Source organism: Amblyomma mixtum, chromosome 2 (genome assembly GCF_055824585.1).
Source record: "Amblyomma mixtum isolate Tamu chromosome 2, ASM5582458v1, whole genome shotgun sequence".
Taxonomy (NCBI): Eukaryota; Metazoa; Arthropoda; class Arachnida; order Ixodida; family Ixodidae; genus Amblyomma; species Amblyomma mixtum.
Genome location: NC_143013.1, coordinates 309857033 through 310145390, shown reverse-complemented (window position 1 = coordinate 310145390; position 288358 = coordinate 309857033). Strand labels below are relative to the sequence as shown.

Below are 288358 nucleotides of genomic sequence, written 5' to 3'. Positions count from 1 at the left end.
GCGTGGAGCGCCTTTCACCCAGTCCCGTGGCGGCTTGCCGCTCTGCCATCGGCGGAGTAATACGTAGTAGTCCGTAGTATCAAATAGGCCGCGCGTATTTTTATTTCTTCGGGCTTATTTTGCCGCTATATTATCTGCGAATGAAACTATTTATTCATGGAAACCTAAAAAACAAAATAAAGCGAAAGCAAAGCCTCCACGGGACTGACTGAAAGGCGCTCCACGCGTTGGTCGACTCCGCCCACCGTACGAGGCAGAATTAAAAAAAAAAGGTGGGAGCAGGACGTTAATTCGTTTTAATTGGGGAAATCGGCCACACAGGGCAATAAGTCACTGTTTCTAAGAAAGCTAGGAACGTGTGGATCGAGTTCCCGAGGCAAAAAGACATGTTCAGAATCCTCTTCAGTGCACCTTTAAGGATGGACTATCGTATCAACACGAACTGAACCATTCACGAATTCAAACTACAGCTCCCTTCCTTGGATAGTCGTGTTTGTGAAAATTTTTCTTATAGTTTTGCCTCCTTCCTTATACGAAACGACTTGTAGCTTATGCAGCTATTGTTCTAATAGAATTGAGGTCGCAAACTTTAGTATTTCTCAGTTGTAAATTCTTTCATCCAGTTCGAGGCATCGTGGTGTCAGAAACCGTGTTATCAAATCGAGTTCTCGAATTACCAGGCAGTCATTCGTGAACAGCACTCCGCTTCACTTCCTGTGGCCGTACGAGAACCATGCCAAACACGAATAACGGGTACGCATTTCGGAACTTGCGAAGGAAATCGTGTTACGCAACCTTAATCTCATAATACACCGTTACGAAGATTTGAGCTTCAGAGCAGGGAGGCCTGCTAGATCCGAGAAACGTCTTGCCGATGTTTCCCACCGAAAAGGAGGCCCCGTTTTCACGGAAGCTATCGTCGCTTTTCCAGCCCTTCCTAGCCATGCGTGAATTCACCGCGTGACATAAGATCCGCTTGAATCGCGAATACGCCCGAGAAACGAATTCCCTGCTAGCTGACCTCAGTGCGTGTATGATCGCAAGCGCATCGACTGAGCGTTGATGGTTGTCTGGTGCGCAGCAGTGGTTGAACTGCGATGTTTGCCTCGTGCGCGTCGGATTCAATCGAGCACGTTTTAGGACGTGCTGTTGTTTAATTTTTATTTTCGTGCGGGGTGTTCGACGCGGTTTACTCTTCCTCTGGGCGTTCTGGAAGACGAAGCGATTATTTAGGCGAAACAGAAAGAAATCAGGTGAGTTTGCAAGGTTGCCCTAAGCCCCAGTGACCGATATGCGCACCGTCCGTCGGTTTCATCGCAATATGTTGGCACATGGGAAGCTCTGAAGTGCAGGGGACTTCCTCACGTAGCATGAAGCGAGGTTTCAGAATATTGCAGTTACTTTGCTGATGATGACACTCGATTTTCCGTCCGTTGCGCAGCGCATCCAGCAGTTTACTTTATAATACTGAAATCTGTGTAAAGATTTGCGCATTAAATTTTCGCGGACCCCATATGCATATCGTGTTCGGGGTTTGCGGTAAGTTTTAAGCCCGCACTTAAGAGTTCCCGTAAACAACAACAACATAAAAAAAATTGTACTTCCGTCTCTTTAAGCGCATACTATACACATGACAAGCACGCCTAGCGTACGCTGAGCCACGTAGCATAATTCTGTTCCCTCAACGGTACAGCACCCCATTTTCCCACATGGCCTCCCAGCTCATCTTAAAGCCTTTTAAAGGTGCAGAGACACTAATGTTTTCAAATGTCCATGTTTTTGCCCTGTAGGAGGTCTACGGTCCTAGCGAACATGGAAATGAGCTCCAAACACCAGAGCGCAGCCATAATAATTCATTACAAGCGATGCTGCAGAGGTATAGTTTTGGTCTTTGTCGGAGCTAGCGCAGAAGTGCACCTTGACGTCATGGCCAACCGTCCAACCTGGATTACCACCATACTGATGACGTAGGCGTCACCAGCAAACACTGGTTAATCCTGTGCACGAACACTGGGTTCGGTGACGTCATAATATTTGGCGCAAGTGCACCGTTACGTCACCCGATGCGGGTATAAATTCCGAGTGCCTCCTCGGACAACATTGAAAATAAAATGAAATCAGATTCCACTCAACGCTTGCGACTGAAACTGGAGAGAAGGCATCTCCTTATGGCCATAAAACAAATCATATCATTCGTTTGCGTTAGAAATTTCATGTATGCAACCCTTAAAGTGGCAATTTCGGCTCAAAAGCGCCTCAGTATCCAGCATGAAAATTAGCGAGGGCCCTTAAAGGAACTTACATCCCACTAATGCAAAGCGCCGCAATTCTATTCCAATTATACTCCAATTATATTCCTTTGTAGTCGATGAAATTGGAAGTCCTAGTACTCGCTATTACTGCTTTAAATTTCGTATATTCCCGCCTTTGATGAAGTCACAACGTTTCAACGAATCGTGAGTTCTCTAACTCCGCCACTTTATGGGTGGCGTCGGGTTTTCGTGTTATGAGCCATCTATAATACTTCAGAAAAAAAAAAAGATGTACACAAGAAAGTTTCCACGATTAACACTCTTTTACGTATGTGTATGGTTGAGAACTGATTTCTTCCCAGTGAGTTATATTCGGAGGGGTCCTAGGCGACAGCAGCTTCAGCTTTATTTTTGTGCGATGTACTTTCCCTTTGCAAAATTTTGGTTGTAGTCACAAGACATGTGAAGAAGAAAAGATCGCTCGTCGGAATGGTTACTCAGACTAGAAAATCTAACATTTGGAAGAGGGATATTAAAGATGGCTTAGGAGGTCGTTTTTTTTTTCGTCGCCTTCCGGCTGCCAGATAAATATCTCGAAGCCTCTGCCTACGGTCTGCACTTACTATGCAAGCAAACAGCAAGTCCTCCTTGGACGAAATGAAGGATAAGACTGCCCGATTTATTCCAGGAAACGCATACGTCCCGAATTTTTCAGCTTTCACGCAGTTTGCAGTCATAAATCGGCAGCGTTACGTACAGTCGGGGACAAAAGTCTCCGGACCACGTGTTCCTCAAACGAAGCGGATAGATCTGCTATTATTCGGCGGCTGGAGAACACACTTGTAGAGGTAAAAGTTAAATTTTTGTTCTCTCATCTCCACAAGTGCGGTCTCCAGCCGCTGTCTGATAGTAGAGGTATAAGCTTCGTTTGAGGAACACGTGGTCCGGAGACTTTTGTCCCCGGCTGTACGTCTTAACGTCCCGAAGACGTCCTTCATCAAAGAACTAATTATACGCTGTACTAGGCCACCTGTCATGTAATGCCCCTAGAAGCCCTTTGAGTAGTGCCTTGATTTATTTAGAAATAAATAGATAACTAAACAAAAATTTGCAGGGACTCCTAATACCTGATGTGTTTTCAATGCAATGACACTAGAAAAAGTTGACGCCTTTACCAGGAGTGACGCCACTTCCGCTCTGATGACGACACTTCCCTACAGCAAATGGGCGAACTTTATGACCGACGACACGCGGCTTTTCCGGTGAGGGTTTTAATGCTATCAAATTAATAAATGGGATATTGAGGGACGCCACAAAAGAGGTTCTCGGGTTAATTTTTACCAACGGGGGTTATTTAATGTGCGCTGACATAGCGCAGCACACGAGCATTTTTGTATTTCACCTCCACCAAAATGCGCCTGCCACTGTCGGAATTCGTGATCAACAGCCGAACACCAGTTAAAGCTACTGACTGAATCCCTGCGGTGGTTCCGACAGAAATATTCACTCGTTATGGACCGCACAACTATCTTCATGCATGCGCATGCTTCTTTGAGAGTTGCTATACAAAGGAAAGCTCTCTTCATTGAAGAATTCGACGAAGAAAAAATAAGGATAGAATGAAGAACGAATGAAAAAAAGGAAACAAAGATGAAAAGAAAGAAAGAGAGAGAAAGAGAGGAAAATGGGAGAAAGAAACGGAAGAAAAGAGGAAGGAAGGAGCGAAAGAAAGTATGAAAAGAAAAGGAAAGGAAGGCAGAAAGCAGGAAGCGGTGGTAATTGCTCAGCCGATTAAACTGAGCTGCTTCGCGATTGCAACGAACACAAACAGCCTTCACATGTGTTCTTTTCGATGCCTTTTCGAGCGTCGAGTTTGTCACACCACCCACTTCGCTTCTTTTTTTCTCTTCAGGGGTAATCTAATAAAGGGTGCAAGCCCCCCCCCCCCCCCCCCCCCCCCCCTTCCGCCGACACTTCACGGCAAAACCAGTTCATTTTATATTTACACCTGTAGCATTGTTCCTTACAGTTGAGGCGTCGACAAAACGTGAGGAGCAGACGCTTCGAGTACGCGACCCTCGGAAAACTGCGTCGTTCCCTGTGAGTGCGGTGCCGTCTGAGTAGCACCGAGCTCAGCATCGGTGGATCTGGCGATTGCCAAGGGAGGCCTTTGATGTCGCGGAAGACGATTTATTTCACCCTTAAAACAGGTTCACAACGAAGACCAGAGAAGAGAAACGCGCCCTTTTGTCTGCTTTGTTAGCGTATGCATTTAAATTCATGACACCGCAGTCATGGAAGCGGGGCTGATTCCAAGTAGAATTCGCGCTCGAAGGCACCGCCCATATGTCAGCTAGTTTGTTTTCCTTTGTGCTGCGTGGCTACAGTCATATTCTTACAAAACGTTATGCCTTTCCACAGCGCTACGAATTCAAGGCATACTGCACTCAACTATTGCAAAACCCTTTCCTCCATGTGCGCGTCTTCGAAGAGTACCGAAAACTCTTAGTGTCTGGTGCTGAAGGTAAAAAAAAAAATTGGCTGAAGGCTTAGCTTGGTTAAGCCTGGCTGATTGCGAAAGCAATAACACCTGGCTGCGCTTGGTTCTGCTGGTAGTTTCGTTTCTCGAATTCACGCGTAGCAGACTCAAACTCGCCAACCCTTATCTCTTATTCTCAGTGTTGTCAGTAACGCGTTACAAGTAACGGCGTTACCGGTAGCGTGTTACTTTTTTCGGTAACTTAATAACGTACTCGTTACCATTTCGGAACGGAAACGGGTAAAGTACTTACGTTAACAATTTCCGGTAACGTGAGGTGCCACGTTACTAGTTACTTTTTATTTCAATTGTCCCCCTCCGCCTCTTTTTCAGAAAAAAAAACACGCTGAAAATGATGTTGCAAATAAACAAAATATACAGGTGCTCTCGACGACCCTTGTTGCGGCTCGCATGCATGCGAGAAAACACCTTCCTTTGACAACGCACTTAACTAAAAAAAAAAAAAAACCACGAACACGCATTCACACACCTGTCTTCACCCCCAAACCACTCACACACACAACTCTCTAAAGAGTGGACGCATGCCGAGCCACCAATGGACCATTTGCAGATATCTGTAAGTCAGTTTCTGCGTAAGCTTGTTTTCGAACCAAAAGGTGTCAGTCCCAGGCGACACTCTCGCATTCTTTGTGGAAGCAGTTCCCTCTTCGGAGTAAACTCGGGAATGTCGCCAGTTTACTTCAAGATGGCCCCGAGAAAGCCGTCGAAAGAGTAAAATGGTACAGCACAGAAAATGGGATTGCAGTCAACCGGCTGTAGCACCGAAGGAGAGGAAAAAGAAAGAAATGGGCCTTTGTTCCCGTGCCTGCAGTAGTGAGCTACCTTATGCTAAACTTTCTAAAAATTTTCTGCTCAACAACACTGTCGCTTTAACTTTCCCCCTTCATAGTCATATCCCCCCCCCCCCCCTTTCTCCCCTCGCCAGAACAAGGTATAACGCACTTCCCACAGCACTGTGACTAAGGATGGCCTCCCTCCTTTTCCTGCCTAGCCTCTGTTGCAAGCAGAGTGCGACCATGCGGAGGTTTCATTCGCTTGAAGAATATGAACGTGTCGTCTGGGTTTGAGATATTTTGGTTGGAAAACAAGGCTTGCAGAGAAGTCAAGTTACCGGTTACAGTTACAGCGAAGACGCACTGATTAAAATTTATGGGCGTGGAGTAACGGCAAAGTAACGTGCGATACTTTTTTTCGGTAACGGTAACGCGTTACCTTTTTTTGTAGGTAACGTAGGGCGGTAACGCGTTCTTTTTTATAGCGTAACGAGTAACGTATTTAGTTACTTTCTTTACGGTAACGCCTACAACACTGCTTATTCTTCACGTCGCTGAGCCACGATGTCACCGTCTCGAATCACCACAATGCTCTGCTCTTTCTTCTCGGCTGTATACTGCAATCTTCTTTTAGCAAGCCGCTCTTCTTTCTGTTCCGGCGTTTCTTCCGCACGGCGTTTTCTTCTCTTGTGATTATATCGCTCCGCACTACGCATAGATTCTTCTTAGGCATTAAGATAATTTAATCAAATCAGTTAATTTAGACAATTAATTAAATAATTCGAATAATGAATTAAATTAATTGAATTAGGTAAATTCATTCGGTTCAATGATTAAATTGATAATTAACTTAACCAACGAACAAAATTATTTAAACTACTTAATTTAATTAAATAACTAAATTTGAATAATTAAATTAATGAGCACCCATCGATGAGACGAGTTGGGCGCGCCTGCGGCGCCCCGTTTATCCTCTCCTAGCGAGCGCCCTCACGCGGCAGGCCGAGGAGGCCGTCACGTGGTAGCCGGCGCGCCGAGCGAAGGAACGAAGAGACGAGTTGGGGCCCCTGCTCTCCTCTGGTCGCGACGTCACGCTGTCACGTGGTCGTGCGGCGCAACTGCGCCGGAGCGAAGGAACGACCTCCACCGACGGAAGAAAAGTGCTAGCAGTATTGCTTTCGCAATAAAAGACGAAACGAAATGAAGACCTACGTCCAGAGCGCTTCGGAGGTCCTTTCGGAAAAAAAGGATATTTAAAGCCGAGGACGGACAGTCAGAAACGTCTCGGATCTCTTAGCCTCCATCCCGCCTCCATAGTGAGTCTTCAGCGAGCCTCTATCGCGCAAGACGCGGTGAGCACGCTCAGGCGCCAAGAGCAGAGTCATCTTATAAGCTTGCATCTCTCTTAACCTAACTTGTTAATAAGCCGCTATTCTAAAAACCAACAGGACATCCTGCCGTTCATTCGTCCCAAATCGAAATTTACCTACAGGATTAAATGGCCTCAGTTTGACGGCGACACATTTCCCGATTTCCGCTCGACGTTGCGGACCGCATTTCGCCATTTTGATTCCGGAGCACGAAAACGACGTGCACGGTGTTATCAGATGGCCACAGAGTGGCCTATCTACGGCATTTCTTGCGTGCAGCAAGTGATGCATATCATATTATACTTGCGCGTGACTGTCTCGGTTCTGCGAATCCTTGCGGTTGGGGTCCCACGACATTCCCCTCCCTTTTAAAGACGTTGCCGAAACCACCGCGTGGACTGCTCATTTCCTTACGTAACGACCCAATGGCTTTTTCAGGGGTGTAGGCGACCACGCCGCCCGAAACGACGAGCGCTGCCAGTTCGCGGAAACCTTGGGAGGCAGACGCGAGGGAGAAATAAAAAACGAAAAACGTGAAAGCCACACTACACCGGAAACGGAAATGTACCGCTACTGTGATCATCCACGTGCTTCGAAAGCTGCCTTCCTACGCAGCTTGGTCGAAGGAAAGAAAGTTGGAAAGAAATATAGAAAGAGCGAATTAAACCAGGTAAAGAAAGAAGGAAGGAAGGACCGAAAAAGATAAAGAAGAAAGCAAGGATTGAAGAAGAAGAGAAAGAAAAAAGAACGAACGATAGAAGGAAAGAAAGAAAGAAAGGAAACTAAGAAAGAAAGAAAGAAAGGAAGAAAGAAAGAAAGAAAGGAAGAAAGAAAGAAAGAAAGAAAGAAAGAAGGAAAGAAGGAAAGAAAGAAAGAAAGGAAGCAATAACAAGAGACAGAAAGAAAGAAAGGAAGGAAGAAAGAAGAAAAGAAAGAAAAGAAACAAACAAAGAAAAGAAACAAAGAAAGAAGGAAAGAAAGAAAGAAAGAAAGAAAGAAAGAAAGAAAGAAAGAAAGAAAGAAAGAAAGAAAGAAAGAAAGAAAGAAAGAAAGAAAGAAAGAAAGAAAGAAAGAAAGAAAGAAAGAAAGAAAGAAAGAAAGAAAGAAAGAAAGAAAGAAAGGAATTGCTTGCTTTCTGCGCGACGGAAAAAATTCTCTTCCCATAGTCCTGCAGCGAGCCTTCTGTCAGCTGAATCCAGCATGAGCTGCTGTTGGTGTAGTGCGCGTAAAACGCCGAGTGACACGCCCTCATACGTACTGGCTCCGCCGTGGTAAATAGTGCGGCCTGTATCGGTGCCAATGCCCGACATTCGAACTGATTAACGGAGATGCGGTGCACCCGAGCTGGTCGTTCATATAGGTGGGCTCGTAAGCACTTTGTGGTACAGTGTTTCTGTGCAGATGCTATATGGGGAGGGGAATGAGTCTCTTCTCGAAGCCACTTAGCAAGCTGTTAGCGTGCAGCTATTCTTGACTAGACAGAGACTGCCATCTTGTTTATGGGGCGTATTGCAGCGCTAAAGTATGGACATAGGACTAAAGTGCACACAAGCACGACGTTAAACTTTCGAAGGTTGGGATTTCACCCCTCGCTTGTCTGTACTGTTGTCCTGTGTCTTTTAGACCTGCAGAATGTAAAATAACCAACACCGATTCTAATGACGATTCACTTTCGGCACCTTGGAATTCAATAATGCTGCTGAGTGGCTACTTGTTGACGCACTGTCGAACTCTTAAACCGGGCTGTTGTGTAAAACCCTGGCATTGATGATACTTTAGAGAAGTATCATCAGCTATTCTACGTTGCATCATTTCTCGCCATTATGTATAGAGCTGTGTTACCTGGAGCTGGGCTTCCTGTCGCTGTTGTAAAAGAAAACAAATTCCAACTCGTCGTTTTCACCGCTCGTCCATGCCTTAGCACTGCCGCGTTGAAGTCGTGGGGAGTATCGGACGTTTGGCGTAGCGGGTGGTCTGAGTGTAATTAGATGGAGTAAAGCAGGAAATAGTTGCATCATATCTCAGCCGGGGGCGTGAGAGAAGGAAGTTACACTTACAGCAAAACGCTGTTATGAGTCAAGTATTCCGCATGCATATTGTTTCATTGATGTATTTGACCTGTGTGCACATAGTAACGTTCCATATGCTGCATGTGTTCTACGAAATACCTGGAGAACATGAACTGTCATCAATAATACCGCTATATTTCTCAATTCTAACTGCTGCCCAGTCTGTGCCATGTGCTGTCTAGCTTCGGTCATATATATAAAAAAAAACAAGAAAAAATACTGTTCCCTCAAATGATGATTGAAAATATACAACAAACCAATCTTTTAGGGCATCCTTCCTTCTTCGTGCGTGCTGAGGTCATTTCCGCTTTCGCCTACTCTGCAGAGTTTTCAATATCCACCAAGGCAGCCATTCTGGTCTGGGCTGCGCTGCGATCCATTGAGCATATTATTATATTCTTCTTTTAATCGTAACGATGCGCTGACACGACTCGCTGCCAACAATGATTTTCATATTACCCATGCCATACGGGCAAATTACCCACGGGCACGGGCATATTACAACTATATATTAAATATACACGGGAACATTACCCGTGCTACTCGTGCCACATGGGCAAGCCAGTAAGTGCTTACTGGCTTAGGGTTTTTAATGGAATTCGCGCGGTGTCACACGCAAAAATTTAATGGCATTTGCCTTACTACAACGCAGCTTACTGAGTTCGCCACAACACATTCGGCGGAAAAATGCGCACTCTCGACCCCATTCCACGAGCAGATAAGCATGCAGATTTGTTAGTAACAACCTCGTTTTCAGTACAAAACAGTTTATTCATAATATTTAGTTAGATGAGGCACCTCTACTGCGATTTCTATGGTAATGGCGCCATTTTGACCGGTACTGCCGACAGATACTCTCGTCTCGTAGCGCTTGTGAGCTGCTGGCGAGTGAGCCTAAGGCTATTGTTTCGACCTTTTAACCAAGAACAGGAGAATTTTCTACTAAATAATTTTATATTACGTTTGGTGAAATGTTTTGTGCTCATTAGCAATGTTAACATTCAAGTAAAATTTGTGGCTGGCTTGTAGGCGCAGTCGTCATGGCGACGTACATATAATGACATTGAATGCGGACGTGTAGCACCAGCTCCTAAAATACTGGCATTAACAAGTTTAAGGCATTAGGCATTTAGTGGCATTTCTCACGCGCGCGTGGCACGGGTATTTACGCAGTGATGCGCATACCTAGGAAGCATCGGTCTCGGGCCCTATTTATTAAAAAAAAAAAAAAGAGGACACATTCCATTGTTCTACCCGCATGGTGTTCCGACCATGCACGTGCAGATATCAGCAAAACCCCACGTAGCATTCATTAATTGACAGCGTCTGCATGATGCATGTTCAGAGGTATACAACTGAACTAACGAAAAGTGTAGGCGAGCTAATTAACGAGCGCGAACGGCGCGAACTTCGATCTCCCCAAAGTACGCCGGTATAGAGATCCCGGATGGAAACAGCCAACCGTGAAAGAAAAAAGAGAGTTGAGAAAATCCTCGCTTGTTGACGTACGTGCTCAAGAGCCACTGTTCCGTAATATGCACCGTAGCGGAAGCCATAAGGACTGGCCACGCTGCCTCTTTAGCCAACGAGTGTGCGTGGCTTCGTGTACGCTGTCGGCGTTGCTAATGCGTTGTTGCTGTGATGCTGCATCGCTCCTTACGGTACCGAAGCCGTGCGCATAACAAGCGCATACTTGGCACTGTTCGTATACCGGAAGCGAAAGCAGGCTGCATAAACCATTTCCGAGATTGCGTAAACAATTCGATAAGCGCGTTGATGGTGCAGGTTTTCCGCCGATGCTCGGCCATATGCACGTCGGGCGCGCGCGTACAACGAACACAGTGTTCGCATAAGGAAAAGAACTCCGAGAAAACCTTAGCTGGCGAGAAGCGATGTTTTCATTCTTTTTTTGGTAATCTGCCGTGCACCTTGCGAGGCCATCTGGCATCCTGTCAGAAAGCACCATATAAAGAGCCCATCTATGAACCATTCGCGGCTTTCCGAAGCAGCAGCGCAGGCACGCACGCGGGCTGGCGTTCAGTAAAGTCCTTTGTTGCATGCTTAGTACACGATGTTTTTCTTTAAACGAAGCGGAAGCTGTCCTACGACGTTTGCAACACGCCTGATTTTTAGCTCACGTATGGTGTGCTCTTTTGTTCCCTATTTCTCTCTTTTTTCCTGGGCCCCTCTGTTTTTCACTTGAAAAATCATAACTTTGTCTTACTAGCACAGTGCAGCATTATGGAAGCTAGAGCTGCCGTCAGGAAATCGCAGATTCCACATCGCAGAGTCGATCATACGCAATAATTACCTAGGCTGTCCGGCGAATACTACGGCAGCCGAGGCGAGGACCAATATCCGACAGCCCTGCTGACTGAGTCACTCTTTCATTTACCCTAAGGTCGCATAAGGGGGCATTACACAAGGGGGAAACATAAGTACATAAGAAAAGAAGTAGAAATATAAGGACTTTAACAACTTCTGTGTAGGCATATAAATTGAGACGGTAAAAACAAAAAAGAAAAGCTAGATGTCATATATCCCCTGACGATCAATAAACACTTGTCAGAACATAGTATAGCATTCAAGGAAAGGACACGCATGCACTCATATTACGTATGAATTATGCTTACTTCCGATTAATTTCGTGAATTGGACTTCTTCGACAGACTAGCAGCCACTATAATTCTACGTCGCTTCCAAAACGCTGCACTGCACTGGTAATGCGGAGCATAGGCTTTTAGAGGGTGTGCGTGCCGTAACATATCCTCCAGCCGCCTCGGTATTCACACTCGAGCGTGAACTAAGGACACTGGAGGCCATTAGCCGCGCGAGCGGGATTCCTTTGCTTCCTTCCTCAAAACAAAACCTGCCAGGCTTCCTCTTTCGGACGGGTCTGTCGTTTGCGCCTTCCGTGCGTAAACAGAGGATGAGCGACGTTGCCACCCGAGCGAAGCGCGAAAGAAAGTAGGATGTGTTCGCGAGGCAGTGTTGTACGGGAAAAGAAAGGACGTGTAAATATTTTTCAGCTTCCCAGCTCCTAAGCAGATTTCAAGCCACTCACTCCTTTACGAGCGCAACTTGTTTTTGAGGTTGTTCTTCTCCTCCAGTTATTTTCTCGCCCTTCGTATTCCTTTCACTTTGTCGAAGCCATACTTGCGCCTCCTTATCTTCTGCACCAAAGCAGAAGACGGAGGTAGAACTTTCGAAAAAATAAGCCTGCGATTGCGCTCATTACGAGTGCAGTTTGAGATCGAACAGGAAGGTAAGTAGTGCAGCTTTGCGCATGCACGTGCTTTCTAGGGTTGAAATTGCATGTATTAATTAGGGAGGGAAGTAAATCAGCGCAATCGCCTCTTTCATACCGGGTCACCCTTGTAGTCACCACGTACCGTTTCGGAGGCGAGCAATACTGAATGCATCTAAAATTGTCGCCCGTTTTGCACAGTTTTGTGAGCAGGGAGTTCATTCATTCATTCATTCATTCATTCATTCATTCATTCATTCATTCATTCATTCATTCATTCATTCATTCATTCATAACAGTTAGTTGGAGCAAATTGTCAGAGCCTAAGATGTTAGTTTTCCTCCACGGAAGCCACGTTTTTATGGGGGCGAAACGCAAAAGGCGCCCTTGTGCTGTGCGATGTCAGTGCACGGTAAGGATCCCCAGGTGGTCGAAATTATTCCGGATACCTCCCCTACTGCACCTCTTTCTCTCTTTCTTCTTTCACTCCCACCTTCGACTCTTCTCTCAAGGCGCGGTTCGGGCGTCCACCGAGATGGGCGACAATTACTGCGCTATTTCCTTTCATCAAAAACCAGTTTTTAATTTTCCTCGTATACTGCCAAACGTTTTGTTTCCTCCTCATTCCTCCTGCTAAATGCTGCCGCGTTTGGGAGTCCTTGGAAGCAAAGCGTTCAAAGATGTCAAGCTGTAGTTCCTGACAAAGGCACTTTCTCGAAGAAAATAAAAGCGAAAACACAGAAGCTACGCGTTTCAAGGTGTTAGGTTGCTGCCGAGACACTGGACAGGACAGCTGTGTGTGAGAGTGCTAGAGCTCCACCACAACGGATGAGGACATCTGAACGACATTGTTCCAATAGAGGCTGGCTCCACAAAACTGCATAAGCCATACAGTGTCGAAGCACACAAGAGGAAGAGCCCTTTTACACCTCCCTCCCTCCCTCCCTCCCTCCCTCCCTCCCTCCCTCCCTCCCTCCCTCCCTCCCTCCCTCCCTCCCTCCCTCCCTCCTGTTATTTTTTTTTTCAGGCGAATTATAGCAGAAACTGTGCATTAAACCCTTGAGACTAAGCGCTGAAGTCTGAAAGTCAGCAGTGAATCAGAAGCAAAGGGGTCATTGTCCCCGCTGGTTCCCCGAAGTCACTATGAATACGTGGAAGGGCGATGATCCCCGTCTCGATAATCAATGAACAGTGGTTTTTCTTCTTTTTACGAGTCCCGAGAGGAAACAAGCCCGGGGCCATCAAAAGACAGTAAATCTCTACGACGAGGGCACTGAAGCGCGATACTACAGGGACACACGAGCCCCGCTACTGTGCCTCCGGTCGAAACGAGCCGCGAAGACCCGACGACGCGATCCTCTCGATGTACACGAAACGCGCCACCGACTCGCGTCGACAGAGAGCATCACTTCCGTTCGTCCTTGCATACAAAGAAAGCACTGCGCGATGCGTTCCACCGCTTGCCTCGTCGTCTTCCTCCCCTCACCCTTCTTTTATGCTCCCTGTGTCCCTTCTACTCTTCCCTTGACAAAGGCTCCGACGTAGAATGGGCCCCCAAATCTCCATCTTTCGTGCTTTTGCGTAGAAGAATGATCGCCTTGCGTTTTGTCTTCCGACTAAAGCTCCTGGATCGGACCGACTTCTGGAGGAAGCCGACTTCTTTTTCTTTAACTCCCGAGGTGACTGGGAGCGTTGCTTTCTTCGTTGAGTACGCGTTATCTGTCCTCCCCTTGAAGTAAAAGTCAAGAATAGTCAAGACAAGCGTCCGGCCCCAGTTGAGAAGAATTAAGTGCGCGTCGTCTCGTTGCGCTTTTTCCGAGACTGCAATTCGTTTCGATCGCCCCTTCTCGGGAAAGCGGCTCCCCTTCAAGCAAAGAATCTTACTCGGGCGCCAATACGACGGTGCCGCCGTCTATCGTCCGGCTATTGCTCCCGTCCCAGGCAGTCAAGAAAAAATCTTTATACGGCCTGTCTTCCCGCGTCAGCCAGTTGGGAAACAACTGGCGTGTTTGGGCGGAGAACGAAGTGAAAAATAAGCCTGCCTGCGGGCACGTTGAGGCCGCTTAAATGCCACTCGATATCGCCTGTAATGTCTCGCTGTTACAGCTACAGGCGGCCACAAAGAGCTGTCTGTCTCCCTCGGTGATGCTATCTCGTCACCAGCGACCAGGTTCTCAACGACCGGATGCCGGATTAGCGGTCGTCGAACAGACCTGAAAGTGAAGGCGAAATGCTGCTTGCGAAAGACATTCCTCGGACGATGTGAGAGTGCTGGAAAATAAATGGCAGAGAATGAAATTGATGACTTGCTCGGCTCAACCGGAGACATGATGCAACCGAGGTTCTGTCTCCCCGACCCCCTTTTCCTACTTTATTTTATCATCTCTGCGGCCATAGGTATCAAGCTTAAGATCAGGGAACAGGCGACGCACGCCTACCGCGCTTTGAACTTTCTTTTATATGTCTTCACGTTCCTTCTTTCTTCTGTGTTTATTTCCATTCCTGTCCTTATTAAGTAGAAGAATGTGCAGAAACCGCGACAATAAAAGGATTCGATGGTGTTTGCACTCTGCATATCCGGCGTTAGAAAGACTTCAAATCGCCGAACGTTGTTTGCAGAGTGCCCAGAAGTTTCCCAGCAGCTGAGTGCCAAATAAACTCGTTGTATCAATTTTTCATCATTTTTCTATTGTTGTACAACGCTAATGTATACGCGTGCATGACGACCACAGAGGGCTCTGGGGAATGAAGTAATGTATAAATAAGTTACATAGTCATTAATGAAACAACGAACACCACTGGTTATTGCGACGAACGCTCTCATATACCCGAAGTGCTTTTTTGCCTTTGAAAATTGTGCTCTGATTTGTCCCCCCCTATGTAATGCCCCCAGTGGGCCCTTAGAATATTTTAATAAATAAATGAATAAAATATAATACTCTCCGAGTATTCCTCTCCGGCTGTCCTGAATGGCTAGCGCAGAACCTGGAAGTCACGCATTTTCATTACTTCGATTCATCATATGATTTCAACACATATGTTCTAGCTCGTACAGGGCTTCAACCGTACGGAGGTATTATGCTTGAATATTGAATAAATATATTCTTATTCCTGCCTCTTGCAACTATAGTTGTAAAGAGTATTTTTTTCCGGGTTAAATGACATTGGGGGCGTTGACTCCTAACCATAAACTTCTGCGCTTACATTTTCGCTGGTTAAAATGTTGTCCGAATCAGTCGCGAGCATCCAGTATTCGCGTGATCATTTCATCTATGCACGCGAAGGACGCGGGTTCGATCCCGGCCGCGGCGGTTGAATTTCTTTGGAGGAGAAATTCTAGAGGCCCGTGTACTGTGCGATGTTAGTGCACGTTAAAGAACCCCAGGTGGTCGAAATTTCCGGAGCTTTTCACTACGGCGTCTCTCATAGCCATACGTCGCTTTGGGACGTTAAACCACATAAACCAAACAAAACCATTTCATCTATACTGTGTCTGACCCACGACCGCCTTAGGTTGCACGACCTCATGGGTGAAAATGGGAACTCTGGAAAATGCGCCCATGTGGACGTGTGAGCCAGCTACAGTCCACTCTTCGGCGTGCCAAAAGTTAGTAGAGACCTTTAGCATAGCGCGTACCAGCAGCCGCCACTGCGTATGCGCAGATCACCTTGAAAGTTCCAGATGCCGGCCAGCTGCGTACAGGCACATGTGCCATAGTAGACTACACCTGCCGCGTTGAGACCATCTGCGCTTGCGCAGTGGCGACGAGAGATGCGCGGTTAACCGGCAGCTGCGGCAGTACTCACTATGCTGAAGGTCTCTAATAAGGACTATATGGGTCGGGCAAAGGGTTGCACTGGGGAAGAGGAATGAGGTGCAGCCATTGCTGTTACTTCACCTGAGAGCAAGGCGATGAGTACCTGAGAGTCCATGCAGTGGGGCAGAGTATGAGGAGAAGGAGGAGGAGAAACAACTTTGTTTATGAAAAATAGCCAAAGGTCCTCAAGGGTGGACTCCTACTTGTCCAAGAGTCCACGGGCCTGGGCCCCACGGAGCGCTCTGTCCACTAGTCATGTCTGGCCAGCTGGTTGAGCATCTCGCGGAGCGGCCTCCCATGAGGAGGGGGATGAGTTGGGTATGGAGGGTACTGCAAATGGGTTAGGGGCATTCCCACAGGTAGTGTATGAGGGTGGCCCTGGCCGCCCGACGTGTTGAGCAGAGTGAGAGGGTCAAAGTTGGGTAGTAGCGATGAAGAAGATACGGTGAGATGTAACAGTCTGCCTGCAGTTGCCGCCAGACCGCACTGCGTTTTGAATCTAGTGTACTGTGAAATGGCGGGAGGGCGAAGCAGCTGTTTTTGTAATGAGTGATGATTTGGTTGTATGTGAGTAGAGCCCGCGAGGTTTCCTGCGTGAGTTTGGGTGTCCGATCTTACGGGCCCCGGAGTGATAGTTCTCAAGCCAGCGCATGAACGCCCTGATTACCGGGGATCGAGGCATGCCCAGAGTATGACGCGTGTGCCAACGTTAGCGCCGTCACGTAGACGCAAGGCCAGCTGCGAAGATTTGCGAAACGAGGAATTCCACGCGGCCCACCTTTGGAGGAGGAAAGCATGTGCGGGCGTGTTACTCAGCTGCTCTTACACGACCGGGTATGCGATGACGGATGCTTCGATTCCGTGAACCGGCGACGTTGGTGGGCATACCACAAAGTAACGTTTTCCTGGAAAGTGGGCTGCAAGTTACCTTCTCTCAATATCAAGAGCTTTTAAAAAGAAAGATTATTTGTTTAGGCATTTCAACTAGAGGGCAATGGTTAGAAGCAGCCCGACTAAGCAAATTAAATCAGAATGTGGACAAAAGAAGTGATGCGGTTGTATACTATACATAGGTCTCTTGCTTTCGACAGGTCCTCCAAGGGAGGAGGAATTTGGAGTGATTAAATGAACTGGATTTTTCAGGGGGAAATAACCTGGCTGAGAAATGTGCGAATAATTCTAAAGTTCTCTGCAGTCTTAAATTAAATGGCTGTCAAGGTCAAACCAAATGTTCATCTTCACATTGCTTGAGCCTGTAACATGTCTAAGCAGGATACATATCTAATAAAAAGCAAGCTGGGGGCGTGGAAAGCAGTGTGCGATAATACTTACCGAGAGGGCACTCTTCAAATGCCGAGCTGGTACTACCAAGAATATGAATTACGAGGTCTCGGTTATCCTCGCAAGGCTTATGCGCTTCTCGCAGGTCAGACTATACGGTGGAAACGATTCTCAGGCACCATTACTCATGCTGCTCTGCTTGCGCGACGAGATTCATGAAAAATGACCAGTTTAATCGGGATCACGCTTTAGCCGTCTCAGTCACCTCATCCGCTGCTCTTGCTGTTCGCTTCGCTAAAAGTGCTGTGAAGCGGTGCATACTTTTATGTCGGTACTGCTGACTGAACAAGCGAAGAACACGTACCGAATATTTCACAGTCGTGTCGCATCTAATAGCGAGCTTCGGGCTTACTTAAAACGCCTACGAGATGACTGCGGTATTATGGTATGAAAGTGACAGCGTAATGGCGGACAGCAAGTGACTTGCAGGCGTGTGCAAGCCTGTCACAGTGCCGTGCTCCTTGAGTTGTGGATGCGCGCACACAAATCTACTGTCTATTGCTCTCTCTCTCTCGCTCTCTCTTGTTTTCTGCTTTCTTATTTTACTTCGTTCGTCATATTTTTAACACGCACCAGCTAGCCGAAACCACCGCCATAATAGGCACGGCTGAGTATTCAACAACGAAAGCCTGAGATCTCTGGCATTGAACATCCTAGAAACTGCCTGATAAAAGCGCTCATCGCCAAGGAGAACGTGATTGTGCTCGCATGTCGAGTTGTGGCCGCATTCGCAGATTAAACTGCTCCTTTCTTCATCTATTTATCACGCACACCTCACCATTACCGAGCGCACAGGCTGCAATGGTGTGTAATGGTGTCTTCGACTGGTCGTTTCAGATCGCTCTAGAGCGCTCTGAGATGCAGCCGCACGTTCGGCTGGTCGAAATCAAGCGCTCTGACTACATTCGGCTGGTTCTTTCAGAGCGCCCGCCTCCAGCTCAGAGCGCTCTGAGGCGCTCCGAGAAAAAAGTCGGAGCGGCCCCGACATGTGTTCACGTGACAGAGCCACTTCCGCCGTTTCGCGGAGACGGATGCGAAGCCAGGGTAGCCAGGGCACATCACGACCGGTCTGGCGAGGCCTTCTTACGCATCCGTAGAAGCAAGTTTTGGCGCTTTAGGTATTAGACGCAGTTAAAGCGTCCCTGCTGTGTGGCTCTGTGAGGGGAAATGTCGAAAAGCAGACGAATCATTAAGCTCGGTACGCCGTCTGTGTTGCTGTCACATCTGGGGGCTGCCGCGGCATATCCAGAGTGGTACAACGGGACACTAATTTTTTATATTTTTTTTTTCGACGCGAGCCGGAGACGAAGAACTGCTGAGGCAGCGATACAGGTTCAGCGGCGACGGCGGCGTGGGCGGTGCAGACTGTGTGATTGCTGTCGTTGACACCAGCCGCAGCGGCAGCGCCACTGCGGTGTGGCGATTCCGGAAGTTAGGTCCTTTCCCTCCTTCTTGCGCTTTCGCTCTGAAAACTTGCTGACCATTCGGCTTGACCGGTCTCGCTGTGCGCTCGGAGCTAGAGCGGCTCTCACGTTGCCAAATCCGAACCGGATCGTGGGAGCGACCAGTCGAAGACACCATAAGAGTCTGTATGCTAAGGTTCTCTAAGAACAGCCTGTAAGCTTACCACACCGCTGCCCTGCGCGTCGTCGTGCGTGCAGGTAATCGCGATGGCGAAGGGCGTAAATGCCTTGCGTAGCAGTAAAACCGCTGTCGGTGCTGCCGTTCGCGTGGCAGAAAAATATGGAGTCGAAAAAGTGGTTGTTACAAAAGCCTGCCATAGATGGCGCTAGCCACACAAGCGGGGCATTGCAAACCCCTGACCCACGGTTTGCGAGTCAGACACGTTACTGCTAGACCACGAATGCACGTTCGTATGGCTTGATTAAAGAGGGGGTTTTACATATACGTCGTGTGGCCTTTTCACATAATGATTGTGTCTGTGAAAGAGGAAACAGTGCCCGCTTGTGCTTGGACAAGAGGAACCGCTATCGCGTCATACCCTCAAAGGCGGAGCTTAAGTGACCCCCCCCCCCCTCTTAAATTAAAGAGCAACTGAAGAGTTTTTAGAATTCTATTATTTTAGCCGAGCCGAATTTATTTATTTATTTATTTAGAACATACTGCAGGCCTACAGTAGGCCCAAGCAGGAGGGGCGAATACATAATATATGAAAAAAAGAACAGGTTTAGCAAAATTGAAAAATGTTAAATACAAGTTGTAACACAATGCTTGAAACTTGAAATGCTTGAAACTTGAATGCTTGAAACTTGCAGGTAAAGCATGCGAAATCTTTTTGCGCTAGGATTTGAAATGGTGATGTAATCGCCGACTAAAGGGGCATCGGCGTTCAGGCTTCTCTGCAGTGCACAGCGACAGGCAGAGGCCCCAGTGATGACGTCAAGTACGGCGGCGCTAAGTTTCCAGCGAAGAAGCGGTTGTTTCAAGGATGAAAAAGAATGCCGTCGAAGGTGAAGCTCATCAAGCATTGTTTGGCGGCATCGGAAGACGCTTGGCAGCATGTAGACGAAGGCAGTGTACATCTGAAATGTAGTCAGTTATGACGTCACCACGAGTTTCCCCGTACTTCTACAACGCAGTGAGGAGAAGCCTGAAAATCGTCGTGGTTTTAATCGGTGATTGGGTCGCCATTTTAAATGCTAGCGAAAAACTACTTTGCACGCATTACCAAGATACTTTATAGATTCGAATTCTCGAATAACCTCGAACTGTCAAAGAACCATTTCACCCTCCCTTTAAGCCTCAGATTTCACTGCGTTCTACCGTCCACTGTCTTGAATAGTTGATTCGATAAATTCGAACTTTATTTTTCTCTAGCAGTTCCATTAAAGGGATACTGAGGCGGTTTTCGAATCAGCTGATTATTTAGGGTTTTGAAGTAGTGTCATTGCTGATCACGTCTGTGAAATTATTTTTTCTATTTTGGCTAAAACAGTGGCGCAATCACCAATTAAAAACGCGATGTTTAAATCTCCCGCGCCCGCGCGAGCGGCAGGAGAGGAGAACACCGGAGAGGGAAAGCTCGTCCATGTCGGCCAACGTGACGTCACGTTGAGGAGCCGGGGATACTTCGGCGCACCCGAGCGAGCTTTCAGCGCGCGTTGTTTCTCGTGCTGCATGCGTTGTTCCTTGTACTGCGTGCGTTGGGACGTACAAAGCGTGTCAGCCGACCTTGAGAATCGGATTCAACACGAGGTACTACTCTGCGTTCGTGGCCACGAACTACGCCCGCGACTGTGTCGTCTTCCACTGTTTTCCGCAAGATCATAAGCTCACAGCGCAAGCGCTCGCTGCTGTGACGAAGAATTCAAGCCGACCAAAGCAAGCCTACTCTGCTCGAAGCACTTTCGTAAGAGCGGCTACATGCAAGGTTGTTACTAATGTGATCTCTGGAGATTTCTGTCGCCCACTTAACCATGACGCAGTTCCTTTGATTTCCTCGCGCATGAGAGGCGTGTCACCATTCCGAAGAAGCGCCTCTTCTAAAAGTAGAAACATGATCACTTAGCCCCTGCAAAAACCTAATAGAGGCTCAAGCATGTGTTGCTCTCCTCAGCTTAGGTGCGGCCAGACCACCTGAGGCGTGCTCAGCAAGGCTCAGTTAGTGATTTTATACTCGGTTCGACGTGTCCAAGCAAGCAAGCATGGAAGCTCTTCATATGCGGCATCTCGTTTAATCGTAGCTAAGCGATTAAAATGAAAGCGTCCGACGTTCTGATTTCGGATGCAAATTTAACAGAGAAATAAATGCCAACCAAGTTTTTGCAAAAAAGCACGATGTTTCGCAACCTTGCTCGGTTTCTTCATCAAGTTGTGGCAGCGGGCGAGTTGCAGCTATCTTGGCTTTTAAACACACATATAGTTGGCCACTACTTCTCTGAACCTAAACTGCAAATCTAGGAAGGGGAACGTTTCCGAGGGAGCGATTAATATTTTCTGGCATCTGCTGAACGCGCCACGAGTGAAGCAGCAGACTTGTGCGCGCATTCGGCTTGACTTCGAGCGCACAATGATTGCGTCACTTTTCTGTGGTCACATACTTCGCAGTGCTTGGCCACTGCGCTTCGCTAATTTTGACATCAAGTTTGTGCTGCTTCATCGCTTCCTTGGAATACTTTCTTGCCCCAACCTACGCCGGGTACTGATCGACACAGCGCTTTAGGCCTTTTCTTTAAAATGACGCTCTTCCGGGCGAGCCAGGAGGCGTCCGGTGGTGGCAATTGACTTGAGTATTGTTCCCACCCCTTCCTTTCCGAGAATACCAGCCGAGGTTGTGCTGGCACCTTTTACGCATGGTCTGCATACGCGTTTTTCACGCTGGCGTATGCTTGTGCTAGGCGTAGAATTTTTTGTTCGTGTCTTTTTTGCTTTCAGGTGATAAGTGGAATGAACAAACTGTACTATCCTTTTCTTTGGGGGTCAGTAAAAATATAGTCGCCATATTCGCTTTTACAAAGCCACGGAAAGTTGCGATCTGCACCCAACACAGCGCCGGATCCGCATCGGCAGCTTCTCCAGTCCTCAAAGTGACGTCACGTCCTCTCTTGACCAATCACGGGCGGTGGCGCGCCGCACGGCGTGCCCCGCGGCACAGGCCGCATATTTCTGCTAAAAAAGGCAATTTGCGCTTGTTTTTGCCTTATTTGGATGCGATATTCGAGCATACAGCATGAAAAACTACAAGACGCTGCTGCCAGCCTGATTTTCCAAAAAAGTGCTTCAGTCGCCCTTTAACCTACAAATACTGTAGACGAGAGCCACGCGGTTTGTCATCTCCTTGAAGTATGCTTCACTGCATAAATAATTATGCGGTGAAGAGAGCCTTTCAGTGCAAGCTAAAACACGCCATGCACAACAGCAACTTATAAATGTTGTTCGGCATGGGTCGCAGGACAGACAGAGGCTTTGTTTAGCTCCCGTTCTCGGCAAACTCAGGCGGACATAATCAGGAAACGGCGGCAAACTGGAAAGTGAAACTTCACGTCCGAAACTTCACGTCCGAAACTTCACGTCCGAGCGGTTATCACAGCTTAGCTTACGCTATAGCAAAATGATGCTCTGTCGTGCTAGTCGGTACATGTCGAAAAGGTAAAGACACAGTGCAGCTGGGGCAAGGTGAATCTCCTACTTCTTTCGTCCTGTCTCAGTTACGCTGTGCCTTTGCCTGCTCAGTTCGCGAAAGCAACCGGTAAGCCGCGACTGGAAAGGCGCCGTGAGGGATTTGGAAGGATTGATCCAGGCGAAGATCATTTTGCCGGAGGCAGCGCTGCAATATTGTATTAAAACTCTAATCTGGGCGAGTTGGTTCATAGCTTGAAAGGGGTACGTACTTGCGCGAAAGACGGGACGAAAACAAGGAAACACATCTTGGCTTTACCCCTCGCAGCTTTACTCAGCGTCCACATACAAGAAAACAGTGAGGGTTGTGGAAAGGGGTGGTCTGTAGCGCATGCTCTCGCGACAGGGCGGCGCCGCGGTTATTTTTTTTTTAATTTTCAGCCTTCTGTATAGTTTTCATTTCTGATAATGATTCCAGTGGAGAACCTCCAACCGCGAATCAGCTAGAGAACACTGCACCCTCTCCCCCCACCCCCCCTTCCCTCATAGTATGCCTAGGGTCCAATGTCACACACAGTGACCATACCCCAAGATCACATGACCAGATAGCACTTGCCATTAGTGCCCGAAGTTGACACCGCAATGCGTTATTCTTTATGGCACATGGTATGACAGTGGTGACGTCATTGAGTATTCTATTACTACTACGACCAATGCAACAATGCCCCAATATCCGCAAAACGCTACCTGGGTCGGTTGTCGTTATAAACTAAGGAAGGACGAGAAGGATCAAGCTTGCGTAAAGCCGGCGAAATGTGCGCTACACTGACTACCTATAGAGTCTTTTATGAGCAAGCTCCGCGCTGTACGGCACTGCAGGGTAGGGAGTTTAGAACCCGTGTGTCCTCTTGTTTCATGCCTTCAAGCTTGGTTTCGGGACCCCCCCCCCCCCCCCTGCTCTCTTATACGACAAAGGCTACGTGCGTGCTCTGGTTTTTTCGTTATCGCTGCCCTAGCATCGGCGAAAGCAATACAGGTAAAAGAAAAGGACGGGCTTAAGACGCAGAGGATGCACGAGTTTGCATATGGCAAGCACTAAGCAACAAAAACACGGCAGGGCCACTCTCGCCTAAATGTCACGGCCACATCGCGCGGACGCCAGCAGAATCAGATTGCGAAAGCCACAACGTAGCAGATAAGGCAACGTGAGTGCTGCATGGAGAACGCAAAGCGGCGAAGAATGGAAAATACCCCCACAAGCACGCACGCACACACATGCACACACATACACCCTCGAAAACGAAAAACCAGGAAGGTCGGCTTGAGCTAACACGTCAAGAAGAGAACAATAGAAGGTGGGCTGCTGTCTTGCGAAATGCGTGTCATTATAAAGGGCCGAAATTTGCGAAACAAGCACAAGGATAAGGGCAGCCGTGCGTTGAATTTTGATGCAGGCAGGTCTCACCTAACACTGCTGCATTGTTCTTCGTAAAATCATGTATGCGTCGTGCGTCTACGTGTTATGCGTACTTCACCTACTGCGTGCACTCTTGTGTGGGCTTAGAACAGTGTTGCATCCTGCCTGATTGGCTGACTGATCTGAAGTATCTCACTGATGGGACTGAATGGTCTGGCTGATTTGCTGTCTGGCCGACCTCTTCTCTGCCTGCCTGCCTGCCCGCCCGCCCGTCCACCCACCCGCTCACCCGTTAGTTTTTCAGCCCTGCCCTGCCCTGCCCTGCCCTGCCTTGCCCTGCCCTGCCCTGCCCTGCCCTGCCTTGCCCTGCCTTGCCTTGCCCTGCCTTGCCTTGCCCTGCCTTGCCTTGCCCTGCCCTGCCCTGCCCTGCCTTGCCCTGCCCTGCCCTGCCCTGCCCTGCCCTGCCCTGCCCTGCCCTGCCTTGCCCTGCCTTGCCCTGCCTTGCCCTGCCTGACTGATTGACCGACTGACTGACTGTCTGATCTGAGACATACTAGCCGATCTGGTCTCACCTGACCTCCTGATTGATTACCTGATCTCACTGATTGGCTGACTGGTCTGATTGACTGATAGATCTGATCTAATATGACTTACGGATGTTTTCGTTTCTCTGATTGTCAAATTTCGCGGGCCAAAGCAACACAGTGGGCTAGAAGGCATGCCATACAGGAAATATCTGTGCACATCTCGACCGCTTGGAGCTTTTACATACATTAAGATCTGGACACATGAGCTGCTTGAATCTGCGCGTTTTTGGGGGTGGTTCTCGGGTTCCGAAGAAACGCAGCATCGGAGCCAACGCCGCAAGAACGCGTTGGTCGCGCCGAGCAGTGACTCAGTCGACCGCGGCGCCAGCGGAGCCGTCGCGTTAGGTCAGAGGCTCGGCTGGCGCGCCGGCGCGACTCGCGTGCGGCAAAGGACAGCAAAAACGGTTGTGTCAACTGTTTGGGTGGACGCGGTGACGGCGCAGCGGGGGCAAGCGACGGCTCACATGACGTCACTGGTATGGCCTCATCGGAGCGCCCCTTTTTCCCTCTCCAAGGATACTGACTCACTGACCGACCGACCAACCGACCGACCGACCGACTGATTGATTGATTGACATATTGACTTGCTGACTAAGGACTAATTGAGTAGGTATACAATAAATGATCCACTGACTGACTGATTGCCTGATCGGCTGACTGATTTGACTGATTGACTGACTGGTTGGCTTACCGACTGATCTACTGACCGACTGAGTGACAGATTCGTTGGTTGACTGAGTGACAGATTCGTTGGTTGACTGATTGATTGATTGATTGATTGATTGATTGATTGATTGATTGATTGACTTACTGACTGATTGATTGATTGATTGATTGATTGATTGATTGATTGATTGATTGACTGATTAACCGAATGATTGAATGACGAGTGATTGACTGATTGACTAGACTATGGATTGACTGACCTTTGAACTGACCGAATGATCAACTTGTTCAATTGGCTGGCTGGTAATTTTTGCGTGCCAAAGCAACACAGTGGCCTGTTTGAAGCATAACATATTGTAGGGATTCGGATGAACCTCGACTACCTGAGACCCTTTATCGTGCGCCTAAATTCAGTGGTCGCGTGTTATAGCACATCCCCTCAATAGAAATGCGATAGCTGCAGCTGAGTTTGCATCCGTGACATCGTGGTTCGCACCCGAAAACCAGAAATAGCTCGACGGGCATCCTGTACTGAGGTCAACGTTCGCATGTCTTTGAAAGGCGCTGCACGCCTGGACAAGCTGCTGGATCACTTCTGTTCCACTGCGTGCCACATAACCGTGTTTTTTTTTTTGTTTTTTTTTTATCACAGAAAGTGGAGGTAATCATTTCTCCTTCTTTGCTCGAGCCTACGTTCACGAGTTCGAACAATGAATCAAATGAGAGACAACGAAGGGCGCATCGGCGCAGTGCGGCTGCTGAAAGCATTTCTTTGAACCCACTCGAACCAGCGAATAGCACTGTATACTATGCATTATGCTTAGTATGCATGGTGCGCTGTACTAAATTGTATGCCTCGTTTAAGTAAACAGATGATTTAGTTTTTGCTTGACTAATCAACACTGTTCGCACCGTTCACTAGGATAACTGAGACCCTGTACAGCTTCAGCCTGTTTGCTCACCGACTGCCGAAATACAAGGCGCCATATTGGCGTTAGTGAGTGCAGTATGCCATAGGTGCCATTCTTCTCAAACACTGTGCATATGTGAGTAAGCACCGGCACTGAGAATACCATTATCGCTTTATTTGTGCGGCTACGATTTATATAAGCAATACGCGTTCAATAAGGCGACGAGAACAAGTGTAATGTCTCAACTTGTTCGCAAGATAAGCGACGGGAACATGCTAACGCCTGTGATCCTTTTTTCGTATATTTTTTTTTGGTAACTCTATTTAGAGACGCAATTTTGTTCTTCAGCGCAACCAGCTATTACTTCTCTCGTTTGAGAGCAAGGGTACGGTGCCGAAAAAAAAAAATAAACAAGAAAATGTGCATGAAGCGTAGACCACCACTGGGCACATTGTTAGATTCTAACAGAGTCAAGCTGCGAACTGTCACTAGTGAGGTCGCTTCCTCGCCATTATGTAATTAGATGGGATTAACGCGAACCTATATAAGCATGACATTTATTTCCCAAAGAAAAACAGTGGATAGCCTCTGAAACCCTGGGTACCTTCCCCTTTAACAGCCCTTGTTTCCTCTCACCTATTATTCCAAATATCAAACCCACCTGTACTGTTTTCATCACTCCGTCGAAGTGCAGTACACGCATTGAAGCAAGTTCGGGTCTGCCCTTTCTGACTATTTCGTTCCCGCAAAACAGGCATGCACCTCACTACCATACGTCGGTCTGGTTCATACTGCCAGCAGAGGCCTGCTTGAGCATTGAGGAAAGGGCGATGAACATTTGTCGCCGACAAGTAACGTCTTCTCTGCACTGAGACTGCGCACTATCGCGTTGTAATCTGGGCATCCTGCTACCAGGAAAGAAATCTCCGTAAGAAGCTTGTATCTGTGAAGTGTATACGTTTCTATGATGCATAAGGGGCAGACGAGCGGTGCACTGAGAGAAATTTCGTCGTAAATGGTTTCAGGCAACATATTTATTCTTTTAGAATACTTTACAGGATTCTGTACGCAGAACTGTGTCAGGGTATAAATACTGCATAACTGAAGAAAGTGCAAACGGTGACCAAATAATAAAAAAACCTAACTCTGTGGCAATGGCAGTTATCACGAATCGCTCTCGTAATATTTATTTGCTGCACCAGCCTAGTGCCTCGAATCTTCGACTTAAGCTAGGCTGTTTGGACCTTATCCAGATTTTGAGTGTGACATGCGTGTGGTCATTTCAGTGGCACCATTCTATTTAGTCTTCGACAATAAAGTTGCGTTTTTTTTTCTCTGTGTAAGTGTATATAACGGGGAAGCGTGCACTTACGCAATCTTGTCGAAGGCTCTACGGCAGTTGCTGAAGTATGAATTAGTGGAATTATGATAGCTAATTATACATCTCCATGCCAAAGAAAGTGATTTTTGCCGCTAATTTCGATGCTGTCTCTGTGCAGGTGTCACAAACCTGAACGCTTGATTTTGCATAATGGTTAAAAACCCTTTACTTCTTTTCGAATTTTGTCGCCATCGAAGTGCGACAGCTGAAGCTGTCAGAAATCGAAGCTCAGACTGGCTCAAGAGCGACATACGAACGATTGCAACAACATGGCTTTTCAGTAAAATCGGTCATTCATGGAGCACAGCTAAGCATCGTAATGAATATATTTTGACAGTCGTGTATCACAGAACAGACCAGCGCGCAAGTAGCGGAGGCAGCCAAACTTGCCTCTGTCCTTCTGCTCATCTCGTTGTTTGGTTGCAACTGATTAATGGGTTGCGTTTGCCGTCATCTACTTTTGTGTTAATTACTGCTGATGGGCTTACTCTTCGTGCGGTAACGGGAAATCGATACCGCGTTCGGACGCGCACAAGCAGAGATAAGCGACCGAGAGAGAGCCAACTGCGTTCGGCAAACGACGCAACATCATTAACGGGAGAATCGCTGCAAGAGGCGCTGACGATCCCTTACTTACTCGGGAAGAGTTCGGCACGACTCTTGGCCGCGAAAGCTAAGGCGCAGCGAACAGAAGAGTAGCGAACAAAGCGGGAAAGTTACTGCCTGAAATAATCAGGGAGGACGGGAAGGGAACGACGAACAAATGATTAAAGTAACGCGGCATGTTTATTTGCGAAAACACAAAGCGGAATCGCTGAAGAATGAAGTTAATGAGCAGAAGAAGCGCATGTACCAAAGGAACCGCACCTTTCCCACTTGTAACAAAAGAAATGGTAGGCAAGTCAATTTAAGATGGATATTCAAGATGGAAGCCTGGGAAGGCTGCCGAGAGGCTGCTGTGAAGAGTGGGCGCGAGGATGTTTAGCCCTCATAGCCCTGAGGGCTATGGTGCTATATATGGCGCTGCTTTTTCATCAACTGCTCGGAAGAAGCTGCGCTGTCACAGCATTCCATGGGCAACCCCTGCTGTGTCCTCCTTCGCACGCATTAGTTCACTAATGCATGCTGCATATAATATGCACGCCGCAAGTACAATTCTAAAAGACGCAAGGAATAGCTGGCGTTTGCATGGGAGGGTTTCAGGATGGATGACGGGAGAGGGACCTACTATGCCACTTTCGTCTTCTATACCTGCTATACACATCTGTTACGGTGTTTTTGTCCTCTGAAAACTACCCGTGTATCGTGCGCGCTCTTTGTTTCACGCTTGAAAGCGTCTCAGCTCGCTGAAGTGCAATGGCGAGGAGTTTCGCTTGTCTCTTCAACTGAAGTACGGAGAGGTCCGCAAGCATCGCAGCTCGATCGATCTTTCGTTCCTCCGGGCAAATAATGTTGCGTTCTTTCAGATATATCCTCGAATGACAGACGCGGTGCACTCGAGATCATAATTCCGGCTGCAGTCCAGCTGCTTTTCGCTAGCTGCATTTACCGACCATAGTGTCCTTCGCGTTTATAGCGGCTAACGCAAAAATGCGAAAAATAAGGCCACATTTCCTCAATTGTTAAGTGTCAGATTACGTACCACTGGGTTTAGTGTGGTGCTGAAAGACAACGGAGACTTTTCGATAAACTACCTCAGCGGTGACTATAGGGGTTTGAGCCTTCATCTCGCATGCCAGAAGTGCGGGGTTTGAACCCCAGTGCCGCCTGGTACCCAACGGTGATGCAATGGATACAGGCATTCCTCTGGCGTGGTGCTCCACTTCACTGGGGTGAAATGCTTGCAAAATGGGTCTTCAACCCCACCTTACTTATAGATGAAAAACACCTCGCGAAGTGGTACTCTTTGGCCTAGCTACCCTTGAGCCATTAGATATTCATCATCATCACTTTCGACACAAGTTATCAGAAAACCCATTTATGAGAATTACTTAAAGTCTTCCCTGAAACACCTACGGTATGCACCGCGGCTCTTTACGTTCGTGCATGAACTACTTTCGTGCATGCACTAACCAATCGAGGATTGCTTTCCGCGCTGACACAGGAATTGAAAAAGAAAAAAAAAAAACCTTGACGGGGTCATGTGTATCATAATACTGTTACTCACCACGTTCATGTTAAGCAGAACATACACAGCCATGTTTGCGCCCGCTCCGAATGCCTGTTTAGCCTAGCCCTTTTGCATTATCTTCGCAACAACGTGTAGATCGCGGCCAAGGGCTGCTTTGATCCCACAACGGCATGCGGCGCCCATGAAAAGATCGAGGCAGCGTGTTCTCTATCAACCCATTTGGTACCGCAGCAAAAGTGGGCCACGTTACAGCGATAAATAAGTCAGCGAATAGCCGCCGTGCTCCGCTCTTGCGATGCCGGAGCGAAAGTCATCGCACACACACACGGTATATAGCTTGATGGACAGAGCACGCAATTAGGAGCGGTTAGAAGGCGTCGCATATAGTTAAGTAGTGCTCGATCGTTATACGGAGGTCGATGAGGCTGTGGTGCGCAGCGATCTAATTCAACAGATAGGTAATTGTTTTATTATAATGAGGCGTAGAGCAGAGAACTTGGAGGTAGTACCTTTGCAGCCGAGAAGTAAGGAGAATACTCGAGGATAAATGATCTGACACTAAGCGAATTCCCTGACAGAGGAGTTGCGCTCGAAACGCGCCTAGACGCGACTGGCGTTGATAGGAATAACGAAGGTACAAATGTTCATTGCACAAGAACGAATGACTTCTTTCTGGCTCCAAGGCAAAGATTGAAAAAACAGAGAAAAAGAATTACGAGGCGGCCATCGAAGATTATGTTGATTTCAGCGCTAGATGGTCGCTTAATCCCTATGGTGTTACTCCAGAGCTTTCAAAATGAGCAAGCCGCAGCCTATTTATGGTTTCGCAAACGTACACTTACGATTGTGGCGTCTAGGCGCCAAGGCCATGTGTATTAAATGAGAATGTACCCTGAACCAGAGATATCACTTCCCCATTTGCAGCGTGTTTTTTGGCCCAGGACGAGACCAATAAGTTACGAGGAAACGCAAGCGTTTAATGTTATTCACTTTTAACAATGGCATTTAGCAATGCTGTCACAAAATTTGCTCACACCTATCGTGAGAGCACCGAGATTCCCAACACGTTAAATGTAATTGATGTGACACACTAAGCAATTATGTTGCGTGCCAATAGAGCACAATACACATAAAGCGATTCAAATGCGGAGCAGCTACAACATAGTCAAATCTTTCAAGATTCCCATTCCTCCGTTTTTGCGGTGCGGGTTCCCGTACCGCAGTCTCATATCCACGCCAGAGCGTGCACTGGGGAACCCGGCGAAAGGCCTAGCTTTGCCTCGCCCTCCTCCTTTATCGAAGTCACGCGTGAAATGTTCTGACCGCCGTGGCGGAATTAAACCGGTGATGGATGGTTCTAGCGAAGCCCATCGGAACTCCGCATTCGCGTACGCCCTGTATAGGCCAATATCGCACGTGCGAATATATAACCAACACCAGCAGTCGTGGCTCGACAGCTGCGTGGGACGGGCGGCGCGGTTCGGCGGCTTCGCGGGATTAGCATATTCAGAAGCGCGGCTCGCGCGCTCCCTGTCGGCGTTGGAAAGTGCGCGGTGGAGTTCCGGTGGAACGTGTTTACCGTGTTTTCTCGCTCATAAGCCCACCGCATGGGTGATGTTTCAACACCTCTGGGCTGTTCTCGCCACAATGAATCCCAGCCTCCCAAGAAAGACGAAGAAAAATTTTATAAGAGCCGAAGTGTCCAGAATTTCGTTCCCCTAATTTGTCGTTCTGGTGCAGTTGCAATGATTGTTTTTGCTTTCTGTATGTATAACTAAAATTAGGTTGTCTGCTGAAGCCTGCCACACAAGTCCAAAGACAGGAGAAATTTTCTTTTGCTAATTTTTGCAATGAACTTTTTGATATTGGGTGATAACCTAAAATATAAGAGGCGGAGGAGGGTAGCTGAATGTAAATTTACATGCTATGGGTTGGTTCTTGCGGGGTACCACACGTTATATAGTGTCTGAGTAGGGTGCGTAAAAACCTTCGTGGGCAACAGCGCGAAAAAGAGGACAGTGTTTGTGCAAGTTACCTGTTTGTGCTAGTCCGTATAGTGATTCTTGTTCCCTGGAGTGTGAATTGTGTACGAAGACAAATGTGCAGTTGAGGTATTGCAGAGAGATACTTTGTTAGTATTTGCGGCTCGACTATTTGGTTAGGATCTTAAAGGGATATTATAGAAGAAACTTTGAGGATGACAAGATGGAGGAGAATTAAAAGACTCGAGGGTCGTATTATTTTTCTCGCGATATTAACGCGACAGCGCTAAGGAGCTCGGGTCGCAGAACATCCGGAGTCGTCGACCGTGAGCGAAAAATCCACGAAAAATCCCAACCGAAGCAACCTAAAAGGCAGATGGTCCACCTCGGTCACGTTATGTTGTGGTGTTATCACAACCTGCTCACCGGATTGTGAGAAAATTGCGCACCGTGGCAGGGGGCAGTTAAATTAATTACTGGTCGCGAGAGGTTGCTCGGGAAGAGCGACCTGGATCGTACAAGCCCCATCGGTGGCAGCACTTGCCATCGCAGGGCAGTGGTGCATCGTTTAACCGCTGCACCACTGTGCCAGGAGTGGTACGAGGACTCCCAGGGATCAATGAGTGTTAAGTACCGAATGACGAATTCCGCTTATATGGGCATTCACCCTTATAAGGCGGAGCTTAAATGTCCCCTGCAATTTGTTATTTGCAGCGTCTCAAGCACTCTTACGCAAATTGTTCATGGCCCTACTGCAACTCTCATTCAAGCCGCGCAGTCGATTTCGTGAGTGAATACTGCAGCACACAAGCCATCATAAGCATGCTACCCAAGTCAAAGCCGGTGCGGTGCAACGAAAACCTTTCACGATTTGCGAGATACAATGCAAAGCTTCGAAGAATCAAAATCAGAATCCGTTTAGTGGTCTAGTGCAGTGGTTTTACTAACACAATGTGCAGAAGGAAACAATATGTGCTATGTGAAAAACAATATGTAAAAAAAAAGCATTCAGAACAGCTTTTCTCCAGGCAACGTTTTTTTGCAGGTAATCCTTGTGCGCGAAGTGTTGCACGCTAAGCACGGGGGCGGACGACAATGCAACAGTAATGCTCAATTACTAAGTCCGTGTTAGCTCAGACAATGATTCATATTATTGTCCAAGGTTTTGCACCGCACACCACTCAACCTAATTCTACCCCCATAGACGACATTGCCGAGCTGCGAATATTTTCTGTTCAGAAATCGAGGCAGGGGTACAGTGAGCGTATAAATGCGGCACGCAGAGAACGGATCGGAACCCGCAGTCGGTTCAAGAGACGGAAAGCTTGCAAGGGTAGGAAGTGTGGTGTTTGCAACCGTGGCAAGCTCATTCAATTAGCCTCACCGGCTAGGAGCCGAGCCGGCTTAGTTGACTTGTTCCGCTGATTCAGTTGCTTACGGCAGCGTGGCAGAAGCGAACAATGCCTGCATGCTCAGGAGTCAGCTACGACCGTGAAGCTAAGCGGCTCTATTTCGCTCGTTCATTGCCGAGCGGTTGACACGCTGTCACGAAGTCGCTGTTATGAAATCTCTCTTACTGTAACGCTTAGGCGAGTCTAAATATTGCCACAGAGCTAGATAAGTGTGTTCCGGTGGAAGTGAGTGCTCTGTGTGGCGGTCTTTGAGCAGTTTAGGTAATCGAAGCACGAGAACTAATAATTCATCATCAACATTTATCGTAAGCGAAAGCACTACAGAAGGATCTGCACCGATTTAAATTATTTCGCAGCATGTAGTGTATACCAAGAACACCCGGTCTACTTTGTGAAGTGAAATGTTGGCTTAGGCAACTTAGTGGGGCTACCGCCGAGTTCTGGGTACGTCATATGTCTCAAAAAGCTGTGAGTAGTGCTCATCGCATCTGTTCTGGGGCTCCAAAAGTATGCGAGAGACGTGGCAGATGTGCCTGAATATGTTCAGACCAAACCCGAAGATGCCTGAGAACTTTCGTAGAACTGCTCTAAGTGCGCTGCTTTCAAAAACTCGTTCTTGTCTCTATTATGTTTGCCATTTCTTACGGGCGCGCTCATTAAGTCTCGCCTCTAACCTTTATTTCTTTCGTAATTTTCCTTCACTTTCTTACTTTATGACGCTTCGCAAATCGGATTTGGGGAAACTGGACGCCCCGCTTTCCCTTGACTCCTTTTCCCGCGAGGAATCTATCGCATGCACCTAGCCGTTAAAAAAAAAATGGCTGAGGCTTAACTTTGTTAAGCCTGGAGAATGCGAAGCATCATCGTGTCGCGTAATTTGGAGGCGCACAACCACAGCGACGGCGCGAGGTGGGCCCCCGTTTCTCCACTGTCGTGACGTCATCGTGTCACGTGGTGTGACGTCATGCATCACGTGATTTGGAGGCGCACAACCACAGCGACGGCGCGAGGTGGGCCCCCGTTTCTGCACTGTCGTGACGTCATCGTGTCACGTGGTGTGACGTCATGTATCACGTATTTGGAGGCGCACAACCACAGCGACGGCGCGAGGTGGGCCCCCGTTTCTCTACTGTCGTGACGTCATCGTGTCACGTGGTGTGACGTCATGTAACACGTGATTTGGAGGCGCATAATCACGGTGAAGGGCTGAAGTGGTAGCTAAAGTAGTATGCTTCGCATAAAAAAGAAAGTCGAGTCGAGCGCTTGTTACGTAAGATGCGCGTGAAGCCGCGTGACTCGGCATCCCGCACCACGTCAATGACGCATTAATTCGTGCGCACGTTCTTTCCTCGCTTTGGGCTTCACCGCACCCAAAAACGAGCACCCGAGTAAGTCACGTTACGCTTCCGTGGTCTTCTTTCTTTGTTTTACCTCAGGAGCATTAAGCCCCTGCTTTTTCTTACCACGCATTTAGGGAGGCGTGCGCGATCATACGCGACTCCCACAGATTGACAGCTATCTCTGAGGCAGGCTTAAAGCCCCGTGGTTAGACGCGCTCGGAGTCAGTAGAACCAGACACGCCATTTCGCCCAAGGCGGTAGTGTTTTCCTCACTTGCTGCATTATCTCAGCTCATTTGTTTCTTGTATATGCATAGCTCGCATTTCAGCTCGGCGCGGTCTGTGACGCATAGCATGTTCAGTTTTCTCACGAGCTTTGCCTTTGTAGAGCAGGTTGCTCGCACTTCATTGACTAATACAAGTGTAAAAGATAGCAATCAAAAGCAGCAGCAAGAACACTTTAGCGATAGTAAAAAAGACTACGGGACGACCAGACATTTGATTCGAGAATCTGCGAAAGCATTTGGATGTGCCCTCCATTATTACTTTTGCGCGATTACTCCGTGAATAATTTTACTCTAAGTCGAGGCTTCTTACACGCGACAGAATTTTTCTGGAGGGTGGAGGTGAGCGGAGGTGGATGGAAGGTGGCGGTGGATGGATGGGCAGGCTCCTAGTTATGTGGGTTGGTGTTTCTGAAGGGCAGCTGACTTTCGCTGACTTTCGCTCATGCGTCCTTGAATTCGATTTCGCCGTCGCTTCTACGACGACAGCCGTTATACGGAGCCCACCCTGAGTCTTCGTGTAACCGTAGTACGTAGAATGGCAGGTGCCCGAAGTTTCACCCACCAGAGCAAAGCACTGATTTCGCAGTAAAACTCCACTTTCTGTGGCACATCTTTAATAGTTGGTGCATAAGGGAAAGAGAAAAGAAAATATAGATGTTCCCGCACCATAATTTTCCTCTATTTTTAGCTTGCTTCTCTGGCCTGATCTCCTGTCTGAAAATCAGAGTTATCAGAAAAACAAGGGCAACTTATGGTGACTTTCAGGTCGCACAGTGGATTCCGACCCACTATGGCGCAGCGGTCATGGCGTTCTCCAGTGAAAGCGAGATCACGGGATCGAATCCCTGCCGGGGTGGCCACATTAGGATGGAGAAGAAATGCGTAGGCGCCCGTGCCTTGTGCGATGATATCTAAAAATAAAATTTTGTAAATGCATGGTGAAGAACCCGCTCGGTGACACAATGGCATTGGCGTTCGGCTGCTGATCCCAAGGGTGCGGGTTGGATCCCAGCCGCGGGGCCGTTTTTCGATGGAGGCGAAGAACAAAAACGTCCGTGAGCTGTGTGATGTCAGTGCACGTTAAAGAACCCCGGGTGGTCGAAATTATACAGGAGCACTCCACTACGACGTCTGTCATAGCTCATGTGCCGCTTCCGGACATTTAACCTCTCAATTAATAGTTTGCATTTTAAAGAATCCCGGGTAGTAGAAATTAATCGGGAGTCATCCGCTACACGTCGCCTTTAATTGCCCACGTAGAGCCATGGGACCCACCTGCAAACAATGGATGCAGTACGTACCGCGCGTATAGCGTGCGTACGCTGCTGTGTCATTGCGTGTGCGCCTGTAACCGCAGGTGATTCGGCGTATCGTGTGTGCGTGACCAAGCCTTGCTCTTGGGCAACCGCAGACACACACACACACCGCTTGTTCGGGTGCTTCTCAACACAGCGACGAGCAGCACGTCCCGCATGCGTCTGAGCGAAATGTACCTGGCAGGAATCACGAGAAAGTCGTGACTGCGTGGTTTACAAAATGCCCCATGAACAGCTATCGCGAAGTCTGTGATCCTATTCTCAAGCCTCCTGGAAGGGAAGGGCTTGCGCAGCAAGAAACAAACGGAATAAGACACGTCTGCAAGTTTGTTGCCAGTTGTTTTTTGTCATTATTATTATTATTACTATTACTCGCAATTTCAGCGCGACCATTTGTAATCGCTAATAGTGGTAGCAAGCAGCGAAGAAAGCGTCAGAGGTAGGCTTATTAGTCATAAAGCGCGTAATCCTTGAGAGGCCGGTGAACTGCCGGCTACGGTAAACCGTCGGGTTTCGTGCCTTTTTACGCCCGATGTAATGCCGCCACGTATGACTTAGCACGAGTCTCGACTGCACAGCGCAAACCCAACAGCGAAAGCGCCGTCTATGCATGCACATTATTGTACAAACAGAAGAAAGCTGCAGTCACGAGTGAATACCGCAATAGCCGTAGAATGAAAACATCGCCGGTGCGTTGCCAGCAACGTGCCTTCGAACAGCACGACATTTGACGTAATCAGTCTCTATAATGCGTGATGTTTTCGAGTGGTGTGGGCATTCAGATACACGGTATAAAACCCGTTCGTCACGAGCTCTTCGCGTGACGATTACTCTTCCATTGCTCTCTTCTAATAACTGCGCTGTGCGACCTTTCTGTGTGGCCTCTAAGCCCATTGACCATCGAGGAGGTAAACTAGCAAGTAAATTGGCGACAGCGGGTTCAGTGCCGACTACACGCTGTTTGAATTTAGGTGTCAAGGTTATCGAGGCTTCGCTGTCATGGCTGAAAGCCCCAAACTGCACCGCGAAAAGTGGTAAAGGTGGTTGAATTGTTGCCGCTGGCGAAAAGCCAATTCGCAGTCGTAGTAGTGACTGCAGTCCGGCGAGCAGGAAAACAGCTAGAATGGCTCCTAAACGAAGCTCTTTATTTCGGCTGACCTGCGCCCGCAAAGAAATGAATGACTCGGCGGCGGCGTAGCTACAGGCGAGCTCGGCGGTCGTCGAACAGAATGCCCGCCGCTCACGGCCGTGCTCTTTTTAAAGCTGACGGCGAACTTTCGAGATAAAACTTACAAAGTTGCTAGAACATTCTGGAACAACGTAGAATTGGCTCCGCCTGGATGCGATCAATCGAGATAAATCTAGGTGCGCCTTGCATCACAAACAAAGCGACCAAGCGGCGTGCCGGCAGCTTTGAAGAATGAATAAACAAACACTACAAAGGTTTACGGCATTACTCCCTTCTCAAAGAAGCATCGACCCGATGCTTTAAAACATATGGCGACTACAAACAATTCAAAACGGATTGTGGAAAAATATACCCTTAGTGTGTAAACACACCGTCCTTTAGCGCGCATAATATGCGGACGACATGGACAACTTCTGGCCGTACACAGCGTCGCTGGGATGCAGTCATTTGGTCAGGGACGACTTCATGGTCCATTTCACCTAGCCGAAAAACCATGCACGGGCCGAAATAGCGGCGCAAAATCTTTTCACTCAATCCACGGTGGAGAATGGGTGTCCAAGCCCAGACTCCATCGATCTCCTGGCTTGTATTCCACTTTGCGTCTTCGTAGGTTGTAGCGTCTGGCGTCGGTCCGCTGCTGGTCCTTGATCCGTAATCGGGCAAGTCTTCGGGCTTCTTCTGCGCGTTGAAGGTAGGCGGCGACGCCGAAGTTATCTTCGGTAACGTTGGGAAGCATGGCGTCTAGCGTGGTCGTCGCCTCCCTGTCATAGAAGAGCCTAAAAGGTGTCATCTGGGTGGTCTCCTGCACTGCGGTGTTGTAGGCGAATATCATGTAAGGCAGGATGACATCCCAGGTCTTGTGTTCGGCATTGACATACATGGCGAGCATTTCAGGCGTGGTTTTGTTCAGCCGCTCGGTCAGTCCATTGGTCTGCGGATGGTACGCAGTTGTCCTCCGGTGGCTAGTTTGGCTGTAACGCAGGATGGCTTGCGTCAGTTCCGCGGTGGACGTTGTTCCTCTGTCCGTGATGAGCACGTCGGAGGCGCCATGTCGCAGAAGAATACACGCCACGAAAAATTTGGCGACTTCTGCTGCTTTTCCGTTCGGTAGGGCTTTTGCCTCGGCCATGGCCGGGCTAGAGGGGTAACGCGCGCGCTCTTTGAGCGCGCGTCGCCCCTCTAGCCCGGCCATGCCTCGGCGTAGCGAGTCAGGTAGTCGGTCGCTATGATGATCCTCTTATTTCCAGAAGTTGACTTCGGGAAAGAGCAAGTCCATACCGATCTGCTGAAAGGGCCTTGAGGGGGGTTCAATGGGGTTCAGAAATCCTGCTGGTCGGGCGGGAGGGTCTTTCGTCGTTGACAATCTCGGCAGGTTTTTACATAATGTACGACATCGGCAGATAGTCGGAGCCAGTAATACTTGTCTTGAATGCGGCGGAGGGTTAGAGAAAACCCGAGATGTCCAGCTGTCGGCTCGTCGTGTGAAGAACTTCTTCGCGCAGACTTGCAGGTACAACAAGGAGGTAGGCTGTTTTGTTCACTGCAAAGTTCTTCACGAGGATATACCCTGCCCACGATTTACATAACCGACGAAGCCGTGACCCGACGCCGAGTACAACGGGCAACGGAAGTAATGCCGCGAATGTCCTGCAGAGGGCGTAGACAGGCTGACGAAGATAGCCCGTTAACCTTAGACGAAGACGAAAGCTCTTTCTTCACACAATTAAAATAAATATAAAACAGATTTTGCTTACGCAACAGCTCAGTCTGTTCACAATCAAAGCGTAACCGCCCGCCCTGCACCTCTGACACAAAGCGCCCCCTGGCGCAAAGCCGTTGACGCGATGCTACCGTAATGGGACCCTCGGGCATAGAGGTGCCAAACGTGACCCATTGTCCCGCTGGGTACAGACCATAGTCATAGACCAAGAAGTGCGCAGCCCCCGCGCCCAACACCGTCGCGTACAGAGAGCAGAGCAGATGGCGTATATGAATGAGACACGCCACGCTGCACGCCTCCCTTTGTCTTAGTGGCGTCGTTTGTCACTGTATTCTTCGCCGATTATCACCGCTGCCGTGACGCGTGCGGCAAGCTTCTCGCCGCTTGTGTTGGTTAGACAACCCAAGACAAAATCAAAGGTCTGCGTGTAAACGCAGTTCAAGCACCGCCACTTACTCAACCGACTTTGTTCTCGCCGAAAGAAGAGAATTACGGTCGTCGTTGAAGCACTTACGGCAAAGCCCATGGATGTATAAGACGGAGGCAAGGAGTGTTTGTAAGGCACGAAAACGTTAGAGACAGAGAATAAGCATTCATTTTCACGACCCACGCCCGGATCCGCATTCTTAGGCGTGAAGGTCAAGGGAAGTTCAGGGGTATGAGGAGTCGCGTACGTGTCCTTCTGCGTTCAATTTATCCTCGACTGACAAATGCCACAAACCATACATTCTTCCTGACTTCCGTTTCTCAATGTCTCAACAGGCAGCCGGAGTTGTGACATCAATGCCCTGCCGTTCAACTTCACCATTTTTCTCCCTTTGTCTGTAAACGGTTCTCGCCGGGCGAAGATCCAGTTCTTATACGGAATAATACGTTTTCGGTAGTTTCGAAGAGCGCCTTACGCAGTTTATAGCATCTGATCTTTAGCGCAACGCCTAATGAAGTGTCAAGCTTCGCACGGCATCTTCTTTTCCCTTCTGCAACATCACGGGCCACGCAGAATCGTCTCTACATGCCTTGTCGGGTTCGTTAGCCGAGCCGTCATCAGGTGAAACAAATGACAGGCCCTGCGGCATTTCTCTGTCTCTCCACCCCTGCTCTGCAGCACTCGCTGGGCTATAAACATCCGACGCTTACACGGGCCGCTTGTCACCGGCCTGTTCATTGGGCCGTTTATCAGCCGCAAGCAGCTGCCGGAGTGCTGCAGACAGGCGTCGCGCTAAGTTTGTGCCACCACCGGCCTGCTTGAAAGCCGCGACGAAGCCACCTTGACTTCCTCCCCTTTTTGCCGATGTCATCAGCCTCGTTCATTCATTCATTCAAGTACGCCACGAGGTATATGAGGAACGAGAACACAAGACAGCCGAAAAGCGTCGGGCGGGGAGACCTTCGCTTAATTCACCGCGCGACATCCGTGCAGCTCTCGTCGTGGCAATAATTTTTGAGGGCTGGTAGAGCGTCCTCTTGTTCTAATCCTATACAGGTCGCGTCCGAAAAGGAGTTGCAGGCGTCTCCGAAACGTTCCCTGGCCATGGCAGCCGCAGGTGACACCAGGTGCGCGCCGAGTCCCTGAGTGCGTTCTCTCGCCACCGCGTGTCGCTGTCATGTCGCGCTGAGAGAGCAGCACAAAACGACAGCGACAGAACGGAAGCACGACAATTAGCGCAGACACTGTGAACGTTAGCCATTGCAGCAGCAGTTTAGGCGCTGCTATATGGCACGCGTTACTGCGGAGCCTGCGAAGAAGAAAAGAAACAAGCAAAAACGTGGTCGTGTACAGTCTTTCAGTGTGGTAATTTTTGTCTGTACCATACGTCTCATTACTCCGCGATTTGTCATCGCCAAGAGGAGGCAGCCTTGTGCATTAGGAACAGTGCCGATCTGTTGAGCCAAATGCATCGGTCCCTCTGCGTCCCGGTTTTCTCTCTCGTGTCCGTGATCCTTTCAATTCAGACGCACGCATGTTGTTTTTCAAACAAAAAGTATTTGCCCGATGGACAAATATTACAGATAAGGTAGACCCCGCAATACGTGAGCGGAAAGTTTTTGTTAGCTTCCTTCTGGAATCTCCTGAGCCACATATATCCTGGCGCAGTGGAGCAATGGCGTTAACAATTCTCTCGACTATCGTCCATGTACAAGAAACCTAGAGAGAAAATTGCGCACCTTTCGCTCTCCACACACCGCTGAAGGCACGAAGATAATGGCACGAATAAAGCCATCCTCCCGTCCATGAAGCAGATAAAACTCCTTTATAAAGTGAAAAATCAACCCACCGAGCTATTTTTCGCGCACCGCTCAAGTTAGGTAAATGGCTAAACGGAGACAGAACGAATTATGATGACTGAGAAATGAAACAGCACAATGAGTTCAACAAATTTCCACGAGTGAGTCGCTGGACTTGCTGTGATATTTGATTATAACTGATTTCTGATGTCTTTAGTGCATAATCATCGTCGACGCTACGCAGGACGTCACATATGAGAAAAAAGATAAAAGTGAAACAACAAGAAAATGGACAAAAAAAATCATTAACGCACAGGAAACATTACACGCGCTTTTCCTCAAATGTACTGATATTTAGGAATGTAAGAATGTTCGAAATTTTTGAGTAGGTAGCTGAACGAATCAAATAGTGCACGTTCAAGGTTATTTGAGACGAATCGAAAGCGATCTCAAGCATTCGAATAGGATTTGAGTAACAGGCTACACGTTCGAATCGGGTTAATGCACTGGCTTCATATTTCACGTCCCTCGAGTCAAGTCTTCAGATACCTGCAGCTTTAAAGAGATGAGTGGCAGCGCCACCGCTAGCTCTTCGCCGTTTCATCTGAAGATTCATTTTGTACAAATATTCGCACAAGTAGCGAATAATCATGAGAATATTATATTCGTATTCGACTAGGTTCTTCCACTATTTGATACATGTTCGGTCCTGTTTTCAACTACACTATTCGTATTCGATTCGGCACTGAGGCCGGACTATTCGTATCCAGTTTGGTTTCGCTAAAATGCTATTTACACACGCCTACTCAAATTTTTCTATCGGAAGCAGAGTTTGCCGGGGAGCGCGCTGAACGTCCTGTTGATCCAGCGCAAACTTTTCCACGGTGCCTGTAACAGGCGGCGGTCAAGTACAAACAGTACAGTCAAGGAATACTACTCGTGTATTTGGAACAGTCGCCTCCGCCATGGCCATCGCCGTATCCAGCAATACTTCAAGCGCGGTTGTTTGTTTTTCCCCCTTTCAATGACAGGCGCGGCCGATGTGCGGAAGGCGATGTGCGAACGAGTGTTTCTTAGAGCACACGGGCTCGCTTCGTCAGACGAAAGAGGCGACGGCAGTAGGTCAAGTGCCGTCCGCATTTCGTCCATGGTGGCAGCTCCGCTCGCCGCTTCGTCGCGGTTGTCGAGTTGCTTCGAAGTTTCTGCCATCGTGACAAGGACGCCGGAATGTTTACTCCAGGGCTAACGTGAGGCTTTCGCTGGGTTTCAAAGTGAAAGCGACCCCGACCACACTCCACTCCGTAGTCAGCGACAGGGAAGGCTAAACCCTCTCTGAAGGAGTGCAGGTCGGTTCGTTTGTCGACGCCGAGTGCTTAGGCGGCAATCGAAGAAGCCAGAAGCAAATGACTAGGTCCATAATGATAAAAGAAAGCGAAGAAAAAATATCCGCGGTTCCGCTTCCCTGCTAGAGGTCACCATAAAGTATAGGAGATAACGATTAAGCCGATTAGTTGGATAGTTGGTCTCTCGACATGCCAGGCGTATTAAATACGCCACAGAAGTCACAAACACAAGGAAGGCAGGTATGACACACGCTAAACTAAGAATAATAACTGCTAAAACGTTCACTCGGTTGATACTTCGCCGGTGGACGCTTCAGTAATATTAACTAGCGCAAAAGACACAAACTAACTACTTCAACTAAACGATTTAGGAGTTACTATTTCTGATAGAGCATGTATTCAGCCCACCTTAACTTGGTACCGGGTCTTTAGCTCTGGTTAATACGCAAGAGAGAACACTGACCGCAGTATTTAATAATCTGCATTCGAGCAATGCAAATGCAACTGCGACACAGCTTGGGATTCACCGAACGGAGACTTCAAGTTCGTGCTCCGTGCGTCGTGGCCGACCCTAACTCGAACATGATCTCGTAAACTTATCTACTGAACGCACCTCTCTCGTATTTCGCGCTCAGAAGTCCTATGTCCGTGATCTATGACTATGAAGATTAGCGCGTTATTAAAAAAGCGCAGTAGCTGTCCCGACCTAGCTGGACACCTGTGGTGTGCATTTGAGGGAACGAATGAGCGATAGCAAAAGGAACGAGACAAATGGCCGTAGCATCGCGTTTAGACTCTCGATTAAAAAAATATATCAATTGGACTTATTTGATTTTGTTAACAGAAACATCTGCTGTACCTTGCTCATCTTCGTCCCACGTTTGACACCCAATATTGCGCTTCTAGAAGGGAACAAAACACATAAGCCGCAATGGCATGACCCAAGCATTAGGAAGGGGGTCTACGCGATGCTGCCACATTTCTTTCGAGAAATTCGAGTCAGACAAATGTGAAGCTGTGTAAGTTTGATTTCTATCCAGTGGGTTCAAACGTGCTGTCTGGACTCACGGGGCTCGCTTCATATCTCCTAAGCATGACTACAAGGTAAGCATCAGCAGTATCAAATCATCACTTGGTCTTTCCACATTGGCCCTTTAGTGGAGAACACCGCGACTATGCCTATTTCACAAATTATTTTGCAACGTCCCTCATCTATTGCAGTCATTGCTCTTCTCACCAGCATATGTCTCGTTTATTCAGTGCTATGAGAATACAACCTTGCATAGATCAACTTTTGCTTTTAATAAATAATTTTTTTATAAACCGCAATTCAAGAATGGAATGAGTTAGGTGATTAAATTAGCACTGAACATGCCATCCTTCCAAATTCAGAGCGATGCTACTGTGTCATCTTCAACACTGGCTTTCGCATTCCAAGTGTTGAAGTACTTAACCAATTCATTTCTATTTTTCTTCATCCGATTGTTGTTTGTAATTTTTGGAAATGTTTTAAATTGTCTCTCTTGTAAAATCACGCTACGTATTTTGATGAAGAACCGTTCTCTATTAATTACCTTGTGAGGGAATTTTGATAGTGGCACGGCCGCTTTGTATCTAGCGGCCGTGATAGTGGTAATCACTGCTTTCATTGTAGAAATGACGCGACGAAAAAGAAGCGCAAGCATCTGCTGGCATGCCTGGGCCTGCGAATTCGACTGATCTCGGGTCGTCATTCCATTCGTAACCATCTCATCGTGAACATCACCCTGAAGTGATTTGAAGTTAATCACTTCAGGACTAACTTACTAGGATTAACACGTTTGTTTTCACAAGAATGCCGCAAGGAATACATCAATTAAGCTAGCCGAAGCGTTCCTCTAACCTGCTCTGATATTTTAAGGCGTTAGCTCATAGCTCGTTCCTCAGTGCTGCGCTGTTGTTGGCGCCGTCCGCAGAACCGACCTTGGCAGCGCGCTAATAAATTTCGGCGCCAGCAGTGGCGCAGCGTGTTTCTGAAAAGTTTTTTTTTTCTGTTCTCACAGCAGAGCTTACGCTCAAACATTCGCTTTACACACTCGTAACCATCTTGTGAGCCTTTTTTTTTCTTTCGCGGACTAAGCGAATGTCACGCTGAAACGAACGCGACAGCCTTGAAACCACGCGACACTTCAGGAGTGTGCTCCGTACCGAACGGTAGCCAGCATGCGTACCTACAGTATAGCCACATTCGAGAAAATTCGACCTTAATGGCGAGGCGCACTTAGCGCTTAATGCATACACGGCAGTGTTCTGATTTTCGTTGGAGATACCGCGTGGATTCGCCAGGTGACAGAGTCGGAAGTGTACTTAGTGTGTCGCAATCGACGACTTAGCCGCAAAGAAAGCTAGCTGTATTCGGCCCACCTGCGTGAAAACAGACAGCACGTTTTATTTCTGGTTCCGCGGGCCAGCCGAACGAAGGATTTGTTCTGCACGGCTCTCACGCTACGTTGCCATCCATGGAAACGACAGCATCTAACATATAAGAAATAAAAAAAAAGAACGCCAGGACCGGCTGCTCGGAGCTGTGGACTGCCTGCAACTGTTTTGTAATCGTTTATCCCGAACGGTGCTCTTGTTCTCTTTCTCGACGGAGTGAATGCACGTCTTGCGAGATGTGTCATCGACCTGGATGTTTTTCCAGTGCATGTAAAAGAAGCAAGAGGTAAGTGAGACCTCGTAAAATGTCCCCTCCCGCGTGGACCACCGAATGGTTCAAACATGTTGCTTCTCCACTGGGTACGTGCCGAAGGACGATCAAGCGATGCTCAGCGCAGTGTTACGCCTTCAAATGTCTTTGAGAAACGTGAGCTATCAGAAACCGCGCTTGTGGATTTTGAGTTCCTTAGCATGCAAGCACACGGAAAAAGATCCAGCCAAAGCCGGTAGAGCGATACTCTATAAAGTACGATAACTCACACTCCTGCTGACAGGACATCAGCTATAAAAATTACGTGTCCGGCATATATTTTAGTTTAGATTCCGCAAAAAACGCAAAAGCGGCGAAGGAACACCGCTTGAGTCCTTCCGCTTCAACGAAGGCACTGCGCGCGTGGATGTTGCTTTACGAGCACTTTTTACTCAAGTCCATCTGTCCAAACACTGCCTGCGCTGTTACAGAGACTTCGGGTTCTCGGGGATATCAACGTTATCTGTTCTAGGAGGAAATGTTTGCACAAGTGATTCTTGTCAGGTCGATGTCTCAGCGAAGGAGGACTAAATAAAGGATACTCTGTTTCTTTTTTTTGTTCTCACGGCACAGACTTTGTAAAGCTGACTGAGTAAAATCCCTCCTTTCCGCCGACCGTCCACATCTCGCCGCTACTTACCTTTCTCGAAAATAATGCTTCGCGTCGCTATAACCATGATATATGTAAGTACACATTGCATCTATTAACGACTTCTCTACTGACGCGTAGTCGGAGCTAGAGCTAGTCTCGCTCCTACTGATGAACAGTAGACATGCAACTGACGTAATAGAAATTTCAGCGCCCTAATATTTTTACTGCAACTTCATTTTGCCCACACACATTATGTAGTCAATAATGAGATTTATTGCATTTTAAACCACAATTTCGCCACCCGCCCACAGAAATCTAGTACCCAAATAAACCTTCCCATCTTGAAATTGACTCCTGATGGCAGCTTTGTTCAATACCATGCAAGCGACACGTTGGGAACTTATTGGATAGTTCCTCCTACTTATGCAACCTTGAACCACCTCACCTCACTTCACGGTACAGCTACCTATACCACTTCTTCCAGTTTTTTGTTATACATATACCTCCAGTAGTTTAACACGTTACTTCTCTCGGCCGTGGTAGAATATCGCAAAGGAAAAATCCTGCCATGATTCACTGTCATAATAGATTGCTAGCTCTGTATCATGCAGTCTGTTTCGACCGGATGGGACACCTGACGTCGTTCAGCCTGACAAGCCTGCAAGCCTTTCAAAGGGGAGCATGCGTAGAGAGTGAGCGTTGCTGCAGCTTCCCGTGCCTCCGTCGAGATGCCGCCGGCCCGCGACCAGCGGCTAGGTTTCCGCGCTTCAAGGGCGATTGCTGCCTGGGTTTCTGAAGTTTGCTAGAAACAACGCCGAGCACCATAAGAAACAAAAAAAAAAACAATGAATAAACATCACCTCGACAGAGCAGCATATCACTGAAGCAATACATACGGAGATAAAACAGCACAGTACCATTCGATCACTGAACCAGCCGATGACGAGAAGACTGCAATGCATGCATATTTGTGCGACGTTGTGGCTGCCTTACAGCCAACATATACTGCGCAAGCAGTAAATCTGCTTCTTCTGATGTGTTGCTTTCTTTCGCTTTTTTCTGTGATGTCAACAACGTAGATATTCATTGACGAAGACGCCAGAACTCACGTCCATCCACGCGCCTGGTTTACTGCAGGTATCAAATATAGTTTCAACGAGTATGCTTCAAAGCTTCAAACATAATTTTCTTATTGTTTACGAGAACACATATTAAACAAACGCACGAAATTTGACAGTCATTTCAGACCTTTTCACGAGCCCCCAACCGCATGATCTGGCCGCTCGGACATTGTCAAGTTCCTATTAGTGACCGGCAGGTCGGGCCTCTTGGAGCCATCCACGACAGGGACAAGGGGAGACACCTCCAATCGTGACGGGACGGCCGGAGGAAGAGCGAAGCGCTGTGCGCCGGCGACGGAGTTGTTGACAGCGTCGAAGTTGAAGTTTTCCCCGACCACCCGCGCCATCTCCGGAAGCCGAGGAATCACGTTCACGCTCTGGTCATGCCGTGGCCTGAACACGAAGCCCACAGCGACTGATGCGGTCGCAAGGACGAGCAGGCCAGCGCAGACCAAGCCCGTGATTTTCGATTTGCTCAGAGGCTGCGCCGGCGACATCGACGGGCACTGAGTGCGCAGCAGCAGTGAGGTGAGCGAAGTCGTTCGACGCAGCATGTCGGCTTCGTGTCCTCTCTTTCGTCTCCCGGTGGAAGCGACCACGGTGCGAGTCTCGCACGAGCCGACTCGGGCGTCCTACCGGTGTAGCGACGGGCTGCGATTCAGTGCAGGCTGGCACCCGCTGAATGCAAACGCCGCAAAGCCAGGTTGGATGCGGTCGTTTGCAACGACGGTGGCGGATGAGCTGCCGTCCACCAGCAGTGGCTTCTTTTTCTTCAGAAGGCGCCCCGCGTGCTTCACGTCGCGTGCAACCGTGCTTCTATGTCTTTTTTTTTTCTGTCGTGCGTCTACAGGGCGCCATCGGTCCTGAGTGATCGGATGTGAAACGTTCTCGTTACTGTAACTTATTATCCTAGCCTTCAATCAAGGGTAGGAATCATTCACACGCGTAAGAATGCGTTAAGGTATCTGAGCGGAAATGGCGATTATGACGATGAAAGAGGTGAAAGTCTGGAGGCGACCAGACAGGAGGCGATACAGTCCATCGCTGGACGGCATGGCAGCAGTGCGGGATGTTTTTCCAGTAAAGAATAAATCGGAAATTTTCACAGCATAACCGGTGCTCGGAGTCACGCTTACTACAAAAAGCTTGGCCCATGACAGCGGCGACCCATGGCAGTATGAAAGGAAGCCCATAGACGTACACCCCACCAGAGACCGCTACTTACCACTCTTCACACAGCAGCCAGTACTTTTACTTGCCTAGAGAACGAGGCATGTATGGCATAAAGAACATTCCGCGCTGAAGTCAGTAGTATCAAATCGGCGGAGCAGGCAAGAAGGTTTGTAAAGATGTGACATGTGCTTGTATTGACACAGATGTCTATACAACTGTCAGGATGAAGACAGCTACGCATAACAGTTACAAACTGCATAGAGCTCACAAGAAATACCGAAAGAGGGGCAGGGTAATATCGTGCATAAATCAGCGCTTCAAGTCCAGCGAAGCTGGAAGATTATTAAAAAATATGACATGTGCTTGTAGTGACAGATCGGTCTAGGAATATCCGGCTAAAGACAGCCACGCATCACAGTTACATATGCCACAGCCTCCTCGAGACATACAGCGTGCTGAGAAGGAAAACAACTTAAAGCCAAGTGGCAAAACCGCCGCATGTCCGCGTGTACGCGAAGCCGCCTCTCTATCTAGTCCAGAAAGGCGCCGTCCGGCCCGTCAAACATGCCGTGTGTACTTATTCCTTCTCCTCATCCCCTTTCAAGGTGCGTACGCGCTGATATATGTACTCGGATCTGGTCGTAACGTACCGCTTCGCCTACGGCAAACGCCACGCCGCATATGCCGCTCCGCGCGCCGCCCGCCTGAGAGCTCTCCGCGTGTTTCTAGTCGAGTTGCGCCGGCTACACAGACGGGTCCCGTAGCCGCAGGGGGCCGACCTCGTAAAGTGCTCAGCGCGCACGCACCTGGAAGTGCCAAAGCCGTTCGGCCTGACTTGTTCGCGCGTGCGAGTGAGGCGTCGCGAAGCGGCTCTAAAAGAAATTTACACGCGCTCGAAGAAAGGAAAACATACGCGTCGTACAGATGCACAGTATATTTTACTTGTCTTGTGCGAGTGTGCTACGGACTTAGCGTCCATCCGGACAGCTTGGAAGAGAGTAAACCTGCCAAGTCAGAGAAGCCGGCCTCCAGGTATATATGGGAAGCGTGTCAAGGAGAAAAAAAGAAGGTTGAGAAAAATCTAACGTGAACGACCGTACGATGAAACACACTTACACCGTCGCCATTACTTGAGATTTGTTCGGCTATTTCTTACTGTCTCTTGCTGTGCACCAAAGTTGCTGGCATTTTATTCGTTTGATTTTGGTTGCAGAGATCCTGTAGACATCTCTAGAAGCCGTGCTACGACGGCATGCTTGTTGGAAGCAACCATAACAACGAAGAAACAAATAGATAATTCATCCTCTGTCTTTTTTCGCGCTGTGTAGTGTCATAAGACACTAACAACGCCGGTCTTGTCATCGGCTTTGACGGCTGTTAGATTAGGTAGTTCAGTCAAGTATTTGGCGAAAATTCATCTGGCTAGGCATAAGGAGTTAAAACAAGGTTCACTATCACTGATTAAATAATTTATATCACGAACGAAGTGTCGTATTCTGTACGCGGGTTCCTTGAGCACAGGGATGCGGACAAGTCGAGCGGTTGAAATTTAAAGGCGGAGTTTGTGACGTAGTGACCGTGTGTAGGTCAGTAGCATGATTTTTTATGTGTGGTTCAAGGCATCGCCCGTCGTTTGTATAAACGATAACTCGAGCAGAAGGCGCGGTTGTTAGGTATCGCTCTTTGGCTGTAATTGCAGCGCTGTCCCAGTCAATATGCTGGCCAAACTTATGCACGTGCTGGGCCAGGGAATGTTATGCGTGATTTTCATTTTTGACGTCGCACCGGTGTTCCTTGAGTAGCGTAAAAACCCGCGTCAGCGAGTATATAGACCTGGCCGCAGTCGACACAAGGGGTCTGGTAAAAGCACCAGGGAAACTGATGCATAGCAGACGTTCCTTGACGTGAACCACTATGTTTCGCATCTTGCTATATAGCAACTGCCCAAAACGCGTCATATTTCGCGAATACCCGGAACAAACCTCCGCTTGTCCTGCATACTTATGGAATGCCTACGGGAGCAGAAAAGCACCTTTCGAGGAGCTGTCTTCAGATTCATAACCTGCTTCTGAATCCTTGCTACAATATGGCCGGGGTGAATACCAGCGTGAAATTCTCGACGTACCATCTTCAGCCTGACTTTCTGTTGGTCTTTTTTTGTGTAAATATCCGCGTGATATGCCTCAGTAAGGATGATGCAATCTATTTCCTGTGAACCACAGCATGATTATAGTTAAGGACAAGATACGGGCCTGTGTGCACGTGTTGACTTCCGGTATGCAACGAAGTAAAAACTGCTGCGTTTTCGGTGCCCCAGAGCATCAAGGAACAGCAGGCGGTCGTGTCGCCCGACTTCCACGGCAAACTGCAAGCTGGGCTCGTCTGCATTCATTTCTTTTAGAACCCGAGAGTATTTTTCTTTGCGTAGAATGCAAAAAAGAACAAGCCATCCACGTAGCTGCCGTACGAAAACTTTAGCTTCCCGAGCCTCTATGTCAAGGTTGGCTTTTGTAAAGGAGCTGGAACTGTCAATAGCGGTACCGTTTGTCTTCTCAAAGCAGACAGACGTACAGCTTTGAGCCGTACAAAAAATACGTGTTGCTGAGGAAAAACCGTACCAACGTGCGGATTTCAGGAGCGACAAAGGGCGGACGTATAAAACGCGCCTTATGCTTGAGTCATCGTTCATCCAAACGAGGGCCGCGACTATGAACCGTATGTAAAGAAGCATGCCACCAATTTATACAAGACCATTGCAGCGCACACTCCGCTTTTAAATTTCGCTCAGACGTCCTGTCCGTCTCACTGTGATCAAGGAAACCGTACAGTTTTCGAAGTATCCAATTTCATCTAAGTGGTTTAGTCAATGTTAAGTTGAAGACTAAGAAACACACGCTGCCCCGAAAAATGCGTTTTGCATAGAGTTGTTTGAGCCTTTAAAGATGGAAGTGAGGCTGTCTGACGTATCGCTTTGTGCAGGCTGTGGCCTATCGACTGTTGTGTAGCGCACGGCAGATACTCCTAGCCTGCCTAGTGCGGGCTCTGGCCTGATTCCGCTAGCCTCCGACCACTGAACACCTCGCGAACTGTTTTCCTGTTGATAGTCACATCTGACGACCTCTTGTAAATGATGTAAAATAAATGAGTATGCTTTGAAGAAAGTGTCGTGCTCTTCACCTGTCGCAACGTGTCGCCGGGTCAGTGAGCAACCGGGAACATCATCAATGAAGAACAACATCATTTGTTCATCTTTCAATGAAATGTCAATGACAGCATCTTGTTTCTATTAGATTTATTATTAGATCTATTTTTATAAGACTCTAAAATTTTTATCACCAGGCTGCGCCCAAACTGCAAATAATAATGTTACGCGGCAGTGTAATATAAATACCGAAGAGGAGAACACACAAATAAATTATTATCTTTGCACAAAACCTCAACAATCCCCTGAACGCTCAACTGGACAGTCTTTCGCATTCACTCATGACTCATTGGTGATTTTCAAGTGCGTGAACAGCAAGCCAGTATTTTGTTAGCAATGCAAGCAGCGATGCCGCCGGTTCTCGGAAGAAGTGCAATTGTACACGCGTCTGCACACTCGCCTAGAACATTCTGACGGAGTGATCTGTAGTGCGCTACAGACGCTTACCGTTCGCCGTTGGGTTTGAAAGAGATCATTAATGCGAAAGCATTATTTGGCTCATCGGCAACGAAACCCGACGCCGTTAACCGCAAAGGTGGCCACGAAAAATCCCAGATGACGTCACCGTGGTATCAGAGGAAAATTAAATTTCTTCTGAAGGCGTGGGGAATTGAAGCCTGGACTTTCAGATGTGAGGCGCGCAACTCATAGGCCAAAAACCGCGCAGCTTTTTGTCGGAGAAAGGTGAGCCCAGTATATGCGTTGCCTGACGACTGTATGCTAATGAGCATGTTTGTCATTAAAAGGAAAGAAGAATATAAATAAATAAATAATAAAGAGGAAATAAACGTTTAAAAGCAATGCTTTCTCATTCAAAGCACGTGAGTAGTCTTCAGTACTCTCCGTAATTTTTTGTGAGAGCGTTCTGAGTGTGCTTGCTTAAGCTTTCGAGTGCCGCTGGCCTCCATTTGCTAAGTCTCTGTTCGCTGCCTCAACAGCGGAGGTTCTGCATCTAGGAATGAACGAAAGCTGCGCCTAGTTCGTCTTTCGGTACAAAACTGCCTCGTTCCTCAAGTGACGGCTATTGAGACGTAAGGTACACAGCAAGCATTCAAAGACGAGCTACCGTGAGCCCATAAACTAAATCTAGGCGCCAGAAATGAATAATTACCATCAAAATATACCCTGGCGGAGCCCATGCGACAATAGGAAAAAACGAACAGCTTTGAAAATTATTTTAGCGGAAGAAAATTTAGTCCTAAACCAGGGCACCAGCCCGGGACCGCTGCCTGCTTAAGGCAGTCAGTTTGCAAACAAGATTACTTACGATGAATGGTCAGTGGCAGGCAGAATACTACTCGAATTTGTTTCGCGAAAAATCCTCCAAATCAAGTAGACTTCATTCAAAGGTACAATTATCAATGACATCCACTTGAGCATAGTGAAATTTCTGCAAAGGAAACGACGAGTTTCTTAAATTTTATTTATGTCTCGGATTTAATAAAGAACGTTTGAAAAAGCTGTCAGATCAATAATCAAGGCTGAAACGACGAAGATTCACGATAGCAAGTTCTTTAATTTTCATCTGTAGCCGTTTTGCCCTGGCAGGTGTGTGTTAATTACTGCTTTGTTTGAAGGGGATTTACCCTCAGGGCACATCGTACTAACGATAGGTGTCACAGGTGAGCTGCAGGTACGGCATTGGAGTTCTCCGTACAAGTGTGCCGACCTCTGTACGTTAATGGATTAGCACCTTCAAACCCATCCGTACGTACGAGCTTAGTCGTGTACGCCAGCGCCGGACTAAAGCGCTACGCAGCGGACTCTGTTGCAGCGCTCCTCTCTGCGGGGAAAGAACGGCCCGTCGCTGACTGCGCCTGGAGCCTCCGGCAGGTGTCGCTCAGAACAGCTCAGCCAGTGCCTAAGCCCACAGTCTCAAGGTGGTAATTAAGTGACCGTAACCCGGTGCAGATGACGCTTGTAAGTGAGCCCCTGTAAAGATTGGTTTTTTGCATGCACAGTTTTGTTGAGGTGAAGCATACAAGACACGCAAGGCTGCGAAGTGAAAAATTGATATCGGACAATGGCGCACGACTAAAAATAATGTTTTAACCAATTAAAGCGTCACACAGGCCCACTGAACAAGCAATGCGCAATAACTAAAAGAAATTGCAGACGACTACGATTTTTTTTTTTGCCAACATTCCGTATCTTCCAGTGGAAGATCCCGAATCCCGAAGAAAAAAGCACGAGACTGCATGTCACAAGAGTTGTGCCACATGCTAAACAAATGCAAATACCGAGAAGGTCTAATGGGATTAGAACATTTCAAGGAGAAGAGAGAGAGAAAGCGACGATGTTTTTGAACAACACACTATGCTCCTGTTGCATAGCTTGCGAAGCTTCCGTTCACTTGTTGCTTTTTTCAATACTTCTGCACAAAAGCCTATCAAGATTGTAGCGCGCACATATTTCTTGACACTGTATGCTCAATAAAACATGCTCCCATATTTCGTACGGGACCACTATATATACTGAAGAAGTTCATAACATATCCCAAGAAAAGAGAAAAGCTCGTTCTCACAAGGTCATCAAACTAGCCTGATTCGCAGCTAGAGTGCGGACACTTTTGACTTTTGAATCGTAGCTCCGCGTTCCTTGCTTCATCTCGTCGCACTGTAGACGTCGGTTCCTTGAGACGAGAAAGAAGCCCAGCCATCTCTGCTCTGAGATTAAACAGCGGGTGCGGGAGAGGGCAAGCGCTAACTTTTACGCGCACACAAGCGAACCGCAACGACAGCACCAAGCTGCTTCCCTTCACGGTTGTCAGGGTAGTCGCCAGCCGTGTACAGTCCTAGACGCCATTAATAACCGCGCGTGTATTCGCCTTTCATCGGCGCGTCATATCTGGCGCGTTTCCTCTCGCTCCGTTCCTATCCTCCCGTTGTGTTATCCTTTCCTCCTTTGTAGCACAGCGACACCCTGCGCGATGCTGGCAGGCTGGCGCAGGAAGGGGCTGCGAGAGGAAGCCGGCACGACGAGGCTTATTCCAGGGCCGGTTTCGGGGAGATGAACGGCGGCGATGCCCCGGCATAAAACGGGCGCGCGCCGAGGGTCCGGGCCCTGCGCGGGGAAGGAAGAGCGAAGAATGATAGGGAGGAGGACGGGGAGGAGGAGAGGTGGCATCTGGGGCCTTGAGGTCGTTGGCACGGCGAAAGGTCTTTGTTATATTTTTTTTATTTAGGCATTTCTCTCAAACACGGAAGGTTTCGGGTAATAAGGAGGAAGGCAGGTATCTTCTGCATGACCCGCACATCGTTTAGCCACGATCCATTAGAAAACCGAGTGTGATGCAAAATACTGCACTGGGCAATGCCTAACATAGATTGGTACAAATAAACTGCACATAAAAATCTCCATAAATTGCATGCACTACTCAAAGCACCCCCCCCCCCCCCCCCCCCCCCCCCTTTTTTTACACACACATGGAAAAAAAACAAAGCTCGAAGTACGAAGGTCACTGTCAGGGAAATAGGGACACAATAAATTTTAACGCGGCCATACCTCCCCCGCCCCGGGGTGTGAGCTTTTCAGACTACTAATTAACGAAATTTTGCACGCCAAAACTCATCAGGCCGGCCAGCTCCGAGTTAATTTCGACCCCCTGGAGTGTTTTTAACCTGCACCGAAAATCTCATATATAGCGGCAAGTGTTTGCATTTCGCCTTCATCGAAATGCGTTCGCTGCGGTCGGGATTCGATGTCACGCCTTAGTGACGTGAGATCGAATCAAACGTCACAACTTAGCCACCACGTCAGGTCGGTCTGGATAACACTGTCTTTGACCAGCAGGCACATTATACGTGCAGGCTTCCTCTCCGCACACACGCTGGCACACAGACACAAACACACACACACGCACAAGCTTGCACGCACGTACGGGGCATTACTCGCGCACATAACCTCCGCCGAGAATAGCGCGCTGTCGCATGGGACGCAACAAGGGCTTCCCCTTCTCTGTTGCTGCACTGAGGAACGCAGCACCTCGTCCGTCTTCCGTGCTTTGCCTTCGCATGCTTGCGTGCGTGCGTGCGCCACGTGTGTGTGCGTATACAGGTATGTGATCCTTTTAGTTGGCACCAAACAAGCATGTAACTGCAACCCAGGATGGCTGACCTTTCATCGCCTACCATTTGAAAACAAAGGGCTCGTGGACTGAAAAATATTGCCCAAAATATTAAGAATCACTGCACGCGCAAGCGGGCGGACGGGTGGGCGCGTGCGTGCGTATGTGCGTGTGTGTGCGTACGTGCGTGTGTGTGCGTATGCGTGTATATGCGTGTGTATGCGTATGTGCGCGCGTGCGTGTGTGTATGTGCGTGTATGTGTGTGTGTGAGAGAGAGAGAGGGACTGAGAAGCGGTCGTGGGCGGAGGTCAGGGAAGGGCCCCTTTGAGAACTAGCGGCGCCGCGTCCCAGACAAAGAAGGCGAATGGAAGCGGGAAGAAGGAAAGGGAGAAGGCCTGTGCTACATGTGAGTCAGACGGGGCGTGTTTAACTGGGCGTACAGTGGGGGAGCGCGTATTAGATCTCATTTGCTTTTGCGTCGGCGAAGAGGAGGTGAACTGCGAACAGCAAGAAGGGTCCCTTTCTACCCACGTTATGAGGGTAATCAATTCTTATTGTTGCGTCCCGACTAGAATCGGATTAGCTTCTCGACAGCTCCCCTTCTCGCTTTGGTTGCAGTTTTCACCCACGTAAAAGTTCGCGCAGGGTTTCAAAGCGCTCGTTAAAGAATGAGTAAGGGTCATGACTTGACATGCATAGAGTGCAGTCGTGATGTCGCAAAACAAACAGAAGAGTGAGAATTTTTCAGTTTGGTGGGAGTTCCACATATGTATTTGAAAGGTCTCGGTGCTTGTGTCGTTTGTTTGCGAATTGCGATCAATATAAAGAACAGACGTTTGGAATAGGTCTTTCGAGATGTGTGGGTATGAATGAAACTGGTCGAGCTAATTGGTTAATTTTTGGACGCGAAGTAACTTCTGCGCAAAAGGGTCAAGGACGGCAAAGAAACACATCTGTCTGCATTAGTGTTTCTCCGCCGTCGGTGTGCCTTTCGCGCACAAGTTACTTCGTCTGGGTATCGCCGCGCAAACAGCGCTATGGTATTATTGTCAACCGAGCTTGCATTGAAGCCTTGGTTCGAGCGTATGCCTAGATGACGCTGTCGGAATCCATTCAGTATTTGCGCTACGCGACCACTGTGGAAGTAAATGAAACGGCGCTGTTCGAATCTGTGCCTCCTGGCGGCTGCAGTGCAGCACGATGGCTATTCACGACACGATAGTTGCTGATGTTGTTGTTGTCCTCGAGAAGATAATGGCGCATATCCACTTCTTCAGAAGATAATGGCGCTTACTTGTTGTTGTTGTTGTCCTCTAGAAAATGGCGCATACCCACTGCGGGGGATTGGCCAAGACACAGGCGGCAACTGATAGGTGTACAAAATGTTAAACAAGAAAATAATTGTGGGGAAAAATAAAATAATCATGATAATAATAGCAATTAGGAAATAAATGAAAGGATCTCAAATGTGTAATTGAAATAGGTTAAACAAATGCTGTGAGATCGGTGACTGAAATAGAGAACGGGGCTAAATATTCCACGTTTCAGAAAGCTTTCATTCCAGAGAAATATTGGTCATGAGAAAGACCAGAGCTTAAGACGGCAGCCGTTTAGTGTCTGTAAGGAAGTTTTGCATGGCGGAGAGCACATTCCAGTTGCTGTGCCCAAGGGAGGAAGCCCCAAGAGACAGAGCAACCCCAGCTGACAGACTTAGACCAAGCTGTCGTAACGGAAGCTCCAACAGGCGGCTCCGTAAAGAGGAGAAACGGCGGCAGGTCAACAAGAAATGATCTATCGTTTCGGGTTCTCCGCAGAACGGGCACAATGGGGAGACCGCCAGACCAGATCTATAAAAGTAGAAGTTTAAAAGAGGCACGCGACAACGTAGACGAGTGAAGGAAACCTCAAGCTTGCGTGATCGCCATCCTTTACTGCACCACGGGTAAAGGAGATGCCGGAATTCGGGAGAGGAGGTCAGAGCTGATGCTGCGAATTCTTTCAGGAGCAGATACCTGCGAAACCTGGCCGCGGTAATATATGCGCTGGGTGGAAGCACAGATACGACTGGGCCTTGAAGAGATGCCTTCGCCAGGGTATCAGCAACCTCATTCAAATGGATTCCTCTGTGCCCAGGCACCCAGACCAACCGTAATGAACACACGTGGGGTGGAACCAAGCATTTGAATAACCGAAGTGCCTGAGATGTTGTAGGCGCGGTGAGAGAGGAACACAACGATAATGAATCTGTCATAATTATGACAGAAGACAAGGAGCTGTTTAATTTGCGCAACGCTAAGACTACTGCTAGAAATTCGGCCAAATAAATAGGTGTGTAATCGGGAAGGCGGAGTGAGAATGACCAGTCAAGGGAGATGGAGAAAATGCCAACTCCGGCCTTTTCTTCACACTGTGAGGCGTCTGTCGCTATGAGCACATGAGATTTAAAGCACAGCAGGTAATCCTGCAATAAACCGCTGAGCAAATGAAAAGGCATTAACTTACACTTCTTTGCCATTTCTTCGTTGTTGTTGTTGTTGTTGCCTTCGTGGCATGGCACATCGTATCTCGACCCTGCCATCCTCTTCTTCTCTCATATGCTCGCGTCATCTCATATCAAAGCAATAATCTACCGGTGAGGAGCCGGTGAACTTATCTCTCTTGTGAATTAGATTAAATCTGAAGGATTGGACACAACGTAGAGCAAAAAATTTTTTGACAGTGCTGACAGCAGCAGTTAAATACCGGTCGGGTGGGCAGATTTTGTCGGCATCCACTTTGAATTAGGGCGACAGCTGTATGTACCTCTTGCCTAGCACATTGAAGTGGCGAATTAGTTAACGCCCGTATCAACGTGTTATATAGTAGGCAACCAGATAAATTCTTTTGTAACATTTTCCCATTCTGACTCTTCGACTCTTCACTGCACCCGCCCGCTAGGCTGGCGTAATATTCTAACGTGAACCAGACAGTTTCTCTCAGGCCTTTTTTAAGAGTTAGCGGAGTTTTTTTTTTTTTCAGTGAGTCTAGACCTTCCCCTCTCTGAGCGCCTTCTGTCACACCTACCTGAATCAAAAGATCAAAAATGGCGTTCTCTCGAAAGAGGTGACTACAGAGATGACACGATACTTACTATCAAGTTAGCACTGTCTCTGGCCATCAGATGAACAAGACAGGATCACTATCTATGGCCACCAGATGAACAAGACAGGATTCTCTAAAGATACAGGATGCGGGACACACCGGTTATTCTCGGAGAAGGCCCCTTTAGCAGAGATCGCTCTTAAAAAAAAAATGGTAGGGGACACTTAAGCTCCAACTTAATGATATGACACTATAGCGTTAACGGGTTAATGCTCATGTAAGCGGAACTGGTAATTCTCAACTTTATATTCAAAGCTCCCTGGGAGTCCCCATACCACTCCTTGCGCCTTGGCGTAGCGGTTAAGGGATGCGCCACTGCGCTGCGATGGCAGGTGCTGTCACCGGTGGGGATTGTGCGACCCAAGTTGCTCTTCCGGAGCAACCTATTGCGACCAATCATTGGTTTAACTGCCTCCTTCCAGGATGGTCAGTTTGCTCACAATCCGGTGGGCAGGTCGTGATGACGCCGTAAGGTCACGTGACCTAGGTAGTCGCCTGGGCCACCTCATTTATCGCTCACAACGCGGACAACGACGGCGCTGAAGTTTCTGCACAGCGGGAGCCTTAGCGTTATCGCGTTGATATAAGGAGACGACGAAGAGGACATGGCCCTGTGGCCTGCTCCCTCGAGCGAACGCGTTTTCAGTAGAGGAGAAAGAGGCAGGACTGTCCGAGGAGGCCCCCAAATTCGCCTACCCAAGTCGCACAGCTCGGTCGGAGTCATTGCTTGGAAGCCCCGGGGAGATGGAATCTCCGAAGAACCCACTTCTCATTTACAAGGACGAGCAGCCGACCCCGCAGTGCCTGGCGAGGATCCAGCGAGACATCGCCGAATTCTACAGTGACCCACCGCCGGGTGTGTTCATAGCGCCAGAGGACGACGACCTGACCATGATCCACGCCATCGTGATGGGACCACCCGACACGCCGAGCGAAGGCGGCTTCTTCCACGTGATCCTGAAGTGTCCCCCTGAATACCCGATGGCCCCGCCTCGCGCTCGCTTCATGACCACAGACGGAATGTTCTCAACGACATTCAGCCCGCACATATTTTCAAATGGGGATATATGCCTTAGCCTACTGGGGACCTCGCCAGGACCGTCTTGGAGTGCTGCGCAGAGCATCTCGAGCCTCCTGATTTCCATTCAGTCTTTGCTCACCAACAACATCAATACCAGCGGTGACCCGGCATCTTATGTCCTTCTGGGTTACTGGGGCCCTTGGCATGCCTCCAATGTGAAGTACGAGACAATGCGGCTGGCCGTGTGTGGCACCGTTGAAGGTTGCGTCCGGGGCCACACCCTTCTGCCGGTGCTCCTGAGAGAGCGGGTGGTGGCCGTTTTCTGCGAAAACTACACCAAGTACGAAAACGTCGTCAAGAATGGACTGGGCTCTTCTGGACTAATTTCGTGGGTCGGGCTCGGCAGCAGCAGAAACGAGGAACTGCTGAAACGACTCCAGAGATTAAAGCAAGACATTCAGAATAACAACAAGGCCTCTGGTAGCGGAAGCGAAGCGAAATGACTTCATCTGGTCGAGTTCGCTCTCAGACCTTAGCCGACATCTCGTTCCCCGGGGCATCGAAGCAGCAAGCAAGAGTACTGAAGATCAGTCCGACTGAAAAATTACGCTAGCGTGTTGAACATTTGACCGTGGCTTTTTTGCATGAAAGTAAAATTATTGCTGTCAATTATCTCAGAAGTGGCGCTTAGTAAGTGTGATGGAGACAAGCAAGTCCTGTATTCGTGCATCGTAGTAATGCGAAGACTACTGTCGCTGCTCAAACAGATATGGATTTGTTTTCGGCGAAACTTTGCTGACAAGCTGCCCATGGGAAAACAAGCGCTTTCGGCAGCGCCGTATGCATCGGGAGAAAACGGTCACATTCAGATGCTCGCGAACTAAAATGCTATCGAGGTGATCTAGTTTTTCTTATTGACCGCAGAGGTCACGCCGGAATGTTCCTAGTGATCACAAGGTTATGAGTAATAGTGATCATAAGGGTCACGTAAAAATGTTATCCAGGTGATCAATAGGGTACGTGATGTACGTAGGACAGTATCACTTTGAGTCACAGGGTTATCCCCTCCTGTACTTCTCCTCGCCTATTTCTATTTTTGTGAGCCTGCTATAGATCCCCTGCGACGTTAGGCAGTAGTCAGTGGTGACTGCATGGCGTTCACTATTAGTGAGTGGTTAATAGCTCCCAGTTAAGCAGCGCCATTTAACAGCAAACAGGAGACAATTCACGGGAACCGATAGAAGCGAAATTTAAAGTACTCATCCTCAACGGTTCTGTGGCGCAACGATACGCGTCCTCTTTATGAAAGCGTAAGACAGCGTTTAGAATCTCCTAGTTCGCAGCAATTTTTTTCTTTTACAGGAAAGTGATTTCAGAATTTCCCTGGTTGTGTTGTCTTTTATGTTGCATTCTTAGCTGCTTTGGAGTCTAAACCGCCGCCCTTGAAAGAGATGCGAGAAGAGCTGGGAGGCGACACCAGAAGTTGGAGTGCTGTACCATTGAGAGAATGAAATTACGCATTTCGTCTTCGTTCTGCCTCTCCCTGAGAACCCTTCCATGTGGGCGAGATAAGTGGCCTTGGACGGAAATCCTTCACAGTTGCAGATCTACTCCCAACGACACATTTGCTTCGAAGTTGAACAGCGCTTCGTAAGACCACGACAACCTTCTTCTTCGACCGCACTGATCGCTGGATCCATAACAGCCGCGATACGTGGTGAGACTTTCTCGCAGCCGTAATGATTGTCGGCCCTCGTATTACGTGTCCCGAGCTCTTGTCAGCTATATTTTCCGGTTGGAGACAACCACCACACTCCCCAGCGGCCTTTCTCATTACATTCGTCGCTGGACAGAGGGCACAGGGGATGAACACGCTGAAATAGGAGCCCCTGCGTAGTTGTAATCTCCAGACCATTTATCTTCCCAAACCCTACTCTCATTAACAACGGAAGCATTGACCGGCGTCGCGCAGATTTTGGCGTTAACCTTTCCCCACTCTGCCCGTTATCACGGCCAATCACGCCTGACGGCCGAAGCTGAGCTGTGCGTTCTGACCGCCTAGTACACATCTCTTGGCTCTCCTAAACGCCCCGTCTGCGGTCACCTCGAGGTATTAACACCTGGTTTTCTCCCAATAGCGATCGATAACGGCTTCAAGATTTACGATCGCGCATGTTTGTCATTGCACAGACTGGCTTTCAGAGCCACGGAGTGCCAAAACGCCGCGATCACAACGGAGCGAAATTAAAGATGTTGGTTGAAAAACCACTCCTTCAGAGTTCTGTACTTTGCGAGCTACTGCCCTCAGCACTCGCTGCAGTACTACATGAAACTTTTTTTTTTTCAGCTCTAAGCAGTTCATGTTCCATCACCGCTGGTATGAGAATCGTCAGTATCACGCCCCCATAATACTGAGAAACCACTATAGACGACGTCTCGCAGAGATCTCTTTGGTTAAAATGGCCAAAACTAAAATTGTCCAAAACTTTTCTCTAAAGTAGGCAAAACGTGTGTCCGCGCACCCTTTAACGATTTCGCTCCTTTATACAGAACAATATTTTGCACGGACACGTTCAGAACGGAATTCTTTGGCAGTCCTTATATTCTGGCCACTTTTAACTGTAATCTCTCACTTTTTATCGTTGACTAGATTTTTGCTATAATCGCTGATTTTGCTTTGCTACGGTTGGTTTCCACATGCCTATTAGCCTTCAATCTCCCTTGCCTTTCTACCGAACTGGATTTGTGTTGCAAATATAGTTGTAACATGTCTGTTTTTTCTCCTTGCTTTTTTACTCATTCCTCTCCAAGCCGTAGGGGCACGGTTCACGTGTAAAGTGGTCGAGATTGCGCTCGCGATATATGTGACAGCCGCGATAGATGTGATAAAAGTTAGTTATGTGCTCCTTTCACAAAAGCTGAACGCGATTCGCCTTTTTCTCCAAAAACTAAGTGAGTCCCTTAGTTTGAAGCACGCAAATTTCACCACACGAGCGCAAAAAGCAATGACCGCCACCAGGGACGACGTCCGCAGCGTCGGGACTTCTCCCTGCTCCTTCCTCCGGCGGTTATTGCTCCCGTAAGGGTCAATAAAGGCTCCCTAATACGGCCTGTCTACTTGCGATAGCCGCTCACTTGCGAAGTTATACGTATCGAGAGAGGGCAAAAAGACACTTCGGTATGGCGCAGTCCTGCAGGGCTGCTGCACGCAGTGTGGCGGTCACTTAAACGTTTCTCGATATTGCCCAACGGTGGCGATCAACGGCTCTGACCACAGAGCGATTCCTGTAAGCATTGTTACGCCACAGTCGGGATTGTGGGTTATCGATTGCACGAACCGCGGTCTTCGCCTGCGGGAACGTTTGTAATGAAGATAGAGAGAGAGAGAATGTGTGCGTGCGTGCGTGCGTGCGTGCGCGCGCGCGCGTGTGTGTGTGTGTGTGTGTGTGTGTGTGTGTGTGTGTGTGTGTGTGTGTGTGTGTGTGTGTGTGTGTGTGTGTGTGTGTGTGTGTGTGTGTGTGTGTGTGTGTGTGTGTGTGTTTAATCGCAAAATGAAGCAAGGAAAAATTAGGTCATTTATTAGGAGTTTAAACCATTCATTCTTCTCTGAGCCTCCAGGCAATGAAAGCCAATAATCTGAACGCGAAATACCCCTGAAATGTGGCAGACGTAAAATTTTCTTGATGTCCTTTCCTTAATACTTGACATCCATGAGGAAAGATCCAAAACTCGACATAAATGCAGAAAAATCAGAGGGCGACAAGTCTCGCAAAATTTGTATTAGAAAAAGAAACTCCCTGAAAATGTTACAGGAGTACGCGTCTACCGTGCCCACCCTATGGGAGCCCAGATAGCCCTAGCCCTCCTTGGTCACATGACCGGGTAACGTCCCAGGGAGCACAAGGGCAACGCTTTAAACTTTTTCAGCGCGTGCTGCTTCTTGCGTATAGAAACCCGTCTCTTCTCAGCACCTTTTTTATTAACCGAGATGTAATAAAATGAGAAATGTTATAATTTATAAATAAAACAGCAGAGAAAATTAAGCACCCCCTGCCTTAAACAGGCCACCAATGTGCGCAGGCGGGTCCTATTGGCAAGAGAACAGCGCCGCATTCTTCCATCACTTAACAAGCTCCTTTTATTTTTTTCTCTCTTCGTGCCGAGAGTGAGTTTCCCCCGCAGAAGTCTGGAACTAACTGTTCGGAACTAACTGCCTCAAGCCCATATCTCACCGAAACAGAGAAAAAGGAAAGAGAAACAAAAGAACGATCGGGGAATCTGAATCGCTTCCTCGCATGCCACTCGGGTTCTGTGCGTTGAAACGGCGACTGAAGGGCCTTCAAGCTCATTTAGTGCCCATCCACCCATTCCGTCACGGCTCGAAGGACTGGCGCCCCACCAAAAGCTCTAGAAGCGTAGAGGGCGCTTTGTCTTTGCTGTCTTCGGCCTTCCTCTCTCTCTTCCCCCATGCAGTCTGCGTCCCAAGAGGTTAGCGCCGTGCCCCGACTTCTCATTTCCGCTTCCTAGCTCAGTTTCCATCTCTCTTGATACGAACGCAACTTTGTAGTGTGCCGAACGAGGAAGGAATGACCTGCTGTTGAAGTGCTTGCTATAGATTAGCACTGAAACGTTACAACATTACTTTTCCGTTTCGGTCAAGCGTTAATTAAATATTGTCCCTAACGTCCCTTTTTTCCAACGTTTCCTAAATGTTACAAACTTTAGAATAAAGTTGGATTATGCTTGTCTTAACCTTAACTAAGCATTTAAACAACATAAATACACTTTTCCCAAGTAGGCCGCCGCGGTGGCTCTGTGGTTATGGTGCTCGGCTGCTGACCCAAAAGACGCGGGTTCGATCCCGGCCGCGGCGGCTGGAATTTCTTTGGAGGAGAAATTCTAGAGGCCCGTGTACTGTGCGATGTCAATGCACGTTAAAGAACTCCCGGTGGTCGAAATTTCCGGAGCCCTCCACTACGGCGTCTCTCATAGCCTTAGTCGCTTTGGGACGTTAAACCCCATAAACCAACCAACCAACTTTTCCAAAATGGTAAAGTAACCTTTCAAGAACACGCAGGCCCGCCAATGTGTTAGTTACACAATGTCCTTTGGTCCTTTGCAATTAAGGACTAACAATGAGGGCGACGCTCGAGTTCTGTAATACGCCACAACAAATATGTACAACTCATTCATCTCTGCACGGATGCCATGGAGACAAGCTGATGCAGCCGTTATTGGAGGGTGTCCCATGAGTGATAGTGGTGAATGGGTATAATAAGCAAAGTTTTCTAGAAAAATAATTGGGTTGTGCATGCGATCTATGGCAGGCACGATTTAAACGGAAACTGATGACCAATAGAAGTTGGCCCGTATGAGTGAGTACCGTGTCATGCCCAACAATTCTGGACAAAATCATTTTTGAGCGGAAAACCGTTGGCGAGCGTAATTTTTTCATATAATGGAAGATTTCACTACAACAGTCAATGTATCCGCAGGTCACCCGACGGCAGTCTTGAATTTCTTTTTTCTATTAACGTTTTTGCTATCGTCAAAAGCGTCCCCCATAGGTTTTCTATAGCGATCTCAACTGCCTGTTCGATGTGATCGATGGAAACACTTTAAAAGAAAGATTTTGCCACATATCAGGATGCATCATCATTTTCATACCAGTATCTTGCAATTTTCCAAGTGCCGGCAAACAGGCAGCGGTGCATTTGCGCACCATAGTTTTTTCATTACGATCATTACCGAACTATCAAACAAACCTTTCAACCTGTTTTTATTTTTCGCCGATAGGTCTTTGTGATTTTGAAAGTGCGAGTGCATAAGTTCGATGCAGGTTATTTTTGCGGGAAAGTAAAATTTGAAAAATTGTTAAACTTTCCAAGCTTTTCCGTCAGTCAGCTGCCTCAGAATACTTCCTTGAAATTCTAACGCGCTTTTTTATACGTCGATAAAAACTGAGGCACGAGCACATACCACATTTGATGTCTCTTTGTGATGTCACTGATACAAATATATTTGCTTTTTTTTTTCTACAAAGCCAGTGGTAGAAACGGCTTGACAATGATGTCATTCCATTTCCAGACTCATTCTGAGTGCAATTTTACCGTTTGTATGCATGTGAGAGATGTTACACCGCCTATGTCGTTCAAAGAGTTAAAGGGCCCAAAACACTTTTTAAATTTGCTATAAAATGTGCGCATCATAAGAAGTGAATACCTCTGAACTTTTATGCCGCATACAATTGGGCCCTCAAAAGCGAGCCAATAATTTACGAATAGATTTTTTTTTTAATTCCCATTCCCGGGCCTCGCGGCGACGTCCGATGGAGGTCTGTTAAGCGAAGCCTGCCATGCGACTCCACAACCCACGTGACGCCGAAAGAGGTATGGGGCACTGCTGATGGGACACTGCTCTGTTTCGTGCCATGGAAGGGGAGCGAGCGGCATAAAAAAATAAATAATCAACAAATACATTTTCTTCTGGTTAGAGCTGAGATGAAAGGAAGGGGGCAGTTTTTAATCATTAGTTTACTATATTAGCATTGTGGTGACGGACTGGCGTAGACACATACCGGCGTCTGGTAAACCATTATACATCTACCTCTCCTGGGCGCGGCCATTTTGCACCGACTGGCGCGCCGCGGTGCGGGCGTTTCTTTGGGGACTGCGGGGCTGCGGCAGTTCCGCGGCCGCGCCTGCATATAGCCGCGCTTCGGGCGGTAAAAAAACATTGTCAAGCATACTTCCGCTGCGTGGCTGTGTTGCAGGAAGTATTTACGTTATCAAAGCGATAACATTGACGCGTTTTAATGACATTTAGTTTGACATTCAGGTTAATTGTGCCGGCGCTTAGCACGCGCTCGTGCTTATATCGAATTCCGTCTTGGTGCTCCACCGCAAAGAAACTTTTGTTCAATATCAAGCATTAGGTGTGCGCCTAGCATGCAGTTCCAATTCCCATGCACTCTTATTCCTTCCTGCCGGCCGGACATAAGCCCCCCCCCCCCCCCCACCCCTTCCACAAACAGGGCTTTCTTGTCGCCGCGCCAGTTTATCAACAAATTACCGCTGTGAGCCCACTGAGTCGCAGCGCCTACAGAAATACAGAAAAGAAATTTTGTCATGGTTTATGCAACCTGGTGCATAAAAACGTACTTTCGCTTAATTTATCAAAGCTTGAATAGATATGAGCAGCTAATCCAGCTTTCACTAATTCTGAGGTCCGAAGTCGCGTTATTTTATTCAGGAGCTCTCGCCGCGTGTGAGAGCGTTGCGTAGGCGTTTGGCTAAGTGTGGAAAATGTAATGAAATCGCGCATATTTTCCTATGAATAATGTAGATACCGCACCGCTGCGGTGGCTCAGTGGTTACGGCTCTCTGCTCTGGCCCAAAAGACGCGGGTTCGATCCCGGCCGCGGCGGCCGAATTTCGAAGGAGGCGAAATTCTAGAGGCCCGTGTACTGTGCGATGTCAGTGCACGTTAAAGAACCCCAGGTGGTCGAAATTTCCGGAGCCCTTCACTACGGCGTCCCTCATAGCCTGAGTCGCTTTACCAAACCAAGCTAAGGTAGATACCAACAGCAGAAAGATACTATAGATAAACCTTTACCCCCCAGATACCTCTGACATGCGTGCGGAAAAAGCAGCTGAAATCGGTAGCGGTCGTGCTTACAATCCTGTGCATGAAATGTTCTTAATGGGAACAAGAGCAAGCTCAGCGCAAGGATGCTGAACACGTACTGGTGATCAAAAACACGCGCTCCGTCGGGACAACCTGCATCTCGCCTATCCAGTCACTACTCCACTGAGTCAAGTCAATAGATCTACATTCTGATGCATAATATTATCATAGATGATATCGCACGTAAAAGGCGACAACAAACGACACGACAGCGCAGAAATCTGCTTCGAAGTGCCGGTTTCCAGTCCGTACACTACCTGGTCGACTACCCTCGGATGTCACGTTAACGAGTAACTGCGCACAAGATAACCGCAGCACTGTCTGGAAGAGGGCAAATGTGAGTAGTGACGCGCAGCACACACCCTCATACGTTAGCTGATGGAGCACAAAACGGCAGAAGCGAACACGTAAACATGCGTTCTATGCGCGGCGCCGGCGCGACCCGCAGTCCCTCGGGCCGCGCGCGCCGACAGATGGCGACTGGTGTCGAGAGTAGGCGCGCGTCCGCAGCCTGCGTGCGAGGGTAAAAAAATCTGGTCTATACACCATTTTACGAGGAGCGAGCAGGAGAGGGAGAAATACTCTCAAACACGTGCGCTGCGCGACAGCCCACTGTTGCCGTCCTCCCCTGGGCTGATAATCCGGCGCGCGGAGCGACGTCCGCGGCTGCTTAGCTACCGGTCAAGCGCGTGTTTGCGTCTGTAAAACAAAAGCAGCAATGTTGTACGGAACACCAACGTCTTCTAGACATCATTGTTTTATTGTCGGTTGCGGAAATAGTCGACGAAAGTAGAAAAAAAACAAACGCCGCCAGTACGTACGCGCACCATGTTATGCGAAGGTCTGCGGTGTCCATTTCTTCACCGCTTTTCCGCCGGTGCCGAGTTGCATTGGCAGTGGACGTAGTTGGTGAACAAAAAAAAGTTGCGCCAACAAAGAGCTTAAACGTTAGCGCACTTTGTGAACGAAATGCAGACAAACAAACCCACTGCCTGTGCCTAATATCGGGCGCGGAACGAAGCGCAGCGCGTGGGTTATCAAACTATACTCTGTGCATAATTTTAGGAGATCAAGTATTTGGACGGTCTTGGCAGAGCTCTTTTAATTCAGCAGTACACTATGTGAGTACTTCACAAATTTGGCCACAACTTCGTTTCGCCGCCCCACATGATCGTCAATATCGGGAGGGTGTGGCGATCGCCACCTGAAAAAAAAAATAAACATATCGTTAGTGCAAAAATACTAATTTAATTTGCACAGCATAGCATGAATAGAAGCGGCGACATGAACTTTTACCCAACTGCAAAGTGAGGAAAAGTGCAGCCATGGCAACGTAAGATGAAAAAAATACACGGTATGCACAGGATGGTAAACGCTGCCATGCATTGGAATAAATTATTCGACTTAAATCGCATCGAATGCACTGTAAAAAAAAAGCCACACTATGCATAACCGTGCCAGAGATACAACAAACGCAGCGACTTGAGCAGTGCCCCGACCCGATTGAGATTGGAATTCTCAACATAGGTGCGGCGATTCTGCCTGTCAGTAAGTGGTAATAGCGTTCCATTAGCGTACCAACCTATTAGATCGTGTAATTGCATATTTTCTGGTATTTGTGCACCAGTGAGTACTGGCGGGAGCGGAGAAGGCGAGAATGCGAATTGCTATCAGTCAACTGGCTTCTATCGCTCGTAGTACGAACAGCCCTACGCAAGCGGCAGTAGGGGCCGAATTTCAATTTCATCGCGCGTATCTCCGCAAACAAACGTTCTAAACATCAGAAGTGGATTCATTTCAGTCATGTACTCGCTGTTTCCAAAATGTTCAGTTTGTAAACGGGGTACTCTGTCGCAAGATCAGCATCTAAACTGTCACACTTGCCACGTCCAAGCAGGCAGCGAAAGCGTTCATGAAAAACTGCGCTCCACGAAAAACTAGATATTCACTGCTCTCCGCGATCTTGTGTTTCAACACATTTTGCTTTCGTTTTTCTAACATGCAACACCGTGCCGCATTTGCCCTACAGGCAACCGGCGACAAAAACTACACGCGTGAACTGCGAGCATGGCACTCACCGATGCTGATCGTTCGCTGCGTCGAGGAATGGTCGCTTGCTCCCAGTTGGTTATTGCAGGAGCTATTGGCATAGCACAAGCGAGGATGGACACGAGGCGAACCCCCACCCAAAATTTCTAGGCTTCGCAGGAATAAAACGGGCGGATGACACTTTCAGAGATCGCACGCTGCTTCTGCCGCAGCCCACGGGCTGCAAATTATCAGTCCAAGATGGCGTCGGCGGTAGGCGGCGCTCGAGTAAAACAAACATGGCGGCGCCCAGGTATCGAAACTAAAATCAGACCAGATTTTTTTACCCTCGCACGCAGGCTGCGGGCGCGCTCCTACTCTCGACACCAGTCGCCATCTGTCGGCGCGCGCGGCCCGAGGGACTGCGGGTCGCGCCGGCGCCGCGCGTAGAACGCATGTTTACGTGTTCGCTTCGGTCGTTGTTGTGCTCCATCAGCTAACGTATGAGGGTGTGTGCTGTGCGTCACTACTCACATTTTCCCTCTTCCAGACAGTACTGCCGTTATCTTGTGCGCAGTTACTCGTTAACGTGACATTCGAGGGTAGTCGACCAGGTAGTGTACGGACTGGAAACCGGCACTTCTAAGCAGATTTCTGCGCTGTCATGTCGTTTGTTGTCGCCTTTTACGTGCGATATCTTCTATGATACTTTTATGCATCAGATTGTAGATCTATTGATTTTACTCAGTGGAGTAGTAACTGGATAGGCGAGCTGCAGACTGAAGGTTGTCCCGACGTAGCGCGTGTTTTCGATCACCAGTACGTGTTCAGCATCCTTGCGCTGAGCTTGCTCTTGTTCCCATTAAACACATTTCATGCACAGGATTGTAAGCACGACCGCTACCGATTTCAGCTGCTTTTTCCGCACGCATGTCAGAGGGATCTGGGGGGTAAAGGTTTATCTATAGTATATTTCTGCTGTTGGTATACCTACACTAGTTTGGTTTGGTTTATTAATGTTTTATGTCCCAAAGCGACTCAGGCTATGAGGGACGCCGTAGTGAAGGGCTCCGGAAACTTCGACTACCTGAGGTTCTTTAACGTGCACTGACATCGCACAGTACACGGGCCTCTAGAATTTCGCCTCCATCGAAATTCGGCCGCCGCGGCCGGGATCGAACCCGCGTCTTTTGGGCCAGAGCCGAGAGCCGTAACCACTGAGCCACCGCAGCGGTGCGGTATCTACCTTATTCACAGGAAAATACTATGCGCGATTTCATTACATTTTCCACACTTAGCCAAACTGCTACGCAACGCTCTCACACGCGGCGAGAGCTCCTGAATAAAATAACGCGACTTCGGACGTCAGAATTAGTGAAAGCTGGATTAGCTGCTTTCATATCTATCAAGCTTTGATAAATTAAGCGAAAGTACGTTTTTATGCACCAGGTTGCATAAACCATGACAAAATTTGTTTTCTGTTGGCGCTGCGACTCAGTTGAGCTCACAGCGGTAATTTGTTGATAAACTGGCGCGGCGACAAGAAAGCCCTGTTTGTGGAGGGGGGGCTTTATGGCCGGCCGGTAGGAAGGAATAAGAGTGCATGGGAATTGGAACTGCATGCTAGCCGCACACCTAATGCTTGATATTGAACAAAAAGTTTCTTTGCGGTGGAGCACTAAGACGGAATTCGATATAGCACGAGCGCGTTCTAAGCGCCGGCACAATTAGCTTGAATGTCAAACTAAATGTCATTAAAACGCGTCAATGTTATCGCTTTGATAACGTAAATACTTCCTGCAACACAGCCACGCAGCGGAAGTATGCTCGACAATGTTTTTTTAGCGCCCGAAGCGCGGCTATATGCAGGCGCGGCCGCGGAACTGCCGCAGCCCCGCAGTCCCAAAAGAAACGCCCGCACCGCGGCGCGCCAGTCGGTGCAAAATGGCCGCGCCCACGAGAGGCTCAAACTTCTGGTCTATAGTTAAATACAAATTTAATTAAGAACGAGGCAGGAGATGCCTTTCAAAGGAGGCCCCAGCCAGCAGCATCGACCGACCGATTTTCATGATGCCGTGGTTAATCCGATGAATGGAGTCGTGGTTCAACCCATTTCATTGGCCATCCCCTGCGATGTCACGCTAACCCTTGTGATGTCATAAGGGGACTGACCAGGGCGTCATGAGAATCGTTCGATGCTATTGGCTGGAAGGTCTCTTTCGAAGGGCATTTGTCCCTTCGCTCGTGTGTGTATCCGACTACAGAAGAATCTGCTATGCTAAAAGAGTCTAATATGTCTGTTTCTACATAATCTAAATAGAATCACCGATATCTCTGGTGCTGCATAAACTAGATGGGAAAACTTTTGCGGAAAAATGATGCGTGGTTCAATATCTATATCAGGGAGACCAAAACTAACGTTTTGGTATCGCCGAAATACGCGATTTAAAAACGTTGTAAATTCTCTCCACTTAGCAGTAACAGAGAACTCCGGAACAATTTCCTAAGTATACCGATATATACATTTCATATATTCTAGGAAGATGCGCAAAAGGTCCAAAGTTCATTTTTGCCGTTTCTGCTCGTTGCATAATGATTGTATGCCTCTTTTGCGGTCAAGGAAATACGTGCGTCTGGATGTTGTGAGGACGCGCCCTACTTGTCCCCTGTGGTTGGCTTCCCCACGATGCACCCTCCCTAGCCTAGTTAGTTACCTTAACCAGGGAGGGCGTCGGCGTCGCAGCGACACGAGCGCCCTGCTGCGCGCGCGCGTGTGGTTGACAGCTCCCTTTGGCTCGGGAATGTGGACGCGCGCTGACGTTCAGGCCCAGCGCTCCGCCAGCGGGGCGAGGTCTCGTGGTGAGGAACGTTCTCCTGCATTTTGTCCTGTCCGGCCGCGGAGTATCCCCTGCCCTAGCGTGGGCGAACATTCTCTCGTAACCTTGCTAGTGAGTCGGACGACCTCGATTCCTCAGCGTATTTTGTTGCTAGCTGGCGTTATTGTTTTGTAGCAATAAATGCCTGTTTGTGTCAGCCAGTGTCGTTCCTTTGTTTCCCTCACAGCAGGGACCACGTTGGTCGGCGTGCGCTTAGTAGTGAACGCGACCAAGGGGGTGGGGTCCGGCGGTTTCGAACTGTGTCAGCCGCGGTTAAACGGGGGAAACGTATTTATCCCTTCATTAAATCCCCACAATGTAATAGCTTTTTGATTGCACCACCTGCACAACTCCTCATCGCTGTTTAAAGGACTACAGACACCAAATTTTTGCTAGTGTTTTCTTAATTCAAACGATGCGTTAGACATTTATGTACATGAACCACCACGTGACATTTGCTGACGACTGCTAAATAATTGAATTGAATTTCTTCTAGACGCTGTTTTGGTTTCACCAATCGAATGATGGCTGTGACATGTAGTTGGACTTGGGTCATGTGAAGCAGAAAAAAAAAGGCAATGCAACTGCTGATACGACATTTGTTGTCATTGCAGCTCTTGAAACAGGCTGGTTTAAGTGTTGTAGTGAATTAAAACTATGTATTAGCGTTTATATTGGAGTTTTTCATGTCTCAAGTGACCTAAAGACCAACTAAACATCAGAGCCATCATTGAATTGATGAAACTGAAACAGCGTGACAGAAGAAAATCAATAATAAATTATTTAGCAGTCATAGGCAAACAGCATGAGGTAACCTACGAATTGTAATCTTTAACGCATCATTTGAAAGAAGAAAACGTGCAACTAAAATTAGGTGTCTATAGTCCTTTAAGTTGCCTGATGCGATGTCGATGTTGAACACACCAGCAAGGGGAATTGGTGAAGTGCGATCCAAGCAAAGGGGAAGACGACGAATTTTAGGAAGTTTTCCCGAGGCGATTCCAAATGGATTACAAGTGAAGGCAAGCATAGCCAGGGGGCGGCAGAAAGTTAGGCGGGCGGATGAGATTAATAAGTTTGCGGGAATGTGGTGGCCACAACTGTGCAAAGGACAGGGTTAATTGGAGAGACATGGGAGAGGCCTTTGCCCTGCTGTGGGAGTAGTCAGGCTGATGATTTCCGAACCAATGGTGCTGTGCAGGGAGTCAATCGCACCACCTAGCGGAAAATAAAATGTCTGTGGGAATGTGTAAGACGACACGCAAATAATTTACTATTTGCTCTTGGGCTTTGTGTGTCACCTTTTAGGTTGCATTCTGAGCTGCTTCACAGCAAAAACCACCGTTCAAGAGACTTTCAAGCTGGGAGATTAAACTGAAAGTTCATGAAAATGGAAAGTTCATGGAAATGGAAAGTTCCCTTTGACGGAGTGGAAATTCACTTTCCCGAAAGGTGTTTAGCGCCTTGCTACGACTGCACGCTACAGCTGATGATGGCCACTGTTACAGCACAAGTTGCATGCAAAGGGCGGTCACACAATCGAGAGCGAGCGCGAGTGCCACTAAAGCGCTGGGCCCACCCGACAACGCCGATGAAGGTAGCGTCAGTGTGCTCTCTCCGCTGTCTAAGACTGCGTGAAGCCGGGTGAGCTAGGCTCTAAGAGCTAGCAGTGTGAAAAATTCACGGGGTGGTGAATCTAGCACAAACACTGCTTCCTTTACGGAGACAAAGAATAAATCATCACCATCATTAAGCTGACTATGCCCACTGCAGGTCAAAGGTCTCTCTCAAATTAACCCTGTAAAGAATAAATACCACCATGCTAGGGTAAGTCTTAACCACAAACACTGAAGAACAAGCACTAAGTGAGGGATGTAAATGTCTCTACAAAAGGAGAGTGATCTCTATAATCTTTTATTTGCTATCTACATCTTCACATTCAACATCCATGTCTTCTGCAGAGTCAGAAAGTGGCACTCCTTCCCCAGGAGGCATAATGTCAAGGGGCAACTGGTCTCCCCACTTGCTGGAGCGTGCCATGCGGTACACATGCCTGCACATACAGAATGAGACAGGTGTCCTTCACAGGTGTCCTTCACAGTAGCTGCCACCAGTAATCTGTGCATTGACAAAGTGCACTGCTGTGGTAAGTTATGGCAGCATGCAAAACACAGCATAACACTGAGTCTGGCTGTGTAGGCTGACTGCCTAACAATGAACCATGTGGCAAACAAAGTTGCAAACAAGGTTCTATGAAGTTCTCACTCATGTTCAGAACATCTACAATGCAGCATGCACGCATTTTTCAAAACAATCGGTGGTGGTTGCTTTTGGGGTGTGGAACGTTTTGCATGGAATGACCTCATTTCCAGCATCAGGATGCATAAAAGAAAAGAGTAAACACTGATAATTCTTCTTAAGCATAATTTACAGTACATTTCTAACCCAACTATAATACAAGATGAAGTACAGTCTCTGTCAAAAGTAACCAGGCTGCATAGTTTGCTTCTAGCTCGTACAGTGGAGCCTTTACAGCTTCTCTGAAACAGAAATGGTCGTTAAAGGTAAGGACTGGGGGTCTTCTTACCTTTCAACACGTTTTGATCTTTAGAAAAGCCACAAGGGCTCCACTATGCAAGCTAGAAGCAAACCATGCAGCCTGGTTACTTTTGACAAAGACTGTACACTGGGGTCCTTAAAAACCAGCAGTCAGCCCCTTTATAAAGGAAACAAAAATACATTCAAAACTATAGCTGCTGTGATTACTTCAGGATGTGCACAGCAATAAAACCACACACAAACACCTCCCCCGTGAAATCTCGTGTGAGTAGTTCACAGGTTGTTTATGCAGTGTGTCAACAAGAGCAAGAAAGAAATAGCGACTCAAGCCGAACCCTTTCTTCCATTCCAAAGCAGCCCAAGGAGCCTCCTGACCCACCTGCCGTGCCTCTTCTTGGTGAACACAAACTCCTTCAGACAAGCATCACTGCAGCACATGCGGCAGACTGCATGATTGCTTCGACGAAGCACTGGACGGATCAGACGTGGCCAGTTTCTCTCCTCTGCAATGCACCAGGAGGAACAGTCAGGCAGGAAACTTTTGCATCTGCCTGACTTACATTTGCAAAGACTTCTGGGCCAACAACAGTAATGCAGACCTCCAAGATACAATCCTAACACTGCCAAGAGAAGCCTCAACAACAGGAATGCCGACACCCAAGACGGAGGTTTAGCACTAGCAAGAAAAGCCTAACCACAAGTAGCGTGCGGGTCAATAACTAGTATATTCACCTTACAACCCTGAGAGGCATCAAGAAAGATTATGAAATACACTAGAAACAGGCCAATTTAGTAAAAAGCAATTAGGTATATATTCAAGCATACACTACCTTACTGCCAAAAAAAGATGGCCACCTGCAGGTTTCTGAAGATAACCTGCACTAAACTGTCATATAAAAAGTACCCAAAAGAAATATTAGCCTGATTTGTTCAGATTTATGACTTTTCTTACAGCAAACAGTTCAAGAAACCTTACAAACTTGGTTTCATGCAAATAATGCACTTGTAACAGCCTCATCCTGCATACGCATGTGTTGCTGGTTCTGAGAACAGTGGTTTGGTTTGGTTTATGGGGTTTAACGTCCCAAAGCGACTAAGGCTATGAGAGACGCCGTAGTGGAGGGCTCCGGAAATTTCGACCACCTAGGGTTCTTTAACGTGCACTGACATCGCACAGTACACGGGTCTCTAGAATTTCTCCTCCAAAGAAATTCCAGCCACCGCGGCCGGGATCGAACCCGCGTCTTTCGGGCCAGCAGCCGAGCACCATAGCCACTGAGCCACCGCGGCGGCCTGAGAACAGTGAGACTGAGCACAGCTAACAAGCCAAACAGCACAGTCACCGGTAAACTCAAGCTGACTCTATGGATGCACATGTTTGTGTTAAGTGCATGAACTACTGCAAAAATTACCTGTTCAAGCAGCTGCACACCAAATTCTGTATCTGGAAATATTATGACCCCCTTTTAGACGTAAAGTAAATAGTCTGCCTTGTGATACATTTCTAACAATCTTTTGCAGTAGTTGTAGTAGTAATAATAATAATACAGTTGTAGTAATCTGAAATGTCCAAACCACTCACTGGGAATGTCTCCAGGTTTCTGCAGCACCACATAAGAGTACCTCGCAAAAGCAGCTTGGGTTTTCTGTATGCACAGAACACAAAGCCATAAAAACAGCGTTAGAGTTCAGATTGAAACGAAGCCTGAGCGCAAGCGGTATTTTCGCAGTAATGTTCAGGCAGCAGCACCCACAAATAAACAAAGAAAATCAAAGACTGAAAAGTGCATTCCATATACCGTATAAACGCGTGTAAGGGCCGCACCCCCAACTTCCCGAAGCAAATATTTAAAAAAAAAAAATCCGTGTAAGGGCCGCACCCCAAACTTTCCACGACCCATGTGTGATTAGCCTTCAAAATGCGCGCGCACGGAAGCTTCCAGATGCCGTCCACGGATGGCGCCGATGGCGCGGGTCATCATCATTATCATATTTTCTTTCTGCCGCGAGCTTCCGCAATCCATATCGTCATCGGTATCATCAGCCCTGGTAAGCCCCAGATCCAATCCAATCCACCCCGGCTTTGTTTTGCGACTGTCGAAGGCACGCGAGTTGTAGCAGCGTTGTTGGCGTGGGCGCACGCTGTTGTTGCGGCTCTCGTGTGCGCTCTGCTTTATTTTTCACGAATTGCCATCGAGCGTTGCCATTCTAGCACGATGGGCAAACATATCAGTAGCTACACGGCAGGCTTTAAACTGAAGGTAGTGGAGTTTGCCCTCGACCATGGCAAGCGTGCGGCGGGTAGAAAATTTGGCGTGGACGAGAAGTGCGTCCGAAGGTTGTGCAACCAGAAGGATGCATTGAAGAACACCAGCTCCAAAAGGCGTGCTTTTCGTGGCAAGCCATGTAAATATCCAGAGCTCGAAGAAGAGCTGTTCCGCTACGCAATAGAAGTTCGGAACAATGGATACGCGCTGACGACATGCTGCGCGTGAAGACGCAAGCCTTGGCGCGTGCGAGAAGCATACCCCGCGAGGAGTTCAAAGGTAGCGTCGGCTGGTTACGGAGATTTTTAAAGAGGAAGGGCCTATCCTTTCAGCGAAGGACCACACTGTGCCAGAGGCTGCCCCCCCGACTACACCGACAAGGTGCTCAACTTTCATAGGTACGAGGGGGTACCCAAAAGAAACCGGACTTATTTTTGTTTGAACTTATTTGTTCACATTTTAAGCACAGACCTTCAATCTCCTTCAAAGTATTCCCCACTTGCAATGATACGCTTGTCAAATCTTTAATTCCATTTTTCAAAACATTGTTTAAATTCATCTTTTGTGATGCTTGACAGTGCCTCCGTCGTTTTTTTCTTCACCTCAGCAACATCAGCGAAACACTTTCCATTCACCTATTTTTTCATTCTAGGAAACAAAGAAAGTAGCGCGGGGCAAGGTCGGGAGAGTATGAGCGTTGAGGAACAGGGATCGTGCCATTTTTGGTCCAAAATTGTCGTAGAGACAGGGCTGTGTGAGCAAGGGCATTGCCATGATGGAAAAACCAGTCACCTGACCGCCACAAATCTGGCCGCTTCCACCGCACACTGTTGCCCAATCTTTTCAAAACATCCAAGTAGAAAGCCTGGCTAACTGTCTGACCCTGCGGAACAAATTCTCAATGGACGACTCCTCTCACGTCGAAAAAACAAATCAGCATTGTTTTGAGGTTTGGTTTCACCTGACGAGCTTTCTTGAGGCGAGTTGAATTTGAAGTTTTCCATTGGCATGATTGTTGCTTTGATTCAGGATTCGATTCAGGAACACTTGATTTGTACCCATAGCATCGTCCTTGTACGTCTTTCTTAATATTGCAAGAGTTTCCATACAACTTTTTCGAGCAAAAATCAGAATTTCACCGGCGCACGCTGTTCACGAAAATCAGCCATTGCAAAAACGACATTCACACAAAACAGTCGTCACTCTAAAACTCTGCCTAGACTAGTCTGACCTCCTTCAACGACGGCACTCGGCTTACTGACTCTGGAATGTTCGTTCTATGCGCTCCTAGTGGCAAAACGCGGTACCACAGAAGCTTTGCCGACCAAAAAATTTAGTCCGGTTTCTTTTGGGTACCCCCTCGTACGTGATCGGTCTGCGCCATGAGCACAATTACACGTTGTCACAGATAGCAAACACCGACCAGACCCCCGTGTGGTTCGACTGTCCTGAGAACTGCACAGTTGAACTTAAAGGAAAGAAGAGCGTTTCTGTGCGGGCAACTGGTGCGGAGCGCCAACGGTGCACAGTTATGCTGTGCGTCACCGCAGACGGGCGGAAGCTGCCCCCGTATGTGATTTTGAAAAGGAAGAAGATTCCAAATGAGGCTTTCCCCAAGGGAATTGTAGTTCGAGCCCAAGAAAAGGGCTGGATGGATGATGAGCTTGTCCTCGATTGGATTAAAAGCGTTTGGCAGAATCGCCCAGGCGCGATGTTGGCCAAACGATCACTGCTCGTCTTGGACAGCTTCCGCGGTCATTTAACGGATAGAGTCAAAAAACATCTGGGCAGTATCCGCACAGACATGGCCATTATTCCGGGCGGCCTCACCGGCGTGCTGCAACCACTGGACGTGAGCATTAATCGGCCTTTTAAGGTTGAGTTCCGGAGGCAATACTCGGAATGGATTGCAAACGGCGATCACGATGAGACTCCGACCGGGCGGCTCAAGAGGGCCCCGCTCGCGACTGTGCTGGGCTGGATTTTGACCGCATGGAATTCGGTGTCTATGGACATTGTATCCCGCAGCTTCAAAGTGACCGGGATTTCCAATGATTTGGACGGAACTGAAGACGACGACTTGTGGGGTGATGAGCCAGAGGAGCGCAGCACCAGCTCGGAGTCTGAGGACTCCGCGAGTGATGATGACTGATGATTGTAAATAGTGATGATTGATGAGGATTATTGTAAATAAACGCGCATTCACTTGTTGGTCTGTTTTTACTTGAAAAAAATGTTTTTTTCGTATGTCGCGTGTATGGGCCGCACCCCGAAAATAGGCCCTCCAATCTGTAAAAAAAGGTGCGGCCCTTACACGCGTTTATACGGTAACTATGATATTTCAGCAGCTAAACTATTACCAATAGACACCAGGAAAATATGAAGCAAGCTATCAAGCTTATAAGGAAAAACTTACAATGTCACTTCTGAATTACAAGAACTCAATACTATACTTCGCTCAATTATTGGACAACAAAACCAGGAAAATCAAGACGAAAACTAGGAAAAGAAACAAAAATTTGTCTTCAAGTAGAAGAGAGAAGTTTACAAGAGTTGAGGTGCAGGATAGTTGTTTGATAATGTTTGATGGAACAGCTCAAGGGACGAAGATGTAGACAGAAGAAGAAAGAAATCTGGCAGTACTTCAGGCAAACACCAATTTCACCTGAAGTATTGGCTTACATTAGTATGAAGCTGGTATGCTTCACGTGAGGAGTAACCACTACTTAAGACCTCAAAGCAATAAATAGGTAGTGCCCCCATAATGCTTGCTGGCAAATTAGCCTCGCTTAAATACACGCCAAGAGCAACTGTCAATTTTATACTGAAAACCTACACATCAGGATTTTTAAATGTCGTTCAAGTATTTGCTTTTCACCAGCAAGCAATTCTCAGACTAGGAAATTTCTCATAAAAGTAAAATCATGCTTTCAAACTCTTTTATCAAGTTCGCAATATTAGTATTACATGAACTGTGAAAAATCGGAGATAGAGCCAATAAAATTAAAAGACTGTCAGTGCTGAAACTTTAGTAGGGAAACGGGAAACACCACCTACACTTCCATTAAAGCGAAATGCAAGACGGCCTGTGGTCTGTGGGATGTTGACGCACATCAATTTGAAATTTTTCTGCAGCCCTACACCACAGCGACTCTCTCCTTGTTTTCATTCTCTTCGTTTCTCCCCTAATGGCATGGTTCAGGAACCCATGAAGAGTGCAGGGATCACCATGTTTCTCCTTTCCTTGAACACAAATATTACTATTATTATTATTACTAATTGTGCCACATCCCTCTATGCATTTTGTGAAAGGAACCAGGGTAATGTACATCTTGACTATTTTCAATCTCCTTCCACAGGACTGCGTCCAAGTTGATTTAAAGCCCAAGCTCAAACAATTCCTTAAGGGGGGATGAGGGTCTTAAAAACTTTTTTTTTATTTGTTAACTTAGCTTTCTGAAACTTAGCACCGAGGTATATCAGTGAATGCTGATTTCAAATATGCATTTCGATTTCAAATATCTCAGCTGGAAGGAAATATATTGCGCAATAAAATATCCTAATTAGGTCATTTCTTACGGACCTTTATAGTAATTTATCAGTTAAAGAAAGATTTTTAAGAATAAGCAGACATTTGCACATCCTAAAGCTAACAAAATGTCTATAAAATCATTTTGCTGATCATAAATAAATAACAAATTTGGAAAGAAAAAATGATGTGGTAGTAATTAGCCCACACCTGGCATAATTGCTAATATATTATGGTTAAAGGAAAAAAGAAAGCTTTAGGATGTGTGGTGGACCTTTGGAAATGCTTGTACATTCTTAAAAATGCTTTCTTAACTGATAAGTTACTATAAAGGCCCGTAAGAAATGGCCTAATTTGGATGGTAATTTGCGATAAATTTTCTTCCAGGTGAGATATTTGAAATCTAAATGCTTATTTGGAATCAGCATTCTATGATACATCTGCGTGCCAAGTTTCAAGTTATGTCGACAAATTAAAAACAAGTTCTTAAGAACCTCATCCCCCCTTAATTTAAAACCTGAACTTTCCAATTGTCTGAATGAACTTCATTCTCTTATTCTCACATGTGGTACTTTTGTCTTGTTTATTCCTTCCCAATGAATCTCCGATAGAGCCTTGTTTTGTTGATATGTAGCTCTTAAATTGCACCTTTAATCTTTTTCTTTTACGCTTCATAATATATCTTTGTATGTGAGATGGTTCCAATTTTGGGCCAAGTCCAACCTGCCCCTCGCTGGCATTGACAGGCTCGCCCCACTGTGAAGTTGTGTGCAATTTGTGCATAATTACTATTATTATTATTGCTACTATTCTTGCCTGTTTCTTTTAGTAATACTCGTGTTGGTGACAATAAAAATAATTATTATTAAGTTTCACAACAAGTTTCCTGTATGTGCTGTGTAATAAAAGATGATACTATAATTACTATTAATGGTGACAACAAACCAGTGTTAGCAGAGGCTCCTCGTAACGTGCTTCGAAGTTGCATGGGATGCCCAGTGCCTGTGTGTCCCTGGGGCAGTCAAGATCGTGGGGGCACTGCACATTGTGTGCAGGCATCGCAGGGAAGAGAAAAGAAAGAAGCGATCAGGTTCCCAAAGCAATGGCAATGAACGAAACTGGGAGCAACAGTACACAGCACCATACCCAAGGACAACTTTTCTGGCAATGGTACAGAAGTTATGAAGCCAAAACAAGCCTCTCTTCCAACGCAGCAGAATACAGACCCCATTGCAGTTACCAGTTTTTTTCTGAAAACAATGTTTACTGTAATATATTTAAGGCATATTTCTAACACAACTGCCGACTTTCAATGTCGAGAGTCAAGGAAAAAAACTGCTTTCACCACTGCAAGGAATTTGCTAGGAATATACAGTTACAAGAAGCCTTCATAGATAGCGCCAGCTACCCCACTGACTGGATCAATGTGCCATGGAGAGAGCAACATGTATCGCAGCCGGGTGCACCATTGTGCTCCCAAACTATTTGGCAGAATGACACAGTTAAGCATGCCTCGCCCCTGTGTCCTTCGTTTCATTGCCAAAAAAAAACTGTACCTGAGTGTAACTTCCAGGTGGAGCTATTGTGGCAACATGCCACAAGCCCAACTATCAATGCGGACGTTAGGGCTTGTTCCTTTTCCATGGTCAAATGAGCAACAAAGGCAGACATCACATAGTACCATATTCCATCTGTTTCTTTTTTTTTTATCTGCTGCCCTGCGCCATTGCGCCATTTGTTGGACTATTAAGTGCCACCAACGTTGAGAGAGACACAATGTAAGGTATCAAATGTGTGACTGGAAGTAAGCAACACCCACTCATTCCAATCTGCTTAAGCCTCACATTTCACTCTGCTAAAAAGCCACAAAAAAATTTGATACAATGCAAATGGCCCATGAAAACAAAACTAAAAGGAGCTGACAAACTGTTCTTGCTCCCAATGAAAGCTCTGCACTTAAGGACACTCAATAACATATAAATACAGTTTATTTACTGAAGACAGATTATTGCACAGGTTACAGCAATAAGCCCTTTCACAGAGACAAGGTTTTACGTTGGCTCAACACGAAAGCAAAGCACTAACAATTGTGTGATAAGAATAAGCTTTATGTCACAGTATTATTAAAGCCTTCTGATTCTTTAACATTCTAGCCAAAGCAGCATGGCCTTGATCCACTTCCCACCCTTGGTTGCTTGGACAAAAGTACACTAGGCATTAAGAAGATTATGTCCAATATTTCAGGCACTACTTGTGCCTATCTCTTTCTCTTTCCAAGTGAAAAATAAAGCACACTGGCATCATTTATCTTCCAAGCCTCCTACAATTAAAGCATTGATGTGAAATGAACAATTGTTCGCGGCTACTTATTCTAAATGTCTAGTACCGGCTCAGAAATAGCATGTGGCCTAGTGGAATGCTATGTTTGCTCTCGAAAAGCACGTTTGTTATAAAAAATAATAGTTGCCCCAAACCCACCACTCCTCAAGTGGAAGAAGAACAGATGTACTTACAGGAGCCAGAACTTTGGCAGGCTCTTGGCCACCATCCTTGCTGATCTGAGAAAAACACAATCGTAAACATTGACTTAGGAGGGAGAGAAGGTGAGAGAAGGAGAGCTTGCAGAAAGCCAGACACACTAAATCACTCTTTTTCCAGCAAAAGAAAAATGACCAAAATATGAAAATAAATCTGTATCTTTGTGAATAAAATCAAATATGCTTTTGCATCTTTTAATGCAACATGTATGGAACTGAGGAATTCCTACTGACCATGAGTACGAAGTCACGAGCTTCTGTAACTGCAGTATGTCCAGCCTGTGTGCCATTCTCAATAAGAACCTACAGAAAGAAAAAACAAGCAGAAGAAAGAAACAGATATATCACACAGCTATTGCATAGATAAAAGCACCTCATCAGACAAATAAATATTACTACAAAGCTACACAGCCTCCTGATGATGATGACCTCGCAGATGCCTTTCGACACTTTTCATGCGACTTAATACAGGGTCTGTCCTGAAAGTAATGAGACAAGTCGCGGTGTGGCACGTGCATGCACTAGATCGGGAAACCGCTTTTGAGGGAAGGAGCGGAAACCTTCAGCTTCACAGTGCAAAGACCTCAGTTGGCTTCGAGCAGGTCAAGCGAGTGGACGTGCTCAAACGTGTACCCCTGTTTCGTCGCTGCGTCGAGGAAACCATGGAACAGCGCGACGAGGTGAAGTTTTGCAATAAACTGAATAAATCACCGACAGAGACATCTGACAGCATGTGGTAATGATGCAATGTCCGGATCGCAAGGGTTCCAATGGCACAAAGCATTTACAAATGCCCGTGAAGACGTTCAGGACCACACAGTCAATGTTACCGCCCGTAACCGTCATCGACAGGCGCCTGGACCGCTGCTTGTTGTGAACGTCGTCACGACCGTTTTTGAATGCCTTGTGCCATTAGAACACACGACGTGGACATTGCATCGTTCCCACATGCTGTCTTGATCACGTTGGTTGACTCGGTAGGTGACTTACCCAGTTTATTGCAAAGCTTCACCGCGTAGCGCTGTTCCAACGTTCGCTCCATGCTTTCCTCGACGCAGCGACGAAATATGGGTACACGCTCGAAGATGTCCACTCGCTTCGCCTGCTCGCAGCCAACTAAGCTCGTCGCATTGTGAAGCTGAAGGTTCCCACTCCTTCCCCCAAAAGCGGTTTCCCGATCTAGCGCGAGCACGCGCCACACCGCGACTAGTCTCATTACTTTCAGGACAGACCCTGTATGTCATAGCAGAAGTGCTCTCCAGCACTGCTCAAGCACTGAAATGCAGCTGCTGAATGTAGCAGAACACTTCCACTAAACCACGAAGATGACATCAAAGAGAAATCAATGAAGCACAACAATAGATTCCTGTTATCCTTTCCAGCATAGAGTGCTCAAAGGAAGTGAGGAAGTGCTCCGCATGTTTGAGGAGTGAGCCATATAAAACTAAAGTGAACTCTATTCGCCTGAAAGGCCACCAAGGCTCCACCAGGAATGGTTCTGAAAGCTTGTGTCCAAGGAATGGCTTGAAGAGTATGAAGTGGTTATGCTAAGATAGTTGAGCGACAGAAAAATGACGTTGAAAGGTCTCTAATACCCCTGCCACACGGCAAATTTAATGTCATTCCCATCGAATGACGTTCGTTCAAAATGACATTAGTTTGCTGCCACACGAGAAAATATAATGTCATTCGATGGAAACGACATTAGGTACCGAATGAGTTTACAGAACGCATTAGCCAGCGATCTCTGAGCTAATGTGTTCCCTCGACTCCAGAGACTTGGTGAGAAAATACACCGAAGAACACGATTACAAAAACATCACAAGCACTGTAATATTTCCGCGTCCGTATGATTGTGCGGTCGTTCATTTATGTTTATAAAAATGCCAAATAGGATTGGAAAAAAATAAAACTCACTCTCGCTACCAGCCTTGCGTGGTTAACATTCACAACATGGCGACGCCCAGCTCGCCCGCTTCGGAGTTCGGACCGAATACTGCGTCGCCCTGCATTTTTCGACGCGATAGCTTGCTCTAAACGGTTGTATTCGCTTTTATTTTGTGAATTCTCATCCCTCCGTAACAATATAGGTTTGAAATATTAGTCACTTTTGAGATAAATTTCAGAATTTCTTGATGCTAGTCTTAACTATGTATGGCTTACACTGTCGTCATAGCAACGACCCCGAGCGAAGTATTTGTCCAACTTTGCACTAAAATCTACATTTTCATTTCATCCAATTGATTTACATTAAAAAAAAACAAAGCCTTCAAATGCATTCATTACTGTCGTTAATAAAAGAGAAAAACGTTTATTCGGCACTCAGTTCAGGAGGTTTGACTTGCTGTCCGCTAGATGGCGCCACAGTATGTTATGCTTCTCGCGCGCTACGCTAGTCACTCCCAACCACCATGCTCCCAACTAAAACTGTTGTGAGGACGGGCGGCAGTGCGTGCAAGGTGCGCCCGTAGCATGCACAAAGCTTTTGCGGACGCACAGCTAATACTGTCTAATTTCACCATAGAGAGCATTTCACAAAATGACGTCCGCCATTTGCCTGCCGCCGCTGGCTGAGGTTTGGCTTGGCTTGGACTCGTGGTGGATAGCAGTGATCAACACGTTATTGAAATGAGGATGAAGATTTAAAAATCGGTTTCCATTAGCAAAGCAATTATTTTTGCAACGTATTGAAGCATACATCGAAATTTTTGTATGCAGTACTCTCTTTCCATCACAATCGCCACATTTGGAAATGACATTAGTTTTTGCCGTGTAGCAGCGCGCAGGAAAAATGACATTAAGTCAAACAAATGTCATTCGATGAGAATGACATTAAATTTGCCGTGTGGCAGGGGTATAATAGGTGTCTGGCACTGATGCAACAAAAATGCAACTAAATTTCTCTGCTTAGCTCTAGAAGACACTGCCCTACCAACACCACGATGAAATTACACAAAAATACTATGTTACCAGCAACAACAAACTGTAGAATATGCACAATATCTTTAGCATGTGCCTGATGTGGCTGAAATGTGAGGCAAGGCAATCAACCACGCACTTACTTAGCCATGATGGTCACACTTGCACATACTAAAAATACCTCACCAGCACAGTCTCTTTGTCCTATAGCCCATTCATAAGAGGCGCTACTCATTCCGACTGAGTCCACTAGGATGAAATTCAATGTAGATCCAACGTTGCTAAGACCAATTTCAATCACAATACAGCTTGATGCTGCTTGGCACAAAGCTGGTTCCTGAAGAGCGACTAAACTTTTGCATCAGATCAAGGAGTTGCCATTGCTACTCTCATGCTAAGAAAAATTCAAACTCAACAAGAGGCCAAACTGCTTGCCTGTACATAATTTGAAAATTACACAGCACTATTTAGATAAATCATTTTTTGTTCGTTCACTCTTCTTTGACTACAAACTCTCTCTTTGCTACAAGTAGCTGTACAAGTAAGGGTGCACACAGTGCTATGTGGCAAGTAACAGTTCCATTGACTAATCAAAGTCAGGTGTAATTAAGTAGCAGCAGAATTTCTATCAGGGTTGGACGTGCCTGCTTGGCAGTGGTATAAATTAAATGCATGTAATCAGCGCGAAAAAAGCAACAGCCCAGCACAGCATCAAGCCTTACCAGGAAGCGATTGGTCTTCCCCCAAAGACTGGCTACAGTTTCCAGCCTTCGTTGTGCATTTGGCAGCTCCATCAAGGTGAATGCACTAACTACGAGGTCAAACGTAATCTGAAGGCAAGAAAAAAGGAACAGAAAATGCAATACATGCACATACAAACAAAAGTTACTGTTCATTTATCTTCCTTACATAAAAGAAGTCCTCCCACAAAACAGTAAATTTCCTTATGCCCTTTATTCAGTTAAAGGGACACTAAAGGGAAATATCAAACTTAGCAGGCCAGGTATATTATTCATCTGGATCTGGATCATTCCTGGCATTTTATTTGTGTGGAAATGTTGCTGCATTGCTGAGAAAATTTGAAATGAAAGCTCCGAGAGCCTTCCCCAATCAGACCACCTACAAAAAGTGAGCACAGTTACGTCACTTCTACGAACTCTCCAACCAATCAAAAGTGCCACTTCTAAAGAGCAGAAATGCGGTCGGAAACCAAAACCAAAAGTCAGCTGTCTCCTGCTGAACTGTGTATTGCTTCAGACACCCCACGTTGGCAAAGCTCAGGTAACGATACCTGCTCCCTGAACAGCAGGTGAAAAAGCAGTTTCAGTGGCTGGATAAATCGTCAGCGCCCAAACAGAATGCCTCATACCAGGCCACACAACAGTTGGTGTTTTTACATGCCAGCATCAGATGTGCAAGTTTTTTTTTAGGGAGACAAGTTGTGATTTTTTGCCACTGTAAAGGCAATAACAGCGCTCTAACTGGGAATATTTTTTCATATCACATAAGGGTCTTCATCAATTATGACAAGGTAGCAATTTTATTCTCACAAACACAGCCACAATGTTTTAAGTCCATCATATCACTGACCAAATAATCCAAACCATGTTTTCAGTGTTATGACTTATTGGCCCAGTATTCAATAGAATTCAATGTTCAAGCATAAGAATATAAAATTTAACTGGGATGAAATGTACTTATGGTTCATAATTCAATACTTGTTTTGATATTTGAAACTATTCGTACTTGAGATAGTTTATGTGTGTATAACCCTCCCTTAGAACAAACACATCACCAGTCTAAGGCTGGTGATGTGTTGCGGATGAACAAGTAAATGAAGAACAAATAGTCACCGTATCAGCAGCGGGAAGGAATTCTCGTTGGAAAAAGGACGGTGACTTCAGCTCTACATTGGCTTTTCCTCCTGAGTTGTGAGAAAGCAACACAACATCCCTTTGAGTAAAAGGGCACTAATAAAGTAAGCAAATTCACGCATAGTAAACTCTTGTAAACATTGCATTGTAAACATTGCAAAGCGAGTCGAACGAGGTGAGAAGAAATCGAAAGTTGCCACTGCTTACTAGATCCCGAGAAGCATGCTGAGCACCATTTTGAAGCGCAAGGCTGACATTCAAGCTAAGCTGGGGAAGAGACCCTGAGAAAAAAAGAGTCTCCGCGATGCTTGCAGTACATGCTTTTGGTTCCGGTGACATACAGGTTCAACCAAAGAGCATGGATGACCTCCGATCTTTTAGCTTTAGCAAAGTGGATGAAGTCTTGAAACGACACCCTGATGGGCCAAAGTCGCAACGTCTGCCTTATCATAGACAACCGCTGTGCCCACCGCTGCAGTGCTAGTTTCAACAACAATGAACTTCACTTCCTGCCACGGAATGCTACGTCAGGTGCTTCAACCGTTAGATCAAAGAATAATCCATGCGGTGATGGTTGACTGTAGAAAATGTCTGACTGAACGGCTTCTGCAGAACCTGAGGACTAGAAGAGACCTAAAAATCCAACTCTTAGGCGCGCCCTGGCCATGCAAAGTGGGCTGTGGAATGATGTAAAAAACGAAACTGTACTACTGCTTCCGACATGTTGGTCTCTGCTATCCTGGAGAAGACAGAGCAAATTCTTTGTCGGGTAAGCTGGATGAAGTCAACGAGGGTCTTGATGATTTGTGGAACTGGTCCGAATTTCTGGGTGCTATTTGTGATGGGCAGCCATAGGCGACTTTGACTCCGCGGACAACAACTTTGAGACCATGGGAGAGCTTGCAGATGAAGACATCATTTCCAATGTCGCAGATAACCAGGACACCACTGATGCAAACTGTGACGAGGACTTGAGAGAACCTGCGCCCATGTGCTTCAACACGCTCCATGTGCTCAGCATGGTTCGTCACTATTGCATGTTGACAAAAGGCTGGGGTCTCAGTCGTTATGAAATGCATGGATAACATTGAAAAATGTGTTCTCTCCGAGGCAATGAAGATGAAGTAACACAAAAAATTTCATGACTATTTTCACTCTGTAATCTGCGTACAGCAAGTGGCTATCGTAGAAATACGTTTTTGTTTTCATCTGAATAAGTTTGTGTATCGTTAAATTTACTGCGACTTTTATATCGAATTATATGCTACTGAACTCGCAGGTGTTTTCTTGAGAGTTTGATATATGCAGGTTTGATTGTATTTGTATTCAATTAGACAGTGAAGCTACAATTTAAAACCTTTGTAAGCTTGAAAAGCTTACAAAGGTTTCGTTTCTAGTGACATGCCTAATCAGTTGACAAAGGACAACTTCAATTTGTCCGCACTGTCTTAAACATGGCTGAGAATCTTCTGACCAAAGTGAAGAGCTCTGATGGACACACAATCACTTGCATGTCATTGTGAATCTTGGGTCAAGGTCTCACAGCACCTAACAGCCACATGCTACATAACTTGCCCCGTCTAGCAAAAAAAAACAAAAAAAAACATGGCAAAATCACACTGGCAGTAACGAACAAAACACACTGTTTAAAAAGCAAACATAACTATATCTGTTGCAGTACTGTTCACAAATCACCCAGCATAATTGATGCCTGCGTCACATGCATTTCTGCGGATACATTTCCAACTACAGTGCAATACAACTCTGCCGAGAGTTGTACTGCAAACAAGGTGAAACCATGTATATGTATGCTGTTGAAACCTCTTGAAACTGGCACCTCTGACAGTGAATTCTACGTCCAAACAGTCAACTATTCTGCGAACACATTAAAGTACAATTTAAATAATGATTTTCAACACCTGTAATTCATCCTTAATGCCCATATGCCCACGCCTCACAGAAATACTGAAGACCAGTTAGCAAGGCAAAGCGAAACCCAGACCAAAAAACATAAGACAGTACTCACCATTGACCAGAAGTCTTGCCAGGTTATGCATATGGTTGGAGATGTCAATGCTGAAGTACTCTTGGCAATACTTCGGCCAGATATTTTTTGCAGCCCTATAAAGAGCCAATGCACATAATTTGAGCTCTAACGAAGCAATGACACAACAGGCCAATGAGCTGTATGCCGTGATTGAAGTAACTAAGCTAGTATATCTAAAGAAAACAGCAAATGCGTAGACGAACCAATCCTTTTCTAGTCGCAAAGGAACCCCATAAAACATTGCTTACTTTTATCTTCATGTATTCCTCTTTGGAGATATAACAGTCAGTGACTGCAAACAAGCTCAATGTAGCTCGACATGCAGATGTCCCAGAAAGGATGGTTCTTCGAAATCAGGCATCTGCTTGAAATCGACGGGCACTCACCTGGAGTACCATTATTGCTAAATTTATTAAATTCCTACACAGGAAGAGCAAAGGTGCAGATTTAAGTATGCAAGCATTAATAAGGGCTTTTACAATAGGGTGACCCTATTAGTTAGGGGCATAGGGGAATAGAGGGGTGCCAGTGTACAGGCGCAGAACAATAATACCCCTTCGGTTATTGTCCTGTGCACTGGCGCCCGGCTGTTCCCCTATGCCCCTAACCAATAGGGTCACCCTATTTTAAAGGTCTCTAATGTCAGGCCTGGCATAAGTATTTACTTTACTTGCTTATTTATTTATTGGTTTACATACCCTAAGGGCCCGGAAGGGCATTACATAGGACTGCTTGATGAATACGAAATAACAAAATTTTTAGAGTACAGGCAAATAAAGAAATACAATAAAAGCCAGAAAAAGACGCAATGGATGAGAGAGCGAAAAAAAAAGAAGAAAAATACAGGACAGACACTGACAGTGCAATAAAAACATGTGGATACAAACCAAAAATGAAATGAACAGAGAACATTTTGTGGGAACACTCTTGTCCCTTTTTTGGACATGGAGCCACAGCAAGGTAATGAACCCTTGAAATAAAGCTAACCCAAATACTAATATAATTGTCATATATATAACTTGTCATTCGAAGTTCATTTTAGGACAGGCCTGCTCAAGACAATGTCAAACAGTCATCACTGCACCACATGAAAAGTTACATATGGAGAAATGGATCGAGAGGCTAATTTTTCACCCTGACATTTTTCCAGTAACATCTTACACGCACAAAAAAAAAAACACACCAATAGCATGTGCCGATGCCTGACCCAAAGTCCATGATGGAAGCAGGGGCAAATGCAGGATCCAGGTGCCGAATCTGCACATGGGCAAAGGAGAAGCCACACATTGCAAAAGTCAGTTTTCAAGTACTGGCCAGAATACAAAAAGAAAAAAATTGCTGACGATTACGTCACTTCCTAATGCGAAATTTGAGCGCAGCTCATCAGCTGTTCCAGCTTTTCGATAGACTGAAGCAAAGAATTCTAGCAAGACATGTATGTACCATTACAGACAACTTGTTATTTTTCACACATATTGCTTCTTCAAGAAACACTCCACTAACAGTTCTTGATTGTCGTGAAGGAAGCTTTGTGGTCGGAGAAATAGATGGATATATGATTGGCTTGCTGCACTAATGCCTGGTTCTCAAAGATGCAAGTATTTCGCTAGGTTGTCACAGCCATGGGAGGCATTACGAGCGAGAGGAATGGGATGTTCTGCCGTATAAGTGGTAAGAAATTCCTGTTTGTCTTTATATCTACATTAAAGTCCCCACCCACCCTGCCACACTGGCAGGTGGCAATTAATGGTTGATCACGAGAGTTCGCTCACCCTTGTCAGCACTAAGGCATACGGCTAGCTCACATCTCTCTCTCATCACCCCACAAACCTATAAGCGCGATCCAGGGGGTAAGGGAGCCAATTATGCGCACTTCCTTTCCTTAAAATGACTGCAGTGTAAAACATTATCCAATGAACACAGTGAACACTGCAGCCCACATCTCTCTCTCATCATCCCACATACCTATAAGCCATCCACTAACCCAGGGAGCCAGTTACGCACATTTCCTCAAAATTACACAACATTGTAATGCAGCACATATCTCTCACATCCCCCACATAGCTTAAAGCACGAATGAGGTGTCCACTGTTCCAAAAGGGCAGTTATGTGCCTCTCCTCTGCTTTCCAAGCTCCCGCTCCATTGGTTTCCCATTGGTTTCGCAGCTTAAGGCGCAACTAAGGTGTCCACTGCTGGTTACAACTGACAACAGTGGCCATGAAAATTTCTGCCAGTATTTATGTGGGCCTGAGGCCCGTGCACGTCAGCCAGTGGTGTATGGGTATCACGTGCTCTTTTTCGCAGCCCCTGAACCAGGGGGATAACAGGTGACACATGCGATGTCAGGTGGCACACACTTGTAGGCATGGCTGCATGACCCCCTCAGCCAAGTGGTTTCAGTTTGGCACATTTATAGGGCCAGAATTTCCTGCACTGCAGAAGAATCACACTTCTCAAAACATGCAAAATTATATGGCTGTTACAAGTGGTGAGCTATGAACCTCTGCTTTCAATCAGGTGCATAAATGTAAATGTAAAACGCTACCTACAACATTTTAGTAAACAGCTAGCTAGTTAACATAGAGTGGTAGTTTCCTCATGCCCAGCACGGGTGACAATACTATGCTGAATCTCTCTTTTTAACTCTCAAAAACATATTTTAAAATATTATTAAATGCACTCTCCCTCATGATCGCGAGCAGATGTAAACATGAAATGTTTTGCAGTACTGGTGCAGCACATTTCAGAGACTGAACCTCGTTACAAGGCAATGTCTTGTCCCAGCCAAACACAATCATTCGTTCACAGCATCGCTCACGCGGCAGAGTGCAGTGCCCTTGCAGTTACAACAGGTACTGTGCCATGCCGAAGGATGGCGCCATACACTCCACATGACTCGATACAGCATTCCTTTGGTATGGTGGTGACACCTATTTTCTAATTGGGAGATGCCATTCCGAATCACATGCATCGCGCCAACCCCTGCAATGGAAAGCAAGGTTCTAAAATTGAATTTTAATTAAGTCTTCGATGTCTGGAAGGAGTATTGGATGCCATCATGTGTTAAAGACACAAAAATACTGATTTCCGCAAAAATACTTTCATGTGGGTAAATGAGACTGTGCTTCAAAATGGCGAAGCTGTCACCACCCTACCAAAGGAAGTTGTACTTTGGCACCCTACACACGAGACCACAGCCACACAGATTGCACAATGTGCAAGGCATTTTTGCTAGCATCAGTTTATTTGTATCTGTGCGTCCATCTCGCAGCAATTTCGACAGCGATTTTGACTACTGCATAAAAAATAGCTTATAAACTGGTTAATATATCTTAATATTTAAACAAAAAAAAAAAGCTGGCTTACATTTCTTGCTTCTATATTTTGTTTCTGCATAGTTTACCGCACTAGAGGCTTCAGAAATACCGTATATACTCATGTAAGGGCCACCCCCGTGTAAAGGCCGCACCCCCAACTTGGCCGCCGGCAATTCGAAAAAAAAAAAGTGAGCCAAAAACTGTTTCACGCGCGCATAATTTTGGCCGTGCAAAAATCGCTACGACCACGAACGTGTCATCCCGTGCGCCGTGCTCGGCCTGGAACCTCACGCAAGCGGTCCATCATCGACGCTAGCTCGCTCGGTGTTCGCACCAGAAAAGATTGACAAAACGTTATGCTGTGAAAAAGCCAGGATGGGGTGCAGGCGTGTTGGGTGTGCCTCACCATGCAAGAAAACGTGAGTGGCACGTTTTTGGGCGGTGACGCGCCGCTCCAAGCCGTCACAAGATCCACACCTTAGATGGATCTTAACTTAGGATCACGTGATATTTGCCAGTAAAGTAATACAGTGATCAAGCAACCTGTCTTACTGCAAGTGGTAATCGCGCAGATCGCAAGGGCACAATCCATACTTTTATTGCATTGTGTATTCGAAGGATTCGTCGCGCCTGCACTAATTCGTCATAAAAAAATGGGTATCGCCACGTAAAAAACGGACACGTAATAGGGCTGCACTGTAGCAAAAATTTTTAGCGGAAAAACGCCGGTTCCATGTAAGGCCGCACCCCATGAGAACCGCGGAAAAAAAGTGCAGCCCTTACACGAGTATATAGGGTAAATGATAGCAACCCACTGAGTTGAGAGGCCATTGGGAACTGCTAAGTGGCACCAGGTATAGAGCAGACTATCAGACCAGAATGCAACGTGAACAACGCCTATGAACAAAACACAACATTTGCCTTTTAACTATAGTATACAACTACTGTGATTCACATTTTTGTGTAACGGAGCCAGCGAAATATATAACCGCAAATCAGCAGCAAAATACGGCATATGGGTGTTTGTAATTCAGTTCGGCCCGATAGGACAAGGGAAATTATGCAGAATAAAGGGACCGGTGGATAAATTTAAGTAGGCTAGTATCAGCACATTAACATGCTCTAATTGTACCAAAGAATGCTCTAAAAGAATCTTTCACTGAAAATGGATGTTTTATAATCATCATCATCATCAGCCTGACTACGCCCATTGCAATGCAAAGGCCTCTACCACGTCTTTCCAATTAATTAATGCTGTCCTTTGCCAGTTGCGGCCACTGTATCACCACAAATTTTTTAATATCATCCACCCACCTAAATTTCTGTCGCCCCCTGCTATGCTTTCCACTCCGTTACCCTTAAGGACCAGCCGTTATCCTGCCTTCGCATTACATGCCCTGCCCAAACCCATTTCTTCCTCTTGATTTCGACAAGGATGTCATTAACCCGCATTTGTTCCCTCACCCACTCCGCCCGCTTTCGACCTCTTAATGTTACGCCTATCATTTTTCTTCTCGTAGCTCGCTGCATCGTCATTAACTTAACCTGAACCCTTTTCGTTAGCCTCCATGTTTCTTCCCTGTAGTGATGGTTTATGAGGGTTTAAAGTCCCAAAGTGACTCAGGCTATGAGGGACGCTGTAGAGAAGGGCTCCAGAAACTTCAACCACCTGGGGTCCTTTAACGTGCACTGACATCGCACAGTACACGGGCCGCTAGAATTTTGCCTCCATCGAAATTTGACCGCCAGGATCAAACCCACGGCTTTCAGGTCAGCAGCCGAGCGCCGTAACCATTGAGCTACCGTAGCAACCCCCCATAGATGAGTTCCAGTAAGATAGAGCTGTTGTATGTGAGTGCTGCCATCTTTTGCGTACTCATGCAGTGTAAGACAGAGGGGAGAGCGTTTGGAGGGCAATGGAAATATTTCATTTTGTAGTGCACAACATCTGCAGTAGCTTTCTGGTCAGTATTCCCGGCTAAGGGACTTCTTATAGGCCCCCTAAAAAAAGTGAAACACAGGGGTCACTACCAACATCCCGTCTTGACAAGCAAACTAATACAGTGATGTCAATACAATTTTTTCGTAGTGGATCTCTGAAGCTAAGCCAAACCACTGTTTTGCATGACTGTGGAGTCCTTTCTATTACTGGCGTTACAAGTTTAAATCGAGTGGGGAAAAAGAAAGTTCACATTTAAATACCATTTTTTCAGCAATAAATGTGTATACTGCTGCCAAAGAAACAACACAGCCATGATGGGCCGAACACTGTTCCATTTTCTTTAAAAAGAACCAAGTTGGGATGTGACTAACATTCTATTCTTACCTCATGAAACACGTCATGGACTACTGCATAGTCGGCAGCAAGCCTTGCCACAAGATAGCTCCGTGCACCAAATTCATCATAGCTGCAAAACAAAGAAAGCAGGTGGAACTAATCGTTACAAAAATATGCAAATTACACAACCACACCAATATGGCATGCAAAGCACTTCCTAGACGTAATGTCAGTACATGAAAGCACTGCTTTGACATTTTGGTTTTATCACGCAACATGCATCCATGCAGAGAAACCGAGGGGTTCTCTGCATACAGTGGTTTAGTGTGTGTGCGTGCATGCATGTGTGTGCACGTGCTCTCTGGAAGCACTCTCCTCCCACCTATGAGTGAGTATTGTTGGGTTTGGGATGCCCCCCCCCCCCCCCCCCCCCCCCCCTGCCTGGGTGGATTAAAGCAGCTCGCGCTCCCCTCCTGCCTAAGTGGATTAAAGGGGCTGCGAAACACTGCCTGGGGGAATACCGGCTATACTTCAGGTGGGTTCTTTATGTCACACAGATGCTGACCTAAAAAGAATTACAGGAATCGATGCACAGGAACGGGAGTTATTCAGTGAAGAAATTTCAAAATACAAGCAAACAAAACGCTGCCCTCAACTCGATTTTGGCGGGGCTTCCCACTCCTATTTCGCTCTCCCAATGACGGCACCTGGCGCAACCAATCAAAACAGCCAGCCAGAGCACGTCGCGGAAGTTTGTACTCCATGGTTGCCTGCTCTCTGTGAGACTGGCAGCGTTGTTTCCATGCCAGAGCGCCCCTGGTGGTGTATTTTTATTTTACTTGCTTTGCAGGGCTTTTATCTAAGACAAACAAATTGTTTTTGTTGATCTAATATAAAACGCAGACAGGTGACAAAATGTGTCTCTATTTATTCACACGATTTGCAGGATATTTACTGTTTGTCCGGTCATCAAGCTCGCTCCAGGTGATGTCATATCCGCTGCTAAAAACCCGCAACTGTGTGGCGACACCATCAGAGCCATGAAGTTGTTTTTGTGAGGACATTAAAATATTAAAAAACGGAATGTACGCGGTATTACCGACGCTAATAGCACCATTATAACTCACTGTATGCAATCAACAGGCAAAACAGTTAACTAAGATTGTGTTTCTGGGCCCCTTTAAGGCAGCGAACTTCCAGGACCGAGAGACCACGGTGGCAGCGGCGAAAGTCAAAGACCGCCGAAGGCCGAAGATGGCGGCGTTCCGTGGCCGAGTTGACCCTCGGGTCGACGAACAGAGTGATGGTGTGCTGAGTGAAAGACAGCAGTATTTAATTACTGAGCCTCTACACTCTTCCATCAACCGAGCTGCGGGAGAGCCCCACGGCCCAACGCCGCCCTGCCGTGGGCGGTATCTCCGGAGTCCACGTCTGCTCATGCGATTGGACGTCATCCTTAGAACTATATTCCCCAGACAGGGATCTGAGGAATCCGTGCGTTATTTAACGGGCGTTGTTTACAGGACTCCAGGGCACTCCTGTTGACTCCTGAAGACGTTCTCTTTCACTGAGAATCCCTCTCAGTTACCCTTTTTGTAAATAATGTAAATATTCCTGTATGAAGTTCTCTCCTTTTCCTTGTTTTATCTTCGTAACCCCGTCTCCCGCCTTCCTCGTCCCTTCTCCGGCCCGACCACGCTCACCCGATCCTAATAGTATGAGCCCTTATACACCCCTGCCATCCAGAAGGCCTTCACCCACCCACCCGCCTAGGCTCACCAGAAGCCCATGCAGCCCCAGACTGAAAAACCAATGACGAACTCCAACTCACAGAGGCAATGAAAATGCAGTTAATGTAAAAGCGAAATGTAGAACCAATCCTGCCACTGCCGATTTATCGCATCATATCATATGATCGCCTATGCATTTTTTTCGCTTAATTTCGTCTCCTTAGTTATTAAGCTGAAGTTCACTTGGCACTGGCACTGTTGGGAATAAAAGTGGTGTATGCCACGCACCTTTGCGTGGCTCACTTCTTTTGCAGCACTTTTTGTCGCTTTCACCAAGCAGGATAACCACAGACTGAAACAAGTAAGCTGACATATCTCCTGATAAAAATGGTAATGTCCTCAATTCTTTTAATAGCAAGCATTAATATGAAGTGGAAACTATAACCGCAGCCCTTCATTTTCAAGCTCTACATTTTTTTTTTTTTTTTAGAAAATTAAAGGGTTATGAAAGCAATATTCAAAAACTTTTTGCTGGGCAAGCCAGTGTATATTATAGAAAGAAGTGCCAATACAAAGAAATGCAAGAGCGAAACAAATACATACTTGTCCGTGTCACTGTCTTGCATTTGTTCAAGTTGGCACTTCCTTCTGGGCAGAATAGCGTTTGATTTCTCCCGAGTTCAAACTGGGCAGAAATCAGGTCATTAAAAAAAAAAGTTCCATGATTTGAGCTCCATTCGATAATCTATTTTTCCACCAAAAACAATGCAGTATTAGCTATTGATCTTTTGTGGGACATTACATGCCCGTTTTCTGCTTGTTACTTTCATACAAAATCTAGAAACAACTGGTTGTAAAAACAAAATGTTTGCCAATTCAACTATTTCATTTATTCTCATTTATTGCAGTTAGTCTGTGTGTACTTTGCCACTGCCATGTGCAGCGCTTTTGCACCTTTGTTCGACCTCTCAGCTGTTGATCACTGCTAAACCATTCAGTTAACATCACAGTGACCATTTTAATTGTACAAGAGCGTTGCAGCAGTATGCTGTTGGCGTGGGTAGCATTACATAAAATGATGCCAACAGGTCGTTCGGTCAGTCCCTTTGTTCTGATCCCTCACTTCTAAGCATACTTTTTCGAACGTACCCTAGGGTTAAGCCAAGCTATTAATAGGAAGCGTTAAAAAAGATTAAAGATCATCAACATTTAACACTTCTCATGAAGAAGTACAAGACATCCGCTAGTTTACGTGCTGTTCCGTCAGCTTTGTGCTCTGGTAAATTACATTTTCCTGAAGGTTCATTTTAGGATAGAAATTTGGTTTACAGGTTTTCAGGAAATCTGTTTGTGCTGCAAGGATAGGGTAAAACTAGGTTTTACCTGAGAACAAAGGGCTGTAACTATAACCGAACCTCGGACGACCTACACCCCTTGCTCAACAGCACATCCTGCTGTATGTAAGCACTGCTTACACACAGCAGCCACTGAATTTCTGTGCCCATCGAAAACAAGTTAACCCTTCAATCCACACATGTACAGCCATGAAGGCAGTGCACCAGGAGCGGGATGGCAAGGTCTACAGTGTGTACGATGTACTTCAAGATAAGAGCTTGTTCAGAAATTTGAATACCAGTGCGCTTGAGACAATAAATAAAACACGTACCATGCCACCAAGTCACATGACCACTCTCTCAATGGCTGTCACGAGACTACCTGTTCTAATGGTGAGCGGAGTAGACAAAGAACTAGAGAAGAGGCGAATGTGAGTGAGTGTGTGAGTATTCATTGAGAGCCAGCCACAGTGGTGAAGCTAACCCGGCTGCAGCTCTCACCGATTCACACAGAACAGTGGGGTTAAATGGTGAAACGTACCACTTTCAAGTTATTCAAAGCTAATATATTTTCAGGCTTCTGAGCATTTAGATAAAGCTGTTCAAATTCAAGCTTTTCATAGCCATCAGTACGCGAAAGAAAATTCTCCACGTAGCAAGACATGCAAGGAACCACAAAAGATTCACTAACATTTGTAAAAAGTGCATCAGTAATGAGCAAGCCACTCACTCACTCACTGCTGGTGATTCAGGTGCACCTATTTAACTTAGGGATTGCTATTTAACTTACAGAGTGCACATAATCACCAGCTTTCCAATCCAGAAAAAGTATTTCTGGGCCCGTGTCAATGGCACTTTTCTCAAAAACTAACCACTCGCTGCTAAAGCAAGCACCAGTAATTTTGTACATGAAAAGAAACCACCAATGCATTTTAAGACTGGACAGTTTGTCTGCCTGCTTTGATGTTTTGTTCTGCTGCTTTCATAGTGACTGCCCATAACGTGGCGACTTCCTAGTGAACTGTGCACAAATGTCAGCAGCGACAGTAATGCCTCTTTTGGATTGTTTGCTGGTGCACAATTACAAAAATTGATTATGCATCAACTACCACTGCACTAGGGTCAGATGGCAATATGGCTAGCTACAGTGACACACCCACAGGCATATACAAAATACGGCATAATCTCGTATAAAGGCCGCGTCCATGTATGGGCTGCACCCAGTTTTGGACTAGATAACTGAGAAAAAAATGTTTTTTTAATTCATGTATTGGCTGGACCTTCAAAATGCACACCCGAAATTTAAAAAAAAGTGCGGCCCTTAGATAATTTTATAAGGTAAACTACACAGAAGTCAATTCTTAAGTGCATATAGAAGATGGTAAGCTAATACTACCAAGTGATTCACTTATATATATATATAAAAAAAAAGCTGACAGCAACACTGCTAAAAGTGCAGAGTTATTTCTATCAATCTTTACTAAAACTGCTTTTACTCTAAACACTGTTAATGAATTCTGTGCAGTTAACTGTCCTGGACTTTAAACCATAGGTTCCGTACTCACTTCATGGGCTTCCACAGTCTTATTCGTCGCTTCAATTTCTCAAACACCACTTTTTTTATGTCCTCTTCAATAAGGTCTCTTTCCTCTTGGCTCATGGTTTCAAGAGCTGCAAACAATAACATTCTTCTTTATGTACACTAAATCAGCAATTTTTGTCTGATGCTGCAGAACATCACACCAATCAAGTGTGATCTGACGTGCTGCTTCAGTCAAGCTCTCTCTCTGATTGCACTCATTCTGTAATGTGCCCTGAGTGCTGAAAAAATGAGTCAAAAATTCACTGCAGTCATTTTAACATACATCATGCTGATCAGACCAAAGCATCACTTCAAGTTAATAATCGGAGTCCATAGCAGATTAATTAAATATTGAAATGCAAAACAATCAACTGAATTTGGTTGGGTTTATGGGGTTTAACATTCCAAAGTGACTCGGGCTTGTGGAGGGCATCAGGTAATTTCGACCAAATGGAGTTCTATAATCTGCACTGGCACTGCGCAGTACACGGGCCTCTAACATTTCGCCTCCATCGCGGATGGGGTAGAACCCGCATCTTTCTGGTTAGCAGCAGAGCAACATAACCACTGAGCCACCACACCGGCTTGATCATCAACTTTATTTAATGTACCTCACAACCCCCCACCTGGGTCTGTATAATAAGACGATTCTGAAATTGATTCCATTCCATTATTTAATTTGCCACCAATTACCATTGGTTGAAGCAATGCCAGGTTTGCATTCACTTTTCGTTACAGGCTGAAGCCCAGAATGTGGCACTGCTGCAGCCGATGGTGAAAGGTGGGATACCAAAGAATTGAATGGAATTCAGGATCTTTACACCATACCAACCCAGATGTTTACTACTGGGATGTGCATCCAACATATGCTACTGCAAGCAGATGACTGCCATGCATGATGGTAAAGCAACCTACCATTCCCAAGGAGCTTCCTCTCAATGTTCATGGCCCGACCTCTGATCTCGTCATTCTCTGTTGGCAGGTGTCGAGACCAATGCTGATTACGAATCAACAGTGCTGCCTCGCGCAGGTGGGTCATGTTTTGAGCTACAGTGCAATGAGACAAGTTTGGAAACGAAATAAGAAACAAGCAAGCAAAACGCATCAAAGTGTTATTCATGCAAAACATATTCTTCCCGCTTTAAAACTGCCACCTGAAATATACTTCTCACAGTCTAAGTCTTCTGAATAAAACCATGAACAGCAATTCTATTGTGTAATAGAATACTTTCCTTGCTAAAGAATACTTTCCAAAAGTGAAAACGCATACTGGTTCTGAATAAGACTCTGGTACACAAACAAACACTGCACACAATGCAGTTCCAACGGATCGAGGAGCCAAGTAATTGAAGACATACGACATACATCTGAAGTAATACGACGCAAACGAACAGGTCGACTCAGAGATGTCCTTTAATTCTCCGAGATATCTACTGATTTAAATCTGGAGAGAATGCAGTATTTCTTGGGTGACACATTTTACCCAGTTGTTATTTGCAAGGCTAGCCACTCAGCGGAAGTCATGGCAGCATGTTCTCTCGTGTTTATACTTTTGGTATGCACAAAATTCGCTCACTACCAGCGGTGGTGAGCACGCGTCGCACTCGAAACTCACAACGCGTGCGTCCTCAGGTTCAACAGTGTTTCATGTTGTTTTATCGCAAAGCAACCTTGTTCAAGACCGTTACTGAATTGCCTGAAGCAACTCACTTTCCAGAACCCTACTGACTGCGGCCAGCAGTTTCTCTGGTAGCTTGACCTGAACCCGCTTTCTGGCGCCAGGGTGATGCTTGTGTTTGAGTTCGGAAGTCTCAAGAGACTCGGTGAGATTTGGGGGAATCGAGACAGCACTGCTCACCTTCGTTATTCTCTGCACAAGAAACAGCGAATAGAACACAACGATCGTTAATGTTTTAGAACGTGTCTGAATTTGTCAAACCGTTGCTAAATCAACACTGGCATACATACTAACATTGCTAGCGAAGTTACTAATCGCTGTCCTCTTACTCGCTCACGTCAATCAAAACTTTGCTGCCATAAAAGCACTAGGACATGCAATAAAAACTTCACAAGTTTCGGTCCATACAGCATTTATACAATTAATAAACAAAAAAGGGAATCCCAAGCAATGCGGGCGACATTGACATTCCAGGAATATCGACGTGCATTTCAGCTCGAAAAAATGGACAACTCACCCGGACACTACAAATGCAAGATGGCACTCTCAAGCACACCGCCAGCGAGCGTAAGTGGCTCATTTTTTGAAGCGTTACCATAAATCAAAAGTGCACACCAGAGCCCACAGCACGCACGCACATGGCACTCAGCAACGCAAACAAATGGGATTCTCGGATTGGCTTCGAATGGCTTCGGTTTCTGCGTTATGGCAGCTTGACAAGTTTCGTTTCTGGTTGCCTTGGGTGATTCCTTACCTAATCTCTGTTGCATGTTTTCTTCACTACAAAAATGTGAAAGACACTACTATGCGTGAATAATTGTGTGGTATTTACCTGCAATTGCTAAATAATTTACATTTGAATTTTCCTGTAAAGTGATTTCGGTTTCGGTTTCAACGTTTGTGTAGCACGCAGGCATGTGGGAAAAAGGAATGAATAGTTTATTGTGTTGTTGTTGTTGTGACTGGGCACGGGCCTGCCTACTGGCTCGAGCCGAGCCAACATCACTGCCGCGTGCAGATAGAGGAGAATTAAAATATCAGAGGAAATACAAAAATAAAAGAAACGACGCTCGTCGCAGCAACAACCGCGTCCGCCGAAGCGGACGCTGCTGAAAAAACAGATAAGCGGCCGAAGCCGCGATCGTTCCACCACCTGCAACCTGTTCCTGAATAGTTTATTAAGTAGAGCTCCAGAATTTGTACCGGCAGCTGCTGAGCTCAGACATGCGCAGTGCTCGTCTTGTGCGCGCGTGCCGATGACGATGCACTGTGCCACAGTTTGAACTGTGGTTGTGACGTGAAAGTGTCGTTATATTCTTTCTCCATGCGTAGCCATGGGTTATATGGAGATCAGTGGCTATATGCATTCTTCTTTCCTCCATGGTTATATGTTGCATAAGACATGGAGATCAGGGGGGTAAAGTCATACAGTTTCTTACTATTACCTAGAGTACAGAGGGAATGCTGGCGGAGCCGCACTTCAGTCATTATGGACGCTCAAAGCATCATAGGGCGGTGAGCTACTTGGTGCGAGACAGTCGTATTTTTTCGGGAACATGGACTGTCACTACTAAGACATTTCATTCCGAAAACGCTGTTCATGTGTGCGCAGACAACATTGGCGCGAAGGCAGTGTGCAAAAGCCATAGTAGCAAATCCGCAACAGCACACAACGCCAATAAAAGGTTACTCTTTCCCGGAACGCCATTAAAAAAAAAACCTCTTGAAATGTTTAAGCAACATTTTTTTAGAACATATATTTTTTAAAAGTGCGCCTGTTAAGTACGAAATATTAGTTTTTGTAGAGTTCAATATTTGGCCAATAGGAGAGCTAGCCATCTCTTATTTTGAACAAACTTTGCATTTGCCATGCTTTTCTGCTCATTTGTTGCAATCATTAGAAAGGATATTCAATGTTAGGAGATTCTTGATTATCGAACAGCGTTCATTTTTGCATTATTTTTCGGCCAAAAGTTGTAGCTCTGCAGTCGGTAGCTCACCACAAGCCCATGCTTTGAGCGCCCATAATGGCTGAAGTGGTCTTGAGGGGGCTCTATGCAAACTCCCATAGATGGAGCGCCAGCTTTCCCTCTTGGTGATAGTAAGAAACTGTATGGATAAAGTTGAGCTAGCAAAGCGGTCCACGCATGGAGGAAGGAAAGAACTAGATCTGCCCCTTCTCATGGGCGTCCGGAGGGGGGGGGCAAGGGGGGGCGGTTGCACCCCCCTGGAAAATCACTCACTCGAACCGTGAGTGATGGCCGCACACCAGGGGCGGTGGTGCGCTCAGTCAAAAGGGTAAAAACAGCCCCGCATGGTCACATCTGCGAAATGCCGCGTCCGGGCGTGCGTCGTTCCGCCGTTTTCAAACCACGCCATCGTTAGCTCAACTGAAGGGCGACCTGTTCCAGACATACAGCGGCACCGGCGAGCATGTGTTTCGAGCCGCCTTGAGATGGGTGTCTGTTTCTTTGATCTCTAGAGAGATAGCGACACGGAGGCAGACAGTGCACGGGGCATCTTGTTTTCGCCTATGTCGTTACGCCGGTCACCGATGAATTCTTAAAGGGGTGGAGACACCAAATTTGTGGTTCGCGCGTTCTTAGTTTCAAACGTTTCTTATGGCTCCAGGAAGCATGATACACACTCAAAGATTCATATATTCACAGTGAATAATTTATTATAGCATTTTTAGGTGAACGATATTCGGTTTCGGTTTCGAAACGCCGAGTTGTACAGTGACGTCACAGAGGGGGAAGATCCTTCCTCCATGGGGAAGATCAACTGCTTCGCTTGGTCACGTGGGCCCACAAAAGTTGTGACGCACCTACTGCTGCATCGTCTGCTTTCTCACGTGCTGACCAGCGCATGAAAGCAAACTGCATGTCTAGTCCCAGCAGCTCGACATATTTCATTCCAATGAGTGAGGACGTCAATTTTTGTTTTGTTCGCGCGCTAATATCGCCTTCGCGGGTTCGCGTGAGGATGCGAAACACTTTGCAAAATGCCAGTAAGCATCGCTGCGCCGCTCTACCCAACCTGCGCCCACAACCGCGGTGTCACACTTCGCTGCCGTGCAGCAGTACCTGAGCGCTGCTTGGGATGGTGTACAAATATCACAAGAAAAGACAAGATCGCCTTGTTATCAGAACTGCCAGCTATATTCGAGCAGCGACAAAGCATGTCTGCTTATGTTGGGAGCTTTCGGCAACGGCACCGCTCGCGGGCGCTCCGGGCGACGAGCTCTGCTGCTGCCTGGCTGCCGTGGTCGTCACTAGGCCTATAGCCTGTTTAGCAAGCGGCCGGCGCTTCGGAAGTCGCCTGCGCTATAATAAAAGGCCTACTTTTCACAAATAGCTGTAGTGTTAATAGAATCATCTCACAATAAAATATTAGTATGGTCAAACTCCTCTACGCCTTCGGCAGCGGAGCGAGCGGGCGCCAGGCGAGCCGGACCCCAACGTCGCGCCAGCGGCAGCTGCTAGGCGCGGTTGTGAGAAATTTGCTCATATCACAGTTGTTACCTCTACTAGCAGCTCAGTATTGGTCAGCGATCCTCAAAAATGACACTTTTTTCACATTTCTTGTCCCATGGTTTATTATTTACGTCAAGAACACTCTTTAGCTCGCTTTTATGACGTCGGCAGACGGTATCCAGGCTGACCTACCGGCCGGCAGACTCGGCGCGTACTTCACGTCCGCACAAGAAAATACAAAACAGCCATGCTACCAGAAAGGATGCTTTCTAGATTCGAGATACGACAGCATGACTGTGTTTAAAGTCGATCTTTCGGCAGCGACACTGCCTGCGGCAACGCCGGCCGACGACCTGCGCGCTGGTCCCAGACTGCCCTAGTCGTCGCTAGGCCTAGCTGCTTTCGCATATCGACTCCGCAGCTGAGGGCGCTTCGGGACTGGCCAGCGCTCAGAAACGTGCTCCGCTCGGCACCCCTTTACTGTGAACTCGTCCCATAATAAAAGATATGTTCGATTTCCACGACGTCTTCAGCAACAGAGCTAGCAGACGGCAGGCGAACCGCACCAGGTAGCAGCAGCACAGAACCGGCTATGGGATGAAATTTGCTTGCATCGCAGTCATCACTTCTACCAGGAACTCGGTATTTGCCAACGATCGTCAGAAACGATGCATTTTTGATATTCATATATCCCAGTGTTTGCTATGAACGTGAACAAACAATACTATCGCGTTCTTCAGATGCCGGCGGCCGGCACGAAGACTGGCGCAGGCCGCCCGGCTCCAAGGAGTGCCGCTCTCCGTGCTCGTATTGCCTGCCGCTTCCCGTCGTTGCGTTTGCCGCGAGCGGCCCGCCGTTGACATCTAGCAGGCCGGACGCAGGCGACGAGCTGCGATCGGACGTTGCGACGCTGTTCGCAACAGCGCGCCGCAAACCGAGCGAGTGGCGGTTAGCAGCAAACGCGGCTCGCTGGTGCGTCGACTGCGCTCACGCGGCTGTGCCCCGCTCATCGTACGTCACTGTATTTTGGTATGACGTCACTAAAACTAATTTTTCTTTACCCCTTGTGACGTCATGGTTGATGGCGCTAGCGATGGGTCTAGATCGTGAGAGTGAGCATTTAGGTAATCTTTGGAAGCAAATTAAAATATTTTTTAAACGTTTGTTGCGTCCAACATCTGGCTGTGAGCGCCCTTGCATACATAGGAATCCAATAGCAGGCTTTTTATAGCTTCAAAATTCGGTGTCTCCACCCCTTTAAAGGGGTAGAGACATCAAATTCTAAGGTTGTACAAAAGACTGCCATACGTTTCCTTTGTATGTGAGGACCATAAGAGCGAAGTATTAAATTTAAGGGAGGTCTAGAACATATTTTAATTTCATTTTAAAGTTTGTGAAAATGCTCACTCTTGAAGTCTGAGCCATCGCTAGTGCATCAGTGTGACGTAGGAACAGAGAAGAAAACACAAGCAAGTATTTCCTACGTCATTGCACAGTTTTCTGACGTACGGGACCAAGTTTTGCGGTTTCGCGGCCTAGCAACCTTGGTTACGAGTGCTCACGAGTTTTTTTTTTTTTTTTCTGCACGCTCGCGAGCGCAATGGTGCTTTACGCCTGGCGTTGCCGCAGGCGATGTCGTTGCCGAAAGATCCACTTTTGCAGAGGCATATTGCCCGTGCTCTAATGTAGGAAGCATTCTCTAGTATCATGGATGTTATGTATTTTCTTGTGCGAACGTGAAGTACGCCGAGCATGCCGGCCGCCCGGCCAGCCTGGATCCCGTCTGCCGGCGTCATAAAAAGGAGCTAAAGTGTGTTCTTGACGTAAATAATAAACCCTGGGATAAGAAATGTGAAAAATGTGTCATTTTTGAGGATCGCTGACGAATACTGAGCTGCTGGCAAAGGTAACGACTGTGATACGAGCAAACTTTTTGCCACAACCGCCTCGCAGCTGCCGCTGGCCCGACGTTGCGGTCCGGCTCGCCTGGCGCCCGCTCGCTTCGCTGCTGAAGACGTCGTGGAGATTTACCATACTATTATTTTATTGTGAGATGATGCTGTTGACAGTAAAGCGATGTGTAGAGTAGGCCTTTTATTATAGCGCAGGCGACTTCCGAAGCGCCGGCCGCTGCGACTTCGATGCGGAAGAGGCTATAGGCCTAGCGACGACCACGGCAACCAGGCAGCAGAAGAGCTCGTCGCCCGCGAGCGATGCCGTTAGCTCGAAACATAAGCAGGCATGCTTTGTCGCTGCTCGAGCAGTCTTTCTGAGGGACTGCTGTACGGCGGCGAAGTGCGACACCGGTTGCGGGCGGAGCTTGGGTAGAGCGGCGCAGCGATGCTCACCGCTCCGTGTCCCTGCTTGCAGTGGGGCTGCAGTGGCTTGATGAATGTTGCTGCGCGTGCATTATTTGTCTAAATAATGATTCCACTTCCCGCTCTGAGCTCGCTACTTGTTTTTGGTCGGTGAATGTTTTCGCTCGGCCACCGATATGCCCAAGGCACGTCGGCCAACGGGTCTCGTTTTGGTCGGCGGCGTTGTCACACTAGGACGACGCTTGGTCGTTGGGGCGTCGTCGTCGGTGCAGTGTGACTGGCTAGTCGGGGAACGACCAGGTTGGCCGACGCGACCGTCGGCGTCGCTGTCGCGTCGACCTCGGGGTCCCGTCGGCCTAGTGTGAACGCGCCTGAACTGCGCGCTGGTCCCAGGCTGCCCTAGTCGTCGCTAGGCCTAGGTGGTCTCGCTTCCGCAGTTGACGGCGCTTTGGAAGTCGACTGTGCTATAATAAAAGGCCTACTCTTCACATCGCTTTAGTGCGAACTCGTCCCATAATAGAACATAAGTTCGATTTCCACGACGCCTTCATCAACGGAGCTAGCAGACGAGCAGCGCGCACGAAGAAGCAGCGTCGAGCTGTCGGGATGGGACAACGTCGGCGTGAGGTCGGCGCTGTTGTCGGCAGAGGGTGACACACGGGTCGGCCGACGGCTGCTACCTCGGCGACGCGACGGCGATGCGCTCGTCAGGCGACGACCGGTGCTCGGTCGGCGTCTGCGCAGTGTGACAGACGCGCCGACGGCACGAAAATCGCTGCCGCCGACCATCGCCAGACTGAAATCGGCCGATCGTCGGCGTAGTGTGAACGCGCCTTTACCATCTGACGTTGCCTACACGCTCGGTGTTCGCTGGCACAATCTGAGCTGCGTCGGGCCTGACGCCTGCCTCCTCTTCGGAATCGCTGGCCAGCGGATCAAAAATGAAGTGGTTGTCGGGGTTCGAACCGCAGCGTCTTCTTCCTCGTCTGCGTCATCCCGCGATGCCTCATAATCGGTGTCTTCGCCGAAATAAAACTCTTCTTTCCGACTCGGAGCTGTTCGACTTGCCCTCCGCCCGGCTCTCCGTGTTTACGCGCACCACGTGCGTGTCAAGCAGACGACATGCCTACACGACGTCACGGCTTTCCGGGCCCACGTGACAACGCATTGTCTGGTTTTTGACGTCATGAAAGAGCCTGGCAAAACCTGGCAACTACGAACCGAAACCGAAACTGCTGGGTACAAATAATACGATTATTAATTATATAATGCGAGTTCATGCTTCTAAGATGGTGTTCCATGCTCACTGAATCGCTACGCATTATTTACAACCCAGAGATACAACACAAAAATTTGGTGTCTCTACCCCTTTAAGGAGGGAAGGACAAATCAGCCGTGTCCATCCCCGCTTTGTCGGGCTGCTCAGGGGCAAGCGGGCGATGAGTTGGCGCCGCCGCCGCTCGCTGTCTCCTCCGATCCACGAGTAGCGCAGTTCGGTAGAAGCGCCGCTTTCAGAATCTCCGGCAAAGGGGATTAGCTGCTTTTGTTCACGGCGACGCAGTCTCCCGAGGCGCCCCCACACCAGCGTTCTTTGCGTCTTCTGTGAAAACCAGCGCCTTTGGTCAACGCAGCCCGATGGCGCCTGCCTGGCTCGCCTGTCACCTCTGGCTGGGCCTCAAATCACAACAGCGCCCATGTACTGTGCGTGTCAGTGCATGGTAAAGAGACCCAGGTGGTAGACATTACCCGGAACTCTGTACTACTCCATCCCTCATAGCCTGAGTCGTTTTGGGGCTCTGAACCCCATAAAAACACAAAAACAAATTTTCCGACCGGAGTGGCGAGTGTCCCTTCCCCTCGGAAGTTGCGCGGCGTTCCTTTCACCCCCAAAGTGCGCATTCGGGGATACTGCGGCAAGTAAGCCCTCGCACGTGTGCGCGCCTCTGTATTTGTGCTTGGGTGTTTTTAGTGGCCGGTTGTCAGCGAAGCTGAGAACAACCAAGACAGCGGACGAGAAAACGACGAGCGGCGAGCAGTGTGTGTGGGGTTGCTCGACTGTGCGGATGCGCAAGCAAGATGGAGCGAGGTGTATGAAGCTGCGAGCGTGCATTTATCTTGTAAATAAGTTTTCGTTGTATATATAGTCATCTTTTGTTTTCAACGTACGCGTTCAACAGTTTTTCCAATCAATGTGTATGATGAGTGTGCACCGAGAGCGTGTAATGAAGCACAGAAGTGAATTTATCACACGTGTAATTACGCAATTCGCCCAGAAAAATCCGAGGCGCCTACAGTTGCTGTTCAAGGAAGACTGACTGAGTGACTGTAGTTGCGTGTTTGCGAACATATTGTGCTGTGTGCTGGTCATCAATCCGGGTGAGTCGAGAACCCGTATGCAGGAAGACTGAGCACTCTTCTCCACGAAGTGATATAGCATCTTTTTGCATTTTTTATTAAATTTAGTTGTTTCTTCGTTGATAAACTCCAATGTACCTCTCCTAGCCGCGCTTTAATTTGCTGTTTGTAATTTTTCTTTCATGTGTGCATTTTGTTTAATTTTTATTTATATATAAATAAATAAATTTACTCCGCAAATAGCGCCTTTTTGCTACGAACATACCCCCCCCCCCCCCCGGGGCACCAACGGGGCCCCCCCCTGCAAAAAATTCTGCGGACGCCCTTGCGGGCCCTTCTCGCTACCTAAATTTTGATTCCAACCACCCTACTAGCCGCAAGCAATCTGTCGTCTCCTTTCTTCTGAGAAGATCAAAGGCAACCTGCTCCTCCAAAGCAGAGAAGAAAGCAGAAGAGGCCACCGTTCTCGCCGACCTACAGAAGAATGGCTACACACGTGGCTTCATTCAACGCGTTGGTCGCCGTCAGGCTCAGAGGACAGGGAGAGCAGCTAACAATGAAAGAACGAAACGCGCGCGCGAGGTGCTTCCATACGTGAGGGGAACCAGCGAGGAGCTTGCACGCATTCTGGGAAAATATGGAATCTACGTTGCTCACAAACCTTTAAGGTGGCGGTTCCACTGCCGCCATCTTGCGAGTAGTTCATATTCTGCCACCAGGCTACGACACTGATCCATCACTGAGAAAGTGTCTACCCGTCTTGCCCCCAGCGACCCGAGACTGGTTTTGGTTGAGATGTTGAGATACGTGTCCGGTCCTTTCTTGACCCGTGCACCCGTGCTGCGTGAAGGCTTTTCTTTTGTTGCTGCGCCTGCCTTCAGAGGATTACAAACGAACCATGGCAAGCCCGGCTGCTAGTCCCCGTCGTGCGTGGGGGGAGGTGTTGGCTGGGGTGCTTCCGCATGCTTCTTTCTCTGCCTGTCCCTCGCCAAAGCCAAAGAGAGTGGGGCTTCCTTTATTCGGTCTATGGTTCCCGAAGGGTGAAGGGAAAAAGTTGGAGAGCCGGGCAAAGAGGGTACCGTCTTTGTCCAAACGGCGTCAGAGGTGGGGTGATCCTTGTTCGGGATAAGGATGCCAGCACGGGAACAGAGGACCGTTTCCTTCGCTCTCTTGTTTAGCCTTGGCTAAATAGCCGCAGAAAGCTGTACCGTCGATGTTACTATCTGGAGGGCCTCCTTTGAGGGAATGTGCCGTTTCGTTCTTGAGTTTTACCCGACTACAGACTTTCCTGTTTTCAGTGTCGTGACATATATTAGTGGGAGCAAAGAAAAAGAAAAAAATAATGCTGCCCAGCCCGCATCGCAAAAGGCACAACGTCGACACAGTGGAAACTTGGGAGAGTTAGTGATAATTGTCGACATAATTGCACAGAGCAAATTAGTAAGTAAGCGAAAAGAGGAAGCGGACGCCAAAAATAAGGAAGGTGTGGAATAAAGAAAATTAATTATGTTTATGTCCCATGTATATATTTCTAGCGTTTTTTGTTTTGTTTTGTTTTTTCAATGAACCTTATAGTTGAAATAGGTGCCTTTCTTGTGTCCTTCCTTCTGCCCTCGTCTTTTGCGCGTTCAATCACTTCGTCACTGTTGATGCATAGTAATATTAGTAGTAGTCGGAACACTCCTGCTCTAGAGTGTAACCCGCTAACTATAGCGCTGAAAAAAAATATTTTTTATCAAATGATATTGCATCTATGATAAGAAAACTATAACAAAGACAGCTATACAATTTAGTCAACGCTCAGCGTATGCCTGTCCAACCTTATAAACTATGGTTGGTAAAGAAAAAGGCAGAGAGAAGTGGGCAATTGTCAATTTCTGTTTACCCTTGAGATGAATCGACATTGCGCAAGAGACGTGAAATTGCTATTGAGAGGGTTAGCACCGCAGGTTGTCGGAATGTGTTTACCTCAGAAGCAAATATTCGTCGTACATGCGGCGGCACCTTGCAACCAATACCCATGTATATATTTCTAGCGTTTCTTGTTTGTTTTTTTCAATGAACCTTATAGTTGAAATCGGTGCCTTTCTTGTGTCCTTCCTTCTGCCCTCGTCTTTTGCGCGTTCAATCACTTCGTCACTGTTGATGCATAGTAATATTAGTAGTAGTCGGAACACTCCTGGTCTAGAGTAACCTGCTAACTATAGCGCTGAAAAAAAAAATTTTATCAAATGATATTGCATCTATGATAAGAAAACTATAACAAATACAGCTATACAATTTAGTCAACGCTCAGCGTATGCCTGTCCAACCTTATAAACTATGGTTGGTAAAGAAAAAGGCAGAGAGAAGTGGGCAATTGTCAATTTCTGTTTACCCTTGAGATGAATCGACATTGCGCAAGAGACGTGAAATTGCTATTGAGAGGGTTAGCACCGCAGGTTGTCGGAATGTGTTTACCTCAGAAGCAAATATTCGTCGTACATGCGGCGGCACCTTGCAACCAATACCCATGTATATATTTCTAGCGTTTCTTGTTTGTTTTTTTCAATGAACCTTATAGTTGAAATCGGTGCCTTTCTTGTGTCCTTCCTTCTGCCCTCGTCTTTTGCGCGTTCAATCACTTCGTCACTGTTGATGCATAGTAATATTAGTAGTAGTCGGAACACTCCTGGTCTAGAGTAACCTGCTAACTATAGCGCTGAAAAAAAAAAATTTTTATCAAATGATATTGCATCTATGATAAGAAAACTATAACAAATACAGCTATACAATTTAGTCAACGCTCAGCGTATGCCTGTCCAACCTTATAAACTATGGTTGGTAAAGAAAAAGGCAGAGAGAAGTGGGCAATTGTCAATTTCTGTTTACCCTTGAGATGAATCGACATTGCGCAAGAGACGTGAAATTGCTATTGAGAGGGTTAGCACCGCAGGGTGTCGGAATGTGTTTACCTCAGAAGCAAATATTCGTCGTACATGCGGCGGCACCTTGCAACCAATTCCGATCAACTTCGACGGAATTTTGCCAAGGCTCACAAAAATGCAGTATACAGATGCATACCATTCACGAGGCGGACTCGAGACTTTTTTTATAGACATTGTACGAAGAAGAACAGGGGGGGGGGGGGGGGGGGGGTGCAGCAATGCTGCCAAGAAAAAGGGGTCGGCTACAAAGCGATAGTTCTGTAGGCACTTAGGGCGACCCCCTCCCCTCTCTCGTCTGGACCCTCAACTGCGTGCTCTTATTCATTTTAGACGTACGTCTTTCTTGTATCCAGTTTGCATCATTAGGTTGCTTATTCCCTCCAGAATTTTCCATCGCGTGCTGAAATGTATATCTTTCTTGCCTTGCGTCGATTTGCCTCGATTTGGTTGGATCAAAGATTGAAAAAGTGCGCCCGCGTATGTGTGTGTGTATGCGTGCGTGTCCACGCGCGCGTACCTGGAAACTGTAGGAACAGCTGCTATTTTCACACCGTCTATTGTCAGGAAACTGTAGCCTCGTTTACATGAACCCGACTTCGGCGGGTCGAGCCAGGAGATCGAGTTGAGCAAGGTCAGCCCAACTTGACTGCATGTTTACATGAACTCGATTTTAGCGAGTCGCGACCGGTTCAACAGCAGCGGCACCAAGCGTCGAACGGCGCAGCGGGAAAGGGCAGTGGCAGCCGGGAAGATTGCGGCATGCACGGCTGCCTCGCAGGCGCTACGGCGCAAGCGAATAACAGGTTCGCATTTATCACCTCTCCTTCCACTAACCCGACTCAGACCGGTTTACGTGCTATCTGCTCTTGGGGTCGAGTGAGTCAACCCACCCCCTGCAGCGGAGTTGACTGGACTCGCTCCCTCGACTCCCGGACCCGACTCGTTTACATCAACCCAGTAACCGGTTTTCAGCTCAAATCCTCCACTCAACCCATCATGTAAGCACCGCTTATAACGTGCTTGTAATAATTTTCCGAGAATTCCTTTTCCTGCGGCGCTAGTCTACCCCGCCTGCAGGAGGGGCGCGCAGCAAGGGGAGGGGGCGGTCCTTTGTGCCAGTTCCGGAAGAGGGGAATTCTTAGCACTGTAGTCGGTTACAACTAAAGAACGAAGCGGCACATGCAACTCAGAGGGAGCCCTCCAGCCAGTCACGTCGATTTCTGTGGCTGTGCATGCAGCCAAGCCTGCGAAAGAGAAGGAAGGAGACGGCGTTTTGTCCCCGTGTAGCCGAGAGTGGATGTCCTTTGTTCGGGATAAGGCTAAAAGAATAATAACGCAAAAAGAAAGGAAAAGATTTTGCTGCCCCGGCATCCGCCATCGTCTCTAGGAGCACCTGAGCTGGAGCAGGGGAAAAGACAGGGAGAAAGGCGAAGTTACTAGTATATGTGTGGTGCCCAAGTTTATTGTCTCAGCTGCACTGGCCACTAAAGGGGGAGGGGGAGAGGGCTGGGCTGCTCACCTTTCGCATAGATCCGCGCGAGAGCGTCTTTTTCGCTCATACTGCGCGAAGGAAACAAGGACAGAGACAGAAACACACGTACACACTGAGCGCAGAACTTCCAACTTTTATTCGAAAAACGCTTCGGGCATTAGCTTTTATACTTTTATACTAGCTTTTATAGCCTTTACCTTTGTTGTTTGTTGTCTCCATCTTTCACTCTCAGTTTCACAGTTTTAGCCTCTCGTGCTTTTTCTTAGTTCTTTTCAGCCTACGTGTTTCAGTGGCTTTGCACCTTCATCGTTTATTGTTATTACTGTTGGTTCCGCGTCTCATCCCATCGCTGAGTAGGTTGCGTTAGTAATACAGCGTTTTGTTGATGACCTATTTGGTGGTATTGGTTTTATCTTCATTTTTATGATCTTAATCTTCCAGTCTCCCTTTTCTTTTTCCTTGTATCTAGGTATCAATGGTGCATAAGCTTGCACACACTGGTATAGTTTAGATTGGCGCTCTGGCGGGTCGGCGCATCATGGACACGTTACTGTCAATACTTATCGGTTTTTATCCCGGCTGTGTCATGTGGTGGTTGTTTAGTGCGTATAAAAGCTAATGCCCGAAGCGTTTTTTCGAATAAAAGTTGGAAGTTCTGCGCTCAGTGTGCACGTGTGTTTCTGTCTCTGTCCTTGTTTCATTCGCGCAGTTTTAACCATGAACGAAAAGAACCAACTAGCCCGCCAGAAGACTAGTCTTTTTCGCAAAAGCGCTGAATGTTACAGGTGGGGTCATATTCGGCAACAGACGGTCGTGGCAGCTTCAGTCTCCACTGCTGTCGCGGCGCACCTGTGGAGACCGAACAGAAAACTGTTCGGTCGACGCGCTTGGCGGGGCGGTCTCCTTTGATGGGCATGTGCTGCTTCGTTCTTGAGTTGTACCCGACTTATATACCACATGGATTCATTTCAGCGGTGGAACATGGCGCCCTCTGAACCACGGCATTCGTTTGAAAGAAGTGCGAGTCTAGTTCAGGAAAACTGCACCTGCTCCATGGTTAGTGCTGAAATAGTGCAGCTGCAGCCGCCATGGAAGCAGATGATGGTTTGCGGGTTGTGATAAACGGCGGAGACTCAAGTAACTTTCACTCGTCGACAAGCTAGAACGCTGCTCGAGTTCTCCAAAGAAACGGATCGAGGCTGGTTCATGGCAACATGTTATTGTGATGTGCTGTTTGCACATTTCTTCATGAGATACGATAGGTTGGCTGCCGCTGATGTAGGCTGTAAACAGCTGGCTGCAATTCATTGGCATCGCAAAGGCTAGCGACGACCAGGCCTGCACTCGACCATCCGTTTTGGAAGCAGACAGTGCCAAACTGCGCTCAAAGTGCCGGAACTAGCGGTACACACCCGCCGCACCGCCGCTGCCGCAGAACTTTGCCGAACTGGTGCATTGAGTGCAGGCGAATCGAGCGCTCTCCAACTTCCCCTCCACAGCGCTAGCCGGAACAACGAACAACCGGCAGCACGAAGAGAAAGCCTGTCTCTTCCCTTTCCTGTCGCTTTAGCAATGCCTGTCCTCGAAAAATAATACGACGCCCAGAATGCGTTTCGTAGCGTCAGGTGAAAAAAATTGGCAGTGGCTTAGCTCTGCTATGCCTGGATATACGTAGCGTAAAGTTCTCCGGTGTTTCGGAAGCACGTTTCGCCTTGGCTGCTCGACGGCGAACTGCCAGGCGACGACCTCGGGATCGGAAGAATTTACATTTTCCAGTCTTCTGCGCCGTTTGGCAGCGGCTCGACTCTCCTTAGCTTACCAGAGCTTACATGTTGAGCGCGACCGTCATTTCTCCGCGCACCCTCCTCGCGCATGCGCAGTAGCGCGCGGCGCAACTGTCGTAAACACGAGGTCACGCGGTGGAGAGGAGCGCACGCCGGCGGCGCCGGCAGCGAGGAGCTCGCACCGGCTGTGGCGAGGAAGCGACGCACCTGCGGACCTGCGCCTCTCGTGACGTCACGCGGTTCTCGCGCATGTGCATAACAGGCGGCGCACACTCGCGCAAAACTCGGCTCTGACCCTCGTAGTGTGGCTTTACTAGCTTTACGCTACAAAACAATCCAGCAAAGCAATATGGCGGAAATCTGCTTGGAAGTTCGACACACACTACATAGGGCAAAATCGAGGGAAACGTGCAAACATCGTAGATATATCGTTCCCTCTCGTGAACACCTCCTGATTGTAAATGTTTAGCAGCGCCACACTCGTTATTTTTTTGAACTGTGATTATTTAGTACACGTGCATGTGTGTAGATGGCGCTACTTACTACATTTATCTACATTTATCGCATGTCGCTGCGTTATTGCTATTATTGTTTGTATTCTGTGGACTTTGTTCTTTGCAATTGTTACAAGTTGATTAAAAGAATGAGAGACCGACATTTTAAGAGTATATTTGCCAGAAAGAAAGAAGCCGCGGAACGTTTCAAGAGCTTGTGTCCTTCATGACGAGAACAAAAAAGGTAGCTAAAATCAACTAGACATTGCGCATTCCCACGTGCGCATTCCCCAAAAGCCGTAGAGTGAAGGCGATGCTTAGCCGCGTAGAGCGAAGTATTAAGTTTCTTCACGCAAAATCTCAAAACTGCCACGCGCTGGTTACCTGAACAGTATTGCATTCCGTTTTTAACTATTTCGAAAAAACGCTAACTTTGATCAGGAATAACTTTTAAACTAAACAAGGCAGACGGATGAAATTTTCAGAATGGAAGGGCGATTAGACGATCTCAAACTGTACAAAAAGGCGCCGCAGCGCAATGCATATCCCAAAAGTTATTGCAGATTACATTGTTCTGTTTTCTATGCTTTTCAAACATGCGTGGCTAATAAACTAATCTATACACGTACTTCTAAATGCTTAAATATGTTCATTAGCATCCGATCTCAAAGTATCTCGAAAGATATTTCTCTAGGTGCAAGAGGTTTTTCACAATTTTGCATTTCCTGAGACAAGTTGAGCTCAACTGCCAGTTTTCATCTTTGCGTTTTCTTTTACAGTTGAAACAAATTTGCAGCTACCGTTAAACAAAATGCATCTTTTGAAAGCAGAGAAAAGTAGCTTTTCGGAGATATCTGATCCATATTTATGAAGCAAACGAGCGAGGTACAGTCGACGTACAAATATCTAAGCCCCAACTCCAACGACACTTCCTGGGCGTACGCGCTCAGCGTCGGCGCTCTTGGCGTACGCCGGAACGGGCGTCGAAAAGGGGCATGCATCTCCATGTCCCTGGCGCCGCCTCGCTCCCCCTCTCGAGTCGAGGGAAAGAATTTCAAGCCATGAAGAAAAGGGAGAAAAGGGGTTGCGGGGGGGGGGGGGGGGGGGGCTGGAAGGACCTATTAAACCGCGAAGAAAAGTTCGGGGAACCCGAAAGAGGTTCAAGACATGAAGAAAATAGTCACCGAGACTCCCGTGGTCCTTCGATTGTTGTAAACCGGCCCCGGCTTCGGACACGTACGCGAGCGCCCATGCGCTGGCGCCGATATCTAGCACGGACAGATATCGGCGCCTCGCCGAGGTTCGCTGGCGTCTCCTGCAGTGCGCATGCGCAGACCGGTTCTGGCGTACGCCAAGAGCGCCGACGCTGAGCGCGTACGCCAAGGAAGGGCCCTTGGAGTTAAGCCGCTTCTTACCACGACCGAAAGACCGCGTCCCCAGAGGAAAACAACCGAGTGTCGTTTACAAAATCCCGTGCTCCAAGTGCCCGGCTTCATACGTCGGCAAAACAAAAAACCTCCACCAAAGAATAAGGCAACACAAGAATGACATCCGGCTAATGAATTCGGAATCCAACCCCCTCGCCGAACACTTCGAGGCGGTGAGCGTCTTGGCCGTGGAGCCAAACCTGTTCAAGAGGCGACATGTGGAGTCATGGCACATACGGCTCACAAAGGCGGCGATGAATAGAACTCCAGGAACGCTCCCCTCTGCGTACGTTAGTGGACTGCGCCACGTGCTAACAAATGGAGAGCGAAGGCAACACCCCGCTGCTGCTGGCACACTTTAGTCACCCCTGAAGAAAGGACCGAGTTGGTCCCGAAACGTTGGGTAAAATTAAAATATTGGTTGGCGTCAGTTTTTTTCTCTCAAATACCATTCCTCTGTTGCGCCCCATGTAACCAGCAAGCGCGCGAAAGAGCATCGACCGCGGTAACAAGCACCACTTCGCTGAGGCGCCTCCGGGGACGCTCTCCGTTATTTTGCGAGAAAAGAGACCCATTTTACTTATTCACCCAAAGTGTTTTAGAGCGCAGCTCTTTGGCGTCCGTTCCTGGGTTTCGCGTCGTCGTCGGCGTCGGCGTCGGCGTCGGCCTCGTAACCAGCTCCGCCCCCAATGTAACGCTTTTCAATTGGTCTAAATGCTCGTGACGTCACAGTGCGCGAATTTCAAATGGGGCCAATTGTACTTTGGCTAGTAACCATGCAACCAATCAAAGGGATCGTATAGTGATGCTGCAAGTAAGTTGGACTGAGTTTAGTTAATTGCTTAATTAATCAATTAGACTAATTAATATAGAGGAGAATGAAGAGGTCAGAAGAAAAGAAAAGAAAAGAAAGACTCGCGCCGCAGCGACAACAGCGCCCGCGGAAGGAGCACTGCTGAAAAAAAAACAGATAAGTACGAAGCCGCGTTCCCTCCACCACCACGCACTTCCCCACTCAGTAAGACGTTGCTCGTTTCATATACGTTGTGTCGAACATCCTAGACAGTTCCAACAATTGACAGGTTAATGACAGAACACGATGGATAGAAATAAAAGAATATAAATATGAAATAGCCTAATTAACCTTTCTAGTTAGACCGCATAAATCAATAAAACCGAGAACGAAATTGGTCGAGTTGGGGAATCGAACCAGGGTCTCCGGAGTGCGATACGAGCACGCTAGCCACTCCGTAATGCCAGCTGAATGGTTTGGAATGAACAAAGGCGCGTCTAGCTAATACGGCGTCTTCGTTCACTCCCATCTTCTCCCTTTCCCTTACGGCGAGGTGCAGGTGTCCACCCAGATATGCGAGAGAGATACATTTCCTTTCCTCAAAAAATAAATTTACCGTCCAGCAAGGCGTACAGCCGAATTGGCGATGGCGTTCTGTGGACTCCCTGGCAGCGTTGCAAGACGCTGTCGCGTTCCACTCTTACAGGCGAAGCTTAACATGTTAACCACACATCAGTAACACACGCAGACAGCCAATGGACGCGTCATTCGCTGGCAGCACTTGATTCATCATTCACAACCACATTCTTAACGTACGCTCCCTTGCCGCACATGCCAAGGACGTACACCACGATCACATTCTGCGCCATTCCTCTGTACTTTGCTTTGCTGAAACCTGGATGGATCCCGAAGAGCCTCTCGAAATCATAGATTTCCTATACTGCTGTGGTGCTCGCAGAGACCACAACAGAGCGGCGGGAGTCGCTATCTACTTGCGCACAGGTCTCTCTGCAATACCAGTCGAAATGTTTGGCACGTCACATGAAGTTGCCGAACTGTGCGCCGCAAAGTTGCCCAACGGCTTGCTGGTAGTAGCTGCCTACTTCGCCCCTACCGCACTCACGAAAGACGTCGTGCACTTCCTGCAACTCGCATTAACCGTCCATCGATCCACACCGATGTTAGTAGTGGGGGACTTTAATGTTGACCTCAAGACAAACAGCAATTTCCTAACACTTATGCGGGAGAACATCCCGTTCCTCTCGCTCGTAACGCGTCCCACGGCTGTGACAACCTCGCGAGGCACTTGTATAGATCTCGTCTTTGAGAATCAAGCATTGGTGTACCAAGTCGAACATATATCAGTCTATTTCTCCGACCACAAAGCTTCCTTCATGACTGTCAAGAACTGTTAGTGGAGTCTTTGTTAAAGGAATATGTGTGAAAAATAAAAAAAAAATCTGTGATAGCGCATACATGTGTTGCTCGATTTCTTTGCCTCAATGAATCGAAAAGGTGAAACAGCTTATTTGCTGCGCTCAAATTTCGCATTAGGAAGTAACGTAATCGTCGGTAATTTTTTTTTATGGCGCGACCACATTGATTCGGCATGTTTGATTCAGCCAAAATATGTCCCTAAGAAAAAGACATTTCGAGAGGCGATATCAGAATACCTTCTGCTTTGTCGGTGTGTTGTGCTCGACTTGTGGCTTTGGTGCACATATCAGCGCCGACTGAAGAGAAGTACCGTGTTGAGATCATCGAGTTCCTGCCACGCTATAGGTGCTACTTAATTCTGACACAGACTGGAGCACTGAACGCCCTCAGGGTAATGTCTAAAGCTTGAACTTGCGAATCCGGTCCACTCTCTAAGCGAAACCTGTAACGACGCTAAACAAGGTGAGAAGAATTCGTCCTTATGTTAGAGACCATTACTTTCTCTCAGGTTAAGTAAAACCGTACATATACATCATTCCTGCAATAACAAAGTTAAGGATAATCTTGTCCTTTGACCTGCTCAGTTCTTACTTTGCACGTTCAGTTTTTTTTTATTTCGTCTAAAAGGTTTTTTTTTTTTTTGCCCTCAGGGCAGCGCTCACGGCAAGAGAAGACGATTTTACCTGGCTTATTCGGCGTTTAAAATGGCTAGGATTGCAAGATTGGCGTGCACGTTTTTGGTTCCTTGGCTCATTCTCCTCACCGACACCAACAGCCAAAGTACCCCCAAAGCACTCTGTACGCATATCGAACAACATGATCACTTGGCCATAGTGACATGCGACAGCAGGTGGGATTCCTACATCAATAGCTTGGTGACGCGGAGCAGACATCCATCAAGTCGGTGGACACTGCCAAACCAAGTGCCGGCGTGCGTGCGAGAGTGTGTCGCGTTGAGATGCGTGACGAATGGGCGAATGCAGAAGACAGCAGCTACGCTTCCGCGCATGCATTCCGGGAAGAAAGAGTGCTGCTGACCTTTACTTCTGTGGTTTCGGACCCATGAACAGGGGAACGACAGGAGGAGACTTGGAGAGGCGGTCTTCATTGTCGTGGGCCCGGAGCACGCTTCCAGGGAAGACACATGCAGTCCTACTAACAGAAATGTACCGATGTGTTTTATGTCTGCACTCAAGACAATATTTAATGCACACGACAAGACGGAGCGTAGAAGAGAGTAAAGATGGCGTTTATATAGCTGCAATCACGAGCAGCATCAGGCGCATACAAAACACCTCGACTGTTACAGTCCAAAGCGGGTTGGTTCGTTGGCGGCAGACGATAGAGCTTTGGGAGATGTGTTCTCGACGCCGTTTTAAACGCGGTTGCGCGGCCTCACCAGGCCGATGAAAGTCGACCGGCAGCAGCCGAGGCAGGGCCGGTTGTCGAGAAATACACCGCCTCCTGAGCGCCGCTGCTTCCCGTTGTCCAGCTTTGTGGTGACGGCATGCCGTTGACGGAGCCACGTGACCGGTTTCTCTGTCCATTGCGCGTCTATGTAGTGCGCGTGAAGCACCTCTAGCAGCGGCAGTTTGGCCTGCATGAACCTGAGATGAGATAAAGAAATATACATACGTATTTACAAAGAAAGGCAGAGAGGTAAATTGTGATTTTCTGGCATGCTACGCTGCACAGAGGAAAGGAAGAGGCGCATGAAGGAAGATGAGATGTGCAAAGATAATGTGCGAATAAGTATAGACGCATCAGATGAACATAAATAGGTGTCTTCAGTCGTTAAACTCGTGGTGCCTGAAATGCGGTATGGAAATAAACTACCAAAAATCTAATTACATGCAAGTAACAAGGAAGCAGAATGTTATGATGTTTCGATACAATATCGGTGAAAATTCCTTAGATGAAGTAAAGTGTCTCAAATACTTGGGAGTGACACTAACAAATAATCTTGACTGGCGCACCCATATTGAAAGCCCACCAGAGCTTCTGGTGGGCTTTAAAAGCCCACCAGAAGCTCTGTTTCCTGAGGAGGAAGTTGCCGAATGCGACTAGAGAAATTAAATTGATTGCGTACAAAACGTTCGTGCGGCAAAGCATAGAGTACGCAAGTGCAGTGTGGAGTCCTCATCAAAAGGGTTTAAAACAAAAACTGGAAAGATTACAAAGGATGTCAGCACGTTTTATATGCTCTAAATACCGCCGCACTGATTCAGTCACAGCAATGCTAAAACAGTGTCAGTTAGAATCACTAGAAATAAGAAGAACAAAGCAGAAATTGAAACTTTTTTTTTTGATAATGATGATGAAGTCAAAGTTAATAAACAACACGCCTCCCCTGTTACGCCTGTTACGCCTCCCCTGTTACGCCTCCCCTGAAGCATTGCCCACGGAAAAATCACAGTATGGTATTACAACCTATTATTACACGCACTGATGTCTATCGCTACTCCTTTTTTCCCGATGCTGTAGAAATTTGGAATCAACTACCAAGCGTCGTTGTGGACCAAACAGATGTCGACAAATTTGTGATAAGTGTGAACACGTTCCTGGAAGATTGTTGTGCAAATCTGTAATTCTGTGTATTTGGGTGTTTTTTAGCGAAGAGAATTGCACTTGTATCTGTATGTTTCCCTCCCTGTAATGACCCTGATACAGAGGGTTAACAGTATGAATGAATAAATAAATAAATAATAAAACATAACTAATCGCCTACCTGAAGAAGGAAGCGACGCTCTCCTCGGTGGACACCGCCTGCGTGAGGACGCACAGGTGTCGCAGGGTGGAAATTGTTGCGAGGCCCGTCGCGATGTTGTTCTGTCCTAGAGGGATGCCGCAGGTATCGATCCACAGCTGCCTGAGCCTCGGGTTGCCTCGCAGCAGTCGGGTCAAGTTATCGTGGAAGTTGGCACTGTTTATCATCATCTCCTCGGTGCTCTCCAGGCTGAACTGCAGGGCGGTGACTCTACACCCACGCAGGAAAGCCAGCGATTCCATCTTTGCCATACCATCCAGACTGAGCCGCCAAAGCTTGGTCCTCGCGTGGAGCTCCCTGAAACATGATTCGCGGAACCGGAGTGGCACTTTGCAGAATTTGCACACGTAGTCACCATCCAAGTGACGCTCCGCCCGGACGTCCAGCTGCTCCAGGTTTCTGCATCCCCGGGCCAGGAACGTGAGCGAGTCGGCCCTGTTGACTCCGCAGGGTGCGAGCGCCAGTTCTCGTAGATGAGGCAGCGTGGAGCCCACGACTGCGGAACCATTGGCGTTGCGGTCGAAGTGAAACAGCGTTAGGTTCAGCTCTGTGATGCTGGATACGCAGCTCTTTAAAAAGAGCTGCGTTCCCTCCATGTAGAGTTTGCTGGCGCTCGCAGTCCCGGACGGGGCGAACAGGGCGAGGCACAGTGACGAGACTTCGCCCCAGCGCTCGGGCCGCGAGACGACTTCGGCAAGACGGCGATGGTCTATGCGATCGTTGTTTTTCATGATCACGATTGCTTCCTTGCCCCCTCTTAGCTCATGCTTCTGCAGCCCGTGATCGAACACGGTCAGATTACGGGAATGTACCGGCTTTAGCTGATGACTTATGTTGTCGCGAACAATGACTCCGGCTTGAACATGGCCTGCAATGCCGTATATACTCTGATAGCCTAGGCACCAACGGTGGGGCCTTCGTGGTGCTTCGGGGGCTAACACCCATTCGGAAGTGAACTTTAGCGCTTTTAAGTTTGTCAGGGGGCGAGTGATGTCCATGCTTGGGCCGGCGACATGTATTCTTGCACCTTCTTTCCGGATGGAGTGGATGTGCAAGTCTTGCAGCCGGCGACAATGATTCAGGAGGAGCGTTGCAAAGTCAACGTTCTGTTGCGAAGCAACCAGCTCCAAATACATGCTTTCCAGTTGCATGTCTTGCGGCTCGACGTTGTTGACCGACAACTGCTCGTAGAAGCAGCCATCGTGTAGCGTCCATTCGAGCCTTCGCACTTGGGTCAACCTAATAGCTAGCAGGTCGAATAGATGCAGAGGTTCAACGACACAGTTAACACAATACAGTTCTTTCAAATTACGGCATAAGGAGACGCAGTTTATCAGTGCTCCGGACGACAGCGCAATGCAGTTATGGAAGTCTAGCCTTTGCACGCGGTCGGAAATGTTTGCTGCGTGAAATTCTTCCATCGTGCGCTCGTCGGTGTCGGGAGTGAATCCGAGCTTCCGAACGACACGCTCTTGGAGGGCGATATGTGCGAGGCTGGGAACAGCTTCTGCGAACGCTAACAGGGATCCTCCATCGAGGAGTGTGAAAATGCTCTCCCATGCTAGAACTGGCAGGGAATCAATGTACTTGAAGCAGTCGAAACTCGCTGGCATGCTGTAAAGTTCCTTGGAACGGAATTAGCCTTGTGGCCAGCAAAACAGTCAAATTCTTAAATAACAGTACCGGCTCCTCCGACACCAAAGGGTGACGCCGACACCGACACCGTGGGACGCCAAACACTGACGAAGATTCTACTCACTTAAGAGAGCATTCCTGGCAGATCCTCAAAAATGCAGACATGGAACGAGTGCGGAGACTTCAGGGAACGAACTGCTGGCTGACGCGACCAGGGGGGTAAAGCTGAGCCAGCAAAGCGGTCCACGCAACGTTACTAGAACGCACTATACTAGAACCTACTCGTTGGGTCCACGCATGTAAGTCGCCATCTTGGACGCCATCTTACAGCACATTAATGTGGCCAGCACAGTTTTTTCTCGCGAAGTCAAGGATGGGTGAAGTTTGAACTTGAATTCGGAAAACTGCGGCAGAGAAAATAATTGTATGTCACTCATACGCATAATTCAATGTTTTAAATACGTTTTGTAATCTTTAGCATACTGATTGCGGTCATTTCTTTTAATATCGGACGATTGTGAACATGTTCACGAGTAAACTGAGAAAACGCTCTCGGAGTTTCGGTTTTAAACTTCTGCTTTCGAATCTGATTTCAAGTTGCTTAAGCTATGGGATCAAGGCACTTAATGCAAGGAGCTGCATACGACAAGGAGTCACTCGCGCTCTCGTGCACCGCGATGCCACCTTCGTGCATCGATGCATGTCAAAAGCTCCAAAAGAATCGGACATTTCGCATCATTTTGTGAGTGTAAGGGATCGGTAGTGCACGCGGGGTCATCGGAACGCGGCTGGGGGCGCTCAAAGCGAAGCGTCTCCTATTTGGAACGCGACCGCTCGCGAACGCGCCAAGAAGTACGGGTGTCCACCCCGCCCCGCGGTACCGATTCGCGCACGTGCTGGCACGAATGTCTATTTGTGTTTGTTTTTATTTTGTGGTGGAGAGAGTGCTCTATCTTACGGAAGCTGGAGGGCTGGCCATGCCCTGGATGAACCAATGATGTTAAGACCGCAACATGATTGGAAGCTACGAAATGTGGGCCGGGCCTTTAGGGCTTTAAAACCGGGCCCCGGAGCTGGAAGCGGGGTTCTGCGCTATGGTGAGATGCTATGCATCTTCGGCTATGCCGAGTAGGGGCCTTCCCTAGTGTTAGCGAGATCCACCTTTTTGTTGTTTTGTATATTTGTGCCGTTTAATGTCTCTAGTGCCTGAACTTGTATCTATTGTAAATTGCTGTACATAAACTGTACATAAGTATTCACTTTATCCCTGCATCTCTACTCATCGAGAGACCGTCTCTGACGTGGCATCCCAGGTGCAGTGATCAAGCTTCAATCTTCAAGTTAGATAAACCGTCTCTGGCGGGGCACCTCTTGTGCAAGGAAGACAGGGAACCTGTGGAACTTTACTGGCGCAGTCGACGAGGATCCTGCGGCCATCGGTTCACGGCGCAGGAAGAAGATTGAACGCAGGGAGAAAGGCGACGGTCAGGCAACAGCAGCGTTCGAGAAAGGACCTGCGGAGAGACGGCGGCAAGGACGCAAGGACCACGGCAGTAGTTCAGCGACGCGGGACTGCGTCCGGTCAAGGAAGTAGCGCGTCGAGAACTCGACGGTCACCGGCGGGTCGCAGCAAGTGGCGACAGCGGGCACAGGACCAGCGGCGTGCGACAGCTCATCGCAGCGTGCGGTGAAAGTGGTGGTCGACTCCGACACCAGGAAGCTGGCAATGCGGATTGACGCATCGAAACCGTGAGTTTCCTTGGTCGCATTGCTCACGTCCCTGTGCGTGTGTTCGAGCCGGTAGGATAGTTGAGGGGTACATACGGCGGTATGGAGGGTTATCCATGCCGGCCCTCACTCGATGTGAGGTATCGAGTGCAATTGGCGAAGGCGCGTTTAGCTTATTATCAGGCTGAGCTTGCAAAAGTGAATGGAGGAAAGGCGCCGCTATGCGAGGAAAAACCTCCGGATTTGCAGGCGTTAGAAGCAAGGCGCCAGCAGCTAGAGCTCGAGCTGGCTAAGCTCAAGGAGTCAAGGAGAGCTGGTCAACTAGCCAGGGAGAACTGCTCCGAGTCTCGAGCGGAGAGGCCGCCAATGCTGGAAGGCAAAGGCATATGCCTGTCAAGTACAGGTCAAGAAAACAGCCAGGCAGAAGTAAAAAGTGAGCCAGATTTCTGCGAAGCTGGAAGCGCAGTTGAAGGAAGTATCGTGACGGAACGCAGCGTCACGGTATTAGAGGCGGTGAACGCGCACTCCGACGATCCAGCTGCACAGGTTAGCTCTACCCCAAATGACACCAGGGACGCGGACGCGAGTTCAGGATTGTTGGAAGTCACTCTGACCATTCCGAAAACGCAGTCCCAAGCAAGCTGTGAAAAAGAGCATTTCGTGCAGCAGGAAACGGTCAGTGAAGACAGACGCCAGATCGGCGAGCGAGTGAAAGGAGGAAGTCTAGCGGCACACCGTGTCGGGCATAGGGCATAAAGTGTCCCGTAGCGCTATTGATGCCAGGAACCTTCCATCCGAGGCAAAGAACGAAGGTTGGCCTGATGGGCCGACGGGACCGAGCGCCGCGCAGTTGAACGCACCCGGCGGGTGTCCCACCAGATCCTTCGAGGAAATGCGTGGCGACTTGCCAGAAGGCAAATTCGGGTCAAGTAACTGCGAGGGAGCTCATGTAGCCTCGGTGCTAGACGATGCCACGAAGCCGGCAAGTGCCTATCAAGCAGGCAACGGCAACATCAGTGTTTGCCCGAGCAGGAACAGGGCAAATGGCTCGAAGAGAGGCAGAATAGAGAGAGACAGGTGCATGGCTTTCACGCTGAAAGTCGACGCGAGGAACAGTATGTTCCGTGCTAGAGGTCGGCATATCAAGTGTAGCAAGACTGACCGTACTGGTATGGCGAAAAAAATATGGGTTCGGTTCGGTTCCGGTTCCGGGCGAAAATTCGGGTTCGGTTCCGGTTTCGGTTCCGGTTCGACACCCTGGTTTAGAGTAGTCGATAGCTACTCTGCATACCGCCATCTTCCCAAGGTCTACGTTGCCAGGTTCCAACTCCGTTCTTTGTCCAGATTTAGAAAGTGTCTAAACAGCTGGCAACATACACAAACCGCTGGATCATGGCGGCGTTCATGCTTTGCCCACTGGTATGCATGAGCTCAATGGCCAGCTTTCCCTCTAGAGTTGGTTATATTAACTCTATGGACGCGACCGACAAAGAAGCCCTGCTGGGAGGAGTCCACTTTCAGAGGTGAAAGGGCCCGCAGAAAGGGAAGGGACGGTTCGACCACCCTCTAAAGAAGTTTTAGCATCCTCGATCGCCCGCACCGGTGCGCACCGGGCGCCTTGGTGCGCACCTTCCATCCTCGATCAACTGCACCGGTGCGCACCCGCAGTCCTCGATCACCGGAAGCGCACCCTACCGGGTCAGTTTTTCGTTGCCCCGACTCGCACCCGGAAAATCGGCGGTTCGCAAGGGTGCAATCCCGGCAAGCATTGCGGGACGCGTACTGCGGACAAGCCGCCTTTACCCGTACACGGTGGCCCATACTATCCTGCTCGTGTCTGCGCACAGACTCACGCGATGGAGCAGATAATACGGTTGGTTGCCGCCTTTGATGAACTGCTGTCAAGTTCGTCTGATAGCGAAGATGACATGATAATCGACTTGATAGCCTAAACATGGCGATGAACGACCGAAAATTCGTTTATCGGGTCGTCAGGCGCCTCGCCGATACCGGAGTGAGCGTCTGTTTGCATGGCCTTTGACATGTGAAATGTGTGATTTATTTGCAGTTCCGAAAGCGTGCGACCGGTGTTGTGGTTTACAATCAAATGCACGCGCCAGAAGAAAGGCACCAAAAAGCGGCGCTGCATGCACGAGCCCCCGCGGGGTGCAGCTTGTCCTCGATGTTGACCCTCGCCGGTGCGCCACCGCCGCGGTGCGCAGGGAACCGCGCTGGTTTCGGGGCGCACCCGGTGCGAGGCGATCGAGGACGCTATTTGACAAGGCCTGAGTGCTCCTTCCGTGACGTCACGAAAAGAGGCCCAGAGTCGCCGCCACTCATGGCGGAGTTAAAAGGAATCGCGACTGGAATCAACTAGCAGCCATGAGCTTAGATTTATCAGTCCACGTTTTTTTTATAGTTAAAATACTGGAATGAATAGCGGACACTTTACGCGGAATTTATTTTGAGGCACTAGCCGCAAACCATGTGTGCCAAGATTGTTTAAGCACTGATGTCAGCACATCTATCGCATTGCGCTTTCTCGTCTTTCTCAGTAGATGTTTTTCTTTATGCATTACTTGAAATGAATTTCCCAATGTTTTAAAACTTTTCAATTTTTTTCACCTAGTTTTATGAAGCACAGCCATAATGAAGAAATAAACAGTCTCGATTAGCTTCACAACTGCGTATGTGTATTTTTATTGGAGATACATGTATTTGTTCTGAGATCGTATTTTAAATGAATACGATCCCTTGAGGAGCTTGGCTTAGAAGTACAAGACTGGCATCCCGGAAACTTTGATGGGATTGCGCCTGGGTGAAGGCGCAGATGCGAAAGTGGTGCAGTGGTGGTGCGCCCTGTAACCTCGTCGATGTCGGAGGCCTCTCGCACGGTGTCAGCCTCAATGAAGTGAAGCTGGCAAACCTAGAAGGAAGTGTAATTTTAGTTTAAATAGTAGCTGTAACTTGGAAAGTAAGTTTTCTTGAAAGTCTGCATTCGCTACCTGCAGTGCTAACCAGCTGCTTAGTTTAAACACTTTTTTTTACAATGCATGCGCTTAAGCTTATCGTATTTTGCAAAAGTAACTATTCTTTGAAGACGTTTCGAACATCTTACCTTGGAGTGCGGTGATACAACGAAGTTCTCTCGTGGTATTGCCCTAATCCAGCTGTTCTGTTCTTCATCATCCCGGTGAAACTTGAAATGTGGTTTTTGGGGCCCGATTTCTAGTTAGTCCGGCAATTTGGCACGCATCACTTGTTAGGCATATCCCGGCAGAAGCGTAATCCACATTCCGTAATCCAGCGATGGCACTAGAAAAAAAAGAAAATCTGTACACTCATAAACATACAAAAATTACAAGGACACGATACAGTAACATTTTCTCGTATTTCTTTTTTGTCTCTCACTGACACAAGAACCGCCGTGCTTTTTTTTTAATATTTAAAGCCTATAATATCTCTCTCGTTATTTTATCTTTAGCCTTGCTCACAAGGAACGCGGTTGTTTTCGAACTTAGAGTGAATTTATCCTTCTTATAATGACCGCCAGATTGCAAGAAATCTGATTTGTATATCAGTACCACGGCCGCTTGATGCAAAGCGCAAAGCGAGCGCTTTGCATCAAGCGGCCGTGTCAGTACAAGATGAGAGCGAGTACAAGAGAGCATCACTGCAAGACATGTGATCAGAATTCATTATAAGAACATCTTTTTGAAGGGTATTTGATGAGTTGTTTCCATTATCAATAGTAATACTTTTTCTGTCACGCTTTCAAGTTTCAAGTTTGTTTTATTTACATCATAGATGTGCGTAGGTACGGGTAAAAAAGTGATCGCAGATCACTTAGGGACCCCGGACCCCCCTTGCAACTATTGTGTTACTTGGGCTTTTGTTTATGAGCTCTGTTTTGAATTTATCTATGTTTTGTACCCTCTCCCGCCCTGCTGCAATGAGACGAGGCGATTCAGTTAAATAAATAAATACAATAGTGGACAACCAGAGGGTGGCTATAAGCGCCTCCCTTTACCCCAGCCACACTCCTCTTTAGGGCGGTCGCGTTTCGCCGCCTTGACTCAACGTGCCGAAGAATGGCGGAAGTCTCCCGCCCTTTCCACATTTGTTTTATTTTGTTTACTCGTTTACGTCGGTAGCACGCGAGTGCATCTCAAATGTATTCTGTGCTTCCGCCACTGTCTCTATGCACTTTACTATAATAGTACGCCGCCTCTCTGTTGAGGCCCAGGTCGGCGTCCATTCTTCACTCCCGCTGCCTTTTTTTTTCTTCCCATTTTTTTTTTCTGTCTTTCTTTTCTACTCGCGACCACAGGCGTGGGCGGCGGGCGACAACGCTTATTCTTACCCTCCTTTTTTTGTTTCTTTTTTCTTCCACTTTCTTTTGAGCCATTCTTCATTCCCGCATCGTTTGCTTGTTGTTTTGATTCATTATGTGGTTATGTTGGTAATGTTAAAAATATGTTGTTATGTGGTTATGTTGAAAATTAATTCGAAGCATTCATTAGGCACAATAGATTGACTTGCATTGTCTGTATCGTGGATCACAAGTAAAGTGTGCTACTACACAGTGACATTACAAGCTAGCATTTCGCCAAGTAGAGATAGCTGGTGTTACTATGTAAGGAGAGTACGGCGAGAGTGGAGTGCGCACAAAGAATGTGGTTACTGCTGGACAAATGGTGGGTGGCTGACACGGGAAGAACCGTGGATGGAGGAGGGCGAGCAATACCTCAAAAGCTGTCGCTTAATCTCGCATTGCTCAGTGGTAACCGTCCTACGAGTTTTGTTTCTCTGATTTCTTTTCGATTTATGCGCTACATCCACGGTATCTCGCCTCCATTGCCGATGGACGTGTAGATGGCAATGTGCACATTCACTACTACCGCTAGCATGCCGCGGAAAAGGCCCAACGCTTCGGGTAAAGATAGCGCCGCGTAAGGGAGGTATAGCGGTACTAAATGCCACGCCAGAAATATCATTCAGGACCGGCGACTGGACGAAATGCTTTATTGACGCGTTTTATTTTGTTCTAGTGCCGAAGAAAACAACAATAAGGAGCATGCGTTTAGGACAGAGCCAGTTCTATGTATTCAACACTATGCACACTTAGAAGAGGAGTACAACAGGAATTAAAAGATGTATTTACTGCTGCCACCTCGAGCAAGATGAGGTTTGTACACGATGGGAACACGACTGTTATGACAAGTCGAAACCGGGTTCATTGGCCGTAGGCGTTACAGCTTTAGAAACTGTGTTCTCGACATGATTTCAGACCCGGTTGCGTGGCTTCGTTAGACCGATGAAAGTCCTCCGGTAGCAGCCGAAGCAGGGCCGGTCGACGAAATAAACGCCGCGTCCTAAGCGCCGCTGTTCTCCGTTGTCCAGCCGAGTGGTGACGACGGGATGCCGCTTGCAAAGCCACGTGACCTGCTGCATTGCCCGTCGCATGTCCATGTAGTGTGCGTGAAGCACCTCCAGCAGCGGCAGTTCGTCCTGCATGAGCCTGAGAAGTGAGAGAAAAAAAAACATGAATGTATTCACGAAGAAAGACAGGGGGCAAATTACGAATTTCTGTCGTCCTACGCTGCACACGAGAACGAGGAAAATAAAGAAAGGGGTGTGTGATGGGCATAAGACGTTGCACTCATTCATACCAAGAGAGCACTCATTTCGCCTCACTCACACTCACCACTCATGTGAGTACACATGAGTGGTGAGTGGATATGGGTAACGAGTGTTTGTGTTGCTGAAAAGGGGTGCGTTTACTAATCTGATGATCAGAAGTGGTGTCTCCGGATGAACTGAAAAATAGTCCGAGTCTGCCCCGTATATAAAGGAGGAAATAGAAGTGAAATCACGAATTATCGGCCTGTCGCCGTATTACACGTGTTTTCCAAGGTATTCGAGGGAGCTGTTAATAGTAGTCCGGTAAATTTTTTTTTTCCAGTTTATAATAACATTAACGCCTCTGAGTGTGGCTTTTTGAACGATAAACCGTCCGAGAAAATTTTACTCGCGGTTAGAGAAAAAATTATCGATAGCATCAAATCAAAGGCATATTCTTAGTCTCTTCTTCGACATCCGGATGTTTCCCACTGTGAGCAGCATTAAACTATTTTCCTTATACTGAACAGTTACGGAATATGTAAAATTGCTATGATTCTGGTGAGAAGTTATTTGAATTACACCGCAATCAGCGTACATGGTCCAATGTAGTATAGATTGGACAATGTACGCTGATTACACTCTACAAGGAAGCGGTAGATGCCTCTCAAAAGAGGCCCTCCAACCAACGACCCCGCTGTTAATCCGATAAAGCTATGGTTACTCTTTAATTATCTGCCGCCCCCTGCGATCTCACGCCAGCTGATCCAAGGGAATCGGTCAATAGGACGAATTGGTCGACGCCATTTGCTGGAGGGTCTCCCTCGATGGCAAGCGCCGCTTCTTTCTTTGATTCTATCCGACTATAGAAACTATCGTAAATGCTTACCTTGCAAAGTTATACGCTTGAATGTAGGCAAACAAAATTTATTTAGACTAGTCAAAAAGCTGTTATATTATCTTGAGACCTTCTAATGCTCCAGTTCATTGCGCGTTTAAATTCAAGTATGCCAACAGAAAACTACAACAGGTAACAATTCAAAAATTGCTTGCTTTCTGGTTCTGGTTTCAGTGCCCATTTATCATGGTGCACATATTTGTAAATCACCGATATTCTCCCCATTTCTTTAAAGTGTATTTGTAATACGCACTATTTTTTCTATATTTTCTTACAGTGCGAACAAAGTGGAAGCTTTGGTGAGTTGGCTAAGCACAGCCTGAACAAAAGCAGTTAGTCAGCGCCCTGTTTGTGTCCACTTTTCACGTTCAGGTCTTTTCGCTGTTCCGATAATCTTATTGTGCCCTGACCAGGTGCACCACAACTTTGAGTAATTACCAGAAGTAGTTAGTTTTGCAGAAAAAAAAGGCACTCCGACAGACTCAGGGTTACCATGGCAGACAGGACACTTGCCGAAATCATCACTGTATTAAAAACAATATACTTTAAAGGGGCACCGCGATGATTTCCTCACTACCAGTTAATATCATTAAATAGATTCGCCATGCTTTCCAGAGACCGGAGCAAAAAGAATTATTGAAATCGGAGCACGCAAACGAAAGTTATTCCACTCTGAAAATTCAAAATGAAAAGCTCAGGCGAAAACGCATTTCACTCGCCATTTCACTCACCCAGTACCGAGATTGGGCGCTACCAATCAGAACCGCGCCTAGCGCACACGCAGCGGAAGCGTGCATGCAGTTGTTGCTTTGTCGGGGCTGCAGACAGCCGCGCATTTTGACGGCGTCTTCCCCCCGTGTACGCGGCGCCGTAGTCAGGGCAGGGGTGACTAATAACAAAGGAAGCTCCCCGAAGTTTCTTTTTTAGTCGGACTAGAGTGTACTCTAGTCGGACTGGAAGGCTGTCGGCAGTAGCCCCCCTCCTCCCCAAACACGACTCCCGTCTCCTGTCCGGCCTTTCTCTTCACAATTTTGGACAAGGTGTGGCGACTGGCCGCCACGAACGTTTGAAGCGGAATGGAAAGTGTCGCCGGAGGTCGTGGGTTCGGATCCCACCGGCGGCATGTGGTTGTTTTTTCTTCTGTTTTTCCAATCATTTAGCTTTAAGCGATAACATATTCAGTAATATTCTAAACTGATCAACACCACAAAATAAATAAATAAATTAAAAAAATCCCCTGTGCCCCTTGGTTTCTGTGCCTGTTGGCTTCTTTCATAGCTGTATTCTTGTTAGTTTTCGTTCGCTTTCTCTGCTTCTTTCCAGTTTTTGTGGCATCCGAAAAACTTTCAGTACTCAGAGACAAAATATTTTGGATCCATTTCGCAAGTATAAAGGAACAATATGCAAACTGGACGTCCTACCAATGAGAAAGGCAGCGCCCTATCTGGATGCCACCTCAATTCCGCTGCCGCAAATGGCCGCCGCGTTGAGACACCATCGGCTCGAAACAAGCATTTCTAGCGAAGATTAAAATATCAAATATTATGATTTCGGTGATCTCATTGCGCGTTCAAGACTTACAATGTCCCTTACTCTGCATACAAAGAATAAAGGCCCCATGCTTTATCTACGTCGCAGAGAGAAAAACCGGCAGACGCAGCCTCTCCCCAAAAATGTAAAGAGAAACGAACATGAGACTGAGGAAATCCGGTTGTGGGGGGGGGGGGGGGGTCGGGGAGGTATAGTTGAGCCTCCGTCGTGCTTTCGCGGTTCCACGAATTTGGCAACCCTTCGACCAGGGACAGGTGCACATGTCACAGTCTCGCTCCGCACTCTCTGTGCTGGAGACTGGATGGCATCGGAAAGTTCAGTGAACTTCAGTTGAGTTCACCAACGAAAAAAGGATTGCTCATTGCATCTGTGTGGGGTATGCATACCAGCCAGGCTACGCTAAGGGAAGGGACCAGAGCAATGGCCACCGGATCATAATCCGCCAGGAAAAAAGAGAACTCAGAAGAACACTGTCCGTACGCAAACAGGCACCGCAAAATTCTTTGTGAGTGAATGTGAGTCGACTCGAGTGCAAGTGAACGCGAGTATGAGCTACCTGTCGTTAAGGCGAGGTACCATTAATAGACAAAAGAAATAGATAATCACTTACGTGAAAAACGAGGTGACACGGTCCTCTGTGGTTATCGACTCGCTGAGGATGCAGAGGCGTCTCAGTGTGGAAATGGCTGCGAGGCCCGCCGCGAATTCGTCCTGCCTTAGAATGTTGTCACGGGCCTCGATCGTCAGCTGCCTGAGCCTCGGGTTGGATCGCAGCAGCCGACTCAGACTATCGGGGAAGTTGGCGGCGCCCGTCACCTCCTGCTCGAGACTGTGCAGGCTGAACCGCAGCTCGGTGACACGACACTCATTCAGGAAAGCCAGCGATGACATCTTAGCCGTGTCATCCAAACTCAGCCGGTGAAGTTTGGTCGTCCCGTGCAGTTCTTTGAAGTCCGCTTCGCTGAAGCGGAGAGGTACCCGGCAGAATTCGCACATGCAATCGCGATTCGAATCCCGCTCCGCCCGGACGTCCAGCTGCTCCAGGTGTACGCATCCCCGGGCCAGCAACGTGAGGGAGTCGGCCCTGTTGACGCCGCAGGGGGTGACCGCCAGTGCACGTAGGTGAGGAAGAGTGGAACTCACGATAGCGGACCCGTCGGTGTTGCGGTCGAAGTGAAACGACGCTACGTTTAACTCTATGATATTGGACACACAGATGTCCAAGAAGAGCTGCGTTGCATCGATGCAGCACTTCCGGGCGGTCAAAGTTCCGGTTGACTCCTGCCCCCGCGGTGTCGTCAGGACTAGGCACAGGGACGAGACTTCACTCCAGCGCTCGGGCCTCGAGACGACTTCGTAAGGTCGGCGATGCTCTGTGTGTTCGTTGGGTGCCATAACCAAAATCGCTTGCTCAACACCCCTCAACTGCTCATTCCGCGGTCCGTCCTCGAAAGAGACCAGATTGCGCGAACGTGCCGGCTTCAGCTGGCAACTTATGTTGCCGATCATAACGTCTTCAGCATGGGTAGGGCGTGGACCTCGGCGGCCGCTCCATTGTATTGATTGGGGAGCCCGGATCCATTCGCAGGTGAACTTGAATGTTTTCAAGCTCGGCATACGTCGAGTCAACTCCCTGCACGATTCGGTGGTATAAGGGCTTGAACCTTCTTTCTGAACGGAGTGGACGTGCAGGTTTTGCAGCAAGCTGCATTGGTATAGGATTATCGCTAATGTGCACACATTCTCTGCCGTTACAACCAGCTCCATGTACAAGCTTTCTAGTTGGAGTTGTAGATTTGGTGAGTGGATGTAGGGGACCGGCCACGGCTCGTAGTACCAGCCATCGTGCAGCGACCATTCAAGATTTCGAACTTTGGTCAACTTGACAGCGAGCAATTCGAATAGCTCGTAAGGTTGAATGACGCAGTTGACGCAATGCAGTTCTTGTAGTTCACTGCAGCTGGAGACGCAGCCTAGCAGAGCTGCGGACGAAAGCCCAATGCAGTTGTTGAAGTCCAGTTTTTTCAAATGGCTGAAAGCGTTTGCTGCGTGAAAGACCTCTATGGTGCTCTCATCGGTGTCATGTGTAAATTTGAGCTCTCGAACAAGGCGCGCATGCAAGACGATACATTCGAGGTTGCCAAAAGCTTCTGAGAGCGCTACCAGGGACCCTCCGTCCAGAAACGATAATATGCTCTTCCATGCTAGAGCTGGCAAGGAATCAAAATACTTGCAGACTTTGAAAGGCGACGGCATGATGAAGAGTTTGAGGGAACGAAGCTTTCATCGGAGCACACGACACACGCAAATTCTTGAAAAACAGGACCGACGCCTCAGCGACTTGAGTCGGACAGCAGATCGGGAAACCACAAACTTCGAAGTGCACTTTGCGATCCTGGCGAACCCTAAAAAGGAATGCACGTACCGAACACAGAGACTTGAGTGAACTACTACTACTTGTGGCTACGGAGGGGTGGGGGAGGGGTGGGGGGGGGGGGGGGGGGGGGGTACGCTCGCAATCTGCCACCCTTTGAATGGGGGAACTGATATGACAGGCGAAAAACCACTCTTGTGGGCGGTAACAAAGCTACTCGGAGGGGAGAGAGGAAGAAAGGGCTTAGAGAGAAAAAAAAGCGACGTTTCGACAAAAGTGTCCAAAGCTGCGCTTCGAGATGCCGCACCTCATGAGTCGTCACTTCTCCTTTCCTAACACGTGCTGTTGGGCGAGTTGGTTCAACATTTTGTCTGAAATGCGCGAATAACGAAACAAGAAACCCATAAGACATTTGCGTCGGCGCGCTAACAACTGATAGTTTATTTCTTGTTTGAGGATAATATATTACTGCGGCTGAGCGCCAGATATGCCGAAAATCTGTACAGGCACGCAGAGTACACACACACACACAAAGGAAAATGCGATAGACAAACGTTTTCTTTTAATTTCCGTCCATGCACTGGCCCCGTGACATGCTAGCTTCTTTGTCGATGAGACACTGATAGCTTTGGCAGAGAAATAACTTAGATTTTTTTAATTTTTCTCAAGGCCTCTAATATCTCGCTCGTTATTTTGATCTTCAGCTCTATCTATAACATCGGTCTGTTTGAACTTTTGTGCTCCCTGCAATGAACCATATCAGTCGAAATCTGATTGGTCCACCTCATCGTCCCATTCCTATCTTTTCTACCCCAGCGTGGCTCAATCGCGGTGATACTGCTGAGCTCGATCAACGCGGTTGCATGCGTCAGGCTAATTTCCTTTGCTTGCTGAACCACATTATCTCTCCCTTAAAACCAACAATCGGGGGAAAGGTTTTTGCGTATCTGGCTTCGAGTCGCGTGATTAGCCGGCCCGCTGGAAGGCCAACCACGCTAGAATCCAGCCCCAGTACAAGATAGCATCAGTACATGATAACGAATCGGATTTCTGGACATCTGGGTGTTCATTGCAGCAAGCATAAGTGAGCACTAAAGTTCAAAAAGACCCGCTTTAAGGCAGAGCTGAAGATAAGATAACAAAAGAAATATTAAATGTCTTGGAGGTAACAAAGAGAAGCGATTTCATTGAGTCATCAGTGTCCTTATCGGAAAAAGCTTACCACGAGTCCAGTGTATAAAGTGAAAGGAAATAAGAAAAAAAAAAGTTACTCTGTCGCGTCCGTCTCAATTTGCGTGCGTGCGTGCGTGCGCGCGCGCGTGTGTGTGTTGTGCATGGCTGCATAAATTTTCCGGATATATTTATGGCTTGCTCGCAAATATTTATTCTGCGCGAAGAAGAAATGAAGTCCGTTATTAGTGCACGAACTTGTGTGTTCTTTTCGTACAGTTTCCCTCATGGCGTACTTTCGTAACACTGCCTTCGCCTTTCGCACGCCCAAGAAGGCTGTTTTACATCTCTGCCACACGGGTACCGCAAAGAAAGAATCCTTCAAGCCGTCGCACAAATCCCGAGCTCCGCACAGGCTTCAATGGAAGCTTCGCGACTGTACGTACGAAACGCTCAGCGTCGAAAACGCCGTGGCATGGAAAAGTCTAGCCTCTAAGAGCTGCTATGTTGACGCTTCATTTTTTGCTTTTCGTAGTATATGTGAACAACTTTTTCATTCCGTACAAGACGCTCACTTTTTCAATTTGTTCATGCACACTGACGATGATGGCAATGGGTTAGTCAAGAAAATATTTTGCATTACTAATATGTTGAAGAAGACCGTGGTACAGTGCTTTAATGCGTATTTGGGCACGCCGCATTTCGGAACGGCTTTATTTGATCGAGATCGGGGTAGTTAGCGGGCTCTTGCCTTAGCATTGTCATCTTACTAACAGCAGCACCATGCCGGCAAAATGGCCACGCTACGCCCGCGGAAATGCACCATTAACAAGCTCAACAAATTTAAATTTGAAAGTACACTGTCTGCTTCGCAAGTATCCCGAGCGAAATCAAATTTGCATAGTGTGCTATTTATTGTCAGTGTACCACTCCCCCTGTCCTTTCTACTATCCCCTCACCTCTTTCTTTTCACTTCTACATACTGCCTGCTACCCTGTATTTCCGCTGCCCCAGCTCAGGAGCTTCCAGCCGCGATAGCAGATGCCGGGGTTGCAAACATTCTTTTACCTTCCATATGAAATGTAATAATAAAGCCACTACTACTACTACTTGTGCTTCCGGAAGTTGAACGCCGTGGTGCCGCGCACAGCAACAGCCAGCGCGGCGTTGTGACGCGTTCGTTGGCTGAGGTCACAAATGCTTATTCATGCATTAAACCATCCATTACGTAAAATCGCACGGCGGATAGTGCTAAGCGTACCGCAGTATACCGCAACGTGGCATCAAACCTGCAGTCCTGTCCTCTGAAGCCAGGCAAGCGACAGAGGCGCAGCACGAATCCAGCGAGTACTGTCTATAAACGCGGGCTGTGCCTTATCCATTACTTAAAACAATATACCATTTTCGGAAACCTGCAAAAGGTCTTCTCTGCAAAGCTTCTTTTCCCACCAAACGGTCTCGCCTTCAGAGAGCACACCCACATTCTTCGAGCGAATGAAAACTCCAGATGGGCGCACTCTGCCTGCAGCCCAGTCTAGGCAGGAAAAGGAGGGAGTACGTTCTCTGTCACAGTGCTGTGGGGAATGAATTGTTCCTTCTGGCTAGGGGTGCGCGTGGAGTGAAGGGAGGAAGTTGTAGCGACGGTGTTGTTCAGCAGAAAATTTTTTGGAAAGTTTAGTGTGAGGTAGCTCACTACCGGCACAGGCCCATTTTCATCTATTTTCTGCCTAGGCTATACTGGGGCCGAATCCACGAAAGAGTTCGCTTTGGAATGCGTTCGCTTTGCCGTGACGTCAGTTTGACGTTGACATCGGCGGGAGAACGGTGGGAGGAACACTGCGGGAGGACAAGGGGGCAGGCAACAGCCAATCGGTTCTGTTGGGCGGTCCCATCTCGGTTGCTTGTATTTTTAAGGGGCCATATGCTAACTTATTTGCTTTTTTAACCTCTAAATGAATGCGTTTGGCCACAATACTGCAAATTTATTACTCAGAGCCTATAAAATAAGCATAGAATTTATTTTGAGACGGTTTCAATGCTTCTTGATTGGTTTGTTTTCTTTTGCGTTCCCGAGAGGGCGCTCTCAATTGTGTTGTTTTATTTTGTGTTTGCGAGAGGGCGATAGGCATTTTGAACTTGCGCGGGAGACTTTTCACGTGTCAGCACTTGTCAGCTTGACATTTTCACTAGTCGTCATGTCAACGCACAAAGGTCACCTGGGCCCGCACGTCTCGATGCGCCAGCGTGAAGTGCTCGTTGAGTTCATGGAGGAACATACCTACATGGTGAAGCCTTCGTGTGAGTTCGACGCACCCGACGACGCCGGGGATGAGACCACGCTCCAAAAACTCTGCCTTGGCGCGGGACTTCTCCTCGGGAGTCGAAGGAAACGACACTCAATTTTTCTCCGTGCCGACACGCACGATTTCCTGAGCGACGGCCAAAATCGTCCGGCTCACAGATGACTGCGGGAGCCGTATAGTTGCCCCGCTGCCGATTGCCGCCTGGAAGCCCCCGGTAGCGAAGAACCGTAGGGCGCAGAGTACTTCGCGCTCTGTTGTGAGCGCACTTTCCCTCTTTGGTCCAAGGTGGGGTTTGAGCTCTTCGCATAGCTGGCGTACAAGTAGCTTCGACAGCCTGAAGTGCCTTCGGAAAGCATCGTCAGGCATGTCGAAAGGATTATCATGTACGCGCGACCGCCGAGGCCGCCGATCACATTCGCTGAGCACCGCGAACAACAGCGGGGCGGCGGGAGGTACCGGCATGTCTCTCCTCGCGCTGAAGCGAACGCCACTTTCAGAGTTCCGCACACAGCGACCGAACGCGTTCTTTCACTTGATTGACATGTCTCGTGACGTAAACAAAATCCATGTTCCCGCCTCCCTGAAGTGACGTCACCGCCAGCGGTGACGACACACGACCAATGGAGCGAGGTGGCAAGAGAGAAAGCGAACGCGTTCCGAAGCGAACTCTTTCGTGGATTCGGCCCCTGTGGTGCTACAGACGGTTGACTGCAATCTCCTTTTCTATACTGTACTACTCTACTGTTTCGACGGCTTTCTCCGGGTTATCTTGAAGTAAATAGGCGACATTTCTGAGTTTACTCAGAAGGGAGAACTTGATTATTTTCGTTTCCACAAAGAATGCGATAGTGTCGTCTGGGAACGAGACGTATTGGTTGGAAAACAAGCCTCTTCTTGCCTTTTGCGCGGCTCATTGCAAGGATAAGGCAACGCAAACAAAACAAATAAAACAGAGGCTGTCCACAATGATCTTTCGAAGCAAGTTATTTATTGCCTCGGTGGACCGAAGAATCTACCTCGGCAGCTTGGGCTCGGTAATATTAGCGCCATGCACATTTCAGCCAGTTTCCCCGAACACCCTGTGGCGAACCAGGCGCAACTGTGCCCTAACTTTTGTTTATTTATTTATTTGAAATACCTGCAGCGCCCGAAGGCATTACTGCAGGGGGTAACAACATATTGTTTGCGAGAGACCGTTGTGTGAAAAAAGAGAAAAAAAAGAAATTGGAATTAATGAACAAGCAAATTAAACGAAGGCACCGCGCAAGCAGCTACACATCTGACAACGAAGCCCGAATCAATGTTTCACTGTGACATTTAGCAATTTTCTGTGGAAGTCGAGTCCATTCGCTACCAGTGTGTGGAAAAAATGAATAACGAAAGACATTGGTACCACAACTAAATTCTCTTATCTTGAGTTGGTGCTTCTGACACGAAATGAGGAGGTAAAAAGTAAGCTTCTCTGACTACTATAACTGTTTCGAAATACATTCTGTATTTCTGTTAAAGGGGCTATGCGACATAGATAAAACATGAGGTCTTTATTCCTTGTATGCAGAGTAAGGGGCATTGTGGCTCCTGAACGAGAATGCTCGTTTCGAGCCGATGGTGTCGCAAAGCAGCGGCCATTTTCGGCAGCGGTAATGAAGCGGCATCACGAATGGGCGCTGTCTCTCTGATTGGTTGTGCGTCCGGTTTGCATATTGTCCTTTATGCTCACGATATAGATCCAAAATATTATGTCTCTGAGTACTCAAAGCTTTTTGCATGCCACAAAAACTAGAAAGAAGCAGTGACAGCGAACGAAAACTAATATGAACTGCGCTAGGGGCAACACATTCCGTTCCACTTCAATCCTTCGTGGAGGCGAGCGCTGTTCAAACCACACCAAGGAGGCAGCGAAAAAAAAAAAAGCCAGTCGAAACACCTTGCCCAAAAAATGTGAAGAGAAAGGCCGGACAGGAGGCGGGAGGCGAGTATCGTGGGGAGGGGGACAGTCTTGCAGTCATACCAACAAAGAAACATCGGGGAGCTTCCCTTGCCTCTACCCTGTCTACGGCGCCACGTACACAAGGGGGGGGGGGGGGGGGGGGGGCGCCGTCAAATTGCTCGGCTGTGGGCTGCCCCGACAAAGCAACAATTGCATGCAAGCTTTCTCTGCGTGTGCGCTAGGCGCGGTTCTGATTGGTGGCGCCCAGTCTAAGTACCCGGTGAGTGAAATGGGTGAGTGAAACGCGTTTTCGTCTGATCTTTTCATTTCGAATTTTCAAAGTGCAATAACTTTCGTGTGCATGCTCCTATTTCAATAATTCTTTTTGCACTGGTCTCAGGAACGCATGATATATCGATTTAATGATATCAATCGGTACCGAGGAAAACATTGCAGTGCCCCTTCCTGGGCGTACGCGCCCAGCGTCGACGCTCTTGGCGTACGCCAGAACCGGTCTGCGCATGCGCACTGCAGGAGACGCCAGCGAACCACGGCGAGGTTCGCTGCTAGAAATCGGCGCCACGGGCGCTGGCGCACGTGTCGGAAGCGGGTCAACAGTCGGAGGACCGCGGGGCTCTCGGTGACTCTTTTCTTCATGGTTTGAAGCTCTTTCAGGCTCCCCCCAACTTTCTTCGCGGTTTAAGTTGTCCTTTCAGCGCCACCCGGCCCCTTTTCTTCATGGCTTGAAATTCTTTCCCTCGACTCGAGAGGGACGCGAGCCGGCGCCAGGGAGATGGAGATGCATGACTCTTTTGGAAGCCCATTTCGGCGTACGCCAAGAGCGCCGACGCTGGGCGCGTACGCCCAGGAAGCGCCCTTGACTAGTTTTCAATAGGGAGCCTTCATGTGTCCCTAGTTTTCAACTGAAACGGGCGCTACCTGCCCTTTCGGCGCCCCAAGCAGAGGCAACGTTGCTTTTGTGCCCCGGTCCTTCCGAGCGCACCGCACGCCGAACAAGCCGGATCTCCGGGCCCGAGTGTCACCATAAATTAGCGACCGCGGCAAACGTGGACTCGGCGAAGCCACGTGCTAGCTTGGAAACACCCCCTCGCCCCTCCCCTCGGGGACTGCTGGTGTGAGAGAAAAAGCGCGGTGAGCGGGTTAATGACTCAGCATGCTACTCTGCTTTTACTCCTGTTCGAGCTGCGTGGGCGACCCGCGGACGCCGCTGGCGGCCGGCTTCAACGCGGTCCTCCCGAGAGGCCCTGGCGTCAGCTGCATTGCAGTGCTGACAGATTGAGAGGGTGGTGTCCAGGCTTCGAGGCGGTCGCTGCGGCCACCGGACAGCAGTTCCCGAGAAAGGAGGCAGGCTGTCAACTGTCTCTCCGACCTCGTCGTCTCAATTCTAACGAGATGTAAATACTCTGTATGGAGTTATTTTTCTGCTCTCCTCTACGTAACCCCGTCTCTAGCCAACTCTTTCCTGCTTTGACCCCGACCACGCGACCTATGTGAATCCCGACTCCCGACTCCCGCCTACCCATCCAATATCCTCGGGAAGCGTCTTGATAACAAAGGGTCGGGTGGTCTCGGAGGCACCGTCCTACGCAGTTCCCGTCATACGTCATTTCGTTCTTGTCAGCGCATGCGCAGAATGCAAGCCTTGCCCTGCGTCTTGGGTTAACGTTAGCAGCGAACGCTATTTCGCCAAAATAGCGTGCGCCCCAACGCTGCTCCACGTTCAGGCAACATGGCGGCGCCCGTCGAAGCGGGGCCTCTCACTACACCGATTCGTTGTTGTCGCTGCGCTGTGCCCCGCGTTCACGGCAAACTAAATGCACACGAAGCTTTCGCTTTGTCTGAACTTGCCTCAATCACAAAATTGTACCGATAAAATACCCCAGATTTTCAGATTGCTTCTGTGTTTACATTGCTGCTAGGCTTAGCGAGTATGCGTTTTTTGACGTCAGAGAGCGCGCGAGGTTCAAACAGGCGTGCGCCCCAACGCCGCTCTACGTGCAGGCAACATGGCGGCGCCCGTCGAAGCGGGGCCTCCCGCTTCACCACCGATTCCTTGTCGCCGCTACTCTGTGTATTAAGTTCACGACAAACGAAAGGCGCACGAAGCTATCTCTTTGTCTCATGGTGTCCTCACCACAAAATTTTAGCGATGAAATGCGCCGTATTTTCAGATTGCTTCTGTTTTTACAAAGCTGCTAGGCTTAGCGAGTACGCATTGTTTGGTCGCTGTATAGATGACTTGGTGGGATGTTCGAATGGAGTTTACCGCCTCAGTAAAAGCACATACTTATAATTTTTACTCTTAAATCATGTGTCTGCAATAATAACAGTTCGTGACGAAGAAAGGAACGCATATTTTAAAATCTTTTTTAAAGAGTATCTTTTTGGTTTGCCGTAGTGGCGCTGCAATCGACAAACGCAAGCCTGGCTCCGCTGCGTAGGGGAGACCCCTATTCTTAAACTCACCGGCGCACTCGTACGTAGCGCTGGGGCCCGCTATTTCCTTGGGGCCCCCAAGCCTTGGGCCCCCTATTCTAAATCTCTCTAAGTTTCTAGCCAGCATCTCTTGCCATGCGCATTCGAGGCGCCCAAAGACCAAATTTCTGCCGACTCCGAGAGTAGCTGTGCATTTTAAATGAAAGTAACTTCGCAAGCAATTAATTACTTTTGCAGCGAAATTACTGCCACAATGTAGTAATTACGTTACTAGCTTAATAAGCCATAAAACTAATTCGTTGCATTACAAATTAGCGGGGAAAGTAACTAAATAACAGATATTTCATTACAGTAATTCAATTATTGCCAAGTCTGGCCTTATCAGCCATTTCATTGCGGTCATGTGTAATGTAGTGTAATGAGCTCACTGCTCTCTTAAGTAATGTTTTTAACCATTTCAAGTCTCAACGGAGCAGGCGAACGAAAAGAACCGGCCGCGGGACTGCCGGCAGCGCTCTTTCTCCATATAAGCGTCAAGCGGGTTAAGCCTGTGTCACACTCCGAACACACAACAGTGACGACAACAAACACATTCGCTAGCGAGCTGTGAACAAGTCGCCTATCTCGTTCTACAACTTCTTGTCACTCTGCATGAACGGCAGAGAAACAACACAGGTTGCTGCGGTGTTGCCTCGGTGTGACAGCTTTCGGGAATCATAACAATAAACAGAGTTCGTGGACCCGGTTGGCCCTGCTCGCCGGCCGAGCGAATTTCATTGAGACAACGCACCAACCAAACCAATCACTTTGCGGTGATTCACCGCTGTTGTGCAAAGTGCTTGGAAACGTCGTTTGCCAAGTGCCAAAAAAAAAAAAAAAAGCGTTTCCTTTCGTCGCAATGCTGTCTGCCGCGGTACAGCCTTTTACTGACGGCCGCATACTGTTGGAGATGGAGGGGCCCTTGAGCTGAGTGACTCGTTCAGCTCCGCAGGTCCCGGCTCCGATGGACGGTGTCGAACTATGTGTCGAACTATACAGTAAGTTTATTTGTACATACTTACAGTCGAGGTAGGAGTCCCTCGGTACAAACCACATCCCGTTATACACCCTTCGTACTTGCCGGATCCCTGACTGGGGAATAAAGTTCGGAAAACGGTGTCCAGTCAGGTGGGCAGTTGCGGGCACTGGCGGTACCACCCACGCCAGGGGCGGTGCTGATGCTATCTCTCGCCGCTCGGTCGATGGAAAAAGGAAAAGCCAGTCCTCGAACCAAAGGTCTGTGCTCGAACACTGTCATCTCGAATTCACCACTGTGGCAAGTTCAGCGCCTCCGTAGGAAAGGAATGGCACGCCGTTTCCCAGCCGGTGGACAGGGGGTTAGAGACGTCATCGAAGGCTGTCGTGTTGACTTCAGTACTGTTAAGATCGGTGACTCCGTGGGAAAAGAATTGCACTCCGTTTCCCAGCAGATGAATGAAGGGCCTTTTACACCCTCGCCTGACGTCCGAAACGCGGGACCTCTGTCAATGTCGCAGCCGTCTTTCAAGTAAAACCAACAGCTTGACCTTTCACAGCATCACTCCGTCCGGTGACGCGAGGGCTGACTCGGCCACCTGAGGCCGCGGCCGTCGCCAGGCCCCGCCGCACCTTTGCTGCATGTTGACTCATGTCTGACTCATGTTAACTCATGTCTGGGATTGCTCCTAGGTCCGTGTTCGCCGATCATAACGATAAAAACGGGAAGGCTCCCGTGGCCACCGTCGGCTGGCGGATGCGGCCGCCGTTGAGAAGCACGTTTCCTACGATCCCCGTCGCATTCTTGTGAGCAAGCGTACACTTCTGCAGCAAGTGTAGGACATGCTTCAACCTCTCATACAATGATAAAAGGGCGAAATAATAACACGCGCACGGAAGCAAGATTTTCCGGAGCAACCACACCACAAACCGCCGGCGCGGTCTGCTGCTCGTGGCTCCTCGATCGGTCGTTGCGCCCTTAGCGGCCGCTTTTGTCCGCAAACCAAACTTCGGCGGGAGTTTCATGACCCTTAGGGGTATTACTGAAGGACTCTGGTAAAAGTCAATTTTCGCTTAGTAATGGATCAGAAGACTTACGGCTCGCTCACACTTGGGCATTCGGCGGCGAGAGCGAGCGAGATCTTCCGCTGCCGAAATGCTGCCTCGTTCATAAGTTCCAGACACCACGTCGCCGCTAGCGGCAAACGCATATATGGTTGGATAAAAAAAATCGTAAATTGACGCTGTCTACGTACTATAAGCGTCTGCATGCTTATATACGCTAAAATTGGGCAAATTACGGGACATTAAGCCATTTCTCACATTCCCCCTTTTAGTTCGTACCCGTTTTTCCAAGTGCAATGCGCTCCCACGCCTTTTCCATCTTCGTTTTGTAAGGGTGCCAGCCTAGTGCAGCACGAGCTTACCTGCTCCGACTGTATCTATTGTACTATCAGCGCCAAATGAAATGCGAACAAAACACCTGAAATGCGAGCACAAAAAATCAACCATATTAGAGGCTGGAGGTGAAATACAGGCGTGGGCTATTAACATTTCAGAAGAGCGGTCTTTTCGGCTTCGATGGGAAAATCAACTGCTCATGTCTTTTGCCTCCTTATTATAATATATGCGATTTGTGCTGTTCGCGTTTCAATTGGTTTGTTCGCGTTTCAATTGACGCTGACAGTACATATATACATAGCTTTTGAATAACAGCAGTTGCGAATTCTCCACCGGCTCCACGCATAAACTCTGGCGCTCTCATTGGGCCAAACTCTGGGGTTAATTGTGCGGCCTACCAAAGCGCAAAAAAAAAAAAAATCTTGCAGCGCGTCCAGAACAGAGCTCGCTGGCGGCACCATCTCGCTCTAACCAACAGAAAACAGTTATGGAGATATGCTGGGGGGTTTGGTTGCGAGTTCGATTATTGGAATACGATTATAAAATTTTTGGACATGTGCGCACATTTGTACTAAATAATGCGATTGAAGCCGTGGAGGTGTTTTTTACCAGGATCAACTGGAAGCCTGTGATGATGATTTCTGTATCGACGCATGTCGCCACGTTCAGAAGAAGACTTCGCGTGCTGCGCGCGCGTTCTTGTCGTTTCGCCTGTGCTATGCGAATCCCATTTTGCTCTTTCGCAATTTTCAGTACTGCGGTAACTACAGGAGGATTCTCTTCGCTCCACCCCGTTGGCGAGAGCGCTGACCATGGACGAGGAATCGCAGCGCGGGAAGGATACAGGTGGGAAATTTCGTCTCATGATTCTTATTAATCATTGATAGGTAACATCGCCATCACGGCGTGTCCAACCGGAAGGTGTCTAACGTAGAACAAGGCCTGGTGTGCACCGTCTGGTGTGCGGAAGAGTCCCTTTAGCAACTGGTTGGTTTGGTTGGTTTATTGGGGTTTAACGTCCCGAAGCAACTTAGGCTATGAGGGACGCCGTAGTGAAGGGCTCCGGAAATTTCGACCACCTGGGGTTCTTTAACGTGCACTGACATCGCACAGCACACGGGCCTCTAGAATTTCGCTTTCATCGAAATTCGGCCGCCGCGGCCGGGATCGAACCCGCGTCTTTCGGGTCAGCAGCCGAGCGCCGTAACCACTGAGCCACCGCGGCGGGTCCTCTAGCAACTCCGGTGTTTTTCTACCTACTCAGATTACACTAAAATTTTCCCGATACGTTCCTCGCAGCATTCTGGTCTCTTGTGCAAAATTTAGCCGGGGGAGGGAGGGGCGAGGGTGTTACAGTTGTGATGGACCGGTTTCTTAAATTGGCCCTGGGTCCACACTGGGCACGAGGAGATTGATACACAGACTCCAAGAATGATTTTAGAATATGATTTAATTAATGGGTCTGGCTTGATGCCGCTTACGGGAAATGCAGTAGGGCTCGTCCACGTCGGGGCTCAGTCAGCTTGTCGTGGCACGGGCTCGACGAATGGCTGGATGTCTTCTGCGGCCGGGCTGGGGACTCTTTGCGGCTGTGCAGCTCTCGTTCTCGGCCAGGCGTTGGAGGAGCTGCTGGCGTGGAAACGTGCTGTCGGAGGTCGAACGTGGGCGAAGGCTAGACCCCGGGCTCCCTGGTCGATGCGCGGCCCCGGTCTTCTGCCTTCCTCCGTCTCGTCCGCTCGTTCGACTCGTCCCTCTCTGTCCGTTCCTCCCGTCGGCTCCCCCTTTTTAAGCATTTTTCTTCTTTCTTTCTGCAGCCTCCACCTTCGCCGTAGCCGCTGGCTGCTTCACGCCGCCCCCGCGGCGCCGCCCGCTCGCCGCTTCCTTTTGTTCCCTCCGCGCAGATCTCCCTCCTCGTGCAAGCGTCGAGCCCCCCTTCGTGGCGACGCGACGCCAGTCTGCCGCTTCCCGGGAAAGTCGCTGACCGGGTCCACTCCGCGCAGCTCTCCCCTGGAATCTCCGTGACAGGCTTAATCCCCACCGTAGGAGTCGTCGACGGCCATCCTATGCGCTATGTGGCCTTGCCCCTCCGTGGAGACACGCCGCCAGGATGGCGCGGTATGCCGCCTCCCGGGAGTCACTGACCGTGTTTGTGCGGCCACTGGCGTACGCGCACGAATCGTCACACAGTGCAAATGAATTTGAAAATTTACCGTTTCGTGGCCTCAATTTCTATGGGCGACTTTGCGTGTGTGACGTCACTAGACGCACGGCCGTAGATGTTTGCTCTGTGTTTGCCCAAGGACAAAATTTCGAGCTGGCTTTTGGACGCCAACTGAAGATGTTAAAAATAAAACAACCCTCGGAGTCACTGTAAGGTAATAAAATGATCGCATTTACGTGTTTTACAGCCGTATCGCTTCTGTTCTGATGTTTAGCATTCAAGACTGAGATTCAAGGAGAGAACGCAGACACAGAATAGTTTTTCGCAGCCAATTGTACACGAAACCGAGCTGTCATCGCGGCGCCGCTCGAGCGCAGGTGAGGGCCAAGTCGTCCCGGAGCCGTTCCTTCGCTCCCAGTCCATCTGTTCGGTGAGGGGGTCGTCCATCTCGGGGGTCGAGGAGCAGGACGAGTGCCACAGCCTGTCTCACCTGGGAGTCCTAATACCGCTCTACCTGCTGCCTCTAGTCTTCCTCGGCCTCCAGGTGTGTCGAGCTCACTGGCATTGCCCGTTTTTATCGGTTGCTTTAGTCTTTTGGCACAATTCTGCTGCGTCTGTTGATATCACGCAATATCGGACGTCGTGGTTCTCCTCATTGTTTCGAGTGCCTATCTGTACAATGCATTGTTTTAATGGCGAGAACCCTCAGTGTCAGCGCCCGCTTCTGTAAATGCAAACTCAAGTTTCGCACGCCGCGTCAACGAAATGGCTGTCAACAAGAGGGGTTTTTTTCAGCCGTTGTTGCTTCCTTGGAAAATATGTGAGAATTCATATTCCATATAAATAGCGACATTACATTTGCCATACAGTCCTTGTGATAGTCGGTCAGTTTTAAATGAGCGAGACATTTATATTCCAGTTTGCCGTCTTGCTATGCTACCATAAAACTTACGTTGTCACTCGAAAAAAACTGAAAATTGGTCTTTGAGGAAAGGAAATGACGCAGTATTTGTCTCGCATCTCGATGGACGCCTAAACCGCGCCGTTAGGGAAGGGATAAAGGAGAGAGTGAACGAAGAAAGTTACGAAGAGGTACCGTAGTAGAGGGCTTCAGAACAATTTTGACCACCTGGGGATCGTTAACGTGCACTGACATCGTGTAAGATCATGTCGACAGTCTCGGACGATGTCATCAGTAAAATAAGGTCTGCTTGTGTCACAATAAAGTTCTATAGAGCCAACTCGTGCCTAGAAACATGAAAAATTAGGTATCGGCGACAGCCGCGACTTCATTTGGCTGAGTGGAAGATAATATAATCATCGCCGCTCTCAGCAGCACTTAGCGTATGCCGTAAAGGTGCCATAATTATCAAGGCAAAGCGCAGAAAACAGCGATGACAACTTTGAATGTCGTCGAAACTGTTGCGCACGATACAATCTTTCCAAGGGAATCTGGTCGCGCTACGTGCGACAAGTAAAGTGATACGGCCGCGTGCCGGCGCCAATGAAAAAAGACCGTAATCAACGGTCAAAAATAAAAAAAGAAAACATTTGGCGGCAGTAGCATTGAGCTTTCACAAGAAGCAATGCTAGTAAGAGCCACGAAACCGGCCGTGGCGCATATAGCTTTCTGTAAGCGTGGGGTCATACGGAGAAGAGCGCCATCTACGTCAGACATGGACTGCAGTATCTTCTTGTGCACTGCGCTGGGGCCACGCATCCTTTCTGGCCCCCATACAACAGGCATCGAAGAATCTTGAACGTGCCACAAATATGGGAGAGAAATCCTGCACGTATCATGACCCGCAGTCACAAATTGGTCTTGTCCGTCTTCTCTGTAGTATGCTCTTCTGAACAATGACGTGAAAGCTTTTTACAGGAGGACAATCCATTAAACTGTAACATCCTGAGTCCGTTAGAGAACCCATCATTCGGGCGTAGCTGTGTTGCTCATTCGGGAGCATTGTGCACCCACGTGTCGCTCAATACCACCTCCCCATCTCCGTTCATTGCATTGTGAGCATGCACTCTCCTCAGTTCGGGAGCTGCCTCTACTCCCTACTCCTTCCGCTGCTGCTGTTGGCCTTCAACGCGGTGCCCAAGCCGGCCGCTGCCCTGGTGCACCTCGTCACCCTGCCGCTGCTGGGACTCATGGCACCGGAGCACGTCGCCAGCCATTACCTCGCGGTGTGTACCTTTCGTTTGATTCGTTTGATGAGGTGACAGGCCTTTCGTAGTGCTCGTTGAACTTTATTTAATTACGCTGCGTCGGCTTAACGCTCACAGAGGGCCTGTTAAGGGAATCGTCTATTACATCGCACTAAATTCTTTTATAGGCAAAGGGTTACGGAGCAGGAATGCAAGTGAATGTTCATCGGGCGACGTATATGGTGACATTTCAAGACCTTTTTTTGAGCTACCATTTGACGTCCGCCTGCAAATACCTTGTTGTGTACACATATGAGTGGAACTTGGCGTATTTGTTATCACTGAAAGTATGGAGTGCTTTTTGGTTTTTCACTTTCCTCTCGCATATATCAGCAATAAAATCTGCCGAATATCTTGAAGGAGGGCGTCAATACTGTATGAATGCGTTCTCGTGGCTGCCGACTTATAAACTGGTGTTTACTCCGGTCTAAAACGTCAAAACATACGACGGCGAAGTCATTGGAACTTCCATGATGGCATCTTACTGTTTAAGGTTGTGCGACCTAACCACAATCTCCCTGGACATAAACTAAGGAAGGTATCTTCCACAGGATTGACGTATGCTTTGGAATGGGACTGCAACTGACAACGGAATCTATACGAGCGTGGTGTTTCGGCAGGGTGAATGAAACATGGCCACCGCGCAGGTCGAGGTCCTCACCGTGGTCCTGCTGCTGTTTCCGGTCGTGGTCATAGACGAATGGAGCGAGCTGGTGCGCAGCCTGGCGCAAGGAATCTGCGCCCGCTTCGGTCTGCGCCGCGGTCCGCTCTTCGCTGTCGTCTGCACGTGCGCCTTCGTCAGCGCCTCCTTATTCTCGGGTCTCGTGACCTCGGTGGCAATCCTCTACTTCGTGGATCGCGTGCTGTTCGCCATCTTCAAGGAGGACATGGATCGAACCCCGGACGTCTTGTCGTACGGCGTCCTGCGTTCCACGCAGCAGGAGACGGCATCGACGCAGTCGGTGCACTTCGGCGACCAGGTCCTCTTCGATCGGCTCGCGCAGGTTGTGCTGACCATGAAGAAGCCCCAGCGCCGTTTCATGCGGCGTAGGAAGAAGGAGGATGCCCCTGCTCCGCCCTCCGCTGCCCCATGCACAACTCCTGCGCCGGATGTGAGTGCTATAGTGACCCTCTTTCAAATAACGTCCTGCGCATGCGCCAAGCCTCATCGTCCGCCATTCCACCAAACATGCTTGACGAAAACGGGGGACGAGTTTGGTGAGTGTTCTTCTAAAAAGGGTTCTAAACACGCAACGAACAGCGGGAAATAATTAAATGCAGTTCTGGAATCTTCTAAAGGCCCGCGCAGATGTGCGCATGGTCCGCGCACGCACCGGCCTCAAGCGAGACGGTGCCGTCCCGTTCGCCAGCGTCATTGAGTCATAAATTAAACAGAGGAAGTGCAGTGCGGAATGTAGGTGCACATACCCTACCCTCACCAGTTAGACGAAGCCAGCACCGATCTTCGTCTCGTAGCAACTATCATCAACTTGTAGGAGTATGTAAACTGTTAGGCGCAATACTGGGTCCCTCAGTTTCCGAAACTCAAACCCCGCTTCATTCCACTCCAGGCAAGAGAGCAAGCGATCGTCTCCGAGTCCCCGAAGGAAGACTTGGAACGCACGGACGCTGAATCAACGATCAAGACCGAAAGGAAAGACGGCCGACTCAGCCGATGGCGTCGGAAGTGGTTTAAAAGGCAGCCCACCACAGATGCGCAGGTCAGCCATGTGAACACGCACGGCCTGACAGCCTCGTGGCGTTCCTCAAAGTTAATCAGAAGGAAAAGAAATGTGCTACGGCCATTCGCTCACCGCAGGAATGCCCGGAAGTGTAAACTTCCTATTAAGCTTGGCTTGTAATTGGGCGAAAACACGGATGCGTTTTTTAAAAATATAGTTTCTCTCTTAAATATTAAAAAAAATCATTCATAATTATTATTTATGAGTAATGAACCACATTCTATAACTTCGTCGCCACATCAGCTGCGTTCAACATGAGGAGTATCGCTCGTGGCAAAGGAAATCAGTAGTGCCACTGACTGTGCACCAACACCCCCGCGAGGCCTTCAATGCTAATACCAGTGCTGCCTTCGATTCCGCTGTGGAAGCTAACCCAATCCTCATTGTTTGTACGTTCGACAGTCTTGAAAGGTAATGCGCGGGGTTTCATTTTTGAGCAGATTTGTGGTCGTTTCGTACTGTCTCACGTGGTAACTATCGTTGCAGAGTGCACCGCGATGGGGACCGAGAGTTTTCGCTGTACGTTGTACCTAATTTATGGCTCAGTTTCATGAAACGACCGGCGTGCCATCTTCCGATGGGCTTCGTGACGCCATTGAACTTCGTCGATAAACATATGCCTTAATTTGGCGAAAAAAATCACGTAGAAACAACACAATAAAAACACGACGTCTCTTTCTTGTTCTCATTTTAAGCGCTTCTTTCCCCGTCATGTTCACCATTAACCAACTAGCACAACTCCAGACTGCTTTTAACTTCTTTTTTAAGCACGAAAAAAGGCTAGTTTCCGCGTACTCTGAGCCATGGCGCGTTGTAAGTCTGGTGCAGCTAAGGTAGCAAGTCTACTACGCTTCTAAGCTGCAGACATATGGGACACACTCTGTAACATCTAAGCACGAATTACTTATTTGTTCTTTGTTGTCTTATTTATTTTTATTGACTTACTTATTTCTTATTTGTTGACTTATTTATTTCGGCTTCGCTGACTTGAACCCGTCGCGGCATAACTTGCAGCCGATAACCCAAGCTCCTGCGAACCCCGAAGAAGGTCTCTCAACCAAGGACGAAAAACCGCAAGAGGAAATAGCGAAGGGGACTGACGACACTGCGCCGACGCAGCCTGGGTCATCTACAGCTGTGCCCAGCAGCCCGGCCTCTCATGCTGTTGTCGAAAGCGGACTTGTTCGTCTCATGCTCGGCAGCCAGGAAGGTGAGTACCATAAGGAATGCCACCTTGCCGTCTGTGGCCTTCAGTTTCTTATGCGATACATACGGGCGCGTCTAGAAATCCCTCTAAGGCATGGGAGGCATTTTTAATACAGAGCCACGTGGGGCTGAGCCCGCGGAGAGCCCGTGCTGTTCATTCTGAAGCATCGGAGTCAGAAGCAGAAAGTGTCACAATTAAGACAGCCTTATCGCTGTCGGTCTTTCTTCATCCCGCATGATGAAGCAATTAGGATGAATAACTTTTGGGGTGGGGCTTTATGTTGCCTCTTTGCAGCTGCACCAACTTCACACTGATTCGCAATAGAGTTTATCACACAGCGCTATGTACCAAAATTTTGCGCTACCAAAACAATAAAAACAAAATTAATATAAACTTTACTCTTATTGGATCTTCTTCAGACGCCTTGAACGTGATGAAACCGTTTTCCCTGGTCAGCAAGGAGGGAGCCTTGAAAACGCAGGAGACTAAGCATGCTCCACAGGATGCGTGTCTGCAAAATCAGCAGGAGCAGCAGCCAGGGTCACCCGCAAGGTCGAATCTTGCTTTTTCACAGCCATTTGCTATTACGACGACTGTACAGTCACCCACTGAGGCCTCTGGGACGCAGCAACATCAAGGCAAACGGACCGCTGCCTTCAACCTTTTCCCTTGGCGGCATGGCCCAAACCGGGATACTAAAGGTGTCCAAAGCGCGACCAGTCCTACGGTGAAGAAGGCGCGCCCAGCCTGGTTTCGCAGAATTAGTGTTTTCTCTGGCAAAGGGGGTTACTCTCCGCAGACCGCGAGTGCAGCCGCAGTTGTAGGTGAGCAGGCAGGAGCGGCTAATCAACTACAGCCAGCCAACAACATATCCAAGGCGGTTGCAGCGGCACCCGGCGACCGCATCGAAAACACCGCAGAAGCCGAAAGCGACCTTCCTTTCGCGCATTCGGTTCTTCCAGTGGAGGACGGTGCCGCAGCGGGCTCACCTCGTAAGTCTAAACGTTCACCCACTGCCGCCGACATTCAAACGGCATTCATACCCGAGCAGACCAGTTCTGAACTTCAACCAAACCCACCTGACGTCAGTAGGCTGTCAGGCAGCCGCTCATCCGGTACTGGCTTCCTCACGGCCAAGTCAGGTCTTGAGCGTAGGTTCAGCAAAGCTTCTGCTAGGGATACTGATCTCGAAAGCGTCGCCGGTAAACCGACTACGCAGGAGATCACTTTCACTGGCACAGAAGTCGAGAACAAAGTCAGCAAAGAAGCCGACAGCAAAATCAGCAAAGGTGGCAGGAAGCAGACTGGCAAGGAAGTCGCCAAGGTCAGCGCCACTGGCGTTTTGGATGAGGCCGCGGTGGCTGACAAAAATACAGGCCAGTCTACCGAGGCCAGCAAAGTGTCGCGAAACAAGGCGCGGTCGGAGAGGGACAGGAGCACGAGCAGCAGGAAGGGAAAGCGGTCTGGGAAAAAGAGCGGCAGTAACGACAAGAAGTCTCCTCGACAGAGCTCTCCTCGTCCTAAGTGCGCCGCGACCGTGTGTGACCAGCCGTTAGCCGATCCACCGGACAAGAATGAGGATCAGCGCAGGGCCCAAGGTTTCGGTGTCGATGCTTCCGCGCTCGAAGGAGATGCGCGTCAGCTAACCTCAGGCTCCGTTGTCCCTCTACTTTTGCAAGGAGACCAATATGGAGCAAAAATTAACAATCCGAGCGTTCCTCCCGTGGCTAAGCAACAGCAGAGCGCCGAAGTGACTGATGATGATCGTCGTGGCTGCAGTGAGCAGATGGCGGAGGAGCGCTCGACTTCGCATCCGGAAGCCAGCAAGCCGGAGACTGTAAAACCAGTGGAGCCGGAAGGCAAGCGTGAGAGGAAAAAAAGCAGCTCTAGAGAGACAGATGAGCAGGGTCAGCTACAAGCGTCCAGGGTGTCCAAGTCGTCAGGCAAGGGTGGTCGCAAATCTGGCCGTAAGTCTTCAAATGTTAAGTCCGGAGAAGCCAAGAAAGCGGCGAAGGTCGAACCCGATATTGTACCACGTCAGGAGAGTAGTGGGGGGAGCCTGCCTACCCAAGAGGCACCGACTAATAAGGAGAAGGCGTTGCGGCTTTCAGAATCCGTAACACCACTTGAAAGCACTACCGAAGCACCCAAGAGCGCGGAGGCACCTTCGACGGAGAAACCATCGGCGGCGACGAGTAGTACATCTGATAAGTCGACGAGTGTCTTTTCATCAGCGCAGCAGGCACAAGACCCGACAAGTAAAACCAACGCCCCGTCGCCCCGCACTCTCGGGGAATCTCGGGTCAGCATGTCGCAAGCCAGGCGTAAGCAATCTGGCGTTTCCTTTGGCGAGGGCGTGAAGAATCAGGAAGAGGACGGGCCACCGCCCGTACAGCACACGGTAAGTGTCGCAGGGCAGAGCGCTATCTTGGTTTATATTCGAAGAGCCACTTCACAAAATGCATGCTGTTTTGCATCCCAGGACAAGGCCTTGATGCCCTCGGAAGAGGTGTCTTCGAAATCTGCTCAAAAGAGGCACCTGTCGACAATCCTCAAGAGTTCCACCTCAGCGACTGTCCGGCGAGCTTCCACCGTTGACTTCGGTCCGGAAGAGTGCGCGTTTATAAGGTGTGAATATTAAAATTTCATCCCTTTTTAAGCACCCCTAATATATCTAAAGAACTGCAAGTCCTCACAAATGCTCTAGGCAACGGGGCATTTAAGTAATGCGGCCACGACATGGAACGCTGGATATCTACACGGAATACTTCCACATAGCTTCCTACTACCCTCGTTTTCACTAAAATCGTGAAGTCCTTTGGAATCTGTAGAGAAGGTGCCAGCTTATCAGGGGTGCGGGCGTTAAAAGGTGCTGTATATCTCACCGCCCCGGCCACGCGGTGGCCTATAGCGATAACTATATCGGGCACTAAATTTATAGTCGAGGCCGCAGAAAAACTTAAAATTTACTATGAGACAGACTTTGTGCGTTCGACTCATTGAATAGCTGATGCGAGCTCTTGCTTCCATAACTCTGCGCGCCAGTTAAGAATGAGGCGATATAGCATGAAGGGCTATAAATTAATACACCTGCTTCATGTTCGCTTCAACGCCCATCGCTACAGAGCTAAGCGCATTCGTCGTTTAGCTGCACATTGTTATAGCACCCAAGCGCACCAAGTGAAAAGTGGTTTGTGGCTTTTGCGCGGTGGATGAAGAAGAGGAGAGTAAATTTCACTTGAATACGTGGCGTGGTAGATCGTCTTGTTCATCAGATTCTCAAGTGAGAGCGTAATGGAGCAAGCTGCTTCGATGGAACGGGTGTAAAATGGAATCCTTCGCTCGTTATGCTGACAGAGGTTCTTCTGGACGATAGTGGTGCGTATTTCATTCCATTTAGCGCAAATGATAAGATGACAGAAGCACCGTTTACACGAACCCGACAGCGGTGGATCGAGTCGGGGGGGATCGAGCTGAGCTGAGCAAGGTTAGCCTGGTCAGCACGACTCGACGAGTCTCTTAAACACCAACTCGATACGTGCGAGATAACTCTTGTGCTGCGCCCTGCGAGACGCAATCGCACGAATAGTAAACCGGCTCCCGCTTCTGTTTTCCTCAGAAGAAAATGATTTTCCCTAGCCCCGGCCGGATTCTAGCGGCCGCCGCCGCTCCAGTCCGGCCGTGACCAAACATAAAAGTGGATTAAATGTATGCGGAAGGAACTGCCAGTCAAACCTCCCCTTGCGGCGAACATGAGGGGTCGAGTCCAGTCGACTCACCGAACCGACACCGCGGCGTTTACGTGAACCCAGTAACTGATTCTCGACCCGACAACTGACGGCAGCTAACGTGGCGTCGCTCAGCATGAGCCACCAGTAGTGTTCCTGTATACGCTAGCCACCAGGACTGAGCGTGCGCCTCTTCGGCGCAGAGTTGCGCGAAGGTCGGCCGTAATGTTCCAAGCTCTGCGGGAAAGCAGCTTCTGAGGAGCTACACGAGGAGGCAGTTTGGAAGCATCCCTCCTCCTCCAGGTGGTGGCTATACACACCTCCTCATTCGCCTAACAAAACAGACTGCGCTCAGGATGGGAGAGGCTGGGTCCCTCCGGCTCGTAGGCTGGGTATGAGTCGAAATTAATTCGAACACTTGACGTCCGCGGGACCATGTGATCGCGGTTCCGCGCAAACTGTACGGGCGGCGCGTGGAAAACAGTCGCGCAATTCTGCCCCCTGCGCCGCTGTGGTCGCGGCGCAGCTGCAAGGACTCTTGCTCAGATCGTTTCGAAAGCGGGCTACATTAAAACCCTGCCATTTTCTGCCCTTCCTTTCACGTAAGCGCCGATGGTTGCCAGTTTACACAGGGTGGTGTTTTCTCTTGGCGATGTCGCGAAATAAATTTCGTTGACACGTTAATGGGGTGCATTAGGTGTGTCGTGACTTAAGGACAGCCAAACTGGCTAGATGAGGATAGACACTTCGACACTCACTCGATGGACAAGAGAACCTCCGTTCACGGTGCTACGCATCGCCACGTTTCTCCTCTGTGCTGTGGCAGCCCCTCCCAGACGGCAGTAAGCTCGCGACCACCGCGGCGGCAGTCGGGACTCTCCGCGGGAAGCATCTCATCGCAGGGAGAAAGCGACGCCTGGGAGCAGGGCAAGCGACCCTACACGTTTCGCCGCAACACTCGCTCCCGCAGCTGCTTCGACGAGACGCTGTCGCGGAACTCCATCAGCGGCCGACCGTCCGTGATCGGTGAGCGCCTTGCGGAATCTTGACAGCGGTCGCGTCCTGGTGTTGCGCCACAGTGTCATATGCGCCTGCGAGACACATGCTGATGGCACCTGGCTACTAAAACAATAACTTCCACCCACTTTTTGCGCCTTTTATGTCCGGGTTTTCACACGTGGTGTCTCTTTAACGCTTTCTGTCGTAAGCAGACACGCTTCACTTTAAAGCGCGCTCAGGGTCGTGCGGTGATCTGTTGCTCACATTAATCAAAGTGCGGTGCGGGAAGACTGTCTTTCCCACCATCAGATTATGCTTCTGCGTGTGTCCGCAGTTATAATTTTCTCAAATTCCAATTTATAGATAGTACATTTAAGTTTGATAGGTTGGTTTGAGAAATATATAGAAAAAATATGCACAGGCGATTATACAATGTTAGGGAACAGAACTGCGTTAGCAACGTATTTGGTTGCACACTTCGCTTCTACACTGATCGCCTTCCGGTTGCGCCTTTGAACTTAATTTTGCCCTCACTCTTTCATTGCGCTGTCGCATGGGTGCTGATGGGAGGAACTTGGAAGTTTGTGTAGGGAGGAGGTCGGTTGGTGGTTTGCTGGATGGTAGAAGGTGCATTTTTTTTCGGCGGGTGCCCAGAACGTGCCCCGATCATACCTCGGCACCATGAGTGGTGGCTCACTCACACTCACACTCATGACCACTCGCACTCACTACTACTCACACACACTCACACTCATGTCCATTCACACTCACAACCACTCACTCACACTCGCACTCATGACCACTCACACTCACAACCACTCACTCAAACTCGCACTCATGACCACTCGCACTCACAACCACTCACTCGCACTCACACTCATCATCACTCACACTCACAACACCTCACTCACACTCACACTCATGACCGCTCGCACTCACAACCACTCACACGCACTCACACTCATGTCCACTCACACTCACAGCCACTCACTCACACTCGCACTCATGACAACTCACACTCACAACCACTCACTCGCACTCATGTCCACTCACACTCACAACCACTCACTCGCACTCATGACCACTCGCACTCACAACCACTCACTCACACTCATTTCCACTCACACTCATACTCATGTCTGCTAACTCGCATTTACGTTCAGTGTACTGTTTCCTTGTTTGCTGACAACGGAGGGGATGAGAGATTTACTGTCGCGGCGACTGCCCTCGTAGCTCCCCTAACTTTATCCTCAGTCGCAAAGATGTGCTGGTGAGCTGCCCAGGCTTTGTCCGGCTATTTGGCCAATCTCCACAGTTTCGATGCTCGAAGAAAGTAGTCACTCATCACGCATATTCCATGCACCGAATGCTACGCACCTGTGCTCCTGCGCTTGCTGCTGAGACGATGACTGCCTGTATAGCGTCACAGCTGAGATGCTTAGAAAAATTTTTGAACAGTGTCCACAGGCGTGCGCAGGGTTCTCCATGAGAATGAGCCAAGTTTTAGCGCAGTGCCTCCCCCCCTCCTCCCCGCCCCCCACCCCAACCACCTCTCACCTAGGCCCCTGCCGCCAAAACGGAGAGCAAATATGAGGAATGATTATAAAACATTTATTTCCATGTGATGGAATTGCTAAATATACAGGATATTATAGAGGTGTAGTTTTTTATTTTAATCTGTAACATCGGCAGAGGAATATAGGGCATAGAGAGGATAAGCGGCTGGTTTTTTTGACGCTCAAAATGTGAACAAGTGAGGGGAAAGATTCACAGTATTGCCAGCGCCTCCACAAGAGGTCTTGTCTCCACCCAGACGAAGACAGTCCTCTTGTTGAAACGTTCGCAAACACCCTGAGGCTTTCCCTCCCTTGTTCACCACGTGAGTACCGGCAGACGAAGGCAGTCATTGCGTCGCTGAAGCATTGATGTAGCATCGCGCTTCCAGAGTAATTTCCGTTCTTTCTAGACCACAGAAACTATGACAGATTTGTTTTTGGTTACTGTCGCAGCAAAAAAGAAACTGAAAAGATTGCCTCCAAAATGGCCTGGCAAGTAAACAGTTCTTGGAACGCAACATTAGAGGTCTTTGGCCGTTAAAAAACCTGCTTGGCGGAAGCAGTGAACTGTAAACAATGACCGAACAGGTCCGACAGATTAAATGTATGGGGCAGACTTGGCGATTAGGGGAGAAGGGGAGGGGGGGACGCACCTCCTTCCCTTGTGCGTGTGCCTATGACGGTGTGCAAGTAATAATAATGAGTTTGCCTTGACAATATTCTTGGATGGTGTGTAATTACCAAGATTTGGTCTTCCTTGACAATGACGTGTCCGTGACTCTGCATCAACTCATTGGAGCCAAGTGACGATTATGAATACTTTTTGCGGCATGGAAAATGGAGCGTGTTTTTCAAAAGATCGAGTGATTTCCTCACGCAAAGGAAAATGGCTGGAATGGGTCGCAAGTAGAGAATTTCCCCGCGTAATAACGATGCTAGGGGAGGTTGCCATTATCAATCCATTTACAAAACTTACTAAGCTTACTATGTGTGACCGATCTGTGTACTGTACATGTCTGCAGGCAGTACGTTTTCTGTATTGCCCATAATCCCTGTCTGAAGGAAGTTTTACAAACCAGCGCGGTGTTTTTGAGGCCAGTGCATGCGGAGACCACATGCGCATCCGTGTGGTAATAGGGGGTGCTTACTTTGCACCCGATTATTCTCCAACGTCGTTCTCGGAAGAATGCATATGCAGATAACTTGTTAGCCAATTTGAGACAATCTGAAATGATATGACTTTACTGGGAAAAAGCGCTATCCAGAAGTTCTTGGTGGAAATCATAGTATCTGCTTCAAATGATGCCTCATGCTGTCCAGATATCAGTTAGGGGAAGATTGCTGAAATCGGTGCGTGCCAAGAGAAGTTAATCCCCTTGCTGTACACGAAAAATGAACAAAATCGCATTTCACGAGCTCATTTCGGTTTCACTCGCCAAATGCCGAAGATTAGGTGGCACAAATGAGAACCAAGCCTCGCATACATGCAGCGGAAGCTTGTATGCAGTTGTTGACTTGTTAGGAGAAGGTAAGTGACGCCAACCAAGTAAAATACAGAAAAAACAAAAAACACGACGTTTCGGGACCGGCTGGGCCCCTTCTTCACAGTGTGACTACGGGCGAGCGCAGCATGGCTTTGTAAGCCCCTGCGTGGAGGACCTCCGGGTCAATGGCCGCAGCCCATGGACGTAGGATGAGGGGAGAGTCCCCAGGGAACGATTAACATTCTGTCGTGTTTGCTGAATGTGCCACGACTCGAGTAGAAGCCTCCTGCGTGGGTTAGCTTCCGTTTCCAATACAATGGTGCTGTCGAAGTCAATTGGATGGTCACACCCTTCGCAGTGTTCGGCCACGGCGCTGCGTTGACGATTGATGTGACGGACGTCCGCTTTGTGTTGGCTCATCCTTTCCGCGAAGTTCTTCGTTTCCCCTATGTACGACGCCGGGCAGACGGAACACGGAATTTTGTACACGACGCCCTGGGCCTTTTCTCTGGGCTGCCGGTTTTTTGGGCGGGGGAGAAGGCTGGTCGGTTTGTGCGTTGTCAGCACCCCTTCTGCCAGCACCCCAACCAGACAGACTTCTATCGAATGTTTTCTTTTGAGTTGTTGACTTGCCAGGGCAGCCCCCACCTGCTCATATTGCCAACGGCGTAGTTCTGCTTACATGACGCTGACGGGAGCCTATTCATGACCAAAGAAAAAACTTTTTTTTTTTGGACTCCGGGGAGAGCGTGGGGGAGCTTAATATTCAACTCTTTCCTGTGCTGCGAGCACAGTCCAGAGTCGAATATGTCGGCACCCTTCGAACTGTTTGTGAAAAGCTCCTGGCCCCCCTTCCGCCTGCCGCCCTCAGTTTTCTATTCTCTTCTGGTCATATTTTTGGCTGTGGCATCGTATGTTTTTTTCATCAGTGCCTCAGCAGCACTCGCTTGCACGATACTTTTAAGCGAAACGAAAACTGTCGCCCTAGCTTGATTCTTATTAACTTTTAGTCGCGTGTACGGCTTTTAATTATTTTTAATTTTTTTCTCGAGTGAAACGGCGACAATACTCAGACACATTCTATTTTATATCCCTTTCCCGAGTACATAAAAATTAATTTCGAACTGTACGTCCAACCAATCAAAAAAGGTCCGGCAATTTGGTTGCCACCTCATATCCACTGCCGAAAATCGCCGCAACGTTTCATCACAGTTGAGTTTCCCTCTCAATCTTGTAGAGGTAAATTACGTTGATGATGATTATTGAAGGGTGCTTGACGTCTTGCAGATTCGATATTGCTCGATCAAGTTGCCAGAGGACACTTCTGGAGAGGTTAACTTTTTATTACCAATTATTAAAACAAAGAAAGATACAAGCAAGGAGAAAACTTGTTTACATTTGACTGACCAGTAGCTTTACGTGACGAAACCAGCCCTCGGTCCCGCCCAAACACTTGATTTTAAACCCTGCCGTCGGTGGAGACAGTAACCAATCAGGTAACTCCACAAACATCAACCCAATAAATCATTGGGGAAAGGAAAACGTCGCCAATCAACAACTGTAAAAGGACAACACAACCAATCAGTTATTTTGGAAAGAAGATAACTCACCTCCACAAACACTGCACAAATATGTACATTTTCCACCATCAAGACTTCGGAGGTTTCTCCCTTCGTCCCGCGAGCTTCGCAAACATTCTCGATTTCCCACGGTGCAGGTTGTTTCAACCTCTGGTAAACTCAGGTTCGGGGAAAGTCACCTCAAGGCCCATCTGTTCAGTACCGTCACTTACAAACTGTCTTCAAGCCTGTAGCTAGCGTGGCAATGTCCTGTTGACCGCGCCTCAAGTTGTCAACGCGTGCTGCCATAGACATGGGACAAAAGCTACACGACGAGGATCCGCCTTTCCGCAAGAATGTGCACAGTGGGATGCGACCTGACGTATATGTTCCCGGAGGGTGTTTGACCTTTCCCTTTTGCTCGGAATCCGTCGCTATCCCGCTCCCCTTACACCGCTGGGCAGCCAGTGTGACTCATCCCCCTCCCTGCAGTTGTGCGGAGAGCAGAAAAAAAAAAAAAACTCAATGGACATTCCTTTATCGCGAACCCGGACGCGACAAACAATGCACAGGACCGCGAACTTCACTTCCACTATCAGCACGAAACAATAATTTCTGGCGCAAATTAAAACATAAAATATTGCCGTTTTGGATATCTCCTTGGGCGTCAAAGACATTACCATGCCTGATGCTATGCAAACAAAAAAAAATAAATTATAAAAGCCACATGCTTGATTTCCGACGCTGGGCTCTTTAAAGTACATGATAGAAACAACAATCCTCTGGCGTTACCGAAAAGCGCACTTGGTTTTCGCGTCGTTTCCGGGCTTGAGCCGGGTTTGTGCAGTTCAAGACCTGGGATAAAGGAGGTCGGGTTACCGCATGGGTCAGAGCCTATGAACAAATTACGGCCAGAGGAGAGCTCTGCAATGCGCACACCTGGGCAAAGAAAAAAAACCGAAGTCCACTGCAGCCCCCGAGGTCCCAACTTAAGGTAGTTATTGCCGAGCAGCGGACAGTCGTTGTTTCAGCAGTAAGCATTGTAACTCATACGTATACGAGATAGAGCCATGCGGGGGGCGTGGCAAGAGACATATATCTATATTTTCAGGACTGGCAATGCGAAATTCGATAAAGGGTCTCAAAAAACTTGTAGCGGCTCACTGCATCCGCGAAGGGCCTGCGCCCGTGCCAACGGTGAACTACAAAAGCAACGAAAGATTGCCGTTCCCGTGCCAGCGGAATCCTTTCCGTCGGTTGTCCAAAGACACCGGCATGATGCCTTATGCTGCCTCGAGAGCCTTCAGTAGTGAATATTTGCTTCCCGCAGCTGTCAACAACATGAAATTAGCTAAGCGGGTATCAGCGTCACGAAACATGGGCGACCGACTTCGCTGTCGCTTCCACCCACCACTCACATCCACTCATTGCCACTCACAACCACTCATTGTCACTCATATCCACTCATATCCACTCACCACCACTCATTGCCACTCACGCCCACTCACATCCACTCATCCATCATACCCACTCACCTCTACTCACACACACAACCACTCAATCGCATTCGCACTCATGTCCACTCACACTCACGTCCACTCACACTCACGACCATTCACTCATACTCACACTCATGACAACCCACACTCATATCCACTCACTCGCACTAACACTCACGTCCACTCGCACTCACGACCACTCACTCGCACTCACACTCAGACCACCCACACTCACATCCACTCACTCGCTCTCACACTCATGATTACCGACACTCATATCCACTCACTCGCACTCACACTCACGTCCACTCGCACTCACGACCACTCACTCACACTCACACTCACAGACGTGAGTGTGAGTGTGAGTGAGGCGATATGAGTGCACTCATGAGTGAGTGTGCCGACCTATGGCCCCGATCCACCACAGGCGCTGATGTTAACACCCACACACATAAAGACCAGGGGTTTTTCGTCGAAAGAGAACTGTATTGCTGACGCAGTAAAAACTATACCCGGCATTATGGTCCCTGCCACCAACCCGTATACGAAGGGACGCTCCTAACCATTCATTCATTCATTCATTCATTCATTCATTCATTCATTCATTCATTCATTCATTCATTCATTCATTCATTCATTCATTCATTCATTCATTCATTCATTCATTCATTCGACATTGGTTTGTGCGCCGTTGTTTGCTTATGTGCTCGTGTGGATGTCACCAGTATCCTCTGAAATTGTCCCGTGTTTCTAACGCACTTGTTCCCTACAGTTCTCCTGTTTCGGCTCCTTGGGGGCTTGGGGGTGTGGGCCTGCACTCCACACCGTTACCTCATTTTTTATGGGAAGTTTTCCTTTATGGTCATTGAGTGAAAAGGTAATTTCTTGTCAGATCTACGCTTGAGCTATGAGAAATAATGGTGTAGAGTCGGATAATTTACTCTGACGCAGTAGCGATCGCCTGAATTTTTCAACGTCTATGCAACTCATGTGTACATGAGAGTTGATTCTGAATTACATATGTCTCTTTAAATGCGGCCGGCGGTGGCCGAATGCTATGTTCAGTAGTGTCGCTGGCTTTGGACACGTCAGTGACAAAGATTGCACCAAAGTTGTTGCAGTACACTGGACATGGGATTTTTATGCTTAATTAATATCTATTTTGGTTTGTGTACCGATCATAATCTAACCCGCCGCGGTGGCTCAGTGGTTACGGCGCACGGCTGCTGACCCGGAAGACGCGGGTTCGATCCCGGCCGCGGGGGCCGAATTTCGACGGAGGCGAAAATCTAGAGGCCCGTGTGCTGTGCGATGTCAGTGCACGTTAAAGAACCCCATGTAGTAGAAATTTCCGGAGCCCTTCACTACGGTGTTCCTCATAGCCTGAGTTTCTTTGGGACCAATAAACATAAACAAACATATAATGTAGCAAATATTTATCGATCTCTTGCATCCTATTTTTTTCAGGCAGCCACATAGGAAGCCAGTGCGGGTCTATGACAAAGAAAACCAAGGCCAGAAGGTAAGCGCGATACTGCGATTTACGCACTAAGCCGGTTCGTGTTCAGCCTATACGGCCACCATTGGTTCACAACATTGGAAATGCAAGATGGTGAGGAGAGGAATGCTATCTCGATACTCCCGCTTGGGGCGAACGAGGTCAAGTTGGCTGCCATCTCAGACAGAAAGGATTAAAAGAGGCAGAGAGAGGCTCTTTATTGCTGCTGCCATCACTCCCTTTGCAAGCATATATTACTCGCTCAGAGACTAATCGCAAGAGAATCATCAGCCTCTTTACGATGACTGACCGCTCGTCTCTAAAGCAAAGTGCTAAAGTTAGTCCCATGTTTTTAAGTTTTGCCTTTGAGCGCACATTTATGCCACCCGTTTCTCTCGCTTTCTTGAACGATATGCCGTTCTCGGCTTAACACCTATGCATAAGAGCGCATCGTCGAGGTGCGCGTATTTTTATGCTCGCTTACGCTGCATGCTGACTATATTACGCAGGGACTGCAGGGACGATCATTAAGCGTGTTGTGTCACTTGGTGTCGGCGAAATTAATCAGCCGTCTAGCGTAGTATACACACAAACCAGTGGCGCCCTGATAAAACAATTTACTCCGGGTCGCTGCTCACAACGACGAAAATCTCCGCTCTTTCGCAGTGCTCGCGAGGACGTTCACAATGCCTTCTTGCTGGGGCCATCGCTCATGTGTGTGTTGGGTGGCATCTGCAGTTTCCACGCTGACGGTAACAAGAGGGCGCTGAGGGTTGTCTCCCACGCGTGAGTATAGGCTTTGCATGGACCCCGTCAGAGAAACGAAGTAGAATGTGTGTTCTCTTTTCATTTGATACAACATATGGCGTGTTATTGCCGCTGCCTCATTGCGTTATGGAGCGTACTATGGAGGTATGCTTCCTTTTTTACGAATAGCTTAACGGGAAAGCACGCGGGATCGAGCTCCCGGTTTCTTTCAAAGGGCATTTTTGGCCTCCTTTGGGCATTCAAGTTACTTATTCATATCGTAGATATATGAGTGTGCCCGACTGCACAGTAAAAAAAAAAAAATGTTGAAGAATCCCCGATCTCCTTTGACAAGGAATGCAGTTAGAAATGAGAGTACACCGGAATATACAATAAGATAGTAGAATGCGTAAAATATTGTGAATCAATTCGCAATTCACTCAGCGCGTGTCTTTTATGCACTCAGAAAATACACTTCGACAGTGTTCCATTCCTGCATGAAAGATTCTTACAGCAGAGCGGCATGAATTCCTCATGTGAAATATTCTCAGACCTTTATTCTTTAACCAATTGCTCATATGAAGAGAACATTTAAATTATCTTAGACAGTAGATGATTTAGCACGCCGATAAGCTTTTTCACATAAGTTTGGGGACCAGCGTGAATAATGGCCTCGATAGTTGAGCTTTTGCTGCAAACCAGCTTTAAGCAATGGTTAAGCCTTGGTTTAGTGCTTGTCACTATCGACGTGAATTGTCTATTGGCGTAGTTATGCCTGAGAGATTCTTGCGTACATTGCAGCCAATGAAGTAAGGGAAGCTTGTGCAAAGGCAAGCTTTTTTTTTTTTTGAAACCAAGCCAAAATGATGGTTGCGCTCGTCTGCCATTGGTCAGGGCAGTAAAAGCGAGGCCGCTGATTTTAAATGCTGAACAAAGAAACCAAAAAGAAATGGAAAAAATTGACACACGATTACGATAATCAGAAATTCGAGCGAATCTCTACACATGTCACCTGCCACCGCTGGCTGGTGGTGGGTTACGCTGGTGAAAATTTTTGAAGCTACAGTTCACAAGTAGTCGCTATATATCAACAAAATATTCGAGGTTGAAAGCGGTGGTTGCCTTTATTTAACGGCGTGCCCTGGTGGTTTATGGTGTCGTCTACCAGGGGAGTATCAGAATAATCAAAGTGGAGCTTAATGTGCACTCAGGACTGCATATATATATGTTGAATAGAAAGCGTGCTTCAAGCTTCGCCATTGCCGCTCGAAGCGAGTAGGCGTAGTGTCATTACTCACGGGCTCATGCACAACCATATTGCAGAGCGGACGACGTGCCCTCCCCCCTGATAACCACCGTCACCTGGGCGATAATGACACTACCCGGGGCCGTGCTGGCGCTTGTCTCCTGCAGCGCGGTCATTTGGCTTCTCTACGTGAGGCCACAGTGAGTTCGCTTCCCTGCCTTGCATCCGCCGCAAAAGCGAAAAGGCGAGTAGAGAAGTTGTTGTTTTGGGGAATGACGAACTCCTGGTGCAAAAAGAGGTAACGGGCAGAACCTTAAGTTACTGGGTTGATCATGCTCAGAAAGGCGTCACATTTCATCAGAGAACTAACTTCCAAATTTGGTCATAACGCGATAGCGTTAAAGGCCCCGTCCCCCAGAAAATCCGGCGTCGGCGTTGTCGGCGCTGTGAGCGAAAAATCACGAGCTTGACTCTTGCAGGTGGCGCCCAGAGAGCAACCTAAGAGGCAGATGTGCCATCTAGGCCACGTGAACTTGCGGCGTCATCATACCTGCCCCCGGACAGTGAGCAAACTGCTCGCCATGGCAGGTGCCAGTTAAATTAGATTGTTTGCTCGGTAAGAACAACCTGAGTCACACAAGCCTCACCGGTGGCAGCACCTGCCATCGCAGGGCAGTGGCACATCGCTTAACCGCTGCACCACTGCGCTAAAAGTGGTATGAGGACTCCCAGACATCTATGAATGTAAACTAGACAGTGACCTTCCGCATATACAGGAATCAACCCATTACGATATCGCGCCCTACGATTAAGGCGGACCTTAAGTTTATGGTTTATGTGGTTTAACGTACCAAAATGACTCAGGATATGAGGGACGCCGTAGTAAAGGGCTCCGGAAATTTCGACTACGTGGTGTTCTATAACGTGCACTGACATCGTATAGTATGCGAGCCTCTAGAACCACCACGGCCGGGATCGAACCCACGTCTTTCGGGTCAGCAGATGAACGCCATAACCACTGAGCCACAACGGTGGCACGGAGCTTAAGTGCCCCCTCCAAATTTTTGCTACGACTCGCCTTTAGGCCTTAATTGAGGAAGGATTATGAGCGATTGCGTGATGGAGGGCCCAGGTTTTGCTGCGGGTTTACAAGGTTATCGAATCACCTATGGTAAGGCGGGCAGGTAACTTAATTATTGTTACCTATCTGCAGCGGGCAACTCAGTTTCACCTTGTAAAGATGAGTTTGTGAAAGGAATACTTGTTCCTTTTTTTTTTCCGGAAGCAAGTCGGTCTTGGTGCATGGGGTAAAATGATTACCGTTAGCAACACCACCTCGGCGTTCCATGTGTCGCAGTGATCCGGACCCCTTCTCACCGGAGAATCTGTCCGTCATGAGAGCTGCCCGGGAACGGCGCGCGGGTCGGCGAAGACAAAGGTAAGTCTTTCTCGCGTATCTTGTACACGGCGTAGCTTAGAGCGCCTCACTTCAAGGCCTATAGCCTCCTATAATTTCAGGAGGCTATGGTTAAGCACGGTGTCTGGGAATAAAAGACGGTCGTATCAAAACTGCACTTCACTGAATTCATCACTTCACCGCACGATGGATTCCAGAAAGTTTTACCTCTCCGGAAGTGGCCACACTAAAGGTCACCTTGTTGTTCCTTTTACCAATTTAATGGTTATCAAAATCATTAAAAATAGCTAAAATATTTAAAACTACGAAAACGAATATAAATGCTCGTTCCTTCTTTACACTCTCGCTATGAATACAAATACCTCCACAATTATGACTTGTCATTAATGCATTTAACCTGCGCAGCTGCTTGCGCTTTCGCAATTCGCGATGAAATCAGACTCCACCAACACCTGTAAGCGACTCCTCGCTGTCGGTGACGTTGCGTGGGCGGTCACGTGACGGCGACGAAACGGTGACACCTAGGTTATTCGGTGTCACATGACCATGAGGTGATCGCGTGATGCTCTACGCCAGTGATGCCGCTCGCACCAGGAGTGAGCGATTAACAGCTTCACGGCAAGCTATGCGGAATAAAAAGCTTGTTGCCCTGTACGGGAAGCTTGCTTCACCTCAGCAAAGCAGGAAATAAAAATTATGGGGATGCTTAAGTCACCGTAAGAACGGAATCTGAGAGCATTAGAACAGCTGATGTAGAAGTACTTTGAAGCGAGTCTCTACTCCCGCGGCTGTAGAGACACATTTTTTTTTTGGTAGTAGCTCCGACTCGAGTTGGAGCTGCCCCACGCGCGTCCAAACTCAACAACGAGCAGCTCCACACTGATGGGGAGACGGCCGAGAACATGTTCCAACCTGTTTGTTTCGCCCGTTCCCAGTTGCGGGCTCCCCTTTTGTTTTAGTGCCAAACCACTATTTCATGCGGTCAAACCCAACCAAGAATCTTGTGGCTTGCATGACCTTGAGGATTCAGAAATGAAATAAATATTGCCGCGACTGGATTTCAAACCCGAACAGACCAGCTGGCCACTGCGCAAGAGCACTATCCTATCGCCGCAGCCGATTGCCCCTCGAGTTGAACTGCAACATTCTCTCGCGCTATGCATTGCACATCGCCGTCTTCATCAACTTCCATCTGCGGCTTGAACAGATAAGATCAGCTCAACCTCGATTAGAGCTTAGCCTGAGTACTATCGTCGACAGGCGTGCCGACGACCCAGCAAAGCAAAACTATGAGCCAACCAGGCTGAATACATTCGTTCGCACGTCTACTCTAACTATGTTAGAATTCTACCCCTTTTCTCAGTTTTGACTTCATTTACAGCCGGTTGCCTCCGCTTTCTTTTATCTCGCTGAAAGCCTGTTCTAACCTATAGTTGTTCAGGTGGCTCTGCATTGTGTCGCCGTTTCCTGGTTGCGTGTTACCCTCTTGTTTTTCAATTTTGAATTTCCGCGTCGTGGTTACGTGACCTTCCCTCTCGTGATCGCTCTCACGGAGTGGTCATGTCCACATGTGACGCCATCGCCATCTCGCCGGAGTCACGTGACACTGTGATGTCACTGCCCTCTCGACCTATCTGCGACTTTTGTGACTGACGCAGTATGAGAGATCACATGTGAAGTCTAATGCTCTCGGATTGGTCATAAAACAATGACACATGAACAAGAAAGGATATATAGGGCACACGCAAATTAATTCATGATCAACCGCTTGGCAGCTTGTTTGAATTCAAGCGGACATCTGTTGTGGACGCTTTCATTGCGCAGGGGCGTGGAATTCGCCAGCGCTATGTACGTGGCCATCTTCAGCTTGGCGTACGCACCTTCACTTCTGCTCGGCATCGATCCGCGGTAAGTCCCCTCCCCCCACCCTTACCCCTCCAGTATAAAACAGAGGAGCAATAGTGCACACCCACATAATACGAGGGGGTACCCAAAAGAAACCGGACTTATGTTTATTTGAACTTATTTGTTCACATTTTAAGCACAGACCTTCAATCTCCTTCAAAGTATTCCCCACTTCCAATGATATGCTTGTCGAATCTTTCATTACATTTTTAAAAACATTGTTTAAATTCATCTTTTGTGATGCTTGACAGTGTCTCTGTCGTTTTTTTCTTCACCTCAGTAACATCAGCGAAACGCTTTCCATTCACCTATTTTTTCATTCTAGGAAACAAAGAAAGTAGCACGGGGCAAGGTCGGGAGAGTATGAGGGTTGAGGAATAGGGGCCATGCCATTTTTGGTCCAAAATTGTCGTAGAGACAGAACTGTGTGCGCAGGGGCATTGCCATGATGAAAAAACCAGTCACCCGACCGCCAAAAATCTGGCCGCTTCCACCGCACACTGTTGCCCAATCTTTTCAAAACATCCAAGTAGAAAGCCTGGCTAACTGTTTGACCCTGCGGAACAAATTCTCAATGGACGACTCCTCTCACGTCGTCGAAAAAACAAATCAGCAATGTTTTGAGGTTTGGTTTCACCTGACGAGCTTTTTTGAGGCGAGGTGAATTTGAAGTTTCCCATTGGTATGATTGTTGCTTTGATTCAGGATTCGATTCAGGGACACTTGAGTTGTCCCCATATCATCGTCCTTGTACGTCTTTCTTAATATTTCAAGAGTTTCCATTCAACTTTCTCCGGGAAAAAATCAAAATTTCACCGGCGCACGCTGTTCATGAAAATCAGCCATTGCAAAAACGACATTCACACAAAACAGTTGTCACTCTAAAACTCTGCCTAAACTAGTCTGACCTCCTTCAACGATGGCACTCGGCTTACTGACTCTGGAATGTTCGTTCTATGCGCTCCTAGTGGCAAAACGTGGTACCACAGAAGCTTTGCCGACCAAAAAAATTAGTCCGGTTTCTTTTGGGTACCCCCTCGTATAGCAATTGTTCTATATCTTTCATTTTCATTAAACCGTATGATGTGGCACCTTCATCCATCGCACTCCTCTCATATTTTTCTTACCAGAGCATTCTTGCGCACTGCTTGAAGAGGTGATCCCATGGGTGCTTTGTGTTTCTGGCAACGAAATCACAGGCAAGCTTCAAGCAATCGTTTGGGTATGGGAGTTCCAACGAGTCCGGAGACACTCGTCTCAAGCATTAGAGTTTTTGTGAAATGATATGGTGTTCATGGCTTTGTTCCGTACATCGTGGAAGCAATAGGTGCCTCTCAACGTGGCTTGCCAAAAATGGCGCCTTTATCCAAAAAGACCAGAATATGCTGTACCACTCCCCTGAAAATTTTATACGACGCAAAGTCTACCAACAAGTGGTGCTTACTAGCCGTACTTTTCTAATGCGTGACAAGTTCGCCTCGCTGTTGGGCAAGAAGACTGAAGTACGTTGTCAGCACCTGAGCTGGCATCCCCATACACAGTACGCGCGTTGCAGCAACACTCAATAGCTTTAGGTTGACAAAAAGATTGAAGAATATTGAGACTCCGCCTACACCAAGCAACAGGCTCGACGGGAGTTTTTCTCTTCACCCATCCATTTTACTAGGGCCTGATATATCTCAGCCCTGTACCCGAAATAAAAGCTGCACCATTGCATGGTACGTGGGCAGGTCTTTTCCTCTATTCGGTGCTCTACGTGCGGACACGTTTCAGAACGAGTCGCTAGCTTCCACGGCTGCCGAATCACGTGTCATGTTGAATGGTCATCGCATGACTTAAAATTGCAAAAATCTGTAGCTGTGGCAATTACGAGGTCTGTTAGAAAAGTATCCGACCTTTGGCCGAAGAAACAAAAATGGCATAACTGGAGCGCTGGAAACCTAATTACCTTCAAAGTAGTCCCTTTAGGACTCAACACACTTCTCCCAGATGTGCTGCCACTGTTGGAAGTATTCCGAAAAGGCCTTTTTCGGAATGGAGTTTAGCTCAGCTGTCGTTGCAGCCATAATGTACTCTCTTGTCTGAAATCGCGCTCCTTTCAATGACCTCTTGATTTTGGGAAACAACCAGAAGTCGCAGGGGGCCATATCAAGAGAGTAAGAAGCCTGTTGAACTACAGGGGTCTGGTTTTTCGCCAAAAAAGTCTTAATCAAGTGCGAAGAATGTTCAGGAGCATTATCGTGATGGATGCGCCAATTTCCTGTTGACCACAACTCCGGTCTCTTGCGCCGCACAGCATCACGTAGGCGACGGAGGACATCCCTGTTGTACTCTTTGGTCATTGTTTGACCCTGGGGCACGCGTACTCGTGGTGTGCCACACAGCGAGAGTCCAAGAAAGCAGTCAGCATCACTTTGACGTTGCTGAGCATTTGGCACGAATTCTTTGGTCTTGGGGACGTGGAATGCTTCTACTGTGACGACTGGGATTTGGTTTCCGGGTCGTATCCGTACACCCAAGACTCGTCACCAGTGATTATGGTGTTGATGAAGTCGGGGTCACTGTTTGCGAAATCCAGCATGTCCTGTGAGACTTCAACACGAAGCTGCTTTTGCTCCACCGTGAGCAGCTTCGGCGCGAATTTCGCCGAAACTCTCTTCATGGCGAAATCTTCGGTGATAATGGAATGTGCAGAAAAACTACTGATGTCCACCTCTTCCGCAATTTCTCGGATAGTCACACGACGGTCCCGCATCACCAGAGCGTTCACTTCGGCAATGACCTGGCCATTTCGGTATGTTGATGGCCGACCGGAGCGTGGCTCGCTCTCCACCGATGTGCGGCCATCTTTAAAGCAGTTGTACTATTGCTTAATTTGTGTGCGGCTCTAAGCATCATCACCGAAAACCGTGTAAATATTTAGAATGATTTCCACTTGGCTGACGCCCCGTTTCTGGCAAAATTTGATGCATTAGCGCTGTTCCTGTCGCACCGCCATTTTGCTTGCACTAAAAAACCGACGAGAGCACTGCGCACTACCTCACTCAAACGCTGCCTCCCAGCGACTGACGCTATCGGCAGGCGGGAAAAAATTCGTGCATGCGCACGACGGTTCAAGGTCTGCTGGTGCAAGCGCGCTTGTTTCATATCGATCAGGTGTTCGCAAAAAAAAAAAGGTCGGATACTTTTCTAACAGACCTCGTAAAGGTTTCGACGTTTTACTATCTCAGGCGTTTGCATCAAAACTGTGGGTTCACATGCGGTCTTTATCGTACGCTCTGGAATTGACATCACCGGGGGCAGTTGGGAAGCGCGAACTTTTTGAGTAATCTTCACGTAGTATAATGTGTGCTTAGCACAGTTTGTCGCTGAACTAGTCAGCCGCCTAGAGCATGACTCAGTTGAGAACGTGCAGGATGGCTCTGCTGGGGGCGTTCGCGTCCATGATGCTTGCTACGAGCCTGCTGACGTCATGCCTGCGGGCGGCTTTCGACTTCGTCCGGTCCATCTGGGAGTTGCTGCCCTGGGGAATCCTCCTGCTTCTCGGAGCTACGCAGGTCGCTTCCAGGCTGATGCAGGCATGCCACCCTGTATTCACCTCATTCTGGAATGGCACTTTTAGTGTGGCCCAAAGGGGGGTCATGAAGACCAAAATATACATAGGCAGTGTGTGTGCTTTCATCTAGCTGTCCTGTCTTGTGTTCTCGTTAATGGTGTCACTCAGTGTGCACAAGTAACTCGCCCAAACCGTTATGATTCCCTCTAGGAGATCTCTGAATGACATTGTTTCGAGTGGCATGCGTTTTGGCCAGGGAGAGGCTACCCGTTCAAACCGCGCACAGCTGCCTATATTACATTTGCACTCATAGCTGCCGACAGTATGGACCGTGTTATTCGCCTCAAAGTCGCGGCAGACAACAAAAAACAAAACAAGGATGCAGCTAAACCTGGTGGAGATGGCGTAGAGGTCGAGCAACCACCTCGCGTGCAAGAGGACCGTGGCTCGAATCCCGGTGCCGCGCAATTCTCCACCTGGTTTAAATAAATAAATAAATAAATAACTCCGCGCGTCCGCTGAAATTGCATAACCATGCCTGGGGTGCGGCCTGAGCTCGGTGGTCAGAACCGACAACGCACTTCCTCACCAGAACAGGATTTGGCCACCCTAGTGTAGTACTTGCCCGCAGCCTTATATGAACAAACCAATTAAACCTAGTCAAAGGTGAATCCTGAAGCATTTTCAATTCCTTTAAGGAACGTCTCCTCACATTTTCCGGTAACCATAACAGCTGTGGGAGGCAGGGAGCCACTTGAGAAGGGGATAGTGGGTCAAAACGTGAGAACAATTTGCAAATCGCCATTCTTTTTTATTTGCGGATATCAAAAAACAAATATCCGGAATTATTCCCTACCGTACTGGCATCACCCCCCGAAATATGAAAAGGCCAGATGAAGATGGATACAGTGAAATGTAAAGAAATTTAAAGCTTCAAAATGTCGCATTTTGTCCAGCCCAAGCATGGCAAAAGGAGACAGTGTATCCGGCTCTAATTCTTGCAGTGAATTCACACGAAGGTGGCTCCGTGGACACCTGACAGCCTTTGCGAGCCTATTCGAATGACTGACACTGTGCTCAGAACGAACCAGGCACTGGTTTGTTTCATGACCCACAATGTCTAAGCAATTTAACCGCTGGGTTCTGCGCGTAACTTGGCTACGCGATGCACTGAACTTCCTGCCTTCATCGCAGCTTTTTTCTGTTTTATTGTCACAGTCGTTGCTCTTTCGCTCAGCCGTGTTGCGTGGACACGTGATTTGGATCGATTCGTAGCGCGTGAACTCGAGCTTTTTGATGTGATTGTTGGCTAGACCAAGCAGAACATGATCTATTGTCGGAACGTGTTGTCAAACATTTGCTCATTGCCGCCGCTCAGAGTTGCCGCTAAGTTCGCAAGACTTTTTATACAGTTTCTGCCTTTCATGTTCTCTAATTTTCTTTACTATATATTCTCTGGTGGGCGCCTTTATTAACTCCAAAAAGCTTAATGACACCAGCGCTGCTTGAGTCTCTCTACAGAGCTTTCTTCACGTCTTTAGCGCGCTAGTCGTCATCCTTTGTTTTATTTTTGTACGCTTAGATCACCATACAGAGCGAGATAACACGGGTAGAGCTTTAGAGCAAGTTATAAACCCGTTACATTTAATTTAGTCCCGCCAGAACATTACAACGTCACGTTTTTCCCCACCTGCATTCTGCTCCTAATTATTATCTCTTAATAACCCGACGGGCTGAAATCCCTAAACTTATACGCTAAGAGCAATAACCTATTGTAATAACTAGAGACTAATTGCAATTGTAAAAACTAAACTAAAATGTCATGTTTTTCCCTGTGTCGCGTTTTGCCCCACTCTTCCCTAAATGCAGTGAGAAAATTTGCCGGTGTGTATGTTAGCGCTTGGGGCAAGAGAGGGCTACTCTTAGAGACCAGTGGAAGAGGGTTCTTCCCAACAGTGGACTTAACCTGGCTAATGATGATGATGACGGTTATTGGTATGGTGATGGTATGGCATGGTGATGGTGGTGAAAGCTCTTCAGCTTTCACCACCCCTTTCTCGCTATCCCCCTTTTATATTGTGGTGAAAACATCGGATGGCTGTCACAGTGCCGCGAAGGCCCAACTCGCGCAGCTGAGGAACAGTTTGTTCAAGTGCATTTCGGGGATGTGGTAATGACAGCTGACTCAGGAGTAACTTCTGGCCCTTTTCCGCTTACGTACCGTCAATGCCAAAAGGTTACTAGGCTACTGCGGGAGTGATCACAGCCATCGCAGGGCTGTTTGGCGGAGTACTGGTAGTTCTTTAGGAACTCTTACGCAGCAGTCATTGCTAGACGGAGTATCAGTCCGTTAAATGTTAACGCTAGTTATAAGGGACGGCCAAAATATTTACAAGAAATTAGCAGACATACATCCACAGATACGCACTGCCGCAAGCTAAATATGTTTTTCTTTTTTTTTTTTCTGTTGGCAGGTGTACGACCTTCCGCGCGAGGCGTTCAAGATGGTGTCCCCTTCGTTCTGGAAGGAACGCAGTTCAATCGAGGTGCAGGCCATATTGGCCATTGCCGCCTCGCTCATGGCTGAGACTGCGGACAAGCAGCTGCTCGTCGAGATGATGGCGCCTGTAGTAGTGCATATCGTGAGTGCGCAACGATCACGAAGAGAAACGTCATTGCGCCGGCGGATGCTGTAGCGCATAGTGCCATGGCTGATAAGTGTGGAGGCGTTGACTGACATTGATACGCACTCGTCTCCTCTGCATATAAGGCTGCATCATGCTAAAAAAAATACTCGCAGGCCTATTACGGTATTCGGTAACGCGTTATTACAGCGAAGCTGTTATTTGTGAGATCCATGCCTCTACTCGTGAAGCGATTACACAGAAATTTCCGGAGCCCTCCACTACGGCGTCTCTCATAGCCTTAGTCGCTTTTGGGACGTTAAACCCCCTAAACCAAACCAAACCAAACCACAGTTATTGTTGTTGGTGTTAATTCATGATGCTGATTATAATGCTAATCCTAAGTTAATGTTCGTTGTAAGGTTAGTGCCAACGTTCTTGTTCTCTCAGTTATCGACGTTGAAATCACCAATGAGTAGCCTGGAAGAGGAACCTTTATTAGTTTTTTTGGGGCTTAACGTCCCAAAGCAACCCAGGCTATGAGGGACGCCGTAGTTAAGGTCTCCGGAAATTTCGACCACCTGGAGTTCTGCACTGACATCGCACAGTACACGGGCCTCTAGAATTTCGCCTTCATCGAAATTCAGCTGCCGCAGCCGGGATTGAACCCGCGTCTTTCGGGGCAGCAGCCGAACGCCGTAGCACTGAGCCACTACGGTGGGTGGAAGAGGAACTGTCAATGCCGTCTTACATGCCCCTTGTGATGGCGTCAAAAATTTGAGAACCAGTCAAAGGTGTCAAAAAGGTCACTTGAATAATGGCGTCATGTTTCTGAGCACCAATCAGGCGCATAGAACAGGTCACGGGAGTGGAGACGTCACAGTTCTAAGAACCAATCAGAACTGTGATCCAACTTTTGACGTGCTGCCTCTGTTACGCCCCAGCAGCCAGTGACGCCGAAGTTGCCTACAGCAAGCGGAATACTACAGGAAGACATTTATGGCCTCTGGTATCGCGCAGGCTAAGATGCAGGGCATGTACCCGACGTACTACGCAATCCCGGTGATCGTCGGTGCCTCGTCCAATGTCGTCATGCCGGCGTCGGCCCCGCTTGCCATCCTACACGACATGGCTCGGGTCTCCTTCGGAAAGTTGGTGAGCAAGGAGCGCCATATTCATTCCCGTGTCCTACTAAAGCGTTCTATATTATACTGCTTCGACCTGTACCATTCACGTGGTCTGAGCGAACATCGTTTTTTTTTTTTTTTCGCAGCTTCTGTTTGGCCTGTTCATCAAGGTCATCGTCCTGAGCATGGCCATCATGACAGTCAACATAGCTGGCAGAGCCGACATGCTTGTCAATGATGCGCCAACCGAATGAGCCGCATCATTTCGACGCGGCAGCACTCCCGTGCCCTTAGTGCGCGAGCTAAGCGCCAATCGGGGCATGGTGTCCTTCCTGTTTGGACAGTTGGTTTGCTCGAAGTGCGCTGATTTATGTGCCCACCTCCGAGCTTTTTAGCTCACTTTTTCTTTTTTTTTTTTAGTTTTGCTTTTTCGCGTAATCATCGTATTGAATATGGTGCAAGAGCAAGGTATGACCCAAAGCTTTCGCTTCATCTTTACCTTGCATCAGAATTTAAATAGTAAGCTAGTAGTAATTACTTGCTTTCTACCACTGTACCACCTGAATGCTGCCAACGCTCTGTTTTAATTCGACGTTCTCGTGCTGACATATGCGAGTTAATGTTGAGAGTGAAATGTAAGAACCAACACGGTGAGGTGTGGATTCCACCGTAACCGTAGACAATATGTTACGGACGAGCTTGTTTCAACTGCTCTGCTGTGCATTCGACCGGTGTTTGGACCTTGCTGTGGGCAGATTTCACGTTTAACTGTTTATAAATAGAGTGAACACATGCAAATGACTTAGTTGAAATCAATGTTTACGCTTTTGTTGCCTTCATTGAAACTCTACTATATAAAATGTATACTTCACCGCATCTTGGTCTTGTGTTAGTCGGGCATAACTCTAGTTGACTGCACGTGCGCCCTTTTGGCGGTAAAGCCAGCATGCAGGGATGTAGGCGAACATTCCGAAACGTATGCGTGTTGGTGCGCCACTCTCGCGCAAAGGGTTTGGAGGAGGACAGGGTTTGAACTGAGGCCCAGGTGCATTTGTTGCTGCTTCACGCTGATGTAATAGCACTAAACTGCGCATATGCCTATGACTAAATTGCTAGTTGGCAAAAAGTATACGGTATAGCTTGTCGTTCGTCCTTGCAGCTGGAGCAGCACGCGAGCAGCGCAGGAGGCGGCGGCTTCGTTTCACTGCGCCTCTCCAGGGAAGGCCTTGACGCCTTGGGAAAAAGGGGTTCGGCTCAATTTCACCTTGTCAACCGGACCGCTTCTGAGGGTCCTCAATGAAGCTCAGTGTGGCGCCAGTCTCTGAGGGGATGATGCATGCAGTCATTGCTCACGTGCATCGATGTGTTTTGTGTGAATAGTACCTGGTAGTATTTAGTTTTCTTGGACTTTTCAAGTGACGTCAGGGTCAAGTGACGTCGTCACCTGCACGTCCGAAGTTCTCCTCTCCGTCCTGTGTGCTAGGGCTTTTCAGGTGATTTAACAGTACTGCATACGGGGCGAGTTGGTTAACATACATCTTGCAAAATTTTAGCGCGAAAAACACGGACAGAAAGAGTTGGTGAGTTGGAGGTGAGTTCAGTTGGAGGTGAGTTCAGGTGAGTTGGAGTGCTTGAGGCGAAATTTCCTAATGGCTCCTTCAGTGCCGCAGCGAGGAATAAGGTGGAGGAAATACTTTATTATAAACCGATATACTAGTCTTGGTCAAATGTTTAAAGGGAGTCCCCCAAGGTGTAGAATGTGTTCCGCTAAGGCACGCTGGCTGTGTCTGAATGAAGCCTAGGGCTCTTTTAGTGAAGGCGAGGGAATAGGGGGTGGTGACTGCAGCGTTACATAGGTAAAGAATGTTTTTTATCTGCCCTGATCTGAGATAGTTGACACAGTGCACTGAATCACCTAATGTTCCAGAGCATCGGAAAAGTATGAACGTTTCGGAGAATGTCTCTCGTCCGTGTTGAGAGACGGACATGGTAGAGGGGCTTTCCCTGATGGTCTTGTAGTAGTCAGCCATTTGCTCTTCGGTCGTTACGGCGTCTTCCGTTGGCGTTGGAGCATTGGAGCGGTGAAATTCGAGTTGCCCTGAAACATCACGTACCCGCAGCCGCGTGAGACTGCCCCAGATTTTTATCTTGCGCGCCTAGGCACCTGTAGACGTAAGTGGGCATGGTTTATATAACTCCTTGCGCGATTTCGCTTTTCACGTGAGGCGCCATTTTTCGGTCGTTCTGGCTCCAGTGTAGTCAATACACAATTTTGGAAGTTTTATTGCGATAGCATTAGACGTCCCATTGCTAAGAAATACTTGTCACGAAAAGCCAGGTGGAAATGAAATTCAAATAAATGCAATGTAATTGCCACTTGCCCATCGTGGAACTGAGCATCGTGGAACTGCCCACCGGTGGCTGTGTTTGAAACAGCCACCTGTCGGGGCAGTGGCGCATCGCTGAACCGCTGCACCACTGCACTAGGAGTGGTATGGAGACTACTCGCGATCTATGAATCTATGCAAGAGAATGAGTACTAGCGCGGATCGAATTCTAATGCCATTGCATTGTACTCTTGAAGGGACCCTGAAATGATTTCAATGGGCATATTATAGCGCAACAGATGTTTAGAGGTGGTCTTTGGTCTTTGTGGGTATTCAAGTCAGATTTGAAAGCTCTGCGTAGGCCCTATTATTTCGAAATAATCATTAAATATCGCTGCTCGCAGTACCTTGCAACCGATCAGGGCGATGCCTCACCGCCGCGTGTCCCCTACCCCGATGACCTCGGTAGGCAGATTGGGCGAGCTTGAAGGCTGGCTCTTCTGCCCACTGGTGTCATTGGGGTTGGAGGACACGCGGTGAGGTAGGTCACCCTAATTGGTTGCGAGCCACTGGGAGCAGCGATATTTAAAAATTATTTCTAAATTATAGGGTCCACGCAGAGCTTTCGAACCAGACTCGAATGCTCACAAAGACCAAAGACCACCTCTACAGATCTGTTTTACTAGAATACGCCCACAGAAATCATTTCAGGGTCCCTTTAAGGGTATATGTTCAGCGCAGTCCAAGTCTTTTTTTCTACACTCAACAACGTTGGAATGTGCCACAGTTCTCCCACGGTCGCTTTGAGAACTGGTCTATTTTTGAATGAGTCGGATCATGGAGTCAGAATGTCGCATTGGCAGCATTCTGACAAAGGCTACTCCACGGCCGTAACGCCAGTAAATTATTTAAAACTTTGGTCTATGTTTATACTAAAAAGTAACCATGCCGAGAAAATTTTCTTTTCACTAGATTGTTATATATTATGTATGCATTATGCTCACTGCATTCACAAACTCATTCCCTCACGAACTATTTATAGAGATGGTTTAGGAAGTGACAAAGACGAAGCATGACAAGTCTGCTCGTGCCCCTAACGTTTGCTCGGTTTGCAAGCGAATAACGAGACGAGGAAAAAGCCTGCTCTCTAGCCCTTCACCTCACGTTTCAAGGAACTCGCTATGGGTAAGCCCTCGAAGTTCGCTGAAACTCGAATTTGTTCGAAAGAGTTCTGCCCCGAAAAAAGAACTACAGATGAGTCGAGATAGCTATAGGAGACCATGTTGGGTTCCTTGAGCTGTTTATGAGTAGTTCTGTCAAATAGCTACCACCCGTAACCGCAGGAGTGTCCACCGGCGCGGCCGGTACGAACAGCATCGTCACTGTACGAGCAGTGCAGTTCATAAATCTGCAAATTTAGACAATGTTAGTGCTGTAGTCGCGGGAGGGACGTTCTCCGTGGAGTTTGGCGCATGGTTTCCTCCATTGACGGCGTTCTTCACTGCTGTAATCGTGCCGCAGTCCATACATAATTCCCGTGTTCGCCAGTGGGTAATTAGAACATGATCCACGTACCGTTGTTTGTCGTTGTTTGCGCCACAAGTGGGAAAAAAAAAATACAAGCGGCCATCAAAGTGTCAGAGTATAGAGTGCCTGCGGGACGGCACGCGTATAGGTGGCGCCACGATCGACCTGAGGGCTAGAGAAAAATTGAGGGTGTCATAACGAGTGGTGCCTTGGAGCTAGATCCGCGTAGGCTGGGGACATAACGCGCAAATGACATTATTTGTATGTAATGTCAATTCGGGATTGGATTGGTTATCGTCTATGAGACCATTGTGAGCGGTTAGCGGAGGCGGGCGCTGGCCAGTCATTACGTGACCCTATGTTGGTAGGAGTGGAGACAGCTGTGCGGACGTAATGCACGATATCTGAACGTCCGACGAGCACAACTAGGGTTGTATGTTAGCTTGCTGTTCAAGGCGTATCTTCTAAGTACCGAGTTTGTTTACCCTGTTCTCACCCAAACAAGTCACTCACACACGTATGCCTAACTGCGTTTAACAGCCACATTACATGTATTTCCCTGCAGATTCTTCTGATAGTGAACGGACCTCCATGCTTGACCCTTCTGCCACCGACACCACTGGCGAAGGTGGGCAGTTAACATCACCTGCGAATGCTCCCATACGCGGACTCATATTGACTTTTTGTTTACGGTCATTTAGCGAATATATCCGCATGTTCTCCGTCTTGTCTGCCATTGCCACTTTAGGTTGTCGTCTCGTTTTGCCACAGTAGTATTTTTATGCATGCCAGCTCAAAATTTCTCGAAGTCATTATCATTGCTGTGGCCGTGTATTTTAGGGTTCAGAATGGTGTGTGCATATTTGGGTGAGCGTGAGACGGGTTAACAAAATTTGAGAGCATAACATAACAATCAAAAGAAAACAAAACAGCAGACTATCAACGAAAGTTAAGATCACGAAAGCAAATCAACGATACCGTTCGCGGGTATGTAGCTAGACATGTCAGACAACACCGTACGAAACTAACAAGTAAACTTAATGCTGAGTCCTTCCTTTTGATACTATTCTCTTTGGACTCTCATCAATACGTACAGCTTTGTTTTAAAGTCTTCAAGCCTCAAAGCTCGCGCTTGGACCGTGTAACCAAATAGTTACAATCCACCCGAAGCTTCGAATCTCCGGATGAGGAGACAGGCTGTTGTCCCCGCTTTTGCGAAGTTTTCGAGCTTCACTTAGGGCTCAGAATCAAACTCTGTGGCCGGAAGACTTTTGAACAAGGCTGTAAGTTTTGCGGCGCCAAGGTCTCGCATACAACACGGTCTACTCTGTTGATCGCTTATACGGCTCTCATTGTAACTTGCTTAATTTTTTTTCCCTCAATTTTCACCAAGACGATGTTGTCCCTGGGACGTCCTCAATCGTCACTCCGTTCAAGGGTAAGAAGTCTGCTTGAAAATACAAGACTATTCGCAGCTCCAAATCAATCCACTCAACCCAATGGCTTGCTCCAGAAACCACAGATTCAGGTCCGGCATAGTAACGCGTAATAGGTTTCCGTTACCCGTGCGCTTAAAACGGCCTATCTGTACTCGACTCTTTGTGATACCACCGCGTGAAGGCCAAAAAAAAAAAAAAAAAACATGAAAGCGAACATAGAGAGAGGTTCGCTGCTTTTCATTATGTGTGTCTTATCTCTGTAAAGCCTCAACAGCAACATTTTATCAGTTCCCGAAATAAGACGATGTGCCCCAGAGAGCTCTATTGATAAGAAACATGAGCCCTGTAAAAAAAATGGCCGCAATCGTAGTCGTTCTTCGAATCATTTCGCTCGGGACGACTTTTTCCTTTCTGGTAATCCTAGATAACTCGCAATTACTGATGTAATGTCGCACTGGCATCCTGTAATCACGGTCCTGTTTTTTTTAAACGCTTCGTCATTGGCAACTGAACTTTCTGCGGCACTTTTGGTATGCTGTAATTGATGTTTGCCTTGGACGAGTAAGCCGTGAGGCTAACATCTCGGTGCACTCGAGCGGCTCACAGTGCCTTGTGCAGCATGACCGTACATCAAAGTTACGTTGTAAGCAGAACTGGACCTACATAGTTGAGAGATAGACGACGAGCCGATTAGAGGGGATGTAAATAGTGCATCACCAGGTGGCATTACTAGGCTTTTATTTAACACCCCCCCCCCCCCCCTCCCTCTCCCTTCCTTCGTTTAGTTCCCTTTAAACCCGCTCTAGTTTGGAACCTGAAAGAGGAAGTACCAACTACCTGCGCATCCTGTTCCGATGCTACCTGCCCTTCTCGAGCTCAGTGGGCTCACACAAAATCTGTCTGCAGAGACACATTGGTCAGTGTAAATCAGTACGAGCGCAAACGCACTTTTCCTCTCGATAAACAGTTGGTGATTTTATTTTCCTGTATCGTGCATAGCACTGACTTTTTTTAAAGAAAACTCTATGTGGACCGCTTTTTACAAGACATATGGTGTGAAATTCGGACTTGTTCAGCGTTTTCCATGTCATCATTCCATGCTGCTCTAATGAGGCACCCGTAGCCGACTGCAGGGAAGTGCAGCGTTTCACGAATCAAGCGGTTAGGAAAAGCCGAAAGTTAACGTTTACCTGTGCGTAATCCCTTAGGCGCAGACCGCATAGCGACTTCCCTGTAGCAGTGAATAAGTGCTGCACACAGGTGTTTGCTGTTCAGAAAAGCATGCTGCCAGTCTAGTCGGTTAATGTAACAAGTTAAGGCGGGCTAGTTGGTGGTTGACAATGGAGTGCATATTGCAACCGCGCAAAACGACGCAGGACGCGTCTTGTCCTGTGCTTTCCTCTCTTCGTCCTGCGTCGTTTTGCGCGGTTGCAATATGCACTCCATAGTCGGTTAACGTCTTCTCATTATTGTCTTCTGTTCTCTGTCTGCTTTTCATGCCGAGTTCTTCGTAATAAGTGTTTGCTTCTGTCAGAAAGGCCACTACCGCATGTGTACCGGACTCCCACACGCTCGAATTCTATGAACAGAAATTTTACTTTGAATGAGATCCAGTGTAGTAATACAGTATTCAAAACCTGTGTACGCAAGGACGACGTTTTCGACGTGGTCATCGATGGGGTTCTTTAGTCCGATTAGGATGAGGCGGTTGGCCGATGTATTCTGGCCGCCTTCGACTAATCGCCCTGATTAAAAGTCGAGGCATGGCAACAAGCGAAAGTGCCGTCGCAGAGCTGGTTAGGATAGGACTGCCAAATTTGTTTGCGGTGTGGAGTGTTCCCAGATCCGTAACTTTTTGCAGCGTTACGAATACTAACAGATTTTACTGAAATACACTCAAGCCATGTTCCTCGCTCTCTCACCTTTGTGCAGTGGCCACATTGTAAGTACACAGAACTTAATTATTTTCTTGCCACAGCAGCTTTCGCCGACAACCAATAAAAGTTAAAAGTGCCCCAGTGCAAAACAAGCATACGTGCTCAGGAGAAGTAAAGGAACGCCGCAAAACTACCAGGATGGACTGCATGGCGATCTTATAGCGGCATTCTTATAAATTCAAACGAAAGGTGACTTTTAATTTCAGTGTGATAAAGAAAAAAAGGGGGATTTGAGTGCATTATTTGACCCACGATTTGTGACAACATTTCATGCTTTTTGAAAAGTCAGCGGAGGTAGCTGCTTTTGATGCCTTACCTTTTTTTTGTCAGCTTTATTTCCCTTCCTTTATCGCACTAAAAGCTCCTTAAACGCGCTCAGGCACTGCACACTCTCCAAGTGTCTAACTGCAAAAATCTTCTGCAGAACCATCAGATTGCGGGAATAGTCAGGATAGCGGTATATATGAAGCGCGATATCGAATTTAAAGAATTGACCAAGTAAACTGTGATATCTCGAGTGGCCCTCTAGTTTACTGAAGGAGTTTATTCGATTGCTTCGAAACCTGGAAAACAAACCTTACTGAAAACCCGGAAAGTTTCTGGCGCACCTCGGTTACCGATAAAATATGTCCGTCCGTTACGTATTTTGTAACGGCATGCGCCATTGCCGGGCTCCTTTTGGTGGAAGTGAAATACTATATACGGTGAGCTACGGCGATCCTTCGGATGACAGCCTCTGTTGAAGTAATTCCTTTCACTTTTTACCTCCACTATGCCAAAAATGTTCGCCCACGAAGAGTTAGTTCTACATAACACCATTCGGACCCTCATGTTCCTGGTAACCGTGGTTTTTGTCGCTGTGCTGTTTTGTGTGTGGCTGATATTGGCCTTATAATTTCTGTAACTGCACCCCTAACCTGGTTCGACATAAGTTCGAACTAATAATTGGAACTTAATTGGAATAAAAAAAAAACATACCTAAATAGGGGAAACTACGTTCCAGGTAAAAAAGTCAATAAAGTATTTTATAGAACGTTGTAAACATGAAGCTGGAACGGCGAATACCTAGAAATGAGGCCACAGGCCTTTTTTTTCCGCGTGTGGCCTTTTGGGCTTTATATTTCCCTAAAAATAATCCCATACACAGACCGGTAATTTTTACTGTTGAAGATAGAGGTTCTCAGAATTTTATGCTACGTTCTTTCCAGGCTCTTCTTTCGTCGCATGCTACTGCGTGCGCTCACAGTGCATTCATTGGTCGTTCTTTCTCCCCGCCAGCTGCACACCGCCACTGTTCTTCACCATCGCCGGCCTGTTGCTGGTGTTTCTCGTCGGCTCCAATCTCTTCATGTTCATCAGCGGTAAATGCTCCCACACTGTAGTAGGATACAACTTGAAATAAGTGGCTGTGGCTCAACTTAGCTGAGCCAGGATATACAGAGCGAAAGCTCTGTCAGCAGGGACTGGAATTATATCAGCGAGAGGAAATCACGCGATGCATCACATGCCACAAATGCAAGGGCGAGCGTCCAGAGCGACGCTCGGCGTAGCGGCGGACATGACTGCCAAGCGAAAGAGCGAATCACGTGACACATCACATTCCACAACTGGCGAGGAGGAGAGGCCGAACAGCAGCCAGCGCACAGGCGTGCGTGACTGCCGAGCGAGCAGCTGTGGCTTCGGCGAGACACATGGCATGACGTCATAGCCACATGTGGCGCGCCTGCCGTTAGAGGTCGAATCTAAGAGCCAGTTGACCTTCAGGCTCAGCATGGGAGGAGTAGAGCTTTTCGCTCAAAAAAAAAAAAATCAGCAGTTCGTAACACTCGTCCACGGTGTGCAGCGTCCTGATTTACACCACGGGCCAGTCACAGCAGTAAACGAAATCAGCTTTTTAATGTCTGACTATATTAATTAAACAAACCTGGTATGAATGTTCTAGAGCCTATAATTTTTTTTCTTGCGATTAGCTTCTTGTCTAGGTGAGAAGAAAAGTTTTAACAACGAACTACTTAATTTTTGTCGTGGAGGAATTTTGTGCGGAGGCCCTGAATGTGGGCGGAGCTTCACTGCAGACTTACCCTGTATCCGACTGTAGTGCAACACAAGCGCTAACTCGACTGCAGATGCGAATTGAAGGCAGCAGAGTGGTACACATCGTGAATGGACTCCCTTGACTCAACCCACTGCTCACGCTCAGGACTCTTGTGGGTGACGCGGTGCCATTGCTCAGATTATACATATCCTTGGAGTTTTCCTGCCATGCTTATCGCGCCGCTTTGCGGTGACATTTAACAAGATTTGAAATAAACTATTTACAGAATGAACTTGCTCCCTTCGAACAAACAAACAAACAAACAAACAAACAAACAAACAAACAAACAAACAAACAAACAAACAAACAAACAAACAAACAAACAAACAAACAAACAAACAAACAAACAAACAAACAAACAAACAAACAAACAAAAAACAAACAAACAAACAAACAAACAAACAAACAAACAAATAAATAAATAAATAAATAAATAAATAAATAAATAAATAAACAAACAAACACAGAACTTGATGTGGTAATAGCAACACGCATTTGGCAGCCGCCTCATGTGCACTCTCTTTTACGGGGCGTTCCTGACGAGATCCTCTGCCATTTATAGAGCGTGAGAAAGGGCGCCCTGAGCGCTGCAGTGAACTGAAAACAACGTAAGGATAGAGAGAGAGAAAAACATCATTTGACGGGCAAATCTTGGCGAAATTTCAAGCTTTCATCATAAAATTGCACGTTGCAAAATTGCACACTCGTTTGCAGTCACACGAATCGTCTATGGTACATCATAAGGTATTAGTCATCAGGCACATATGTTTGGTTTGGTTTATTGGAGTTTAACGTCCCAAAGCAACTCAGGCTACGAGGGACGCCGTAATGAAGTGCGCCGGAAATTTCGACCACCTGGGGTTCTTTAACGTGCACTGACATCGCACAATACACGGACCTCTTGAATTTCGCATCCATCGAAATTCAGCCGCCGCGACCGCGATTGAACCCGCGTCTTTCGGGCCAGCCGCCGAGCGCCGTAACCACTGAGTCACCGCGGCGGGTTCATCAGGCACATAGAAGCAGGACGAGTTGTTCGTAGTGCTCGTCCCGTGTTCTTCATCCGAGTTAATAGTTCCGCTGTGGCCATGTGCAGATTATAGTCCTTAAACCAATAATGCCTAGCAGCACATACTAATGAACTCGTACGGAATTCTAAAAGAAATGGATTGCCACTCTTTTAAAAGAAACTCGGGCTATTAATGACGCCGTCAAGCAGTCGCTCTGTTTCGCATCTGCGACCCTTGAAGCTTAACTAGCTTAAGAGCTTAACAGCAACTACAAACTCTGGTTGTCTGCAGCGAACCTGGGCAGTGCGCCCAGCATGGAACTCACTGCCGAGCCCGAGATGGCGGTGATCCTCACGGAGAACAGTGTGCCAAGTATCGCGGCACGAGCGGAGGAGGAGCATGTAGAAGCAACCCGAAAGACAGCTGCCACGAAGACTCGAGGTATGCTTCTTGGAGAGCTTCTCGGAAAGTTGTTTAACAACGCCTACTCTGCGTAGCTACTCACGGCTACACGCGACTTGGACGCCTTCTCCTTTGCAGCTTTTGAGCTTGAAATACTTATCAGAGGCACCAAGGCCGAGGGGTTTTGTATCTTTCAGAAAATATCGCTGAAACGGAGTCGCTGCTCGTGATGAGGCATTAGAGTGAAAAAAAAAAAAAAACATTTACCGCTTGTAACACGGGACCTCCAACGGTAGTTTTACCAATTCGTAGACCATCAAGCAAACGAATGAACCATGTGAGCGTGTTTGATTGTGTATATACAAGACACACGCCGCGTATGTGTTCGTGCATGTGGGCACGAAAGAACTAAGAACTGAGGCAGCAGGTTCCTGTCGGTGGGCTGCCCCGACGTATTCACGAAAGCCTAGCTCGTTTTTTGGCGAAAAAAAGTGAATTTATCGAACTACTCCGCACACATTGCATTAGCTATTGCCTGCTCTAAGCCACCAACAGCTAGAAAGTTAAGGCTCCTATTAAAGAGAAAAGCCAACATCGTCCTGGCGGCAGCGTTTTGTCGAGAAACCCATGACACGCGTGACGTCACGCGTGCATGCCTCGGATGAAAATAGAAGAAAAGGCCAGAGCATGTCTCAAACAACTAAACTTCATAAAGATTTTGCGCAAAGAAAGACTTTCATAATTATCGCGCCGCGAACCAGGCACGCTACCAACTAGGCCACGACGGCACGTTGACATGGCTGAGGTACAAGGGGGGTGTTTGTGTGGTTTGGCTTAATTGAAAGCTTATTAATGTGGTAATTAGTGAAGGCACCTAGAGACGTACTAATTTGTGAGCTACTCTTTAGGATAACATTATCTGCGTATACTGCAGTGTGGCAGAGTTCAATGAAAAGAATATGAAAACTGTGTCATGATATTGTGACAAATAAGTGAATGTGAAATGAAGGACATATACTGTATGTGAAGAGAAACCGCTGAAGGGAGCCATCTATGCTGTCGCGTCATACCCTTAAAAGCGGGGCTTAAGTGTCTCCCTGATTTTTAACGCGACAACTTTAGGGTTCCCGTTCTGCAGAAAATCCGTGGTCGTCGTGGTCAGTGCTGTGAGCGAAAATTCCACAGAGACCCAACCTAGATCGGCCATCTGGGTCACATGACCTTGTGATGTTATCAGAAGCTGCTCACCTGACTGTGAACAAACTGACCACCATGGAAGGCGCCTGTTAATTAATGACTGGCCGCGAGAGATTACTCGGAAAGAGCAACTTGGGTCGTATAAGCCACACCGGTGGCAGCATGCAACTGCCATCGTAGGGCAGTGGCGCATCGCTGAACCGCTGCACCACAGCTCCAGAAGTGGTATTCAATTCAATTCAATTCAATTCTTTTTATTATCATTTCTTCAGCACAGTACATAACATCACTGTCTGGATCCTTAGCCAAAGGCTAGTTATGGATCCATGCAATAAAAGCAAAGATATTAGTGAGGACAAATGCTTTCTACATGCATGCCAAAATAATACACATAAGAATGGTGGAAAAATGAAAAGCGTACAAGCAAGAGGGTTCAAATTACAGAAATACAAGAGGGCTCACTACAAAAAAATAGAAGAGTGTGCAAAGAAACACGAAGGCAGGAACAGCATTCTTTATACAAAATAAACGCAGTTGCCTTAGAAGTGATTATTCAATGACATATAAATGGCAAACCCAACATATACACTACAGAGAATAATAAGAAACAATCATAAAGCGATTTGCATTGTAAATCAGGTAATTATTTGTGATAGAAAAAAGGTCTTCAGTGAAATATAAGGATTAGACGTTGCAAAGACTGCACAGGGGATTTTATTCCAAGTTTTTACCCCTTGATACTCGAAGCGGCGCTGGCCATAGTCATTGCGAGATGTAGGAACCAGAAATCTTCCCTGTGCTGCTGAACGGCTGTTAGTTGGGGCTCTATGGAATGTGTTCAAAGGAAAGGGGGAGGTGCCGGAGAGGACTCTTAGTACAAGTAGTGCAACGCGAAAATCTCGAAGCTGCAATGCCGGCATTATTTGGAGTCTAAAAAACAAAGGGCGAGAAGGCGTATACGGTGTTGTGCAAGTCATTATTCTCAGTGCCCGCTTCTGCAGGCGTAAAACAGGTTCAATGTAAGTGATGTAAGTGAACCCCCATGATTCTATACAGTAAGTTAATTGGGACTGGAAAAAGCTAAAGTATATTGTTTTTAGTGTGTGTATTTCGAAATGTCGCCGAGCTTTGGCCAGAACGAAACATGCATACGATAGTTTGCTGCGCAATTTTTCGATATGCGGTTTCCAGTTTAATGCAGCGTCTAAGGTTACACCCAAGTACTGAATAGTTTTAACTTCTTCAATTTCTTTATCTCCTATCGATATTGCGGAGCAGGTATTCTGGTATTTTTTATAAGGGGATGCAAATATAACATATTTAGTCTTGCCTATATTCAAAGTGAGTCTATTTGTTAAAAACCATTTATTGACTCTCTGAAGTTCTGAGTTTAAAATATGCTTGGCTGTTTCAACGGAGTTAGCGGTCACCAACAATGAGGTATCGTCGGCGTACATAATGGCACGGGTATTTATTAGGCAATCGGGTAAGTTGTTTATGTAGAGTGTAAAAAGTATAGGCCCCATTACTGAGCCCTGCGGAACACCTACGGAAATAGAACGCGAACTTGACGCGTGTTCGTCAATAATAACACACTGCCGTCGCCCAGTTAAATAGCTTCTAAAGAAATCGAGTGATACTCCTCTGAACCCATATCGTTCTAGTTTCTTGCATAAAATATCGAGATCCACAGTGTCGAATGCCTTCTTAATATCCAGGAATACACCAACAGAAATATTGTTATTATTGAGAGCTTCATTGATTGAGTCAGTTATAGAAAGCACGGCCGTGGTGGTCGATCTAAATTTCTGAAAACCATGTTGGGACGTTGACAGAATTGCATTTTTAGTCAGGAATTGCGTAATTCTTTTAGCCAATAGTTTTTCGAAGAGAGTGTTGATACGAGTATGAGGACTCCCGGAGATCTATGAGTGTAACGTCGAGAATGAATGACCAATTGCGCGTATACGGGCATTAACTCATTAGCGCTGCCGCGTCATACCCTTAAGGCGGAGCTGGAGGACCTTCTTCAACTCTTCTTAGGAGCTTCAAAGCCAGTGCATGCCTGACCAGGGCTGCACTTATTCCGTATTATAAAAGGCGACATTGCAGACGCCGACCACAACGCAGAAAAGAAACATAGAAACTTTTCTATGTTGTGGTCGGCGTCTGCAGTATCACGTTTTATAATTCACCCCAACGAGGCGAGTTTTCGTCCAACTCTTGATATCCTTAATCCGTATTAGTGGGTGGCTCGTGGCACTTCCATAGTCCTGGGCTCTGAGCACGGCACGAAGGTTTGTCTAACATCCGGTCTAGCATCTCTATAGCGCCCAGTGAATGCTGTCTGAAGCCCACCACGTTGCTTGGCGACCCGCAACCTGTGCTCTGGCCTGGAAACTTCTGGCGAAGAGTGCATGGCTTCGCAGCGCCGCAGGGCAACGTCGTACGCGTCGATAGCCCAAAGCTGCTCCCCAGCCGGTCGCTGGTATGTGTGCTAGGCAGTCGGATCCAGGAGTACGGCGTGATGAGGCTGGACGGCCTCTGCGACGTAGTCTTCGTGCCCTTCTACGCATTGCCCAAGGGTGGCGACACTCTCCTGAACGACGGCCACAGGATCGTGCAGGAAGTGCTGGAGGTGGCCGCCAAGTCGGTCAGGACCACCTACGGCATCCACGTGCCACTCAGGTATACACGAGTCTGCACTGTCGGTCTCTGCCACATGTGGCGGCCACTGAGAACGACAAATCAAGGAAGGAGCTCCACGTGACTGTTTTGGAAGTGTCGTAGAGGAGCCCTGAAGGGATGCTGAGGATGAATTGAAGTTGGCCTGCATGGATATATTGTCGCGTCCTTATGGCAAACACACTAGTGTCATTGAAAGCGCAGCTATCATAAGTTAGAAAAGATAAAAATAGAAACAGACAATTCCACCACCGGCCGTTTTTGCATGGTAACTGGGATGGTGTCTAAAAGATTGTTTTCGGTGCGTATGCCCAGTTGCAAACGCTGATAACGCAGTGTTTTTCGGGCTTAACGTCACGCGTATCATTCCCACGAAACATGTGTTAAGAGACTGAGTAACGTTCGGTACCCACACCATGAGGAAGGTATCTCAGCCTGGCTGGGAGTAACAGTGAAGGGAACGAATTCACTGGTAACAGTGAAGTGGTAACAGTGGTAACAGTAACAGTGAAGGGAACGAATTCTTGCGAGTGCTGACAGAGCACAGGCCGATCTGCCAGGGCAGTTTGTCGACCATAGCTGCCATGTGGTGGCCTCCATTAGAATCGAACGGCGCTTTCAAATGTTGTGATGGGATTTTTTAAAATACTGTCCTGAATTAATTTTTACACTACGCAGCCAAATGATGTTTGTATGCGTACAGTATAGACCGGCGACGTCTCTTACAAACTGAATTTGAGTTCGCTTTGCTATACACAAGGTGAATCGTTCATGAAAAGAAGCCGATTCTCGTGATTTCATCCAGAAGTTTAGAGAACGGATTCGACTTATACAGCAGTCAAATGGATATATGGAACCGACAAATGTGTTGTTCAGAGCTAGCTGAGTTAAGATTGGTTACAATCTATTATTAAAGGCTTTCGATTCCTTAGGCACGAAACAAATCGACGCATGGCATCGTAAGCTTAAGTACTGCGAATACTGAGTTTAAAATAACGCTAAAATAATTACGCATAATGCATGAATTCATATCGACGTTTCCTGCTAGAATTTAGTACTGTGCGCGTTGCAGAAAACTTTCTCAAGTTATGACCGACCTGAAACGAAAGAGTGCCCTGAAGAAGATGAGAGACTACTGGATGAAAAACAACATTTACCACTATGCGCTGCTAGACCTGCAAGCCGAGAAAAACGGCACCACGGCCTCTGACGTAGTGGGACGAGTCTTCGCCCTGCTCAAGGCAAGTTTCATATTCCTTATTTAGGCTCAGAATTTGCTATGTAGACTATACGAACTTAGCTTACTTAGCTCTAACATCCAGGCTTTCTTACAGGATGACAGCATAATTTTTGAATGACAGTAAAAAATATGCGGCAAAGTTCTTTAGCTCAAAAGTCAGTGCCTTTCGGCTGTCTACAACGTCCTAGGTAAGAATATCGAGCAAAGTATATGCCTGCAGGTGTTCAAAAAAAAGTCTCCTCTTTTAGGGCCTAACCTTAAGTAATATCTGTAGTAGCCACATGCACCGGACCGTAATGGTTTCGTATAATATGTGGTATGAGGGGTTTAGCATCCCAAAACTGGTCTCGGGTTATGAAAGACACCTTAGTGGACGACTCCGGATTAATTTAGACCTCGTGGAGTTCCTTGACGTGTACTGGTCGTTACTTTCAGTTCCTATGGTAATGTTTTTGCAATAATCGGACGTTGCCCCCCCACTGACTTATTTGATTTCTCATTTTCTTTGCGTCTACTTTCTCCGCCATCTTAGAAATTCAGGCATGCACAGAACAACATCCGCCGCGAATCAGAAGTTGCCACGAAACTCCAGCGAACTGCGTACGTCGTCTTGGGCGTCCGTCCACGCTTGGCAACCAATGACCAGCTTTTCAAGACCCTCGAAAAGCACGCACGGTACGGAATGTTTGGGCACGTTGCAGTCATTATTTGCGAATTTTAATCACTCAAGCAGGCATACAATGCACTCTCGCTAGTTCCGTCTCACTTAATTCGAACTGCCGTTTATTCGCACTCACGGTCTGGTCCTGAAAACACCAAATGCATAAAAAAAATCGTTCTTCCCTTACAAAAAAGTTTTAGACAGTCTATAGAGTGTCTATAGACTTCTGTCTATAAAGTCTGTAGACTGTCTATAGACAAAAGTCTATAGGCAATACAAATGCCATAGACAGTCTATAGACAATCTATAGATTCATGGTCGTACACTTTTAGTAGGCTCTTGTCTATAGACGGTCGATAGGCTATGAATAGACAAAAACAATATCTATAGGAAGTCAATAGAGTCAATAAGAACTCTATAGACTGTCTATAGACCATTTTTATAAGCGTTAAGACCGAACTCCGCATGATGCCAAACAGATTCTCGGTCTTCTTGGAGTTGAAATTACCGAAAGCTTCTACTAGCGACTTTAAGAGTATACGCCTCATTTTTGGTGCCAACTTACGGTATGTGAGTGGTGTTGTTAATAAAAAGCGAAAAGAGAGTCTATGAATGGTGCCTAATTTTGCCAATCAACAGGTCGTTTGCGGTCAGCGCTTTCATATTGCGCACACACATCAGCGACAGCGGCCCGCCAACGCCGCAGTACGGATGCAAGGTCACCGGTCCTGCGCCGTACAAGATTAAGAACAGCAAGCATATGATGGGAATGGTGAGGCTGCCGGCGCTTTCGCCTTAAAGGGAAACTCCATAGGCTTTAGAAATCAACGAGCTTAAGAAGGTCGAATGTGTGAAACTTACTGGTAAAGCATGCGAAGTTTTTTTCGGCTAGCACTTGAAATAGTGAAATAATCCCCGATTAAAATCTGGACGCCCTTCAAGCTTCTCCGCAGTGCACAACGCCGAGTGGGGGGCGCATGATGACGTCATCGAAGGTATCGGTACATTTCCAACGCACAAACGCCTGCTTTGAAGGAAAAATCCAACGCCACCGAAGGCAAACCCTGCCGAGAGTTGTTTGGCAGCGTCTAAGGAGTCAGGGCAGGGTGTGGCCCTTTCGAGTACCCTTTCGATACCCTTTCGAGTATTTAGATTTTGATCCCAAAATAAACGTTGTCGCTTGTGACGCTAATCGTCATCCGCGCACAATACTAGAGGTCGTCTTTGAGTGACTGATTTCAATGTCGGCACGCCGTCCCCTCCTGCAGGCCGATGCCGTGTCCTATGCGAGGAAGTTCCGCTGGGCCAGAAACACCACCCTGGCGGTCTCGTTCACCCTCTGCACGCGCCGCTATCGGCCAAAGAGAGAGCTGCACATCGGCGCCGAATGCATCAAGGACGCCAAGAAGACGACGACGGCGATCACTTCGTCCGCCGTGAGCAAAGCTTCACCAAGAGCGGGAAGTCACCCCCGCGCAAGGCTGCCATGTTAGCGCGCGCGCCTTATACGAGCTGATGCATTCTCAACAAGCGCGCATTAGACAATCATTCACCTGCCGCTGTTTCAGGCTTACATAGTGACTCTGCATGGGAACCGTGCAACGTCTGTCTACTTGGTGGCACTTAGCTGAGTATGGGATGAGAGACACCGGAGCGAGCCTTAATTTCTGCCGCAGGGGTTCTTCAACGTGTTCTCACATCGCACAACACAAGGACATTCGAGATTACGCCTTGGCCAAAATGAGGCAGTAAAAGTCGAGATTCAGTCCCGTTACCTCGGGTCCAGCAGCTGAACGCCAAAGCCAATGAGCCTCACGGTGGAAGGTCAACGCTTGACGAATAACTCTCTCGAAAAGCAATCACTAGTTTTTCAGTTGGAGTGGGTTGGTTCGCCTAGCTATCTGGGGTTTAAAGGGCAACTGCATAAGTTTGATATCTACGAGCTTAAAAGGGTCGAATGTGTGAAACTTGCAGGTAAAGCATACGAAGTCCTTGTGGGCTAGCATTTGAAACGGTGACGTAAAAGCCGATTAAAATCGCGACTGCCTTCAAGCTTCTCCACAGCGCACAACGCCAAGTAGGGGGCATATGATGAAGTCATCGGAGGTATCGGTACACTTCCAACGCATAAACGCCTCCTTTGAAAAATAACGCCACCGAAGGCAAACCCTGCCGAGATTTGTTTGTCAGTATCCAACGAGGCACGACAGGGCGTGGCTGACGGCAGCGGTAATTTGAAATAATACCCTCCTTGACGTCACACTGAACTTCCCCGCGCTCCTTCAGTGCTTTGAGGAGAAGTGAAAAATTCAATCGTCGATTGCGTCAGTATCTTAAATGCTAATGCAAAAAAAAACTTGGCATACTTCACCTACAGCTCATATAGATTTGAATCCTTGAATATCGCAAAATTCTGAAGAAGTGGTGCGATTGTCCCGAAGCGACTCAGGCTATAAGGGATGCCTTAGTGGAGGATTGAAGATAATTTTGACAATACGGGGTTCTTTATTGTACACTGACATCCACAGCACACGTGCTTGTATAATATTTCGTTTCAATTGAAATGCGACCCTCACGGCTTGGATCGAACCCGCGTCTTTCAGGTCAGCAGCCGAGCACCATAACCACCGATCTTCCGTGGCGCCTTTTTCCATTCGAGTACCCACATTAGATTGGTTAACTGCAAAAAAAAAAAAAAAAAGTTCTGGCCTCGAAAATTCGAAGTCTCATCACATGTATGCAAAACTTCCAGCTTATGTAACATACGTGAGACCTACATTACAGTATGCCAGTGTTATATGGGACCCTCTTATAGCCAGAATAATTCAAAGCCTCGAGAAAGTGCTACGCATAGTAGCCAGGCTCATTTTCTGAAATTTTTCACGCGATGATTTGGTAACATAAATGCTCAGTTCCCGCAGCTGCCTTCTTTAGGGGGTAGCCGGAGAAAAAGCAGGTTGAAGCTTCTTTTTTTTATTATTCATGAGTTCATTCATCTTTGACACGGCACATTACCGAGTATAAAGAGAGTCAAGTAAATTACGATGAAGGCACATTACCTAGTATCAAGGCAATCAAGCAACTTACAATGAAGGCACGATTATAATTACTGCACTGTACAATCACACATTAACGCATACACCCACTCATTTTTACTCAGAGTTACTGCACAACGACAGTGCTGACCAGCTGTGGTTCCAGAATAAGGTGCAGTATTGTATATTTAAGATAAAAGAGCATCTATGAAATGAATTTTGTATAAGTTGTAATAATCGAGTACCCAGGATTTTGTTTTTTATTGTAGTGTTTTTCTCTCAAACACTTTACGTTTTGCTCTGATAATGTGTAATTATGTTTTCTGCCTCCATCCTATAACGCCCTTCACCAGCCAATAGTATTTTAATATGAATAAATTAATAAATAAATGACAGCATCACACTGTGCTTACTTTCGACAGCTGTGCAGTGAAAGGCCGGACTTCTACGCGAAACAGACCATCGACAAGATCCAGCACACGGCCTACTCGTGGCGGAAAACGGAGGTCGTGGCCACGTACGACACGGCGGATACGATGCAATGGAAGGCAAGGCGTCCAGCTTACGCTTCACACCTTTCAAAATTAACGCTTTACGGTGCAACCGTATATTTAGTTGTGTAAGAAATTGACGGCCACTCTCCAGATGGAGGATGGATGGATGGATGGATGGATGGAAACAACTTCATTAAAAAAAAAAATCTTCCCCTACTGGTCCAGGAGTCCACGGGTTTAACTGCCATCTTGGAACAATGGACACCTCAATCATGCTTAAGCTACGTGGCGGTAGTGACAGGTGTGCGCTGCATGCGTTGGCATTGACAACGTTGTGCCAGAAACGCGGCGCTGAAGTCATAGGCCGTCGGCGTTCATTGTGTTCATTGGCGTTGGCGTTGACAACGTTTTACACTCCGGTCATTTTAAGGAAAGGAAGTGCGCATAACTGGCTCCCTGGGTCAGTGGACGCCTGAATCGCGCTTATAGGCACGTGGGGGGCTGAGAGAGAGATGTGGGCTGCATGCGTTAGCATTCCCAACGGTGAGCGAAATCTCGCGATCAACCGTTAACTGCCACCTGACAGGGTGCCAGGGTGGATGGGGACTTTAATGCAAATATAAAGACAAACAGGAATTTCTGAGCACTTATGCGGGAGAACAACTGGCTCATACGCCTCCCACGGCTGTGGCAACCTCGCGAAATAGTTGCGTAGACCTCGTCTTTGAAAAACAGGCATTGGTGCAGCAAGTCGAGCATATATCCATCTATTTCTCCGACCACAAGCTTCATCCATTACAATCAAGAGCTGTTAGTGGAGTGGTTCTTGAAGAAGAAATATGTGTGAAAAATAGCAACTTGTCTGTAATTGTACATACATTTCTTGGTTGAATTCTTCGCGTCAGTCTATCGAAATGCTGGAACAGCTTATTTGCTGCGCTCAAATTTCGCATTAGGAAGTAACGTAATCGTCGGCAATTTTTTTGCTTGCCAGTTCAGAAGGGCCGCCTAAGAGGCCTGCCATAATCAAGATCTCAGGGTTAATTTCGAGCTCCTTCGAGCAATTTCGAGCAAGCAATTTGGTGTGCACCTCCTCCTCTTCCTCCCCCTTATCCATCTGTTATGACGGAGTTTAAAGCTACCAATCTCTTTTCCGTTCCAAGAGCTCGTTATTCTATTTCTTTTTTTCGTTAAGAAACAACAAAGGAAATATCAGTGGTTCAGGAAAGAGGTCTGCAGGTCAAGCACTAATTTAGCGTCCCTCAGTTAGTCTGTTTCGCCTTTTTATGTGCGGTGCATCGTGATACGTTAGCAACTTGCCCAACTGTCTATTCATCTCGTCTTGCTTGGCCTCTCCCAACGACGCAGATATGCTCCCTGGAGAAGACCCACCGACATCTCAAACTGAGCGTCGCACTGTTCGACGCGGAATGCGAAGACTGGCGCGGCAAGTGCGCGCGACACAGCACGTCGCGCATGGGGGGCTCCGACAGAATGCGGAAGCTGCACATCTACTTGCGCCGACTCTCTCGTCGGGGCAAAAACGCAAGCAGGACCTGCGATTAAAATCGCCATGTACCGTGCGCGCTTCATGTATCCGTGTATCTGACGAAAGGCGAAGAAGTAGTTTACGCGTGGAAGCCGCACACTGCATGTGTGCCATGTAGGTACCCATGTCGCCCAATAAAAATCAATGAACGGATCAATTTACAGCTCGATCAATGCTTATGCACGCAGACGTGCGTGCCTGCAACCGTTGTCCCAAGAATGTGTTGCATGCGCAGGCTTCTCCGCTAACCTCCTGCCGTCTTCGCTAGTTATGAACATGTGGCACCTCGTTCCTGGAAGAGCTCTGTTCCTAGAAACTCTCCAGGCAACTGTCTAAGCTCTTCGAAGTACAACTTTATTGCGTTTACAAGGAACAGTAAATAAAAAATGAAGTCAAAGGTAGCGCCGTTGTCAGTAGTACGAAATACGAACCACCAACGCCTCAGATACCACAGGCAGGTTCCCGATTGTCAGCAGGTTGGTATGCAATACGGAGGGCGCCCCAAGCAAAAGGTCCTTCTGCCTTTATCGTGAACAATGCGCACTTTCAAAATGAAGACCTTAAAAACAAGAGTAGGTAATGAAGACCGACAGATTGAAGACAGGAGTATATAAAGCGGGAGTCCAGAGCGTGGAAAAAGTAGAAGGCAAAACTCCGCCTGTAGTTTTCTTCGGCCGCATCTTTCGACGCTGAAATTAGTACTTTAAGCGAATTTCTTCAGTAGCACCAGCAGTGAACAAGATTCATGAGTATGAACCACGCTTCAAGCCTACCCTGCGGTACCTTTACTAAGGTGCATAGTCTTTCCCCTCTGCATGGTGCTGAGAAGTGGTTACCGGAGAATGAGTCCGCTAGCGCACTGAAGCGTGCGCCGTGTACCCTCTGTTGTGCTGCAAATTTCTTCTGCTGGCTTGAAAAAGAGCTCACACTCGGTATATTCCATGCATCTGTCAAGAATCGGACAGGGACCAGTAATGGATAAAAGGTGAACTCAGAATATGGGAAGGAAGTTTTTTCAGTTAGACAAGTAATTGAATTAGATAATTATTTCCACAGAAATTTACTTTTTCCGTTCTGGCACGAATTTCGTACTTATAGATGGGCTAACCACTGCGGCCGGGTCTTCTCTAGACAGTAGTTCTTCGACTAAAAGAAAACGGCCGTACAAATATCGAAACACTCTCGATGTAATAAGCACTCTGTTGGATAACTTCTTAGCATTCAGTAGCACGTTAGCATTTGTGCAATGAACAGCGGAAGGACGACGACACATGGTTCGCCGAAGAAGAAGTACAAGGCAAGGCACGTGGTAGCACGTGCTCTCAGATTCTCAGCTGCCTTACTCGATTACGGCATCCTTTTCAGCCATCTTTAATTGCACTGCGTAAACCGTGACTGTTCCTGCTGCTCCTTACCTACCAGCATTGCCTACGATGGACGAGAAAAACGCTTCTGCCAAGGATGCAGGTGAGGGCATTCGACGGCGAACGGTACGGGGACATCCTGATGCAGTGACGACGGCGCTACGAGCAGTCCCGTCCGAAGCCTCGAGTGTACAAAATGCGTCGCACCCAGATGGTGGGACGCCTTAAATCGATTTTTTTTTCTGACTGTGGCGCCATCTAAAGTGAAACATTGATTTAGGGGTGGTTGCGTGTTGGAAGCTGGCAGCGTATACAAGATTACTAGAACAGAGGCGTAAACCCGCCGCGGGTGGTTCAGCGGTTACGGCGCTCGGCTGCTGGCCCGAAAGACGCGGGTTCGATCCCGGCTGCGGCGGCCTAATTTCTATGGAGGCAAAATTCTAGAGGCCCGTGTACTGTGCGATGTCAGTGCACCATAAAGAAGCCCAGGTGGTCGAAATTTCCGGAGCCGTTCACTACGGCATCCCTCATAGCCTGAGTCGCTTTGGGACGTTAAACCCCAATAAACAAACAAACAGAACAGAGGTGTAAGATGGGCGTGGCATTTAGCTTTCGTGTGTGCTTTCTCCGTCATTGCCGTGGTTTTTATGTGTCGCATGTTAACTCTTTGGGGCGTCAACTTGATTAAAATAAATCATCGAAGAGCTGCTCTCTCATAATGCGGTAGCCGCTTACCCTTTTACCTCTGAAATGTCCTGGTAACTATTTTAGAAAGGGTAGCTCGAATGTGTCCTACAATAATCTTTCCGAAATTATTCTCCGAAATATGTGATATGTCTGCACAGCACATTAGGCCCGTCACCGAACGCCTGTCTATTTTTTGACGAAAATTAATGCAAGGATTCGACGGGAGCGAATCTCAAAAATTAGGGGGACGACCAATGTAACTGGTGCAATAGAATGCGATAGCATCCAGTTTGTGGCTTTAGCTTTTCTTGTTGTTTGATGTGACCCTGCTGAGGTGGTTCAAATCTTCCACCGTTCCGTTCCGCTTCATGCGCGTCAGATGCGTTTGGAAGTAGATTAAAGTTGATGCAGACGACTATTTATCAAGCAGAGCGATAGAGGCTTGCAGTTTAACACGTGCGGTAAATGGCTACGCCGATGGTGAGTGAACCGCTGGCGAAGCTGGTCTGTTCGAGCCGCCGCGCGTTCGAATCCCGCTCGAGGCTATGCTTTTTCTTTTTTTTTTTTTTGGCGGGGCTGGAAAGACACAGGCTGCTCTTGTCGAGCTCTTCCCGTGCAACACCAGCCACGGTTGGCAGGTGGCCAGTGTGATGCCGGACAGCGGTTGCCGCGTTTTTGCTCCAACGGGGCTTCTATATGCTATCGGATAAAATGTCTGTGTGGTTTTTCATGTCAGTGCACGTTAACCTCCGGTGGTAGTATGTGCAGACTTGGGATGTTAAACTTTTTATGCATAATGACATGTAAAGCGAATAAATCTCGGTGTAATCTGATGCGAGGATGTATGCAAACCTAGTTATTACACCCCCTTAACCGTTTTTGACTCATTTGAAATGAGTCTGCTTGCTCCTAATTGCGCCAACGTCTTTTACCCGTAATTGTTTTTTCCCAAGCTTCAGATATACACAGCCGCAAAAATAGTTTGTTCAATGCGTTGAGTGGAAACCTTAAAGGTGGATTAGAATGCAATTAGGAAGTAATTCCTCTATGAACCTGAGTGTAACCGTATGGCTACAAAGGAAAGAAAACCATTCTGTTGTAGCCGCTCGGCTTCGCTAACGAACACTATTGCATAAATATTCCCAAACTGGTATTAGCTTATATACTGATAACAGTCGGGAAAGGCTTTCGCTAAAAAGAAGTAATAGCGTATTACAAACGCCTGCCCAACTTGAACCGTCCCCTCCGCTTCCGTGGGTGCACAGGTGAGCGACAAGCGGAACCAGGCACTACGCGCTCCCACGCCGCACACTCGAGGCAGCGCGCGCCGTCCTTCTTGGTGGTCGATGAGCGCCGGCAGGAGTCCCGCAGCCTCTCGTATCTTGGGGTCTTTATGCCGCTCTATCTGCTGCCCCTCCTCTTCATCGGATCCACGGTTCGTCACACGAGCTCAGTTGCTCTCTCTCTCTCTCGCTTTTCCGCTGGGTCATCTCCCGCGTAGGGAGGAGCGTTTCCCGTTTACACTCACCATTGCCTGCTCCCTTCGCAGTACGGCGGCCTTCTGTTCAGCGTCTTCTTGCCTCTGCTGCTGTGGAGCTTTGGCGGGCTGCCCAAGCCTGTCACAGCGCTGGTGCATCTCGTCACCCTGCCGCTGCTGGGACTCATGGCACCGGAGAACGTCGCCAGCCAGTACCTTGCTGTGCGTATAAAGCTGCGAGGAAGGGCCAAGGGTATTGGGGTGGTGCTAATTACATAATTGCCGGTATATCTACAAAACCTTGAAATTTCTGCAACATTCCTTACCTTAACTGCTAAGAGTGTTCCGGGGAAGTCGCGAACGGTTTGGTTTGAGATTTAATCAGTGGTTACGCAGTTCAATGACATAGAAACACTTACTGTGCTGACATAGAATATCCTAGAAAAGGGAAATAAAGAGCTCGTTACGGTATACATACGTTTTTTTGTTAATGACGGTGCTGATAAGAGTAGAAAATAAGTTGCGACATCGATTTGGATACGAGATAATTTTACGAGACAATTTGGATAATAGGTAGAGGCCTTGAGGCTGTTAGAAGTACCCGCTGCCCTTCGAAGGTCGGCGTCAGCGGCGGATGCGCTATTATACCTTGTACTGTTGTCCCCGTGGTTCCTGTTCAGGTCGTCCGTACGCGAGTGTCTCAGACAAGGTAACCTACGCCCTACCTATAGGCTTTTAGTGCTGTCCTATCAGAGTAAAGCTCGAGATGTACACTGACAAACAACGGCGGCAAATAAAGTAGAAGACGTACATGTCTTCTATGGTTTCGACATTTAGTGTACAAACAAAGGCTATCGCTTAAGTTGTGCGTTCGCGTCCGCGTTTTCGGATACAGATGGCGCACTCAGTGCTATTGTACACGCCACTGAAGACTGTAAATATACTCAGGTGCTCGCTATGTTCAATTTATCCGGCCTGGCGACTTGTTCTGTCTGTCTCACAGGTCGATGTTCTGATCGTCGCGCTGCTGCTATTCCTGGTCGTGGTCATCGACGCCTGGAGCGAGCTGGTAAAGAGCCTGGCCCAGGGCGTGTGCGCACGCTTCGGTCTGCGGCGCCGCACATTCTTCGTCGGCGTGTGCCTGTGCTCGTTCGTAAGCTCGTGGCTCTTCTCGGCCGCCGTGGCGTCGGTGACGTTGCTGTACTTACTGGACCGCATATGTCTGACCATCTTCAAGAAGAACATGGACCGGCCTCCGGATGTCGTCCACTGCTCGCTTAGGCGCCCGTCGCAGCTGGAGTGGAGTTCTGAGCGCCCGGTCCGCGTCGACGACGAGGCACTGTTCAACCGGCTGGCGCAAGTCGTGCTGAGCATGAAGAAGCCCAAGCATTCGGAGCATCATCCTAAGACAGGGACCCAGTATGAGGACAAGGACCCTGTCGCGAACCAGGGTTCCTCTGCCGCCGCCTTCACCCCCGACGTACGTGTTTCTATAGAGTGTTATCAAAGATGTTTTTATTTGAAACGGGTGCGAGGAGGTCCCGTGAGGCGTTGATACCGTCGATGTCGGCAAGACTAGGGCCGATCTGTATGCCCATCTGAACCACTAGAGGAAGAGGGCGATTATAAAAGAGGACCTCAGAGTGTCAACATAGACGTGCCTTCTGATGACGAAGTCCTCATTGTAGTCATTATGGTACCTGTGAACAGTGTCTGCGATTAAGCATAAAAGCCTAACACATACCGAGGAGTCTCAGAGGTAACGTTGAGGTGTCGAAGGCAAAGTCTGATCTCGGGCCTCGGAAATACCTCAGAAAGAGGGCTATGTAGATGAAGGTTTACGCAGCTTACGCAATGTAACTGCGACGTTGCATGACTTGACTGATTCCACAGTGTCAGTCAAAACCTCAATTGCATTCCATTCAATTGCATTCCAGTACATCCGGTGTCGCATGTACTGTGGCTCTCTACGGTACCTCTACGTGAGCTGTTTCTACTGATTTAGTTCTTCTCATTTACATGTCCTTATCCAACATTAAAAAAAAACTTGAATATTAGAAAACTGTGAGATACTGGTACAAAAATATTGAAGGTAATGGTGCATTCTTCTGGAACGCAGCAAAATATTTATTTTATAGTTTTTCTATCGCTAGCGTCGGGCAGTTAAGACTGCGTTAGAAAAGATAGCAAATGCGTTAATAGCAAAAAAAAAAAAAAAAAATTCCTGCCGACGGGAGATTTGGGATATATTGATTATTATAGTGAAATCTTAAAAGATATGAAAAAATTGCGCTTATAAACTCTTTCAGTTAAAAAATGCTTTTGTCCCGAATTGTTTGGTATGAAACACGCGTCCTGTACTGTGCAGGTACATCAACAAATCCGTGAGGTAACTTCTTCGAGTGACGACGTGGAACTTACGGACGCCGGTAGGCAGCAGAAGGGCGGCAAGAACAAAAAGGCGCGCTTTGGTCTGTGGCGCCTGCAGTGGTCCAAAAAGCGCCCAGCAGTCAACCCACAGGTCAGTTACTGAGCGGCGTCATCAGTACCCAAAGGGGGATGAAAGGAAAATGTGTGTTCATGTTCATTTTAGGTGGAACAGCGCGAGGGTGGACAAACCACGAAGAAACCGACACTCAGAAAAGCGTAGTCTTATTTCCTTGTGAGTCCTGCAGTGCAGCTCGTGTGTCATTCCCAGCTCTGCAGATATTGCATAGGAGAAATTTCTTCCCCACCCCCTCACAGCTTTGAAGTGCCATAGAGGTGCTACTGAACCTTGCTTGCAGTGCCCAACGTGACCTTGAGAATTGTGAACATGGCACCTAAACAATATTTGTACTGACTTCTCTGAAACCTCCAACACTGTCATTATTCCTTTACTAAGCTGTCGACATTGTAGTCGCAAGTAAGGTAATCATTCGTTACTTCTATGAAAAGCAACGGTTGCTGTTATAGCAAGGCGCATTCAGGTCAAGCATCTGTTTTTGGGCTGAAATTGGGCGAAATCGACGCACCTACGATTTGGTGCCCTCGTCTAGCTGAATTGCAAATGATACGTTACTCATCTTAACACAGGAGCGTCAGGAACCTCCGGCCAGCTCTGCTGCTCATTCGGGAGCCGATAGGCGACCCCAGGAGGACAAAGCGACGGAAGGCGACGATGCAGACCGCCGATCAACCTTGACGCCAGGTGGACCGTCCAGCGCTGTGTCTAGTAGGGAAGTCACTACAAGCCATCCCCGCCATGTGACGCAAGGTATCTTTCGCGGGAGCGCGTCTTTCAAGTACCGTTCCGTCACCATAGACACCGCAGGGATCAGTTCTAGGGCCACTTCTATTTCTCATCTACATTAATGACGTCGTCCAGATAACTGCTAACACACCTGCTAAAATTTGTTTATATGCAGATGACTGTGTTCTGTATTCAAACATAAATAATGCATGCGACCAGCTAATTTTAAATGTGTTTTCTTCATTCTGTGCTTGGAGCAACACATGGCAGATGAAGATAAATTTCAGCAAAACTGTGTCGATGACATTCACTAACAAGAAGAGTCCTTTGCGTTTTTCGTACACTAACAGCACTCAACTAACGCACGTAAACGAGTTCAAGTACCTAGGAGTAACCTTTTGTTCTAACTTAAATTGGTTAAAACTCAAAACACGTCGATTTAACTTGCTCCAAGGCACTGAAGAAACTCGGATTTTTAAAACGCACCTTAAAGGATTCGACTAAAAACTAAGTTGACGGCGTACAAATCTCTGGTAAGGCCTGTGCTTGAATACGCCTCGGCAGTCTGGTCACCGCACTTCGCTAAAGACATCACTAAACTATAAAATGTGCAGAATAAAGCAATAAGATTTATATATAAACATTATGACCGCCAGTTCTCTCCCACAGCTCATGCCCGCACCTTATAACTTGACACACTTCAACACAGACGCATATGTGATCGCCTTATCACTCTTCACAAGATAATCAACAAATGCATTTATGTTGACGCCCCGCTTTTCTTTTCTTTCGCCAGTTCTTCAGCACGTGTCACTCGCCGTACTAACCCGCTTAACATTGTGCCGTTTATGCCGTTTTTGGACTCTTTCAAATATTCATTTTTTCCTTCGACAGTCGAGCTATGGAATAATTTGGATATTACATTATGTCAGATGTCTGTTGACCGCTTTGCGCAAGAATTGTCTAATCATGTATTTTCTTATTAATAGTACACTTTTGTTTATGTAAAACGTCCGATTCACACTTGTTTATGCACTTCCCTACTGTTTTATCTGTTTTCAATCCACTGTACCACTCCTGCAATGTCCCAACTGGGATAGCAGTATTTGTAAATAAATAATAAAAAAATTTATCTCCGTCCTTCTAGATAGCCGCCAGTCAATAGGACATAAACAAAGGCCTAATTGGAAATTCTGCCTATGAGGACGTCCATGGCGGTCCTGCACAGTGCAGCACTACAGCTTAATGTTGCTAGAATCTCTGTGGAAGCACGGGCAAATATTTACTGTACCCTAGAGATAATAAATCGTAACGTGAATAAATCAGTTCTTTCGTTAAGATTTAGACTGCATACCTAATCGCATAAAGGCGCGCCCGCAGGGATTGCGAATAAATGACGCCTAAGACTTCTTGCTAAAAGCCAAGGTACGCGGAGAATTAGACAAAGCATGTATTCTAAAAGGGCTGATTGCACAAAAAAATGCATCGTTGATCATAAGAAATGATGCGACGAATCTGCGTTTGCAATATTCGTTGTACATTTCACTGCTGCAGTGATCACGTACTTGTTGCGGCTTAACGATGACAACGGCGGGGCATTTACAGGGACATTGACCCCGTTGTATCAGCAGTCTCTTTTCCATCTTCTCCATTATGCTTAGCAGCGCCGAGACGTCTTTTATAGAAGGTTTTTTGTAGTTCGCAGATTTCCCTTGGTTTTGTGGTCTTATTTCGTCCTTTCTATCGGTGTTTTACAATTTCTAGATTCTTAGACGCTAAGACGACTGTTCTTCAGGAATGATCTTCAGTTTTTATCACTTGACGCTAGGTACTGTATCTTCAGACTTCATCCCTCCCAAGCTCCTGCCTCCCAAGGTCTGTTGGCCTCCCAAGCTCTGTTTAGATTAGATGGTTATGATCAGCGTTACTTTATTGCCAGTGGTCGCATGAATTGCCGTTTTATATGTACAACGTTTACGCTTTCGTTGATATGGCTTGTTTGTGGTATAAAAGGCAGGCTTGGTGCAATAAACCCCAGTTGAAAGTTGGCGTCAGTCCTGTGTTTTGTGTGCCTTCTGTGTCCCCGTTTCTTGCGCCATACCAGTTTTTATTCCATCTTCTCGAACAATTCAAAATGTAGGCTGTTACGAAAAGTTTTACATTTGAAAGCAAGAGTGAATTGGTATTATTTTGTCGTGTGGGGGGAAGACTGCAACTGCTTCGCGTTCTTGAAACTTGCCAAATCACTCATATGCTGAACATAGAGTATATATTCAGAGTAGGGCGGACTATAGGACAAAATGCGACACAAATGCACAAAACATCTCCGTTTTTCTATTTTCCACAAAAATTGCAGTATTTTTTTACTGGTGTTCTAGAAACACGCTCAATAGAAATGAGGAGACCGGCTGAAACGAAACATGGAAGAAATTTTGAAATTCAAAAATTTAAATGTCGCCTTTTGCCCCGACCGCGGGCCGAAATGAGTCAGGGCACGGGGCAAAAGAGGACGCCCGTGTAAAATAAACGCATCGCTTGACCTTGCAGAAAATGCACGAGAAATTGCCTCCAAGGGCACCAACACGGGTTTACTTCTGCCGGCCTTTGCGCTTTTTGTGCACATGCAGAAAACATTAAGTATTTAATGCCGATTTTATTCGCACAGAACCCTTCAGCCAAACGAGCCCACTTGCCACTGTGACGAGAAAAAAGCAACCGAAGAGGCAGCGGCAAGACAAGCGACTACAACAGCCGGAACAAGCGAAAACACAACAGGAGATTCAGTCTCAGTTTCCTTCGCGGCTAAAGGTACTCGTGAGCGAAGTCGACAAGCCGTTGGCGATGCCACCGCCCATGGACGATGAACCCTCGAAATCATCTCAGGGCACTCACCAATCAGTTGTTATCGACATGGGACAATGTTCCCACCAAAACCAAGAACAAAACAACAGGGAAGCTGGAAACATAAAAGCTCAGCCTTCGAGCAGCCCACGCTTCAAGTGGCTTCGTAAGTTCAATATCTTCGCGGGCATACTGCGTCGCGAGCTTCCACCCAATTCTCAGCCCGAACTGGATGTGGAACGGGTTGCTCCCGAGAACTCCGTCGCGGGAGCGTCAGCTGCGGAGCTCAGGCGCCCTGACGCTTGCGTCGAGGTCCGCGATGACGTATGTGCGCTCAGGGTTCCTTTGATCGAATATAGTGAGAGTCCCGGAGACGATCTCGCAACGCCAGTTCGTGTGGCACTGCCCGGTACGGCCATCGAGGACAGGAGTACCGCAAATCCTACCGTTCTCGACGCACTGGCTGAGCAGTTTGACGTTGCAGCTAAGGCCGTCGTGTCTGCCGCCAGCAGAGTCACCGATCTCGCCCCGCAAGCCGCTCCCTTTCGTGCTGCAAAGAGCGGCGAAATTCAGTCCGAACCGGCGTACCTTCAAACACCGACGGGCAACCGCGAACGCATCGGTGCAGTTGAGGTAACAAGACCTGTTCTCGACAAATCTCGCGAGCCTGTTCCCTTTACCGCGGCGGCGATGGACGAGCCTCTCGAGACTAAGGAATGCCTTGACGATGAAACCACCAGCAAGGCGCACTTTTCAACAACGCGGTCGCAAACGAACAGAAGCACTGCAAGGAAGAGGAGAAAAAGCTCTGGAAGCAGCAGCCGCTCCTCGGGAAGATCATCTGGCCGTGCCACACCGAAGCTCAAGAAAGGGGAGCTCTTAGATAACAAACGAAGAGACTCTTTTTCCGACAAGAAAAAAGACCAGCTAGAAAGTACTAAACATTCAGAGACCAGTCGGTCCTCAGCGGAAGATGAACGCCACACATCCAAAGGTATCGAGCCTTCTCAACCCTCGAAGGAAGACCGCCAGGGCGTAGACAACAGCCACAAAGCCATTCCTTTGCAATCAAAGCAACGCCAAAGAACCAAAGAAGAGGCGTCCGGTTTAGGCAGGTCAGACCACGAGAACGCGGCGCGCGAACATTTGCCCGCTGGCCAGTATGCCGACAAACCAAAACCAACTGTGGCATCCGCGACTGATTCCTACAGCAAGACAGACGACAAAAAGCGCGCAGATGATGAGGGAAACTCCCGCAAGGGAAGCCAGCTGTCGAGGTCTTCAGCTAAGAGCAGGACCTCTTTCGACCGTCAGAAGGACACCACTAGTGGTAAGAAAACCGTGAAAGGGTTGAAGATAAAACCCGACATTAAACAGCGTGGGAAGAAAGTCACGAACAATGAAGATTCGCGTCCGCCGTCGGCACCCTCTGAGACAGCTCAACAGGAGCAGCAACCTGAAAAGACGAAGCCGGCTGCGGAGGAAACGGTGCTCAACAGGGCTGACTCTGAATTCACTCCAGCCGATACGTCGAGAGATGGTCAGTCAAAAGGAGCTTCGACCGACGTTAATGTCAAAACGTCCATTCCTACTCGCGCGTCTGAGGCGGTTTTGGCATCCAGGCGGAGCATACCTTCCGTCGTGTCTTTCGGAGTCGACGTGAAAGAACTTGACCGAGACGCACCGACATCGTCGGACATGGTAAGCATAGTGGAGAGCTGTGCGCTCGGTCGATATTTGGCCCACACGCTTCAGAAGCGCCCTCTCTGATCATTCTAGCAACCCTCACCCCTGGCGCATCTTGTGGAACTGGCTCCTCAGAAAGCGCGGAGGCGACGACGCCCCTCGGCTTTTGTCACGAGTTCTGGTTCGGCAACGTCTAGGGCTCGAAGGGCATCATCGGTGGACTTTGGCCCGGCGCAATTCGCTCTGATCAGGTGGGTGTGAAAACAGCGCCAAGCTTCAAGATATGTCATTAGCTAAGTGCCTCGTTGCTGAAGCTATGAATGGCTCTTGATCACAATGGAAGAGGACGAGGATGGGAATGTCTACTCTTCCTTTCGTCGCATACTCGTGCACCCAAAATGAACTTTTTTACATAAGTACCATAAAAAATGCCGAAGGTTTCAGCACTTTTTAGATTAACTTCAGGCCACATATCTTCATTGTCGCTGAAACGAGCAACTGTGCAACAGCATGTTCACGACAGCTTAACTGTCGACTGACGATCCACTATATAAGTTGGGGTATTGAAGCGAGTGCCCTCGTTGCGCTACGTCAAGGCTGCGCGTGAGCTGTGCCTCAACCTGAAGGGTTGATCTACCTCTCCTTACACCTTCGCTTATCCTGTGCACAGGGGCACATGTGCGGGTACCGAGCATCATGAAACCGGCCAGCGTCCCTCGTACAGCTACAGCTGTAAAATCTAGCGTGAGTGTCCTAGTGGACCATGGAGGGGCAAAGCATTTTAACATTCGTGGCTGCCTCTATGGCACGAGACGCAGTGTTTGCTCGTTTCCGTTCTGGACGGATGAACAGGATGCGCAGTGTGCGACTGGTTGACGTAGAGACTGAAGAGGTGCCGCTGCCGAGAGCTGCTTCAGGTGCTAACCAGTTCCGTCGTTTTGCTGCCGCGCGTAGCCCCGTGCAGGAGCGTGGCGCCGTCCCGCAGCCGCTCAGTCTGCGGCGGCTGTCCGCTGCGGGCACCAGGCAGCGGCGGCTGTCCTCAGCCAGCCTATCGTCGCAGGCTGACAGCGGTATTTTGGACCAGAGCCGGCGGCCCTCGAGCCCTGTGCGCCATGTGGCTCGCTTCCGAAGCCAACCCTTCGAGGACACGCCCACGAAAAGCCCTTTTTATGGCCATTCACCCCTGAACGGTAAGTGGACGTCATAACACGCGCCGGGTGGCTGCAGTGATGGCGGGAACGAGGGGAGGCATAGTTTGCAGCTGACTTACCGTCACACCCATTATGCAGACCAGCACGCACGTGTGATGTCGATGAATGAAGTATCACGAGGCATAAAAGCAAAAGCACCCAATACAAAACGGTCGTTTAGGCATCATCGTTTATTACGACCATGTACGCCTGTGCCACCACCTCGAAATGCATAGGAAGGAAACAATAGGTGACGGGTGCCTTTTTCAGCGTCGCATAGGAGTTCCTCCGGAATTTCTGGCCCTCTCTAAAATTTTCTCTTCACTTGAAGAGGTAAATAATAAAAACGTGGTTAAAAATTGGAGGGTAAAAACTATAAAACCAGGGAAGAAACGATGTGGAAAAGACGATTAATGGCAAAGTTTTGCATGAGGCGGAACTGGCTGATGCTTTCAATAATTTTTTACAGATATGAGTCTGCCAGGCAGCCCTATTGAAAAATCCGGTATCGCGGCAAACCGGATTTTACCGGAACATATCGGTTTCATGCCGGTCCGGTATCACTCTCATACCGCCGCCGCGGTGGCTCAGCGGTTATGGTGCTCGGCTGCTGACCCAAAAGACGCGGGTTCGATCCCGGCCGCGGCGGCTAGAATTTCTTTGGAGGAGAAATTCTAGAGGCCCGTGTACTGTGCGATGTCAGTGCGCGTTAAAGAACCCCAGGCGGTCGAAATTTCCGGAGCCCTCCACTACGGCGTCTCTCATAGCCTTAGTTGCTTTGGGACGTTAAACCCCATAAACCAAACCAATCACTCTCATACCGGCGACACCCGTCCGGTTTGATCGCTATACCGGTTCATACCGGTCCGGTATCGATCCCAAACCGGACAGACCGCTCCGGTACGGAGCTCATACCGGACAGTCCATTCCCGGTTCGAAGCTCAAACCGGACAGACCAGTCCGGTACGGAGCTCAAACCGGACAGACTAGTCCGGTACGGAGCTCAAACCGGACATACCAGCCTGTATTCAGAGCGATATGTGCTGCGGTTTTGGTGCTTGGTCTGCAGATTGACTGTTGTACGCCAGCAGATATTTTTAAGGGGAAGGGGGGGGGGGGGGGGTAAGCGTGCGCATAAGTGCGATAATCAACACATACACGGTTTTGTTGAAAGGGTTAGGAAAAGAAAAGGGCCAAGCGTGGCAAAACATGCAGTTTGTGTATGAAAGGCGGGGGCTGCATGAAGGTGAATGGCGCGCAACCGCCATATTGGCTTCCCGTGCAGCACCCTGACAAAGCCAGGGCTGCTGTGTGCGGGCAAACGGCTAGTATACATCCGCCAGCAGTCTTCGTAAGTCCTGCGCAGATTACTCTGGGTTTCACAGTGCAGAACTTCACGACTGGCTGATAAACATGGCGAGCCTCCGGTGACTGCGCCAGAGGCTCCAAAAGGTTTGTTACTGTCGCGTTCATTGCAGCAGCTTTCTTAATGTTCGCTAGCGGCAGTTTGTAGCGACGCATCGGTGAAGAAATAAAATTCTTGGTTTTCGTGCAGGAATTCTTTGCACTTCTTCTTCATCAAGTGATAGTCCATTGATAACGCAACTTGTCCAAGCGCCATCGCGAGCTGCCCCACCCTTCACTCCACCAGGAAGACATTCAAAACAGACAGTTTGTCTGTTTTGAAAACAGCCAGTCGGATTTAGCAGCAGTATTATCTGGCGTGCCACAAGGGTCAGTGCTCGCCCCAATTCTTTTCCTTTTCTTTATTAATGATCTGTGCAAGAATATTGATGCAACAGTACGTATGTTTGCGGATGATTGTGTGATGTACAAAGAAATCAATAGCTCTGCCGACCAAATACTGCTAAACAAATCCCTGCTGTACATATCGGAATGGTGCGACAACTGGCAGATGGCCCTCAACCTGGAGAAAACCGTCTGCATGACCGTCACAAGAAAGAAACAACCATTAAACTTCACTTATGGAATTGAACAGAAGTCCCTTACAAAAGTAGAGCAATTAAAGTATCTTGGTGTGATTATTAGCTCCGATCTACGATGGAACAAGCACGTGACACACATTGCCACAAAGGCACATTCCGCGCTTTATACCATAAGACGTTCCCTTCGACTTGCTTCACCTGAAACAAAACTGTTAGCCTACATTTCACTTGTCCGCTCAGTTATAGAATATGGTATTATTGCCTGGTTGCCCTACACTAAACAATATATTGATAGATTAGAAAGTGTTCAGCGAAAAGCTGTCCGCTTCATTTATAACAAATACAGTCGCCATGACTCTCCCTCACTGCTTTTACAAAAAGCCGGCCTATCTACAATTCACACACGAGCTAGACTGTTGCGGCTTAAGTTCTTGTTCCTCCTCTTGAATAACGACACAAAACTTGATAAAACTAGATACCTGCTTACGCCTAATACACGTGTCGCAAGAACAAAACATGAAAAACATCTATCTGAATATAGATACCACAGTGATGTATTCAAATTTTCATACTTCCCGCATGTAATCCGTGAGTGGAATATGTTGCCTTCTGAAATTGTAAGCCAGCTCACTCCTGAAGCATTCGTGTCGAAGGTAGCAAACCACTTTCAAAACGGTTAACATTGTCACCATGTGTCATTTACCATGCTTCTTTCGATGAGAGTGAAAAGTTCCTTCTCTGCAGTTTTTTATTGTGTACTTTTTCATGCATATGTGCACCCCTGTTACGGCCTCAAAGAGAGGCCAACAGTATGTAATAAATAAATAAAATAAAGTAAATAAAATACTAATCACAAATCGCCCAGAACATTTCTATCGACGAAGAAAAGGTTAATTCAACGGACGCTTCGTGCTAGATAAAGTAAATAAAATACTAATCACAAATCGCCCAGAACATTTCTATCGACGAAGAAAAGGTTAATTCAACGGACGCTTCGTGCTAGCTAAAAGATACAGCGCTCGAGAGAACAAAATAAAAACAAAAACCACCTGTAGAAACCTTACACGAGTAACCCGTCTCTTTGCAATTTTTTTTAAAGCTTTTTTTTTCTCTCATCACTGCCTTCTCTGCTTTTCCTGGGTCTGAGAATTCTCAAGGCCTGCGCGCTTTCCTTTCCCCCCGCTCTGACGTCAGCCACTTTGGCCGTTGACCCCTCCGCATTCCTCCGACACTGAGACGTCTCCTTTCTTCCCTCAACCAGTTCTGCACCCTTCCGTAGTCGTGTAGCCGGACATGTCAGCGTGCGCTGCTGCGTTTTATTGCTGTTGCGTTCGTGAGTGCTGGCTAGGAAATTGCTTGTCATCGTGATACCTAAATCTTTGCGTGTCGTGACCTGCTTTTGAAGCAATGGGTCGCTGCTGCGTGCCCAACTGTAGAAGAAACTATGACAACGGGCCAAAAGTGCGTGTGTTTTCGTTCCCAAAAGACTCCCGTAGGATTACGTGGGAGCGTGCTGTTCGCCGCGACGACGTCGACATACTGACTGTGAGAGATTCTAAGGTACTGTACGTTGTGTCTGCGCATCGAAGCAATCGTTGAAGTCTAATAATTTATCACGGTGCTAAAATATGGACTAGGTGCGGTTCTAAAATTCATGGGACGCGATGTTTGCCCTAGACTGCTGGTATCTGTAAATATATCTTTTTCTCTTATGTACCAGGCAGTGTTCTTGTGTGGTTGAAAGATACAAATTTTCAAGTTCAGGGCGGGCGTTCATGTCATGGTTAAATAAATATGCCTATGAATATCATCGAATTTTGCAGAGAGCATACATACACTAACGAGATATATTCTTGTATCTTGATTCAACGTTTCGACTATATTTAGGGTGGCCGCCGCGGTGGCTCAGTGGCTATGGTACTCGGCTGCTGTCCCGAAAGACGCGGGTTCGATCCCGGCCGCGGCGGCTGAATTTCTTTGGAGGAGAAATTCGAGGCCCGTGTACTGTGCGATGTCAGTGCACGTTAAAGAACCCCAGGTGGTCGAAATTTCCGGAGCCCTCCACTACGGCGTCTCTCATAGCCTTAGTCGCTTTGGGACGTTAAACCCCATAAACCAAACCAACCAACCTATATTTAGTGTGCGTAGTGTTTTGGCTAAAGAATGCTCAGTATATTTAGGTAATTGAAGCGATTCTATGCATTTGCGCAATGAATAAAGTAATAATGACCGTAAGTTGCATGTCACAGTGCTCAATGCATTATGTTGTGTGTCAGTGCCCAATTAAATGATAAGCTGGGGGCATTATGTACTATCAATCATATTTACTTTTCAGCAGGTGCTTTTGACTACTTCATTGGTCAGCACCCTGTAGAGACCCCAGCGCCGGTAGATCGTCGCAAAGAGTTAAATTATTACCTCAGTGAGCTGGTTCAAGACATGCGAAAAAAATAAACATCTTTTGGAGTTTTTGATGCATTATAATACTCACCAAGCTACCAATACTTGGTAAAAGCTGGGAGCAAATAACACAATTGCACATCGACTGCAATACGAGTCGCTGATAATCGCAGATTACCAGTTTCTGAGGCTCTGTATATTGCAGCATTTGGCATGTACTCTTATGGCCCCAGTTTTTGGGCAGATTTAGTCCAAGTGGGATATATTTGAAGCATTTTATTCCTGCCTTTGTCCTGTGATACAGGGCCCTCCTGTATAATACGGGCCAAGCCTGTAGAATACAGGACTGTCCTGTATGCCGGTATGAATTTTAAACCGGAACCGCATACCGGGTTATTGTACAGGATTTGCGATACCGGATTACCTTAGTATCCTGTACAAAACAGGAGAGTCCTGTATTATACAGGACTGTCCTGTTTTATACCGGATATTCCGGTAATCCGGTATCGCAAATCCTGTACAATAACCCGGTATGCGGTTCCGGTTTAAAATTCATACCGGATTTTTCAGTAGGGAGCTCCTCAAATGTATGTCAGTATATCAGCACGAGGAATGAGAAATCTTTATTTCTACAGCCAGTCAATGCACAGGAAGTAATTTCAACAATAAAATATTTAAAGAACAGCAGTAGTAGGGATATCGACGAAATTCAAATAGAACCAGTAAAATATGTCGCAGATATCATAGCACCAATTGTCTGACGACATCGACATTTCCGGTGAAAATGGAAATTGAAAAAGTAGCAGTGCTTTTAAAAAGGGAAGCCGAAATAAATTGGGCAATTCCCGTCCGGTGTCTACCTTACCTATATTTTCTAAACCTCTTGAAAAAATAATACACTATAAGCTCTAATATTTTGTTGACCACTGCAAGTTAATAATGAAACACAAGTTTGGGTTTGCGAAGTGCATGCCCTGATTCACCAGAAAGAGTATATTTTAACACAGTTTAAAAGCAAGGCAAGAGTGGTCGGCCTATTTGTCGACTTTTCCAAGCCATTCCATGATGTTCTTCTGCAAAAGTTGGACTTTTACGGTATACGAGGGTGTAGATTACAGTTATTACAATCGTATTTATTCCATCGATGTCAAGTAGTCCAAATCAACAACTCGCGACTACGAGTGCTGCAAATGCTTTGTGGTGTTCCACAAGGCAGCATATTGGGCCCCTGCTGTTTAACCTGTATATTAATGACATTGTTAAGAGTAATCAGAACTCCAAATTTATTATATACGCAGATGATACTAGTATATTTTTTCTGGTAGCAACATCGATCAACTCATCTCTTACTGCAATAATACTATAGTCCAGCTACAGCAACCGTTCTCATTCAATTACGTGAAGATTAACGAAAATACAACAAAAGCAGTTTTCTTCTGGCCGAAAAATAAGCCTGCTCTTCTTCATGCCGATATTTTTTTAAACTCTCATCCTGTTGACATATGGGTCATTTCAAATGTCTAGGTGTTATATTTACTGCCAATATGTCCTGGGAATCTGATGTGAAGTTAGTAGTAACCAAACTTGCTCGAATAACGGGTGTAATCGGCCGTCTGCATTGCATGCTTTCTGCTAAAACAAAAATATTGGTCTATAATGATCTTTGCTATTCACACGTCTACTGCCAACTTGCCTGGGGCACAACTACATTCTCTAACACGCAAAAAGTATTTCATTTGCCAAAACGGTACCTACGTCACGTGTACAATGCTTGTTGTAATGCAACCTCTGCAGATTTTTTTCAAAGTGTACAGCTCGCAAGCTATACCGCTACCGTTTGAGTGCTCAGTTTAAATCTGGAGTGAAAAATAATATTCATAGCCTCAATGCCTTGGCACATTTAGAAAGAATGAGAAATCTGATGCTGCTAGACGTGGAGAAAACTGGAAGGTTGCTGTACCACGCTCGAATTCTGGTATAGAGCGTTTGTGTTATTCTCTGCCATCACTTTTAAACGATTATGAGTCACTAAATTTTGATTTATTTAGTTGTTTCACTGCTAAGCTTAGAGACATGTTTACTGATTGACCGACCTGATTTCATTTATTCTGGTGTTTGTTTTATCTGGCTAAAGTCTCTTTTTTTATCTGCATTGATCAAGTGTCTTGATTTGTTTATCGCCTGTTAATTCTTTGGTGCTGTCTAGACACTGCCTTATATATGGGGCTGCGTACTCATCAAGCCGCCGAGTGGCAGCTTTTTTTCCGTAGCCCTCCATCTGTTGCACATGGTGAAAACAAAAATGTGATTTGATTAGATTTAAATTTGAAGCGCAAAGAGACCACAGGACGTAAGACCGAATAAAACAATAACAAAACTAAAAGAAAAATGGAAAGACAACAAAAACGCGAAAGCTAATAATCATCATTAACGTGATTACAGCGATTTCCGGTGATCGCGTGGCAATATACTTGTTTTCTACGCCTTCCTGCTTCCTGTTGGCTGTTAAAGTCGCCATAATGTTTCGCCAATCCATGCGTTGATATGTATGGTCACTGCTGGGAACCACGCTGCCGAACACATCACAGGTGGTATTCAGCGTTGTCAAGCCACTTTTACGCGGCGTTTTCTGCTTACACCTCAAGCGTGTACAGGGGTGGTCAAAAGTTCCCAGACCACTCCGACCGAGTCAGGAGCGATTGCTCTCCGCTGTCATGGCGCTGCCATCGCCGGCTTCGAGGGTGGCGCTGAGATGGCGTGAGATCGTCTCTCCTTCTTGCTCTCCTTAATTAATAACAAAGCTGAGAAAACGCTAGTGCGACGTGTGCCTTCCGTTTTCGCTCTTCAAATTCCGCTGTGGTTCAGAGCGTGGCGTAGCGGCCAGCATGGTGCGCTACTTTACAGAAAACTGCATAAAGTTTTTCGCAAAGTAACGCACCATGCTGGCGGCTATATTTATTTATATTCCGCGTGCCTCTCTGCAATTTTCGGCTTCCTGGCTTACAATACCGTGCGTTTGCGTTCACACGAGCTCTGTAGCGGCTTTTTGAGCCATCTGCGTGTTTTATCAAGTGCTGTTTTCTTGAATTTACGCTTTATTCATTGCAAATTGGCAAGATATAAACTTGGTCAGTGTCCGGCATGTTTGCTTTTGTTGTCAAATAATTGTTGTTGTGCTCTGTCCTAAGCTTTGTGTTAATGAGTGAATTCGGAGCCTCCGCGCACGTAACGCTGGTGAAGTCGCTGTTGTACTGGAACAGCTGGCATGTGTTATTGACGCTATCGCTATGTATTTTGTACGCTCCTATGCAGAACGTTCGATCTATTAAAGCTGCGTTTTCGGCGCTTACGCGAGTCCCTCTGTGCTCACAAGACGGAGAACTCATGCGTCATAATGTCAGAAAATAAGCGCCCAAAGGGTATGAGTTTCACGACCCGCCATCACATAGCCAATTAAGGTGTTGAGGCTATGCGTGATGTTCTTGCAGCTGTTCTCTCGCTTTCTCTTTACGCGCTCGTCGTGTGATGTCCGCATTGATTATTCATCGGAGCGGGAGAAATAGTTGGTGTATTGTGACTCCGTGCCTCGGCTTGGTCGTGTTTGCGGTTGATGTTGCGCTAGCGCTGTCGAACTCTTCGCGTTCAAAAATGTCGCGCTTCGTTCATGATATGGAGCGAATAATTTCGCCCCTCTGACGCCAATCGGACATATCCGGTGTATATGGACAACAGGCCGTAAACACAAACAGGGCGTCGTCACCCTTGTATTGCACAGAAAGAACGCACGACATAGATATGTTGGCGGAGGCATCAGACCTCTTTTGCTATCGCAGAGATAGCGTCTACATCTCAAAGTGCCGACAGAAAGTGAATGACTGGAGATGCGACGCTCGAGATTAATCTGATTCGTTGCTCCTAGTGAAGAAAAGTAAATACCGCTATCGCGCTCCAAATGAAATGCACTTCGAAATTCGAGCTTTAGATCTTCACCGCGGCGGCCGAGAACTACCGTAACGCTGCCCGGAAAGCCAGAACAGACGAGTGAAGGTAGGACCGATGGAGGAAATATCTTACATATAGGGAAGCTATTTTTAAGATAGCAACAAAAAAAATTTCCGCGGCCTCCGTTATCGTCTGTTCATTGCTATGCAACATGTGGATGACGACGCAGAAGTGAAAGCAGTTTTCTTGCAGCGACGTCGCGCGTATGATTACCCCCCGTTGCCCATGCACTAGAGATGCGTAAGATTGGTTGCAGGAGAGCGAATTAATTCGCTCTTTCCCTTGAGTGGAGCGTCTATGCTTCAGCGCCGACAGTTCGGCAGCGTGAGCGCGTCACTAAAAGCAAACATATCCAGGCAGAGGCAGGTGCTCAAAACACAGCCACTATTTCCCTCCCCTCGAGTGACGCATCAGTGTGGACATCACACGACAAGCGCGCAAAGAGAAAGCGAGAGAACAGCTGCAAGAACATCACGCGTAGCGTCAGCACCTTAACTGCCCAAATAACGCGCGTCGTGAACCTCGTACACACTGAGCACCTGTTTCCTGACATGTTGAATGAGTCCTTTTCCCCGTCTCTTGAGCACAGGGGCCAACATGAGCGTCGAAAAGTAGCATCGATTGATCGATTGTACTGCATAGGACCGCGAGAGAGACTTAGCAAAAGCGCCCACTGTACGTGCTAGCGGCTTCAGCACACGGCGACTTCAGCAGAGTTGCTTACACGGAGGATCTAATTAAACTCGCTAATTAACAAACGCCTCCGGAAAGCGCGCTGGCAACATTGCAGGAAGCACGAACTCTTCGGCAACATGTGCAAACATTCCGAACTCCAGGCTGTCGCCACCAACCTTACTTTGTTCCAGTAACGTTGCTCACTACGTCCGTATGTAGAGAAATTCCAGAAAATAAAACAGAGGTGTAAGAATATGGCGTGCGAGAAGTCAAGCAGATGGCTCAAGCCGCAAAGCAGCTCATTTGAACGCAAACGCATGATATCGTGTGCCAGGAAGCAGGAAGCTACAGAGAAGCACATGAGGTCTAACGAAATATGCCCGCTATAGCGTTCTGCGTCATTTTCCGGGAAACTGTCGTCTAGTAAGCCGCGCTCTCATTCGCTGCGCAATTCTATGTCGAAATGTGAAGGCACACGCCCTACTAGATTTCGCTATCAAGGGCAGCAAGAAAAAGAAAGGGACTCTCACTCTCTCAGCGCGCACCCTCGAAGCCGGCGTGTGCCTTGGCGCCCTTGCGATGGCAGCGCCGTGACAGCGCAAAGCAGCCTGGGAACTTCTGATCACCCTGTACATGTGTGCGCTGCTTGGAAAAAATAGTCTAATTGTCATTATTCGAAAGTTTTGCTCCGAAATAAACTTCCGGTTGGTATTAAACACCCATGTGCGTCGCATTATCGCTGGTTATTCCTTGTGCCCTTTCGTTCTTTACGCCTAGACTGTTTGCACGTTATAACCACCACAGAGTGACAGTGTCTGCTATGTGTAGTTGTGAAATGTATGTGGTGGAAGCTCAAATACACCTTCATTTGTTTCTTGTTCCCAGTCATTCAGGTAGGAAGCCATCTCGCACTGACGACGGAGGCGGCGAGGACTAGGAGGTGAGAGATCCATTCTCGAGAAAAGGGAGAAGCGTGCTGTCGCTAATATTACTCGAACCTGCTTTTGCGGAGGCGCGCCTCGGATTTGTGAACTCAGCATGACGGATAACGCGACCCACAGTCCATCCACGCTGGCTCTCTTGTTCCATTTCGTGCGCGGAGTTGCTTTTACCGCAATATCGTTCAGGCTCCCGTTCTTCAGAAAATCCGGCGTCTTCGACGTTGCGCCGTGAAAACTCCCTGAAATGCAACCCAGGGGGGCCGCCTATAGGTCACATGACCTTGTGGCCTCACAACTACCTGCAAACCTAACCTGAGTCGTTTTGGGGCTTTAAAGGGAAACTGCAGAGGTTTCACAAATCAACGAGCTTAAGAGGGTCAAATGTGTGAAACTTGGAGGTAAAGCATGCGAAGTCTTTTCACTTGAAATAGTGAAGTAATCGCCGATTAAAATCCGGACGCCTTTCAAGCTTCTCCGCAGCGCACAACGCCAAGTAGGGGACGCATGATGACGTCATCGAAGGTATCGGTACATTTCCAACGCACAAACGCCTGCATTGAAGGAAAAAAAACCAACGCCACCGAAGGCGAACCCTGCCGAGAGTTGTTTGGCAGCGTCTAAAGCGTGAGGGCAGGGTGTGCACTCCTTCAGTGCATTGAGGAGAAGCGCAAATTTCAATCGTCGATTACGTCACTATTTTAAATGCTAGTGTAAAAACACTCGGCATGCTTTACCTACAGCCTACATAGATTTGAATCCTTGAATATCGCGAAATTCTCAAAAAAGTGCTACAGTTGCCCGTTAAACACCATAAACCGAACCAAACAACCTGGCAACCGGATTGTGAGCAAACTGATCACCGTGGCAGGTGGCAGTTAAATCAGTGATTGATCGCTAGAGGTTGCTCGGGAAGAGAAACCTGTGTTGCACAAGTGCCACCGGTGGCAGAACCTGCCATCGCAGGCCACTGGCGCGTCGCTTAACCTCTGCATCACTGCGCCAAGAGTGGTATGAAGACTCCCAGGGATCTATGAATGTAAAGGAGCCGCCGCGGTGGCTCAGTGGTTATGGTGCCCGGCTGCGGACCCGAAAGACGCGGGTTCGATCTCGGCCGCGGCCGTACCATTTGGATGGAGGAGAAATGATGGAGGCCCGTGTACTGTGCATTGTCGGCGCACGTGAAAGAACCCTAGGTGGTCGAAATTTTCAGGAGCCCTCCACTACGGCGCCCCTCATAGCCTGAGTCGCGTTGGGATGTTAAACCACATAAACCAAACCATAATCCAATCATGAATATAAAGTCGATAATGTCCAATCGTGTATATATGGGCATTAACCCATAAGCGATATCTGGTCACATCAGAGCTTAAGTGTCCTCTCCAGTGTTTTGTTCGCTAGCCTTAGTCGCCATGCGATGTCCTCTCGAGTTAATTTTTTATCTGATCCTGAATTCTAAGTTTTTGTGAGATTCGAGGATATTTTTAGTACTAAATGCCACCTCACTGTCGTCTGCAGTGTCGCTGTTGATTGAAAATGGTTGCTACCGCCGTGACTTAATTGATCGATTTATGACTTTCAGAGCTTTTGTTTTGGATACCCACCCGCGGTGGCCACATTGCAGGTAACGTGCGAAAGCAATCTTGTTCTGTGCCAAATATTAAAATGACCATGCCCTACGACAAGAGCAGACGGTAGTGGCTGGCGGGCTAATTCTTCGTAGCAGTGTTCCAAGTGACCGCGCTGACAGCTATGGCGCTTGTGGGAATCCTGGCTTCCCGCCGTTGCCTTTGCGCGGCTGTTGCCGGCTTCCCACGTTGTTTCTCCTCTTTCCCTTGCTCCCGCCTCAGGCGGTGGAGAGGCGGCTGAGTGACTAATCACTGTCATTTAGCCACAGCTCCGCCCCGGCTCCCCAATGGCCTTTGTATTCATTTCTTTAGTTTGGAACTGAAGTGTAGCTTATTTTTTTGTGTATTGATTTCTTTATTTTGGCCGCGTGCTTTGCCGATGGGTAGGAGGGCATTTAAGGAGAGGGGGATGTGGGAATCCTGGCTTCCCGCCGTTGCCTTTGCGCGGCTGTTGCCGGCTTCCCGCGTTGTTTCTCCTCTTTCCCTTGCTCCCGCCTCAGGCGGTGGAGAGGCGGCTGAGTGACTAATCACTGTCATTTAGCCACAGCTCCGCCCCGGCTCCCCAAGGGCCTTTGCCATTGGCGCCTTTTAGCGGGAATTCGGGACCCGCTTTGGGCGGCCGCGCACCGCGCGACCGTCCGAGCGGGGCCCAGAGAGATGGATCCCTCCTAGACAGCGTAAGGTGCGTACTCTACTGTTTGTCCGTGCCGGCCTTTGCCGTTCGGACCAGTGCTTACTCGAGCTCTTCCGCACGTGTCCTCTGACCTGCAGCGGCTCGAGCCTGTCCAGCGGGGTCCAGCGACCTCCGACAGGCGTACCTTGCGTTTATTGCCCACTCTCTCTCGCAACCGGCCCAACGGTCGACACGAGAGAGAGATCACAGCACTGCCACGGGGACATTCTCCTGCAGCGGCGTGCTAGCGGCGCGCATTACTCGAGTCGCTTCGTGCGCGCAGCGAAGCCTTGCTCCTCGCGCGCCCCCGGGACGGGGTGACGATTGAGTGTGTGTGTACTGCTGAAGGACGACGTGAATAAACGTCTCCTTGGTGAACTTGGAGGCCTATTTCTTTGCGGCGAATCGCTCTCCTCCCAGCGGAGGTTGAGTGCGCTGCATCGGTGTCCCAGGGTGTGTGTGGTGACGGCTGATCGGGGCCCTTGGCTCGCGCGAAGCTCGAACCCGCGGTGGTTTGTGGCCTGTGTCCACTTAGAAACCCACAACTGGGGCCCAACGTGGGGCCCGAACCCACGGCCCTGAGATTAAGAGTCTCATGCTCTACCGATTGAGCTAGCCGGGCGGAGCTGTGGCTAAATGACTGATTAGTCACTCAGCCGCCTCTCCACCGCCTCAGGCGGGAGCAAGGGAAAGAGGAGAAACAACGCGGGAAGCCGGCAACAGCCGCGCAAAGGCAACGGCGGGAAGCCAGGATTCCCACACGCTACACGCGCTTAACTCGTCCTCAAAACAAGTTGATGTCCTCTGCCTTGTTCATGGAATGTTCTCGCTGGCCGTCGTACTCTTAACTCCGAAGACAAAAAACAGCAACATCTCACGCGATGCCTTTTTTATCCTCTATTAGCGTTTGCTCTCTGTAAAACCCAAAAGGGAAAAAAATCCCTCGGATGTGATTCTTTCGACGGCCGCACGTTTGCTGCCAGGTGATAGTGACATGAAGCTCCGTCATGCGCACTCTCTGTTCCAAATCAGCCTGTTCATCTTGTTCGAATACCGAATGTTCGAAATCAATGCAGAATCGCCCGCTATGCTTGCCTTGTAGACAAGAAAGCAGTACATAAGGTTCTAACCTATTTATTTAATTTTTTTTTTGCGAATCGCAACACGGCATCTTTGCGTGCTGTGTCTTTGACGCAGGTGCTCATGCGAACCGGAGCTACCACCACGCTCTTTCTCATGCAGTGTCCGCTTGGACGTCCACAACGCCTTCCTGCTGGGTCCGTCACTGATGTGCGTGCTGGGAGGAATCTGCAGCTTCCACACTGGCGGCAACAAGAGGGCTCTGAGGGTCGTCTTGCTCGCGTAAGCTCACTCACCTCATTCTCTCGTGTCTTTTCGGCGGAGGTATATACGCAACAGGTGAAGACATCGACTGTGGTCATGCTTCCATGCCCATTAGCACGCACGCAGATGTTGTTATAACTTCCTCCAACGGAAAACGGAGAAATCTCTGGGAGCTTTCCTCCATCCTCGTTAATCCTCGTACTCATATCATATGTGGGAATGGCTTCAGCATATTTGTGGGCGTGGTTGCAACGACTGCACGGCGATGCAGTAAAACACCTCGACTCTTGCAACCACAACGGCGTTGTTACCATTCTCACCCTCATAATCCTCCCTCGGGAGTAATGTCTCCACTCAATGGTTAGCGCCCATATCGACATTGTTGCCATTCTCACCCTTATAATCTTCCCTCGCTGTTTTGACTTCATGTAATGGTTAGTTCACGATGTTGTCTGCATTTTCCCATGATGGCACAGAAAATATGTGGATATCCAGGAAAAAAATTCTCCCGTCGCAGGGCGCAAGTGACGGACACTCCCGTGAATGCCGTCACCTGGGCGGTCATCACGTTCCCCGGAGCCGCGTTAGCTCTGGTCACGTGCAGCGCGATCATATGGATGCTCTACCTGAAACCGCAGTAAGGAACGTTTATAACCTTATGCGCACTGGGCGCGCCGCTAGGGTGGTGACAGTTCTCTCTGGCAAGTTTTAAGAAACGCACCAGCTGAAGATGCCCTCGTATATTCTTTAAACTCCTGATGACTTAACGCAACCAGGAAAAATTTGGGAGCGATCAATTGGATTGATGCGGAAGAAGCGCGATCAAATTATTCTTTCATTCGCCAATCTGTTCCAATTGTAATTCTATTCCACTTCTGATCCTATTTCAGATCTAAGTTTGTTGTCTTTAATTCCCCAGTCTATTAAACACACCTGGCCGCCGCGGTGGCTCAGTGGTTATGGTGCTCGGCTGCTGAACCGAAAGACGCGGGTTCGATCCCGGCCGTGGTGGTCGAATTTCGATGGAGGTGAAATTCTAGAGGCCCGCGTACTGTGCGATGTCATTGCACGTTAAAGAACCCCAGGTGGTCGAAATTTCCGGAGCCCTCCACTACGGCGTCTCTCATAGCCTGAGTCGCTTTGGGATGTTAAACCCCGTAAACCAAACTAACGTTAAACGCACCCAGGTTGCTCTTCCCGTGCAATGCTAGAAGGACTAGCTCCCGCAAGCCTCATATTTGCAGGGAATTTGTCTTCGGGAGGCTGCCTATTTTGCTGCGACGTAGGCCTGTGTTTTCATTTTTTGCTGAGTCATTCTCCTTCCGGCGTCTCCCTACCCTCCCGTGCAAGTGGAGAGGATGAGGAGATAGAGGAAAGTTGGCAGGTGGGGAGAGAGCAAACCCTCTAATCACTACTTTACACGGTTCACAGGTTGAGGCTTCACGGAGACGCCGATCAGACGGCCAGTTTCTGCCTTCATTGCACTCCTAATGCTATCAGAAGACCAAGCTTGAAATTGAAAGTAGATTTTCAATCACAACACTGTATTTTGGATCTTGGCTTGCAAATTACATGGTACTCAAAAGGCGTGCAGTCAGGGTGGTTTAAAGCACGCCGTTCCTAATATCAAATAATTTCATCTTGTACGCGCGCTGCCGCTCTGACTCGTACTGTTGAATTGTCGCTGCCAGTTGAGGAAACGGAAGGAATATATGGAGATCTTCGGATGCGGAAGGCGCATGCGAACGGAATAAAAGAAAACCGTTTAATTAGCGTATGACACGGCAGCATCACAGCAGCTCGTAAGTATGCTGCTATGCTACTGATCTCTATCTTCGCGTAGAGTGCGCACGGAAACGCGACACAGACGTTTTTCCGCAGTGAGCCGGAGTCAATGTCGGCTCAAAACTTGGCCGTCATCAAAGCTGCAGAGGTTGGAGGGGCAAGCAGTCGAGAACACAGGTAAGCCATTTTTGGCCGTCCTTGTATTAGCTGTTCCTCGAGGTAAGTTCTAGTGTAACTTCGGTGTGCAAAATATCAATAAACAGAGGATGCTAGACACAAGTGCGATACAAAGGTACTACGACCGGCAGGCTTGAACTAAACACTTGTCTGGCGGCTGTGTAAGCAGCACGCATGTCGTAATTGAGATGAGACTAGAGTTAAAACTAAGAAGAGTACAGGTTGCTTGAATAAAACTGAACTTGTTTATCCTTTACCACTTGTTTGATGCATTAGGCACCCACTCGTGTAAGATTACTTATGTGCCCACAGCGACGGATGTATTTTTGTCTGTCGGAACTGGTGCAATGAATTGAAAGTCAAGCTTCGATACATCGAGCCCGGATATATCGAATTATTGCTTACTCAAACAGTGAGAACACCCCCTAAAAATGTCATGATAAAGCAGAGCACTACTGTTTGTGTTTATCGAACTCGCGTTCAGCTGAAAATTCGATATATCGAATGGTTCGCTGCGGCCCCGCAAGTGGCGCTTCTTTTAACGACGCTTTCTTATCACTTTTCGCATGAGAGGCGGGACGGCTGAGCGGTTTTGGACAACTAATGGCAGCGACAGCGTGGTAAAACCTCGTGACGAGGTGCGCGTCGGGTATGATCGAGGGTGGTCTTCGATCTCTTCGGCAGTAGAGCGACAAGACATACTAGCTGTAAAAGCGGGAGATTGGTTACGTCGGCTGTTCGCTGCATGGGATCCAGGGACTCTATCACGAGGATTCAGGGCGTGTGTACACTCGGTACAAGCGAAAAAAGACAGAGAACGCCTTGTAAGGCGTCTCATTTTATCATTCTTGTGCTGTTTCATCGTAATCAACACTGCTAGAAGCAGCTGCTGTGGTTTCAGCAGTTCTGTTTATTCTTTTTTCGACTCCGCGCTCGTGCTTTGCATTCACCGAAAGCGTTTTTATTTAATGGAACCGTTACTATGTTTCAGTTCAGAAAACTAAATTCGCTTTTCTCTCCCCTTGTCCATAGAGGTGTCAAGTACGCCGGTGTCGCATATGCGGCCATCTTCAGTCTGACTTACACACCTTCGCTTCTGCTCGGTATGGATCACCAGTAAGTCAAGACTCGCGGGACTCCCCCCTGTTCTTTCGAGGAAGGTCAGACGTGACTCCGAATATAAAGTTCAAAAGGGTTGAGAATTGGGCAAGTTTGTACGAATTCATACTGCTGTGGCACCACAAAGACAAGAACGGAGACGGAGTGACGACAACACAAGTGCTCACTAACAACTGACAAATTTATTAAAAGCACAAAATATATAGACAAAACAACGGTTACATGCACAGTCAGGTTACAAGGTTACAAAGGTGACAGGCAATAGCACACGTTACATCACGACGAAGGATGGCGAACTCACGCATACATCTGCCGACTTCCTTATACGGAAGGCCTCCATAATCTCCCGGGAAGATTATGGAGGCCTTCCGTATAAGGAAATCGGCAGATGTATGCGTGAGTTCGCCATCCTTGCTGCTGTTTGACGCCGAAGTTGATTATCTTCAAAGAGCATTAAACTATGATAACAGGTAGATTCGTCGTGATGTAACGTGTGTTATTGCCTGTCACCTTTGTAACCTTGTAACCTGACTGTACATGTAACCGTTGGTTTTGTTTTTTGTGCTTTTAATAAATTTGTCAGTTGTTAGTGAGCACTTGTGTTGTCGTCACTCTGTCTCCGTCCCTGTCCTCGTGGTGCCACAGCAGTATGACTCCGAATATGACTGCGAGTCACATTTGGTCGCCCTACCTCCGCGACTCGTCAATGTAAACGCATCGTAACAGACTGCGTGGTATGTGATGTGGTGCAGTGTTTGTTGAGGACACGTAATGGCGCTGCGCGCTCCCAGGTTGGCTCTGCTGGGTGCGTTGACGTCGATGACGCTGGCGACGAGCCTCCTTACCTCGTGCTTGCGGGTGGCCTTCGACTTTATCCGAAACGTCTGGCAGATGGTGCCTTGGGGCGCTGTATTCATCCTAGGCGCTACGCACGTCGCCTCCAATCTGCTGCAGGTATATACGGCGCATGCGCTGATAACAATCCTTGCTTTGTTCACGAGCTGCTGGCTCTAGATATGCCTCAACTGGAGAAGGGATTCTATCAACACATGTCTTGTTTGACGAACGAGTGTTTAATAAAAAAAATAGAAGTGTAGGGAAATGTCTCCATAACTTTCTTGCTTGAGCGATACCTCGTAAGCTAGCATGTTCGAAATATGCCGAGTATTATTGTCAGGCCCGAGCTGAAGTCAGCGTCAGTTCGAACACATTTCTCGAGCCGGTGTGTTCCCATTCAAGTACACAAAACATTTTCCACCTGTATAGTCCACCAGTTCTTCCTCTATGAGTTTTCTTCATGCTTTCTCCTGCGCGCTCCTGTGCCTACATAAACACGAAACAACGTCTTCTCACGTATATTTAATTAAATGCATGCAGAAAAAGATGAGTGTTTAAATTTATTCAAAAAAGTATTTCATGCCAAAGCATGAGAAATTTGGGAGCTCTTTGTTGACAGATGGTTTAGAAGAACGTCAGTTTGGGCTAGATGGTGCATTATTTGAGACAGAAATGGTAATAGCGCTGCAATAAGGCGTACACAAGAAAGACTGACACAGAAAGCGCATGTCCTGTGTCAGTCTTTCTTGTCTACGTCTCATTGCAGCGCTATTACCATTTCTGTCTCTGTCGACCATAGAAGCAAAAAGCTGATATGCTCCAAGGAAACAACTTCGATTGCTGCTCAGAGGGCCTATGTGCTATTTGACCTCTATTAGCACTTAGGGTGCAGAAATTATACGTTAAAAAATACACACAAGGTAAAGCTGTATAATAATGAGCACGAATTACGACGAAGCTATAGAGGCGCCCTTGTCCTTGAACGTGCGCAGACTTACGACGTTCCGCACGAGGTTTTCAAGCTTGCGTCCACCGCGTTCTGGCATCGGCGGAGCCCGCTCGAAGTGCAGGCCATGCTGGCGATCGCCACTTCGCTACTGGCTGAGACCACGGACAAGCACGTGCTCGTCGAGATGATGGCGCCGGTCGTAGCACACATAGTGAGTGTTCAGCGGCCTTGAGACAGAGCGGGTCAGAAATGTGCCAGACGACATGCGCAGAGGCATCTGTGAAGTCTTCGGTTACATTCGGTTGTCACGTCAGCTTCGGTCGTAGAAACAACAGCGGCTTGAGCGTTAAAAACCCTTGATTACTTCGTGTTAAGTTTAATTGTCAGTGAAAATCGCGGCCGTTAAATTTGTCACTCATGCAACATTGAAATAAACTAAAGATATTACAGATTTTTGCATTACCTGACCCAGACCTAATAATTACGACATGATTAGCTCTGTAGTAGGATGGAAAGTTGAGCGAGTTGCGTGACGTTCGTTTTTTATGAAAAAAAAACAACAACAGCGTGAACAAGGACACAGGACGTAGAAAGGTACACAGCACGAGCGCTTGTGCTGTGTACTTTTCTTCTTCCTGCGTCCTTGTTCGCGCCGTGTTTTTTCCTACAAGATCACCTCCCTGCCTTTGCTTGCGGCAAGGTATATTTCATACACTGCAGCAACAATGGGCATGACGCGCAGGCTTCAGTGGCTAGACGAGAGCGAATTCCCGCGCCACTATGTCGATTGGAGACTTTCTTTTCCTGTCATAGAAGAGTGCATCCAGTCTGTTGTACCGAGCCAATGTTTGTCAAGCGTGTTGTCACTTTGTTACTGTGCGCCGCGTATATATGTACGCGGTTACTGTGCACGCGGGCTGTTGTATCGCTAGCCAATGGCATGCCTCCGTGCACCTAGGCTTCCTTTACAAGGCAAAGCCCCTGAATCGTTTTTCTGTTGCTTTCGTGTTGCTATCCGAATACTTCACGGCCTCTCTGGTCAGCATGGCGATGAGGATGGGATCGCTCGGGCAGAGGCAGTTATCGAGCCTGCAGAAGCGATGACGTCGCCACGGCAAACGAGGACATCAATAATGACCGCCACCCTGGGATCTTCGACCGAGTTCTGTCCAGGCCCTGGCAATATCGACGTCTGTGTGGAAAGGTTCGACCTGTATGCAACCGCCAGCGAAATAGACACAAGAAAGAAGCTTGAAGTCTTCTTAACAACTTTTGGGTTCAAAGGCTTACGTGACTCTGCGCAGCCTACTGCTGCCGAAAAAACCCACAGAAGTCAAGTACGAAGAAGCTACAGAAGCTCTTCGAAAGCACTATGCTCCAAAACGATCATTGGTTACCGAGCGTTATCACTTTTACCAGCGAAAGCAAGAGCCGAACGAAAGCCTGCAACAGTTCATCGTCGAGCTGAAAAGACTCGCTGCGACTTGTTCATTTGGGAGTTCTTTGGAAGAAGCGCTCCGGGATCGACTGATTGCTTGAATCGGAACGGATTCGATTCGATGCAGTCTTCTTGCCCTGCCAGACGAAGAAGCCACTTCGGAGCGAGTCTGCAAAATCGCCACCGCCTTCGAAACGGCCCAGAAAGACACCAGAGAAATGCTACCGGAGGAGTCAATCGACATTCCTGCCGACGTTTACTGGCATCGGGAACAAACCACGCAGGGTGAGCGACACGCAGCTAAGGAGAAGACCGCTAGCAACGAGCATCGGACCCCAAAACGGTCCAAGGAAGCAACGTGGGAAAGGCAGTGTTCGCACCTGTCGTAGATGCGGCGGACTGCAGGAGCCAGTGAGTTGTGCTTTTCTCAGAAGTACGAACTTCAAATGCTCAAAGCCAGATAATGTAGCGAGAATGTGCAAAACAAAAGTCGTGCACAAAGTTGAGGAGAGTATATGTCATGATATTGTGGGCGGCTTGATGTTGGGTTGGCGCCGAAATTACAATTAATCGGGCCAACCTGCCCACTACTGCACTCTCCGTAAATTTGGAGGGGGAGGAGCGACAAACTTCTCCACCCCGCGTGCAAAAGACGAGGTTCGACTGCTGACCGGCGATAGGGGCCACGCCTGATTAGCCGTTGACCGGAGGCATGAGGCGTAGGCAAGTTCTTAACAAGCAAGAATCTTTACTTGTGCAAAGAACAACACGAAAAGTTCCAAACAAAGCCCAGCGAAATAGCGTGCGTACACAGGCGCGACGCGAATTACAAGCACAAAATCAGAACACAAACAACTATCAACAAGAATAGGGAAACATCAGGGTGAGAACTATACAACAATGTTACACGATTAAAGCAATGTACAAAAGAATAGGGCGAGAACAGCGACAGAACAAAGAAAAGAGTAGAGCGAGTGGTGAGAAACGGTGGCTTAGCTGCGTAGTGGCAAGGTCCGGTCGCAGGGAGCGTCGGGCTGCGGAAGCGCGCGGGGCTGATGGGGGGTTGCGGATACGGGCGAACTTGGGCCACGGGTCACGCGTCTTCCACGCGTCTTTCGGGGCCGCCGTCGCCGCGTTCTACGCGTCAGACACCCGCCTAGGCTCGCTTGCCGACCACTTCCCTGGCTGACCTCACACACGTCCGCATGCACCGAAATCTCCAAGCCAACTAACTCGCTCGCGGTTTTCCCGCCACCGCGTTCCCGTGACAAACAACAAAAAAACAAACAAAAGCAAACGAATCCTCTCGGCCCCGTCCACCAACGATTTACAGATGTTGAGAAGGGGGAGAAGAAACACGAAGAAACTGAAGGGGACGCGAAGGAGAGCTACGGTCCTAACGAGAAGCCTTCGAGGGGACCGCAGCTTCGCAGGGGGGCGCTGCGGACGCCAGTGAAAAGCGCCCTCTCCGACCGGCTCCGTATTTTTGTCCGTATTTGCACGCTGGCCAACACGTGCAAAGTACGTGCAGAACTGGCTTTTTTTCAGGGGAAAGCGCGCTGCTCGCGCAGCTACTCAATGGGAAGGGTGACCGGTTTGCAAACCGGTCACCCTTCCCATTGAGTAGCTGCGCGAGCAGCGCGCTTTCCCCTGAAAAAAAGCCAGTTCTGCACGTACTTTGCACGTGTTGGCCAGCGTGCAAATCTCTTTGTGCAGTCCCGAGCTTTTTCCCTCGTGCTTGAACGCTGGCGAGCTTCAGAGGATTAGCAAAATGTACAGGGGCGCTAGAAAAAAATGCGAACAGCACGGCGCCCACGCGCTGCGCAGTCGGAATTTATCTTCAATGCGTTTTTATCTCGGTAGTAACAAAAGACGCTAGAGTGGTACATTATTGTATCACGGATGTCTCTAGCGTATTTGTGTTGCGAGCCAAGTATAAGCGTGACGAAAATAAATTCCAACAGCGGAGAGCCTAGGCACTCCGCTGTTCGCACTTCTTTCGGTCGCGGCAGTACGCTCTGAGATGTAGGTTAAAAGAAATAGTGGACAGTAAATTTTTTTTTTCGCTGCGAACTTGAAAAAAGAACTGCTAGTGGATCAGGCCCACTACGTGAAGCAGATTGTTGACGAAAAAGCCGGTACCGTAACGGCGAAATGTGTATCGCAAGTAAATGACGAGATCATTTAAGACGTGGAATTCGAGGTAAATACCATTTTTTTTTTTGGCACGGCCATCTTCGCAAGATGCTTAATTTCGTTGGGTGACTGAGCACTTCGGTGCATGCAGGTTTGTTGGCCAAATAATAATGATTTTGTTACGTGTTTCGATGAATAATGATGGAAATAATTTTTATTTTAAGTTAAAATAAAGTGGCCTTAAGGCGACACGCGAGGCTGAGGAGAAAAACGAAAACACCAACGAAATGCGCCTACCAGCTGCTTGCTATATACGGCTAAGAGAAAAAATGCTCTAGTTTGTCAATCGCTACAACGGAGATAAGCGGTTCGTATATTTATTTTAATTCCGATTACAGCGCACGCGCATTCCCAAAACAATTATTTGCAGAGCCATCGCTCATATGCAAACGCTCATTCATGTGCAAGCAAACATTTTGATTATTTTTATTTTTTGAAATTTTTTACATGTAAAGCAACTTCGAAAATTGAGCCCGGCGTCACAAGTCGGAACATTCAGGCGATCACTGACCTTGCCTCACACGCGTCTGCATAATGCCGCTAGCTGCAGTCAGTCTCCAAAATAAAAAACGGTAAAAAAATGAGTTTCGTTAGCGCGGGCTTTACTAAACACTGCATGCTTAGTGAATTACAGCAAAAACTGCGCAGAAATAATATTACGCGTGCGACATACCAAACGTGTTTAGTAACAGGAAAAAGCTTGCTTCACCCTGCCCATAGCAGTTATCGAGGCCTGCCGTTTCTCGTTCTGATCCATTTCATACGCAACAATTCCGGACAAAAACATTTTTGAATAGTAAAAAATGTATGACCGCATTTTTTTTTCATATACTGGAAGATCTGACTATAGCAATCTCCCATCGATAGGCTTGCATTTTTTTTTTCGTATTAACGTTTTTCCTATCGTCAACTGCTCGATACGAGCGATGTAAAATATTTAAGATTTTGCTGCATATAGAAAGGGTGGACCATTACCTTCAATATTTCCGTTACTGTACGTTACAATTTTCCAATATTAAATTTTTTTTCCCAAGAATGTAGGACATCACCAGGAAATCTGTAGATTTACACGGGCATTCCTTGGCCGTTGATGTTCAGAGAACTATTGTGACAGCCGCACACACAACCAGTTTCTCCACTCTTAGAACGTCGCGGAATTCACAGCGAGCGGCAACACCACTTTTGTGCGCCCGCGAGCAGGACGGCACGTGCTCAAAATGAAAGAGAGAGTGCCAGCTGCGCGAGCAGCACGCGCGTACCAGCCGACAGGCTGCTGGCTCAATGCGCTCCGCCGGCGACGTGCCCGGACAGCAACGCCAAAATGACCGGCAGGGGAGAAGTGGCGCTGGTGCAGTGGAAGCAAACTTCAGGTGCGCTTCCCTAGGGGCATTCAATCGGCCGCTTCCCGTCCGTACCTCGTGAAAGCACTCGCTTCCCGGCGGTAATCCTGAGGAGGGGGCGGCGTAGCCTTGACCCCCCAGCGTCGCGAGGGGTGCAACCGCCCACGCGGGGGGAGGCAAAATCATCGCCGCTGCGTCGCGACATGCCCGCATACAACCGGCGCCGTGGCCAGCCGTGGCCACATCGGTCGGAAAAGAAAAAAGAAAAATAAGGCATGCGCGCACTTTGTGACAGTATAACTGCATCGGACTTGCTTGCAGTTTGTACAACGAACAAGGCTCATAGCTCTCCGCCTATCGCGCTTAAATAAAAGTAAACGCCAAGGACATTCCGATGGAATTGGACACAGTAGCCACTGTGACCATAATGTCTGAAAGACTTCCATGAACATTTTTCAAACTACCGATGTTCCAAAGACGACGAACGTATTGGAGTGTACAATAGCATTGCACTCAAGAGTGAAAGGCTTAGCGAACGTCAGTGTCTTATCAGAACCGAAGCACCCATCTGCCCCTGATAACTGCAAAGCAAGAAAATGAAGAAACACGGAGATTTGAGCTAGTTGGTTCATGTTCGAAACTTTAACCAGCGCTGCAACAGGGGACAAGAAAATGAAGCTCGCATGCCGGCGCTTTTAGGTCGCGATTGGATAACTGCACTTAGCCTGCGCAATGCGGCGCAGAAGTTACAACATGACGTGGATAACGTATGTACAGGTTGGTAGGCAGATGGCAGCAACGGAAGCCGAGAAGAGATTGAAACAGCTGTACGATGATGCGTTTGAGCCAGGCTATGGTTCTATCCAAGGATTCACTGGCAGCATCCAAATGAAAAGCGATGCGCAACCAGCCTGTCGTAAGGCGAGACCAGTTCCGTGTGCTCTGCTCAAGCAAGTGGACAATGAATTGCGTGAGCTTGAGAAAGCTGGTGCGGTGTACAAAGTCAGGCACAGTGCTTGGACTACACCGCTAGTGGTCGAGTTAAAGAAAACAGGAAAACAGATTAGGATATGTGGAGATTAGAGTAACTGCAAATCGGGGAATTGACCTCGACCACTATCTTCTGCCCCCCAACCAGCGGGTATATTTGCATCACTGGCTGGAGGAACACTGTTCCCTTTACTGGATTTGTCCAAGGCTTACCTGCAGCTTGAGCTGGATCAGCAGGCACAGGAATTGCTCACGGTGAATGCGTACGTGGTAGTTGTCAGGTTTCGGCGATTGCCGTACGGGGTGGCAAGTGCACGCGCAATGTTTCAGGCCGTGATGGACCAGGTTTTACAAAGCATCCCTGGGACTGCCCTTTACCAGAATGTGTTAATAGCCGGAAAAACCTGATACAGTGCTATCAGCGTTCCGAGCAACTGCTAGAAGCGCTCAGTAAGCACGGCGTTTGTGTAGATGCAGGGAAATATAAATTTTTCCAAGTAAGTGTTTGTTACTTGGGGCACGAGCTAGACAAAAACGGCGTACACCCAGAAGCGGAAAAAGTAAAGGCGATTCGAGAAGCGCCAAAACCAAGTAACGTGACTCAGCTAAAGGCATTTTTGGGGCTGGTAAACTACTACGTCAAACGTTTGCCTGATCTAGCAAACGTGTTAGAACCTCTCCACCACCTGTCGCGTAAGGGCAGCACATGGAAATGGTGGAGCCACTGTGATGCATATTTCAATCGCTGTAAAAACTTGATCAGTGAAGACATGGTCTTGGAACTGTATGATGTAACGAAGGAAATACATCTGACATGTGACGCTTCTGCTTACTGCTTCAGCGCCGTTCTCTTGGACGTGGCTGGTGGCGTAGAGCGTCCGATTGCACGAACAGTGACCGCGGCCGAGCGTGACTACGCGCAGGTGGAAAAAAAAAGCTCTTGCAGTTGTTTTTGGACTTAAGAATTTTCGTAAATATCTGAATGGCCGTAGCTTCAATGTGATCACCGGTCACTCGCCTTCATTCTTGACGCAAAGCATCACACAAATGCAGTAGCTGCAGCTCGTGTGCACCACGGGAGATTTTTCTTGCGAACTACAACTTTTGCATTGTGCACAGGGCAGTATCAAAGCCAATGCAGATGGTTTGTCACGCCTTCCACTGGCGAAGACGGGTGATGAAGCAGATTTTATTTTTAATTTTTCGGCTGTGAATAAACCCTCGATAACTACGAAAGATATTGAGCGTGAAACTGTCTAAGATGCAGCTCTCAGTGCTATTCGCGAAATGGTGTGACACGAATGGCCACGTGCTGTGGGCGCTCCTTATCAGCCTTTCTTCGTGAGACGATTTAAACTTTCAGTTGATAGCGGTTGTTTGGTGTGGAACAAGAGTTGTGGCACCACAGTCGCTTCAAAGTGAAGTCATGTGTTTGCTGCATGAACAACATATTGGTATTACAAAGATGAAAGCACTCGCAATGTCAATGTATGGTGGCCACAGATGGACAACTGCCTGGAACTAACTGTGAAGCAGTGAGAAATTTCTCAAAGCACAAAATCTGCGGGGCCACTAGCACCGCTTTTATCTGGGAAGTGGCGCACAATCAGTTCGGAGAGGGTACATTTTGAAAAATAACACAAGATATTCCTTTTGCCTGTAGATTCCTATTCCAAATGGTTGGAAATAAGAATCATGGCGTCACTGACCGCGCAGTGCGCTCGTTGTTCGCAAGCCATTGTCTACTGACAAAGGTAGCCACAGAAAACGGACCGCAAATTTCTGTTGGCGAACGGGGTTCAGCACACGCTTACTCCACAATACCACCCTCAGGCGAACGGTTCAGGCGAACGTGCCGTCCAAACATTCAAACAGCCGCTGTTAAAGCAATTGCTGGAAGATCAGCGGAATAAAAGTTTTAGGTCACTGCAGCGCAGAATCGATTATTTTCTGTTCACTTATAGACTGCGCCGCATACATTCACCGGCCAAATACCAGCTAAATTCTTTTTAAGAAGAAATTTGCGCACAAAGTTGTCGTTACTGAAAGCTAACCTGCAAGATGCAGTAAATGAAAAATCGGAGAAGAATGTGCGCAGTGAAAACAAGCGGAGTTCACCTAGAGTATTTTCTCTTGGGAATACAGTCCTTGTGCGTTCAGCGCGGGGGGAACAGGTGCAGTGGCGTCCATGCAAGGTCGTAGATGTGAAATCTGCAACGACTTACATTGTGGTTGGGGATGGACTGACACGGTTTGTGCACGCGGACCACTTGTGACATTCTTGTGCAAAACCTGCTGCTGTTGTTAAAGAAAATGTCCCTATACTACTTGCAAGTGACCTGCTCGAAATTGAACGTTTCCTTGCACTCGCCTCAAACCGGCCAGCGTTGGATCGAAGGGACGGTTCTCCAGTCGCACGTGGAGCCCGAAGTGCATCAACGTCGGAACAAAGCGATGTCGGTTCACCATCGTTTGACGTATGATAGATTTTGATCTTGTTGAGGGGAAGTGTTGTATCGGGCCAATATTTATCAAGCGTGTTGTCGCTTTGGTGTACGATCTGATGTACGCGGTTACTGTGCACGTGTGCTATTGTATCGCTACCCAGAGATATGCCTCGGTTGCACCCAGGCTTCCTTTATAGGGCGATGCCCCTTAAGCGTTTCTGTTAAGTTCGTGTTGCTGTCCGAATATATACTTGACTTCATGGCGTCTCTGGTCAACACCGTCTGTGCCAAAATCCCTGACGCCACTTAGCCATACATTCTCGCTCTTGAAACACAATTGGCCCTATGGTGCCCCGAGTGCCGCGTTACGAGAGTCAGACTTGCACGAAACACCAACATCAACAGCGGGATCTGCGAGAACCTTTGACAAGCTGTCTCTGACCTGTTCTACCCGTGGGGCGTGGTGAAAACTCAGAGTTTGTCTTCACAGCTCCTTGTTCCCGGTCAGCACGGCACTGAACTATCTGGGTCACATGGGAATATATCGCGCATTCTAACTGCCAAGCACTGAACGTTCAATCAAATCAAATCTTTATTTCAGTTTGTACACGCAAACTGGGGATGGTGAGAAAAAAGCAGTGAATGATACACCGCTTGACGGGCCTCACCATCCTTACAAGTCGGCAGTTGGCACGAGGCAAAAAGAGAGAGAGAGAAAAAAAAAACACTTGAAAAGTGGATACAAGTCCGCTTATGAAGAACAATGTATTATAGGAAACAGATATCTAGCAATTGGCAGTAATAATTATAATAAAAGACAGTGAGGTTATTACACAGAGTGGCGTAGTACACCCAGACGCTTCGCATCACTGTACCACATATTGCTGAATAAAGCTTTTCCGGATGGCAGACAAAGACAAAATATTCACTTGGTCACTGAATGAGGTATTGAGGAACTTTGGCACAATATACCTCTCTACACCTCAACGTCTACCGCAGAGGAAGTTCCATTAGTCTCTACAGTTGTTACACGACTTGGCACCGTCTTGCGTCTGCTGTTCTCAGGTGTCCACTAAGTGTGTATGCTGTGCTGTAGTTGCGTTTGCCCACTATCGTCGTCTTGATGCAGGCTGATGTGAAGCGTGTACATCCGACGTACCTTGCGACCCCCATGATTGTGTGCGCTTCGAGCGGCGTCATAATGCCGGCGTCGGCTCCCTTCGCTCTGCTCCACGAGATGGCGCATGTGTCCTTCTGGAGGCTGGTGAGTGCTCTACGCCAGTGTTCGTGCGCTGACACTGTTGCGCCAGCGTTGGCTACGTAGACTTGTCGATAGCAAATAGAGTAACAATAGGAGTGGGAATAAAGTGAGGCATGTAGAAGTTGCGTCGGGCTCTTGCATGCTTGTTTTAATGCTCATGCGCAGGAGCGTGCGTCCTTAAATGTGGATTCCATAAATACACGAATCCGGGCTCTGGACCGCAGACTCACACCCACAATACTCGAGCAAAATGTTTCTCTTTGCGGCTGCATTAACAGATACAAGCGATTGCTTTAGCGGCTCCCAGTTAGCGGGCTAAAAATTCACTTCGGGCATATCCACAGTCTGAACGCACTTGCTACCAGCTAAAAGAGTACTGCGGCACTGCTAGCCAGAAAAAAAAAAAAAAACGCTCTTCATTGTAAACCATAAGCTCGAAGTCTGAATTTGAAATCAGAATTGCACTGGTCAATGGCTCAAGAACAAATTACTGTCCTCATTGGTACAGGCTAAAGCAATATGAAAGTGAACACGCCAGCGCCTGGCCACCGCGGCTTGTGAAACTCTGCCGTCGACAGCCGGCGCGAATCGGGGGCAAAAGCGCGAGCGCAGTAAGCACGGCCGGTTGCTATTCCCGCGCAAGCATGCTGTCGGCGGCAGCGCTTCGCGAAGCGCCGCGGCCACATGCTCGCATGTTCCCCTTCATATTGCTGTGACCTGTACATCATCTCGGTCTTTGAGAGACGTTAACTCGGGAGATGCAGGAGGGAGGGAAAATCGACACCGTTTTATGAACCTTTCGGCGGCTGAAGTGGAGAGTTTGTATTTTATTTGGAAAAGAGAAGACAAGTGGATGGAAATACTTGCGGACTAGATGTTGCTCCCCTGACAAGACTTCCTCCTCCTCGCTCCCCCGCTAAGCAGATGATGCGAAAAATTGTGGTTTCTTTTATCTCATCTCTTTACCGCTTTCATATTGGTGGCTAAGCCCTTTTATTGATTCTTTTTTTGCCGATGGTACAGCATTAACAGCGAAGGTTAGGAAAATGGTGGGCTTGTCATGATTCTGGAAGAAAACAAAAATCACAGGATGGTTACGTGTTTATAACTCCAATGATCCACTGTTCGTGGATGATTCGTAATCATGGAGAAATGAAAAGATTGCTATTAGAGTTTATATATGAGAGCATCCGCCTCTTGGGCGGGAGGTGCGAGGTGGAAGATGCTGGGCTCGTATGTGGGAGATGCATTTTTACCGGGGTGCTCACGGTGGTGGGTTCTGCGAACGTCGACAGCGGCGATAAACTGAAGAAACAGCTAAGAACAGCTATCGTTGTAAAACGAACTAGAAGAACTCTAGACCCTTCGCTTCTTATATCTTAGTTTCGAGCGAGCTATTTCAATCGAGAGTCTCCCCATTGCGAGTTGAATGACGCTGCTCTTTCATTGTTTTTGTTCCTCCAGTTTATCATTGGCCTTATCGCCAAGATCGTCATCGTGGCCATGGTCATCATGACGGTCAACGCAGCCGGCAAGATCGGCCTGCTCGACGCCCACACGTCTCCTGGGGAATGAACCCCCGCCATTTCTCGAACGAAAACGGAGGGCCAGCGGAAGGGAGAAAAGGAAGGGGGGGGGGGGGGGGGGCTGAGCTCAGACATTTCTGCGACTGATTTGTGTGCAAACAATATCTTATTTTGTGCGCGCGGCATACTGTAGCGACGACTTCATTTTAAAGCGCCTTCATTCTGTCGCATTGCTAGGACTGGCAGCGCGCACCCATTGCGCTGTGTGTGTTGACTGACTCTATTGTGTTCGTTCCTGTGTCCGATCAGTGCTTACAATATCGCAAGGACACTGTTGTTTAGCTTTCAGACACTTCAGTTGTCGCTTGCTAGTGATCTTTTTGTGGCAATTTGTTTCCTCAAGTCCCGCGCCCAACGAAGCATCTGTTCGACCATGACAATTTAATGATAGGCTCCAGACAAGAAATGCGTACATTAGCAGAATTTTTAAGTTACTGTGCTTGGCAGTTCAAGCTGACTATGTGCGGATGTGAGGCGAGTGTACACACCGTGCTTTGTGCAGTGGTGGCGGAAGGCTCTCGACAGTCAGTTGTGTTGTTGGTGAATAACTTCGAAGTTCGCAAAGTGTCATCAGTGGATGAGAGGAAGCAAATGTCTCGTCTTGTTAAGGTCATACATGTGTAGAGGTGAGGTCACATCCCGTGGCGGTGCTCTGAAGCAGTAGGGCTGATCCAATTGCTTACAGCCAGAGAAGGTTGATTGGCTACAAAGAAGCCTCAGTTTCTTAAATGCATTTCGGCAGCGTTATTACGTTTTACGCTGCGATATCATGTAGCTTGAAGAAAATACTTTTCGGGCTTGTAGATATGTCGTGTTTGTCTGGTATGGCTGGACCAGGCGGATTTGATTACCATGGCACGTGGAGGACACTGTAGCGCATCTGGGAGAAGATGAACCGTGCTGAGAGGTGCACTTTTATGCGACTTGCATGCCACTAGGAGAGACGGTGAAATGCTTTAACGGAACCTGGGTTCTTGTTGCTTTGGTGTGCGCAAGCGTTCAGTAGGATGCACGAGAGTGCACCCCCATATTTACACGTGCTATTAACTCCCATCTCATGGTGTGGAAGTAGCCTTGCACATACATTAAATATCGGCATTTAGTGCGGCTGTTGCGGCTGCGATAGTCTCTGGATGCCCGGCAAATGTCATGTGTCGTCAGTCATGACCCACCGGCAGATTAAAGAACTGCCATCATGTTTAACCGGTTTATCTCAAGCGGCAGTTCCTTCACAGATTTGTATGCTTCTATCGCTCTCAATTAGGTTTGCATTTCGTCAGTGAATACAAAATTGTTCTCTTTTTCAGTTTGAGAGAACAAATGGACAGCAGCGCACTTTCACAAAACGTTGATGAGACTACGGAAATAACTTGAAATGGTCGAGAAGGCGCTAGAAACACTTGTAAAATTAGCCGGGACCATCTGAGATGCCGTACTCGAAAGAACTACAAGCCCACGACAAAATCCGGCCACTGATAAATCACACGAACGATTTCATTGGTGACCACTCGACGTTGGACAGGACTTATTTCATTGGCTTATTTAGTTCTGATTTCGCTGAGTCGCTCGAGCACTGCACGTTCCCGGGCCTACCTGCAAGTCTGGAGGCAGGCCGGCGCGCGGGTCGGGTAGCTGTGAATTCTATCGGTCTCGACAGCAAGCTTGGCAGTGCGAAGTTCCGGGATAAATAAAGTAATAAAATAATCTGCACATTGATCTCCACGTTCTAGCCCAGCATCAAATCATTGCGGGGCATAAAAATCTGAAAGAGTTGCCTGGGGCTGTGAAAAAAGCCCTTTATTACCAAAGATAAATAGCCCTAGTCTAGAGCAGTGGGAGGCCCTCCTGACTGACTCCGACCCGAGCACACAGCTTATGCTGGTGACGAGGGCCAAGGCAGCGGCGGAGGCCAACGGGATCCTGGAATAGGGAAGACCGACCACGGAAGCTCCACATCTATCTATCCCCAACCCTCTACTCCCTAACTCTTCCTTTTGCAAAAATAAATGTTTTTACTACTACTACTACTGGCTTGAATTTGCCATACTGTAACAGCGCGGGAAGTCTGAGACCAAGAACGAGGTAACTTCATCTTCGTTCAGCCAAGGTAGTCTATCTCGAGGATGCCGCGCGCCGTGCCACACGGCAGTAAAATAAGGGAAGGAAGTTTAAAGAAGTCCTTACAGAAATGAGATTCATTATCTTCCTCGAAGGGTGAAGGGAGTACTTTATTTTCCTAGGTGCCTTACTTCCGAGTAAGTGAATAATGTTTCTCTTCAGTAACGTTTCTCTTCTTTAATTTCATCTTTACTAGTAGCCGCCGCGGTAGCTCGCTGGTTATGGCGCTCGGCTGCTGACCCTAAAGACGCGGGTTCGATCCCATGGCGGCGGTGGTCGAATTTTGACTAGAGGCCCATGTACTATGCGATGTCAGTGCTCGGTAAAGAACCCTAGGTGGTCGAAATTTCCGGAGTCCTTCACTACGGCGTCTCTGATAGCCTGAGTCGTTTTGGGATGTTAAACCCCATAAACCAAACCAAATCAAACCAAACCAAACCAAGGCAAACCATTTTTACTAGTATTTATATTCGTTTCTATCGCATAAAATAAGCATTCAAGCTCGTATAGTAATGTTTAATTCTAGCGACTGCACTTTATACTCTAAATCTAGGCTCTTTACGGCCAACCCCAGTTGGTTCCTTTTGATCTGTCAGGCGCATGATCGAAACGCGCAGGTGCGCGACCAGCACGCGCCACGACGAGCGTCGAAAAGGGGCTTGCATCTCCATGCACCTGGTGCTGGCTCGCTACCCCTCGCGAGCCGACTGAAAAAATGTCAAGCCGTGAACAAAAGATGGCTGGGGAGCTGCAAGGATTCCGAGAAAATTTGGGGGAACATGAAAGAGCTTTCAGCCTTGAAGAAAAGACTCCCCGAGAGCCCCGCGGTCCTCCGATTGTTGAAAACCGGACCCCGCTTCCGACGCGCGCTAGGGCCCGTGAGCGGGCGCCGATATCTGGCACTGTCGGATGCGAGCGTCGTGGACGCGCTGGGCGGCGGCCGACGCGTCGCGCATGCGCAGACCTGTTCTGGCCGACGCGTGTGGCCCCAAGCGCGCAGGGCGCGCGCCGAATAGCGCCGATGGAGTTGGGCCTTCCATCGGCGCTTTTCGGTGAGCGCGCGGAACGCCTGCGCGACGAGCACGCGCCGCGACGAGCGTCGAAAAGGGGCTTGCATCTCCATGATGATGATGATGATGATGATGTAGCCTTCCCTTTGTAACGGGCGGGCGCCTACCAAAGGTGCCCTGGCTGGATAGATACACACATAAAAACACCACTATCAAACGCGAAGCGGCAAACACACACGCGAATACCGACGAAACAGTACTGGTCTAATGTCGCACCAGCGTCCACCACTCTGTCAATCGGCGCTTCGTCGCTGCAACTGCCGCATGGTTTGCCGCATCCGCTGTGCAGCCCTCGTTCGAAGAACGGAAACCCAGCGCCTGCGGAAACGTAGCGCCCTCGTGCGGTGGCGTTGGCAGCTTCTCGCAGAGTAGGACGATGTGCTCCGTTGTTTCGTCGTGCTCTCCGCAGGCTCTGCACTGGGTGCATTCGACTGTAGTGTCGAAGCGCTTGCAGTACACAAGCGTTGCCATGGCACCCGCGCGTGCCTCAAACAACAGGCGGCTGCCTACACTGTTGTCGTAGAAGCTCTCAACGCAGATGTCCTGCTTGGCTGCCCGGTACACTTCCAGTGTCGACTTCCCCTCCATGGCAGCCCTCCACGCCTCTCGCTCCTGCGCATGCACTTGGGTATTAACTGCCTTGGCCCATTTCCTCGCGTTGTCGGCTTGTACTTCATTTCTGAAGAAGCCGAACTTGCGACGAAGGTGTTGGAGCCGCTTCACCCATGTAGTCCGCAGGCAGTATTGACTTACATAGTCAAAGACTCTGCGCGCCCATCGATTTTTGTGCATCAGGCGCAGCCGGCCGTCGTATGCTATTTTGCTTCTTGCCTCGCGAGCCTCGAAGGTAGACCAACCGAGGTCTCCCTGCACTGCCTCGTTAGCCACCCGCCCATGACACCCCGGCGCCAGACGCCCCACCGCTCGCTGACCACGCTCGAGCCATTCCCTTGTGGGCGCTGTCACGCAGATAACTGAGTTTGCAAATGACAATGCGGGCACATGAACTGCCTTCCACAGCTCGCGGACCATAACAAATCGATTGCAGCCCCATAGGCACCGCCTTCTCAATATGTTTCCCGCTCGCTGCGAAGCTTGTTTCAAGTGTTCCTCATGTTTTGCAGCATATTCTGGCTGCGTGCTGAACCTAATGCCTAGGTATCGGTATTCAGTTGCCATCTCGAGGACGTCCCCGTTTGGTAGGTGGACCGGCTGCTCGGCGTCCAGCGGCGCTGAAAAACACAGCACCGCCGACTTCTTTGAGTTGAAGCTCAGGCCAAGTGGCGCCATGGTCTCAGCGCATATGTTGATGAGAGCCTGGAGGTCCGCATTGGTCTCTGCCATTAATACTACATCATCGGCAAAGACTAGGCCCGGTAATATCCATCGGTCCTTTACACCACCGCTGATGTAGCTTAGCTTGAACCCCAACTGCGCTTCCAACAGCTTGCGCTCCACCCCTGCAGCGTACAACATATACAAAAGAGGGGACAACGGGCAGCCCTGCCTCAACCCTTTCTGTACGGCCACTGGCTCCGAGCTGACGCCGCACACTGTGGCCACCACTGTGCAGCGTGCATAGAGGCGACGAAGCACGTCGATCCAGGCGGAGGGCATTTCCAATGACTCTAGGCGTTGCATTAGAGGCTCATGTGGTACGCTGTCATACGCCTTCGCGACGTCCATAAAACAGCAGGTCAGCCCACGAGCTTCCCTTCTTGCAACCTCAATACACTGGGTGAGGACACCTGGTGCTGGCTCGCTCCCCCTCGCGAGCCGACTGAAAAACTGTCAAGCCGGGAACAAAAGATGGTTGGGCAGCTACAAGGATTCCAAGAAAATTTGGGGGAACATGAAAGAGCTTTCAGCCGCGAAGAAAAGACTCCCCGAGAGCCCCGCGGTCCTCCGATTGTTGTCAACCGGACCCCGCTTTCGACGCGCGCGCTAGCGCCCGTGCGCAGGCGCCGATATCTGGCACTGTCGGATGCGCGCGTCGTGGACGCGCTGGGCGGCGGCAGACGCGTCGCGCATGCGCAGACCTGTTCTGGCCGACGCGTGGCGCCCCAAGCGCGCAGGACGCGAGCCAAAAAGCGTCGATGGAGTTGGGCCTTTAAGGCTATGAAAGACGCCGTAGTGAAGGGCTCCGGAAATTTCGACCACTTGGGGTTCTTTAACGTGCACTGACATCGCACAGTACACGGGCCTCTAGAATTTCTCCTCCAAAGAAATTCAACCGCCGCGGCCGGGATCGAGCCCGCGTCTTTCGGGTCAGCAGCCGAGCACCATAACCACTGAGCCACCGCGACGGCAGCTGCGTATCATTCCTCCCTGCCATGTAGCGCTGTATGATATGGGTGACGCCTTCTGCAACCTGCGCACTCTCCGCGAGCGGAATATTCGCAGAATCGTAATCACTGTGTTCGCAATCCATTGCACAACGCCGCACATGGTGTCCAGCAGAGCGGACAAAAATGCTGTGCTGAAATCATGTTCACTGTTTTTTTTTTTGCAAAACTTTTTTTTATATGAGAATTGCATTCTGTAAAAAAAAGAATAAAAATATTATTCGAACCTTATTTTTTATGTTTGTACTGAATGAACAGCGTCTGATGGGCCCCTGGAGAATCCTCTGTAAAGCTCCTTACTGGCCGTGTGACGCAGTGACAGCTCATTTGAGGGGAAACTCTCTTGCGCTCATTTAGTTCAAGCAAGTTCACGGGAGTTCCGAGTCGGCCATGGGACACGGGAATTAGTCAGCGCTGTGTTTGTCTTGCTTCGCTCTTGGTCTTCGTCTTTCGCACTGTCACAGTATCGCAAAATCAAATGATTTTTTTTATGTGTTTATAGAGCACATCTATCACAGGCGTCTGACTTCGTATTTAGACCAATCAGACAAATCACTGCTTATATTCTGTTTGGCGCATAGTAGCTTTAGTAGGTTTTGCGCCGTTAAACTCAGTACAACTACCTTATATTGACTACTGCGTGGTCCACTAAGACTGAGCCGGGACCATGATTTACTTGTTCAATCAATTAAATCATCTAAGAGAGTGATTAATGTAGAAAGAACGAGGAAAAACTATTCAAATTTATAAATTATTAACGACCCTTTGTTGTTAAGCAACACCTAGACGTCCACGTTGTTCATTTTTGTTTCCTTAATAAATTATAGTACATGTCCCACTTTTTCAAAAAAGAGTAATTTCCGAAACATCTGACCTTGCCTTATAACTTGGGTGCATTCTATTCCTGCTCATACTTTCTTTCGTTGGCATCATACCATGTATCGGGCAGTATCACATGTAACTTTAAGGAAGAGCAAGGGATTACAGTAATGCGCTGAAGTCATCGCTGTGTTTATGAGTCAAGTGTGTGTTGACACAAACAAACTAACGTACGTTGAGTTTAAATGACTTGGGTACATTTAATGGCTAAGCGCAAGGAATAATTGTTTTGCTTAATATGTTAGCGGGCGCGAACGTTTACTCCTTTTTATCAGTGTTTGCGATGAATGTTGCACTAGGAGCGTACGATGCTTTTATCCTTTGAGCAGACAACAGTGGGCAGAAAATTAGCGTGTTCACAGGTTAAAACAACTAAAAGCACACAAATCAAGCATTGTGATTGCTCATCGCAAACTCAAATACGCGGGTATGGTGCCGTAGTGTAGAAAATTGAGACAGGATTAGAAGAATTCCTGATATACATTGATGCAGTATGTCACAGTCGTGGGGAGGGCAGAGCAGTGACTATTAGCAGTTTCATTAATCTATAAATGGACCGAGCACTGAACAAAACGTGTCATGAGATTATAGCGGAAATGAAAAGATCGTGCCTCATTTTCTAAGAACTGAGCGCTGCAGTATCAAAGAGGATTTGTAATTTTAATTTGGCGTTGAAAATCGCACAAAAAGCCATGTTGCGGGGAAACCCAGCATTATTAGTGTAGTCCATCACGTGACCACATCTCAGTAAAATATAATATCTATTTTAAGTGCGCAGTGTTTTTCCTTTCAGTGGTGCTAGTCAAGTTTTATTATAGTTTCTCTCTCCAGTGCTCCCTTCGTTGAAAAGTAACGCTCCCTTCGCATCTTCGACCATGTGTTTTCAGTCCTTGTCACGAGATGCCGCCACAGTGTTTTGAAATTACTGGATGGAGTGGCAACTGGCGGCAACCACGGCCCACTGAAACTACCGTTGACGACGCGTACCTGTGTCGTAACAACTTGGAGGGCGGAAGCTAAAATGGACGCTACTCTTTATTAAAAATATATTATTACTGGATGACAGGTGAGCTTTATAGTACTTTTTGGTACAACACTTTTGCCGTGATGCAATCGCCATCTTACTCGCTGACCGAGGTTTCCAGCATCGGGATACATTAAAACGGCTGCAAGCACTGATTTGAAAATTCTGGGTAAAAATCTTCTGCAGCTATTCCAACAAAACATCTGCGGAATCGAGCACCTTCGGCTGCGAGCTTTGGTTTGTGCCGAAAATAATTGGGTGCTTGTAATTCCACGTTCGGTCACTTTAATGGGCCTTTACAAAAAGCGACCCCTCGAAGGTCACCCTGCCTCTTCCCCTATCCTTTCTATCTGTCCTCTCACCTCTTTCATTCCACTTCTACACACTGCCTGCTATCCTTTATTTCCGCTGCCCCAGCTCAGGTGCTTCCCTCGGCGATAGCATATGCAGGGGCAAGCAAAAATCTTTTCCTTCCATTTATTATGTTTTATTAAACCACTTACTACTACTACTACGTCACCGTGCACGGTGGTCGCTGGATCATTATGGCGCGCAAACAGGACGCATCGAGCAAGACGTATATTAGTGCGAAAGCCTTTCCTGGCTCATGAGTGGCGCGAGACAGATTCACAATCCAGCACTAGCCACGTAACAATCCACAGGTCGGCTAAACTTCCTCTTCCTGGCTCATGAGTGGCGTCCGGAAAAAAAACAGGAATAAAAATAAAAAGAAGGGGAAACCAATGAAAAAAAAACACAAATAAAAACTGTAAATATAGCACGAAAGAAACCAAAGATAAAAATAAATAAAGGCAATAAAAATGGCGAGAGAAAAAGAGGACGGAAAAAGGCTTCCAGTTTTCGGGTCCTGTAATTTTTTGCAAGTTTGGCATGGGTTGACAGCAGTTAACTCTAACACACCGTGTCCGCGTGGCCTAATGGATAAGGCGTCTGACTTCGGATCAGAAGATTGCAGGTTCGAGTCCTGTCGCGGACGTTGTCAGTACCTTTTTCTTTTTTTGTAAGTCTCTGCTCAGCATGCAAATGTGACCAGGTGCTTCTTCTTTTAGTTTTTACAGCCATAAGCAGGTAAGTGCGTTCCTCTTCTGTTTTCCTCTTTGTGTTTTCGGGCAAGTGCGTTTTTCGACAGATAGTCTAAGAAATATTAATTTCGATGTCGTTCCCATTAGGCAAATAATCACCTACACCTTACGACTTCGTTTACACAGGATGGTTAACTAGAGGTGTGCGAATTATTTTTTTGTAGCTCTTTCAAAAGTGGCTGCTTGCTCGAATGCTACCTGCATGCATTAACGATTCAAATCCACTCCTTGTAAAGTTCCTGAAGGGATTATATAGCATAGAGGAATAAATAAATTAAAGTCAATAAAACGGATACCTTTTACGAGCTCCTCCACCGCACAGTAGGCTAATTACATTACAGAAATACTTAATTAACTTGGGTCACTAATTAGTGACACCCATTTAAATCGACGATGATGTGCAATAAAGCAATAAGCAACAGCGTCAAGCGTTTCTATCTCTGCGAAAGTGGGCGCCAGGGGTTCCTCGTTCGACAGTAAGGACCCTTAAGCTCAACTTAAGAGTATGACCTTATCTCGTCATGCTCTTAAGGTGAACTTGTGTCTCCCAACTTTTTTCACGCGTTGACAATTTTATTTATCAGAATGTCGACCTATTCATTTGACTCCATGGGGTGGTGATGTGTAAGAGGCAACCGAATCGACGAGTTGCGGACTGAGGATTGTTGTGAAATGCGTTCCTTCGATCACCAGTGCTTCGTCTTCGGCATCCGTGTGCTCAGTTTGCTATTGCTCGAATTAAACACGTTACGCACACAGGACAGTGCGCACGACCGCTACTAACTTTAATTGCTATGTCCGCATGTCAGACGGCAGTCGGCGCGGCATAGTGTTGACTGCGTCATCTTCCAGCGGTTGTTATCTGCCTGTGTCGCTGGAAAATATACAATTTCATTTTAATCTCTATTGCACTGGCCTGAAGGGCTACACGATGCTGTCACACGCGTCGAAAGTTTTCTCATAAAACAGACTCGTCTTCTGGCTGCAAAAGTCCCGAAAATATCTTCGTGGCTAATATTTCTTTAAGATTTGATAGCATGAGCAAAACTGTGTTGGTATTGCGGGTCAGCTAGCATTTTTTAGCAGCACTTTTTTGCATGTGCCATAATGAATGCTAATTATTTAAGAAGAAGACTTACAAACAACAGTTTGATAGCCACTAGTTTGCTAAGCATAAAAAGAAAGGATCCTAACAAGGCGATGTATAAAGAAGTCATGACAGAACGTGCCTTCCGTTAGCTCGGCGACTGAGCTCAGCTCACAAAAATAATTATTTGCCGACACTGGCGCAATACCATGCACTCAGCAACACAGCCCCATTTGTGACTGCTCTATGATGTTTTTTTTTTTTTTTGTGGCAGGCAGGAATGGTCGACAGCACATTCAAATTGGAACTGCATGTGGGTCGTATACACCCAAAGCTTGCAATAGCAAAACAAAAAAATTGGCATGCTACCAAAAAAAACGGCAACAATAGCGCGTGCTATATGCCGGTGCAACTAACCAGACTAACTCGTCGATTTTAGCTTTATGATTATGTAAACTCCTGCTGGAATACAAAAGCTGGGAAAGTATGCTGGACAATGCTTTCCAGCTCCCGAAAGGCAGTAAATAGCGGCTGCCACATGGTCTCGGCCGCGGAGCTGCCGCAGCCCCGTAGTCCCCAAAGAAACTCCGCACCGCGGCGCGCCAGTCTGCGGAGAACTAAACTGTCACAATCAAAAACGGCCCTGAGGTTTTAATAAACAAGGCAATAGCCGGTTACGCAGTGACAGATGAAATATAGTCGCGTTATGGAAGTGGAAACGTCAACGCAACGACCCCACGAACCCGCAGTCACCGCCACCAGTGAAGTGCGACGCGTATTTCTGTGAAGTGACCCCACATTTGCGGGACCTCGTGAGGGAATGCGAGAAGCTTCAGACAATGAGGTGCATACATCGCCCCACAGCAGATGATGTCTAATCAGAACTGGACTCGGTCGCAATGTGCGGCGAGGCACTTGACTCACACTGGAGCGTCGCTTGTGAGGCTTCGATGGAGAGTCACACCTATAGCTCCACCCTACTTACCTTCTTTACACCCGTTAGGCCTCGAGCCAACCTTTTTATTTTTTTTTTTGCAAATAAATTTATCTTTCTCTCTCCGAATTGCAGACTATGAATAAGTTAGGTGCTGTTCGCACACATAACGCGGGTCCGGTTCAGAGCTAGCTGAAGCCAGCCAGCGTTCTCCCCCGCGCCCGCGCAATCGATCCGAGCGAAGGAAGGCGCGGTTTAGGAACACCAGCGTTATGAAGTCAGCAAAATTATTGATAAACTAAAGAATGATTCTGCCTCTGGTTTTGATGATATAAAAGCTGTCCCCATCAAACATGTATCCGACATTATTTCACCAGTTCTAACTCACATTATCAATTGTATGCTTGAGACGGGAATATTTCCCGAAAGCCTTAAGATAGCTAGAGTATGTCCTATTCATAAAGGTGGGAATGATAGCTCAGTAAATAACTTCAGGCCCATATCTGTCCTCCCAATTTTTTCAAAAGTGTTCGAAACTATCATAAATTTAAGATTAATAAGCTTCATAGATAAATACAGTATAATGAGCGATGCTCAGTACGGTTTCCAGAAGAACAAATCATGCGAACTCGCACTACTCAACGTCAAGCAAGAAATAATAAAGAACATCGAAAATCGTTTATACACAATAGGCTTATTTCTAGATCTTCGTAAAGCATTTGACTCCGTTAATCATGACATTCTTTTATGTAAACTGCAGAGGTATGGAATACGGGGGAATGCGCACAAACTCTTAGAGAGCTACTTGACCAAACGGTATCAATATGTGTCTTTCAACAAACTGTCCTCGCCACGATCAGTAATTTTAAATGGTATTCCTCAAGGATCGATACTAGGGCCTTTGTTATTTAATCTGTACATAAATGCTCTTCCATTAATACCTTCTTCACCTCGAATAGTCATGTATGCTGATGACACAAACCTATTCTTTTCAAATGCGTCACTGCCTCACTTAGAAAAAACAGTAAATTATTACTTAGAAAACCTCTCTTAGTGGTTGGACACAAATAAGTTACAGTTAAATGTAAGTAAAACCAAATATGTGATATTTAAACCTATAAATAAACAGTCTTTTGAAAATATTGTAATATTATTTCGTAACACGCGACTGCATGAGGTGACAGTTCAAAAGTTCTTAGGCGTATGGTTTTAAAACGATATGTCCTGGAACACGCATGTGAATAAATTAGCTGCAGAGTTAGGAAAAACCGTGGGCTGTATGTATAAAATTGGTAAGCTCATTCCTTTGTGGTTGAAGAAAACATTGTATTCCTCTCTTTTCCTCTCCAAGTTATCATATTGTAGTCTAGTGTGGGGTACTACTACAGCTCATAACTATAACAAACTAACGATCCTCCAAAAAAAGGTGTCGCGAATATTTGAAAATTATCAAGGAAAACCATCTGATCTTCCAACAGACAAGCTATTTATTAAACATGAAATGCTTCCAGCTGCGCAAATATATTGTTTCAAGTTATTACAATACATAAAAAAACAATAAATTGTACCTCTCTGAAGCAAACCTCCAAGAACCAAAATACACCTTACGTAAACACACAAGAAGAATACCGCTCACTAGGACCAATTATGGCAGACAGATCTTACATTTCCAAGTTCCTTATTTGCTGAATTACATAGGAGAAGAAATTAAATTCGAAAAACCGGAGTTTAAGAAATATGTCAAATCGTATTTGTTAAAAAAAACCATTTCTTTTCTTCAATAAGACATTGTTGCATTCATTAATTTTCGGTGTAATCAAGGTTTATATATATATTATTAGAGTACGGTGTGCTATGTGTCTGTAATCTGTGTGTGTGTTTGCAATTACATGAGTTTTGCAGAGTGCCGAGATGTGCATTTAGCGTTTCTTTTTCCCTTAAATTCTACTAAGTGTTGTCTAATCCCGTATATATATGTTCACTTTTATGTGTTGAAATATTTACGTGTTCAAATGTGTTTTTTTTTTGTAATTGAAAGCTGTTTCACTGTCTATCTTTTCTTTTTATTAAGTGTGCACTGAAATGCCGAATTGTGCTACCTGGGGCAGGAGCCTCTGTCAGGCTATGAGCTTTAGCTCCAGCTCCTTTTTTTCTCTGTTGTGAGAAAATAAAATGAAATAAAGAAAGAAAAACACAGCACTAATCTCTAGATCTCTGCACAGCTCATAGTCCTGCCGTAACACCTGGAAACGGGTCCGCTGGGGTGCGCCCGCAAAGCCACGAGCATACACGCGTGGGGGCGGAGCTGTAGCAGCAGCGGACTGCACGGCCAGCCACAGAGCTAAATCACGAGAAGAAAAACGCATGGGAGGCCGAGAAATGTGCTGAAGGCTTTTTTACGACACAGGCCGAACATTAATAACTCGTCACTGACAGCAATGGGCGACGGGTGGGGATGGAGAACCAGCCATGTCAGGCCCGCTCGACTCGATATAACGACAACGCCGCATAGGTTTGCGACAAGTCTCCGTTCCTTCGCAGGCCGAACAAACATACAAGGTGCGCACGTTTCACCACCCGCGTTCTCGATCCCAGGAGAAAACTTTGCACATCTTGTTGCTTCCCGGCTCGGTGGCGGTCTCCCATTCATTTCCGGCTCGCGACCTTTTGCCTATACAACGCTCCAAACGCCACTCGGACAAACCCAAATGAGACGCGAGGTGGGACCGGGAAGAGCGCTAGGGAGGGAGATTAACAGCGGTTATCAGAAGAGCTCTTCTTCGGAAGGACACAAGCAGTGTGACCGCCCGCATTCCGCTCGCGGAGACCGCGTGAGGGGTCCCCTACGAGCAAAACGGTAGGAGAGGCCGCGCGCGCGGGTCGCTCAAGAAGCACAATGCCCGCAACTTTCCAATGTAGGTCACTGGTGCCCTCCACGTACACACTTGCGATTTCAGAGCGGGATGTAAGCTCAAGGTCTAAGATACCACGTCCATGTGTCGGGACAAATGTGATGTGTGTCAGGTGACAAAATGATAACAAAACAAGAAATGCTCCTAGTTCTTTCATACGACCCCCAAGCGTCAAGAGGGGCTTATCCGGCCTAATTGTTTTTTTAAAAAACTAACACGATAAAACGGGTAAATACGCACGCTCGTTTTGACATGTGATACTGAGTCACGTAGTTTATCGGTACCCACGATGATTAGTAAATGGCTGGAGGGCGTCTACGACGAGCTTTACGGCAGACATTAAGGTGCCACTCAACCCACTGTTGCCAGCCAGATAAACCTGTGACAACTGTTTAGTATCTATTTTATCCCTGTTGGTAGTAGTGAGTTATAACTGGGGACTTCATAAGGTTAAGTACATCGTCTTTTTTTCTTGGTTACCCAGTAAAAGAAAGGAAAACTCCCTATGAAATCAGGCTTTCTGGGTGGATGTCTGCGTCATACGTATCGAGGCTTGCGTGCCTACAACAGCATCAACAGAGTAACTGTGTTTGAAAGAAGCCATTTCCTTTACTTTGCTCTAATGGCTTCACAGAGTTTCTCAGATCAATGAGAACACAGGCTCTCCTGCGCTAGTTGGCAGGACATATTTTAAATGTAAAATAGAAAAATGCAAACGACCACAGGAGGACAAAAGCACGGTACGGCAGCGGTCAGCGCTACTGATAATTGGTTTAACTGGTAGAAAAAACAACAGTTGTCACTACCGTTGTACGACTGAGCCGTGGAATGTTCTCGCCTTCCTCTAGTCATTTTTGTGACGGTATTCTACTTGTAAAGCACTTTCTTCAGATTCAGAGCATTTGCTAACATAGAAAGGATGGCAGGCGGTCTACCGAAACCGTATGGCGAGCAACTTGTGAATATCACCATCTATACTTTTGCACCCCGGCCCCCATGCTTCCTCGAATTCAGCAAAGACGACAGTGTTGTGCACCTTGTGAGAGCACTTGCGTCATGTTGATTCACTGCGCATGATCAGCATAGCAGCTTGTAAATTGGGTGAGGCAGGTGACCCCGACAAACACATAACTCCAGCTTCGATGTTATGCAGTCCAGCCCCACGTCTGTGATGACCAGGAGCATGAAAGTATAGCGTTGTGACGGCAATGCCTCTTTGATGAATGTCCGACATTCCTGAAAATACTTCCGGAACGTCGGAAGCCGCCCGATGTCGGCTGCCGCTGCTACATGCGTCAGCCGAGACCAGGCAACCACAAGCCATTGGACCATGACGGGTGCGGGGATGAAGATTTATTGTTCGAAGCATGTAAGTACATCGCATACGAGCCAGAAGGTTCATGCAACATCGTACAAAATCTTGGAGCTTGGACTGATCGCAGCGTCATCAGTTGCCATTGTATGGGTGAAAAAAGAAAAACGCCAGGCAATCACTGCTTTCGTGTGATGTTGTTACTTTGACAAGGGTGTTCTCATATGAAATGATACACTGACCGAGTGACGTAGAGAGTAGGTGAGTACCGCTTCACTATATTTTCCTGTACAGCGCCGCGCTTTAATTTACCCTGCTTATAATAGAGATTGATGCGTAGATCATGAAGTATTGCATCGAATGCGCTTCCCGTAACGCTGCTAGCCCAGCAGCTGCCATACGGTCACGTGATCTTAATCGTGAGCCGAACAGGAGGGGTGCAGTCTGAGTTCTTTGCCACGAAAAAATATTTTTCTGAGTAAAGCTGTCGATTTATACGCGCCGCCCCTGGAAGGGTCATTCATGTCACCACCTGGTGCTACCACCAATATAATTATTTTTCCGTACTCTGGAAAAATTTTCCGTATTTTTGGGCTCACCTGCCGTCCCACAGCCGTAAAGTTAACACACTGCATAGTTTATGAAACCAACGCCGGTGACACCCCGAATCAACATTCAGGAGAAAACCAAGGCAGGATGTTCGCCAGCCTCTACAACGCTGGCAATGTAGAGACGTGGAAAGTGCACTGAAAACGTCAGAAGTTATTGGAAATATCAGCGTCTGTTACGCTGGTAACATGAGACGCCAGCAGCCACAAATCTACCAAGGCAGGAGGCGCTCTTGTCGTTCACTTAGTGAGTCTTTGTAATAGTTTAGGAATGTCATGTCAGAACTCTTCGTGTTTGTGTGTGTGCGTATTCAAGCATTGCAGTTTTCCGGTGTCGCCAGGATTAGAACGCAGTAAGTCCCGCAGGCGGGTAAGATGCTCCCTCTATACACCGCTGGTGGCCAAATCCACTTTAGATTAAGGAGTGACGAAAGGAGGGTTTCTGAGAACCAGACACTTGTCGCAAGGCAGCATAATGCCGTCCCAGTAGTTGCAGCCATGTGTCGACTGTCACCGCCTTCGGCCAACACAAGATGCCACGCACAAGGTGACGAACTGCTCTTGAGCGGTTCATCCACAGTTTTTCGGGCGAAGTTCACACCCGGAGGTTCCCTGATGTAAGTCTTCAAGCACATTTTGCATCGCTTCACACCAGCTTGTCAGGGCAATGATGTTTCCCGGGTCGTTGCGTTGAGCTTGAATGCCCGGCTTCGAGACCTTTCGAGGAAACGAAAGATGAGCCAAGCAAGGCCGATGACAAGAACCACGACGCCCGTGGCTCGCATCATGTTGTCGTAGCTCCCAATGTTGTCTCGAAAAAAGCCTGCGACGATGGGGAAATTAACACATGCGGCGCATGAAACCAATAATACAGACGCAAATTGCGGCGCTTGAAACACAAGGGCAGAAAGAAGAGAACCGGCAAAATAGTGCAGTCCCCTCACGCCGGATAGGGTCGGGCAATATGGCGGCGTCTCTCGAAGTGGGGGCCACTCGCCACTCCACAGATTCGTCGCTGCTGCTTCACTGCGTCTCGCGTTCGCGGGTAATGAACGGTGTGCGAAGATTTTTATTAATGCGTTAGTATTAGAAGTGTCTGTGCAAGCATGCAAGCGTGCATGCAAGCGTGCATGAAGACCGCCGCCACGCGTGAGCCCTGTGACGTCACCACCGCCTGCCCACCGTGGCAACCTGCCCCCCGGGTTATGAGCAAACTGCCCACTGTGGCTGCAGGTGGCAGTCAAATAATTCATTGGTCGCGAGAGGTTGCTCGGTCAGTGCAACCTGGGTCTGCCAAGCGCCACCGGTACGCGGGCAATCTGCCAGTGACCTGCGTACGTTTATTTCGTCAGCTCGGTTGTATTTAAATTACCACCTACGCAGACTACCTTAGTTTCAAACAAAAGAACCATTGATATCCAGAAAGAAAAATTTCTCTAGGGTATTTTACTCGCTTTGGCAAGTGCCAGTTTTCTGTTGGCATCCTGGTCCCCACTGTCATTTCTTACACAGCGTTATGAAATACAAATAGTCTGCAGCGTTATTGGTTGTACGGAATTGAAGAAGGTTTACCTGACTTCTCCTGACAGTGATCCACAGAAAAGACAGGGCAGGAAGATGAGACTATAATAACATCAAGCAAAGTGAACATGGGCTGAGTGGCAGCCGCATCCCTCTATCCAAAATTTCGGCAAGAGGGCTGTCTTCACCCAGGAAATGCGTTCTTCACTGGCAGAGGTTAAACAGGGCCTTCGCTCCGAGGAGGAAGTAGAGGTGAAGGGAAGTAGGGTGTGATGTGGGAAGGTTGGTGACATGGGGATTGTGGACTTGAGGAGACTGGGCTGGATCCAGTCGTGGGGGCTGCCGCCACCTCACCACACTTCTCACATCACGCTCTCTTCCTCCTCACCTCTACTTCCTCTTCTGAGAGAAGACACTATTTAATCCCTGTCGATGATGAACGCACTACAAGGACGAAGACAGTCCTTTTGTCGAAATGTTGGCTTGCGGAATAAAGCTCCCATTCAACCCTTGTTCATTTTGGCCTATATTACCAATAATCCCATCCTCCTGCCCTCTTTTTACTGTGATTAGATTGCATTTCTTGCCGAAAAAAGCTGACCGGTCCATAGGGAATGTGCCATTCCTTTTCCCTACAAGAAATATCTTTATAAATTATGATATCCTTCCAATCTTCGCATTATACTTTTACTGGCTTCTATTATGCTATAAATACGCTTCACGACAACGTGGTGATCCCTCCATTGTTCGTGGACAATTGGGAGTAAACCGCAGCTGCCGTAACACGAGACACAAAGAAACATGGATCCCTCCAACATCGAGAACTGACTCTATGAACCAGTACTTTAGTTACAACCTTCCCGTCTTGCTAAACAAATTAGGCCATGCGAATTTTGATGTTACCAGCAATTCAAAACACAAAATCTGTGACTACTGCCCTGACAATTTCTGTCTGTGAAAGAAGCAGGCATATGAATTTTCCTTTTTTATTGTTTGTGACATCTATACTATATATTCTAGTTATTTGCAAACATTTTCTTTCAGTGCATGTGTGTATTGCGATTTCTTGCATCTGTGTTCGCTCCTAGCGTAAGTGTAGATCTGTATGGCCTACCCGTGACATTCCGAATTGATGAGAATGATGGGAGACCTGCCTTCCTTCTGTACTGCCACTATCTCAAGGTGTCGGGGCCTTCTGTCCAGCTGTTACCACAGCTTTTAGTCCTGACTCCTCCTTTGTAAGGAAAATAAACTCGAACTTGATCATTGTCAGAAGTAGTCAGGCAAAACATCTTCATTATGTACAACCAGTAGGAATGCAGACGCTTTGAATTTCATGACGTTGCGTAAAAGAGACGGTGCGGGCACTAAATAGTTAGATAGGCTCACACGTCAAAACTACGGATGCATAGCCTGGCCATAGATTAGCAAGCTACACAAGACGTGATGCGTGACAGAAAAAAATGGTTTAAGCAGAATCAAGCAAGAACAGAAAACAAAAATATAAAACCTCAACTTACTGCTCGAAGCAACTCTGTCAGTGTCACCGCATCGTGCAGGGAATAGAGAGTGGGGAGTTCAGAGACGATTTGGCAGCTTTTGCTCTGTTTTGCGAATGCGTTTTGATTTCTAGAATGCTAGACAAGGAGATTAATTTAGTTTAAAATTGAGCTACGATATAAATGTTTACTTATGTATCGCCGAATCCAAATTTACGATCTAGTCTAAGAAGGTATTAAAAATATTACAAGAGATATTGTAGAAGAAAGCTTCGATTCAGGCCGCGCAAAGGAGGGTGAAGTCCGTAACAAAGATGCAAAATTGATAACACCGTAAATATTCTGCGAAAGGTTTCGAGCGTTTAGGAATGCAGCGATTTACATTCCTAGAATTTCTCCAACATAGAGGTGATGCGTAATTAAGTAGGACGAGAGCTCTCCATTCAAAACGGACAAAGAAGCATTTTCACTGCCACATGCAAATAAAAATTTTTTCGCTCTTCCTGCTGTCAGATAACCTACGCGAAGAATCAACTTTCAAAGCGTCAGATACGGACTTTCCTGAAGACGTCACTCCAATCCCTAGAGAAAACCTAGAAAATGAAACAATGTTATCCTAGAGCTATTTCACTTCATTTTTCCTCACTGGTTTCGACGCCACCTATCCTTTGTTATCGCCAAATTCAGTCACTCGGCGCGGTGAATGTTAAATATATATTGGAATCGAGGGAAAAGAAATACGTTTTGCCGAACCCAGTAATAGATTCGTTAGACGAGAGAAGCAGCTCTGAAGGATAAATAAGATGTTTCTTTCCTGGATATTAAGCATTTTGCTTCACACTTCTTGTTATTTTCTTTTTCTTTTAAGAAGTTACCGACATTAGGAATTAACTTGGGATGAGCGTGTACTTTATGAAATTGGATTTCACCTTCCTGACGTCCCAGTGAGTTCGCAATTAATAACAGCACTGGGCGCGTGCATTAAGCACGGAAAGAGAAGGGAGGCGCTAGGGTCTCACCAATGAGGGCAGGTCTTCCGAAGGCCGTAAGACCAGAGAAGAAAGTTATCACTCCCATGGCTGCGGGAATGCGCTTTACGCCAACGCCCTCGCCAAGTATCACACTGAATAGTACTACGCTGTTGCCGACGCCGTAGCCAGTTGAAATGCAGCAGCACATGAGGCCGATATATTCCGTGCAGAAAGGGATCACCTGGAAAAAAAAAAAAAGATCAATATGGCATGCTGCTGTTGCTTCCGCTTTCTTCACGGACTGCGAGAAGTGCAGCAACGTTAATCAATATAATGTGACGCCATAATAAGTTGGAACGCTTGTTTAATGCAACATGGTATCATACAGGTCATGTTTAATACAATAAATCACTCCCAGGATAGCACTCCGCGAAATCGAAATAATCGTGCAGCTTACCTGCATGACCAAGCCGAACATGGCGCAGGATAGGCCTAAGATTGTCTTCTTCTCAAGAAGACCCGTGTCGGCGACCCAGCCGCAACTCAGGCGTCCCGCTATGTCTGCAGCTGCGAACGCTGAGAGCAGGTAGACAGCTTCGTCGAGGAAGATACCTCGGTCTCTGGCGAAATCCATCACCACCGTCATAAATAACATGTTGGCGTTCGTGACGAATACGTACGTGATGGTCACCATGACAAGTATGACGCCGAACAGCCGTTTTTTTTCTTCCTGTCGCCCCGTCGCCGTCGGCATCGGAGATTCGTCGGCATCTGACTCTGTGTCTTCGTTGCATTCCGACTCCGGTATGCTGGTGATAGCATTGCTGTGAGCAGCTGGTTCGTAAATGCAGTAAAAGTTTGACAACGACGACGCACTCGACGAGGATCGACGTACCCTGTGTCTCGGGCTGGGAAGCTGGGAAACGTCCGGAGTGGCAGGGTGATGTAGTTGATCTAACGCTTGTGAGGTGACGGCGGGGTCATTTTTACTTTCTCTGTAGGCGTCATCTCGACAACCGCTGTAGTCTTGGCTTACACTTCTCTGTAACGCCGGCGCTGGTGATTTGCCTCTCGGGTAGTCGTTTATGAAGTCGCTCCATTCACAGTTTTCCTCTGAACAGGGCTGAATATTCCCCTGAAACAATCACGATATAAGCAAAGTAAGGTCACCGTTTTCCAGTGGTAGTTTTTTCGCGACTACAAGGCTGTGGTATTGGCATTGAACGTACCCGTGTTTTTGGGTTATGCTGTGTACCACTGGCTTGAAGTTGTTGCATGCTCATGTGCTCCACTTTCTTGTCATCGCCACTCCAGTCGAATGCTTCGTTCTCTTTACCTCCATCGGAGCCTTTCTTGGCCTCAGGAAAAGCCGAGAGCTCATTTCGCTTATTCAGCGATGCATTTTTTTCAGCCTGCTTTCTCCTGGCCTTGAGTCTCTTCTCCCTACAGACCCAGGGAGGCGACCGCACAAATAGGGAGCACACCGTGGAATGCATCATCACGGCGCCAAATATGAGGAAACAGCCTCGGATGCCATAAATGTCGTTGCAGTACTTGAACAGGACAGGGAACACGAACGATCCCAAGGTGGCTCCTGCGTAGATGATGCCACTGGCGCGCACTTTTTTTTCCTCGAACCACTCGTTGAGGCAAACGGCGTTCGGCGTTATGGTCATGCCCGTGCCCATACCTGCGCATGACATGGAGTGAAATAGTTAGAGTGTTACCCTCCGTAAGCCAAAAACGATGCGAGGCTTATAAACCTCCTAGAAACTTTGCAACACAAGTCAATTTCTCATACAGGATATATTTCAATACAAATGCACTGTGTTCGTGAACTAAAGAAAATGAGTCACTCGAAGAAACTGTAAACTGCTTGGATGGGATTTTAAGACGCGCGTCAGGTAAACTTACACAAGAATCATACATGCGCTTGGAGCAACGTACACACTAAGAAATCAGTTGTAAAAAAATTACGACAAGGAATGTCAAATTTAATATTTTTGAATAAAAATTTAGTGGAAATCAAAAGGAATAAAAACTTCATCTCTGAAAAATGAAAACATGCTAGTTACGAAAACATTTATAAAGAAACATAGCCTAGAAACCTGCACAGGCACATGAAAACGTCGTAAGCCTGCGACTCCAAAGTGCCGCTTTAGACCCCGAGGTGCTCATCAGCAGCTCTTGCTCGAAATCATAAAAAAACACTCAGCCATTCCCTCGACAACGAACACATCACTTTTCATGGCTGTACGGCTGACATGCGGTAATATTGGTAGCAACATCGCCGATGAACCTGCGTAGTCAGCTGTTCTCATTGCGTAGGCTGTACACATTGCATTTTAGAAAACTCGTGCGGCTAGTCAGCTCTTGATCGAAGTATAACGTTGTCCAAATGAACTTTCTGCAAGCCGACTTGTAGCCTCCATACTCCTGAAACCTGTGTCAGTGTCGTCTGAGGCTCAGGGTCGCATTTACAACTGCACATTAAGATTTGACTGCAACTGCATGCACCATTGTGTAGGACACTACACACATGAGGGCACCATCACATACACAATCTCTTTCGGTCTTTGTTTTGATGCTCTAATTTTTTCCTTGCGGGAGACCTTATGGTAGCTTGACACGGAATCCCTACTTGTAGCTCAAGATACTTGGACCGTTGCATCATCGTTCCATGGCCCAGAATGTCATTCGACTGCCGCTTCGGTGCCTTAGGTCAGCAGGCCTCTTGGACTCTTCATAGAATGGATGCCCATCGATACTTAAAGGGTCAACCTGTGTGTTTCTCTGCCCTGTTTCATTTGCCTATTTTAAGGCGAAAACCTTTAATGTCTCATCGTTGTAAGCAGCAGTTGTCGACAAAAATGTCACGCTTTTCAGTTGGTCGAAACGGTCTTGACGTCACAGTGCGCCAATTTCAAACGGGGCGAATTGTACTCTCGCTAGTAACCATGCAACCAATTGAAGGGATCATATAGTGATGCTCCAAGTAAGTGGGACTGAGCTTAGTTAATTGCTTAATTACCCAATTAGCTTAATTAACTTTTCTAGTCAGGCCATATAAATAAATAAAACCGAGTAAGAAATTGGTCGAGCTCGGGAATCGAACCCCGGTCTTCGGAGTGCGAGACGAGCATGCTATCCACTCCTCCATGCCAGCTCGATGGTTTGGAATGAACAAAGGCGCGTCTAGTGAATACGGTATCTTCGCTCACTGCCATCCTCCTCCCTTCCCTTCCGGCGAGGTTTAGCTGTCCACCGAGATATGAGAGAGAAATACATTTCCATTCCTCAAAACCAATTTACCGACGAGCGAGGCGTAGAACCGAATGGGCGATGGCGTTCTATGGACTCCCTGGCAGCGTTGCAAGACGCTCTCGCGTTCCGCTCTTAGAGGCGAAGCTTAACATCTTAGCCACACATCAGTGACCGCACTTTAGGTCAAAAAAGTGTACCCCCCACCCACTGAATTTTGACGGGTGTCCACCGAGATATGTGAGACAGTTACTGCGTAATTTTCTTTCCTCAAATGCAATTTTCATTTTCTTCATTACGGGCCATCTTTGTCTTTCTTCTTTCATTCCCACTACCTCCCTTCCTCTACGGTACGGTTCAGGTGTCCACCGAGATGACAGAGAATTACTGTGCCATTTCCTTTCCTGAAAAACAGTTGCGTTGAAAGGGCAAGGCATTGCGCCGAACGGGTGGCGTTCCGTGGACTCCCTGGCAGCGCTACAACACGCTGTCGCGTTCCAATCCTAAAGGCGAAGCTTAAGCGTCATTAATTAGCAGTTAATTAATATTCAGGCATTAATCAGTAATTAACCATTAATTAGTGATTTGTCGTCACTTAGTAATTAGTACTCAATTACATGTGACGCCACCAGTGCCAGAGAAGCAGTGAAAGTGATGCGTAAACCCTTTCGCCTCTACGCACTTTAGACAGTCAAAGTGCCCCCTGAATTTTTTTTCTTGCTTTTATCCTCCTGCGCCCTTTGAAGGACAGCCAACCTCAGAGAGGTCATTCCAAGTTAACTTTCCTCTTTTTTTTTTTTTTGCTTCTCCTGGGTCTCATACAGCGTTGTCAGGCATATATCAACGGTCTGTTAAATAATGCTGGAAGACTGGTCACTTTGGGCCTTGTTGATTTCCGACAGATTTGATTAATCTTGCCAATGAATCGCATTGTGGTCACAGTCGCCGTTGTTGAGCACTGAACTCAATGACAGTGAAGCAAGGTGAGCCGGAAGGCTCTGCACCATGATAACACCTTTAATCCCTAGTTATTTTCACGACGAAATCTTCATAGGGATCAGAACAGCCGAAATAGCAGTGACTGCAGTCTTTCCATTGTCTTGTCTCTGTTTTTTTGTTGCCGTTGCTGGTGGCGCTCGTATTGTTGTCTATGTGGCTGTGTTGTTGTTGTTAAGCCTGACAGAGCAGAATTATGGCGTAAGAATGTAACTGGTAATTAGAAAGTAGAGTAAAAGCGTAAGATTGATAGCGACAACTCTGTTGACTCGCCATAGTTGGGTCGGTGGAGGTGCATTATTTCACCACGAAAAATGGTCGAGACTTCTGGGATTTTTTCTCATCGACCTTTTTTATCAGCTTCGTCTCCACCGTTATACGACGAGCAATCACTGTATTAACAGGAAAATAGTGCTGCAATTGTTCTTGTGTTTTTAGATAATGCAGATTAAGTGCTTGCGATCTAAAATGTTGGATCTAGAATGTTCTGGCCATGTACCGCCCAGCACCCCCTCCCCATCACCCCCCCCCCCCCCCCCCCCCCCCCACACACACACACCCCTGTTTAGCAGCAGAAGGGCTCGCTACGTGCTTCAGTGGCACTGTACGCACGATTTCGGATCCGATCGAATCAGCACCGCTAACAAAGTGTTCCAGAACACATATAACGCTCTCAGAACCGAAGAAAGAACAATTCCGGCTACTTACAGCAGCGAGTCTGCAGACACTTCGAAAAGATGTGAATCATTTGTCAAAAGTATTAAATTCACAGGTTTTTCTTACATGTTCTCCAGGGTGTATCGCTTTGTATCGAAAATATTGGAATTTTTACGTCGAGAAAGGGAACCTCTAAAAACCTTAAAACTTTCAGGGGAACTCGAGAGCCCTACCACGCAGCTTAGAAGTAAACCTCTTGGGCTTTATACCTTTAATGACGGCTGTTCATTATGGCATAATACGGGCAACAAACCGCTGTCCTGATTTCGAACAGTGCAAAGTCAGCGAGGTGAGATTTAAACCACGGGCTCTACACCCACCCATGTTGTCTCTAAATTATTGTGAATTACCTTGAAATTATCTTGAACGCCCCAACTAGCCAGTATTTACAATGCAGAGCGTCTTTTTGTAAAATGCATGGGCGGAAATTTGAATATTCTTCCTTCCTTCCGGTTCCTTGGATGCTGATTAATTCTTTCTGCCACTGAAATTGGTGTATCGCTGGCTACAGCAGGCACTAGCTTCACATAACGTTGTCTTAAAATGTAATTACTCTTCCATATCCGCACTTTGGGTAATGGCACTTAGAGATTGGCCACAATCATTTCTGGCAAAGTTCTTTGTATAGAAGCTGCTTTCTACCACTCATGTGCGCAGCCTGTATCGCTTCCTGACGTATAGGAAAGAGCGTACAGTGGAGACCATCACCAGTTGTCGTCCAGTTCGGTGTCGGGAAGACATTTGGGAAGCCGGCAAGCCTCCCTCCGAAACCCCCGGTTCCGCCGCGAGAAGATGTCTTCCATATGTGACACCAGTCTCCAGTCTGCTGGGCGCTTGCGGCTCTTTCCTGCGACATGCTACGCTTCTTCAATGTGAATGGAAAGAGTTCTTTGTCCTTCTGTGTCACAAAGTAACTTCGGATTGCATTTTCATTCTACACTGCCCTAGGGTATACTGCTGCCGGCTCTATGCGTCAGGAGTGCTGTTTCGTTTTTCCCGGTCATAAGTTGCTCCTCACACGGAGTGCGCCATCTGTAATCATGTGGTCCAAGTGTTGATATATTTTTTTTTGTATGGTGGTTTAAGGGGAAAACTTTTCAACTTGCTGGAACCTCGTTGCCTGGCCCCTCGATCCGCCGTGGCCGCTCGAAGAGGCTTTTGCGACATGGCTGGAAAAATCGCGAGCGTTTTCGTTTGCGTGTGAAACAACCTTAAATAAGGATTCCCAACAGCCCAGACATCAGGAACTCGCTGCTCTGTTCAGGATGTAAAAAGGCCACTGCGTGCCCTTTCTTTCGTGCACAGGCACATGACTCAAAGAGTAACAAATAAATGGAATGAAAATGCAGCAATGAGAACCAAATGTATGATTTGTTCTCACCGTGGAACACGCCAAGCAATATTGTGAGGACCAGGACGTTGGGTGCAAAGAAGCAAAACATGACGGCCACTGAAGACATGACTGTACCAATGATCGCAACCGGTCGCACACCGAATCTTCTTACTGCGAGTGCAACGACGGGACCTAGTGAAGAAGAAAAAAACACAGCAAATGGCAAACTGCACCAATAAATGAAAGATGTAAAGCGTTTAAACAAGCGATTAACCCTGATTTGTCTCAGTGGAGAGAGTCAGCTTGACAGCTACGTTCATGTCGACACTTCGAGGAGGAGCAAGAGGAGAAGGAAAGACAGGGAGGTTAACCAGAAGAAAAAAAAAACCGGTTTCCTACCCTGCACTGGGGGAAGGAATGGGGGTTGTAAAGGTGAAAGAGAAAAGAGAGTAACAGGAAAACGAAGTCGTTAAACCTGCGTCTAGGGTATCTCCGGAGAAGCGCAAAAACAACGTTAAAGGTTAAGCACATGACTGATTACTGATTCTAAAGCGCACCCGATTTTCCACCTTACTGAAACTGAAAACGCCAAGAAAGAAGCTTAAATCGCAAGGAAGGAGAAAAGCACAGTAAAGCAGTCAAGCGTTATAGTCTTTAGCAAATCCGAAACGCCAACCTCAGAAGGTTCAACCGACCCCCTGTGAGGGCAAAAACGCTGCTTCAGTTTAAATTCGCACGACAATTTCAATGCGCACGCGAATTTCAGGCTCAGTTGACCAGAAAAGAAAGTCAGCTTCGAACCAGGAGAATACAGTAAATTGGCGCCTTTAAAGCACATGTACTAGTACCACTCTAAAAAGATGTGAAGGCTTGTGAGATCTGGGTGCCACAAAAGAAAAAAAAACATGTGACGAGGGAACCACCAAAGCTTAGGAAAATTAAAGGTGCTACATACATGCTAGTCTTTTTGGGACTGAGTGCGTTACCACAGCTAGTTTATTGTATCGCAAAGAGCAACAGATGCTCCTCTATAGACTTACTGCGCAGGATGTTCAGTTGCAGTAATTACTTTCTAGGGATAGCCGTTCGTCACCAATACTAAGAGAAGCAGTTGGCCTCATTTCACCCGTTTTCGGCACAATGTCCCTGTCGGTACATGCGCATACAATCAGATGCTAGGACTCATCCGCTTACCGATAAGATTGGCGCTCGCCGGAACCACTGAGATAGGCCAGGCCGCTTCTTGTCTGCTGACGTTGAAGCACTCGACAACATTGACGTATACGACGCCGGCAGAGCGGATCATCACCACCGAAAAGAAGTTCATGCAAGAACAGGCCACCGCCACCACCCAGCTCCAGGGACCGTCTGGCTTCATTGGCGGCCGGCCACCACCCTCGCGGCCCTTTGATTTGCTCGCGTCTTTGGCGTCGCTCTGCACATTGTTCGCCTGGACAACGAGGAAATAGAAGACAAATGAAATGAAGAAAAACCATGATAACCAGCCGCCTTTTCCTCACTACTCGCCTTAGGTAAAAAAGTAGTCTACGTAGTCTACGCCCCCCTTGAGTTCACAGCGCTCGAGCAGCGGGCACCATACAATAAACTTTCACAGGGACATCTAAATACATAATGATTTGGCAGTGAGATAGCACTAGAAGCTGCTCAAGCCTTTACCGGTTGGTTCATATGGTGGTGGCGTCACCTTCTTCCAGCCAATGGGAATTATCCGGTCTGGTGACGGCAGTTCCGTCCAACCAATGGGCGATTTTTAAGGCCCACAAGATGTTCTCTTCCCGATGAGGCGCTGTTCTTATGCCATCGCATTATAAACTGAGATTGTGAACAGTTCCTGGTTCCCGGGTAAAGTGCACGCGTCCACACTGCTTTTAAGTGTTTGTCGCTCTCCATCCGCTCAACCTTTGCGTCAGAACAGCTGTTGCTTTGCTTGCAGGCAAGTGCACCGCGTGAGCGTTCTGCGCAAGGGTGACGCAGGCTACACGACTCAAACAGCACGTATGTGTAGGCGTGCACATAGCGATGGGATACTCAAGGGTTAGAGGCTTGTTTGGAAAGATAAGCGGGCGCATGTTTGCTGCGAGATTTCCCGTATATTGCTGCCTACGGTAGCAGAGTGGCAAGTATACGTCCGTCATAATGTTCTTCAAAGCATGCATCCAAGTGAAAAGAAATAAATAAATGGGGCAGTTAACCTCTGCCTTAAGAGTATGAGGTGATAGCGTTAATGAGGTAATGTCCATGTGTGCAGAACTGGACATTCTATATTTAACATTCACAGATCCCTGGGAGCCTTCATGCCCCACCTGGCGCAGTGGTACAGCGGTTAGTCGGTGCGCCAGTGCCCTCCAATGGCAGGTGCTCCCAGATGGGCCTTGTGTGGCCCAGGTTCATTATTATTCATTAATTTAACTGTCATTTGCCACTGTGGGCAGGCTGTGATGACGCCGCAAGGTCACGTGACATAGGTGGCCAACCTGTTTCCTAGGTTGCTCTCTGGGGTCCACCCGCCGGAGCGATACCCGTTATTTTTAGCTCACAATGCCGACGTCGACAGCGCATTTTATGATGAACGGGTCCTTTAACACTGTCGCGTTTAAAAAAAAGCAAAGCAGATGTCCTTGCCAGTAGCAGCCACTGCTGGCCGCAACGGCTGCATTGTGAGCTCGTTTACTTGGCATAATATAGCTGCTGGACTCGCTTTATTGCGAACAATATAGTATAGCAGGAAGGAGTCGAGCAGGTTAGATGTAAACTCTTGGCCTGTCTGAACAAAATATTCGTACTGTGTAGGGAATTCGATTGCTGCTAGGACCGTGCACGCCGACAAAAAATAAACCCCCAAAAAATACCGAAGAAAGGAATCGAATCAACGAGGCTTCCGGGCCAGCAGCAGTGGAGCGTCAATATATCTGGAGACGTCGATTTCTTTGCATGCAGCGCCGTGATGCTTTGTAACCATGGAGCAAAAAAAAAAAAATGGAGGGGACACGTAAGCTCCACATTAAGGGTATGACGCGACAGCGGTGGTGGTCCACTCGCCTTCTAGATTGCTTCTCTAGGGATTTGTCGTGGAGTTTTAGCTCACAGACAATGACGGCAACAGCGCCGACGGCGACGCCGGATTTTCTGCAACACGAGCTCCTTCGAGGTGCAGCGTTAAAAAAAAAAAAGAAATTGAACAGAGAGCATGACGTCACGCGGCCAGCTTTCGTAAGCGAAGTGCTCACGAAGACATTCCATCCCCTGGTTTTCCACACTCCGAGTCCGTCCCTGATGTTTTAGTGTCGGCATGTTTTAGTGCGCGGCCAATGGCGCGGGCGTATACAGCTATGAGCTTGGTCGACAGTCAGTTTCCTCACACTGCTTCGCGCATGAGTGGGCGCAGCTGCGATAGATATCGGTTTTATGGTTTATTGGGGTTCAACGTCCCAAAGCGACTGAGGCTATGAGGGACGCCGTAGTGAAGGTTTGGTTTGGTTTGGTTTATTGGGGTTTAACGTCCCAAAGCAACTCAGGCTATGAGGGACGCCGTATTGAAGGGCTCCGGAAATTTCGGCCACCTGGGGTTCTTTAATGTACACGGGCCTCTAACATTGCGCCTCCATCGAAATGGACCGCACGCCATCGCGTGGTGTGATCCCATGCGGAACCGGCTTTCTCTTTTTTACTTTTTATAACTGGGCTTCAAAGGTGTCGGCGGACGCGCTCTCCTGAGTTTTTTCTCTCCATGTTTGTAGCCAGGTGATCACGTTCGCTTAATGGACGCGCTAGCAACTCCTGGAAGGCTGAAATGAAACTCTATTCCATTAAAGAAAATGTGCACGAATTCGAGGTTCTACCTGTGAAGCTGGGATGTATTTTCAGGCGCGGGAGTCTTCTTAATAACAAAAAAAAAAAAGAATTGCCAAATGTCTGATTGGGAGGCAGAACTGAAGCGCCACCTGTTAAGTGTAGCCATTCTGGCGATAAAATTTATCATTACTAAACCTCCGTCCTCCCTAACGTGTTTCTGTGAAAACCGCATCACCTTCGTGACAATGTTTTCTGAGTTATTGAATTTTTACTTTTGTCTTTGCTATCAGTCACCCTGTATTTCTACAGTAGTTTTCCGTCAGCGTTGCCAATAAGTTGCAACGGAGACAACGTTGCACGTGAAAGTGATGAATCAACCATAGTCGGCGGAGAATTCACCTGAACGGAATTCGTGAGCTGGGCTTTAGTGTGTATTTTACTTTTACACAATCTTTTGGCTCATCCAAGCTCTATTCAACGTCGAAATGTCCTTTAAAACTCTCTCTACTGGGCCCTTTCATGTGTGCAGCCTATAGCCTCTTCCCCTTCTGCCTCTGGTTCTCACGAGAAATGTCCGACATTTTTGGGCGCTTTAAGTTAAAAGTAACGGGAATGACGCTAGGCTCACTTTGACTCTATTGCTGCATTATTCAGCTTAGCACCCACCCAGAAACAGATTTGCTGACGCCAAAAAAGGGGCTAACAAAGATAATGACCAAAAATGTACTGTTAGGAGGATGAAAGCACACACTAACAATGCCACCAGAGCAGGGTCAGATATCGCCAACAACGCTGCTGTAGTGACCTCTTTAGTGTACGCCTTTATCATGCTAACCCACTTTTATTCTCCACTCTGACCTTGTCTGGTGTCTGCGTATCTAGCGCACGCCGGCTTCTGTTTGCTTCTTTGTGACTGCTTCGAGGCACGTCTTTTCACTTTTTATTGTTTGTTTGATTGTTGCATTTGCCGTTCATTTATCCGTTGCACCGTAAACGCTATTTGAGTATGAACTTCATTAAAGTTTGAAATTGCAGCTCTGACCAGTTGTATTTGTTTTTTCCTTTTGTCGTCGTTTATTGAATGCGGTGTTTTTTTCTTCGAGAGTTATGAGCCAACTAGCTCGCAGGAAGGTCTTGATTGGACTTTAACTACAGCTGCTAGCGTGCTTTCAGCATCAGGCAGCTGGTGTGCGCAGCCGCGCCATGCTTTTTTTTTTAATGACGCAGTATAATTTAAGGCCGGTATATTCTAAGCATAAAAGTTTTGCTGAGATCAGTGCACAGCTTCGACGGAACTCAGCCATTCATACCGTACATCCATAATGCACCTCGCCATCTGGGGAAGGTGGCTGTGCAATTCGGAACAGGTGTATTTTCTGCATGTGAGCGTTTTCACACCTGTGCTAAAGTCTGAATTTCAGCAGGAATGAGTCACAATAATGGGTAACCAAAAAAACATGACCGTTTTGTTGCGCGTACAAGCGGCGTGATCTGCGAAATCCAAGCTCTCTTATGACGCAATCCTACTTTCTTCAGACAGTACATTGCCAAAACTAGAGTGAAAGAAAACTGTTATAATGCGAAGATCTTTGCGTATTGCTTTATAGGATTTCTTTTTGAAAGCTGAGGGTATCCACAGAGCTGACGAAAAACAGTGCAATGGCTCAACATATTCGCAACAGTTGACAAGAAAAGGTGAAAGAAAAGGCCAACGAAATCCAAAGATTCTCTGAAGAATGTGTTTTACAGTCCTTTCAATTGCCTCCTTAGTGGAAGTCTAATGTGTTTATCCCAGGCAGGAAACCACAGATGGATCAACATGCCATGTTTATGCAACATATGGCACATGCCTTGCAATCGTTTTTGTTGGTTATCTTTCTTGGTTCGTATTACTGTCTTTTTTCTATGGTTATTCTAGAAGGCACTGAGTAGAAGGATCAACATGCCATGTTTGCACAACATATGACACATGCCTTGCAATCGTTTTTGTTGGTTATCTTTCTTGGTTCTTATTACTGTCTTTTTTCTATGGCTATTCTAGAAGACACTGAGTAGAAGTAGTTGTTAGTGCTGTGTCTCGTGCTTTTCTTTGCTCTCTTTTTAGCGTCTGTGTGTCTGTTGCACGCACACATGCAAGATCACTAAGACCAAAAGAAACGTTTCAGTAACCGTTTGTATTGGGACGGCTGACACCCCGTTGTCTACAAAACTGCGGCTACGAGCATAGGGTCAAAAATTTACCGCGCATCTCCTAGTTGCGTCATTCATCCCCTGGGACTGTTGTCTCTTTCGACCTTTTCTTGCTGCTAAGTTCCTGGACATTGGCCTTAAAGGGACACTGAGGAGAAATTGAAGTTGGCTTGTATCGACAGAATACCAGCTCCTGATTACAAAAACGCCACTCATACTGACAACAAAGCTCTTGTAACGTAGAAAAGAGCAAGAACCAAAATACAGGTATCGCCGCCACAGGCCAAACTCGCAAGTACAAGCGTGATGAGATCATAGGACAAAACAGTGTTGCTAGAACGAATGGTTCGAGCAACACCAGGAACCGAGAAACCATGCATCACTGAGGCGCAGCCAATGCATTCGCAAATCTCCTTGACGTCGCCAGATGGCGCCACGTGCCCGGCTGCTACGCGCGCTCCTGAAGCATCGGCACAAATCAGCGCCTGTTTTCTGGCGGTAGGCGGGCTCCCGGTATTCCGCTAGCGGTAACAAGGTACACGGTATGCTAAAGGTGTCTATTTGCGAGAACTTCGTTGACGACTTCGAGAACGAGATCCATCGTAACGCTGGCAAAACGCCAGTGCAAACGTAATCGAAACGACTGTAGCGACGGCCGCAATAGCCGATAGATGCCTTCAACGTGCGGCCGGCGGTAGCTTTCTTTTCGGCTGCTGCTAGGCCGCACTGCTGGCAGCCAGAAATCACGGAGTCTGCGTTACGTCATGTGCACGTCATGTTTCACGTCTCTTAGTCATGTGTCGTCATAGACGAATCCCAAGTTTGAATCAGAGCGGCGGGAAAAACTTTTTCAACTTCGAATCCAAATTTCTCAGAAATAAATGCATCTTTCGCTGCCGGCCAAGTGGCAACAAAGCCATGACATGCCGAACTATCGGATTTTATTATAAAAAAAATATTAATAGTGCTCTCCTCAGTGTCCCTTTAAGGGCCATTGGCGCACAAAGACAGGCGACTGCTGCTACAGGTCTTAAAGGGCCTTTGAGACCACTTACATTACTTATGTGCAAGCACCGTTTGTTGTTCACGCTATAGACCCATTTTCTGCTGTCTCCATCTTTCTTACCTATTTATTCATCGTGCGGACGTATAAGGTGATAAACTAAGCCTGGGTCTGGTCACATTACTGGCTTTTCTTTATAAGCTGTATTCCTTTAGCCACTCAACGAGGCAAGTTCCTGTTTTGATCAAATGTGCAATAAGCACAACCCCACAACTCTATCCTAATCTGATTTTTAGCGAAAATTCGTTTACCGCAACTTCCGAACATATCACAGTCGCCATGACTCAAGACATTTTTACGTTTTTGCGAGCTCATTGAACGGCTATACATCAGAGTGACGCAAGGGTGGGCCCCTTTAGAGATTATAGAGGCGCTAGGCGTTGTAAATACGCTCTGACGCAACTGCGTGAGAATGGCGCTTTAAAGTGGCGTTTTAACGCTTCGCTTTTTGACAGTAAGTACCATTGTAAGATAGTGTGTATCCTTTGAGGGTAATGTGTTTTATTCTAGTACCAAATAGTGCCTAAATCATGAAATTGACTTAAATTGGACTGAGCTACACATTCCATGCATCTATGTACTACCTAGAAAATATGCAGCGAGACTAGAGCAGCTACACTATAAATCAAGCCAGAATTTTACTCCTGCCTGACCACGTTTGACGCAACAGTGTACCTCTACAATGCGCGGTTTTTCTTGTCATGCTAGGGTTTGCAGGCCACGCAAAGCTAGACGTCTTCGCAAATATTCGCGTGTCCGAGAGAAACTGTACTTAGCAGAGATTTCAGATGGGTGCAGGAAGAAGTCATCGTAGGTTGTCCCTTCAACTTATACGTAATGTGATGCGTGGCAGATATATAATTTTCTAATGCAACCACAAAGCATGGTTCGGACAAAAGATGCTGCGGATAAGCTCAGCTCAGCATAACAAATTTTTAGCGTTTACAGGGCCAAAATGAAGCCCTTTCGTAGTCTCTCGCAAAGTCGGAACATTCACGACTTAGCACGTTTGTGGAATCTAAGCCATCCCGGCGACTTCAACTACTGCTATACGCCTCTCCCGCGTTGAATCACCACTCCTCTGGGACCCGGTGGTTTTTCTATTACGCCTGCAATACGATATACATTGTGAGTTATTTTTCGCTCTTAATAGGGCTGCCTCTTCGCCGCACGAGTACTTCACATGCGAAGGAACAATTGAGCATGTGCTCAGCCACAATCACCATGTAGGTATACGAGTGTACGCTGGCGGCACTCAGCCAATTGGACTGTCATCTCCTCACGCTGCCAACAATCTAACGCCATGGCCTGGATTTTTATCATCGCGAAGGCCACCAAAGCGCTAATGCGACGTTTTGAAGCTCCATGTTTGAAAGAGTAAAGGCTAAAGTTCTAGGGTTCAATTTTTTTCCCTTGAAAGAGGCCTACGGGCTAGTAATCGTGAAAATGAGCTCAAAATACCATGCGCAGCGTGAACAATTAAAAACAAACGATTTCGCAGCCAGAATTTTTGTCTCGCTCGGCGCCAGCACTGAAGTGCACCCTAACGTCACGGTCGACTGGCCAACCTGGGTTACCGCAATACTGATGACGTCGGCGCCACCATCAAGCGCTGGCTGTTTCTGAGAACAACTACTGCGTTCGGTGACGTCACAGTAATTGGGGCGAGTGCACCTTGACGTCACTCGATTCGGGTGAAAATGACTAGCGGCTCCTCGGAGAACAATCAAAATCACCTTAAATTATGTTCCACTCAGAGCCTGCGACTGGTCCTTACGCCTATGAAACAAATCATTGCTTGCGTTCGAAATATTGCGCCTGCGCACCATTAAGAGGCTGCCCATAGACGCACTGTGGCCGTTTTTGTTTCTTTGCTGCGACACTGTTCCCTCTGTTGTCCATCACTCCCTTAATGCGCCTCTTCATTTGGAAGCCAGCCAGTCTGCATTCCTTCGCTTTCTTCTGCTTTTCCGCATTATACTTTCGTTTAGTGAAACTTCCAGTTATCTCTTTCAGCGGTTCATGAACTCCACACGATAATCCACCCTGATAAGCCCACTAGTTGATTACATGAAGCATTAATCACACGATAATCCCCTGCCCACTAGTTAATTACATGGAGCATCAATTAAGAAATGCCAGGAGCCAGTTAATGATGCGCGCATTCTTAGATGTGGCTGGCGCGCGACTCACCTTGCTGTCCATTGTCTTGAGGTTTTTCAGCAGAGAAATGTCTTCGGGAGAATGACGCGGTTGAAAGGTGAACGTTGTTTCTCGTAACCAGGCCTCCCTTCTTGCTCGGCGCAACCGGCCGCCACAACGCTGTGCCTCGAACAAAGCTGGGTCACTCTAATTGCTGATACCATTTATGTTGGCCATATCGCAGCCACGGTCAAGCTCGAGATAAGGCGCTTTTCACGTCCTGCTGACGCAAACCTCCTCTCGCCGTCAGTCCGGGAATCAGTTTGTGATAGTGGCACGTTATATAATAGGTGCACGTCATTTTCTGCGTTGTGACGGACTGTCTGCTGCAAATAAGGATAACAATCGCTACTTGAGAACACGTGCGGAAAAAAACCGAAAATTGCACGTTATGTTTTGTCCGGATGGTGCTGCTGCTAGCAGCGGCAGTGACACGAGAGCAGCGTTGACGAACGTGGGCCTTCTTTACCAGTTATTAATTGCTAATTATACACTTCTGACTGGGGCGGGTGTTTTCGACAGAAGTGTCTCAAGCAAATGTCTGCAGGCGTTTGCATTGAGCCTCGTATTGATGAGTGTGAATGGGTTATGCAATGCAACAATAATGCAGGCTTTCATCATTTTGGGTAAAGGGCCAGTTTTATAGAAATATCAACAAGAAAAAATAAATGATGCAGATAATACGACGTTGCATGACAGGCACAAAGGCTGCAGACCCTGCGTCAAAAAAATCTCTGCCTCTCCTGTATCCGAGAATAGAGTGAGCATGAAATGTTTACGGGCATAACACATTGATTGTAGATGGTACTAGCCAAAATCTTGAAATGGGTCTAGTGTTCAACACACCATCTCACACTCTTCTTGTTCCGTCGAAGCGATCGCCTGCAATAGTGTGGGCTTAGGTAGGCAGCCGCGAACCGTGGCGGCCTTGTAACTTTCGGGAGCGGCCGCATAATCATGGCGTTGTCGGCAGGGGCGAGCAGTCTTCTGCTGTGGCGTATCACTCGCAAAGCGATCGCTTTCCGCAAGACGCTTCCTACCTCTCCTTTCATCAGGCTCCATTGCTCGGCTTAAGCAGCTGTGACGGTGGCGGCATTGAAATGCAGGACGATGCAGAAGCGTACGCAGACACCACGAGACGCAGGCCTGACAAGAATGTATATGCAGCGCGTTCGAATACTCCGCGAGCGTGTATACATCTGCCTGCCAAAGGGGGAAACGCCATGAGCTGAAGGCCCAGCGGCCGGTCTTTTACATGCGTGAGTGTGGGTTCGCGGTGCCATTCTTGGGGACGGCGCTGAAGCAGTTTTTCTGCCCAAAGCCCTTCTCGCCCTAGAGCTCCCTCTTGCTCTAAGCGGCCCTCTCTCAAAGCCCCTAACAGATCACGTATGAGTCTCGTTAAATCTCGTACGGTGCCCTGAAGCTCTCGTTTCAGCTCCCGGATGTGTGGAATTCAGTGCCCGGATGTTGGCTCTCTGTCTCGGCGTGACGTGACCACACTGCCGACAATGGGAGCTAAAAGCATTTCATGCTTAAAACTGTGTGAGGGCGCCATGTGCGAATCCGACATTGACCTTGCGCTTGCTCATATTAATCGATACACGAACGCCTCTATGCGTAACGAAAAATATTTTTAACGGGTCATAATTACATTACGGCTTGGCAGTGCGACAGCACCAGAAGCACTTGATAACAGTACCGGAAGTGACGTCACTTCCGGTCTGGTGAGGGCAGTTTCCTCCAGCCAACCGGAATTATTGAATCCGCTGACGTAACTTCCCTCTAGACAGTGTGCGAAATTTACGACCGGCAACGCATTTTGGCCCCATGAGGCTTCTAGTGGACAAAGTTATCCATAATAATATGAAAGATATGGAAAAAAAGTTTCCGATTCAGAAAGATGAAATGAAATGACTAAAGAAAAGATCGAACAAGGAGAGAAATATTGTACCAGCTATGAAATAGCGTCACATCTGGAAGAGTTAGATTTAAGGTGCCCAATAACGAAGTTGGCTGTTTAAATTCCAAATACATTATAGCACGGCGAGCACTGCTGCGAGCCTGCTTGCGGTACGGAATGACATTGCAGGTGAACTTCAGCAGTGAGGGACCATACGTGTTACTGTCCCAAGCCTACCCGCCACACTGGCCACTCTCTTTATTTGTTGGCATTTACATCCCCAACTTTACACTTGTTGCGCGAAATGGGCCAGGAATCTCATGCGACGATAAGATACCTGGTGTAAATGCTCCCTTTACCCAGAAAGCATGAAGTAACCCATGCAGACGGAAGAAGAACAACGCGGGAATTGCCACTCGCAGAGAATTACCTCTTGCAACCAAGAAGCCTTTGAAGCAAGGAAAAATCGAGCAAGATGCGAACAAAAAATCTTATTCCTAACTAACCGTTAACCTGTGCCATTCACATCAAAGCAAAGCACTACCATACTGACTGCAGTTATTAGTGAATTATTCAAAATTCGAACGGAATGAAAGCAGGCCAGCTGCACTATCGCCTGGTTATAATTTACCCTACAGGCAACCTACGCTGAAGTTTGCCGTGTCGATCGCAGCGTCGTAACACATAGCCTAGTGAAGGAAGCAACCATTTTTTAACACGTCCGTTGTGCGTTTCTGCTCGCCTGCCTGCGCTTATAGGGGTGGGGTAGGCAAGCATAGCCGCATGAGGAAGACATGCGCTCCATGTGCTACAAGTCGCCTCGCGAGATGAGTGCCACCCTGAGTGTGTGCTGTCCGTCTAGCCCAGACCATCATTGTGCTATGACATCACCATCCTCCAATCGCACCCTCACTCTCTTTTTACTTCCTGTTTCCCCCTTCCCCAGTGTGGAGTAGCAGGCCAGGGTCACCTTACTGCCGGCCGACCTCTCCACCTGACCTTTCATTAAATTGCTTTCTCTACCGCCAAACGCGCTTGTAGCTGTTCAGCATGGGGTCTCGCGTTTGTAGCGGCTCAAACAGCTGATGGTAGCAGCTTTTGGGCGCCGAGTGGAACAATATCAGCGCCACCTAGGAAGTGGAGGTTGCGTATATGTACTCGTTTGTAAGTCGACCCCCTTTTTTACAAGACAGTGAAGTGAAAAGACCGAACGCCAGCCGATCTGTAATCAAGTACACCCCTCGCAGCATATAAGCAAGTACGTGTGCAATACACCTCACAAGTAGAAAGTACTTTCTACGAAAGGATAACTAAATTTGTACTATTGCGGTGAACTTTGACGCGCATCAAGGAAATACGATAAAATGCTTTCGAACACGCTGACACCGTTGTTCTGTCCTCTCGTCACTTTTACAGCAAGAACTGTTACGGCATGTTTTAATGTTATACGGCGTCAACGTCGGCGTAACATCACACTACGTTGAGAGGTGTGAACACAGTGCAGTTACAAGCGACAGTGTAGTGGCGTCACGCGCACGCTACTGGAGGCGCAGACAATAATCAATAAACAGTATAATATTAACGGCCTCAAAAAGCCGTCGCTGAATATCGGGTAACACACTTTCTGCGAGTTCTCTTCATCAAATAGCTCAGTAATCTCTCATATACCGGGTGATTTTTAAAATTATTTAAATATTTTGATAACAAAAAATGACAGAGACGTGGGTGTGGTCTGTTCATGTGGATTGTACAGCAATGCGGGCATTATGTACTTGACAGAGATGAATTAAAAGTAAATTAGTTAAAGAAAATAACTAATAAGATTTTAATTTTAGTTCAAGTCCACAGGAATACGCACAAACTTGAAAGCCTTAAACATTGAAGGCGATCTCAGTTTTTAAACTTCTGAATTGGAATTGGGGTTCGAAGTACTGAGCGTCAGAAATAAGGTTATGAAAGCTCATTGAGAAGGGTTTCCCTCATTCCTGTCGCTTGCATCGCTGCACATGGTGCTGTTGCCGAAATCCCGTTAACTTTTCTACATCATAAAATGTGCAAATGGCCTCTTTGTTTGCTGCAATATAAACTTGAGCAACAAATTTTTAGCGTTCAATGCGGGAAAGCCAATGCAACCGGATTTCAAAAGCGTATTTTTGACGGCCGATATTTCAGACCACAATGCCGATTTGGAAAAGTTAAAAAACTCAAAAAGTTAGAAAAGCAAGAAAAAAAACGAGGTTGACTGCCTCCAATTTGCAATATTTTGTTGTGCCCTGCCGCTAAAAATTAGAAAGTTTATTAGTTAATTACAGAAATAACCGTTTTTAATTCAGCTCAGTCACGTACAAAATGTCCGATGCCGCACAATCCACATACGCATACCACACCGAAGTACCCCTCATGGTTTTTAAAACAAATGTCTAAGGATTCAAAAATCGCCCCGTATATCTCACTCTACACTGTTCTTTCACTCAGTTCTTTCCATCACGGTTTTCGTACTGCCTATCATCGTCCCTGTACCTTTCTGTCTGGTGCCCGGGGAACAGCTGCTTCAGGTGAATGCAGCGCTTTCTCCTAACAGCGTCCATACGCTGCAATCACCACCACCTAAGAACATCTTTTATTCCAGGAAGAGAGAAGCTAATTAAGGTGCTGCAGCGCTGAAGGTTTGCCCTCATAGCAGTCCTTCAACCAGGAAAGCCAGGAAAGCTTCTACAATTGCCGCTGTGTTTGAAGGCATGTAAAGCCGTGCCATGTGAACTTGACGTGGGATCCTTTCGCAAGCGTGTCCCTTCTCTCAAGAACAATTGGGTTTCAATCCCAGTTACGACGCCTGGGCTTCTACTGCAGTGAGGACGAATGAATGCCGCCTTTTGAAATGCTTTCTGTGCTTGTTTGTCAAGAAAATGTCTAGTGTTTGTTGCGGTCGTACCACTTTTTCTTTCTTTGAGTCGCGAGCAGTGAAGGTTATTGTGATCCCAATTCGTATCGACTTATATGCGGGAGTTTATGATGAATGAAATTGCTGTCAGGTTTCCTCCCACATCTATCAACGCAATAAAAAGTGAACTAAAATGCCTCGCCTGGGCGAATATGCGAACTTGCGAAGGCCTTTACTTTGTTCATATTTCATAGGGCAGTTAATGTGTCAATTCTAGTAAAAGCAATCAGCCAACTCTTGCTATGGTTGTCTTGTTTTCATTAACATTTGATCGACAATCATTAAAGCTGATATTATATAATAGTTTGTCAACGATCATGTGCCGCTCTACATTCTCTCTGAATAATATAGGCCACTTAAATATAAAAAAAAGAAAACAAGACAGTGGTATGCATCAGTGTTGCACACACTGTGTTAAACACTGCCTTCACTTGTAGATTCCGAATGGGACACCTCACTGCACCCGATGCTCCAAAGCTGCGATGATGACAGAGATGGTTCTTCTCACCCTTCAGTTATCTCGAGCCTCAGGGTGCCCTATATTACGCCCCATACCCTGTCTTAAACGCAAACCTCAGTGACTAGGAACATTTCATTGAGACTTTACGTATACACGCTGCCTTGGTCGAGCAGTGGAAAAAAACACGTGGAGGCAGGTTTCAGCAGCACAAAGTTCAGAAAGCTGATATGACACGCGATTTCTTTGGAATGCAGAGAGAACAAAAGGTATGCTGATACGATTACGCTCGCTAATGAAAATCTCGCATGATTCGTGCATTGACAAGAGGTTGAGACCGAACTAATAAGCTGCTTGTGTCGTGTTTTTTTGTGCTTTCTGCGTTTTTCCCTCTTGGTTGTTAGAAAGAATATGGCTTCATACATTTCACGGTCATTACCATAAGTCAATTTGGATGGGATGCTAGAAAGCCATACACTTGCATTTTAAACCAGCGGGTGGCTGCCAAATGGGTCTGACTTGCAGAGTATACTTAAGTTGACACGATCCACGTTTAATGCAATGTTCTAGTTCGCCAATGGGAGCTTTTTGTAAGAATGGAACCGATAAATGTAGGACGGGAGCTCGATAATGGCACTCCAACGGGTTCCAAAACAGGGGCGAGTGTTGTTGTGATGACCCGAGCCTCTGCAAATCGGTCAATCCTGGAACAAGGTCAAAGGATGCTATATCGCAGTGAACAGAACCTCCGCCGCTTTGTCGATTGTCTGACTCACGCCACATGTGTATTCACCGAAAGGTTCAAGTACTTGGCAGCCACCCATCATGTTACTGTTTAGAATGCAGGCGCGCACCTTCTGAAATAGCACCAAAATACTAGCCCAATATTTCTGCTATACAAGCAGTGAAATTTACGAAGCATGCGAGGTTTGTTAACGCAAAGATAAGTTCATCACCTCACTTTTTGTTTCGGCATCGCAAAGACACTTCTTATTTATCAGTTATACGGGCGAGCGTTATGCCTTCAGTGCCTGTCTCCCTTTGTATTTTTTCCCTTGATCACGACAACGTATTACGTCAGCGTACATCGACAATCTATTACGGCAGCGTGTACTGTACACGATACGGTAAAACAAAGAGCGGCTCATACCCAGAGCATTTAAAGTGTCTCCTTCTTTTTATATTGGTGATATCTTTTATCCGATTTGTTCTATTGTTCAAACCGGTATTAAAAAAAAATTGGTTGGTTTTACATGATTTAACGTTTCGAAGTGACTCAGGATACGAGTCACTACTCAGGCTACGAGTCAATTTCGACCACCTGGGGTTCTTTAACGTGCACCGACAACGCACTACACAAGGGCCTTTAGCATTTCGCCTTCCCCGTAATGAGGCCGCCGCGGCCGTGATCGAACCCACGTCTTTCGGGTCAACAGCCGAGCGCCATAACCACCGCGGCTACGCATACTGAAAAGACATCAAACGATGTTCCTTTAAATGTCCCGCGCAGTTTGAAGTGTTTGTGTGTGGTCATAGCAAAACGCGAAGGCTTAGCCATGGTGTACTGAGGTTATACGGTGGGACTTACCGTCTGTGGAGAACGCAGTCACATACAACGCTGAGTAAGCCTACTTTAGCTTTTCTCTTTTTGTAACTATAAAAATGCATTGCCTAAATACTCCCAAAAACTGGCTGAAATAGAAGACCCTGCGTGTGTTTATTTATTACTTTGGAGCAATTATTGATTGCCCGCGTTTGTTTCTTGTATTTGTTATCACTCTGATGCTTTGAAATGGGTTTCTATCGTTCCTCAATTCTGCAATGCCCATCAGGACAATGTATTTGATGCCTGTACTGTTTACACTTTAGAACTTTGGCGCTGACAAGTGTTCCAGTTTTCTGCCTCGTCCCCCCTACTGTAATGCCCACCAGGGCGATATGTAGGTACTTGAATAAATAAATAAATAAAAAACTCACGTGGTAGAGCTATAGGTACACCTTGACACATGTGGACGGTGTAGAATTCGTTCGAATCGGTCAAGAGAGCAAACAGAACGCCGTGCATGTTATGAAGCTTTTTTATTTTTACCTTCAGCGGCAGGTCGGTGTGGCGGGGAAAGAATGTGGGCTCCTGGCCTCCACAAGAGGCTAATAACCCGAGCGAAGCGCAGGGACAAAGAGCTACGCACCTCACGCCAATCCTGGGTTTACGAAGCGCAAGGATGTTTATTCATGTTTATGGAATGTTTATGTTTATGTTATGTTTATTAATGTTTTTGGAAGCGGAGTGCTCCTCGCGGATGCTCACGCTTCTGAGGGTTGCAGGTCTCACAGAATCGCGCGCATGATTTAGCCTTTACTGGGGACGCCCACAAGCGCATTATAGATAAGCAATGCATGGGCATCGTCCTGCTGTATGCAAGGTACATGTAGAGGCCAGTAGGGTGATAAATTGGCTCGTAGCTATCGCTGCGCTCAGGAACAGAGACAATATACTCACTATTCGAGATGGATGGATGGATGGATGGATAGGAGCGCCCCCTTTGAAACGGGGTGGTGGCAATTGCCACCATGCTCAGCTTTTATTTATTTATTTTTTTTGTTTACTGTGTTGGCAATTTTCATTAAGATTCTCCATCACCTTTGCCTACGGTTTCCCACTATTATAACCTTATGCCACTTCTCTGCTTTTCAGCCACCAATCCTCCAATCGCTTTTTGCTGACTTCCACTGCAGATTTATTTACATGACCATTGTTATCTTTAAACCCTAGGGCCTCGGAAAGAGTGACTGTGCCTGCATCGATATCCGGATGGATACCATCACATTTGATTATGAGGTGTTCAATTGTTTCCAGAGATCTACCACACACTGCACATGTGTCATCTTCTTCGTTAAATTTCTTTTTGTAGCTGCGCGTTCTAAGACACCCTGATCTAGCTTCAAAAAGTAGGGCACTGCCTCTTGAGTTATCATAGAAAAATTCTTTTCTGATCTACCTTTTCCAGAATCGATATAGTTCTACACTATGTTTCTTTTCCATTGAATTCATCCAATTTTTAACTTCCGCGTTTTTAACCTGTCGTTTAATGCTCTTTCTTTGTGAATCAAGACCTTTATGAAATCAATGCCACCCTGTGGCGGCGCCTCGAACTATAGCCTACAGGCTGACCCCCAAGGGGCGAGCTTTCACTGAGAAATTTTTGGGGCGAGAAATCTTGTCCAGTGCGCTGCTGCGAATTCGTCGCACAATCCTCCATGTGAGGAAGGAGCGAATGACACCGGCGCGCACAGCCATCGCGTCAGGCGCAGGGTGCAGTCGTCGCTGAAAAGCTATCATCACTCGCAGTGGCAAGCGGCTAGAACAAGACAAAATGACACATAAAATGGTCCTCTCAAAGAAAAAAATGCCAGGGTTTTAACTTGGTCAAACCGATTATATAGTGCTAAAGCGCTGGTTTTTTGGTACAACTCAGCCAGGGTCATATTTCGGGAGTGGCCAGGGCCTATGTTTGGAAATGACCCTGGCCAAATTTGGAGGACATCATCTTGTTGAGCACGGTCAATTATGGTTGAACATGGATTTTGGTAAAAGTCGTCGACCAAATTTTGGAAGTGGCCAGGGCTAAATTTGGAGGTCATCATCGTTTTGGGTATGGTCAAATTCGAGGTTAGCCGGGCCAAATTTGGAGGTATCAGAAGAGGGCAAATACGGGCTGGTTGGTACATGTTTTACGAATAGGAAAAACAGCGCAATGAAAGACAACAGAAGAGAAAGACAAAACACCAGCGCTGTGTTGCACCAGGTATATTTGTTGTGTATCTTTGTTGTGCTTTTTTTTTACTTAGCATGGCGTCGCTGTTGCTAGGTGTCGGCACAAGATCGGACGGACAAGATTCTTGGTCGGTGTTGGTGAGAGTACGAGTGATTAAAGTGTCTGTACTGTGCGGAGAAGTCTTCCGACATCTTCCGCATGGTATGGGCATGTCAGTAAACCTCTAACCTCGCCCCCCCCCCCCCCCCCTGCTCGACTGCTCCGACCTGGTAAGCCAGAAGGCCCTGGTCGAGCGCGCCCGAGCCGCGGCGGTCGCCAGTGGGCTCCTGTACTGGGGAGCGCACCTAGTGGTTGTGAGAGGTGGCCCTTTCCGGGATACCTCAAACTTCCTCCCTATTCTGTAACAATAATAAAGTTTTCCAGAAAGAGAGACGAGTGATTTTGCTTAAAAAAATAGCATTGACGATTTAACCCGTGTAAATGCGTTATATATGCGATAGCACTTTTCCGCCGTTTTGAAGCCCTGCTCGGCTATGATGAACTCTGTTGAGAAGTTGGGGTGAACGTGCCTATGATGAATACGTCGACAATTTTCGAAGACCACACTTCTCCACGCTATTTTTCCATCTCCAACTGTGGTTGAGAATGCTCAGGTTTGAACAGTACAGATACTATTTCGCGGTTGGTAATTTCACAAACAGGAAGCACCTTGGACTAGAGACGCGTTCTGAAAGACTAGATCTATACATGTTTTCTAATAAGTCGTAACCATGTTTCGCGGGGTTGTTAAAAGAGATGCCAGTCGTTTTACAACCGTTCTTTTCAGTGTTCTCTCCTAGCAGAATCGCAGTCGCCCGCTGCTCCCTAAAACTCCCGACTGAGCCATTGCTCCTGCCTCCGCTGCCGCCACTTCGTCACGCTCTCCGACCTCTTCCGCTGCTACAACCAACACTCTCTATCGTTCAGGCCTCCGCCTTTCACTGGGCTCCTTCACTATAGCCAGGAGGCCTACGTGGCAACACCCATTGCTGAAGGCGACAGAGTGCAAGACGAGAGAGAGCCGCTGCACGCCGCAGTCTGTGTACACTGCGAATGCACGCAGTGACCTTGGCTGAATCAGTCAGTTTTCAGTTTATGCCCTGGCAGCGTCGCAGCTGTTGCCCCGTTTTCGCCTCGCACTCCTGTCTGTTCGCCTCGCACT

General features: G+C 47.7%; 6 protein-coding genes, 2 non-coding genes and 2 pseudogenes across 13 annotated transcripts; 6 read left to right on the top strand and 4 right to left on the bottom strand.

Moving 5' to 3' along the window:
- Window positions 1-59184: 59184 nt before the first annotated feature.
- On the top strand, window positions 59185-59964 carry LOC149364947 (ubiquitin-conjugating enzyme E2 Z pseudogene; annotated as a pseudogene).
- Window positions 59965-73949: 13985 nt separating this feature from the next.
- Window positions 73950-102380, bottom strand: LOC149364946 (ribosome assembly protein METTL17, mitochondrial). 2 transcript variants are annotated; one of them, XM_089574931.1, is made up of 15 exons: window positions 102221-102380; window positions 101736-101895; window positions 100941-101072; window positions 100009-100114; window positions 95428-95509; window positions 90967-91040; window positions 89763-89857; window positions 87716-87786; window positions 86585-86692; window positions 83178-83246; window positions 82920-82964; window positions 81352-81444; window positions 76193-76256; window positions 74990-75113; window positions 73950-74104 (listed from the first exon to the last, which is right to left on the bottom strand). In XM_089574931.1, the coding sequence occupies exons 1-15, from the start codon at window positions 102299-102301 to the stop codon at window positions 73966-73968; spliced, it is 1443 nt and encodes a 480-aa protein (XP_089431057.1). In that variant the 5' UTR covers window positions 102302-102380; the 3' UTR covers window positions 73950-73965. The 2 variants fall into 2 exon arrangements, with proteins under 2 accessions (XP_089431057.1, XP_089431058.1); XM_089574932.1 differs by lacking the exon at window positions 101736-101895.
- A 19054-nt stretch (window positions 102381-121434) lies between these two features.
- Window positions 121435-124911, bottom strand: LOC149364945 (uncharacterized). The gene is made up of 2 exons (XM_089570226.1): window positions 122935-124911; window positions 121435-121813 (listed from the first exon to the last, which is right to left on the bottom strand). The coding sequence occupies exons 1-2, from the start codon at window positions 124584-124586 to the stop codon at window positions 121582-121584; spliced, it is 1884 nt and encodes a 627-aa protein (XP_089426352.1). The 5' UTR covers window positions 124587-124911; the 3' UTR covers window positions 121435-121581.
- Window positions 124912-125119: 208 nt separating this feature from the next.
- Window positions 125120-180190, top strand: LOC149364944 (uncharacterized). 5 transcript variants are annotated; one of them, XM_089574924.1, is made up of 19 exons: window positions 125120-126357; window positions 147810-147902; window positions 149595-149761; window positions 151255-151404; window positions 152073-152537; window positions 152997-153146; window positions 154182-154377; window positions 154794-156775; window positions 156857-157002; window positions 158929-159128; window positions 166667-166721; window positions 167364-167483; window positions 168768-168890; window positions 170048-170128; window positions 171932-172015; window positions 175428-175590; window positions 178043-178210; window positions 179213-179347; window positions 179466-180190. In XM_089574924.1, the coding sequence occupies exons 2-19, from the start codon at window positions 147869-147871 to the stop codon at window positions 179571-179573; spliced, it is 4527 nt and encodes a 1508-aa protein (XP_089431050.1). In that variant the 5' UTR covers window positions 125120-126357; window positions 147810-147868; the 3' UTR covers window positions 179574-180190. The 5 variants fall into 5 exon arrangements, with proteins under 5 accessions (XP_089431050.1, XP_089431052.1, XP_089431051.1 ...); XM_089574926.1 differs by lacking the exon at window positions 152997-153146; XM_089574925.1 differs by lacking the exon at window positions 168768-168890.
- Window positions 180191-182315: 2125 nt separating this feature from the next.
- Window positions 182316-201007, top strand: LOC149364943 (uncharacterized). The gene is made up of 11 exons (XM_089574930.1): window positions 182316-183801; window positions 184567-184611; window positions 187828-187910; window positions 189946-190095; window positions 193683-193941; window positions 195011-195179; window positions 195711-195853; window positions 196479-196611; window positions 197108-197275; window positions 199297-199422; window positions 200737-201007. Exons 3-11 carry the CDS (start codon window positions 187898-187900, stop codon window positions 200932-200934), a joined length of 1359 nt encoding a protein of 452 aa, XP_089431056.1. The 5' UTR covers window positions 182316-183801; window positions 184567-184611; window positions 187828-187897; the 3' UTR covers window positions 200935-201007.
- A 22090-nt stretch (window positions 201008-223097) lies between these two features.
- Window positions 223098-243143, top strand: LOC149364940 (uncharacterized). The gene is made up of 9 exons (XM_089574929.1): window positions 223098-223357; window positions 226899-227018; window positions 227518-227637; window positions 228882-228962; window positions 229995-230078; window positions 230873-231035; window positions 231911-232078; window positions 241408-241542; window positions 243004-243143. The coding sequence occupies exons 1-9, from the start codon at window positions 223257-223259 to the stop codon at window positions 243112-243114; spliced, it is 1083 nt and encodes a 360-aa protein (XP_089431055.1). The 5' UTR covers window positions 223098-223256; the 3' UTR covers window positions 243115-243143.
- On the bottom strand, window positions 226206-226278 carry TRNAK-CUU (transfer RNA lysine (anticodon CUU)). Its single transcript has one exon. It is a non-coding gene; the product is annotated as a tRNA-Lys (tRNA).
- Window positions 233001-233694, top strand: LOC149364941 (uncharacterized; annotated as a pseudogene).
- An 8342-nt stretch (window positions 243144-251485) lies between the features above and the next one.
- Window positions 251486-251558, top strand: TRNAR-UCG (transfer RNA arginine (anticodon UCG)). The gene has a single exon. It is a non-coding gene; the product is annotated as a tRNA-Arg (tRNA).
- Window positions 251559-257928: 6370 nt separating this feature from the next.
- On the bottom strand, window positions 257929-278316 carry LOC149364938 (uncharacterized). The gene is made up of 7 exons (XM_089574923.1): window positions 278075-278316; window positions 270010-270265; window positions 268864-269007; window positions 263738-264198; window positions 262966-263643; window positions 262557-262749; window positions 257929-259340 (listed from the first exon to the last, which is right to left on the bottom strand). The coding sequence occupies exons 1-7, from the start codon at window positions 278084-278086 to the stop codon at window positions 259177-259179; spliced, it is 1908 nt and encodes a 635-aa protein (XP_089431049.1). The 5' UTR covers window positions 278087-278316; the 3' UTR covers window positions 257929-259176.
- Window positions 278317-288358: the final 10042 nt, after the last annotated feature.

Bases quoted from the DNA above. Each gene is read 5' to 3' on its own strand.
- LOC149364945 (XM_089570226.1), bottom strand. From the start codon at position 124,586: ATGCCAGCGAGTTTCGACTGCTTCAAGTACATTGATTCCCTGCCAGTT. The intron at 121,814-122,934 runs GTAGGCGATTAG...ATCTCATCTCAG, and splicing joins AGCGTCGCTTCCTTCTTCAG to GTTCATGCAGGCCAAACTGC.
- LOC149364943 (XM_089574930.1), top strand. The intron at 193,942-195,010 runs GTATACACGAGT...TGCGCGTTGCAG, and splicing joins GGCATCCACGTGCCACTCAG to AAAACTTTCTCAAGTTATGA. The intron at 197,276-199,296 runs GTGAGCAAAGCT...TACTTTCGACAG, and splicing joins CGGCGATCACTTCGTCCGCC to CTGTGCAGTGAAAGGCCGGA.
- LOC149364944 (XM_089574924.1), top strand. From the start codon at position 147,869: ATGGACGAGGAATCGCAGCGCGGGAAGGATACAG. The intron at 156,776-156,856 runs GTAAGTGTCGCA...TTTGCATCCCAG, and splicing joins CACCGCCCGTACAGCACACG to GACAAGGCCTTGATGCCCTC. The intron at 157,003-158,928 runs GTGTGAATATTA...GTGCTGTGGCAG, and splicing joins GAAGAGTGCGCGTTTATAAG to CCCCTCCCAGACGGCAGTAA.
- LOC149364946 (XM_089574931.1), bottom strand. From the start codon at position 102,301: ATGGTAACGCTTCAAAAAATGAGCCACTTACGCTCGCTGGCGGTGTGC. The intron at 95,510-100,008 runs GTGAGTACGGAA...TTTGTTTTGCAG, and splicing joins AGACTGTGGAAGCCCATGAA to CTATGATGAATTTGGTGCAC. The intron at 91,041-95,427 runs GTAAGAATAGAA...GCCCATGTGCAG, and splicing joins TCCATGACGTGTTTCATGAG to ATTCGGCACCTGGATCCTGC.
- LOC149364940 (XM_089574929.1), top strand. From the start codon at position 223,257: ATGTGGTGGAAGCTCAAATACACCTTCATTTGTTTCTTGTTCCCAGTC. The intron at 223,358-226,898 runs GTGAGAGATCCA...TTTCTCATGCAG, and splicing joins GAGGCGGCGAGGACTAGGAG to TGTCCGCTTGGACGTCCACA. The intron at 241,543-243,003 runs GTGAGTGCTCTA...TTGTTCCTCCAG, and splicing joins ATGTGTCCTTCTGGAGGCTG to TTTATCATTGGCCTTATCGC.
- LOC149364938 (XM_089574923.1), bottom strand. The intron at 269,008-270,009 runs GTAAGCGGATGA...CTTCTTCACTAG, and splicing joins GGCGAGCGCCAATCTTATCG to GTCCCGTCGTTGCACTCGCA. The intron at 264,199-268,863 runs GTGAGAACAAAT...TGTCATGCGCAG, and splicing joins ATTGCTTGGCGTGTTCCACG to GTATGGGCACGGGCATGACC.